Source organism: Macaca fascicularis, chromosome 14 (assembly GCF_037993035.2).
Source record: "Macaca fascicularis isolate 582-1 chromosome 14, T2T-MFA8v1.1".
Taxonomy (NCBI): Eukaryota; Metazoa; Chordata; class Mammalia; order Primates; family Cercopithecidae; genus Macaca; species Macaca fascicularis.
In genome coordinates this window covers 1,060,573-1,304,415 of record NC_088388.1, presented here as the reverse complement: position 1 = coordinate 1,304,415, position 243,843 = coordinate 1,060,573, and the positions used below count along the sequence as shown (strand labels likewise).

Below are 243,843 nucleotides of genomic sequence, written 5' to 3'. Positions count from 1 at the left end.
GCAGCATTTTGCTCTATTGACCATTTGCATCCGGCTGCTCCAGTGGCCAAAATTCTTGCTTTCTTCCTTCCCACTTCCTTGCCAGCTTGCATCCCTCTCCCACCCCTTGCTGCAGCCCTGAGGTCTTTTCTTCCCTGTCTGTGTTTGAGCAACCTGTGCCATTGGTGGCCTCTGGGGCTCAGTCTAGGGCCTCTCTTCTGGCCCGCTGCCTGTCCTCCAGGCACTAGGGGCTACTCAGCCTTCAGCCTCTGAGTGCCCATCCTCAAATTGCCCTCCCAGCCTCCCTCGGCCCTCCTGCTGTCCCCTCTTGAATGTGCTGCACAAAACCCCAGACTCAACGCTTTATCGATGGCACACCGTGCCCTCCCTGCCCCCATCTTCGTGGGGGTCAACAGGACAACTGCCCTTCCGTCCAGCGGGCCTGGTGCTGGGGTGCTCCAGGAGGGGGTGTGCCAGGGTGTGGCCAGCCAGGAGGCACTCAGGACAGTGATGCCACAGCCCTTGGTCCCCCTCTGTCACGTGTAAGGTGGGGGCAGGAGCCCCGAGGGAGCCAGGGCTCTTGAGCACAAAGGTCTGTTGCCGGAGTTAGGAAAGGGCCCAGTCTCATAAAGAAGTCCAGGCCAAGACTCACCAGTGGAGCCCACCAAACACTAATGGAGGAAAAGCACCCTGCTACATAGACGCTTCCAGGACACAGAGGAAGACGGGCCACTTCCCAGCTTCTGTATGAAGCCGTCATCACCGTGGTGCCAAAACCAGACGAGGACATGACAAGAAAATTAAAGTCCACTCAGGAGCCTAGACGCAAAAATCCCTTAACAAAACGTCAAATCAGTTCCAGCAATATATAAAGAGGAAACATATGACCTTGTGGAGCTTACCCAGGAATGCAAAGTTAGTTTAACATTTCAAAATCAATTGTCGTTCACTGTTAGCAGACTGACACTGAAAAACCACACGGTCATTTCCATAGACACGAGGAAAGCATTCTACAAAATTCAACACTCATTCACGACAAAAGCTTTCAGTAAACCAGGAGGAGAAGATTCGAATCTGTTCTACTCCTGCACTCCCAACCTGACAAAGGGAAACTACAAAAACCCACAGCTAACGTCACGCTTAGTGGTGAGAAACTGAAAGCTTTTCCTTGGGTCAGGGACAGGGCACGGTTGTCCATTGTCACCGCTTATTTCAGTGTTGTGCCAGAGGACATGCCCAAGTAATGAGGCAAGGAAAACAAAATTTGTACCAGTTGAAAAAGAAATTTTAGGTGATCTTTATTAGAAGATGACATTAATGGCCGGGCACAGTGGCTCACGTCTGTAATCCCAGCACTTTGGGAGGCCGAGGAGGGCAGATCACCTGAGGTCAGGAGTTCGAGACCAGCCTGGCCAACCTGGTGAAACCCTGTCTCTTCTAAAAATACAAAAATTAGCTGGGCTTGGTGACGGGCACCTGTAATCCCAGCTACTCAGGAGGCTCAGGCAGGAGAATCGCTTGAACTCACGAGGCAGAGGTTGCAATTAGCTGAGATCGTGCCATTGCACTCCAGCCTGGGCAACAAGAGCGAAACTCTGTCTCAAAACAAGAAGATAACATTATTGTCTGCAGAAAATTCTAAGCTACAAACTGGTACTAAAATGAATAAGCAAGTTTACCAAAGCCACAAGGTACAAAGCCAAAAAAAGGTCAGTTCTATTTGTGTACTAACAATCAATTAGAAATTGAAATTATGAAAACAGTACCACTTAAAAAGAGAATTTAAAAACCACAAAATACTAGGGGTAAATTTAACAGAATTTGCATGAGACCTGTACACAGAAAACTATTATGTATCTCTCAACATATTGAGTGAGACTTTAAAATGTCTAAGTAATCAGTTTAATTTTAATTATATTTTTTAAATTTTCTTTTCTTTTTTTTTTTTTTTTTAATTGACAAGCTGCGAAGTGCGGTGGCTCATGCTACTACTTCCAGCACTTTGGAAGGCCAAAGCGGGAAGACAGCTTGAGCCCAGGAATTTGAGACCAGCCTGGGCAGCATAGCAAGACCCCATCTGGGTGAAATCCCATCTCTACTAAAAATACAAAAAAATTAGCTGGGCGTGTTGGCGGGCGCCTGTAGTGCCAGCTACTCGGGAGGCTGAGGCAGGAGAATGGCGTGAACCCAGGAGGTGGAGCTTACAGTGAGCCGAGATCGTGCCACTGCACTCCAGCCTGGGCGACAGAGCGAGACTCTGTCTCAAAAAAAAAAAAAAAAAAAAAAAAAGACCCCATCTGATATAGTTTGGATATTTGTCCCCGCCCAGACATCATGTTGAAATGGAATCTTCAGTGTTAGAGATGGAGCCTGGTGGGAGATGTTTTGGTCATGGGGTGGATTCCTCGTGGCTTGGTGCTGTCCTTGTAATGGTGAGTATTTGTGAGATCTGGTTAAGTGTGTGGTGCCTCCCCTCCCATTCTCTCTTGCTCCTGCTTCTGCCGTGTGAGACCCCTGCTCTCCCTTTGCCTTCCGCCGTGATTGGAAGCTTCCTGATGCCACGCTTCCTTTACAGCCTGCTGATGCCACGCTTCCTTTACAGCCTGTAGAACCATAAGCCAATTAAACCTCTTTTTAAAATAAACTACCCAGTCTCAGGTATTTATAGCAACACAAGAACAGCCTAACACACTATCTCTATAAAAAATAAAATAGCCAGGCATGGCTACCCACCAGGACTCCACACTGGTAGTCCCAGCTCCTTGGGAGGCTGAGGTGGGAGAATTGCTTGAACCGGAGAGATGGAGGCTGCAGTGAGCTGTCATAGAGCCACTACCCTCCAGCCTGGGCAACAGAGTGAGACCCTGCCTCAAAAAAAAAGAATGACTAAAATTTAGAAGATGCACAGCACCTGGAACGCACAGACGTTGCAGATGGGAGTGCAAAATGATGCTTTGGAAACCAGTCTGTCAGTTTCTTATAAAATTAAACACACCGTTACTGTGCAATCCAACAATGCCACTTACAGGTATTTTCCCATGAAAAATGAAAACTTACAGCCACACACAACTTGCATGCAAATGTTCATAGCCACTTCATTTGTAGCACCCAAGAAGTGGAAAGAACCCTTTGTCCTTGGGTGCTGACTGGACAGACAGGCTGTGGTGCACCCACACGGGGAACACGACTCAGCCGTGACCAGAGCGGGCCGGGGAGCGTGGCCGAGATGTGGGCGAATCTCAGACACATTAGGCCAAGTGAAAGAATCCGGCCTCAGAAAGCCATGTGCTATATGATTCTATTTCTATGACATTCTAGAAAAGGCAAAACTGTAGCTACAGAAGGCAGAGGGGTGGCTGCAGGTCCAGGGTGGTAGGAATTCTCACGCATCCTGACGGCTGGGTCGTTTGCCAAACTCATCGAATCATATATGTACAAACTTCAGTAAAACTGCCCAGCAGCATTTCTGAGCACCACGCAGAAGAGCTCATGGGCCACGCAGGGAGACACACCTGGGAGCACCGGGTGCCCTGCCGACCACAAGGTCAATGGCAACCCAAGGGGAAGCCCCGCCTGTGGGTGAGTGGGTGGTAGGGGGAGGGCTTCCTGCCGAAGGTGGCTCCAGCTGCCTGAGGATGTAAGTGCAGGGCAGTGGACAAGTGGGTCATTGAAGCCGGGTGCAGTGGCTCACGCCTGTAATCTCAGCACTGTAGGAGGCTGAGGCAAGTGGATCACCTGAGGTCAGGAGTTCAAGACCAGCCTGGCCAACATGGTGAAACCCTGTCTCCATTAAAAATACAAAAATTGGCCTGGTGCGTGGTTCACGCCTTAATCCCAGCACTTTGGGAGGCTGAGGCAGGAGAATCGCTGGAACCCCGGAGCGAGGTCGCACCACTGCACCCCAGCCTGGGAGACACAACAGGACACCATCTCAAAAACAAAACAAAACAAAGTGGGTCATTGACCACGCAGGTCTTCCTGGAGGACCCCAGGGGAGAGGAGGATACAGAGGGGGTCATCGGATGTTCCATCTCCATTGCCAGCCTAGAAGTTTCCGGCTGGCGAGGGTGGCCTTTGTTTCCAGGCACCGGCCCTGGGAGAATGTGCGTCCAGGGTCCAGGGGTTGTGAGGCTCTGGGCGTCAGCTGGTGTCTCACGTCCGCGGCCTCCGGCTGCTGCGGAACTGAACCACTAACGTCATCAACCTTCTCTCCCCCCCACTGCTCCCCCCCCAGCTCCTCCCCCCAGCTCCTCCCCCCAGCTCCCCCCATTCCCCACCCCTGCGCGCTCCTGGCGCTTCGGCCAGGCGTGGGTCTCCCCGCGCTGAGAGCTCAGGGCGCCATCCCTTCACTCACTCACTCCGCGTTGTCCTAATCCCCGCACCCGCAGCAGGGATTAAAGACGCTGTCCCAGCCCCTGCCCCAGACTGAGCAGGCGCACGACCAATGACGAGGCGACCCGCTGAGCAGCATCCCGGAGCTGCGGGACAAGCTCACGGCCCCCAGGAGCTGGGAGCTGGATTTCCTGCGCCCGCCCCATCCCTGACCCGTCCCATCCTCCTCACCTCGATCCGTGTGTGAAGGAGGAAGAGCAGCCGCTTTCTTGGTTCCCAGCACCATCTACGGACATCAGGGACACCTCTGGCCCAGCCGTGGGAGCAGCCACCTCCTTCCCCACTGGCAGGACCTGCCTGGCTGGCCCAGGCTTCCCATGACTCTGTCCTGCAAACAGATCCCCCACTACTCCTGGGGACCTTAGAGAGGCCGCCCTGCCCACAGCCACACCTGCGTCTGTCTTCTCTGCTCACGTCTGGCACGCACCTGTCCCTGGACAGGGGTCAGAGAGCGGGGTCAGGGCGGCTCAGGTTAGGGCCTCTGTTGCTGCTGCCCCGCCCCACCCCCGTCCTGCCTTCCCTTCATCGCCTCTGGTCCTCCCCCCGCTGCTCTCTCAGCAGTCCCTTCCCAGAGGCTTGCCCCAGGCCCCGCCAGCCCCACGCCCACCAGCCCCACGCCCACCAGCTCCATGCCCACCAGCCCCACGCCCACCAGCTCCATGCCCGACAGCTATCGGCCTCTTACCTCCACAATCGGTTGCTCTTGGCCAGCCCGTCCGGCTGCAGAAAGGAACGGGGTGCAGGTCTAGAGAGGGTGGCCACAGTCTGATTCCCCCTCTGTTGTACACAGGTGGCTAGAGACCCCCATAGGGACAGGCAGGAGGTCAGTGAGCAGGTGGGAGCAGGTGTGGGGGTCTCCCACCCAGGCCCCTCTGGGTGTCCCCACACCAGGTGCTACACACTGGTGGAAAGCAGCGCCTGTTACAATGGGGACTTTGGCTGCTGAACTGCCTGTCTCCATCTGAACTCCTGCCCCTGCCCCAGCCTGGGGGTTTCCTGCTGTGCCCAATGGAGGTGACTAGGAAGCCTGGAGGGGCACATTGGGGCCTCTGATGCTCAGAAGCCCAGCACAGATCCAGCACCTGCCAAGCATGTGTGCTCACACCCCCACGATGCCCCTGCTGAGGGATGAGGAGGGAAGCCTGGGGAGTGCAGTGCCCAGGTAGCCCCTGTTGGGGTGGCAGGGGGGTCAGCTCCGCACTGCACACATTGTTCTGGAAGCTCCACGGGTCACCAGCACACAGAGGTAAGTGTTGCCCACGTAGGAACCAGACACCCAAGGAGGGCTTGCCAGTGAGAAGACAGGCCAGAGGGTGGGGAGTGGGACGCGGAGGGATGGTGCAGTAAGAAGCCCTGGGAGTTGCACTGATTTTACAGCCGTGGGCTCACGCCGGTTCCTTCCTTTGTCAGCTGTGGATGTGAACCAGCCGCCCTAGTGGGCCCTCAGTGGCCGCACTCTGACCCTCCTTACTCTGCACGTTTTCATTCGCTGCTGAGGTTCCGCATTTCCCCACGTATTGAGTAGCCATTTGCCTTTTTCTTTTGTGAGTTGTTCATGTCCTTTCTGGTTTTTAATGCTGGTTTATAAGAGCCCTTTGTAAATGGAAGATATTAGCATTCTCCGTGGCGTGCATGTAGCAATGTTTCTTTCCGAGCTTGTTTGGCTTTCGGTTTCATTGTGGTATTTTGGGGGCTGGGTACATTTTCCCATCTGTGTTTATTTTATTTTATTTTTTATTTTTTTGAGATAGAGTCTCACTCTGTCACCCAGGCTGGAATACAGTGGCGAGATCTCAGCTCTCTGCAACCTCTGCCTCCTGGGTTCAAGTGATTCTCCTGCCTCAGCCTCCCAAGTAGCTGGGATTACAGGGGTCTGCCACCATGCTTGGCTAACTTTTGTGTTTTTAGTAGAGACGGGGTTTCGTCATGGTGGCCAGGATGGCCTTGAACTCCTGACCTCAGGTGACCCACCGACCTCAGGCGATCCACCCACTACGGCCTCCCACAGTGCTGGGATTCCAGGCGTGAGCTATCGCGCCCGGTCTTCTGTCTGTGTTGTCGGAGCTCACGGCCTCCCTCTCTACAGCTCGAGTGCAGCAGGGGCCTCGGGCTGTTGCTCCAGGTCAGAGCTCTCCTCGCTGTTGAATTCGCATCTAGGGCTGGGCCCCAGTGGTTCTGTTCCGGTCCCGGCCGTGGCTCCATGGACCGTCGGCCTACGTGCGGCCCGCCAGGTCCTCCTGATGATTTGACAGAGGAGCCCAGACGTGCCCCCAGGCTGCTGCCTGTGTAACCTGAGGTCACATAAGCTGGGGTGCTACGAAGGGGCCACAGGGTCCCTGAGAGGCGAGGAGGGAGGGGTGTGGGAGGAGAGGCTTGGGGGAATGGGAGGTGCACGGTGGACGGAGGCCAAGGACCCCAGCAGGCCCCAGAGGCTCCTCAGGCCGGGCCCTGCCTCAGAGGCGCCGGTCCCATACCCCAAAGACACTGTCCTGTCCACCGGGCTCACCAGGTGGGTCACTGGCCACCCACAGAGCATTGACCACACTGTCGAGGGGACCAGAGCAGATTCCAGAGCTGTGTCTGGCAGGCCTTACTCTCTGCTATGAAAATGACAACCTTTGTGAGGGCCAAGAGCTGCCCACCTGTGTCACCCCCTCAACACCCCGGGCTCACCTTGGGGCACCCCAAGTGAAAGCTCCACTCTCTTCCCAGCTGGGCTGGCCCCACCCTATCCCCTGGACTCAGGGTGGGGGAAGGAGAGGTGAGGGGGGTGGGAGGGGCTGGGAGCAGGTGCTGAGATGCGTAGCACCCCGTGGCCCGTCCCCGCTGCCCACTCTGGCTGGGTCGTGCTGAGGTGGCTCCCAGAACTTCTGTCTGCTGGGGTTGGGAGGCTCAGCCTCTATAGCCCAAGGGTGATGGTTCCTGCCCACTCTTTGGGCAGCTGGAGAAGTGCTGAGGAGGGAAACAGGAGCGCGAGGGGGATCGGAGTCTGTGTCTGCCTCTCATTAGGCTGTGCTGGAGAAAGATGGGTGCCTTGTTCCTGGGTGACTCTGAGGCCCAAGTCCCAGCAGGCAGGACCCAGTCACAGGACGCAGAAAGACCTTCCAGGGACTCAGAGGTGGGCACACCATCCTGGGGCCCCAGGAGACTCAGCCCAGCCTGGGTGGGGCTTCGTACATGGGTGGGAGGCAGTGGAGCGGTCAGATGGCTGGGAACGTGGGAAACTTCAGACCTGACTTTGGATGAAGGCCCGCGGCCTATGACCCAGCAGGAAAAGCGTGGGCCCTGCAGCTCCCCGCCTTGTTAGGTATCCGTCAGCCATGAGCAAGGAGGAGGTGGGGGTATAAAAAGCCCGAGAGCAGGCTGTGGGGGGCTGGGGGAGGGTGGCACAGCGGGACGTGTATTCGTCCGTTCTCGCACCACTATAAAGAATCACCCGAGACTGGGTACTTGCTACAGAAGAGAGGTTGAATGGGCTCTCAGTTCCTCAGGCTGCAGGGGAAGCCTGATGCTGGTGCCTACCTGACTTCTGGTGAGGCCTCAGGAGACTTTCAGTCGTGGCGGAAGGCGAGGGGAAGCAGGCTTGTCTTACCTGGAGGGAGCAGCAAGAGCGTGAGCGGGAGCTGCTGCATCCTTACTAACACCCAGAGCTAGAGAGAACTCAGGCCGGGTCGGCAGACAGCACCCAGGGACGGCGCTAAACCATTTGTGAGGAATCGTCCCCCAGACCCAATCGCCTCCCACCAGGCCCCACCTCCAACCCTGGGAGTTACAATTGGACCTGAGATTTGGGTGGGGACACAGAGCCAAACCTTATCAGTGCAAATGTACTGAACGCTCCCAGACTGTAGACGCTTAGAATGTGTCAGGTGGCACTTTCTTTTTTCGGTATTATACTTTAAGTTCTAGGGTACATGTGGACAACGCGTAGGTTTGTTACGTATGTATACATGTGCCGTGTTGGTTTGCTGCACCCATTAACTTGTCATTTGCATTACGTATTTCTCTTAATGCTATCCCTCCCCCCTCCCCCCACCCCACCACAGGCCCCAGTGTGTGATGTTCCCCTTCCTGTGTACAAGTGTTCTCATCGTTCAGTTCCCACCTATGAGTGAGAACATGCAGCGTTTGGTTTTCCATTCTTGCGATAGTTTGCTGAGAATGATGGTTTCCAGCTTCATCCATGTACAAAGGACATGAACTCATCCTTTTTTATGGCTGCATAGTATTCCATGGTGTATATGTGCCACATTTTCTTAATCCAGTCTGTCACTGATGGACATTTGGGTTGGTTCCAAGTGTTTGCTATTGTGAATAGTGCCATGATAAACATACATGTGCATGTGTCTTTATAGCAGCATGATTTATAATCCTTTGGGTATATACCCAGTCATGGGATGGCTGGGTCAAATAGTATTTCTAGTTCTAGATCCTTGAGGAGTCACAGGTGGCACATTTTATGTGTATTTCAGAAGGATGTTTAAAATGCTTAAACAAGCTGGAAAAAGGGCCAGGCGCGGTGGCTCAAGCCTGTAATCCCAACACTTTGGGAGGCCGAGATGGGCGGATCACGAGGTCAGGAGATCGAGACCATCCTGGCTAACCCGGTGAAACCCCGTCTCTACCAAAAAATACAAAAAACTAGCCGGGCGAGGTGGTGGGCGCCTGTAGTCCCAGCTACTCGGGAGGCTGAGGCAGGAGAATGGTGTAAACCCAGGAGGCGGAGCTTGCAGTGAGCTGAGATCCGGCCACTGCACTCCAGCCTGGGTGACAGAGCAAGACTCTGTCTCAAAAAAAAAAAAAAAAAAAAAAAAACAAGCTGGAAAAAGCACGGGGGCCACATTCTTAAAAGTGGGACTTTTCCTACTTTCCCCTCCGTGGACTTCTGGGGGCTGCACCAGGCTCCCTCCTGCTGGTGCTGGGTGCAGGGTGGGAGGGGCACGAAGGAGGGTGTCATCTTCGAGGGGCTCCCAGGCGCAGGCCAGATACTTTTGGAGCATGAATCCCATTCCTTGAGAGGAATAGGCCGAGTCCGCACAACCAGCATCATGATGGTGCACCCCGAAGTTAACGGGAGCAGAGTGAGGAGGGACAATGGGCCCCACCTGCAAAGGAAGAAAGTGGGGAGGCCACGCCTGACATCACGCTTACTGACAAAGCAGGGCGTGCAGAGGCCGCAGGAGCCCGGGAGGCCACTCTCCTCCCTCCTGTCCCTTCCTGAGACAGCCACGAAGAAGTGAGGTAGAAAGAAACTGTGTCCGGCTGGGCGCGGTGGCTCAAGCCTGTAATCCCAGCACTTTGGGAGGCTGAGACAGGCAGATCATGAGGTCAGGAGATTGAGACCATCCTGGCTAACACGGTGAAACCCCGTCTCTACTAAAAAATACAAAAAACCAGCCGGGCGAGGTGGCGGGCGCCTGTAGTCCCAGCTACTTGGGAGGCTGAGGCAGGAGAATGGCGGGAACCCGGGAGGTGGAGCTTGCAGTGAGCTGAGATCTGGCCACTGCACTCCAGCCTGGGCAACAAAGCGAGACTCCGTCTCAAAAAAAAAAAAAAAGAAACTGTGTCCAAAACAATTGAGCAGAAAATGCATCAGGAGGAGCTCCCATCTGATTGATAACAGGAAAATCAGGACGTAATGATGTTTATAGTCTGGCGAATTGTGGCTTAATATTCCATGAATTTTTAGTGTGACTGTCTTTGTATTTACTTGTTTAATGAACTGTGGCTCTAGAGATCATGGCGAGGTCCCCGCCGGGGAACGGCCACCGTGGCCGTAGGGGTGCCCCAGCCCCGCCTTCCCAGCAGCCTGCACCTCGCCTGTAATGAGACCATTTATTTATGATTTCAATTTGTTTTTTATCATTACTATTATTTGTTTTTCAGATTTAGGAGCAGTACCTCCAACATTCTCTCACTCCCAGAACAGGGCCACACAGCCCCGCCACACAGCAGCGGAGTTTCCTTGGATGCAAGGAGAAAGATAGCGCATAATTACATTGAATAGTAATAAGTAAAATAGTATGGCCCGATGGGTTGAGCCCGTATTTCTTGAAATGTGCCTGTCCATCGCTAGGCAACCCTGCATGACAATTCCTCATGCCTAAATAGTTGGCAGATTTCCAGTTTTGTAAAGTTAGTGTTTTCACGAAATCTGCATTTCATAAGGGATTTTTCTCTTGGTTCTCCTCAATACCAGGACTAGTCATTTGATCTTCTTTTACTGAGACAGGGTCTGTCTGTCACCCAGGCTGCAGTGCCGTGGTGCAGTCTCAGCTCACTGCAGCCTCGACTTCCTGGGCTCAAGCCATCCTCCCACCTCAGCCTCCCAAGCAGCTGGGACCACGGGTGCATGACACCACGCCTGGCTAATTATTATTTATTTTTTTTATTTATTTTTTTTTTTTTTTGAGACGGAGTCTCACGCTGTTGCCCAGGCTGGAGTGCAGTGGCGCGATCTCGGCTCACTGCAAGCTCCGCCTCCCAGGTTCCCGCCATTCTCCTGCCTCAGCCTCCTGAGTAGCTGGGACTACAGGCGCCCGCCACCGCGCCCGGCTAATTTTTTGTATTTTTAGTAGAGACGGGGTTTCACTGTGGTCTCGATCTCCTGACCTTGTGATCCGCCCGCCTCGGCCTCCCAAAGTGCTGGGATTACAGGCTTGAGCCACCGCGCCCGGCCTATTTTTTTAAACTTTTTAAATTTTGGGTTTTTTTTTTTTTCGTAGAGATGAGGTCTCCATATGTTGCCCAGGCTGGTCTTGACCTCCTGGGCTCAAGCGATCCTCTCTCCTCGGCCTCTGAAAGTGCTGGGACTGCGGGCGGGCGTCACCGTACCCGGCTGCATCACTTGACCTTGACCTGTCTCTGGTGTGAGACCATCTGTGGCTGGGGGCGTGGCCCTCCGGCGCGCGTTGTGCTGGCTTCCTGGAGAAACCCTTGTCTCATCTACCATCCCAAAGAGCCGCGGCCCTTGGGTCTCCAGCCCCTCCTGTGAATGAGCCCCACAAAAAGTCCCTGCCTCCCTATAGGAGAACGGGGTCTGGCTGTCACCCCCACCCCAAAGGCAGCTCTGCAGCAGCCCTGAAGCCAGGCACTTTTGGACAGAGACTCCCTATAGCCGGACCCCCATGGGGAGCCTGGGATTAGGGTGAGCTCAGGGTAGGATTTGAACAGAGACTCCCAGTAGCCGGACCCCATGGGGGAGCCTGGGATTAGGGTGAGCTCAGGGTAGGTTTTGGACAAAGACTCCCAGTAGCCGGACCCCCATGGGGGAGCCTGGGATTAGGGTGAGCTCAGGGTAGGATTTGAACAGAGACTCCCGGTAGCCAGACCCCCATGGGGGAGCCTGGGATTAGGGTGAGCTCAGGTCCCTGTAGCCGGAACCCCATGGGGGAGCCTGGGATTAGGGTGAGCTCAGGGTAGGATTAGTCACTCTTTTCTGGTCGCCTGAAGGTGAAGCCTCCCACGGTTGGGTGCAGTCGCTGGGACCCCATGTAAAATCCTGGAGGCCCCTTTGCTGAGGGAGGCCGTGGCTGGGCCTCAGTGCAGTGGCTGGGACAGGGCGGCAGCGGTCCCTGAGGGGCTGATCCTAGAGGGCCCCGTTCCCACAGGGGAAGGAGCAAGGCCCACCCCAGCCCAGTGACGCCAGGGAAGACTCCCTCCATGGCCCATTGGCCCTCAAAGGGTTGAGTCCTCCATCCTTCCCTCGTGCTCCCTGGCTGGGAGCCTGTCCTCCTTCTCTGTTCCTCAGCCGGCGCCATCCCAGTGTGGAGCCACAGCAGGGGGGGTGCAGAGCCTGATGGGCCAGCCTGACCCGAGGGGAGGCTAAGGGCACTGCAGGTCGCCAAGGTCGGCTACTCCCTCCATCTCTCCCACACCTGCTGCACCTCTGCTCCCAGGGCCCCCGTGGTCCCCGAGGCCCCCTTGGCCCCTGTGCACAGAGCTCCCTGCTCTGTGTCCCGTGGCCTCCCCTCGGGCTCGGGGCCCCCAGCTCCCCCCACCATCCCTTCCCCTTGCTCCCTCCCCGGCTCCGCATGACTCCTCCCACCTGGCCCCCTCCGTGGGTGTTCTGGGGTCTCTGGTCTGAAGCCCCCTCCCCTCTCCCGTTTCCCACACGAGGTCCGTCCACGTGTTCTTGGTAAGATCCCACCCCACCTGGTTCCTCCCCGTGAGCCCGGCGGTCCCGGCCCCTGCTGAGGGGAACAGCCCCCATCACTGGCTCCTTGGCGTCGGCGTTGGCCTTTTATGTCTCCCTGCTCAGGACCCTCTGGGACGGAAACCACAGCTGGGGTGAGAGGGGACAGGGGACAAATGCTCAGGCTGAGAGCAGGGCCCCCCGGGAGGACGACCAGAGCCAGGGGTAGCCCCAACTATGCAGGCAAAAGCGCATGGCGGGCGGGTGTCACTGATGCCATCCTGCATCGGCTACATCGTGTCCCCCAGATTCATGCGTCATAGTCCTGAACCCCAGGACCTCCGTGCGATTGCATTTGCAGGTAGGGCCTTTCGAAGGGGAATTTTGTTAAAATGAGGCCTTTAGGGCAGGCCCTGCTCCAGTCTGCTGGGGTCCCCGTAAGAAGAGGAGACTTGGACACTCCCCCCCACTACCTCCCGCGGAGCCTGTGCACAGGTGGACAGCCCCCTGAGGATGCAGGGAGAGGTGGTGTCTGCAGGCCTGCGAGAGAGGCCCTGAGAGAGCCCTGTGGCACTGTGGTCCCCACTTCCCCGACTGCCCGGGCAGGCGAGAGCACCCTCAGCACCTTCCCACCGCTGCCCAGCCCTGGGTGTGCTGCTGTCTAGTGAGGGTAAGAATGCCCAGGGCCACCCTCAGAGGCTCACAACCCTCCAGGGCAGACTGGGTCCAGCTGTCAAGCAAGGCCAGGGCCCGGGGCCGGGGATGTGAGGGTCGCTGTCCCCCCCCCTCCAGCCCCACCAGCCCCCGCCAGCCTCCCTCCAGTCCCCGGCAGTGCCTTCCATGGACACAGGTGCATGCCCGTGGTCACCTCTAACGCACCCAGGGCCTCTCCCGACTGCCTGCACAGCCCTGCTGCCCCATGGGCTGCCCTGGGACCCTGGGTGTGGGTCCGGGGACAGATTCAAGTCCACCTCTGCTGCGCATGTCTGTGCCACCTAAACGAAAGGGAGGATGGACTTTGGGCACAGAGGGGACCCTGCCGGGTGTCTGTGGGCTTGAAGATGCTACAGCACCCCTCGTCCCGCATGGAGGGCAGTGGGCAGGGGGGGGCGGGGCGAGAGGTCATGGGAGGTCGGGGCCCCCCACCAAGTCCCAGTGCCTGCCTGGCAGAGTTCCCCACACACCCAGGGCGGCCAAGGGGGACCCCCGGCCAGGATGGGCCCCACCGCCCCTCCTCCTTTTCCTCCTCCTCCTCCTTCTTCTCCTCCTCCCTTTCGTTGCTTGTCCCTGGAGAACTTAGCTGGACTGGGCTTCGGGTGACATGCGGCTCCTCCATGGGGCTGATGGGGGCAGGGGGCCCACCTCTTGCCAGGTGGTAGGGCTGGGAGGAGCAGGTGGGACCAGAAGGGTCGCTGAGGCCACTCTGGGAATGCATGACGGGCCACACCAACACCATCTCCTGCTGGCCTGGGCTCCCCTCGCACCTGCTTCCAGGGCTGTCTTGAGTCCCTTTCTCGCCACAGGTCTCCCACCCCCGTCCTGAGCACAGCCAGCTTTCTCCCATCCTGATAGCTTTGGGGACCCCAGGCAGGAAGCTCCTGGAACCTGGCCCCACCTCACCCACCCGGCCACCCCACACTGGACTGCTGGGTCCCCAACCCCAACCCCGTTCCACCATTGCCTCCCTTCCTACAGCCACAGAGGGTGCAGTGCCCAGACCCTGGTAACACAGCGGGGGCCTGAGCCGAGAAACCTCTCACTGCAGCGGCTCTGAGACGCCTCCTGCCTCCTTCTGGTCCTCCATGAAATGACCAGAGCAGCAGATGTGGGAAGTTCCAGCCAGTTCACCCCTCCCTGATCTGCTGCTGAGTTCCCTGGGTGAAGGCTGGGACCTTGTGCCCTGGCTCCCCCGTCCTCTCCACCCTGGGGTCCACACTCCACTGGCCAGTAGGTCCCCATTCAGCCCTTCCCTGGACACCGCCTCCTCTCCTTTCCTTTCCCTTCCCTTCCCTTCCCTTCCCTTCCCTGACCTCCCCAGCACACACACATGCCCTCACACACATCTCTGCCCTCCCTGGCACGCACACAGGTGCCCTCACACACCGCCGTCCTCTTCTCCCCGGCATACGAAGGTGCCCACACACGCCTCTGAGGTCTGGCCAGGGGGCCTGGCCTCCCCTCCTCTGGGAAGCCCCTAGGACTCCTGCAGGGCCACATGTCCACCCTGGACTGCTAGGGGCTGCACGTGCCCAGTGAGTGTCAGCTCCGCTGAGGGCTGAGTCACTGAGCTTGCCCAGGAGCTCCTCAGTGACCCCCACCTCCCACCGGGAGGGCGGCCCCTGGGTTGCGCTGAAGCCCACGTCAGCGCCCAGCCGGTGGACGTGGAGGCCGTGGGTGCAGGAAGGCGACTGCTCGCCCAGCTCCCGTCCCCGACGTACGTGCATGATTTATGTTGCAATTACGTGGTCTGTCGAATTGATTTCGTGTGGGTCACTGCTGCTTCCCCAACTCGACTGTAAGCCCCGTTGACATCAGGGACCCGGCACCTCCTCCGCCATTCGCAAAGTTAATAACGATGATTTGTGTGTGAACCAAGCTCTGAGTTTCCTAAAACCCGTTCGCCCGAATTATTCCACTCACCAAAACAGCCCTGAGCTGGGGCCCGGTGTCCCCAAGGTCACAGGTGAGAGGCATGGGGCTCAGGGTCACTCAGCATCTAGGCCGTGGCTGCAGGAGGAGAGACGGAGAGGCGGGCACTGCTTGCCTGGAGGGCAGCCCCAGAGGCCGGCCTGGCCAGGGAGGCAGACGCAGGGCACGGCGGCCCTACAGCAAGAGGTTGCGTCCAGTCCTGCCAGGGCCCAAGGCCACTTTCCAGCAGGGTGGAGGAGGCTCCAGGTGGCTTTGGGGCGACAGAACACAGGGGCGTTTTGGGGCAGGGTGAAAGGGGTGTTGCGGGTGGGCGAGCAGGGGACCCAGTGCAGCCCTGAGCGCCACATGGAGCTGAGGTGGGGACTTGGCTCCAGAGGCCAGGCTCTGACACCGGGCCAGATTGAGGACTACGTAAAACAGGGCAGGGTGAAAGCGGCTTTCCAGTCAGACCTGCCCTCCGCGGTGCCAGGTGAATTTACCGTTGCCGTGGCAACACCCAAGCCTTGCCGACCCTTTCCACGGCAACGACCTGATGACCCAGAAGTTCCTACCCCTTCCCTAGAAATTTCTGCATGAACCGCTCTCTAAACTGCATGTAATTACAAGTGGGTCTAAACGTGATGCAAACTGCCCTGAGCAGCTGCTCTCTGCCTGCTCGTCCTTGGGTTCTTTCCTGGGCAAAGCCAAGGGTCCCCAAGGGTCGAGCTCCACTCTGGGGCTCACCTGCCCTGCATCAGAAGCGCTGGAACGTGCCCATCGCACACAGCCTGGCTGGGAGCGGGGTCTCCATCTCCCAGTGCGGGGGGATCTCCTGTTACTCCCACTCCTGGGTTCCGGGGTGCCCAGTGAACACTGTCCAATGCCAACTTTTCAACCATGTGGCCATCTGTGCTGTGGATCACGACACGGCGTGGGCTCCCGTGTTCCATTTACGCCCAGAAGGGGGGGGCGGGGTTCCACAGGTGGTGTTTCTGGGAGCAAGTCTGTCTATCACGGGCTCCAGAACGCCTGTCAAGTTATTGGTCTTTTTCCTTCTTGTTTTGTTGTCTACCGGAGGAAGTGGGTTAAGATTCCCAATGACAAGGCCGGGCGCGGTGGCTCACGCCTGTAATCTCAGCAGTTTGGGAGGCCGAGGTGGGTGGATCACGAGGTCAGGAGATCGAGACCATCCTGGCTAACACGGTGAAACCCCGTCTCTACTAAAAATACAAAAAATTAGCCGGGCGTGGTGGCGGGCGCCTGTAGTCCCAGCTACTGGGGAGGCTGAGGCAGGAGAATGGCATGAACCCGGGAGGCGGAGCTTGCAATGAGCCGAGATCACGCCACTGCACTCCAGCCTGGGCGACAGAGCGAGACGCCATCTCAAAAAAAAAAAAAAAAGGATTTCCGATGTCAGGTGTGGCTTTATTGACAACATTTAGTTCATGGGTTTGTCTTAAATCAAGAGGGAAAACATCAGAGGCAGTGAGATGCAAAGGTTTTCAGTGCATACGATTGCATGAGTTGTGGTGGGGGGCCACACCCCAACGTGCCCAAAACGCCCCTCGAGAGAACCAGGAATGTGGTCGCCACGAGCCCCGAAGCCCCCTCACCCACTCCAGCCTCCCCTCCATGGGCAAACGCGACCCCGATTTCCATTACCCCAGGCCCGTTTGGCCGGCTCTTGGATTCCACAACAGTGAAATCAGACTGTGCGTTGTCGTCCCTTGTGTCTGGCTTCTTTCCCGTATGGTATTGCCTTTACAATGTGGATTAAAGATATTTTACAACTTTATGTAGAAACAACCGAAATCCATGCTATTAACACAGAACCAGTGGTTACCACACGAATTCATTTCAGGTGAAGTTAACTCTTTTTCACTACAGTGGAATGCACATAACAGAAAATTTACCATCATAAGTGCACGCAATTTTAAAGTGTACAGTTGAGTGCCATTAGATACATTCACATTGCTGTGTAGCCATCACCACAGTCATCATCTCCAGAACTTCTTCAACTTCCCAAACCGAAGCTGTCCCTGTCCCATGAAAGACCGACTCCCCATCCCCTCCGCCAGCCCCTGGCACCCACCATCCACTTCCTGTCCCTGGGGATTTCACTGCTCTGGGTTCCTTGTATACGGGGAACCTTAAGGGTTTGTCCTTTGCTGAGTGGCTTCTTTGATTCAGCATAATGTCCTCAAGGTTCATCCATTTTGTAGCCTGTGTGAGAATTAATTTCTTTCCTTTTTTTTTTTTTTCTTTTTTCGAGACAAGAGAGATCATAGCTCACTGCAGCCTCGACTTCCTGGGCTCAAGCTGTCCTCCTGCTTCAGTCTCCCAGGTAGCGGGGACTACAGCGAATTTTTTAAATTTGTTTGTTTATTTATTGTGGAGACGGGGTGTCATTATGTTGCTCATGCTGGTCTCGAACTCCTGGCCTCAAGTCATGCTCCTGCCTCAGCCTCCCAAAGAGCTGGGATGACAGGCATAAGCTGCAGGATTTCCTTCTTTCCTTTTTTTTTTTTTTTTTTTTTTGGAGACTGAGTCTTGCCCTGTGGTCCAGGCTGGAGTGCAGTGGCGCGATCTTAGCTCACTGCAAGCTCCGCCTCCCAGGTTCCCGCCATTCTCCTGCCTCAGCCTCCCGAGTAGCTGGGACTACAGGTGCCGCCACCACACCCGGCTAATTTTTTCTATTTTTAGTAGAGATGGGGTTTCACCGTGTTAGCCAGGATGGTCTCGATCTCCTGACCTCGTCATCTGCCCACCTCGGCCTCCCAAAGTGCTGAGATTACAGGCATGAGCCACCGCACCTGGCCAGGATTTCCTTCCTTTTCAAGGCTGAATGACATTCCCTGCTACGGGTAGACCACACTTTTTTTCATTCATCAACGTCTGTTCTGCAGAGGCCCCTGCAGTCACTGGCGGCAGGTGTACCTTGGCTTCTGGAGTCAGTTTGAGAATCACCCTGAGGTGCTGCAGGCAGCTAGGATCACTGGGGCGGTTTCTAACCGTGTCAGAGGTACAGTGGTCAGGGGGCAGTGGACGCCACCCTTCTATCCCTGCACTTCCAGATCTCCGGAAATAACCTTCCTTCCCCAAAGTTCTCAACATTTGTGTAAGTCTAAAATCCCCTGCAATGAATCTCCTTCTACCCAAAGTGCCTAGAGTGACTTCAGAGGTCCTGACCAACCATTCCTGGTACCAGCAGCGTTTCCAGGAAGGCGGAACTTTGAAGATGGGAATCTGGGCTTAGTAATTGGACAGACCAGGTTTCATCTGATGTCAGTGATGACCGCGTGAGGAGTGGGAAGCGGGATGCAGATAATCCATGAACGTTGTCACTGATAGAATTGTCACCTTGAGGTCTCTGCAATGCAGTGCCCATCACAAGCCTGGGTTTCAGACACCAGGGGGCGCTTGCAATAGGACATTAGGATGGGGATAGAAACCATGCATATGAGGATGTGGCCTGGGGCGGCTGCTTCTGACTATACTGGGGAACTGACAAAGAAAATGACAAGCTGTGGCCTTAAGTGCTCAGCTCAATGTATAGACAGAACCAGAGTCCTTCTATGACTGTCTTAAAAAATTTTTTTGTTCATGTAGCTGCAGAGTCAACTTTTTCTTTTTTAATGCAGAGCACAAATTTGATCTTGCAGGCTAATGAATAATAACTAAAGAATAATTCAGTGTCTTACCAAATCTCTTAAGTCAAAGTTAAGGCATTTATTTGGAAAGAATGAGACCTCGAGAACTGGAGAGGGTGTCTTTCTCTGATTCTGAGTCCCCTGAACATTAGACCTTCCTGAGTCTCCCTGTAAGCAAAAGTGACCCTTCCTTAGAGTCTGAGGTGAGTCAAACTGTACCCAAAGATCTGTGATGGCCTCACCTGAGGAAACAGCCTCGCAAGATGACAAATCCCCCTTCAGATCCACCCCCACCGACCCTCATTATTCCCAGAGCCATGACTAGAGTTGGGTGCAGAGGGATGAACGCACAGTCAGACCCAAGACAAGCCACATACGCACTGAATGCAAGTTTTTGCCAATTTACATCAGCAAAAACCCAGGGGCCTCTGAGGCCATGGACTCTCGGGCTGTTGGACCACCAAGGAGGTAACAGAATGTTAGATCAGGGTAGATTTGCCAACGAGGACTCACATAGCAGAGAAGTGTGCAGAAGCAGTGGCTGGGAGTGGCTCTCACGGTTTGTCCCATTGTTTGACAGAAGCTTGCGCACCACCCAAGTGAGCTGTCAAAACTTCCTCTGTACAACAGAGAGGAAAGAAGACAAAAGTGCAGGCGTGGTAACATTAGAGGACTGATCCCATGGTCCTGTTCATCCACCCCAGCAATGCCTCCTGGGAGAGAAAGGCATGGGCAATATGCTGGTGGAGGGCACCACATTTTGGGAGGCTCTGTGGACCGAGACGGTGGTGGAAGTTGCTCTCATTAAAGAGGCTGTCTCAGTGTTGGCAACCAGGTAGCAGCTCCAGCACAATGGCGTATCCTGGTCTCAACGGGGGACAGGGCCAGGGCAGCACCTGCATCCTTCACCCCATAGGACTTTGGGAATGTCTAACTGATCGAAGTGTCCCCAGGACTAAAACACGTAAGTAGCCTGCCAGAGTGTTCACTGGTCTCTGTTTGGGCCACCATAACAAAAATATCGTTAAAGAACTGGGTGGCTTATAAATGACAGAAACATGTCTCACAGTCCTGGAGGCTGGAAGTGCAAGACCAAGGTGCCAGCTGTGTTTGATGAAGGCCAGTTTCCTCTCAGACAGTGACTTCTGGCTGCGCCCCTACACGGGGCAAACAAGGCTCTGGAGGCCCCTTTCATAAGGGCACCAATCTATTCATGAGGGCTCTGCCCCCATGGCCTCCTGAAGGTCCTACCTCCCCACACCATCACCTTGGTGATTAGGTTTCAATAACTATGTCTCGAGGGGGACACAAACATTTAGACCATGGCAATCACTGTAAGTGACAAACCCTGTGGGTCTGGTGAACAGAGAAATGGCACCAGCCAGCATGGTGGAGAATCCTGGCTTTTCCCCAAATCCCAGAACTGAGCAGCTCAGAACCCCTGAATGCCAGGGGACTGGACCTCCTTACAGAACGCCGGGGGACCGGACGAACGCCGGGGGACCGGACCCCCTTACAGAACACTGGGAGACCGGACCCCCTTACAGAACGCCGGGGGACCGGACCCCCTTACAGAAGGGCTCTGAGATACCAGTGGCCCCATGATTGTGGGCCAATCAGAGCAGGTGGGATGCTTGGCTCAGAGGTGCTGCCCAACCATTCTCCAGGGCGAACTGATTCCTTCCTTCCATCTGCAACCACGCTGCCAAAGGGCTGCAGACTCCTTCAGAGAAGTCTAGGAGGAAGATTTACAGCACATACTGGCAACAGTATCCCGGATTCCTTTTTTTTTTTTTTGAGACAGAGTCTCACTCTGTCACCTAGGCCAGAGTGCAGTGGTGCAATCTCAGCTCACTGCAATCTCCACCTCCCAGGTTCAGACGATTCTCCTGCCTCAGCCTCCCGAGTAGCTGTGACTGCAGGCATGTGCCACCACGCCCGGCTAATTTTGGTATTTTTAGTAGAGATGGGGTTTCGCCATATTGGCCAGGCTGGTCTCAAATGCCCAAGCTCAGGTGATCCGCCCACCTCGGCCTCCCAAAGTGCTGGGATTACAGGTGTGAGATTACCGTGCCCGGCTGGTATCTCAGATTCTTATTACATCCTTTTACTTCACCTCCTTGACCTGTGAAGGACAGAGGTGGATTTTGGAGAGTGACCGTGGATGGCTGCAAACACAACTGGGTGGGGACTCCAGTTGCAGCTGCTCTTCCAGATGTGATCCCGGTAAGGGAACACCCGGCCATGGCTTCCATGAGGAAACTCACCTGACCAACGTTTTCCTCCACACACAAGCGCTGAGCCACAGGGGAAGGCTGCTTTTCCTGGCAGGGACAGCAATACACCCCAGCCCATGTTTTTAGAGCTGTGCCCATTGTCCATCCCTTTGTCAAAATATAGACCTCAGGGCCCTGGCTCATCTCAGTCCTGGCCATCCCACGGGGCAAAGTGCAGTTCACTCTACTGACGGTGTGATGGAGATCAGACCTGGCGGCAGCAGGTAGTAAAGACTCTCATTGTCGCCGGGCGCGGTGACTCACGCCTGTAATCCCAGCACTCTGGGAGGCCGAGACGGGTGGATCATGAGGTCAGGAGATTGAGACCATCCTGGCTGACATGGTGAAACCCCGTCTCTACTAAAAATACAAGAAAATTAGCCGGGTGTGGTGGTGGGCGCCTGTAGTCCCAGCTACTCGGGAGGCTGAGGCAGGAGAATGGCGTGAACCCAGGAGGCGGAGCTTGCAGTGAGCCGAGATCACTCCACTACACTCCAGCCTGGGCGACAGAGCGAGACTCTGTCTCAAAAAAAAAAAAAAAAAAAAGACTCTCATTGTCTTAGTAAGGCCCATTTGTGCCTCTAGAGTAGGAGACACACCCCACAAAATTAAGGATTCTGCCATTTCAGTGACATTTCTAGACACCCTGTGGTCTGGGGTATATGAAGATATGTGCCCCAGCCAGGCATGGTGGTTCACACCTGTAATCCTAGCACTTTGAGAGGCCGAGGCAGGAGGATCGCTTGAGCTCAGGAGTTCAAGGCTGCAGTGAGCTGTGATGGCACCACCACACTTCAGCCTGGGCAACAGAGTGAGACCTTGTCAGAAGGAGAAGGAGAAGGAGAAGGAGAAGGAGAAGGAGAGAAGAAGAGGAAGAGGAAGAGGAAGAGGGGAGGGGGAGGAGGGGAGGGGAGGGGGAAGGGGAGGAGGAGGAAGAGGAAGAGGAGGAGAGGAGAAGAAGAAGAAGAATAAGAGGAGGAGGAGGAGACCTGCCCCAAGTTACTGTTCTTCAGACCCGGGAGAGCTCATGCACCATATTGAAGCTGCTTTGACCATATGGAAGCTTAGGAGGCTGTCAGTTTTGAAGGGGCCCGCAGCAGCAGAAGGCTCGGCGGCAGGTCCAGGCCGCCATCAGGCACCTCTGCAAGGGTGTCTCAGCAAATCAGATGGTGACGACGGGTCCGTGTCAGGGATGCCACGTGGAGCTTCCAACAAACCCTGCAGAAGAATCCCAGCTCAGCCCCCGAGTGTTTTGGAGAAAAATCATGCCCTCTTCTTAAAGTAACCATTATCCTTCGGAGATCCAGCTCCTGGCTTTCCACTGGGCCTCCGTAGAGACAGAAGTGTCGGATGACCATGAATTAAGCAGTGCAAGATTCACCAAGCATCAAACTTGCCATTCTCAGCATCCCTCCCCGTCACTGGGGGTGGAGGCTATGGCAGTCTCTGGGAGAGCCTGGGACTGCACCCCTCCCACTCATTCAGGTGGCCAACCATCTGTGCCATGTACCCACGTCCACGGCACCCAGGCCCACAGCACCCACGCCCACAGCACCTACACACACGGCATTGCCATTTCTCCCTCCACAAGCACCAGTGGCCCTCCAGGGCAATTCCCAGCCACCAGTGGACTGAGGAATCTTACGCTCACACTCAGTTTCCAGGTAAGTCCAGACAGTTCCAGACAACACTGGCACCAGCTGAGAGTGGACAGGGCATGCTGCAGCCTCATCTGGGGATGGCCCTGGAGGGAGGCAAGACAGTGACATCGTCCTAGCAAGCAGTGCTCGAGGCGGCCTCACTGGCTGTGTCCTGTGCCTGGACAGGAGGACGGAGCCAGACCTCTTCAGGGGATGTGGCTCACGGCTTGCCGGATGGTCCAGGACTTGGACGCTGTCCGTTTGGAAGGTTAATGACAAGCAGATTGGGGAGAGGCGTCTGGACAAACCTTTCCAGAGGGGCACAGGGCGTGGGGATATTGCGTGTCCACGGATGAGGCTTGTCTTGGGGATGCCACCAGTCACCCCAGGCTTGCTTAGTGGCTCCTGGGCAGTGCCCACAGCAGCAGGCATGGAAGCTGTGCCCAACCTCAGATGTGGCCCCCCCCCACCATGGCCAAAAGTCCAGCAACCAGCAGCAGAGAGCCAGAGCTGTGGGCCTGAAACTGTTCCCCTGGGGACAGGCTGGTCACAGGGGGACGCTGGTTCCACTGGACCCCTCCATCGGTGGGGGAGGGGGTGCAGCCATGTGTCCTGGTTGGAATGGACGCTTCCTCTAGACGTGAGCTTCTGTCCCTGGCCAAGGTGCTTCTGCCAACACCACAGGCAGAGCCTGAGCAGCTGTCACAGTCCTCCACAAAGCATTAGCTGCAACCCAGGGTCCCATTCCACAGAAGAAAGGGAGAGAAAGGGCTCAGACCCATGGGTTCCCTTGCTTTACCTGGGCCACGTCACCCACATCATGGGCTGTTGAAGGCTCCTTTAGTGACAATGTGTGACAGCTGCTGATAGGCCTCTGGGGGGTGCAGTCCCACAAGGTGGGCCAGGTCCATGTGTGATGTTCTCCCAGAGCCGAGACACACAGGCCCAGGGCGGTTCCCTACAGCACGGCCCCCATGATGCGTCAGCTAAGCCTGTGCTCCCCACGTCAGCACGTCTGGGTTTTGCTGGTGCTGAGTTCGTGCAGAGTATTCAGGTCACACACAGGCTTCCTCTGAAGGGGACACCTGGACGGCCATGGGCCTGGGGGTCCTCATGCTCCCAGAGCAGTAGACCTGCTGGGGCAGTGGGCTCAGGTGGCCAGGGAGAGTCAGGATGGCTCCTTCACGAGGGCAGCGGGAGGAGGCTGAGCCTGGAGTCTCCCCAAGACCACCTGGCAGCCAACGTTCATGGATGACATTTTGTTGCTTTTTTGTTTTGTTATTATTATTATTTTTTGAGACGGAGTCTCACTCTGTTGCCCAGACTGGAGCGCAGTGGTGTGATCTCGGCTCACTGCAACCTCCGCCTCCTGGATTCAGGTGATTCTCCTGCCTCAGTCTCCCGAGTAGCTGGGATTACAGCCACCTGCCACCACGCCCGGCTCACGTTTGTATTTTTAGTAGAGATGAGGTTTCGCCATGTTGGCCAGGATGGTCTCAAACTTCTGACCTCAGGTGATCCTCCCACCTCAGCCTCCCAAAGTCCTGGGATTACAAGCGTGAGCTGCCACGCCTGGCCGTGGACGGCATTTTGGAACAACCCCAGAGAATACAACGAATGACGGCTCAGCCCCTTTGAGAACACAGTGGCTATGGAGCCATGGAAAGGACACCATGCCATGCACAGGCAGCGGCGGGCTGTGGCAGCCATGCACGTTTTCTCCCCCCACTTCCCCTCCCTGGGCCCTTCCCTGCTGTTTTACATGGGGCATGGTCAGCATTTAATTTATTTACTTGTATATTTATTTTATTTTTCCATAAGTTATTGGGGTACACGTGGTATTTGGTTACAGGAGCGAGTTCTTTTTTTTTTCCCAAGACAGAGTCTCGCTCTGTAGCCCAGGCTGGAGTGCAGTGGCACGATCTCCACTCACTGCACGCTCCGCCTCCCGGGTTCACACCATTCTCCTGCCTCCGCCTCCTGAGTAGCTGGGACTACAGGCGCCCGCCACCTCGCCTGGCTAATGCTTTGTATTTTTAGTAGAGATGGGGTTTCACCGTGTTAGCCAGGATGGTCTCGATCTCCTGACCTTGTGATCCACCCACCTCGGCCTCCCAAAGTGCTGGGATTACAGGCATGAGCCACCAGCCCAGCCAGGAGCCAGTTCTTTAGTGCGGATTTGCGAGATCCTCGTGCACTCATCACCTGAGCAGTACACACTGTGCCATATTTGTTGTCTTTTATCCCTCGCCCCTCCCACTCTTCCCCTCGAGTCCCCAAAATCCACTGTATCATTCTTACGCCTTTGCCTCCGCATAGCTTAGCTCCCAAATATCAGTGAGAATATACGATGTTTGGTTTTCTGTGGTCAGCTTTTAAACTCAGTATCTGATTTACAGGATGGCAAGAGAGGACCAGCGTTGACCTAGAAAAGCAGTTCGCCTGGCCGACTCCCGGGCCTCTGTTTCCCCCTTGCGGGGGGATGGCGGGTGGGCCTCACGGGAGAGCCGTCGCCGGGAGGCAGCAGCCGGCTGGCCTGGTGGGAGTCTTCACTCTGCAGCAGGGCGGGCGTGGCCAGTGACCAGAGTGGGCGTGGCCAGTGACCGGGGGCGTGGCCAGTGACCGGGGGCGTGGCCAGTGACCAGGGTGGGCGTGGCCAGTGACCCGGGGGCATGGCCAGCGACCAGGGTGGGCATGGCCAGTGACCAGGGTGGGCGTGCCAGTGATCGGGGGGCGTGGCCAGCGACCAGGGTGGGCGTGCCAGTGATCGGGGGGGCGTGGCCAGTGACCAGGGATAGGCCGTGCTGGCCCGTTTGCTGGGCCTGTTTGTCACCACCCTGCACACCCCCACCCTCATATGCTTTCCTCCCACGGCGCAGGAGAAGCTTGGACTACACCACCTGGGATGTCTTTCCTGAGTGGTTCTGGGTCAGGCTCTGCCCGTGGCATCCAGGAGCCCCAAGCGTGGTGGCAGCGTCTTCTGAACCTGTGCCTGGTGCTGCACAAAGCAGGGGCTGGGCAGCAACTCCCCTGCCTGTCCCGTCCAGAGCCCACCGTCCCAGGTCTCCCGAAAGCCTCTCAACCTCCTTGCTCCCTACGGATCCAACGGTTGAGTTCCGTGAGGAAGTGGAGAAGGAATCAGAAGACTGAGGAGTGTGGAGGGTTGGGTGGAGCTCAGCCATGACCAGCTCACCCACCCGAGTCTCCCAGGAGACAGTCACTCCACGGCCCAGCCTTGTGATTTGCTGCACAAACAGTGCAAAAAAGAAAAACCACCTGTTAATGTCAATAGATGCAGATAAATATTTGATAAAATCCAACAGTATTTTAACATAAAACTCTTACCAAACTACGAATCAAATAAATTTTTTAACTTTACAAAAGGAATATGCCCAAAAAAAAAAAAAAAGTAAAGTACAGCAACCATCACAATTACGCATTTTTAAATAAAATCAGGAATGAGACAACTCATCCTCACTGCCTCTAACCTACGAAGAACTTGGGGACCCACTCAAAACCAGACAAGAAAAAGCAACAATGGGCCGGGTGCAGCAGCTCACACCTGTAATCCCAGCACTTTGGGAGGCCGAGGCAGGTGGATCATGAGGTCAGGAGTTTGAGACCAGCCTGGGCAACATGGCAAAACCACGTCTCTACTAAAAATACAAAAATCAGCTGGGCTTGGTGGCGGGCGCCTGTAGCCCCAGTTACTCGGGAGGGTGAGGCAGGAGAATTGCTTGAACCCGGGAGGTGGAGGTTGCAGTGAGCCAAGATTGCACCACTGCACTCCAGCATGGTAGACAGAATGAGACTGTGTCTCAAAATAAATAAAATAAGGCCAGGTGCAGTGGCTCATGCCTGTAATCCCAGCACTTTGGGAGGTAGGTGGATCATGAGGTCAGGAGACTGAGACCAACCTGGCTAACACGGTGAAACCCCATCTCTACTAAAAATCCAAAAAAAAAAAAAAAAAATTTAACCGGGCATGTTGGCAGGCACCTGTAGTCCCAGCTACTCGGGAGGCTGAGGCGGGAGAATAGCGTGAACCTGGGAGGCGGAGCTTGCAGTGAGCCAAGATCACGCCACTGCACTCCCGTCTGGGGGACAGAGTGAGACTCCATCTCAAAAATAATAAATAAAAAAATAAATAAATAAAAATTTAAAAAGAAACTATGGATATTAAAAATTGGAAACAAAGAAACTAAACTATGTATTGATGAAATGATTACTTACAAAAAATATTGCAATCCACAAATTATGAGAATTAAAATAGTTTAACAAGATGCTCCAATATAGAAATCAACATTCGAGAGTCATTCGCAGTTTTCTATATGGGCATCAAAAACAGATGTTAAAACTCAAACCCCAAAATAAAAAATACTTAGGAATAAACCTAACAAACTATATCTAAGATCTGTGAGCAGAAAATTACTAAAGTTTAATGAAAGACTTCAAAGAAGACCAGAGAGAGAGACAGAGAGACAGAGAGAGAGAGTGAGAGAGCGAGAGTGTGAGAGAGAGTGAGAGAGAATGAGAGAGACAGAGTGAGCGAGAGAGAGAAAGAGAGAGTGAGAGAGAGAGTGACAGTGTGAGGGAGAGAGAGTGAGAGAGAATGAGAGAGACAGAGAGAGCGAGAGAGAGAAAGAGACAGAAAGAGAAAGAGAAGGCCGGGCGCGGTGGCTCAAGCCTGTAATCCCAGCACTTTGGGAGGCCGAGGCGGGCGGATCACAAGGTCAGGAGATCGAGACCACAGTGAAACCCCGTCTCTACTAAAAATACAAAAAAATTAGCCGGGCGCGGTGGCGGGCGCCTGTAGTCCCAGCTACTCAGGAGGCTGAGGCAGGAGAATGGCGGGAACCCGGGAGGCGGAGCTTGCAGTGAGCCGAGATCGCGCCACTGCACTCCAGCCTGGGCAACAGCGTGAGACTCCGTCTCAAAAAAAAAAAAAAAAAAAAAAAAAAAAAAAAAAAAAAGAAAGAGAAAGAGAGCGAGAGAGAGAACGAGAGAAAGAGCGTGAGAGAACGAGAGAGAGTGAGAACGAGAGAGTGAGCGAGAGAGAACGAGAGTGAAAGAGAGAGAGTGAGAGAGAGAGAGCGAGAGTGAGAGAACAAGAGTAAGAGAGAGACAGAGAGAGACAGAGAGAGTGAGAGAGACAGAGAGACAGAGACAGCGAGTGAGAGATAGAGAGAGAGCGAGAGAGAACGAGAGAATGAGAGAACGAGAAACGAGAGAGACAATGAAAGAATGAGAGAGAGAGAGAACGAGAGTGAGCCAGAGAGAACGAGACAGTGAGAGAGTAAGCAAGAGAGAGAGAACGAGAGAGAGTGAGAGACAGAAAGCACGAGAGAACAAGAGGGAGCAAGAGAACAAGAGAGAGTGAGAGAGAGACAGAGAGAGAGAGTGAGAGAGACAAAGAGTGAGAGAGACAAAGAGAGCGAGAGAATGACAGAGAGTGCGTGCGAGAGACAGAGAACGAGAGACACAGAGAGAGAGAGACATAGGGCAAGAGAACGAGAGAGAGTGAGAGCGAGCGAGAGAGAGAGGATGGTGTGTTGGAGTCAATGTTATAACAGTATCATTCCTTGCCTCTGTAATATCTGTGTACAATGCAACTCTTGTCTAAATTTCGCCAGCATTGTTTGCAGAGGCAGGGAAAGGGGGCTGATAAGCAGGCAGAAAAGGGCCACAAAGATAAAGTAGCCAAAGCTCCAGGAGCTCCGAGTGCTGTGGTGACAGCAGGGCAGCGTGGGTGGACGGCCAGGGCTGGGGCTGGGTAGAAAGTTGTTATTCTGAAATCACATCCGCCTTTTCTCCTGTCTTATTCTCAGTGAGTCCCTAACCCAGGCAAGGAAGAGAAGGGCTGTTTGTGGTGGCTCACACCTGTAATCCCAGCACTTTGTGAGGCCCGGGTGGGAGGATCGCTTGAGCCCAGGAGTTCGAGACCAGCCTGGACAACATAGTGAGACTCCGTCTCTAAAAAAAAAATAAATAAATAAAAATTAGCTGGGCGTGGTGGCACGAGCCTGTGGTCCCAGCTACTCAGGAGGCTGAGGTGGGAGGATGGTTTGAGCCTGGGAGGTCAAGGCTGCAGTGAGCCATGATCGTGCCGCTGCACTCCAGCCTGGGTGATGGAGCAAGACCGTGTCTCAAAACAAACCAAAAAAACCCCACACAAAACCATGCTGTGTAGTGTTGATGGTCACACGTGTGCTGTGAGGTCTACAAACGTGCCCTAGACTGACACTCCAGATGCGGAATCGGCCCCAGGAGGGAGAGCGATGACACCAGAGGGCACCCGGGCGCTTTGGGTGGATTGGACAGGTTGAATCCACTTAAAATCACGGCACAGACACAGCCAAATGCCAAGGAGTCTTAGAGCTGGGAGGGGCCGATGGTACTTATCACATCATTCTCTGTGCTTTTCCGTATGTTAGAAACATCCCATAACAAAACAGCGCAGGGAAGAGGAAGGCCAGTCTGCGCTGTGCTGATTCAGCAACAAGCAACTCAGCAGCGAAACGAAACCCTGGCTGGAGGCACTGGCCGGTTTCCGTGGCGTAAACATTCCCACCACGGCGACGCCTGAGCCACCCACCTGAGGGGGCCGACGGAGCAGACACACAGGACCGGCCTCCAGTGCACACCCACGAAGGACACACAGCACCGGCCCCCAGCTGTCAGGGGCCGGCCCCCAGCGCACATCGCGAAGGACACACAGCACGCCTCCCTGAGCTGTAGCCAGCAGGCAAGGGTCACGTCTCTACAATCAGGGAGAAGAACAGAGAGGCTGCCATGGGAACCCAGCGGGCATCCGGCTCACTGGCACACCCGGGAGCTCGTGTGGAGCAGCGCCGGGCACACACAGGCCACCCCCGCCCTCCCACTCACGTTTATGTCTGGAAGGCAGAGAACGGACCAGCAGGGCAGCGGGCAGGTGGTGAAGGATGCACCTGTGGTGATGGCTCAGACAGGAACTGGAGGGGCAGGCCCTGCCGCTTCTGTGGCCAGGATCTCCCCAGTCTCCGCCACTCCGGCTGCCACAGCAAAACACCCCAGGTGGCGGCTTCAAGCGACCGACATTTGGCTCACAGCTCTGGAGGCTGTGAGTCCAACCGGCCCCAGCAGACTGTGGTTCACAGCCAGCGCCTCCTGGCCATGTCCACACGTGATGGAGGGTGCTCTCTGAGGTCCCTTTTGTCTGGGTACTAAGCCGTCCACGAGGATGGTCTGACCCTCATGGCCGGACCCCCCCAAAGGCCTCTCCTCCCAACAGCATCACCTTGGAGTGAAGGTTTCCACAGAAGAATTTCCGGGGACAGACATTTGGGCCACGGTGACCTCTCTGGGGGCCCCTCAGTGTGAGAAGGACGGAGAGGAGGAGCCGGCTCCACAGGCTGCAGACTCCCATGAGATGCAGAGAGGTGATGTTCACACAGTGGACTAGAGGAGAGGGGGGCCTTGGATGGGGGGCCTTGGATGGGGGGCCTTGGATGGGGGGCCTTGGATGGGGGGTCTTTGATGGGGGGCCTTGGATGGGGGGTCTTGGATGGGGGGCCTTGGATGGGGGGTCTTGGATGGGGGTCTTGGATGGGGGATCTTGGATGGGGGTCTTGGATGGGGGGTCTTGGATGGGGGTCTTGGATGGGGGATCTTGGATGGGGGTCTTGGATGGGGGGTCTTGGATGGGGGTCTTGGATGGGGGTCTTGGATGGGGGGTCTTGGATGGGGGTCTTGGATGGGGGATCTTGGATGGGGGGTCTTGGATGGGGGTCTTGGATGGGGGTCTTGGATGGGGGTCTTGGACAGAGGGGCTCTTGGATGGGGGTCTTGGACAGAGGGGCTCTTGGATGGGGGTCTTGGACAGAGGGGCTCTTGGATGGGGGTCTTGGACAGAGGGGCTCTTGGATGGGGGTCTTGGATGGGGGTCTTGGATGGGGGTCTTGGACAGAGGGGCTCTTGGATGGGGGTCTTGGACAGAGGGGCTCTTGGATGGGGGTCTTGGATGGGGGTCTTTGATGGGGGGTCTTGGATGGGGGTCTTGGATGGGGGTCTTGGATGGGGGTCTTGGACAGAGGGGCTCTTGGATGGGGGTCTTGGACAGAGGGGCTCTTGGATGGGGGTCTTGGACAGAGGGGCTCTTGGATGGGGGTCTTGGACAGAGGGGCTCTTGGATGGGGGTCTTGGATGGGGGTCTTGGATGGGGGTCTTGGACAGAGGGGCTCTTGGATGGGGGTCTTGGACAGAGGGGCTCTTGGATGGGGGTCTTGGATGGGGGTCTTTGATGGGGGGTCTTGGATGGGGGTCTTGGACAGAGGGGCTCTTGGATGGAGGGTCTTGGATGGGGGGTCTTTGATGAGGCATGTAGACACATTTTTTGAGACAATTTGCTACGAATAGAAGAAAATTAGGGAGTTGCTAGAGGGGCTCCATGTTCCAGGAGCCACTGGGACAGGCAAGAGGGGGTGGGACAGACATTCACTTAAAATGGTGTGAGCCCTGGGAGGGGAGCTGGCAAGAGTTGGGATTGGGGGGTCCAGGTGTGAGCCTTGGGAGGGGCAGCGGCAAGGGTGGGGGGCCAGGTGTGAAGCCTGGGAGGGGAGTTGGCAGGGGTGGGGGCCAGGCGTGAGGCCTGGGAGGGGAGCGGTGGGGGTGGGAGTGGGGGGCCAGGTGTGAGGCCTGGGAGGGGAGTCGGTGGGGGTGGGAGTGGGGGAGCCGGGTGTGAGGCCTGGGAGGGGAGACGGTGGAGGCCGGAGTGTTTACCATCCACCTTTCGGGGGCGTCAGGAACAACCTGCTGCTTCTCAGGGGGCAGGGAGGCATGAGGTTGGAGATCAGACCTCATGTCACCCTGAGGGTGTTCCCGGTAATTACAAATTACATTCGTAGCAGATCAGTAGACAGAGAATATTTAAATAGAACATAATTAGTAAGCCCAGAACAACGGTAAAACACAGAAATACTAATGAAAACAAACACATCTACAGAATCCAGTGAGGCCCAGCTTCTAGGAGAGACCCGGCCCAGCTTCCGCGATGGACCCGCCCAGCTTCCGCGAGGGACCCGCCCAGCTTCTATGAGACACCTGTTGCCGTTCGCAAGTCCGAGGTAATTCAACCTTCTAAAGTCAAGGTCAGGGTGATTCTTCCAGGATAATGAGAACATCAACACCCTTTGACTCAGGATTATAATTTCTGGGCCAAATTTTAAGGAAACAATCCCAAAGGAGAAACAATTGTTTTCTCCTTTCCATGTTAGAGTGCTCTAAGAGTCAGTGTTACTGGCTGGGGTGCGGTGGCTCACACCTGTAATCCCAGCACTTTGGGAGGCCGAGGTGGGCGGATCACCTGAGGTCAGGAGTTTGAGACCAGCCTGGCCAACATGGCGAAACCCCTTATCCACTATAAGTTAAAAAAAAATTAGCTGTGTGTGTTGGCGTGCACCTGTAGTCCCAGCTACTTGGGAGGCTGAGCTGGGAGAATGGCTTGAACCAGGGAGGCAGAGAGTGCAGTGAGCTGAGATCGGGCCACTGCACTCCAGCCTGGGCAACAGAGCAAGACTCTATCTCAAAAAAAAAAAAAAAGAAAGAAAGAAAGAAAAAATGAGAGTAAACATGATTGGAAATCACTCAAGTGTCCACAGTGAAAGAATTGTTGAGCAGATGATGGTACATTCACTTAAAATCCTACGCCATTGGGGATATATTGTCACAATGCCGAGGGGAAAATGAACAATTTCAGTGGCCAGCATTTTACGATCCTCACCGTGGGTCAGGAGTGCTCCACGTTTAACTCATTTAACCTTCACAAAGGTCCGAGGAGTAGCTTTGATCGTGTCCCCACCTTTATGAATCAGGAAATGAAGTCTCGTGCCCACAGTCACACAGCCCGTGAGCAGGAGATCCCAGGCCCCACCCTCCCCAGCCTCTTGCGGCTCCAGCCTTGTGGCCACTGTCTTCCACCCAGTGGGAAGGCTCAAGAATGGAGAACTCTTCAGAAAACCGTTTCCTGGGCAGAGAAGGGCGGGCTGGAGGGAGAGGAGCCCAGGGGAGTTGATGAAGGCCACACGTCTGGGGTGTCGCTGCCCGGTTTGCACCTGGTCCTATCAGTGGGGCGGGCACCAGAGGGTTTGAGCCTGACCAGTCAGGTGGGCCTAGCTGGGTGGTGTCCTCTGCTGTGGGGGCCTCCACGTGGGAGGAAAAATTCCCAGGGCCAAAAAGGAGTGTCGTCCCAGAGCACGGCTCCCAGGTGCCAACCCCGGGGGAAGCGGAGGAGGCTCCCAGGTGCCAGCCCCGGGGGAAGCGGAGGAGGCATGGGGAGAGGGTTGGGCAGCAGCACAGAGAGAGTTGTCAGAGCCAGGGCAGGGGTGGCCTCACCCTCCCAGGTCAGCCTCGCTGCCTGCCGGGGGTCAGGGTGCCAGGGCCTCTCCTAGAGCCCCGATTGGACCTGCAGCCGTCAGATTCTCCGAGGCAGAGGAGCCGGGTCCAGGACCCTCTCATTCTGCAGGGCTCTGCGGAGCGTGGGGCAGGTGGGGGAGGGCAGCAGGACCCTCAGAAGTGGACGGACTCGGGCTGGACTCGTAAGACGTGGCCGCATGCAGGCTGAAGCCAGCTGTGCTCTGGGAACGGCTGGGGAAAGGGACCGCGTCCCCCAGGGCCATCGTCCCCTCTGTCGGGGGCTTGGACGGCCTGAGAAGAGGGAAGGGAGGAGTCATCCAGCAGGACCAGGGCGGGCGCAGGCAGCGTCTGAGACCTTGCCTGTGTGCGTTGCTCTCCATGCAGTAACGTGGCTGGAAAACCAGAGCCCTCGCCAGGAACGAGTGAGGCTTGACAGACGGCACACCTCCCTCCGCGGGGAACCAGCCCTGAGATGGCGCAGGAGCAAATCTACCCACCAGACCTCAGGCTGGCCGCCGCACAGGAGGGGCTGGGTCGGCTGAGACGTCTCAGGGGGACGCTCGAGTCCCCGGAAGGTTCCGGTCCAGAGGCCCAGTGGAGGGACACACAGACCCACTCCGGAGAGCACCGGATTTGGGTCAGAGCCTGGGCCATCTGCAGCCCCGAAGTCCACAACCCGGGGTCTCCAAGCCCCCCCAGCACTGGCTGGCGGCTCCAGACAGCGGCTTTTCTTCCTGAGGGATGTCCACCCAGCCCCCTGGCCTGCAGGGCGGAGCCACAGCGCAGGGCTCCCAGGCCCGGCAGGGAGGACAAACGGACAGAGGCCAAGTCAAGACTGGTGTCTCCTGAGCAGACGGAGCAGGTGGGGCCTCAGGCCTCCAGGGCGGCAGGAGTCATCGGTCTGTTGTCCTCAAGCTGAGTGGCCCTCATTGAAATTCTAACGGCAACTCGGCCACAGGCAGGGCTTCTCCGGGGCGTGCCCTCCCTGCCTGCCTGGTGCTCCTGAGAGCCCAGACCCAGGTCACAAGCTCATGAGGCCGCAGGCAGAGGCCGTCCCTGGAGAGCTTGGGGTGGGCGGCCTGCATGGCCTTCCTGAGGACCACATGCCCCTCCCCCAGACGCTGGACAGACGCGCTTCCCCTGGGGAACTGGGATTTCCTTGGGTTCTCCGTCCCCACATGGCTTTGCCGTATATGATAAAGCATGTCCTTCGCCACCAGCTAGTGCTTTCTGTGAGTGATTTAATCTCCCCTCCCGGGTGCAAGGATGCAGCCCTCCCCAAGCACCCCACAGGGGGCCGCATCCATACACCCACGACCGGGGTCGGCCGCCCAGCCTGATCCACATGCAGGACCCAGCTTGGCCCCCTGTGCTCACTTCAGGGTCTTGCTTTTCATTTCGTTCAGGAGGTGGGTAGGGAAGAGGAGGCTGGGGTTGGTCCCTCCACCACCCCCAGTGTCTGAGGACCAGAGAGGGGCCCTGGGAGACTGAGGGAGGGTGACATGGAAGCGGGTGTGGTTTGCAGAACGTCGCTTCTGCCGGCTGGGGCAAGGACTTGGAGTTTTATTCCAAAGGAACTTCCAACTAATCATTAGCCGGAAACACAGAGCCTGGGCCATGGACCCCTGCTTGGTCCCCAGCGTTGTTTGGAAGTGGAGGTGAGGGTGGGGGAAAGTCACGATCATTCCTGGCTCTCTTTCTACTAAAGCAATGGGTGGCTGGTGGTTCCATTTACAGAGTCTGGGGCCCTGGGGGTCGATGGGGTTGAAGACCCCGCGTGGGAAGTGAACCACAGACCTGAGTGACTGTGACCATGCTCCTGACAGCGGCATCTGGAGTGTAACATGCCAGGTATCGTCCCCGCACTTACACGGATTGTTCATGAATCCTGCTCTGCAAGCTTCTCCCTCCTATTCCAGGGAATCTCCTCAAATGAGGCCCTTCCTATAACTAAGGAGGGTTAACCAGACCCCTGAGGAGGCCGCAAGACCCCCGGAGAGGCCACAAGACCCCTGAGGAGGCCAGGAACTCAGAAGAGAAAGGGGGTGCCAGTTGAGCACGGAAAACTCAGCAAAGATGTATTTCAAAACCAGGAACTGTCTCTTTGCTGTGAGGCTGGGTGTCAGTGGGGTCCTCCGGGCCCGCTGAGTCAGCAGTTTCATCGTATGCAGGACCTGAAGGAATATTTTATTTTGTTTTGTTTTGTTTTATTTTATTTTACTTTACTTTATTTTAGTTTACTTTATTTTACTTTATTTTATTTTACTTTGTTTTACTTTGTTTTGTTTTGTTTTGTTTTGTTTATTTTTAGACGGAGTCTCACTCTGTCACCCAGGCTGGAGTGCAGTGGTGCGATCTTGGCTCACCACAGCCTCCACCTTCCAGGTTCATGCAATTCTCCTGTCTCAGCCTCCTGAGTAGCTGGGATTACAGGCGCCCGCCACCGCACCCAGCTAATGTTTGTATTTTTAGTAGAGATGGGTGGTTTTGGCCAGGCTGGTCTCAAACTCCTGACCTCAAGTGATCCACCTGTCTCAGCCTCCCAAAGTGCTGGGATGACAGGCGTGAGCCACCGCGCCCAGTCCGTACCCACCTTCTGAACCGAATGAAAACCAAGACACAGCTGCCATCCCATGAGGCCAAGCCGGGTCCTGCATGTGTATCGGCTGGGTGGCCGCCCCGGTTCTGGGCACACATGCAAGTGATCAGTGACGTGCTGTACACTGACAGAACCACGGACGAACGTCACGTTTGTTCCATCCTGGCGGACACGGAAAGGCACTGGACAAAGCCCATCACCCACTTGTGATAAAAATTCTCCCACTAGGGCCGGGAGCAACTTCTTCAACCTGAGAAAGGGCAGCTCCACGTACACTGACTTCTTCACGCATCAAATTGTGTGCATCACTGTGGACTCGCGGCTTTTTATTCTGAGGGTTACAATCCAGTAAACTGTCACCCAGCCCTGGGGTCTTTCATCTTGACTCCCAGGTCCCCTCCCGACAAGCCCTGCTCCCGTTCATGCATTTCCTCACGTACCGGGACTGTGAGTGCTCCAGGCTCAGCCTGACTTTCCCTGCCCCGGCCTTGGCAGCAGCCGAGACCCCGAGGCCTGCAGGGTTGTCTCACTGGAGGGGATGTCGGGGACTGAGACCTGCAACCTGTGCTTCCTTTGGCACTGGGGCCTCCTGGTGTCTAGGCCCTCTTGGAGAAAGAGCCAGAAGATGCATGCCTGTGTACTAACCCCCACACACAAACACATCCACATGTGTGTAGACCGACGGCGTGGGCTCATGCTGGTGCCACCCACCCTAGGGCACGCATTCATCCTCGCCCACCCCAGCACACATCCACGGGCCCCTCCTTGCACACCCCAGGGGCATGGGCCCCCTCCTCACCCACCCCAGGGCATGTGCCCCATCCTTACTACAGGGCACGTGCCCCATCCTCATCCACCCCAGGGCATGTGCCCCATCCTCACCCACCCCAGGGCACACATCCATCTGCACACACCCCAGTGGCATGGGCCCTGTCCTCGCAAACCCCAGCAGCATACGCCCTGTCCGCACCCACCCCAAGGCACATGCCCCGTCCTCACCCACCCCAGGGCACACATCCATCCTCACCCACCCCAGCGGCATGCGCCCTTCCTCACCCACCCCAGCAGCACGCGCCCTGTCCTCACCCACCCCAGCGACACGGGCCCCTCCTCGCCCACCCCAGCAGCAAGGGCCTGTTCTCGTCCACCGCTTCACCTGCTGCATCTCTTGTCGGAAGAAACCTGGCTTTCCCACATTCACCTGCTTGTCTAGTCCCAGCTGCGGGTGAACTGGCTCCAGACTTGCTGGCGCATCCCTGCAAGGGACAGACCCACCACCCAGAGCCTGGCATCCGGGCACAGTGTGTCTTGTCTTTAGCTTCACTGTCAGCGTCCCGTCAACACTGTCCCCGCGGTAACTTCAGGTGTTCCTTTACTTCTCGGCTTCCTTCAGTGTGACTGTGTCATTCCTCTGCAATATGGTTACATTCATCCATTCGGTGGGTGTGGTTAACCCTTGAACAATGCAGGCTGAGGGGCAGTGATGCTTGCACAGAGAAAACCCACACAGAACTTTTTTTTGACAGGGTCTTACTCTGTCACCCAGGCTGGAGTATAATGGTGCAATCTCAGCTCACTGCAGCCTCGAAATCCTGGGCCCAAGGGATCCTTCCTCCTCAGTCTCCCAAGTAGCTGGGACCACAGGTGCACGCCACCACACCGGCTAATGGTGTTTTGTAGAGATGGGGTCTCCTTACATTGCCCCGGCTGGTCTTGAACTCCTGGGCTTAAGCGGTCCTCCTGCCCTGGCCTCCAAAAGTGCTGGGATTACAGGCATGAGCCACTGCGCCTGGCCTGATTCCCAAAAACTTAACTATTAGTAGCTTATTGTTGACCAGAAGCCTTCCCAATAACATAAACAGTTGATAAACAGATATTTTGTATGTTATATATGTTACATACTGTATTCTTACGATCAAGTAAGCTGGAAAAAAGAACATGTTATTAAAAAACTCATTAGGAAGATAAAATATATTCACTAAGTGAAGTGGATCATCATCAATGCCCTCATCCGCGTCGGCTTCACATTGAGTGGGCTGAGGAGGAGGAGCAGGGGCTGGTCTTGCTGTCTCAGGGGTGGCAGAGGCAGAACAAAGTCTTTGTCCAAATGGCTACTAGGTTATTAGCCAGCACCATTTATTCAAAATTCCAGCCTTGCCTCTGTGACTTGTGCAGCTACCCGTGTCCTGGGGTCTCCTGTCTGCACGCCTGGGGCGTCTGCACCTGCAGCCACTCGTGTCCTGGGGTCTCCTGTCTGCACGCCTGGGGCGTCTGCACCTGCAGCCACTCGTGTCCTGGGGTCTCCTGTCTGCACGCCTGGGGCGTCTGTACCTGCAGCCACTCGTGTCCTGGGGTCTCCTGTCTGCACGCCTGGGGCGTCTGTACCTGCAGCCACTCGTGTCCTGGGGTCTCCTGTCTGCACGCCTGGGGCGTCTGCACCTGCACCAGCCACAGTTTCTGCTTTGAGGTTTCAGAGGGTTCTGTCTGCTAGTGTGTTCCCAGCTCTTCTTACCAGAGTGCTTTCCTGTAAGAACTTTGCTATCAACCTGTCTAACTCCATAAAACTGCAAAAAAGGTATGGGGACCTTTGTGGCATTGCACTGACCTCGCCCGATGCTTGGCCCCGCGTGCATCTGCTCGGGACCACTCATGCCTCCTTCAGGGGTCTTAAGGTTTTCCCTAGACACGTTTCAGCATTTCTGAAAACGGTGGCCCACTGACACCACCGGGGTTTTCTTCTGAGCAGCTGCTGACAATTTTGCAAAATCTAATGCTGGCACTTCAGAAAAAATCTGACTGAAAGGTGTTAAGCCATGCTCCAGCCGGGGGCAGGACTCATGTTCCTTCTCCAAATCGTCCTGAAATGGCATTTTGCAAGACGCCTGCCGAGGGCCGCTGCCATCCAGCCTGGCCCAGGGAGGAGCCGTCCAATGGGAACTGCCGACCTTGCCAGTGTGAGCTGTCCCAGGCAGTGCGATGACAGTCGTTAGGCGATGGCACCCACAGCAAGGTGGAAAATCCGTGCCTGAGGAGTCACCGACCCAGGACCCCGTGAGCAAGCCGCCCGTACAATGGCATCCGTGCATGCAGCACGCTAGCAAAGGAAGGAAGAAAATCACACTCATCTCCAGACACCAGAAGCGCTTCTGATAAAATCCAACATTCATTCATGGGTTTTCAAAAAAACAACAAGAAACCCTAGCAGACCAGGAATAGCCGGAAACATCCCCAGTGTGACTGTGGGTGAGTCACAGCAGCCGTCCCTGACGTCAGGAGCAAAGCTGGGGGCCTGGTGTTGCGCTGTGCGGTGCTGGGGTGAATTTCAGTGCCCGGAGGAAGAGATGAGAGAAGAAAGCAAGGTGGTGGTGTCACACAGGACGTGGCTGGGTGCGTAGAGGACGCAGAAGAACCTCATGTCCCCGGGCTGAACTGTGGCCCCCGCCCTGCACTCGGACGTTACAGCCCTGACCCCGGGACCTCAGATGTGACCCCCGCCCTGCACTCGGACGTTACAGCCCTGACCCCGGACCTCAGAGGAGACCCCCGCCCTGCGCTCGGACGTTACAGCTGTGACCCCGGGACCTCAGAGGAGACCCCTGCCCTCCACTCGGACGTTACAGCCGTGACCCCGGGACCTCAGAGGAGACCCCTGCCCTGCACTTGGACGTTACAGCCCTGACCCCGGACCTCAGAGGTGACCTTATTTGGAGATGGGGCCTTGCAGATGTAATGAAGTTAAAGTGAAGCCATCAGGGTGGGTCCTAATCCATCAAGACCAGTGTCCTAGTAGGAGGAGGACACTTAAGACAGAGCTGTGCGTGAGGGGGACACTGTCTACAAGCCAAGGAGAGAGGCCTCAGAAGGACCCAGCCCTGTGCGGGTCCAAGAAGAAACCTTGATCTTGGGCTCCAGCCTCCAGGACTGTGAGAGTAACTGTCTGCTGTTCACGCTGCCCGCCCGTGAAGCTTTGTTTTTTTTAGAGATGGAGTCTCGCTCTGTCACTCAGGCTGGAATGCAGTGGTCTGATCTCGGCTCACTGCAACCTCCGCCTCCCAGGTTCAAGTGATTCTCCTGCCTCAGCTTCCCAAGTAGCTGGGATTACAGGCGTGTGCCACCATGCCCAGCTAATTTTTGTGTTTTTTAGTACAGACAGGTTTTCACTATATGTTGGCCAGGCTGGTCTTGAACTCCTGACCTCAAGTGGTCCGCCTGCCTCGGCCTCCCAAAGTGCTGGGATTACAGGCGTGAGCCACCGCGCCCGACCAACTGTTGGGCTTTGTTAAGGCAGCCCGAACCAGCTACTTAATACCCCACAGGAAAAATCAAGCAGTGGGAACGTGCTCAGTGCTGCCAAACCACACACTGAAACATATTTAGCATGAAAAAATGAGCTGGGTGTGGTGGTTCGCACCTGTGGTCCCAGCTACTTGGGAGGCTGAGGCCAGAGGATGGCTTGAGCCCAGGAGGTGGAGGCTGTAGTGAGCTGTGATTGTACCACCGCACTTAGCCTGGGAGAGAGTGACACCCTGTCTCAAATTTTTTAAAAAAGTTTAATACCGTAAATTGTATGTTATGTGTATTTTAACATAATAAAGAAATTAATATATAAAAATTTACACATCAGTAACAAACCACTAAAAATCAAATTTGGAAGCTGTTATTTATAATAGCACCCAAAATATCAAGTGTCTATAAATAAATTTAACAGAAGATGTGGAAGAGCACGGCAGTGGAAATTACGACATTTCAAGAGAAATTAAAGATTGTCACTGGAAATGGAAAAATAGACCCTGTTTAGGGATCAGAAGACTCGGTGGTGTTAGGGATGTCAATTCTCTGCAAATCCCCACCCACGTCTTATTCCAGAGTTTCCTGGAGGCCTCTGAGGTTTTAGAACACATAGGACAGCCCCTGTGTGTCTCAGTGGACGCCCTGGATGGAATGCAGGAAGTGCTTTTCCAGTCCCGATTTCCTGAGACTGCACCCAAGCTCCGGGTGTACTGAACTGCATTAATAGATCCCTAATGTCAGAACGCCCTCGCACGCTGAGCTAAACTCGCTTCTGACTATGACGAGGTGCTATTTCCATCCCTCGCTGGCTTCTGTCTGCTGTGTTTTATTTAGGCGAGCAAGAAGGCAGCACTGTGTGTTTCCATAAGCAGCAAGGACCCCACCCTAAACCAGACGGACGGCGGTCACACTGTGTGTTTCTGTGTGTAACAGAGACCCCACCCTAAACCAGACGGACGGCGGTCACACTGTGTGTTTCTGTATGTAACAGAGATCCCACCCTAAACCATACGGACGGCGGTCACACTGTGTGTTTCCATAAGCAGCAGAGACCCCACCCTAAACCAGACGGACGGCGGTCACACTGTGTGTTTCCATAAGCAGCAAGGACCCCACCCTAAACCATACGGACGGCGGTCACACTGTGTGTTTCTGTATGTAACAGAGATCCCACCCTAAACCATACGGACGGCGGTCACACTGTGTGTTTCCATAAGCAGCAAGGACCCCACCCTAAACCATACGGACGGCGGTCACACTGTGTGTTTCTGTGTGTAACAGAGATCCCACCCTAAACCAGACGGACGGCGGTCACACTGTGTGTTTCCATAAGCAGCAAAGACCCCACCCTTAACCAGACGGACGGCGGTCACACTGTGTGTTTCCATAAGCAGCAGAGATCCCACCCTAAACCATACGGACGGCGGTCACACTGTGTGTTTCCATAAGCAGCAAGGACCCCACCCTAAACCATACGGACGGCGGTCACACTGTGTGTTTCTGTATGTAACAGAGACCCCACCCTAAACCATACGGACGGCGGTCACACTGTGTGTTTCCATAAGCAGCAAGGACCCCACCCTAAACCATACGGACGGCGGTCACACTGTGTGTTTCTGTGTGTAACAGAGATCCCACCCTAAACCAGACGGACGGCGGTCACACTGTGTGTTTCCATAAGCAGCAAAGACCCCACCCTTAACCAGACGGACGGCGGTCACACTGTGTGTTTCCATAAGCAGCAGAGATCCCACCCTAAACCATACGGACGGCGGTCACACTGTGTGTTTCCATAAGCAGCAAGGACCCCACCCTAAACCATACGGACGGCGGTCACACTGTGTGTTTCTGTATGTAACAGAGACCCCACCCTAAACCAGACGGACGGCGGTCACACTGTGTGTTTCTGTATGTAACAGAGATCCCACCCTAAACCATACGGACGGCGGTCACACTGTGTGTTTCCATAAGCAGCAAGGACCCCACCCTAAACCATACGGACGGCGGTCACACTGTGTGTTTCTGTGTGTAACAGAGATCCCACCCTAAACCAGACGGACGGCGGTCACACTGTGTGTTTCCATAAGCAGCAAAGACCCCACCCTTAACCAGACGGACGGCGGTCACACTGTGTGTTTCCATAAGCAGCAGAGATCCCACCCTAAACCATACGGACGGCGGTCACACTGTGTGTTTCCATAAGCAGCAAGGACCCCACCCTAAACCAGACGGACGGCGGTCACACTGTGTGTTTCTGTATGTAACAGAGATCCCACCCTAAACCATACGGACGGCGGTCACACTGTGTGTTTCCATAAGCAGCAAGGACCCCACCCTAAACCAGACGGACGGCGGTCACACTGTGTGTTTCCATAAGCAGCAGAGACCCCACCCTAAACCATACGGACGGCGGTCACACTGTGTGTTTCTGTATGTAACAAGACCCCACCCTAAACCAGGCGGACGGCGGTCACACTGTGTGTTTCCATAAGCAACAGAGATCCCACCCTAAACCATACGGACGGCGGTCACACTGTGTGTTTCTGTATGTAACAGAGACCCCACCCTAAACCATACGGACGGCGGTCACACTGTGTGTTTCTGTATGTAACAAGACCCCACCCTAAACCAGGCGGACGGCGGTCACACTGTGTGTTTCCATAAGCAACAGAGATCCCACCCTAAACCATACGGACGGCGGTCACACTGTGTGTTTCCATAAGCAGCAGAGACCCCACCCTAAACCATACGGACGGCGGTCACACTGTGTGTTTCTGTATGTAACAGAGACCCCACCCTAAACCAGGCGGACGGCGGTCACACTGTGTGTTTCCATAAGCAGCAAAGACCCCACCCTAAACCATACGGACGGCGGTCACACTGTGTGTTTCTGTATGTAACAGAGACCCCACCCTAAACCAGGCGGACGGCGGTCACACTGTGTGTTTCCATAAGCAGCAAGGACCCCACCCTAAACCATACGGACGGCGGTCACACTGTGTGTTTCTGTATGTAACAGAGACCCCACCCTAAACCAGGCGGACGGCGGTCACACTGTGTGTTTCCATAAGCAGCAGAGACCCCACCCTAAACCAGACGGACGGCGGTCACACTGTGTGTTTCTGTATGTAACAAGACCCCACCCTAAACCAGGCGGACGGCGGTCACACTGTGTGTTTCTGTATGTAACAGAGACCCCACCCTAAACCATACGGACGGCGGTCACACTGTGTGTTTCCATAAGCAACAGAGATCCCACCCTAAACCATACGGACGGCAGTCACACTGTGTGTTTCCATAAGCAGCAAGGACCCCACCCTAAACCATACGGACGGCGGTCACACTGTGTGTTTCCATAAGCAGCAGAGACCCCACCCTAAACCATACGGATGGCGGTCACACTGTGTGTTTCTGTATGTAACAGAGACCCCACCCTAAACCATACGGACGGCGGTCACACTGTGTGTTTCCATAAGCAGCAGAGACCCCACCCTAAACCATACGGACAGCGGTCACACTGTGTGTTTCCATAAGCAGCAAAGACCCCACCCTAAACCAGACGGACGGCGGTCACACTGTGTGTTTCCATAAGCAGCAGAGACCCCACCCTAAACCAGGCAGACGGCGTCAGCTCTGGGGAGGCGAAGGGGCTGGGCCATGGGACAGCCATGGGGGATCTAGACACCATCTGTGTCGCTGGTCGTCTGTGCGTGGCTTGTGAAATTAAAACTATAAAATGGAAATTTACAGAATGTTTGCATCCATATTTTTGTGTGATACTGTCCTGTGGTTTTCTCTTTTCCATTTTTTTTCTTGCTGTATGTTACTGGCTGTGTCTATGTGTATTACTGGGGGTCTGCCTCCGTGCATTTGTGTGTGTGTCTGCGTCTCTGTGTCTGTGTCACTGGGTGTGTGTGCACCTGTGTTTTTCTGTGTCAGTGTGTGTGTGTTACTGTGGGTGTGTCTGTGTGTGTCTGGATGTGTTTGTGTCTATATTTCCAGGTGACTCTGTCTCTGTGTGTGTCTGGATGTGGGTGTGTCTGTGTGTATTTCTAGGTGTGTGTCTCTGTGTGTGTCTGGATGTGTGTCTGTGTGTATCTCTAGGTGAGTGTGTGTCTGTGTGTGTCTGGATGTGGGTCTATTTCTAGGTGTGCATCTCTGTGTGTGTCTGGATGTGTTTGTGTCTGTGTGTATCTCTAGGTGAGTGTGTGTCTGTGTGTCTGGATGTGGGTGTGTCTGTGTGTATCTCTAGGTGAGTGTGTGTCTGTGTGTCTGGATGTGGGTCTATTTCTAGGTGTGCATCTCTGTGTGTGTCTGGATGTGTTTGTGTCTGTGTGTATCTCTAGGTGAGTGTGTGTCTGTGTGTCCGGATGTGGGTGTGTCTGTGTGTATCTCTAGGTGAGTGTGTGTCTGTGTGTCTGGATGTGGGTGTGTCTGTGTGTATTTCTAGGTATGCGTCTCTGTGTGTGTCTGGATGTGGTTGTATCTGTGTGTATCTCTAGGTGAGTGTGTGTGTGTGTCTGGATGTGCTTGTGTCTGTGTGTGAGTGTGTCTGTGTGTGTCTGGATGTGTTTGTGTCTGTGTGTGTCTGTGTGTGTCTGGATGTGTTTGTGTCTGTGTGTGAGTGTGTCTGTGTGTGTCTGGATGTCGGTGTGTCTGTGTATCTCTAGGTGAGCGTGTGTGTCTACATATGTTCATGTCTATGTGTATCTCTAGGTGAGTGCGTCTGTGTGTCTCTAGATGTGTTTGTGTTTGTGTGTATCTCTAGGTGAGTGTCTCTCTGTGTGTCTGGATGTAGATGCATCTCTGTGTGTGTCTAGATGCATTTGTGTCTCTGGGTATTTCTAGCTGAGCGCGTCTCTGTGTGTCTCGATGTGTGTGTTTGTCATATTTCGAGGTGAGTGTGTATGTGTGTTTATGTCTCTCAGTGTCTGTGTGTGTGCGTGTACTTCTGGGCAAGTGTCGTGTTTGCCTCTGTGTGTGTCATGTCTGTCCATGGGTGGGCCACAGTAGAAGGCCTGGGCGTGCCCAGCTCTGGCCCTACGGCCGTGGGAGCTGTCCATCAGTCCCTGGACGCTGTGTTCACGTAACACAGACCAAGCCTGCTTCTTGGAGGTTTGCGGGGCTGGCTCTGCAGGTCCCCCGGCTGCTGGTGGGGGTATGGGCACCATCTTATGTCTTCCTGGTCGTGGCTCATCGTGGTTTTCTGCCTCGCTTGGATCCTGTGAGAAGGTCAGCGCCTCAAAGGCAGGGGTCCCTGTCTGTCTGTCTCCTGCGGTCTCAGCAGCCTGGCTCCTGGGAGAGGCCTCCAAATATCTAGGAATGAATGAGTTAAAGAAGAAGTCCGTTTTCCCCATGTTGCCTTAGAAATGATCCATTTCATCAAGGTCTTCAAATGTATCGGTATCAATGTGTGTGAAGCTTTCTCTCTGAATTTTCAAACGTCTTCAGAATCTATCCTTACTCCCTTTCCTCTCCCATGGTTGTTCCTTCTCTCTCTCTCTCTCTCTCTCTCTTTTTTTGAGATGGAGTCTTGCTCTGTCGCCCAGGATGGAGCACAATGGCATGATCTTGGCTCATTGCACCCTCCACCTCCCAGGTTTAAGTGATTCTCCTGCCTCAGCCTCCCGAGTAGCTGGGACTACAGGTGCCTGCCACCATGCCCAGCTAATTTTTGTATTTTTAGTAGAGACAGGGTTTTGCCATGTTGGTGAGGCTGGTCTCGAACTCCTGACCTCAAGTGATCCACCCGCCTTGGCCTCCCGAAGTGCTGGGATGACAGGCTTGAGCCACTGCACCTGGCCGGTTTTGTCTTTCTATTGATTCATTTCTATTTACCTTGGTCAAATTCATTCTTTTCCAAGTCTAGCTTTGGGTTTTATTGAGCAAGTCTGCTTTTTAATTTTTCTATTTTATCACTTTCTATTTTGCTTTCAATAATTCATTTCCTCCACTTTCCTGGAGTGTGTTTTGCTGCCTTACTGCAGCCTAACTGGCTTGTTTTCTATCTTTCCTGTTTTATAGTCAAGGCCTTTAAGTTGCCCTCGGAGCTCCCTTTGGTGACTTCGTGGAGGTTTTGCTTGGAGAACTCAAGAGGCCCTTCTTCTCTAAACAGCTTGCAAACAAGTTTTCATTTCCTCTCCAACCAGAAAGTTGTTTACAAAGGTATTTGCTTAATGTCAAGGGTATTGATTTCAAAATCTTATTTCATGGTGCCCACACACGCACACTCACGCACACGCCACATCCGTGCAGTCTGGAGGTGACATCCTTACGCATGCACATGCTTACGCTCACAGATGCATGCATATGATCTCATCAGCTGCATCCCCCACCCTCGGAGCAGTGCCGGGTCCCAGTGGATGCCCTGACAGATGAGCGGCTGAGAAGTGCCCAAGCTGCTCCCAGGCACAGGCACAGCACAGTGAGAAGGTTCCTCCTTTCGGTAAGTGTCATGGGAGTTTCCGCAGACACTCAAGTGCAGAAGAGGAAGGTTTCCTGCTGGAGGCCGGGCAGCTCCAGAACCATCCACCGTGGCCCAGACCCTCCACCCCGGCGGGCCTCATGGCCAGCGATCACCGGGGAGTCTTGGTGCTGGGGACGCTTCCGGGACTCGGACAACCTCCAGCCTGGGACACCCCTTGTTCGAGCCCGTTCTCACGCTGCTATCAAGAAAACCCGAGACTGGGTAATTTATAAAGAAAAGAGGTTTAATTGACTCGCAGTTCTGCAAGGCTGGGAAGGCCTCAGGAAACTTACAATGGCCGCGGAAGCCACCTCTTCACAGGGCGGCAGGACAGAGAATGCGTGCGAGGGAAGGGAGAAGCTTCTTATAAAACCATCAGCTCTGGCGGCAAGACTCACTCCTTATAACGAGAACAGCGTGGGGGACCCGCCCCCACGATCCAGTCACGGCCACCTGGCCCCGAGATTGACACGGGAGGATTATGGGGATTACAATTCAACGTGAGATTTGGGTGGGGACCTAGAGCCAAGCCATATCACACTGAGACAGGGGCGAAGAACTGAAAGGGGGTCTCTGGGGGACCAGAAGATGGAGGATGCAGAGGTGTGGAGGAGATGGGGGACCAGAAAGGATGGAGGACGGGGAGGGGTGCAGGAGATGGGCCTCCTGCCGGCCTGAGCTGGGGAGGAGGCCGCGGCAAGGACAACAGAGCCAGAGATGAGCAGCGCGAGAAGTGAGGGGGTGGAGGGACCCAGGCCCAGGGGAGAGAGCCCAGGGGAAGGGGAGACAGGAGACAGAGGAGAGAGAGAGACAGAACGGAGACAGAGAACAGAGATGAGACAGAGAACAGAGAGAGACAGAGAACAGAGAGACAGAGAACAGAGATGAGGCATGAGAGACAGAGACAGAGAACAGAGAGACAGAGCACAGAGATGAGGCATGAGAGACAGAGGCAGAGAGACAGAGAAGCAGAGATAGAGACAGAGATAGAAACAGAAGAGTGATTAGAGAAAGAGGCAGAGATGAGAGAGAGGTACAGAGACACAGAAATAGAGAGAGACAAAAGAGAGAGAGAGAGACGGAGAGACAAAGAAGAGAGAGAGAGAGACCAGGAGAAGGGAGATCGGCAGAGGAGACTCACGGGCCGGCAGGTGAACCGCTCTGCTGAGGGAGGGAGGGAGGAGGTCTGAGGCCGGTTGCCCCGTGAATCCGAATTTCGCGAGGGTCCCGGGAGCCCCTGTGTGGCCGCCTCTGTCCCCCGGAGGCGCCCCCCAGGCCCTGGCGTCCCTCCCCGCGGTGGCTCCGGGGACAGGACCGCGCCCTCCACGGAGCCGCCACGTGGCCACGGGGGCTTCCAGGGGGCGGCGGCCCCGCGGGGGCTCGGGCGGGACTTGGGGCCTCCCATCTTCGCTCTTTTTAACGTTTGTCAGATAAGACGACGCGGAATGAAAAGCGCGCTTGGAACAGGGGCTGGGAAGACCCCCGCGAGGGAAGAAGCGAGCGCGCCCCCCGCCCCCGCCTCGGGCCCCCGGGAAGGCGGCGCAGCCACGGGGGAGTCTCGGCGCCAGGCGGCTCCGTTCCGCGTCTCTGCCCCGCGTTTCTGAGGCTCGAAGCTGCGGGGAGCTGGGGGGACTTATGAACACGCCGAGCCGAGCCTCGCGGCGTCCGAGGGACCCCAGCCGGGGACAGGGGGCTGCGCGGGGCTGCGGGGTCCGAGGCCGCGCGTTCCCGGAGCGCCAGGCGGGGGTGGGGCCGTGGCTTGGGGGTTCGGGCTGGGGAGGGACGGGGACCCCCGGGCAGCGGCGAAACCTCTTCCTGGAGAAGAAGCTGGAGCGCGGGGCGGGGTCAGGCGGGTCTCACCGTCTCCATCCCGCTGTCCGCGCGTCTCCCCCGCACCTGGAGGGCGCGTCTCCCACCGCGGGCGGGGCGGGCTGGACGCGGGGCCGTGGGGGGAAGATGCAGGATCAGCAGCAGCGCGAACCCACAGCCCTGCAGGGTCCCGGCGCCGGGGCACGGATGCGTTTCGCACAGAAGGAGGCTCCGGAGTAAGCGCCGGGAGCGCGGGGAGCCCGGGCCGTCCCGAGACACCTGCGGGCCTGGGGTGAGCCCAGCGCCCCCCTCGCCCCCCGCTCGCCCCCAGCCCTCGCCAGGCGCCCGCGCGGCGGGAACTCAGGAACGCGCCGCCGTCCCGCTGCTTCTCAGGCTGCGCCAGGGACGCTTTGTCTTCGCGTCTGAATGACGGATTTGCAGCGGCTCTGGAGCGAGTGGGGCCGGCCTTAGGACCGTTTCCCGGACGGACGCGCCTCCAGGGGAGAAGTGAGGCGGGCACGGGGCGGTACTGGGGGCTCAGGGCCAAGGACGGGGGAGCAAGTGGCCTCTAGGGAATGGGGGGCGGTGAGCAGCGCGGAGAGGGGGGTGCACGCGGGTGGGAGAGGGCGGGGGAGGTGGGAGGTGGGGGGAGGTGGGAGGTGGGGGGAGGTGGGAGGTGGGGGGAGGTGGGAGGTGGGGGAGGTGGGAGGAGGGAAAGGGCGGGGGAGGTGGGAGGAGGGAGGTGGGGGGAGGTGGGAGGAGGGGGGAGGTGGGGGGAGGTGGGAGGTGGGGGAGGTGGGAGGAGGGAGAGGGCGGGGGAGGTGGGAGGAGGGAGAGGGCGGGGGAGGTGGGAGGAGGTAGGAGGGAGGTGGGAGGAGGGAAAGGGCTGAGGAGGTGGGAGGAGAGCAGGGGAGAATCCAGAGATGGGAGCCGACACCCACAAGCCCCAGGCCCCTGGCCCAGCGTCACCCCAGGCGTCCATTCATTCGTCCACGGCCAGGAGAGACACACAACATCGCCTGGGGCCACCTGCCCGAAGGTGTCTGGGAACTCCCACGAAAACACAGAAACCTGCGCTTCGTTACGCAGGAGTTTTGTTCCTGAAGATGGCATTGTTTGCAACCTCCCTCCCCACCCCACTCCCTTCTCCGGGAACATGGATTTCTGGATTTCTGAATCTCTGAATTCGCCACCACCACGAAAAATCACACCCGCTGCTTTGCAAGAGCTGCTATTTATAGGAGCGCTGGGTTTCAGTGGATTCCCTCCAGAGTTGCAAAGTCATTCTCTAATGCAGCTGTTTTATCGGGCACCGCCCCCAGTCCTGGGCATCTGGTCTTTTTATATGCCTTTCAGGGCACCAATAATATGCTATTGGGGGCTGGAAGGGAGAATTTTGGGCTCCAATTTGGCTTCATCATGCAGAATCGACCTTCGTTTTAGGAACTCATCCAGCCATCCACTCACTGTGTGAACTCAGCAAGTTACTCAACCCCCAGCCTCAGCTTCCCCATTTGTAACATGGGGCTGAGCAGCTCTCATGACGAGTCCGGGGAATTGTGAAGTCCCCGGTGCATGAATGTCACCGCGAAAGTCGACTGTATGATCACCAGTCACGCAGCAACACTTGTGTGCAGCTGCGTGGGGGCCCCGGGCCCACCAGACTCAGAGGTGACCAGTCTCAGTGCTGGTGAGAAGGGCTATGACAGGCCCTGCAGGGCACTGGCCCTGACCCCACATCTCAGGCAGCAGTTAAAGCTGCCGAGGAGTGTGAAAAAAGCCATAACCCAGCAGCTACCCAGGGCTGGGTTTTGATGGGATGAATAGGAGTTTTCTAGGCAGAAGGTAGGGGAGAGGGACTCGTATGCAGTGGAGTCAGGAGTCATTCTTGGGGACAGGGGGAGTGCAGTCGTCACTAGGAAGAGACAGGTGCCTCACACCACATAGAACAATTAGTTCAAAGCGAGTTAAAGACCTAGACGTAGGAATTCAAACTGTAAATCACTGAGAAGACACAGGGGTGAATCTTTGTGACCTTGGTTTTCTTAGATATGATCCAAAAAGCACAGAAACAAAAGAAAAAGATAAACTGAATTCCTCAAAATCAAAAAAATTCGTGCTTCAAAGGACATCATCAAGAAAACCAAAAAACAATCTGCAAAATGGGAGAAAATATTTGCAAATCACTTGTCTATAAGAGACTTGTATCTGGCGTATATAAAGGGGGTCACATGACACAAAGAACAATTACAACTTGACAATGAAAGGACAGCTCAATTAAAAAATGGCAAAGCATGTGAATACACATTTTTCCAAGAAGATGCACAGATGACAGATCAACACAAAAACATGCTGCACATCACTAGCCTTCAGGGAAATGCACCCACTAGGGTGGCTACAATCTCTGTTAATAATTTTGTTTAAACTGGAAAACAGCAAGTGTTGGTGGGGACTGGAGAAATTGGAAGCTTCATTCATCACTGGAGGGAATGTAAAATGGTGTGGACACCATGGAAAACAGAGTCAGGCAGTTGTTCCAAAGGTTACGCATGGAGTTGTCACATGACCCAGCAATTCCGCTCCTACATATATGCCCAAAAGAACTGAAAGTGTGTCCACATAAAAACCTGTCCACAGACCTGTCCCCCAAAAAACTGTCCACAAAAATTAGCAGCATTATTTATAATATCCCAATGTGAAATTAACCTACATGTCCATCAACTGATGAAACATGGGCTGAATCTACACAACCGAGTATTATCCGGCCATAAAAAGGAATGACATCTCATTGAAGGCAGGGTCTCAAGGAAATATTTGCATACCCATGTTGCATGTTCACAACAGCATCACTCATGAGAGCTGAGAGGTGGAGGAACCCTGTGTGCTGAAATTGGGGCTGGCCGAGCCAGCTAGGAGGTGGACAGGCTCCCTGGTGGCTCTCCAGGGACGTCCTTTAGGGACAATTCTGAGGACGTCCCATGAGCAGTGCCCACGTGGTCAAGGGCTTCAGTGTCTGGCAGCAGCTCTCAGCCACCTTTACTGGGAGCAAGGAGAGGACATATCTGGTACCTCAAAAGAACATCTTTGCCTAAAGCTCACCTGGGAGAGAGAGCAAGCAGACTGCAACTTTCTGAAACTGCTTGAACCAAGTGCATGAATTTGGTGCATTCTGAAGTTCCTCTGCCCAGGGAGGACTGCTGGTCTGTGCATGGCAGGATGGACCACTGCTCTGAGTCACCTCTGCTGAGCCGCCAAGGCTGGGCTTCCCTTGGAATTGCTTCCAGAATGAGATATTCAGGGCCAGTCCTTGGCTGTGGTTTCTAGACTTCTCCTGGACGGGGCAGCCCTTTGGTGTAGCTCCTGCTGCGCTGCTGGCCCCTGTCTGGCGCTCTCGGCGGCTGTGGCCACTGTGCCATTGCATGGTCCTAATGGTCTCTGTGTGTATTCAGCTTGCTTCCCGCTGTGGGGCTCCACTCCGGCTGCAGAACTCAGCCCCTGGTTCAATGCTGACGTTTGTGCCCCAGTCCCTTAACTACGCGGGCATCTTCCTGTGCGTGGTGTTTTGTGGATATACATCTCTCTTTCAGCAGCTAGCTCAAGTATGAGTTGCATACAAGCCGCACTTATCTAAAGTGTTATCGGTTGATACATTTTGCCTTTTGCAAATGACACCAAAAGCATCACCACAATCGAGATAATGAACAGACCCCCCCCCCCCAACAAGCCTCCAGAGCCACTCACCTTACTCCTGCCCTCTCCCTCCACCCTCTCTCTGCAGCCCACTGACCTGGCTTCTGTTTTCACAGGTGGTAATGGTTCGGATCTGTGTCCCCACCCAACTCTCATGTCAAATTGTTATCCCCAGTGCTGGAGGTGGGGCCTGGTGGGAAGTGATTAGACCTTGGGGGTGGCTCCTCACGGTTTAGCACTGTCCCCACTGGGAGCTGTCGTCATGATAGTGAGTTCTCGTGAGATCTACTTGTTTAAAAGTGTGTGGCACCTCCCCACCCCCTCTCTTGCTCCTGCTGCAGCCACGTGACCTGACCTGCCAGGTCCCCCTTTGCCTTCCGCCATGATTGTGCGTTTCCTGAGGCCTCCCCAGAAGCAGAAACCACCATGTTTCCTGTACAGCCTACAATTAAGTCTTTTTTTTTTTTTTTTAAATAAATTACACAGTCTCAGGTATTTCTTTATAGCAGTGCAAGAACCGACTAACACGATAGGTCAGTTTGCATCTCCCCATGTTTTGAACACATGGAATCTCTTACAGTGTTTACTCTGTCATGTGATGCCGGCTTCCCTCATTCGGCAAAGTAATTTTGAGATTCTTTCATGTTGTGCGTGCGGATAATTCACTCCTTTTTGTGACGGAATGGAACTCCACTGGTTGGACATAGCACGGATTATCTGTTTCCACATCAATGGACATCGGGTTGTTCCCAGTTTGAGACCATTACAAATAAAGCAGCCGTGGACATCCTTCACAGCGACAAGGCATTTTCATATTTCCCAGCGAAAGGCCTAGGAGAGGAATCGTACAGCAGGTGGGTGTTAACTTTTTCAGAAACTCAGTAACAAGAATACAAAACCTTTTAAGAAACTACAAAACTGTCTTCCAAAGCAGCCGCACCGTTTTGCTTTCCCAGCATCAGTGATGGGAGATCCAGCTCCTCCACGTCCCCAGCAGCCGTTGGTGTAGCCAGCGTTTTTAATGTCGTGCTGGAATAGGCATGCGGTGGCAGCTTGCTGTGCTTTTAGTTTGCGTTTCTCTGATGACGGACATGCTGAGCATGCTTTCATGTGCTTCTTTGCCACTTTTTTTTTTTTTTTTTTTTTTTTTTTGAGATACAGTCTCGCTCTGTCTCCCAGGCTGGAGTGCAGTGGCATGATCTTGGCTCACTGCAACCTCCACCTCCCAGATTGAAGTGATTCTCCTGCCTCAGCCTCCTGAATAGCTGGGATTATAGGCGCCTGCCACCACGCCTGGCTAATTTTTTTGCATTTTTAGTAGAGACAGGGTTTCACCATGTTGGTCAGGCTCATCTCAAATTCCTGACCTCAGGTGATCCACCTGCCTCAGCCTCCCAAAGTGCTGGGATTGCAGGCGTGAGCCACCGCCCGGCCTCTTTGCCACTTCTGTGTCTTCCTTGAAGTGTCTGTTCCAATCTTTTGCCCATTTTTAGTTGGGTTGTTGGTTTTCCTGCTGTTGAGTTTAAAGAGTTCTCGATATATTCTACATACACGTCCTTATTGGATATACAATTTGCAAATATTTTCTTGGTCTATGGCTTGTCTTTTTATTCTCTTAGCATCTTTAGGAGAACAAAAGTTATTCTACTTAATGAAGTATGATTTATCATTTTTTCTCTTATAGATTTTGCTTTTCCCATTGTATCTAGAAAATCTTTACTTCATCCGAGAGTACAAAGATTTTCTACTGTTTTCTTCACTAATACTTATATATTTACATTTTATACCTAGATCTATATGATTAATTTTCAGTTAATTTTTTTCATGATGTGAAATACCGATCAAAGTTATGGTTTTGCGTGTGGATATACAATTGCTGTAGCACCGTTTGTTGAAAAGACCTTCCTTTCTCTGCTGAACTGCCTTGACACTTTTGTTGAAAATTTATTCATCCAGAATTATTCACAACAACCAAGAGGTGAAACCATCCCAAACGTCCATCGACAGGTGAGCGGAAAAATAAATGTGAAACATGCTTACAATGGGACATTATTCAGCCTTAAAAAGGAAGGAAATTCTCACACATGTTATAGTGTGAATGAATCTAGGGGTTCATCTTCATGAAATGAGTCAGTCACTAAAAGATAAATACTATCCGACTCCACTAACATCAGGTTTTCTTCTTTTCTTTCTTCTTCCCTTTTTTTTTTTTTTTTTTTTTTGAGATAGAGTCTTGCTGCTGCCCAGGCTGGAGTGCAGTGGCGCGATCTCAGCTCACTACAAGCTCTGCCTCCCGGGTTCACACCATTTTCCCGCCTCAGCCTCCTGAGTAGCTGGGACTACAGGCGCCCGTCACCACGCCCAGCTAATTTTTTGTATTTTTAGTGGAGACGGGGTTTCACCGGTGTTAGCCAAGATGGTCTTGATCTCCTGACCTTGTGATCCGCCTGCCTCAGCCTCCCAAAGTTCTAAGTGGTCAAATTCATAGAAACAGAGAGTAGAATGTCGGTTACCAGCGACCAGAGGAGGGGAAATGGGGAGTTGTTGTTTGCAAGATGAAAACGTTTTGGAGCTTGGTTGTACAAAAAATATGAATATATTTAACACTACTTAAATATACGCTTAAAAATGAGTAAGGCCTAGTGCAGTGGCTCACACCACTTTGGGAGGCCGAAGCAGAAAGATCACTTGAGCCGGGGAGTTCAAGACCAGCCTGGGCATCATAGTGAGACGTCATCTCTACTAAAAAAAAAAAAAAAAAAAAAAAGACCAATTAGCCAAGCACAGTGGTCCCAGCAACTTGGGAGGCTGAGATGGGAGGATCACGTGAGCCCAGGAGATCAAGGCTGCAGTGAGCCATGATTATGCCACCACACTCCAGCCTAGGTAACAGAGTAAGACTGAAAAAAAAAATGATTAAGGTGGTACATTTTATGCTATGCATTTTTAAACCACAATTAACCATGTTTAAACAATTAACCACAGATCTGTGAATCTGTTTCTGTACTCTATGTTGTCCTGCCGACCTACTGTTGATACTGACATCATCAGTGCCACACTGGCTTGAGGACTGTCATTTTATAATATCTCTTGAAATAAATTAGCTTAACTGTTCCAATTGCGTCCTTCTTTTTCTTTGTCTTTTTTTTTTTTTTTTTTTTTTTTACTTCCCTTAAAGTCTGCAAACTTGCTAAACTCACTAATTACTTCTAGTAGCTACTGCATTCTACAGATTTTGTAGGATTTTCTACGTAGGCAATCATTTGTCTGTGAATGAAGACAGTTTTCCTTATTTTTCAACTGGGCACCTTTTTTTCTTTTTCTTGCCTGATTGTCCTGTCTCTAGCCTGCATTGCAGGGTTTAGCCTGCATTGCAGGGTTTAGTAGAAGTAATTAAAGTGGACATCCTTGCCTTGCTCCTGATCTTAGGATCTTAGGGGAAAGCATTCCTTCTTTCACGATTGGGTACAATGTCAGCTGTATGTTTTTTGCAGATGCCCTTTATCAGATTGAGGGAATTCCCTTCTATTCCTATGTTGCAGAAAGCTAATATCTGGAATGGATTTTGGATTTTGTCAAATGCTTTTTCTGCCTCTATTCTGATGATCATCTGGTTTTTCTATTAATGTGGTAAATTACATTGCAGGATAATTTTCAAATGCTAAACCACTCTTGCATTCCTGAAATAAATGCCACTTTGTCATGATGTATTATCCTTACTCTACACTGATAAATTCAATTTGCTCACATTTTTGTTGAGAATTTTGTGTGTGGGTTTGTGAAGGCTATTGGTTTGCTCTTTTCTTTTCTTACCATGTATTTGTCTGACGATAGTACCAGCATATGCTATGGCTTCATGGAATGAGTTGGAAAGTATTTCCTCCTACACTATTTTCTGGAAGAGTCTCTGTAAAATTGGTGTTATTTCTTTCTCAAATATTTGTATATGTTTGAGACTTCTTATTATTTGAGATTCACCAGTGAAGCCTTTGAGTCTGGAGTTTTCTTTGTAGAAAGGTGTTTTTTTTTTTTTTTTTTTAACTTCTTTAATAAATAAAGGAATATTTTTTCTATTTTTTCTGGAGTGAGTTTTGATAATTTGTCATTCAAGAAATATGTCTATTTCATTTTGTTGCACTTAAGTAAAGCTGTTCATAACATTCCCTTATTATTCTTTTAATGTGTGTAGAATCTGTAATGATGCCTCCTTTCTCATTCCTGGTACTGGTAATTTGTGTTTCCTATATTGTTTTTCCTGCTCAGTCTACCCAGAGGTTTATCAATTTTATTGACCTTCTCAAAAATGAGCTTTGGTTTTTACTGATTTTCTCTGTGGTCTTTCTGTTTTCTAGTTCATTTGATTTCTGCTGTGACCTTTATTTATCATTCTCTGCTTCCTTAGAACTTAATTTGCTCTTCTTTTTCTATGTCTAAAGAAAAATGCTAATATCAGTTATTTGAGACCTTCCCTCTTTTTTAATGTAGATATTTAGTGCTATGAATTTCCCCTTAAATACAGCATTAGCTGCATCCCACAAAACATAATATATGTTTTTATCTTCATTCAGTTCAAAACACTACCTAATTTTCCTTTTGATTTCTTCTTTGACACATGGGATATTTAGTAGTATGTTAGTTTCCAAATATAATGGGAATTTTGCAGATAGCTTTTTACTGTTGATTTCTAATTTAATTCCATTTTGGTCAGAGAACATACTCATTTTAGACTTCTTTTCTGGCCCAGAATGTGGTCTATCTTGATACACATTCAATGTATTCTGCTGGTGTTGGGTGGAGTTTTCTATAAATGTCAGCTGGATCAAGTTGTTTGATAGTGTTGTTCAAATCTTCTACCTGAACTAAGCTTCTCTATTTGTTTTATGGAATGCTGAGAAAAGACTGTTGAAATCTCCAGCTACAGTTGTGAATTTGCCTGCTTCTCCTTGCAGTTCCATCAGATTTTGGTCTTTTGAAGCAAAACTTTAAAAGTATTTTGAAACTCTATAACTAAGTGTACAAACATTTAGGATTTATATGTCCTCCTGATTTATTTATCCCATTATCATTATAAAATGGCCCACTTATCCCTGGCAATGTGAAGGCAAAACACTTCTGAGTACTCTACTTGGTATCCTGTCAATTCTGTGGTTTTTCACTCTAAATGGTGGGAATAGGAACTATTCCTGGCCCTGTGTTAGCTAGCAATGTTATTTCTGAAATTCTTTCCTTGGCTGGCTTCATCAGATGCATGTACTCATCAGTACTGAGCTGAAGACGCCAGAAGGAGCCTCCGCAGGCCTCTGTTCCTCTTTCACTGTGCAGCTCTCTCCTCCCTGGCACTCTGCCCTGAGAACTCCAGCTTTCCTGTCCTCCCTGGACTCCCAGCGAAGTGTCCTCAGCTCAGGGAGACCACGTGTCTTTGCCTGTGTTACACATCCCTGTGCTGCAGCCTGGAAACTCTCTAGGTGGTATACAGAGGCAATCACAGGGCTCACCTCACTTGCTTTCTCTCTTGGGTATTGCCGAACTTTACTGTCTTTTAAGTCTGATGTCTTGAAAACTGCGGCTTAAGATATTTTCCTGGATTTTATAAACATATGCAAGTGGTTCTGTGAACACCGACTTTATTGTCTCTCTGCACTGCACAGTGTTCCAAAGTGTATACTTGTCACATTTTGTTTATTAATTCTTCTAAAGATGAATAATTAGGCTACCAACTTCTGCTACACAAATAGCTGTGCAAAAACAACCTTGAATGCATTCCCGGGTGAGTCAATGTGAGCATGTTTACAGGGTATGCTCTCAAGAGACAGCGCTCACAGAGCACATTTACTTTTACTAAGCATGTCCACATTACTTCTCAGAGATCCTCCACCAGTTCCTACTCAGGGATACAAGAGCCTCCCTTCTCATCAATTCCCACCCAAACTTGATATCCAACCCCTTTCTAATTTTTACTATTCTGAAGGATGTAAATTGGTATGTCAGTGTTGTTTTCTTTATCGTATTGTGAGAAAACATTTTAATGGTCCATTTTCTTTTTTTTTTTTTTGAGACGGAGTCTCACTCTGTCGCCCAGGCTGGAGTGCAGTGGCCGGATCTCAGCTCACTGCAAGCTCTGCCTCCCGGGTTCACGCCATTCTCCTGCCTCAGCCTCCTGAGTAGCTGGAACTACAGGCACCCGCCACCTCACCCGGCTAGTTTTTTGTATTTTTTAGTAGAGGCAGGGTTTCACCGTGTTAGCCAGGATGGTCTCGAACTCCTGACCTCGTGATCCGCCCGTCTCAGCCTCCCAAAGTGCTGGGATTATAGGCTTGAGTCACTGCGCCCGGCCTAATGGTCCATTTTCTTTTTTTTTTTTTTTTTTGAGACGGAGTCTCGCTGTGTCTCCCAGGCTGGAGTGCAGTGGCGTGATCTCGGCTCACTGCAAGCTCCGCCTCCCAGGTTCACGCCATTCTCCCGCCTCAGCCTCCCAAGTAGCTGAGACTACAGGCGCCCGCCACCACGCCCGGCTATTTTTTTTTTTTTTTTTTGTATTTTTAGTAGAGACGGGGTTTCACCATGTTAGCCAGGATAGTTTCGATATCCTGACCTCGTGATCCACCCGCCTCGGCCTCCCAAAGTACTGGGATTACAGGCTTGAGCCACCGTGCCCGGCCGAATGGTCCATTTTCAAGGCATGATAAATCTAAGCACTGGCAGCCAGTCTGTGGATGGAACAAACCATACGGCTCATGCACCTGGAAGGTCACGATAAGCGAACAGAATGTAGAGGGGGGGTCGGCCATAAAAATGAAGAAAGTTTCATTATTGGCAAATCAAAACTTAAGTGGGGAAGGGGACGGGGTATAACCTTATAAGGGGGAAAATGAAACTCAGGTGATGTCGGGGAAGATTGTAACTCCGTAGTACTCGACCAATGAGGACCTGGGAGAGGGTTTGTGTGCTAGGAGATCAATTACCTGCTGTAACTGCCCCAGGTGTGCCTGTCTACCAGACATCTGATCTTGCAAGACTGCCATTAAAAGTCTTGCTGGCCGGGCGTGGTGGCTCACATCTGTAATCCCAACACTTTGGGAGGCCGAGGCTGGCGGATCACAAGGTAAGGAGATCGAGACCATCCTGGTTAACACGGTGAAACTCCATCTCTACTAAAAATACAAAAAATTAGCCAGGTGTGGTGGTGGCACATATTAAGCTCTCAAAGATGTTTTGTATCATTATTACTCAAGAATCCCACTGAAAGTTATGCAGAAAACTTGTCTGGGGCTCTTGGTACACTAGAATGTTCCATGACTACTCAGACCCATGTGTGCCATTATGAGTTGAAATCTAGAAATAGAAAGACCAAGGGCAGTGGAACGCCCATGACAACGTGGAACGGGGCTGGAAGCAATGATGGTTCCACAGGCAGATGACCTCACCCAGGTGATTCACAGGGTCAGGGTCCATGCATATCAAGCTCTGGACGTTGGCATCAGCTATCTAAGGGAATGTGAGCAATTACTTGGAGCATCTAACATTTAAGTCAGAATTTTCTTTACAGTCTACACTTAGAACATTCACTTAACTCATTCACTTAACTCTGCCCCTCCTCTGTAGAGAGTCCATTCAGTATAATCTTTCCAGTCATCTTTTCCAGCTACCTTCATATTATTGATTTCTAATTTAATGTAACCGTGGTCTGAGAGTACAACAGAAATCTATCTGGCCGGACCCCAGGCCTCCAGAATTGCCCCTTCTCTTTTTTTTTTTTTCTGAGACGAAACCTCGCTCTGTAGCCCAGGCTGGAGTGCAGTGGCATGATCTTGGCTCACTACAACCTTTGCCTCCTGGATTCAGGTGATTCTCCTGCCTCACCCTCCCGATTAGCTGGGATTACAGGCATCTGCCACCACGTCTGGCTAATTTTTGTATTTTTAGTAGAGAGAGGGTTTCATCATGTTGGTCAGGCTGGTCTGGAACTCCTGACCTTGTGATCTGCCCACCTCAGCCTCCCAAAGTGCTGGGATTACAGGTGTGAGGCACCATGCCTGGCCTACAAGCCCTGTTATATCCAAATAAGAAACACACCGAACAGAAATCCACAGGTCACAATACAGAAGTTGCTACTTTAACGACTCAGTCCTTCATGGCTAGTGCCTCTCAGTCTTATTTAAGAAAACCTTTCTCTGCCCTGGGTTCAGGAATATTGTCTTCTGAATTATTTCCTAAAAGCTCTGCAATGTTGCCTTCTGCCTTTAAATTTTGAGTCCACCCAGAACTGGTGTATGAAAGTGGCATTAAGTAGGGGTCTGACTCCATTTTATTTCATAGATCTTGCTGCTTGGCCCAATGTCATGTACTAAAAAGGCCACCTGTTGCCCACCCTGTCATCTCTGCAGGCTCTGTGTTGTTCCCTGGACTCTTTATTGTCTTACTGTAGACAATAGTCTTGCTAGTCCTGATATCTTTTTTTTTTTTTTTTTGAGGCAGAGTCTTGCACTGTCCTCCAGGCTGGAGTGCAGTGGCACGATCTCGGCTCGCTGCAACCTCCGACTCCCAGCTTCAAGCGATTCTCCTGCCTCAGCCTCCAAAGCAGCTGGGATTACAGGCACCTGCCACCATGCCCAGCTAATTTTTTGTATTTTTGGTAGAGACGGGGTTTCACTATGTTGGCCAAGCTAGTCTCAAACTCCTGACCTAGTGATCTGCCCACCTTGGCCTCCCAAAGTGCTGGGATTACAGGTGTGAGCCACTGCACCTGGCCTATTTTTTTTTTTTTTTTTTGAGACAGAGTCTCACTCTGTTGCCCAGGCTGGAGTGCAATGGCGTGATCTCAGCTCACTGTGACCTCCACCTCCTGGGTTCTAGCGATTCTCCTGCCTCAGCCTCCTGAGTAACAGATTACAGGTGCCCGCCACCACACCCAGCTAATTTTGCATTTTTAGTAGAGGTGAGCCATGTTGGTCAGGCTGCTCTCAAACTCCTGAACTTAGTGATTCCCCTGCCTTGGCCTCCCAAAGTGCTGGGATGACAGGTGTGAGCCACTGTGCCCAGCCTTGATATCTATTTGAGCAAGCTTTCACATTTTGTGCTTCTTTTACAAGAATGTCTTGACTCTTCCTAGCTATTGAGAATTAACTTATCAAGCTTTACAAAAAAACAATACAACAAAACAGGGCTTGCTGGGACTTTGGGATTATACTGACTAAATTAATTTGAGAGAAGCTGACATCTTTACATATTGACTATTTCAATCCATGAACATTGTAGATCTCCACCCTCCATCCCCACAAGACCACCTGGACTGAAGCTTAAGTTTGCTGTAATCGCCTCTGTGGGTTCCCCTTTCCTTTGTCATCTTTTCAAAAACTCCAAGAAGAATTTAAAAACATACGGTATCCATCATTTTGGGCTCTTTTCAGTGGGACGGTCTCAATAAATCCACCTTGCTGGATTTCTGGGATGAGGTGTCCCCTTTCAAGAGAGGATACAGGCCTCAGAGGTATAGCAGGACCTGCCAGTTCTGCCCACTCACACCTTGCAAGGAGCCAGCTGTGCTGTGTCCACATCAAGGGGCCCTGGAGACTCCTGGGAGGGGCCGCCCAAGCGCTGTAAACCCACCCCTTTGGGCTGTGCATCTGCTCCAGTATCTGTACAACACAGACACACACCCCTTGGCTTCTAATGACCTCTGACCAAAGCTCTTCTGAGAGAGGCCTTGGGACTCTGCCAGCACTGGTTGATGTGCCCAGGCCCTGTGGTCCCCACTGAGAGGGCTAAGGCTCTGTGGGCAGAGGAGGGCTCAGTCCTACTCTCCCTCTCCCCCTGGAGCCTGTGCCTGGACACACTCTCTCCAAGCTCACTCTCTCCACTGGGACCAGCTACATCCCCCCGGCTCCATTTCCTCTCCACAGTCAAGGAGAGCATGTCCAAAGTCCCACAGCGTCATGAGGAGCAGCTTAACGATGAGGTGTCTGTGCTGAAGACCGTCCTGCCTCTGTGGGTCCTTACCTGGCCCTTGGCCCTTCCCTCTGGACTCTGGAGTTAAGGACCCAGTCTCAGCTCCCGAAACTTTCTCTTCCCATGCCCCAGCCCCGGATGCGGGATCCAGCTGGGGCCCTGCTGTCCTTCCCTGTGGAACCCTGGTCCTGAGCCTTGGGAGTCCCTGGCCCACCAGAAAGGACCCTGGCCTGTCGCCACATGCCCGGCCTGGTGGGCCACATGCACATGCGTTCTGTCAGGGCTCCCCCAGCCCTGCTGACGCTTGGACGCAGCCATCGGGGTGAACCCATCTCCACGGCCAGGCTCACCAGAGTGAAGGGGCTTGGTCTGGGTTGGGGGCCAAAAGGTAGTAGAAAGCCCAGAGGTCGTTGCCAGTCACCGAGTGTGGAGGGATGGAGCAGCCTGGGTGGGTCCTCGCCTGGCCTTCTGGCCCAGGCTCTCTGCACTCAGCGACTTGTGCGAAACTTTATCCTGCAAGGGGTGATTGTGGTGTCTGTGGGAAGCGAGCAGCTCTCTGGCCACAACTTTCCCTCGGTTCTGGGGGACCCTGGGGGCTCCTCATTTCCCCCTGAATCTGCTCCCTAGCGGAGTGGAGGCCATCGAGGTCCTGAGGACCCGTCCAGCCTCTTCTGGGGCCCAGTGCCTCTTCTGGGCACTGAGGAGGCAGAGGGAGCCGGCCCCGGGCCGCGGGGCCCGTATGGTGAGTCAGCAAAGAAGGCCAAGTCTCACCCAATCCACAAAGCAAGGAGGGGCTGCACGGAGGGCCCTGGGGAAGCCTCGGGTCCTCAGAGAGGCAGAGCCCACCACAGCCCCTCCTGCCTGCACTGGGGCAAACGCCTCACCCTGGGCACTGCTCAGCCTGCCGGTCATAATCACAAGCCGGTGTCATGCCTCCAGGAAACTCATGCTGAGTTTGTGGCGTGTGCATCGTCATTTTCGCTATTTCTCACTTTTCCATTTTCTCTTAAGTGAGCTTTAACTTTGGTGATACCTGACAGCTAACAGGCCCGGGAGGTAAGTTTCTTTCAGTGACACTGCAGATGAGTAAGGAGAGGTCTCCTACAGGGTCAGGTGTCATGCTTTGCACAGCGATGCCCGCCAGCACAAGGGAAGGTGGATGTTTAAAGCCTGACTCTCACGCTCAGCAGTGAGGCCGGCTCTGTGTCCGGGAACGTGGCACCAGCTTTTTATTTTTGAGGCTAGAAATTTAAGGTAACAGGGACTTTCCAAGCGCTGGGGAAGCCGCGCACCTACAGGCCTTCCTTTTCTCTTCCCTACCTGGCACTTTGCGTTTCGAGTAAAACTTGGTGTCAGGGTTTTGCTTCCATAAACTTTGCTCTGCAGAAATCTACAGTTCGGAGAGACGCGTTGAACACTGTTTTCAAAACTAAAATCCAAGAGAAGTGTGGCCCTTTGCTCAGCGGCAGGAATCAGGCTGAGCGGGCTCTTCTCCACTGCAGCTGGGAAGGAGGGATCTGGCAGCCGCGTTTGGGACCCCCAGCCTGGGGCACCTTGCGGGTGCTGCGGGTCCCTTCCGGGCAGGAACCAGGGGACCTCGTTCATTTCAGCACTTCCTGGGGCCACCGCGCAGGGCTGAGCCGCCCGCCCACACAGAGCATGTCCGGCGGGCGCGGGGCGCAGGAGGGGCCGCGGCAAAGGCCCCAGAGGACACGCAGTGCCCGGGCCACCCCTTGCAGGGTCTCTGCCCGTTTTTCCAACTAAGGGGCGCTGGGACTTTGGGATGCGCCGCGGTCTGAGTGGGTCCCGGGGCCCCTTCCGCGGGGAGGGAGCAGGACCCCGCCTCGCAGCCGCTCCCCATCCCCGCAGCGGGTCCCCAGGACTGGCCCTGCTCCTCTCACCGGCGCCCGCGGCGCCCCGGCCTGCAGCACTCCAGGGTGGGCGCTTCCCGCGTCTGGGGCGGGCAGGCGGGGCGGGCCCTGGAACCCCCACCCCGTACCCAGCCCCCAGCCCTGCTCCCCCACCCCACGCCCTGGAACCCCCCGCCCTGCGCCCCCCGCCCCTCCCTGATCTCAGCCGCACCGGGGCCTGGGACGCTGCAGCAGGAACCCGGCGTGGAGGGAAAGCAAAGTCTTCTCTTTCCCAGGTAACCATGGAAACCTCGAGAAGGATGGAAACCCCCAGAGTTCAGGGACGCGCAGGCGACGCAGCTGCGACCCCCTCACCCCGCAGCGCAGCGGCCCCCGGGGCTCCGCACGATGGATGCGCGCCTGGGAAGCGACTTTCCCCGAGTTCATTAAATGAGCTCTGAACAAGCCTATCCGGAAGACGCTCCTTGGTAAGTCCCAACACGAACAGCCCGAAGCCTCTAGAAGGAGAAGCCGGCGCGGGCCAGCCCTGCGGGGATGCAGGAGGCGGGGCGGGATCGGCGAGGGGGCGGGTGCCGGGAAGGCCAGGCCGGGCCCAGGGGATCCGGGGCTGCGAACCCGCCGCACAGCGAGGGTCGGTCCATCCCGCGCAGCGGGCCCGGTGCCTCCAGTGGGGTCCGTGATGATGGGCAAAAAAAGAAGAAAAAAAAAAAAAAAGGAAAATATGTGAGAGAAGAGCCTTTAAAACCTGAATGTGGAAAACTTTCCTAATGATAAACAGAAATCCAGGAACGATAAGGGAAAAGATGAACACGTGACAACGTTAAAAAACAGAACATTTTACACCAGACAAAATCATTAGCGACATAAATAAATGATAAAGCAGGGAAAGAACGTGCAGCGTGGATCGCGGAGTTACCGTCTGTAAAGTGGAAAGAGCTGAGGAGACAGAAGAAGAAGGCAGCCCCAAGGCTGTGCTCAACCTCCTCCTAAAAAGAGAAATCCTGGCCGGGCGCGGTGGCTCAGGCCTGTCATCCCAGCACTTTAAGAGGCCGAGGCGGGCAGATCACCAGATCAGGAGATGGAGACCATCTTGGCCAACATGGTGAAACCCCGTCTCTACTAAAAGTATAAAAATCAGCTGAGTGTGGTGGTGGGCGCCTGTAACCCCAGCTACTCGGGAGGCTGAGGCGGGAGAGTGGCTTGAACCCGGGAGGCGGAGGTTGCAAGCTAAGACCACGCCACTGCACTCCAGCCTGGGCGACAGAGCAAGACTCCATCTCAACAACAACATCAATCAATCAATCAATCAACAAACAATAAATAATAAATGAAAGAGATCCTAAGGGCAGCTGCACCAAGACAGCACTGGGAGGGAGAGGCCAGCCTGGCAATGGGGACATGCAGCGATGGGGATGCCCGGTGATGGGGATGGGGCACCAGGAATCGGGTCGGGATTTGGGCAGGGGAGGCGGGTCCATCTTTGCTCAGGAGTTCCACGCCCAGGGGTCTTTTCCACAGAAGAACCGATGCCATCAGTCATAGCCACACAGAGTGATCCAGACGTCCATGGAAGGCACACACCACGGGCCAGGCTGCTGCGGAAAGGAAGGGTCCCTGTGACAGTGTGGAGGCATCTCCACTTTTCCGTGCACACATGTGTGATTTGCTTGCATCAAATACACACCAGGCCAAGGAAGGCCACGCGAAGGGGAACGGACACACTCACCTACAGGGAGGAGAGCAGACAGGGACAGCGGCACAGGCGAGGAAAACGTGGTCCCTGTGAATTCACCTTGTTTTATGTTTTGACTCTGGACCATAAAATATTTTATATATCATAGAACAAAATCCTAGTGCTTTGCCTTTTTCAAAATTTTAGACAGGGTCTTACTCTGTCACCCAGGCTGGAGTGCAGTGGCACGATCTCAGCTCACTGCAACCTCCGCCTCCTGGGTTCAAGCAATTCTCCCGCCTCAGCCTCCCAAGTAGCTGGGGTTACAGGTGCTCACCACCACACTCGGCTGATTTTTGTATTTTTAGTAGAGATGGGGTTTCACCATGTTGGCCAGGCTGGTCTCAAACTCCCGACCTCAGGTGATCCGCCCACCTAGGCCTCCCACAGTGCTGGCATTCGCGGTGTGAGCCACAGCACCCGGCCCGTCGTGCTCTTTGAATGGTAAGTGCATGTGGGGTGGTTCCGAGTGCCGGATCCCTGCAGCCTGTGTGGACATGGCCCCTTCAGAAAGAACCACAGGAATGCACTCAGACCCTGGAGGCTTCCTGGACCACGCCGGGTGCAGATCAAACGCAAAGCCCGTTGAGTCCGGGGGGGTGGGGGAAGGGGGCATGGTCATGGCTTCCCGGGGCTCTGAGGGCCTCTGGGTCCCAGCATGTGGGCTTCCTCCTAGCTCTACCTTTCAACCACCTTCCCAACGTCCTGGCGTGAGAGGGGCCCCATTCTTGGGCTCAGTCACATCTCCCAGCTGCCCAAGCAACAGGTTCCTGCTGGCGGCGGATGCCCAGGACACCCGGGACACGGCACCCTGTGCTCCCTCGGCAAACGCGCTGAGGCCTCGCACGTGGGCCCCTGGGCCACGTCCTTGGGAGATGGCCCCTGGGCCCCCGCCTGCTGGTATCACTGGCCCACTCCCTATCACGCCCACTCCCCATCCCCGCCTCGGGGCCCTCCCTGCTTTCCGGAGCCCGGCTGTGCCCTGAGGTACTGTGGTTTCCCAGCAAGCTTGGTGTTCTGTCGCAGGCTTTTAGACGTGCCGTTTCTTGGCTTCGTGTCCAGCACTAACACAGGCTCAGCTTCTGTCAGCTGTTTGGGCAAAAAGTATGCACGGAATCGCAGAGCTAACGGCTGGCAGTCTGCTGTGGAGTCGACACTGCAGAAAGGCTACATTCAGGTGGGGGCAGGGAACCGGCGGGCATGCCTCGGGGGTCGGGCAGCAGAGGCGGCAGACACCCCACCGTGTCTGTGGACGCTCCAGCAACACGTCCGTGCCTGGGTGTGAGGGCGGCTAGGGGTCTCCGCAGGGCTGCTCACATTTAAGGACGCTGTGGTCCCTAAGCATGAGCCACTCATCACTAGGGGCTCAGACTCCTGAGCTGGGGGTGCCACGGTTCCCAGTGGGCTCTCTCAGAACGGGGTCGTGCTCCACGCTCACTCCCAGATGGAAATGAAAAGGCACAACAGAACCACCCAGTGGGGAGAGGGTGCCTGGGCCCGAAGAGCAGACCCACACCCACTGCCACTGTTGAGGGAGGAGCTCCTAGGACTCGCCTCTAATTCAGTCTGGGAAACAAAGGCCAGGCTTGGCCTGAAGGCGTGCGGTTCCTGCTCCGGAGTCTGTTAACGAGTGCGCTCGGACTGACTGATTCCTTACTCCTGCGTACTTTGAATTAAGTTAAAAAATACTCGAGAACAAACATGGTAAACCTTCCCTTAAAGAACTTTATTTCTCTATTTTTATATGGATCATTTATTAAATTAGGAGGCTAAAAAGTAAAAATATATTTTACAATCAAAGAAAAATCTGGACAATGGACCCCAGTAAAATAATCAGAAGCACATGTTCTGAGACCCCGCCCGCTGACACCCTGCAGGGCAGCGCGGTGGAGAGCATCTGCAGAGTGGAAAGGAGCAGGGAGCCTCCGGCGACCTGTCTTCTGTCTCCGGAGCCCTGCCCGAGGCTCCGAGATGGCACAGTCAGGCTGTCCTTAGTGACCGCTGCCACAGAGCTGGCAATTGGCATCTTCAAACCCAGGAGCAGGAGCGGCAGAGGCCTGGCAAGGCCCGGGCCCTCAGACACCAGGGGCCTAAGCCCAGCTCCCAACCCCGCTGCAGCCTGCCCTTGTGAGCTGGCAAACAAGCCTGTCCTTCTGAGTGCGACTACCTCATTCACACCTGACAGGCGGGGGCGGGGGCGGGGGCCGGGGCGGGTGGGGGGCGTGAACCAGCTAATTCTGGGACCGCTTGGAGGGGCTCAGCAAGCTGCTTCTACAGTAAGCCTTCAAGCAGAAAATAAAGCATAAAATGCAGGAAAGAAGAATCTTATTAAAGGACTTACAAAATGTGATTTATCTATTAAAAAAATAAAGCGTTCGTGAAAAAGAAAACTAAGAGATGGCAGCAAGCGTGGTCATCGGCAAAGGGTTGCTCTCCCTCTTGGCGAAGGGTTATTCTCTGTCCAGAGAGGCGGCCCCCACCGTGCGGCTCCCTCGGGCCCCCACTCGTCATTGGCGAAGGGTTATTCTCTGTCCAGCGAGGCGGCCCCCACCGTGCGGCTCCCTCGGGCCCCCACTCGTCATTGGCGAAGGGTTATTCTCCATCCAGCGAGGCTGGCCCCCACCGTGCGGCTCCCTCCGGCCCCGACACGGGCTGCTCAGGAGCTGGCAGCAGGGGCCACGTCCTCTCCAGGAGACACCCACAGAGCCACACATGCATGGTGTGGCAGTCTCACTGCACCCCAGCAATGCGAAGGCAGAAACCAGGGCTGGTGGCCACACCTGGGCGCCTGGACTCTGAAGCCCCCAGCACAGCAAGGCCTCCAAGTGTGGCCTGCGGTCCGTCCCGGGTAAGAGTTGTTAATATCACAGATTATCTAGAACGTTCCAGTCCCGCCTGACACCTTCATTCCCAATGGAGAAGACGTAAGACCAGGCCATCTGAGACGGAATCCCAGGGCCCTCTGAGAGGTCGGCGTCTGCTGAGCAAACACCATGTCTTTCTTCTTCACACGATCAAAGGCCTTTAGGACCCACGGCTGAAGAAGGTGCCTGTTGCCGCCATGTCCCTCCCCCATGGCCACCACACACTTCAAGTTTACAAAAATAAATATTTATCAACAGTATATTTGACAAAAACCACCCCCAGTCGGTGGCGGAAAGCAGTATTTTCTAGCTGACACTGAAACTTAACCTATTTTTTCGAGGGAGAAAAAGACTAAAATGTAAGCACTAACTTCCTCCTTCTGCATCTTCCACAGAAGACCCACTTGTGGGCCTTCTCTTTCTGTCCGTATCAGTGGGTTTCCGTCCGAAGGCTGGGGGCAGACACTTGAACCACAAACGGCAGACATGCGGGTGCGCACACAAGCGTCTCGATGGCATGCGGATTACGTAAAGTGCATCACTTGTGAGAAATTTCTCAAATTCCTGACTTTCATAACCAGGTGTCACCTAAAATCTGTCCTGCAAACCAAGATGCTACACGCGGTGCCCAGGCAGGCAGAGGTGAGGCGAGCCTCCTGCCTCAGAAAGCTTTTACGCGGCCACATTCGCCAGGCTTCCCGAGCCCACACTGAACCTAGGTCCCGGGCACAGCAGCTGCCCAAGCTGTCGTCAGCAGTCGGCTGGCAGTGCTGCAACACCCTCTCAGAATCATGCACGTGCCGCCTCTATCACCTCCCACCCCAGCCTTGCAAGGCCTGTTGAGAAGAGAAGCCCCCTGGGGGGACACCACGGAGCTGGCGTGAGCAGCAGGACAGACGGACGGCAACCTCCTGCGGGTGAAGGACCCGGCTTCAGATGCCCGCTGGCTGGCAATCAGGCAGAGCCCGGCCAACCGTGCCAGGCTCCCCTCCTCATGCCAGGTGTGGGTTCATCCTGCCTTCAGGCTGGAGTCTGTCACAAGGCTGGCTGGACAGTGGCCAGGTGAGCCAGGCCAGAGGCCGGCCCCACGCCATCCACAGGAAGCGGCTTGGCTCACCAGACCCAAGCCCTGGGCAGGGGCCAGGCTCACAGCAAAGCGCGTTAGGGCAAGGACGTGAGTTTTCGGCTGGGAAGTTCTAAAAAAACCCACAAATCAGTGTGAGGGATTGTGTGTGCCTTAATCAACAGCTCTATTCCAATTACGTCACATCACAAAATGCCATGAATGGAATCAGAAGGCGCTCCACCACCTCCAACACCCTGGCAGAAGCAGCTGCTCTCTACAGCAAGAACATTTTCCAGAACAGCACGAGAAGGGGAGACGCACGTCCTGGGGGCAGGAGAATGCGCCGAGACCTCCCAGCACAAGAGGCGAAGGGAGCCCCCGCCCCGTCCTGGGCCGCCAGGAACCGAAAACCCCCATGCACCCAGAGCGGGCGTGGGCGGGGCAGCCCAGACGTCCATGGGAGGGGCGACAGGGGCCGTGTCACGGGGATCTTGTTGGGACAGCATTCCTTGGGGAGCGCCCGGTCGGCGTCCGAAGAGCTGGGGTGACACGGCAGCGAGGCGGGGGCTCTACGGCTCCTCCCCCATCTGCAGCAGGGAGTTGATGGCGGCGTCCTTGTTCCCTCGCTGGGCTTCCAGCACCGAGCGGATCACCTCCTGGTCCATGTTGGGGAACATGTCCTGGATGGCTTTCAGGTCCTCCTCGCTACAGCGGGGCTGGGCGTTCACGGCGGCCGGGGGCAGGGCCACGGGCACCATGCCGGGGCTGCAGACGGCGGGCATCCCTGGAACCAAAGATCAAGTTTGGTAAAAACATCGGAAGGTTCCAGAAGTGCCACACTAGCTCCTGCTGAAAGAAGAAAACGACGCATCCCACAGGCCTTCCTCAGGGAGGGGCCCCCTCGGGTCTCAGCAAACACCAGTCCCGAAAGACACCCTGGAAATACAAACCCTCAAACAGCAACGCCAGGCACAGCCACGGGGAAGGCGGGGCAGGGGTCCCCAGGCACAGCCACGGGGAAGGCGGGGCAGGGGTCCCCAGGCACAGCCACGGGGAAGGCGGGGCAGGGGTCCCCAGGCACAGCCACGGGGAAGGCGGGGCAGGGGTCCCCAGGCACAGCCACGGGGAAGGCGGGGCAGGGGTCCCCAGGCACAGCCACGGGGAAGGCGGGGCAGGGGTCCCCAGGCACAGCCACGGGGAGGCGGGGCAGGGGTCTCTGAGACGCATCCTTCACTAACTCATGTTCCTTCCACACAAAAATCAAAGTTTGATCTTTCAAATCTCACCCGAGCCTGTTTTCTAACTAGCAGGCTGGGGGGTGGTGGTTTGATCCCTTCAGAACTCGTGAATTGGCACCGCACACGCTTGTCTTCACTGACCAGAGGGCACACAGCATTCTCTTCATCTGGGGAACGAACTACACGAAATGTCACGCCCGCTGATCCCAACACTGCAGGGTCTGAGCCTCCTCCTTTATCAGGCATTCTACAAGATGCTTTTGCAGCTTGGCCAGTGTGTCACTGAACTGTGTGCTGGTTGAGCAGCCACCACAGGCACTGAAGACCTCAGCAAAGCTGCAGCCGATGCCCAGAATGACAACCACACACACATACAAACTACACCAAAAAATGCTCACAAAACTCACGCAAGTCAGGCAGCAGGTGTGGTGCACGGGGACCCTCAGTGTACTGGGGCCACCGTCCAGGGTTCCTGGCATCACCACCCCACAGCTACGCAGGCCCCTCGCCCCGTGTCTCATGCGGGTGGACACACTGAGATGCAATCTATCAAGCAGGAGCTGCACAGTGGTTCAGCCACTGCAGCACACACACCCCAAAGGCACGGTGTGGCCGGACTTAAAGCTCGCCTCCCAGCCTGGTGGCCACTCCCTAAAACCACAAGCAGCCCTGAGCACAGGCAGCGTGTGCAGGGCTCAGCAACCAGCGAGGCACAGAGCTCCTCCTGCAGCAGCAGCTGGAGCAGGGCAAGGGTTCACCGCGCACCCGTTCGTTCACCTTTAAAAGCACGAACGATCTCCCAGCTAGGCTCACTGGAGCACTAGAGCCCCAATCTGAGGATAGGACTTTTGTTCCTTTCTACACTCGGAAGACCCTAAAGGCAACAGAAGCCATTTCAACTCTGGCCTGAACCAACGCCGGCAACAAGGACCTGCAGTGGTGGAAACGGAGCGGACGGGGCTAGCCACTGAGCCTCCAGTGCCAGCTGTAAAGACCAGGGCTCCTCAGAAAGGAAGGCCGCCGCTTCCCAGCTCCTTCCAGGCCAGGCCGACTCTTCCTCCACACCCACCCCTGCCTCCTCCGCTTCCCGGCTCTCTCTGGGCCAGGCCCACCTTTCCTCCACACCCACCCCTGCCTCCTCCGCTTCCCAGCTCTCTCTGGGCCAGGCCCACCTTTCCTCCACACCCACCCCTGCCTCCTCCGCTTCCCGGCTCTCTCTGGGCCAGGCCCACCTTTCCTCCACACCCACCCCTGCCTCCTCCGCTTCCCGGCTCTCTCTGGGCCAGGCCCACCTTTCCTCCACGCCCACCCCTGCCTCCTCCGCTTCCCGGCTCTCTCTGGGCCAGGCCCACCTTTCCTCCACGCCCACCCCTGCCTCCTCCGCTTCCCGGCTCTCTCTGGGCCAGGCCCACCTTTCCTCCATACCCACCCCTGCCTCCTCCGCTTCCCGGCTCTCTCTGGGCCAGGCCCACCTTTCCTCCACGCCCACGCCTGCCTCTTGTCCTGGCCAGCGGACACCTCACCTCACTGGGAAAGCATCATCCCCACACTGATCAGCCTTTCAGCAATGAGGGAAAATGAACCAAACCACAGCCAGGTGGGGACGTGGCCACCCTCACCACCCTTTCTTCTTCCTCAAACAAGACAAAGGCTCGGCCACTACCTGTCCTGGAGGGACCCCGGGACCCCCGTGGCTTTCTGGGCGCCCCAGCCGGCAGGGGGGCAGGAGCTCAGCCATCACCTGTCCCTGCCCACACGGCTCCCCACAGCATGGCAACAGGAGGAATGGAGCTCGGCACTGCCTCTCTCTCCAGCCTTTTCCAGTCTGACGGAGAAGGGACAGGAGGGGAGATCGCTGCAAAATCGACAATGGTGACTGCGATGCTGTGACGTCATGGCCTGGGGCGCCTGAGAAACCCGCTCTGCTGACGACGAGGGGATGTGGCGCCGACTGGCCCTCAAGTGAGTCCCGACAGCACGGCCCCAACACACTCGGGACCAGGCACCCCAGGGGAAGAGGTGAGTGCTTCCGTGGTGTGGGCCGAGGGGCAGTGGCCCGGCTCACTCCCCTCCTCCCTGCAGGGCAGAGGCCATGTGCCTGGCCTGAGCCTGACCCATCCTGGTTACCAAGTGTGATATGTCCATCAAGCCCTCCGGGAATGGAGAGTGCACCGTGTCAGGGCTGCCTGGGGACTTCAGGAGGACAGACCAGGAGCTCTGGGGCCTGGCGGAGAGCAAATTCCCCGAAACGTGGGCAGAGAGGACGCCACGGGAGCCGGGGGCAGCCCAGACCCCACCTGTAGCAGCCCTGGGAGGACTGGTGGGCGGCTTCGCTGTGTCCCTGCTGTCCACCGTGCTCAGCGTTCTGCACCCACGCGGACGAACGCGCAGCACAGGACAGGCCTCACCTCACATTCTTCATGCCGCGTGAATCTGCTGTCATACCTCAGCAAAATCAAATACTCTACTGACAAACACAGCGGTACCCAGGAAAACCAAAACCTGTCCCTTTTCCATTCAGGAAAAATTGCTCCGAGAACACCCTGACCTCAGACCACACAGCACGATGAGTCCCGGCCGCTGGTGGGCAGGGGGGCATTGGCCCTGCTCAGGCTGAAGGCATGTGGCTCTGGGCCCCAGACGTCTCGCATGACAGTGGAAAGACATCCAAAGAGCAGGTGGGGACAACCATCCAGCTCAGAGACTGTTCCAGAACTCCCAAGGCTTGTTGCTCTTCTCCCTCCACAGAGCGTATCACAAAGAAGAAAACCTGCGTGATTCCTTGTTCCACAGCCACCAAGTTAGCGGGTTAATAAACACAACAGCAGAGAGCTCGAAGTGACAGTCTGGGAAACTTAAGCATCCAATTCTCATTTTGAATGGAACCATTTTGTATTTTAAACGACATGTGCTGCTCAGCTGCAAACTCTGTGATTGCTGGAATTCCACCTGCGAGGGGAAGCATGCCTGGGCTGTCGGGTGAGCCCTTGGCTGGCCCTCTCTGGAACTCACGGGCGCTGTGAACGCTGGCTGTTCCCATGCATGGTGCCACGCGTGCACGTTCTCTATGGACCTCCCTCTTGTCCGTCCTGCCAGCAGGTGTCCACCTGTGCGTTCAGCTTTGCTTTCATACTTTATGGACAGGCATCCACGTCACAGTCTGGTCGGCTCCACAGAAACCAGTGGGGGTTGTGCCCACAGAGACGCAGGCCAGGATGACGGGAGGGACTGCGCTGCTGAGGACGTAGGACAGTAGCTGTCCCCTCACCCAGAGAAAAGCACTCCAGGCCTGTGTGAAACGGAGGCGCACAAGGGAATAGACAGAAACAGCGTCAACTGGCAGCTGCAGCCATGGTGAACAGAGAATGAGCCGATGTACGCTCTGGTGCTGCCAGTCCAAGGCCGGGCTGGGGAGGCGCTGGACACCCCACTTTGCACGCCGACTCTCCTCCCACCACCAGGCAGAAGGAGGTGGAAAGCAACACGGAGGAGGGAAAGCAAGGAGGGCCCCAGAGGACAGCGCGGCCGGCGCCACCATCCGCCTCTGGGCCTGTCTCGTGGGGACCCTCAGGGCAGACCCCTGGCAGTGGCTGCAGCCCGAGTGCCCCTCCTTGCCAGGGACAGCTGGAGGAACAGTGCAGGCAGGGCTGAGGCCCAGTGGCGACTGCACTGGTTTCTCACGTGCGGAGAACGCACAGGAAATTGAGCAGTTGGCTGCCGTCACCAACCTGGCAGTCTCTGTCCACTCTGCAGCTCCGTGGAAGAGAACGCGCTTCAGGAGGCCACGCGGTTTCCAGATGCTTCACGCCTAGATGTTTCCTTAAAATTGAGGCTAAAAACCCCGCTATAATCACATGATGCCTGCCACTATTTGAAATCTATAAAATATCTAATTTGGTAATCAAAATAATACTTTGTTTAAAAAAATCAAAACTTAAAACTGTTCTCTTCAGGCCATGATCATGGCATAAAAGCTTTAATGATCAAGCTGTGCTTTGTGTCCCAGCCTCCCTGCCTCACTGTTGTGGTCACACTTTCTTTTTGTGAAGGAGACGGTCTGACCTCAGCGCACCCGGCTTCTGAGTTGCTTTGTGGGGGACTCTGGCTTTTCACTGAGGAAAATGGATGGTCCTCGCGAGGGCTCGGCCAGCGTTCAGCCCTCAGTCTCCATAGAGGTGGCAGCCAGGCTCAGACAACACGGGAGGCTCCAGGGCCTGAGCCCACCCAACGTGCACAGTGAGCCCCCGAGACCTGCACCCTGCGCGGGCGTCTCTGGGCAGCGCCCAGCAGGCGGCAGCTGAACAATGGAGCGGCGGAAGGGGCTGGTGAGAAGCCGGGCTCTCCCCTCCTGGCCCGCTCCCGCGGCCCCGCCTCAGCAGAGGGCTTCGCCAGGCTGCCGTGCACGCACGCAGGCCCGAAGCCACGCAGCCAGGCAGAGCAGGCGGCACAGCCTTCCGCACTACGTGAGTCATAAACAGTTGAAGCTGTGGGCGACACACGTGCTCTGGCCAAGATGCACTTTGAGATTCCACTTCTGAGAAGAAAACCCTGGTGTGAATCCGCCGTGCTCGCCCAGTCGGCCCGAGACGCCCTGAGCACGCGGCCGCCAGCCTCTCCGAGGTCTCCGCAGACTTCGCCCTCCAGCTGGCAGCGGCTGCTGGGAGGACGGGCTGTGATCACAGATACTCAGAAATTAGGGTACTCAGAGGGAAATCAGGGCATCAGCTTCCAGTGAAGAAGGGCGCCTTGTTCACACTCTACAGTGCTGTTAGGACAGTTAAAAAATACTTCAAAGGCTCCTAAAAGCAATGCTCTCCTAATGGGAACCAGGGCTCCTGGGAGAAACAGCTAACGCCAGGGCTGAGGCCGGAAATGCAGAGAGCCAGGGGCTTCCTGCAGTGCCAGGAAGCAGGAAGAGGCCCCGAGAAGGATCGGAGGAGGCCAAAGAACAAAGACCCTGCCTGAGGGGGCTCCCTCTGGCCAAGTCTGGGATAATTTGAGTGAAAAAATAAACAACATGCCTAAGGGATTCTGATCCACGGAATAAAATAGGAAACTGCAAACCCACATTGCTGAAGAAGTCGGATAAACTCGGGCTGACAAGGGCGGGATCTCCCCATGGTCCTGCGGTGCCTCCCACACGGACACTTTTTAGCTCCCCGCGGGATCTCCCCGTGGTCCTGGGGTGCCTCCCACATGGACACTTCTTAGCTCCCGGGAAGCAGCCAGGCAGAGCCCTGTGAGGGGTGAGCAAGTCACACCAGTAGCCCTACGCTGGGTGGAATCTGTACTGAGTAAAATGCAGGGGCCCTGCCAGCAGCCCCGGGGAGACTCAGCCCTACCCTGCAAGGCCACATCAGCAGCCCCACCAGGTCCCTGACCAGAGCACACCCCAGGAGCAAGATGGGGACCCCTCCAGGCCAAGGGAGGCAAGGCCACGGAGGGCCAGCGACCCCGGGTTGGATGCTGTGGCCCCCCAGGACACTCAGACGGGGTCCAAGCAGGGGACAGTGTCACCTTCATCTGGACGGCTGTCCTGTGCCAGGAACACCCCTGCTTTATGGGAAACGCACGCCTGGGGGTGGGGTGTGGGGCTGGGGGCTCCGGTGGGGCGGCAGGTGGACGAGTCCTCATGGGCTCTGGCAGATGTCCCTGCATCTCCTTGGTAACTTTCCTATGAAGTGTGCGGCTGTTTCAAAATTTACAATGTCTATCAAAAGAAAATTTCAAAGTCTGTTTATAAAGAAATCTAGCCTTTCCTAAAACAAGCATTTTAGGGAAAACTTGAAAGGCATCTACAAAGAGAATTAAGGATAGGAACCAGAAAGAGGTAGGTCAATCAATGTTCTCTGTCATCTGAATGCTCTTCCAGCCAGATACACCCCGGCGCTGTATCCAGTCGATGGAACTGCACCCCCCAAAAAGACAGGCCGAGTCCTAACTCTAGCCTGCACAGGGGGTCTCAAGACCGAGTCTCTGCAGATGTGAGCAGGTGAGGATGATGGCATGCTGGGGCGGGTGGGCCCTCAATCCACGGACTGGGGTCCTCATGGGATGAGGAGGAGGCAGGCACAGAGCGCCCGGCCCAGAAGCTAGAGGAGACGGGGAGGATCCTCCCCACAGTGGACTTCCAGCCTCAGGAAGCTGGAGGGCCTGGGTCTCTGTTCTTTCAGGTTGCCCATCTGTCTCCAACTCAGGACAACCAAACAGAACTTCACTAGCGCCACGAACTGCACGCCACAGAAGGCACTTCCACCTCACAACGGCGGCTCTGGGCTGTCCCAATTACAAACCAGAACCCCCAGGAGCCACTCCAGGGGCACCCAGGGCACAACAGGGCCCCCAGGGCAGCAGAGCTCCCCTGGCCAGGCTCCAGGCTCAGGAACACCTGCGGGGCTCCCGTGCTCGCCCCCGTTTCTCTGCCACGGTGCTGGCTCTTCCGCTTACTCAGATGCCCGCCCTCCTCTAACTCTGAACACCTAACGGCTGCTTCTGCGTTTCTGGCTCACCTCCGGTCACTTCCTATGAAGCATCCTTTCCTCAGTGATGGGGGGGCGCTGGTACTGCCTCTGCTGCGCTGGTGGTTTTCTTTCTTTTCTTTTCTTTTTTTTTTTTTTTGAGATGGAGTTTCGCTCGTCGCCCAGCCTGGAGTGCAGTGGTGCAATTTTGGCTCACTGCAACCTCCACCTCCCGGGTTCACGCCGTTCTCCTGCCTCAGCCTCCCAAGTAGCTGGGACTACAGGCGCCCACCACCACACCCGGCTAATTTGTTTGTATTTTTAGTGGAGATGGGGTTTCACCGTGTTGGTCAGGATGGTCTCGATCTCCCGACCTCGTGATCTGCCTGCCTCAGTCTCCCACAGTGCTGGGATTACAGGCGTGAGCCGCCGCTCCTGGCCCAGGCTGGTGGTTTTCTAAGACACTGGACACCATAGAGGCCCTGCTCAGACACGGGCTCTGCTCTTTCCTCTGGAGAAAGGCAGCCCTGGCACCTGCGCAGGCGGCTTTACTTGGAAACAGAGTCTCGATGTGAGCAAGTGAGGGCAGGGCCATGCTGTTCTCATAAGCAGTTTCGTCAGAGAATGTCCTGAACACCAGTGGACAGACCAGAGTCTCCCAGCGCCGTCCCCTCCTTCCCACCACCAGGCTGGGTTTCAGGCCACATCAGGTGGGTCTAGGGCAAGGTCCTGACTCCCAAGGTGGCCTTTCTGCATCTGTACGGGATGCTGCCAGGACTGGGGTGCGGACCAGGCCTCTCCACTCCAGCTGGGCTGGACACCAGCACCGGCCTGACAGCACTCTCGCCTGCCAGCAGCTCTGTCCCACCCCAACCCCAAAGCAGCCCCTGAGCACAAGCAGCCGGGGCCTCACGCAGGCCCCGAGACCCTCCCCCAACACCACCACGCATCCCCAGCGCCCTGCCCGCAACTTGGCCACTTCCATGGCCTGGTCCCCCAGTGCAGAGGGACCCACGCTCTGCCAGACACCAGCTCCCCGGAATGAGAGGCCACCTTGGGTGGAGAACCAGGGTGGCCACAGGCTCCCCCCGAGCACCTCCTCAGGGGCTGCTGTCCCCCCGCCTGCTGAGGACGCTGGGCCCGTCCATGGTGGGGGCTGGCCTTGCACCAGCTGCTACGACAGCGACAGCTGGACCAAAAATGCAACAGCGTGAAAAGCGACATTCCCGCTTGGTGTTGCTGCAGCCACCGGCTGCTCACTCTTAACAGTGACACACGACAACGGCTGCAACAGCGCAGTGCAGAGCATGCATCGCCCGACAGGGGTGTGAGGTTCTCCTGCAGAGAGCTGGGCACGACGAGGTTTCAGTCACATTTCCACACCTCTGAAAATTTCAACTCATCTCATTTCTGCCAACAATTAGAAAAAAAACCAATTCTATTCTCTAGATATGCAAACAAAATTCAAACGTAATCCTTGGCTCCCTAGCCTAGAAGGATCTGCGTGCAGTCGGCACGTCTGCAGGATTCTAGAACGGATGGCGTCCCCCCACCGGCGCTCTAAGCCCTGTTCCCTTGTCCTGCGCCCGCCCTAGGCCCTGGGGTTTCTACCAGGGGGGAGGCACCCAGGGAGGAGGGAGCACACGCACCTGTGATGGGCACGTAGCCGACGCCCTGCTGGTACACCGTCGGCATCAGGACCACAGGCTGGGGTGGCATCACCATGGCAGCTGGCAGCAGCTGGAACACAGCGGAGATGGTCCCGGGGTCAGGAAGGAACATCTACCCATCAGAACCTCAGGAATCGCCCTCCCCATGCTAGCCCCGAACCCAGCTGTGAGCCCTGAGTGCACAGGGGACGCCGGGGCCCACTCCCACCCCCGCACCACCTCCTCACGTCCAGGAGGTGACATGGCTCAGGCTTACAGACCCCCCGCACCACCTCCTCACGTCCAGGAGGTGACATGGCTCAGGCTTACAGACCCCCCGCGCCACCTCCTCACGTCCAGGAGGTGACATGGCTCAGGCTTACAGACCCCCCGCGCCACCTCCTCACGTCCAGGAGGTGACATGGCTCAGGCTTACAGACCCCCCGCGCCACCTCCTCACGTCCAGGAGGTGACATGGCTCAGGCTTACAGACCCCCCGCTAACTGGGATGTGACGGAGAGACGATGGTGTCAGGAGGGACATCCCAGTGTAGGTGTCAAGGGGGCCTGGGGGGAACCACACTGCACAGCTGTGGTGTCTGAGTTTAAAACTGTCAACTTGAGATAAGTCACTGCACTGCTGTCGTCTCTGAGTTGAAAACTGTCACCTGCAGGTAAAGTCACTGGGGCGTCATGACGGTTCTGCGTATGAAAGCATCGGTTAAAGCTGCGTCCTGAGACATTTACACGTGGTCACTCATGGCTGGGACTTGCTTTAAAATATCCCGGCGTTAACAAAAAGGGAGTGGGAGGAGCCAAGATGGCCCAGAAGAGCGGCTCCCTGCTGCGCCCTCTCCACTGTCACATGGGCCTTGCATTTCCCACAGCACCATTTTTCAGCAACAACCTAAAAATTCCCTGAGTGATAATACAGAGAATCCCTGAGTGATAATACAGAGAATCCCTGAGTGATAACACAGAGAAGACGGTAGGAGTTCTGCGTCCTGGAGCCTCTAACTGGCCCTCCCGATGCCCCCAGGAGCTGCAGGTGTCCTGAGGATATAGACAGCTGGGAGCCAGGGCAGCTGACGTGCTGGCCCCACGGCCAGGCCTCGACTTCCTGACCCCGAGCGCGGCAGCCCCCAGGCTTCCCCCACATCTCCAGAGATGCCCTTCCACACCCTGGCCAGTGCCTGCCCTGTTGGGAGGAGCCTGGTGTCCCATAGGGCCCAGGGCTGCATCTCAGACCCTGGAGGGCTGCTCAGCTGGACCCTAAGGGCAGAGCTTGGAAGGGCTGTGAGGGACCTCCGAGGACACAGGGGCCTGCAGTGGAGACCACCACAAAGGGTGGGCCCATCTTAGGAACACAAACAACCCCGATGCTCTTTCCCCAGACAGAATCGATGGGCAGGAGCAGTGGGCGGGGCAGCTCCTCTCTGCCACCAAACCACCCAGGGCCCCTTCCCTCTGTCCTCAGAACGCTGAGCCCTGCTGTTTGACGGACTCAGTGCCTCCAGGAAAGAGACCAGGGTGTCTGCGGGGTGGCACAGCCCCGATGTGTCCCAACATACCCTGACCCGCCCCACCCCAAGGCCTCTGACGCGTCCCGCCCCTCCCCGATGCCCCTGATACCAGGCCGGCAGCTCACCGCGTAGGACATGACGAGGTTGATCATGCCCTCCTTGTCGTCCCCCTGCCTCCCGCTCAGGCTGTACCACTTGTCCTCCACCTTGCCTTGCCTCAGGGACTCGGGGATGGTGATGTGGGTCCACGCGATGCGGTCGTCCATGGAGAAGGCTCTCTGGGGGAGAAGAGGGAGATGCCTCAGGCATTAGGGAAGGGGCCGCCCTTTCCCTGCGGTCGCACCATCATGGGCCCGTCTCGAGTTCCCATCTCATCGGTGGAACAAGGCTCCCACCTGCACCCACACCCCATCAATGAGACCCCTCAGGCAGCACGGGCTTCACGGTCGTTTATCAACGATCCTTCCCTCTCTCCACCAGGATAGGCCAGGGCCAGGGCTAGGTCTGGGGCTGGGGAAAGTGAGGGTCCTGGGCTGCTATCCTCCTCCAGTTCCAATTCAGGGACACTAGTTGCTCCTCCCCAGCCCTCCGGGCCCCATCCTTGCTCCACCGGCTGCCACCTCCCAAGCCCCAGAGCAGCCGGGGCACAGGCTGGAGAGGACATGGGGTCTGCCTCCCACAGCTGCCTCTGTACTTCCCATGCGCTCTCCACTCTTCTGAGGGCCAGGGAGGGGAAAGCAGGTCGGGATGGGGAGAGAAAAGCCAGGAGGAAAAGGCAGGGCCCAGGCAGGGAGGACTGGCCATTTGCTGGCCTGGCTGCCCCACAATGCTCCCTAGCCCCCAACCGTGCTCTAGCCTCCCAATGGCACAGGTGCGAGGTGCCGGGACCACGCGGAGCAGCAGCCTTGCCACATCCCCCTCTGACCTTCTGACTCTGCCTCAGAAGCGCTGCAGGTGCAGCCATGGACAGGACTCAGGACCCTCAAGGGTCACAGCCACTCGCACCATCAAGAACAGCTTTCCCACCCGGCAGGCGGCCGGACTCGCTGGAAATCCCACCTGCTGGTGAGCGGCCAGACCCGGTGCACCCGCCCAGTGGAGGGGACACGTGCACGCTCTGTCCCTGGGTCATGCTTGTCACTGGGGATGTTTCCAAATGTAAGGGTGTTCAAGGAGCTGGAAACAATCTCTTTTTTTCACATTCCTTGGGGAGAGTAGGACCCTGTTATGCACCCAATGAAACACCAGGTGGGGACCCACACCTCGAAGCCAGCCAGGAACGTGGTTGTGTCGGCAGGTGTGTTCCCACGGCAGCCACGCTCAGCCACGTGCAGCCTCCCATAAGAGCTGGCATGTCCCTCTCACCTCATCGAAGATTTCGAGATAGAACGAGTCCACGCCTGGGGGCACCGTGCAGTGGATGACCTTATTCCAGCGGGGATTCTTGGCGCCATTGTGTGCCGTGGGCGTCTCATACACCGCATAGCCCAGGCGCAGTCGGCAGTAGGGGTCCATGCGGGTCATGCCGTAATTCTTGGCCAACTTTGCCTGGAATGAAGCCAATGTCAGGAAAAGGAGGTGCCAACCATCGGGAGAGGGCGGGTTCTCTAGGCCATCTGCCTCCCTGAACCCTTCCATGAGGCCTTTTGCTAACATATCGACTACAGACACTCAGAGTCGCCAGAACACGACTGTGACCTGCTTCCCAGGAGGCCAGGAGCAAGAAGACTGAGCCACAGAGGAATCGTGCAGTTCTGAGACAAAGTACGTGGCTCATCCTTGACAGCAGAAACCTACAACACTCACAGACACAGCTGAGGCCGCCACTCAGCTGCCACGAAGGGTGCGCTCTCTAACCACCTCAGAAGCAGCTGAGGAGGGAAAGAGGAGGAGGTCCCGGCACAGAGCTGAGAGCCAGAGCACAACAGGGAGCATGAACCTGCCCCGGAGCACGATGACCCGGGAGACAGGAGCGTGAACCTGCCCCGGAGCACAATGACCCGGGAGACAGGAGCGTGAACCCGCCCCGGAGCACGATGACCCGGGAGACAGGAGCGTGAACCCGCCCCGGAGCACGATGACCCGGGAGACAGGGAGCGTGAACCTGCCCCCGAGCGCGACGACCCGACGACCCGGGAGACAGGGAGCATGGACCCGCCCCGGAGCGCGACGACCCAGAAGACAGGGAGCGTGAACCCGCCCCGGAGCACGACGACCCAGAAGACAGGGAGCGTGAACCCGCCCCGGAGCGCGACGACCCAGAAGACAGGGAGCGTGAACCCGCCCCCGAGTGCGACGACCCGACGACCCAGGAGACAGGGAGCATGGACCCGCCCCGGAGCGCGACGACCCAGAAGACAGGGAGCGTGAACCCGCCCCGGAGCGCGACGACCCAGAAGACAGGGAGCGTGAACCCGCCCCCGAGTGCGACGACCCGACGACCCAGGAGACAGGGAGCGTGAACCCGCCCCGGAGCATGATGACCCGGGAGACAGGAGCGTGAACCTGCCCCGGAGCACGACGACCCGGGAGACAGGGAGCGTGAACCTGCCCCGGAGCACGACGAGCCGGGAGACAGGGAGCGTGAACCCGCCCCGGAACACGATGACCCGGGAGACAGGAGCGTGAACCCGCCCCCGAGCGCGACGACCCAGAAGACAGGGAGCGTGAACCTGCCCCGGAGCACGACGACCCGGGAGACAGGGAGCATGGACCCGCCCTGGAGCGCGACGACCCAGAAGACAGGGAGCGTGAACCCGCCCCTGAGCGCGACGACCCAGAAGACAGGGAGCGTGAACCCGCCCCGGAGCATGATGACCCGGGAGACAGGAGCGTGAACCTGCCCCGGAGCACGACGACCCGGGAGACAGGGAGCGTGAACCTGCCCCGGAGCACGACGAGCCGGGAGACAGGGAGCATGAACCTGCCCCGGAGCATGACGACCCGGGAGACAGGGAGCGTGAACCCGCCCCGGAACACGATGACCCGGGAGACAGGAGCGTGAACCCACCCCCGAGCGCGACGACCCAGAAGACAGGGAGCGTGAACCCGCCCCGGAGCATGATGACCCGGGAGACAGGAGTGTGAACCTGCCCCGGAGCACGACGACCCGGGAGACAGGGAGTGTGAACCTGCCCCGGAGCACGACGAGCCGGGAGACAGGGAGCGTGAACCTGCCCCGGAGCATGACGACCCGGGAGACAGGGAGCGTGAACCCGCCCCGGAACACGATGACCCGGGAGACAGGAGCGTGAACCCGCCCCCGAGCGCGACGACCCAGAAGACAGGGAGCGTGAACCTGCCCCGGAGCACGACGACCCGGGAGACAGGGAGCATGGACCCGCCCTGGAGCGCGACGACCCAGAAGACAGGGAGCGTGAACCCGCCCCCGAGCGTGACGACCCGACGACCCAGAAGACAGGGAGCGTGAACCCGCCCCGGAGCGCGACGACCCAGAAGACAGGGAGCGTGAACCCGCCCCGGAGCATGATGACCCGGGAGACAGGAGCGTGAACCTGCCCCGGAGCACGACGACCCGGGAGACAGGGAGCGTGAACCCGCCCCGGAGCGCGACGACCCAGAAGACAGGGAGCGTGAACCCGCCCCGGAGCATGATGACTCGGGAGACAGGAGCGTGAACCTGCCCCGGAGCACGACGAGCCGGGAGACAGGGAGCGTGAACCTGCCCCGGAGCACGACGACCCGGGAGACAGGGAGCGTGAACCCGCCCCGGAACACGATGACCCGGGAGACAGGAGCGTGAACCCGCCCCCGAGCGCGACGACCCAGAAGACAGGGAGCGTGAACCCGCCCCGGAGCACGACGACCCGGGAGACAGGGAGCGTGAACCTGCCCCGGAGCACGACGACCCGGGAGACAGGGAGCGTGAACCCGCCCCGGAGCGCGACGACCCAGAAGACAGGGAGCGTGAACCCGCCCCGGAGCACGATGACCCGGGAGACAGGAGCGTGAACCCGCCCCGGAGCGCGACGACCCAGAAGACAGGGAGCGTGAACCCGCCCCGGAGCGCAGTGACCGGGAGAGGTGCGTCCCTACTCCAGGCGGGAGCGAGGACACCTGCTGTGCATGATTCAGACGCCACGTGGCTGCTTTCCTCCCCGTCATGAAGGCAGCAGCCCTGCCTGTGCTATCGGAGCAGGTGGCATTTTGGGGACAGGAACTTGTCTTTCTTGTGTCTCCCAATCACAAGGAGCCACATCACATGTAGACCATGAGATTCGACTTCAGGCCAGGCACTCAGCTGGGCTGGGACATTTGAGGTCCGCGGGGTGGGAGTGAACGTGTGTTAAAGGGAATGAACATTCAGAATAAGACAAAAAACTGTGGCACATAAGACAGAAGACTGCGGCACGTAAGATGATTGCTCGGCAAACAAACTCAACGTGGATGGCAGGTTCAAATATAAAACCTAGAACTGTAAAACTTTTACAAGAAAAAATCAAGAGAAAAGCCGTCGTGAGCTGGGTTGGGTTCAGTCCTGCAGCTCCGGCTGCCTCCCTGGAACGCAGACGGCCTCCCCGCACTGCCGCCACCCGCTCTCCTGCGGCCAACCTGGCTCACCCCCAGGAGCTGGTGACAAAGACCCCAGGAGCCACCTCGGCCCTCCCAGCCACACAGAGCCCACCAGTTCCTCCTTCCCAGTGTAACAGAGTCCAGACACTGCCCCCAACCCCTCTGAGGGCACGGCCTCCCGTCCTCTCTGCCCTCTCTCTGAAGGCACGACCACCCCATCTTCACCGCCCCCGCCCCCCTAAGGGCACAGCCACCCCATTCTCACCGCCCCCCACCCCCCCTGAGGGCACAGACAACCAGTTCTCGGTGACCCCCTCTGAAGGCACCGCCACCCTGTCCTCACCGCCCCCTCTGAGGGCACCACCACCCTGTCCTCACCGCCTCCTCTGAGGGCACAGCTGTCCCATCGTCGCCACCCCCCGCCGCACAGCTGAACTCTCCCCTCCTGTGCCCACATCTCTGGACTGCCGGGTCCTCTGTTTTCTATTCTCATCCACATACAAGTTCCCTCCTTTCACTTCTAACCAAAACTGTGGCCGGCCGTTTTATGTCAAAACCGCCCCATTCTTGGGTCCTTAATTTTAGCGTGTTTCTTGGGTGGCCGGAGCGTGCTCTGGAATACTACGGAGGAACAGTTTTCTGGAAGCTTCTGGGTGACTAGCAGCTTCCAATTCCCTTCTGCTGCACACCCACAGATCTGCCAGATCAGCTCTTACACTCGAAACTCTGCCCCTCTAAACTCCTTAGAAATTGCCCTATTTTCTGGAAGGTATGTAGCAGGAAAGTCTGAGACCAGCGTGATGTTCCCAAGCTTTCAGGTAACTGTGCTGTTTCTGCCTAGTTGCTAAGACTTTTTATTATTATTAACTTTAAAGGCTTTGAGCAAAGGCAGCTTTCCGGGCGGCATGTGGGACTCCCGCTGCCAGCGTCCCTGTGCCCGTCACCGACACCTGCTCACACTGGGTCCTGCCCGCTTCTGTCACACTCAGCCTTGTCCTGTCATTCCCGTCTCCTCCCACTGCCCTCTGCACTGTGGCTAGAAAACTCTAGGAGGAGCGTCCTGTGACATCAACTGCTCTACTGAAGTGACCTCCTTGATGTTTACGGAAGCATCTGCCCATTCACTACAACCCCACACAACCACACGCTGTTGTGATGCGGCAGACGCTGCGGGCACTGCGGGCACTACGGACACTGCGGGGACACGCAGGCACCGCTGCCTCCCCGACAACGGGCAAGAGACGCGCGGCAGACACACGGCATGGCAGACGGCGCTACCACTGCAGGCACGACCAGCTCGGAGGACCAATGTGTGGGCTGCAGGATCTGGAGGAAGAGCTGCAGGAAGCGGGAAGAGAACAGCCAGGGAACAGGAAGGTCAGGAGTGACCGGGGGAGGCAAAACATGGGCCCCGGCTTGAGAAGCCTCGGCAGGACAATGCCCACGAGAAAGGCCTGTGCAGGGAGTGACCTGCTCTGGCCACAAGCCAGTGGCTGAGCGGAGGCAGTGGGTGGTGCAGGGGGCTCCCCGCCTGGACCGGCGGAAGGTGGCGCCTGTGCTGAGGGTCAGGCCTGAAGGGCAAGAGGTGGAGATGAACCGTGGAGCACCAGGAGCACCAGAGCTTTGGGCCTCAGCTTCCAGAGTGTGGGGCAACCACCTGCAGACATGGGGGAGAAGCTGGGAGGGTGGCTTGAGAGGTCCACCTTGGGCACATGGAGTCTGGCATGCCCTCGGGACATCCGGGGAGGCCATGTGGCCATGGTCCGTACCTGGGAATCTGGGGTGGAGCTGAGTGTCTGGCTCAGGCTGGGACCAGCACACAGGTGTTTAGACCCACAGGGACGCAGGAGTCACTGGGGTGTGTGGGCAGAGACGGGAGGAGGGCTGAGGACCAGACCCCTTGGCATCCCATTGGGGCCCCAGGAGACGATGAGGGGAAGCAGCCAGGGGAGGCAAGCAGGGAACCACATGTGCAGCTGCCCAGAAGCCAAGAGAAGCAGGAAGCGGGTGCTGAGCTACGTGGCCCAGTGAGGAGGCAGGAATGTTCCCCCCCACTGGAGCTGTGGCACGGAAGGCTGGGTGAACTCGCGTGGAGGAAATAGACAGGCTGCCTGCAGTGGGCTCCAGGATGTGGGAGAAGACCAAGGGGGGCCGGAGGCGTGGGCAATGCCAGGGCCACCTCCAAGGCCCAGCCAGGTCTGGAGTTTGAACTGTGAGGCGGAGTGCCCTGCGGTCACCAGGCCCTGCCAGGAGGTAGCGGCTGAGAATGGGTGATGGCACTAGGTGGCCTGGTGGCAGCTGGGGCAGGAGAGCATGGGCTTACAGGAGTTCACTGGGTGGGCAGAGGGATGGGCCACACCAGCAGAGAAACAGCTGCACAGGCAAGGGTTTGAGACACGCTGCGAGGAAGGGGTGACGGCACAGCTGTGCCCACCACACCAAGTGAAGCCCCTGAAACCAAGTCTTATTTGTGAGGTCCGCGGCGACTCTTCTGCCTGCTGTATTTGTGCATTTCTACAAAAGCCTGCGTGGCTCACAATGCGTTTCCTTTTCCTGTGATCTTACGGAATGTTTTGGTGTGATCAAAATCGGTGTTCAATCTGCCGATTTTGGTTTTCACTTGAAAGTCCACTGAGTCACCACGTCCTGGCGGCTGGTGTCCAGCCCTGAGGCTGACCGAGGGCTGCTCTGTGGGGAGGGGAGGGTGCGGGCATCGGCACTGGGGCCAATGGGAAGCCACTCGCGCAGCGCACGCCGAGTGGTGGGGGGCCAGCTACGCCTCCTCCAGCTGCCGGCAGGGGCCTGGGAGGCGTCCTGGGGCATCCTCAAGCCTGGTGGTGGAGCCGGTTGGACCCTACACGGAGCGGACGCCCACCTACCCCCACTACTCATCATTTGAGTTATGTTTGGCAAAAGCCGGGGTCAATGCCAGTATTTTTCACACAGATCGTTTTCAACATCACACATTTCAGGAAAAGCGGGAATCAGAAGTTCCGTTTGCCCGCTTAGGAAATGCAGTGTAAACGCGAAATCCTCAATCCCACCCCACCTGAGCGCACCAGCCCCAGGCAGGCAGGAGGGTGCCCCAAGGCCCACCTGAACCACAGTGATGTTCAGTCGGCCCACGGTGCCCACGGTGCCTCCGTACTGCAGCTGCTGGGCCGCCTGTGCGTCCAGCTGGACCTGCCGCTGCTGTTGTGTGGGCGTGATGCGGAGGAAGTCCTGCGGGAGCTCGCCGATGTACACCTGCGGGGCCGGGGACCAGAGAGGCAGTGAGTCAGGGTGGGGACACAAAGCAGCCCGATAGCAGCTGCCCCAGCATTCCCGCGACCCGGCCCCACCCCCACCCATTTCCTAATCAAGTCCTGGACTGTGCTCAGCCTCCGTTTCCTCATCTCTAAACCCAGGGGTCACGGGCGTCCAGTCTGGGGCCTGGCCCCCAGCGGCACAGGTGCAGCCCTTACTCAGGAGATCCCCAAATGCAGATTTCTGCTGCTAAAAACGGGTTCCCGTCCTCAAAGCCTAGTCAGGTGGTTTTCAGGTCATTTTAAAGGGTCTCCCTTGCACCATGTGTGCCCATGGCTTCCTTCTCCTTGTCCACAGCTAAAGGCAGGGCCACTGAACTGCAGGTCACTTGGTCAAACAAATGAATGAGACAAAATCTGAACCTCAGGTCTAAAGTGATTTGGAAAACCCTCTGCTGATATACTTCAAATGTTTCTACATGAAACAGCTGAAATGCAAAAGTACCCCAGAACACAGGAAGTAAATTAATTCCAACCAACCACGAAAGACCTCCCCACTCTGCATCCTGTCTCTCCGCGACCCTCTGTCCACCGCGGCTGCCCCTGAGGGGAGGAGAGCGGATGGGCCCGTGTCATGGACTCCCAATGACACGGTGCCAGGCAGGGCTCCAGGAGGTTCTGAGTTCAGCCCTGCACCTGCTGTGCTCTGGCCGCCTGGCACTTCAAAGGACCCCATGAGGGTCTAGCTCCTCACCTGTGTCCCCATCTAAGGCCTGGAGAGCACAAGCCAGTCAGCACTCCACAACCAACGGCAGCAAACAGAAGGGACCCGGGCAACCCAGCACTGCTTCGCGCGGTTACGGACTCAGGGCCCCGGGCCTGGGGAGCGCCCCAACCCGAGCAGCCAGCGCGGTGTGTGCTCAACCGCTCTTCTCTAAGAATCAACACACACTTCGTGCCTTTCCCCACACTTTACCCCGTTTTTGACCGGGACACATCACGAGTGACCTTTGCCCCGTGAGAGAAGCCGTCTTGTGAGAGCAGCAGAGCGCCCCGGCTTCACCTCCGGAGGGTGTGGCACAGACCAGGGCCTGAAGGGACCCCCTGACGGACAAGCAAGGAGGGTGCCGAGGTGCCTGAGGGGAGCGGGCCCATGCCAGGAGTCCCAGGCCAGCCTCCTCCGGGCAGCCTCTCATGAGGCGCTGTACAGCTTACCAGCAAGCTCTGGCTTAGGAGGGCGCTGAGAGGCCCCGTGGCACGAGATGCTAAGCACCTGCTCCTGCTGGCACACAGGAGACACTGGGGTACAAAAGGCCAGGGCCCCTCACCTGCCTCCCAAAGGAATTCACAGCCCAGAGCTCTCTCCCTGGGGGACACCTGGCCCCGCAGGATGCGCCTCCCTGCCAACTTCACAGGGCCCTGGCACAGCCCATGTCCGCAGACTCTATCACTAGCTCTGTCTGCTCACCAGGAATGGGTTATCTTGCAGAAACAGACTCGTGCTAACCAAGTTCTCCGGATTAATATACACAGGCCAAATTCCTGTTTATTTGTGACAACTGCTTCCTCCGTGCCACACACACAGCTCCGGGGACACGGCAGGAAAAGCACTGCATCTCCTGGGCACACGTGGGAGACAGACAGGCGGCTCGTGTCCTCCTGGGCACGTATGGGGGACAGACAGGCGGCTCGTGTCCTCCTGGACACACGTGGGAGACAGACAGGCGGCTCGTGTCCTCCTGGGCACATATGCGGGACAGACAGGCGGCTCGTGTCCTCCCGGGCACATATGGGGGACAGACAGGCGGCTCGTGTCCTCTTGGGCACATATGCGGGACAGACAGGCGGCTCGTGTCCTCCTGGGCACACGTGGGAGACAGACAGGCGGCTCGTGTCCTCCTGGGCACAGGTGCGGGACAGACAGGTGGCTCGTGTCCTCCTGGGCACATATGGGGGACAGACAGGCGGCTCGTGTCCTCCTGGGCACAGGTGCGGGACAGACAGGCTGCTCGTGTCCTCCTGGGCACATATGGGGGACAGACAGGCGGCTCGTGTCCTCCTGGGCACGTATGGGGGACAGACAGGCGGCTCGTGTCCTCCTGGGCACGTATGGGGGACAGACAGGCGGCTCGTGTCCTCCTGGGCACACATGGGGGACAGACAGGCGGCTCGTGTCCTCCTGGGCACAGGTGCGGGACAGACAGGCGGCTCATGCCCTCCTGGGCACACGTGGGAGACAGACAGGCGGCTCGTGTCCTCCTGGGCACAGGTGCAGGACAGACAGGCGGCACGTGTCCCGGAAACAGAAGCATGGAGAAGCTGGTCAGGGAGAGAGTGTGGGTGGTGACAGGGGTGTGTGGAAGTGGGGTTCACAGAGGCCTCTGAGGGAGCACTGTGGGTCCCTGGCTGTTCTGGCTCCGGGCTGTCCTGGTACTTGGAGGCACCCGGCGCTCCGCTCCATCTCCTCACTCTGCGTGTCCATTCGAGACAACGGGACTCGCTCCCAGCTCATTGCTGGGAGAAAATAAAACTATACCCGAAGGCCAGATGATCAAGTGTCATCTCCAACAAAGATTTAACCATCAAACGACAAAGAGGAAACGAGGGCTGTTAACGTAAGCCATGTGGACGGAACACGGAAAGGGGAGAAGCGGCCCCCAAGGATGGAGCTTGTCAGCCCACGCAGCCCGGGGACCGTGGCCAGCACCACGTGGCAAGGGTGCATCCGGCTCCCCGAGATGACGCACACGCACCTCTGGGCTTTCTTCCCCAAAACCCACACCCCGATCAAGAGACATCTGACAGCATCCCTGACCCGTCAGTCCTCCTCAAACTGTCAAGGTCCCAAAAACACAAGGGAAGCCTGAGACACGGCCCCAGACTGGAGACGGAGACACAAAGGCTACATGCAAAGTGGGGTCCTGGGACAGCAGGGGACAGTCATCGAAAAACCAGGACATCCAAACAAAACCTGGAGCCGGCAGTCACGCCCCAGGTCGGCACCACTGCTGGGAGAGCTGTTCCCGGGGAGGGGAGCGTCGGCCGGGGAACGTGGGTGAGACACACAGGGCCTCTTTGTGCCAGCTTTTCAATTCCACCTAAAACTGAACACTACAAAATTCAAGGTTTTTCAGAAAAATATTCCACTTAATCTAAAGAGAGCAAGAACGAGAGAGGAGTGGGAGGAGAGGGCTTCAGTCCTCCCCGTACAAACACTGGTTATGCAACCTGCTGCCCCGCCTACGAGGGAGAGGCGGCTCGCCGGCTGCTGCAATGCCCTCGTTTCTCAACTGAGAGCGAAGCCCTTCAGACGGGGAGGAGGGAGTTCTACCAGTTCATGCTCCATGAGTCACAGGGGGGTCCAGGTGCTGAAGTAAACCCTATCGTTTCAGTGATGACACTCCGCAAACATCTATTTTGAATTTATTTTTTAAATTCAGTGCTAATCCTAAAATTTACTTTTGTCATATTACGATGGAGGAGATGTTTCAATGGTCACGTACAAATATATGCTGTACCCTGGTTCAAAGGCTTGGAAATATGAAAACAAAAATGATTACTCGTGATACATAATGGATATTTTTCTAGAGTTTTGCTTCCATGTACAAGATGTACATACTGGCCGGGCGCGGTGGCTCAAGCCTGTAATCCCAGCACTTTGGGAGGCCGAGACGGGCAGATCACGAGGTCAGGAGATCGAGACCAGCCTGGCTAACACGGTGAAACCCCGTCTCTACTAAAAAAATACAAAAAACTAGCCGGGCGAGGTGGCGGGCGCCTGTAGTCCCAGCTACTCAGGAGGCTGAGGCAGGAGAATGGCGTAGATCCGGGAGGCTGAGCTTGCAGTGAGCTGAGATCCGGCCACTGCACTCCAGCCTGGGCGACAGAGTGAGACTCTGTCTCAAAAAAAAAAAAAAAAAAAAAAAAAAAGATGTACATACTGAGTTCAACACTAACAAGTGAGTTTAAACGCCTGTGTGAAGGCTGACAATTCCACTTTGGGAACCAGTCCATGTCAGCGCTCGCTTGGGCACGTGACCACGGGATGCCTGTGGCTGCATCCCCTGTGCGGTCAAAACCCCCGTCCACCAGCCAGGCACATCCACCCAGCGCAGGGACACGCGGCCTCACCCGGAGCCGGAAGCCCCTGCCTGGAACACAAGGAGACCGGGGGATGGAGGCGGAGGCACAGCACGACATGCTGGGGGAGCCATAAGGAGGCCTCTGTCGAGACCAGCTCTGGAGAAGCGTTCGAGAATGGAACTCGAGGGACACGGGCAGGGAAGGTTCTTTATTTATACTTTCATATCCTCCTAGTTATTTTTAGAAACTTTTTTAAAACCACATTCGTGAATTACTTTTAAAATAAAAAGGACAGTGTAGGGCTCTCATTCCACAAAGCTCTCTGTGTTTTATCTTCTCTGAAAATAAAAGCTACTTTTATAAATATTAGTCCGTTTTAAATACAGTTTAAAAATGTAACGTCACATTTCTTGGACTTGCTGATTCTCCTCCCCCTGTGGTGCTCTCAGAGGATCACGACGCACGCCTGTGACTGACGACCATTCCTCCCTTGCTGACGCCAGAGCTCAAACCATTGCAGCACCTTTCCACATCAAAGAAAAGAGATCGCCAAAATTCACTTCTAATTTAAAACAATTTCCCTTCAAGTCTAAGTTTTACTTTTGGCACAGAAATAAAGTCTTAATTCTTCTTTTTTTGTCATGTAACATGTGTAGTCAACCCAAAGCTAATTTTTTCTTTTTAAGCACACAAACAAGCACCCACTGTGAATATTCCTGTGACATGTTTCCAACTGAGAGAGCCGCTGCTTCCTGAGGCCCCACTTTCTGCCCAACAGAGCCCAGGAAGAGCCCTGTTCAGCCCAGGATGTGCAGTCCTGAACACACGCAGTCCTGGCCTCAGTCCTGCCAGGAGGCATCAACCTGAGGAGCCGCACCACGGACGCCCCGGGAGCATGGCTGGCCACGTGCGGGCGGCAGGAGGCCAGGGTCTCCTGGCCACTTCCATGACTGGCCCTCTGTGGAGCCTTTTTACACCTTCTCACCATCCTCACCCCATGATGTTGTAAGGCTGTGGAGCTGCTGTTTGTGTTTGTGTGCCATGCGTGCACCTGCACTTGGCACGTAAACACTGCAAGCAAGGCTCTAACGAGTCTCAGCGCTAATGCCAGGTTAGCATAACTAAGTCAAATTAAGTTCAATTAAAAACTAAAACGCTTCTAACACTTCATGACTATGTGCTGAGCAGCGTTGAGTGTAATTTATTTACATTAATTGTAATGTATCAAATCACACGTACAAATAAACAACTTATATAAACACAGTAAAAACTATCCTTAGTGAACTGAAGCTTTTGCTTGATGTGAGAAAGTACTTTTTAACTGGCTGCTTGGTATGCTTTGAGCAAACTGACATCATTAGCGATGGGCTAAATGCATTTAGTGGAATTAAATCACAAAATGTCAACGATTCTCATTCAATTCTCCGAGCCAGAGTCTCACACCAGCACTGAGGATCCCACACAAACGGCATCCGCGGGCGCCTGCCCACCCTCCCCGCCCACCTCACAGCAGGCCTGAGCTCGCACACGTGTCGTGGGCCTCTGAGAACTTCGGATCCACATGCTGGGGACACCCAGAAAACGCAGGGGACAAGGAAATACTAAGGAACAAAAAATCCAGGAGCTGAGCTGGGGAGGCACACACAGCAGTCAAATCCCAGGAGTTTCCTCCCCCAAGAACCCCTTTTGCCCTCTCAGGGTCAGTATCACCCCCACATTGAGAAAAAGCGTTAAGGGCTGCTGAAGCCACAAAGCCAGCCCATGGAGGCCCCAACACAGAAGCCCAACTAGTGAAACTCTGTACCCCGAGCCCCGGGTTTCACCAGTTCCTAACGCAGCCATGACTCAACGTGACTTTCAGAGCTGGGACCCACAGCAGGAAGACCTGGGCGAGGCTCGTGGCTAAAGGGACAGAGGAAGCTAACGAAACGAGAGAGAAATAAACCCCGTAACCAGAACACCTGGGGATATGGGCGGAAGTCAGTCTCACAAGACTCTTGGGTGAGGTCTGAGGTCTGAGTCTGCTGGGAAGGGAGCTCCAGACTCCGCCAGGGCCCCAGGACTCACATAGAACGGCACAGTTGGCCCAGATGAAGCTGAGAACCTGCAGCCCAGGTCATCGCCAGCCTCCCTGCTGCGTCTGAGGGGCCGGCCCTGCAAGGGGCCTGCTCCACGCCACGGTTCTGCAGGGGAACGTCGGCTGCCAGGTTCACACCCAGGTCTGAGCTCAGTCTGGCCCAAGAGAAATGGCCCATCCACCTGACACCCGCACACCTGTGATTCCCATCCAGACCCAGGGGGCGAGAGGGCAGGAACGTGCACCAGGGCTGAGACACAGGGCCGCGGGCAGTCGGGATAGACCCTGGGTGGCCCTCGCGGTCCCTCTGCCCGGCTGACTGACCCCTCAGTGCACAGAGCTTCAGAGACTGAAGGGCCGGCCTGCACATGCCCCGCGCTGCACACTCATGGCCAACAGGGGAGCCCCGCAGAGGTGAAGGACTCACCGACGCTCACCGCTGGCCACTGCCATTGCCCTGTAGGTTTAGCATTTTCCAAAATAAGGCTGGAAGGAAAACTGCAATTCCCCACGCCCACCCAGCTGCTGGCTCCCTCACCTACCACCCTTCACAGCACCAACATCCAAAAGCTGCACCAGTCCCCCACCCCACAGCCCCTGGCACTCCAGCCAGCCTCGGCCCTCATGCTCCACGCCAGCCTCCTGGCACTCCCCAAAACCCCCTCCATACAGCCTCGGCCCTCACGCTCCACGCCAGCCTCCTGGCACTCCCCAAAACCCACTCCAGCCAGCCTCGGCCCTCACGCTCCACGCCAGCCTCCTGGCATTGGCATGTTCAATAAACAACCCTTGAGCAAACAAGTGGCATTTCATGCATCTGCTCTTGCCAAGGCAGCTCCCACGCCAGTGTGGACGGGCAGTGGTGACTGTGTCCCCAGTTCCCACATCCTCCCTGCACAGCCGCTCAGCAGTCCCCTCCCAGGAGCCCTTGCTGAGCACTCATTCGCTGTGCCTTGTCTTACCTTCCCTCTTCCTACCGCCCCCTCCCCTCTTCCTTTAATTACACAGAACACAACAGGCGCTTCAAAGCCAACATGCCAGGAGGTTTTCCGGCTCTGCTGAAGTCTCGAAGCGAACACTAGAATTTTCATAAGGGAAGCTGGGAGATGACAGTATTGAAACGAACCCGTGTAAGCTGAAAAAGGGTGAAAGGGAAGAGGACAGGACGGAATGAGAATAAGCATAAATCATAAAAGCTGACTACAGAACAAGTGACTTTAAATGGGGTCTCCGCCAGGAACTCCATGGCACACAGCCTTGCATCCTAAGTGCTGGGACGGTCAAGCAAGGCAGAGGCGGAAAACCCGTCCTCATTCAGACGAAACAAAAGCCAGTTAAGCAGCGGGCCAAGGGCGGACAGAGATCCAGAGAGGGATGGCGTGTGACACGGCAGGCCCTGGGCGCCGGGCCCGGGGTGCGTGCCGCAGCAGCCTCTGCGTGTCACTGTGTGCCTGAGGCTTCCATGGTAAGGTGCTGGAGGACCCCTGCTCCTGTGGTGCTCACACTTCAGTGGAAGACAAATGGGAAGCAACACGCGTTACACCGTATGCTGACGGCAGGAGGCGCTGTGCACAGAAACAGGGCAAGGCCGGGTGGCAGGGGCACGCGGCACCTCCCGCAGGGCAGCAGGGCAGTCCTCACCAGCACGGCGCGCCAGGGCAGGGCCTGCAGGATCTGGAGACAGTGACTCAGGGACAGGAAACGCTTGCACAGCAGGCCTAACCAGGGGCCTGTTGGGCAGGTCGAGGGACAGTGTGAGAGGCCCAGATGAACAGAGGTTAGGGCCAGGCGCAGGGGCTCACGCCTGTAATCCCAACATCTTGGGAGGCCGAGGCGGGCAGATCACTTGAGACCAGGAGTTCGAGAACAGCCTGGCCAACATGGTGAAACCCCGTCTCTACTAAAAATACAAAAATTATCTGGGCGTGGTGGCGGGCGCCTGTAATCCCAGCTACTCGGGAGGCTGAGGCAGGAGAATCGCTTGAACCCAGGAGGTGGAGGTTGCAATGAGTTGAGATTGCACCACTGCACTCCAGCCTGGGAGACAGAGTGAGACTCCATGTAGGAAAAAAAAAAAAAAAAAAAGGCCTCAGGTGAACTGGGAGGCAGGCCAGGAGCAGCGTATTCAGAACGCAGCAAAGAGGCGGCAAAAACGAAGGAACCGGAGGAAGAGACGTCCACTCCCCGACCGCTCAGCAGCCACTCTGGGAGCCGGGAGGGGGCAGGGTCCCACCTTCGAGGCACTGAGGACAAGGGACCGTCCACCCGGAGGACCATCCACCCAGAGTTCCACACACACAAAAATAGCTGTCAGGACACAGAGAAAAGGCATTTACAAGCAAAAATCAAGCTTGCCAGCAAAGAAAATTCTAAAAGACGAACCTGAAGCTGAAGGAAAGTGACCCCAAATGGAAGGCCTGAGACACAGAAGGGATAAGAAAAGAGATAAACACAGAAGGAATCCAAACAAGCACTGACTCGAGAGAAATAACACGTTCCTGCGGGACGTTCCTGTGGGAGCCCCAAGGGGAGGCAGCGCCCACACAAGGCACAGCAGCACCTGTGCCGGGACGGGGCGGCCGAGGTCTCTGCGTGGATCAGGAGGCGGCACAGACAATGATTAACTTCTTCTTTAATTATTTTTCAGTAGGGCAGCCTCCGGAGCCAGAGTTCACTCAGAGACTCCCTCACGGCAGAAGCTGATTAAGTGCATGTTACCATTTCCAGGAGAGCCCCTGCACTTTCCCAGCACAGTGTGTATGTACTTGAGATAAACAACTGAATTTTTTAAAACTCCGTTTAATAAATCCAAAAGAAGGCAATGAGAGAAAAAGAAACAAGAAAATGTAGGACAAATAAAAGCACAAACGAAAACATCTAAAAAATCTGTAAATCTGTGTATACATCTAGACGTCTATTAACTAGAAAAATGAAACTAGCATGTTCCCATCAAAAGACTTAGACTTCTTAGAGTTGACTTTTCAAAAAAATGTAAAATCAAAGAAGGAAAAAATACTAGGTGAATACTCTCTAAAAGACAGCTGGAGTGGCCATGCCAGTATCAGACAAAATAATTAAAGGCAAAAAGCCTTTATCTTCCAAGAGGCCCATGGGTCCCCACCCAGTGAAGAGATCTGATTTCCAGGCAAGCACAGCAATTTACACCTGTCCACACTCACAACCCGGCCTAAAAAACCCGGCACAAATGTTCACAGGGACCCAGAGAGAAAGGACGCAAGGGCAGGCGGTGAGCGCGTTCCCCACTGGCTCAGGTGCAGCTGGCAGGAACGGACGCCCACCCAGCAACGGCCCGCCTGAGCTGGTGAGTGCCACTGGCTCAGACACACAGGACGCAGGAAAATCCAGGGGCTCCTCATGACACTCAGGAGAGAAAGTGCACGCACACCTACAAGGAAAACCAATTCTCTCCCTGAGGTATGGGAAGGTGAAGGAAAAGCATTTCACTTACCTTTCCTTCACAAACTGTATTTCAGGACAACAGGCTGACACCGGTTGACGGGGAAAGCTAATCTTTACAAACAATAAACACTGAATAAGTGATGAAGTTCAGAAACTACCCTCTGCCATCCCTAATGAAGTCACCGATTCGGCAGGAATTATCAACGATGTGAAGAGTGAGGGGACCTGGACAGGCACAGGCCTCTCAGGGAGGAGAGGAGGGGCCAGGCCGCCTCCAGCTGGACTCCATGGTCAACCAGCACCTCCAAAAGCAGGACAAGGAGTAGGAGCAGCCTGGACCCGGCACGGCGCACCCACCTCTACCAAAGAGGCCTCTCTAGCCAATGACGCCACGGTGGCTGAAGGCAGAGTCTCCTACAAACGTCCCGAGTTCTCACTGCAGAATGCAGGGGCTCACACGGTACTCCTTGCGTGCTTTCTGATAATATGCAGACTATATTGAAAAAACGTTATGTTTCCAAAACACTGGCCTCTTTGAAAAGTGAGGGAAGCACTGCACAGGGCTAAAGCATCCCTTAGTGGCTATTCACGGAAACATTATCCTGAAGATCTAAACACGGTAGGATTCTCTCAGAACGATCACGGGCTGGCTAGCTTCACACACGTCCTCTCCACACCTACGCACCCAGGCCCCTGAAGCTCCCTCTACCCAAGGACAAAAGAACCTCCCAGGGCCCCATTAGTGGCCTCTGCTCCTTCACAGCCCGTGGGATCTTGCTGTTTCCCCTCACCACCAGGGTGAGGCAATGGCCAGACCACAGTCAGGGTCTCCCGAGACAGAGTCCTGCCCCCGCACCCTGGGGAGCATCTCTCTCCGCTGGAAAGCCGAGCACCTGCTTAACCTCCTGCCTCCTCAGCACCGCAAGGGTAACAGAAAGTGGAGGACACGATAAATACTGTGTCAAGACACTGGCTAAAGGCCCACTATGAGTTAATTCAGAGGGGCTGGGGTGGCACATGCTCAGTGAAGCAGGCCGGTGCCAAGGCGGGCCCTGCAGTGGGCATGTGCCGGGCAACACTTTACAGAGTGCTGCGCTGACCCGACAAACTCCAGGGCCAAGTCCAGCCCTCCTGTGCCCAGGACCCTCCTGCGGCCACCAGTTCCTGCCTCCCTCCATCCTCAGCCCCTGGGGTTCCCTCCTCTCGACCTCCAGACCCCACACCTCTGTTTTCCGTGCACTCCCCTCCCAGCCCACCCCCCAACTCCCATTCCTCCTCCAAGCTCAGGAGAGATGTCACATCCTCACTCCAACACCCAGCCCTGGTGAGGCCACCATTTACGAACTCTCCTAGCACCTAAGGCTTAAGATCACAGACCCACCGCGCCGTCACCACATGGCTCCGCTGTCCTTAGGTGCTGCCATGTCTACCGTGCTGCCCTGTAAGATCCCGGTGGCAGGAACCACCTGGTTGCCCCTGCATCGTGGCCATCCTAAACGTCACAGTCGGTAACACTGGTTGATTAAGTCACAGGTACTCCAAGCTGCACTCGAGACCCCCGTCGCTGACACCACCTTCTTGGAGACCCTGGCAGTTCCGAGCCAGATCTGATGTTACTGTGCATATACTGGGCATCGGGGGTGCCCCTGAAGTGCCTGCTCGTCTACGTGATGGAAACAGCCCAGGAGGCACCAGGCAAGAGGAGATGCTAACAACACCTCAGCACTTGTCAGCACAGGTCCTACGTGTGAGAACATCTCCTGCCGCTCCCACTTCCTCATCGCGGGCGTAGCAGCACTGCACGCCGGTGCCCTCAGAACAGGAAGGGCCTGCCTCCCACTGCTCCGTGAGTGCTCAGCACCTGATGAATTCAAACCCAGCCCTACACCCCAGTGGGGTTCCAGATGAGGGACAAGTTCCCAGGAGGCTGAGGATGTCTCCCAGACCACACAGCAAGGAAGGGGCCATCCTGCCCGGCCACCATGCCCCCTGGCTCTCCAGGAGGACACAAAGGCAGGGTGCCGGTTCCCTTGTTGCTATGAGCCTCCGGTTAGGCAGAAAGGAGCACCTCACTGCCACAACCACCTGCAGGGACTCACTGTGGTGGAGCGGAGATGAAGAGGTGGAGATGCTGACATCAGAGGCCGTCTAGGACCTCTGCCGACCCGCAGGCTCCACACCTGAGTCTCTAAAGTGTCAGGAGGTCTCCTTCAAAGTCCTCAGAAAAAGCGTCTATGTCCAAAACCTGGGGCTTCATTCGAAACACAGAAAAAAATGTTCTACCTGAAGAATTCTCTCCTCAGGAGAAACACCAGGACGTGTGGATACAGTGTTAAGGGTGGGGAGCCCTGGTCACCCCTCCACCACGTCCAGTACTGGGCTGCACGAGTGCAGGGACCTTGGAACATCCTAAAAAGGACTTTTTCCGCCCACAGCAGGTTCAGAGCCACTGTTGATAAAAACTGTGCCGCTCAGGACAGCCCGCCCAGCCCAGCCTCAGTGAGTGGCACGGTTTGAATCTTCAACCCCGCCAAATCTCATGCTGAATTATGACCCCCAGCGTTGGAGATGGGGCCTGGCAGGGTGGGCGTGTGGGTCACAGGGACAGATCCCTCGTGGGTTGGTGCCATCCTGGTGATAGGGAGTTCTCACGAGATCTGGTCATTAAAAGGTGTGTGGCACCTCCCCACCCCCAACTCTCTTGCTGCTTTCGCCATGTGACTTGCAAGCTCCTACTTGGCCTTCCGCCATGACTGGAAGCTTCCAGAGGCCTCCCCAGGAGCAGATGCCGGCACCATGCTACCTGTACAGCCTGCAGAACCAGGAGCCAATTAAATCTCTTTTCTTACAAATTACCCAGTCTCCGGTATTCCTCTACAGCAATGCAAGAAGGCCCTAACAGTGAGCCCGGAGGCCACTCATGCCAGGAGCCCATCATCTCTGAGTCAGTCTACACCAGCTCTCCTGCAATATTAATGCTATAGAAGAAACTGACAGGCAACCCTCAGGAGAGAATTCAGAGCAGGAAAGGTTCTCTGAAGTTCTTGGGGCCTATCCTCTCATTTGCAGATGAAGAAACTGAGGCTTTGCGCGGTGGCCACTAACTAGGGACACAATTGGGCCCAAGAAGTGGTCACCACTACCCTCCCTCTGTGTAAGGGAGAAAGAGGAAACAGCCTCCATCTATGGGACCAACTAGAGTGTAGGCCCGTCTCCCCCTGGGGGGCCACCAGGGTGCAGGGCCCGCCTCCATCTAGGGGACCATCAGGGTGCAGGGCCCGCCTCCACCTGGGGGGCCATCAGGGTGCGTGCCCGTCTCCACTTGGGGAACCATTAGGGTGCGGGGCCCTTCTCCATTTGGGAGACCATCAGAGCTCGGGGCCCGCCTCCATCTGGGCACCATGGGGCACGGGGCCCTCCTCCATCTGGGGACCATTAGGGAGCGCCGCCTGCCTCCTCTGGGGGACCATGGGGCACGGGGCCCTCCTCCATCTGGGGCTCACCACGGGCGCAGGCCCCCTCCCTCGGGGCCGCCTCCCCAAAGCTCTGCCCGGGTGCGACCGGGAGCTCAAGCCTCTCGCAGCGTGGGCACGTCCGTCCCGCCCCGCCCCGCCCCGAGGTGGGGACGCAGCCGCTCCCCTCCGGCCGTCCGGGCGCCCCGCGTACCCCGGGAGAGCCGAGGAGCCGGCCCGCCCGCCGCCGCTGAGCAGTAGCCCGGGCCCGAGGCCCTTCCCGCAGCCGCAGGTCGCCGCCCCCGCCCGACCCCCGCCTGGCGGCCTCACCGGCCCGCGCTGAGTGCTGACGGTGGTCGCCATGGTGCTGCGGCGGCCCCCGTGGCTCGCCGACCCGAGAGTGACGCGCCGGGCGACCTCCTGCGCCCCTGCCGGAGCCTGCGACGGACACAGTTGTCACCTCGAGGCCGCCGCCGCCACAGTCAGCTGACAGGCGCCGCGCCCCGCCCCCGGGGCCACTCCACTGCGCAGGCGCCGCTCCAGGTACCGCCCCTTCCGGCTCTCTCGCGCACGCGCGCTCCAGTGTCGGGCAGGCACAGCCTCTTGCCCGGCGCCTGCGCAGCCGCTCTCTCCGCGAGCCCCGCAGCTCAGCGAAATGGCTCCCGGCGGGGCCGTCTGCGCATGCCCAGTCGTGACGGCCGTCGGCGCGGACCCGAGTGTGGCGGCGCTGCAGTCTGGGCAGTTTGGCTCCTCCTCGGTCCTTGCCGAGTGGCGGCAGGACCTGGCCACCTGGCGGGGGTGACCTGCGGCCGTGCGGCCCGCTCGGAGAAGGGAGGGAACTGTGGCCCGGAACAAACCAGGGGCAGGCCCGACATCCCCTCCAGCGCGATCTTTCCCTCAGCTGACTGCGGGAGGAAGGGCCTTTCTGTTGCAAAGGGCTAAAGATGGGGCGCGGTTCCGCCCCGGGGCGGCTGCCGGCTGAACGGAACGGGGATGGAGCCGCTGCCAGAAGAGCTCGAGTTCGAGCCCGCCCTGCCCTCGGCCTCCCCGCAGCGCCGCTCCGCAGGGGCCCCGCTACCCTCCTGCTCGCTGCGAACCCCAGTCCGGCCCGACCTCGCCCCCCGCGCTCAGGCGCTCCAGCCAGAGCGACCCCAGCTCCAACAGCGCTGGGTAAACTGAGGCCGAACCTCGCTCGCTGCATCCCCAGGAATGGGGCGTTTACGGTCACAGGCACAGGTTAATGTTTACCCAGCAGACCCGGGACTCGGGTCCTGATGTCCGGGTATCTTAACTAAAAGCCTTCTTAGTTGAAGTTTCGCTTTAAAGATCATGATACAGATGCTCGCGGAGGACAGGCGTTACGCAAAGATTAGCAATCCTTTGTTTGACGAGCCCAGGTAGTACAGCACGTCTCCCCCGTGATGTTTTTTGGCTTTTATCTTACATATAAACAAGCGTTGTATCCAGGTGGACGCATTCCACCTTATACTTTTGGGAACACCCTGCTCTATGGAGTAGCCATTCTTTTATTCCTTCGCTGCCTTAATAAACTTATTTTCACTTTGCTCTGTGGACTGGCCTGGAATTCTTTCTTGCACAAGATCCAGGAACCCTCTTTTGGGGTCTGGATCAGGACCCTTTACCAGTAACACAACCACTGCACCAAAAACTCTTGTCTGTGATCTCTATATTGTTAGTGGTCAGTTCTCAGTCCTCGTCCTCCGGGAACTACAGCAGAATCGATAGTCATTCCTGCTAGACACACTTTTTTCATTCCCCATCCAGGACACCATGTGTCTCTCACTTTCCTCTTATCCCGGAGACCACATCTTCAAGTCTCAGTTACCCGTCTCTCCTCCTCAAACCAGCAACCTGGCCACTTGCCTGTTTTGATGGGGTTTAGAGGAAAAGAACGAAAGCCCCTTCCTTAAGTTGTAGCTTAACTTCCAGCCAATCCACAGCACAAGACCCAAGAAGCTATTAAGCACAAGTTCTTGCTTTAGGGGCCAAGGGACTTCCCCGGGTTCCACATGTGCAGTTAGACTTAAATTTCAACTATATTACCCCTTCCTCATTTTCACCCTAAAAATCACACCTAGGGATAGAGATTTAAAATGTGCATGTTGCATGCGATGCATGAAGAAGCATGCAATGCAACTGAGAAGCGCTAGACAAACCCCTCCCATCCATGCCTGGACCAATCCCTTCCCTGTGAAACTAACTCACGTGCCACCCCCCCGGGGGTAGCCCACCGTTTTCCTTTCACGGTGGTGACTTGCTTGTGCACAAGCGAAATAAAGCTTTCTCTTTCTCCTTGCTGCTACGGCTGCTGATCTCTATTTCTATCCTGGGAGATTACAAGATCCCAGGGCACACTGGTAACACTTTGACTCCTTAACATCAGGGTGCTTCGTCTCAGGCCTCAGTCCTTGTACATCTTTTCTATCCACATCTTCAGTGAGCTCATCCAGTTCAGTCCTTTAAATGCCATCCATATGCTGATGATCCTAAAATCTATATCTCCAGGATCTCCGCTAAACACTAGATTCAGCTCTTGCCTTAATATTCTTCCCCTATGGGGTGGACAGGTTTTAAGGTAGATGCGTGGTCCCTGCCTCCTGGTGTTCACATCCTTGAATAATCCTCTTGTCTTGAGGGTGGACAGAGCCTGTGGCTTGCTTTTAAACAACAGAATATGGCAGTGGTGATAGGATGTCCCTCCCCGATCACCTGATGTTATTCAAGACTCCATCTTGCTCGCAGACTCATTCTCAAGGGTCTCTCATTTGCTGGGTGAGAAGCAAGGTGCCATAATTCCTACAACTTCAAGGAAACAAATTCTGCCAAGAATCTGAGGGGGCTTTGATCCTTCCCCAGTCAAGCCTCCAGATGAGAATGCAACCCAGCTGACACCTTAATTGTAGCCTCGTAAGACCCAACAATAAGCCAGCTAAGCTGTGCCTGAACTCCTGCCCCCACAGAAACTCTGAGATAAGTGTGTGTTGTTTTAGGCCACTTGTCTTACAGCCACATGATCTGACTTATGCATTATTAGAATTCCAGAAGAAAAAAGGAGAATGAGGCAGAAAATCTGAAGAAATAATGGCCAATAATTATCCAAATTAATGGTAGGCACCAAACAAAATATTTAGGAAGCAATGGATTCCAAACAAATAAACAAAACACTTAGTCATGTCATATTCATACTGCTGATAACAGAAAGCAAGGAGAAACTCTTAAAAGCAGACAGAGGAGGCCGGGTGCGGTGGCTCACGCCTGTAATCCCAGCACTTTGGGAGGCTGAGGCGGGTGGATCACAAGGTCAGGAGTTTGAGACCAGCCTGGCCAACATGGTGAAACCCCATCTCTACTAAAAATACAAAAATTAGCCAGGCGTGGTGGTGGGCACCTGTAATCCCAGCTACTCAGGAGGCTGAGGCAGGAGAATTGCTTGAACCTGGGAGGTGGAGCTTGCAGTGAGCCAAGATTGCACCATTGCACTCCAACCTGGTCAACAAGATCAAGACTCTGTCTCAAAAACAAAACAAAACAACAACAAAAAAAAACAGAAGCAACCTTTGAAGTAATTATGCCTGATAATTTCCCCTAATACACCTATAGAGGGGCAAAGATAATGATTCCATCTGACTTCTCCTCGGAAACCATGCAAGTAAGAGGAATGTGGAGTGAAAAATTTAAAGTGTTGACAGGAAAATAAAACTACACCAACCTAGAATTCTGTATCCTGTGAAAATCCTTTACAAGTAAAGGAGAAACACAGACTTTCTCAGACAAACAAAATTGAGAGAATTTGTTGCCAGTACACTTGCCTTGCTAGAAACGCTAAAAGAAGTTCTTCAGACAGAAGGAAAATAACACAGGTCAGAAACTCAGATCCACATAAAGAAAGGAAGAGCATCAGAGAAGAAATAATTGAAGGTAAATAGTTTTTTCTTATTCTTAGTTCATCTAACAGATAATAGCTTGTTCAAAATAATAGCAACAATATATTTGATGACATAGTTTAAGTGTAAGTAATTACACAAAATAAAGCAATAATGTAGGGCTGGGAGGGAGTAATTAGAATTATGTTGCTATTATAAGATACTTGCACTACTCATGAAGGAGTATAGTTTTATTTGAAAGAGGACTTTTATGTTAGTTGTAAATGTATCTTGTGAACTCTAGGGCAACCATTAAAGAAGTATTTTAAAAAGAAGTATAATTGATATGCTAAGAAAGGAGAGAAAATGGAATATAAAATTATTGGTAAAAACCACAAAAAACAGAAAAAGAGTAGAGACAAAAATAGTAGCAAAGAACAAGGGCAATGTATTAGTTTGATTTTATGCTGCTGATGAAGACATGCTTGAGACTGGGTGATTTATAAACAAAAAGAGGTTTAATGGGCTCACAGTTCCACATGGCTGGGGAGGCCTCACAATCGTGGCAGAAGGGAAGAGGCACATCTTACATGGTGGCAGGCAAGAGAGAGAATGAAAACCAAGTGAAAGGGGTTTCCACTAAAAACACATCAGATCTCATAGAACTTATTCACTACCACGAGAACAGTATGGGGTAAACTACCCCCATGAGTCAATTAACTCTACCAGGTCCCTCCCACAATATGTGGGAATTATGGGAGCTACAATTCAAGATGAGATTTGGGTGGGGACACAGCAAAACCATATCAGGCAACAAATAGAAACTAGCAACAAACATGGTAGATATTAATCCAACTATAGCAATAATCATTTTAAACATCAATAGTCTAAAAACACCAATTAAAGACCAAGATTGTCAAAGCGGGTTAAAAAATAAGACCCAACTATATGGTGACTACAAGAAACTCACTTTAAATGTAAAGACATATATAGGCTGGGCACAGTGGCTCATGCCTGTAATCCTAGCACTTTGGGAGGCCGAGGCAGGTGGATCACCTGAGGTCAGGAGTTTGAGACCAGCCTGACCAACATGGAGAAACTCAGTCTCTACTAAAAATACAAAATTAGCCGGGCATAGTGGTGCATGCCCGTAATCCCAGCTACTTGGGAGGTTGAGGCAGGAGAATCGCTTGAACCCAGGAAGTGGAGGTTGTGGTGAGCCGAGATCATGCCATTGCACTCCAGCCTGGGCAACAATAAATGAAACTCTGTCTCAAAATAAATAAATAAATAAATAGACATATATATATATATAAATGGTAAATGGAAAGAGAAAGATATACCATGATGAAAAGGAAAGCTACAGTAGCTATACTAATTTCAGACAGAGCAAACTTCAGAGCAAGGAAAATTATTAGGGATAAAGAAGGATGTTACATGATGTTAAAGGACTCATATCTCCAAGAAGATATAACAATCGTTAAAACATTTGTGTCTAAAAACAGCACATCAAAATACATGAGGAAAAATCTAATTGGCCAGACCCGGTGGCTCACACCTGTAATCCCAGCACTTTGGGAGGCCAAGGCGGGTGGATCATGAGGTCAGGAGTTCAAGACCAGCCTGGCCAAGGTGGTGAAAACCCATTTCTACTAAAAATACAAAAATTAGCTGGGCACAATGGCAGGCACCTGTGATCCCAGCCACTTGGGAGGCTGAGGCAGGAGAATCGCTTGAACTCAGGGGGCAGAGGTTGCAGTGAGCCAACATCACGCCGCTGTACTCCAGCCTTGGCAACAGAGTGAGACTCTGTCTCAAAAAACAAACAAGCAAGCAAACAACAACAACGACAAACTTAATTAAAACTGAGGAAAACACTCCAGAGACGTCAACACTCTTTATCAGAAACGGAGAGATACAGCAAGCAGAAAATCAGCGAGGACGTAGCTGAACTCCACAGGACCATCGATCCGCTGAATATGATGGACTCCTGCAGATTAAATCACCCAACAACAGCAAAATGCACATTTTTCTCAAGCTCTCATGGAACATTTACTAAGAGAGACCATATTCCGGGCCATGAAGCACACCTTCACAAATTTAAAATCATAGCGATCATACAGTATGATCAGACCGCAGTTAAATGAAATGAGAAACCAATAATATAAAGAGAACTGGAAAAGATGACTGGGAAGATTGTAATGAATGGACTCTTTACAAAGGAGGGGCAGAGTTAAGTGAAAGAACAAGGTGTGGTGAAGCCTCAAGACATTTTTAGCTTTAGGAAGCTGCTACCACTCCTGGCCTTGAAAGGACAAAGGAAGGTCATAGTTACCAGAGAAAGGGGCTTATTTGGCAGAAGTTGTGGTCTTACATAGAGGAATAAAATCACTGCCAAACCACAGGCCTACAAGGAGGGATCTCAGAAAATAGATAACTCTGACCTTTCTTCTCTCCTCTCATCTCCTACAGGTGCCTCCCGTTAGCCCAACCAGGTGATACAGTCTGTTAGACACCAGCTTCCTGGGTCACAAAGAAAGGCAGAGAAAGACAGAGAGTGAATTGAGAAACTATACTACACATGCATCCAAATATTAGCCATAATCAGAAGATACAATTTTGTAATATATCATTGAAAAAAGCAACACGAATAAGGACAAAACATAGAAAATAAGATTTTTTTTTTAAGTGGGCAAAAGTGTGAAGGAAAAACTATAAAACCTTACTGAAAGACATGAATGAAGACCTGAATAAATTGAGGACTATAAACCATATTCATGGATAGAAAGGGTCAGTATTAAAAGTATGTCAATTCTCCCCTAAATTGTTCTGCAAAAAATAATTTCCATTAAAACTTCATAAATGTTTTAAAAATGAATTTAACAAATGGATTCTAAAATTGATACAAAAACAAAAACAAAAACAAAGGCTGAGTAATAGCCAAAACATAAAAGAAAGAGGAGAAGAAAGAGGTAGTGAAAGGAAAGTGTCAAAGGAGATATGAAAATGTATTATAAAACTATAATGATTAACATTGTGATATGGGGATAGACAAATTTCACCAGTGCAACAGAACATGAATATTTGATTTATGAGACTATTGTCACTGTTGAGCAGTTTGGAAAGGAAATATTTTTCAATATATGGGCCACACCAATTGACTGTATGTATGAAAAAAATCCATTTGGACCTCTACATTATGCCAAACAAAAAAGCAATTCTTAGTGGAATTAATCCAATACATATTTGATGAATTCCGTGTCTACATCATGTTTGGAAAGGATAAAATCAGGAAAAACGGTTGCCTCTCTTCTGATCCATCTTGGAAAGTTGGAGCAGTCATTGAGGTGTCAGGAGATACCCTTCATGATGAAAGGAGAGCCACTTGGCAGACCAAACATGGGAGGAAGGTGTTCAGCAGACCAAGGCTACCTGACAATCAGTCATGAAATAGACCTGAGAAAGGTAGGGGGCGAATGGGTAGAAGAATAAGCGTGAGGTAGGCCAGAGAGAGGGTTTTTGATGCTAGCGTGAGCATTAGGAACCATCACAATGTGTAACAATGAGTCACCGTCATGGGGCTTTGAGGAGTGGAGTGGTGTGGCCTTAGAGGTAAGCGGAGACGACATCTTTGTCAAGAGAATTAAAGAAGGGGTGGCTGGGTGTGGTGGCTCACACCTGTAATCCCAGCACTTTGGGAGGTCGAGGTGGGCGGATCACCTGAGGTCAGGAGTTCGAGACCAGCCTGGCCAACATGATGAAACCCCATCTCTACTAAAAATACAAAAATTAGCTTGGTTTGGTGGCGCACGCCTGTAATCCCAGCTACTCGGGAGACTGAGGCAGGAGAATCGCTTGAACCTGGGAGGCAGAGGTTGCAGTGAGCCGAGATCATGCCACTGCACTCTAGCTTATGCAACACAGCAAGACTCCATCTCAAAAAAACAAAAAACAAAACCAAACAATAGAAAAACAGGGCATGTCACCCATTTCTTTGCTCACCATTATTGCATGTGTGTGACTGCCCTCGGCCACTGGTCACCTCTGTTAGTAGCTCATTCACAGAGGATCTGTGGGAGGTGACCGTCTCAGTCCCTGTATGTCAAAAATGTCCTTGTCACTCTTAAACGGCAGTCTAGTTGGGTGTAGAATTCTACGTTGAGTTACCTTTCCTCAGTGCTTTGAAAAATACCATGGCACCATCTTGCTGCATCCAGTGTTACTAATGAGAAACCAGATGCCTGTCTGGTTCTCATGCCTTTGTAGGTGAACCGCCTTGTCTTTCTGGTAGCTTTAAGGTTTTCTCTTTTTCATGGGCGTAGTTTCGCTTGGTCTGTCTTGGCACTCACTGGAATCTTTGAGTCTAAGACTTCATGGTTTTTGTTCTGAAACTATGGCCTCTCTTCCACTCTCTATTCTTTCCTTTTGGGGCTCACTAGAAAAAGTGTTCAGATTTCCAGATCTGTCCTCCATATCCTCTAATCTTAAAAAATAAAATCATCCTATTAAACCTGATAGCTTGAGCGCATGGCCTTTGTCTTTCTTTACTGACAGAGTGTTTGCTCTCTTTCAGGATGCTGGCATCTCTGAGCTGCTTGGTGGTTTCAGGCTGAATGCCCATTTTCTATAAAGAAACGTGATGGGCCGGGCGCGGTGGCTCAAGCCTGTAATCCCAGCACTTTGGGAGGCCGAGACGGGCGGATCACGAGGTCAGGAGATCGAGACCATCCTGGCTAACACGGTGAAACCCCGTCTCTACTAAAAAAAAAATACAAAAAACTAGCCGGGCGAGGAGGCGGGCGCCTGTAGTCCCAGCTACTCGGGAGGCTGAGGCAGGAGAATGGCGTAAAAACCCGGGAGGCAGAGCTTGCAGTGAGCTGAGATCCGGCCACTGCACTCCAGCCTGGGCGACAGAGCGAGACTCCGTCTCAAAAAAAAAAAAAAAAAAAAGAAAAAAGAAACGTGATGTAGTCAGGCTCTGTGTCCCCACCCAAATCTCGCCTTGAATTGTATCTCCCAGAATTCCCACGTGTTGCGGGAGGGACCCAGGCAAAGGTAATTGAATCATGGAGGCCAGTCTTTCCCACACTGTTCTTGTGATAGTGACTAAGTCTCACAAGATCTGATGGGTTTATCAGGGTTTCCACTTTTGGATCTTCCTCATTTTTCTCTTGCTGCCACCATGTAAGAAGTGCGTGTTGCCTCCTGCCGTGATTCTGATGCCTCCCCAGCCATGTGGAACTGTAAGTCCAATTAAACCTTTTATTCTTCCCAGTCTTGGGCATGTCTTTATCAGCAGTGTGAAAACGGACTAATACAGTAAATTGGTACCGAGAGTGGGGCATTGCTGAAAAGATACCTGAAAATGTAGAAGTGACTTTGGAACTGGGTAACAGACAGAGATTGAAACAGTTTGGAGGGCTCAGAAGAAGACAGGAACATGTGGGAAAGTTTGGAACTTCCTGGAGACTTGTTGAATGGCTTTGACAAAAATGCTGATAGTGATATGAACAATAAGGTCCAGGCTGAGGTGGTCTCAGGTGAAGATGAGGAACTTATTTGGAACTAGAGCAAAGGTGACACTTGTTATGTTTTAGCAAAGAAACTGGTGGCATTTTGCCCCTGCCCTAGAGATTTGTGGAAATTTGAACTTGAGAGAGATGATTTAAAGTATCTGGCAGAAGAAATTTTTAAGCAGCAAAGCATTAAAAAGCTGACTTGGATGCTGTTAAACATTCCATTTTAAAAGGGAAACGGGCCGGGCATGGTGGCTCACGCCTGTAATCCCAGCACTTTGGGAGGCTGAGGCGGGTGGATCACCTGAGGTCAGGAGTTTGAGACAAGCCTGGCCAACATGGAGAAACCCTGTCTCTACTAAAAATACAAAAATTAGCCGGGCGTAATGGTTCATGCCTGTAATCCCAGCTAGGGAGGCTAAGGCAGGAGAATCACTTGAACCTGGGAGGTGGAGGTTGCAGTGAGCCAAGATTGCACCACTGCACTCCAGCATGGGTAACAGAGCAAGACTCAATCTCAAAAAAAAATTTTTTTTTTGTTAAAGAGGAAAACAGAGCATAAAAGTTCAGAAAATTTGCAGCCTGATGATACAGTAGTAAAGAAAAACCCATTTTTTGAGGAGAAATGTAAGCCAACTGCAGAAATTTGCTTAAGTAGGAAGGAGCCTAATGTTAATCCTCAAGACCATGGGGAAAGTGTCTCCAGGCCATGTCAGAGACCTTCACGGCATCCCCTCCCGTCAGAAACCTGGAGGCCAGGAGGAAAAAGTGGTTTTGTGGGCTGGGCCCAGGGTCCCTGTTCTGTGTGCAACCTAGGGACTGGGTGCCCTGCATCCCAGCCTCTCCAACTGTGGCTGAAAGGGGCCTAATGTAGAGTTCAGGCTGTGGCTTCAGAGGGTGGAAGCTCCAAGGCTTAGCAACTTCCACATGGTGTTGAGTCTGTGGGTGCACAGAAGTCAAGAACTAAGGTTTTGGAACCTCTGCCTCAATTTCAGAACATGTGTGGAAATACCTGAATGTCCAGACAGAAGCTTGCTGCAGGTGTGGGGCCCTCATGGACAACCTCTACTAGGGCAGTGCAGAAGGGAAATGTGGGGTTGGAGCCCCGACACAGAGTCCCTACTGGGCCACTGCCTAGTGGAGCTATGAAAAGAGGGCCACTGTCTTCCAGACCCCAGAAAAGTAGATCCACCAACAGCTTGCACCATGAGCCTGTAAAAGCCACAGACACTCAACATCAGCCCATGAAAGCAGCCAGGAAGGAGGCTGTATCCTGCAAAGCCACAGGGGTGGAGCTGCCCAAGACCATGGGAACCCACCTCTTGCATCAGCATGAACTGGACATGAGACCTGGAGTCAAAGGAGATCATTTTGGAGCTTTAAAATTTGACTGCCCCACTGGATTTCAGACTTGCATGGGCCCTGTAACCACTTGGTTTTGGCCAGTTTCTCCCATTTGGAGCAGCTGTATTTATCCAATACATGTACCCTCACTGTATCTAGGAAGTAACTAACTTGCTTTTGATTTTACAAGTTCATAGGCAGAAGGGACTTGCCTTGTCTCAGATGAGATGTTGAACTGTGGACTTTTGGGTTAATGCTGAAATTAGTTAAGACTTTTGGGGGCTGTTAGGAAGGCATGATTGGTTTTGAAATGTGAGGACATGAGATTTGGAGGTTCCAGGGGCAGAATGATATGGTTTGACTACGTCCCCACCCAAATCTCACTGTGAATTGTATCTTCCAGAATTTCCACACGTTGTGGGAGGGACCCAGGCAGAGGTAATTGAATCATGGGGGCTGGTCTTTCCTGTGCTATTCTTGTGATACTGAATAGGTCTCACACGATCTGATGGGTTTCCATTTTTGCTGCTTCCTCATTTTCTCTTGCCGCCGCCATGTAAGAAGTGCCTTTCATCTCCCACCGTGATTCTGAGGCCTCCCGCAGCCATGCGGAACTGTAAGTCCAATTAAACCTCTTTTTGTTCCCGGTCTTGGGTATGAAGACAGTGTGAAAACAGACTAATACATCCCTGTAATCCCCACATGTCATGGGAAGGACACTGTGGGAGTGATTGGATCCTGGGGGTGGTTCCTCCAGGCTGTTCTCATGATAGTGAGTGAGTTCTCACGAGATCTGATGGTTTCCTAAGCATCTGGCATCTCTCCTGCTAGATCTCATTCTCTCTCCTGTCACCTTGTGAAGAAAGTGCCTGCTTCTGCTTCGCCCTCTGCCATGATTGTAAGTTTCCTGAGGCCTCCTCAGCCAGGCAGAACTGTGAGTCAGTTAGGCCTTTTTTCTTTACAAATTACACAGTCTCGGGTATTTCTTTATAGCAGGGTGAGAACAGCCTCCTACAAAAGGCTTTGGGCCCCCCCTCAGCACTTTCCAAATGTCTCCTTTTCAGGGTATCTGCCGGCGGTGCGGATGATTTACTTTCCTGCTTTCAGTTGCTGCTATTTTAAAGTTTCTTTCTATCATTGTCATGATTTTGTGTCTGTGGGGGAAGACATGCCCACTTTTCCATCTGGAAACCAGAAATCCCTTTTAAAACATCTTTAAAGTCTAAGTAACATTGGTTTGTATTCACTGTGTTTATTTTTGTAGTTCCTTGCTCTGGGGCATCAGCAGAGCCCTGTGGTTTTGAGTGTGGCCTCGACTCGGGCTGGCTGGGTGTGAGCCCAGCTTTCCCCCTGACAGGACCTTCTCATTGTTTTGTGCCTCAGTGTTCCCACCTGTGGAGTGGGAGACACAATAGCAGACACCACACAGGGTATTGTCAGGATTGAATGATACGGTTCTGGGGCACAGGGACAGCACAGCACGGGCCTCTGAGAGGGGTGCTTGTACCCACACGCTGACGTAAATGGGTCTAAGGAAACCATCGCACCGTGAGAATGACTGAGGTTTAGGAAACCATTCGGTTACACGTGGCTGAATGCAGACCCAGGTCAGGCAGTGACCTGGCGCAACCTCCAGGGAATCAGCCTCGGAGGCGCAGGGTAAACCTACAGAAGCTCACCCCAGTGGTGACCATCCTAGCCCACCACCCACCGGAGCCCACCTGCAACCTTGTCAGGCTCCTGACTATCTCCAGCCCAGTCCTGGGGTGGCCGGCCCTGCTCGGCCTCGCCCAGGAGGGCAGCAGAGGCTGGAGCTTTGGAGCACTGGCAGGGGCCTGGCCAGGCCCCTAGGAGCTGGGAGCTCTGTAAATGTACAGCATGATAGCATCACTTCCTGGGCAGGGCAGGACCCACCCAACGGCAGAGGGCAGAGGGCAGAGGGCAGAGGCAGGCCCCAGTGTGGGGAAGGCCCCACTCTGCACCCACAGCAGAGGCTTCCGCAGCCAGGCATGAGCATTGCTCTTGTCTCCCCAGGTCACGGTCTGCCTGTAACCGCCCCCTGCCCAGTAGGAGGTCATTTTGTGTCCAAAGCTCCCTACATCCCACTGTGTCTAGGTCCTGGCTGGTACCACCTTCACTGTCTTCCCTGCCCACACCTGCAGCCCCAGCTGCCAACTCCACCCATCCCACAGGCTCCCTGATACCCTACCGTCTGCACCGGGTGCTCTCTGCTCTGGACAGAGCAATGGAAAGGAAGGGCAGAGAGCCTTGCCTGTGTGTGTGGAGGCGGGACAGGAGGCGAGCAAGCTCACGTGTGGCTCGTGTAGCAAGTGGCCCAAGGAAAGCATTCCCGGGGAGGTGTGCATGGGACGGGGTGAAAAGCGGCCCCGCAGGGCCCAGCACCAGCCTGGCAGCATTGCGCCCGGCTCCCATGCACCTGCCCTGGCGGGTGGCTGCCTCCCCGCTGACCAGGCCTGGTTGCCTGCTTGCCCCACTGACTGCCTCCATCTTCCTGCATGAGCTGGTTTCCTCACACAATCCCCCATACTGGAAATAACAGCCGGGGTGACCTCTGGGTCCTGGCGGCCCCCTGCCCCTCGTCCCCTGGGCAGTGCTCCCACAGCCCAAGAGTGACTCCCAGGGTGCCCACAGGCGCATGTGGATGACCAAGCAGCTCCTTGTCCCACACCCTGCCTGGCCCTCCCAGAGGCTTCCTGGCCCCTCAGTGGCTGCTGGGCGTCCTGCACTGTCCCCTAGATGTGGCCTCCAGCCTGCAGGCCCCAGGCAAGCAGCTCACAGGGGACCCGGACAGCCTGGGAGAGATGGTAGACAAGAAAAGACATCAGGACAGGAAACATACTCGATGCTCAGCGTTTATTTGCAAAACTGGGCTGGGTTGAGCAGAGGGGGCTTTGGGATGCCGACCTCTCTCTGACCTGGCCATTGTGACCTCAGCCCCGAGGTACCCTGCAGCAGGCAGGTCTAGCGCAGCTTCCTGGCAGCAGCCGGCCTTGCCTGGACCAGCCTGTCTGTGCCCCAGTGGCCGGATGTGGCCAGCCAGAATCCGTGCTGCCTGGGGACTCTGGCCATGGCAGGGACACACAGGCCCGCACACGCTTAGCTTGTTCCGGGGCGTCCCAGTGACATCAAGGAGGGGCAAGGCCAAGGTGGGCCACAGGCTCTCCCAGGACATGACTCCTGAGTGGTGCCCTCCTGAAAGGGGTCCTGCTGGCCCCTCACCCTTCCAGGGTCCGGTTTTACCCACAGGGTGGGCAGCAGGAGCACAGAGGCACGGGGTGCCACACACAGAGGCCAGGGGGCTCCGCAGAGCAGGCCCAAGGTTTTCATGATCGGGCAATGCACGTCCTGGCTCCAGGTGGACAGAGCATGGGGATGGAGGCAGAACATCCTCAGACGGCCGTGGCCTCCTGGGCCAGGAAGCCGGGGGGGTATATGGGAGCCATGGGCGCAGGGACACAGAAGGGCGTGCAGCCACACTCATCCACATGGTTGTAGGTGTGCAGGACAGTCGAGCCGTCGGGACAGCGCAAGGGCACCGTCTCCTCGTGGACCCGTCTCTCCTGGCAGCAGGTGCACTGGTGCTGCATGGCCTGGGCCTCTGCCGAGTACCTGTGGACACAGGGGGGCCCTCACATCGGCCACCTTGGCCCTGCCGTTTCTCTGCCCAGGCACACTGATGCGTGGGCCTCTGGGGTCCTGGGCCAGACGGCCGTCCCCTTCTGTCCACAGTGGCCTGCTCTGTGGGCACCTGGGGCTCCACCTTCTCAGAATGGGCAGCTCTGGGCCCCAGGGTCCCTTGGCTCCCGGCTGTCTTCTGTGGCCTGCTCTTCGCCTCTCTGAACCAGCTCCTCCAATCCTGCTGACTCTGAGCAGTCCTTGACCCTTCCTCCTGCCTCTTCTAGCTAAGGGTCAACCCTCCTGGCCCTTCCTGCTGACAGCCAGCCACAGCGGCAAGTCATGGGGGGGCTCTACAGAAGGCTCTGGTTCCGCCCACTCTCCCCGGGGGGACACCTGAACCTGGGTTTGCAGCTGGGAGCTCTGTGCCATGTGGCTCAGCTCAGCCGGGCCCAGGCTTTCTACCAATGGACGTGGAGAGGGAGAGCGCTGCTGAGGACAGCAGCCCCAGGCTTTCTACCGATGGACAGAGGAGCGGGGAGCCCTGCTGGGGAGAGCGGCCCCAGGCTTTCCACTGATGGACATGGAGCAGGGAGCCCTGCTGGGGAGAGCGGCCCCAGGCTTTCTACCGATGGACGTGGAGAGGGGGAGCCCTGCTGGGGAGCTCCTTCTCTCCTTCCTGGAGCTGGCATAGGCCCCCCTGACCCAGAGCAGGGTGCCAGCCAACTGACAGGCCAGGGCGGACCTACCGCACTCACCTGGACTCTCCGGGGCAGGAGCCCTCACAGAAGGTGATGTTGACCTCAGTCTTGCAGCCCTGGTGCCACAGGACGGTTGTGTTGATGCGGACCTGACAGGAGTCTGGGAGGAGGAAAGGCAGATGCAGAGCCCCACCGGACCCTCACTCTGAGGGCCTGGACCTGCTGGGCCGACCCTCCCCATAGGACCACCCCTCCCAGGGCCCTCCAGGACCAAGGGTGGAGTCTGGACGCTGGCATCACACTACTGCCCAGTGCAGACGTCTGGCAGGAATGGATGGGCAGCGACGGGCTGGAGCTGGAGCTGGAGCTGGTGTGGGCAGGTGGATTCCACTTACCCTCCTCACAGGAGTAGCAGCAGCCGGTTTTCCTGAGGCTCCCCTGGGGGGCCAAAGACAGGGGGCAGGGCTGTGGGCGGGGCCTCCCTCCTGGGGAGAGGGAGCCACCCAGGCAGGGGCGGGGCCTCCCAGGCAGGGGTGGGGCCACACAGGCAGGGATGGGGCCTCTCAGGCAGGGGCGGGGCCTCCCAGGCAGGGGCGGGGCCTCCAGCACACACCCTGCAGCTGGACACTTCTGGGCAGGATGCAGGCTGTGGGGTCAGCAAATAGACTCCGCTCTCGACCTCACAGTGGTACACGGTGCAGTTGTCCACACGGCTATTGACCCAGGTTTCGTTCAGCTGAAATGCAAGGGTGAGAGTGGAAGCTGAGTATCGATGATCTCTTGTGCGGAGCCCTGTTGGGGGTGAGGGTCTCCAGGGAGGGAGCTGAGACCTGCCCCCACATGCCTCTGATGTTACCTGGACTGGCGGACCATCGGGCGTGAGGCAGGCAGTCTGCACGCACTCCCCACAGCACTGCCCGGCCGCTCTCTTGTACTCAAAGCCCTGTGGGGACAGGAGGGGCATCGGGCCCTAACCCTCTCCTCCAGTGCATGCCCCAGCCCAGCCTGCCCTCCTGTCTATACCCCAGTGGCCCAGGGGTCCTTAGCCCTGTCCCTGCCTGGGTCTATACCCAAAGAAGTTGCCCCCACCCAGTTATCCTGGCTCAGCCTCACCCCAGTTTCCAGCACCTTCTCTCTACCTACCCCTGCCTTCCTGGAACCTGATCCCAGACCCTGTCCCCAGCAGCCTGCAGGTCCTGTCCCACCCCCAGCCCCCCTCAGTCATCCTCCTACTTCATACCCTCCCTTTGGGAACAAACAAGACCCCAGCAATGGCTAAGATAGAGAACCCCAGGGAGCCGGGATAATAGTGACTCGGGGCTGGGTCTGCCCAGCAGCTGTGGGCTCACCTGGGGGCAGGTAGTATTGTGGCAGGCATCCTCCCAACATTGCACCGTTGGGTCCTGGGTGTCCCCAGAGAGGCAGGTACACGTGTGGCAGGGAAGGGCCCCTGAGAAGATTGCACCAACCTGCAATGGGTGGGAGGGTGGCACTGAGGGCACCGGTGGGGCACCAGGGCCAGGACTCCTCCCCATGACCCGTTGGGGCCCGCAGGGAGTTGTTCCTTCCTCAGATGGAGCGTGGATGCACCCCTGGCTGAACGTGGACCCAGGCAGGCAGGGAGCCGATGCACACAGAGACCAACACAGGGACCACAGGTGGGCAGGGAATCCAGGCAGGAAGAGACCTCATACGGGCAGGAATCTTGGTGGACAGAGACCCCGTGGGGGCAGGAATCCGGCGGGCAGGAATCCGGGTGGGCAGGGACCCTGGGCAGGCGTGTGCTGCCCCCAGGCCGTTGCTGGGAGCCCCTGAAGGGACCTCTCCGAGGCAGCAGGTGTGGAACTCACAGCTGTCGACGTCGGGTGCCCCTGAGTCCCAAGCATGTCCCAGCTCTGACCTGCCCAGGGCCCCTGTGCAGATCTGCCCTCATGGCAGGAATGTCAAGACAAGGAGTGGGGCTCAGAGGGCCCCGGGGCATCCCACACACATGTTCAAGTCCCAGGGCCACACCCGCCCGCTGCTGTGCCCTTACCCCATAGAAGATGCCCTTGTAGGAACACAGCTGAGGTCCTGGAAGGAAAGGGAGCTGAGCCCACGACCGATGGCAGGGAGCACGTGCCCCAGCACCCCCACCATCCTGCACCCCCAACCCCCGGGTGAGAGGCCACCCACAGCCCGGCCCCAGTCCCGCCCCAGCCCCGCTCACCGCAGCGGAAGGTGGGACAGCAGTCGCCCTCCTTCTGGGTGCTGATCAACTCCTGCCCTAGCGGGCACACGGGTGGGCTCTGGTGGCAGGTGCTTGTGTTGCATACTGCGGGAGGACGGAGGGCTCTGTCTGGGCATTGCTCACTCCTCCTCCCGACCGCTTGTTCCCAGCGTAAGTCGCAGGTGTGCTCTTCCTTGAGGACCTGACTGCTTCACGGCCCCTCGGGGCTCCTCCAGGCCCCTTGGTTGGCCACCTCCCCGCTGCTTCCCACATCCCCGGGCCACTCCTGGGCAGGCCTGAGGTCACCAGCCTCATGTTTAGGAGGAGAATAATGCACCTGGAGGCCATCTCTGCCGAGTGGCCCTGCTGCGGTCACACCAGGACACTCCTCTGCTCTCCTGTGCCCACCCCACAGGCCCCTGGTGGGCACCGGCTCTGTCCCCCGTCACCCTATGCCGGGCACCTCTGCTCCGCAGGGTCTTACCGCACACCGTCTCGGGGCAACAGGGGTTGTTGGCCCGGGGCCTGGTCACGGTCACTAAGCCGGGGTGGCTGCACGGTGGTGGGGGACCCTGGGCCTCACAGGGCAGGGGCTTGCATTGCACCGACATTGAACCCTCATCACACACGCAGGACTGGCAGTTGCTGATCCACTGCTGCCCGGGCTGGAATGGATTGAGGGGGTCCCTGAGGGCTCCTGGACAGGCACAGGTCAACCCTGGGCATCTGTCCGGCCACCCCCTCCCTTGGGCTGGTACCCGAGTGGCCCAGATTGGGGGGGCAGGAAGCCCACACCAGCCACTGACACGTCCATGTCACACTCGGGTGCCCCACAGCTGCCCTGTGGGGTGGAGATGCTCCTTCGCTCCCTCCCTAAGCTCACAAGAGGGTGGGGTAGGGCAGGTGGAGGTGGAGCCACTCACAGACTTGGGAAGCCCATCAGGTCCCACGCAGGCTGGAAAGGAAACAGCACGGTGTCACTGAGGGTGCTGAGGTTGCAGGCGGAGGGGCCTCTGGCCACGGGAGGTGCTCTCAGGCCTGGCGCCTGCTTCCCCCGTGGGATGGAAGGCCCTGGAGAACTTTCAGGGTGTCAGATGTGGCTGGAGTTCAGGCCAGGGCACCGTGAGCCCAGCTGTCAGTACATGGAAGCCTCGGCCATGGTAGTGGGAGGCAGGGCTCAGGCGAGGGACCACCGCAGGATCACACAAGGATGGAGCCTCCCAGTGGGGCTTCAGGGGACCGTGGGGACTCTACAGGGCTCAGGGCCACAATAGGGCCATCTTGTGCCTCTGGGGGCGCAGAACAGGTCACAGGGGTCCGCTGGGGAGAGGGGAGAGCATGTCGTGGGCCTGGGCGGCCCCTCCCACCCTGCGTGTGCTTGGGTCGGGCCCAGGGTCGTGTCCCGTGGCAGGTGGAGGAGCTTACGGCAGTCCTGCACGCAGGTGCCCGTGTGTGCGCTGAAGAGGATCTGGTCCCCGGGGCAGAAGCAGCCCTCCGCCAGCCCCTCCAGTTGTGGGTTCTGGTTCCTGCAGGGCGACAAGAGAGGCCCTGGGACCCAGAGATCCAGGAGGCCTCCCAGTACTGTCATCCACGGGAGTCCCCAGGATGGGCAGTGGGGAGCAGGGAAGGAGACGAATGGGTGGAGTGCGGGACTCAGAGTGGGCAGGGCTGGGGGCGGGGCTGGGTGGGGCTAAGGGTAGTCTGGGATGGGTGGGACTCGGGGGCGCGGCCAGGTGGGGATGGGGGGCCAGGCCTAGCCAGGGATGTGCCCCCTGCCTGACTCTTTTCTCTAAGGCATCTGGGAGCAGCAGGGGATGTTTTCCAAGGAGTCCTGGGCTCAGGGGCACCCCAGAGATCTGTGACTCCCAGCGGGACACCCTCTGGCCTCCTCCTGCTCCCCCCAACTAGTCAGGCAGGCCTGGGTGGTGGGGACAGCACCAGCCATCCCTGTACTCACCTGGAGTTGCAGGAGGCAGGCTGTATGGGGCCGCACGGCTTGTACACTTTGGTGGGTGGGCAGGTGAGATCTGTGGGCACAGAGAGGTGTCAGACAAGCTGAGAGGTCTGGGGAGCCCAGGGCCACCCCCACTCACCACACAGGCCACTCAGAAAGGCCGAGGAGTCTGGGGCCCAGGGCCGCCCCCACTCACCGCACAGGCCGCCGGTTGCACCTCGCCAGTCACTGCACACTCCCCGGGCACGGCAAAGAGCTGCGTAGGCCTCCAGGCTCTGGCAGGGCACCTCGGGGTGGCCCTGGCAGCCGTCGCTGATGCAGGCATTGAAGAATGGGCCCGGGGGCACAAGGTCGTGGCACTGGGCAAAGACCCTGTGGGGCAAAGCAATTAGCACGCCTCAGCCCGGCCCCAGGGAGCTGCCTGTGTGGGGGCAGGCGGGGGCGCCCCAGGGCCTGCAACCCCCGAGGGGAGGACTCACTGGCTCAGCATCAGATCACAGAGTGGCTGCGGCGGGCACGGGCTGGGGGTGGGTGCACTAGACACCGGGGCCGGGGGACTGGCCGTGGGGGGCGTGCCGGTCGGGGCCCAGCAGCCGTCCTTTCTGCTGTCAGGGACCAACCAAGTCTTAGCCATGTCCTTACAGCTGGTGGCAGTGGTTCCGTCCCGCTGGAGACAGTCGTCCCTCTGGTTGTTGGTGCAGGTGCCTGCGGGCAGGGTGTCACCGCGGGGCTGGAATCTGGGGAGCCTTTCACAGCCCCCACCTGCCTCCCCCTCATTCCCCTCCCCAGGCTTCCCCTATGCTCACTGGGTCGTCGGGCCCAGCAGCGGCCCTGGCCGGGGCAGGACCCGCCGCCCACTCACCGCACTGGCCCTCGGTGTTGTTGTGGAAGAGGCTGTAGGGCAGCCGGGCCTGGAAGATGTGGCCATCGAAGGTGACGCTCACACCCAGGGCAGGGATGTCCACGCGCATGGTGGTGGTCCCCGTCACAGACACAAGCACGCCGTTCTTGCTGAAACCGCTGCTCACCGGAATTTGGTCAAACAGGATCTGGGGGAATCCGGGGAATCCCTGAACTGGGAGGCAGTGCCAGGTGGGCTCGGGGAGTGGGGCTTGCCTTTAGGGCTCTGCCTCGACGTGCAGAGACCCCCCTGTATATCCCTCACCCCAAAGCCCAGATCTTCCCTGAGGGCCTGGGGTCTCCCGTCGACTGCATTTAGACCACAAAGTGTGCTCGGCCTAAGGCAGCCCCACAGGCCTTCCCTGCCCCCTGGGAGCTGTCTTGGGCACAGGGCCATCGCTGCGGCACCTGGGTCCCCCGGCCTGCAGTCGGCCTGCCCAGGTGTGGTTGGGACTGGGCCAACACTGTGCCGCCCGCCGCCTGGACTCACCAGGTCCTCCTCCTTCCCATGCACCGTGGTGACGGTGAGGACGATATCCATGGACTTGTAGTGGAGCCTGAGGGCGCGGGAGCAGCTGGCGGCAGCGGCAGAGGCCGCGCAGTAGTGGTTGTCCAAGTAGAGGCTGAGATTCCCGAGGCGTGCGTGGATCTCTCTCATGAGGACATAGGTGCAGTTGCCCTCAAAGGTGTAAGAGGTGCCGTCAAAGGTGGAATAGTGGGAACTGCCCCACACACTGCAGATGCCTGCGGGACACAGACAGACGGGCCGGCAGGCTCCTTGGTGGTGCCCTCGCTCCCCAGGCGCCATGGCAGCCAGCGTCACCACCGTGACTGCCGCCTCGGGGAGCCACTGAAGCCCTAGGGCCTCAACTGCCTTGTCTATAAAATGGGTCCAGTGCTTGCAATGGTGTCCCCCAAAATCTATGGCCACCCCAGAACCTCTGCATGTGGCTTTGCCGGGAGAAAGCGTCTTTGCAGATGGGGTTAAGGGAAGTATCTTGAAGTGACATCATCGGGGACTAGCTGGGTGGGCCCTCAATCCAATGACCAGTGTCCCCACAGGAGACAGAAGAGACACAGACAGAGAGGGGAGGCCACAGAGAGACAGAGGCGGGGATTGGAGGGATGCGGTCACAGCCAAGGGACACCTGGAGCCCCCAAAGCTGGGAGAGGCAGGAAGGACCTCCCCAGACCCTCAGCAGGGAGCGTAGCCCTGATCTCAGACTTCCAGCTCCAGGACGGAGAGTGAGTTTCTGCTGTCTAAGCTCCTCAGCTTGTGGCGGTTTGGAACAGCAGCCCTGGGCCAAGGACGTGCGGAGGAGAGAGAACGCCGTCACCTCTTAGCGGCGGGTCCCGCACAGTGATGGAAGCCGCTGTTAGGACCCAGGAGACAAAAGCTCCTCTGGGCTCCCACTTCCATCCTGAGCTTCTCCAGGCCCCAGAAGCCCCTGGATGGGGTCCCTTTCAAACCACACAGGCTGATGTGCAGACAAGCTCAGCAACCTGGCCTCCGCTCCCTCTCCTCTGGGCTGTGTCAGCATTTTCAGCCCTGTGGACACAGAGCCTGCACGCTAAGAGCTCACACAGCGTGCACCACTGAGGCCCAAGACAGCATGGTACAAGATGGTTTCCTGAAGGGATGCCACCGACCTGCCAAACACCCCCACCATGCCCACCACCCCCGCCATGCCCTACTGCACCCCACCGTGCCCCATCATACCCTACCACACCCCACTGTGCCTCACCATGCCCCACCATGCCCCACTGCACCCCACCGTGCCCCATCACACCCTACCGTACCCCACTGTGCCTCACCATGCCCCACCATGCCCCACTGTGCCCCACCGTGCCCCACCACACCCTACCACAGCCCACCATGCCTCACTATGCCCACCATGCCCCACCATGCCCCACCATGCCCACCACACCCCACCATGCCCACCATGCCCCACCATGCCCCACCATGCCCACCATGCCTCACCATGCCCCACCATGCCCGCCACGCCCCACCATGCCCACCACGCCCCACCATGCCCCACTGTGCCCCACCATGCCCCATTCTGCCAGCTTGGCTGACGGCACCCTCTGCTCCACCTGCCCCCTGGGGGAGTCCCATGGCCGCCCACGCACTCACACTCGCACTCATAGTGGAAGTCACAAGGCTGGCTCGGGTCCGACACTTTGATGGGCAGGTGCTTGTTCACGCAGGTGACGTTGGCCACGGGCTTTGGGTCCAGCAGGGCGACGCGGTTGTCACCCACGCACCTGGCCACCGTGCAGTTCTCCAGGGTCCAGGTCTCATTCACCTGCAGCCGGGAACATGCACGTCCTCACCTGGACCGGCTCACGGGACCCATCCCTTGCCCATCCCACCCCTCGTGGCCCACAGCCCCAGGTGGCCACAAGAGCCTGCCTGGGGAGGGCGGCCCCCGTGCTAGCCTGGCCCCCAGACCCTGTGTGCCTCCACCAGCTGGAGCTACTGGCGGGGGGTCACTGAGTTGGGCCTCAGGGGCTGGGCCCTGGCTGTGCCTCCAGCCGACCCAGACGCTGTGCACACAGCAGGGAAGGTAGAGGGCAGGCGGGGCTCACCTGCCGGGGAGGGATGGCATTGTCACAGCCAGGGGCAGGGGAGGGCGAGGGCAGCAGGGTGGAGGACGCTGGTGGTGGGGAGGTGGGGCAGGTGCCCTGGAAGCGGTCAAGGTCACAGTGCTGGTTGCACACAGCATAGAATTGGCAGCCGGCTCGGTCTGTCCTATTGTAGATTACTTCCCCTGTGAAGAACAACACCGTAGGAAGATAAGCCACTCCCAGCAACCGGCAAGCCAGAGTCCTGGGGGAGCGAAGGCAGAGGCCACGCAGAAGGCAGCAGCTGCTCCAGGGAGGGACCGTGCAGGGCAGAGACTGAGTGTGGCCAGTGGGGACCGGGTGTGGCCAGGGGGAGACAAGTGAGGCCAGTGGGTAACAAGCATGGCTGGCAGGGAGAAAGCAACTGGCTCCCAGGACAGGCAGACCCAGGTTAGCATAGCGTGTGGGGAAAGGCTACAGGAGCATTATCCACGTCCACTCACCAGGTGAGAAGAACTGTCCAAATGCCCTGCAGAAGCAGGGAGTAGAGAAGTGGGAGCTGGGGAAGTGAGTGGGTCTGAGGGTGGTGAGGACTGAGGAGGACACAGTGGACACGCTGAAGGCTGGCAGGCTGCTGGGGAGCACTGCGGGGGTGTGGGTGGTCCCCAGGGTGGATGAGCTGGGAACCGTGGAGCCAGTGGCTGTGGGCCTGGTGGCCGTGGTGGTCAGCACTTTGGGGGTGCCAGCTGTTCCCACAGTGGAGGAGGGGATGGCCGTAGACCTAGTGGCCATGGTCGTGGTTGCTGTAGTGGTCCGCACTGGAAGGGTGCCTGTAGTCCCTGGGCTGGAGAAAGGGGTGGCTGAGGAGCTGGGCGCTGTGGGTATGGTGGCTGTGGAGCCAGTGGCCTCAGTCGGGGTGGCTAGAGTGGTCGGCTCTGTGAGGATCCAGGTCGTCCCCTGAGTGGAAGAGGGGGTTGCTTTGGAACTGGTGGCTGTGGGTGTGGTGGCTGTGATGGTCAACACTTTGGGAGGGTACGTTGTTCCCGGGGTGGAGGTCAGGGTGGCTGTGGAGCCCGAGGCCATGGTTGTGATGGCTGTAGTGGTTGGCTCTGTGAGGATTGAGGTCTTCCCTGGAGTGGAGGAGGGCGTGGCCGTGGAGCCCGTGGCCACTGTTGTGATGGCTGTAGTGGTCGGCTCTGTGAGGATCGAGGTCATCCCTGGAGTGGAGGAGGGGATGGCCATGGAGCCAGTGGCCACAGTTATGGTGGCAGTGGTGGTTGGCTCTGTGAGGAATCCAGTCGTCCCTGGAGTGGAGGAGGGCGTGGCTGTGGAGCTGGTGGCCACAGTTATGGTGGAAGTGGTGGCTGGTTCTGTGAGGATCCCGGTCGTCCCCGGAGTGGAGGAAGGCGTGGCCGTGGACCTTGTGGCCACTGTTGTGATGGTTGTAGTGGTTGGCTCTGTGAGGATCCTGGTTGTCCCCGGAGTGGAGGGGGGCATGGCTGTGGAGCCCGTGGCCACTGTTGTGATGGCTGTAGTGGTTGGCTCTGTGAGGATCCCGGTCGTCCCCGGAGTGGAGGAAGGCGTGGCCGTGGACCTTGTGGCCACTGTTGTGATGGTTGTAGTGGTTGGCTCTGTGAGGATCCTGGTTGTCCCCGGAGTGGAGGAGGGCGTGGCTGTGGAGCCCGTGGTCACTGTTGTGATGGCTGTAGCGGTTGGCTCTGTGAGGATCCTGGTTGTCCCCGGAGTGGAGGAGGGCGTGGCTGTGGAGCCCGTGGTCACTGTTGTGATTGCTGTAGTGGTCGGCTCTGTGAGGATCCCAGTCGTCCCCGGAGTGGAAGGCGTGGCCGTGGAGCCCGTGGCCACTGTTGTGATGGCTGTAGTGGTCGGCTCTGTGAGGATTGAGGTCTTCCCTGGAGTGGAGGAGGGCGTGGCTGTGGACTTTGTGGCCACTGTTGTGACGGTTGTAGTGGTTGGCTCTGTGAGGATCCCGGTTGTCCCCTGAGTGGAGGAGGGCATGGCCGTGGACTTTGTGGCCACTGTTGTGACGGTTGTAGTGGTTGGCTCTGTGAGGATCCCGGTTGTCCCCTGAGTGGAGGAGGGCATGGCCGTGGAGCCTGTGGCCACTGTTGTGATGGCTGTAGTGGTCGGCTCTGTGAGGATCCAGGTCGACGCTGGAGTGGAGGAGGGCATGGCTGTGGAGCTGGTGGCCACAGTTATGGTGGCAGTGGTGGCCGGTTCTGTCTGGATCCTGGTCGGCCCCAGAGTGGAGGAGGGCATGGCCGTGGAGCCTGTGACCACTGTTGTGATGGCTGTAGTGCTTGGCTCTGTGAGGATCCCAGTCGTCCCCAGAGTGGAGGAGGGCGTGGCCGTGGAGCCTGTGACCACTGTTGTGATGGCTGTAGTGGTGGGCTCTGTGAGGATCCCAGTCGTCCCCGGAGTAGAAGGCATGGCTGTGGAGCCCGTGGCCACTGTTGTGATGGCTGTAGTGGTTGGCTCTGTGAGGATCCCAGTCATCCCCGGAGTGGAGGAGGGTGTGGCCGTGGAGCCCGGGGCCACTGTTGTGATGGCTATAGTGGTTGGCTCTGTGAGGATCAAGGTCGTCCCTGGAGTGGAGGAGGGCGTGGCTGTGGAGCTGGTGGTCACAGTTATGGTGGCAGTGTTGGTTGGTTCTGTGAGGCTCCCGGTCGTCCCCTGAGTAGAGGAGGGCGTGGCCATGGAGCCTGTGGTCACTGTTGTGATGGCTGTAGTGGTGGGCTCTGTGAGGATCCAGGTGGTCCCTGGAGTGGAGGAGGGTGTGGCTGTGGATCCTGTGGCTGCTGTTGTGATGGCTGTAGTGGTCAGCTCTGTGAGGATCGTGGTGGTCCCCGGAGTGGAGGAGGGCATGGCTGTGGAGCCCGTGGCCACTGTTGTGATGGCTGTAGTGGTCGGCTCTGTGAGGATCCAGGTTGACGCTGGAGTGGAGGAGGGCATGGCTGTGGAGCTGGTGGCCACAGTTATGGTGGCAGTGGTGGCCAGTTCTGTCTGGATCCTGGTCGGCCCCAGAGTGGAGGAGGGCATGGCCGTGGAGCCTGTGACCACTGTTGTGATGGCTGTAGTGCTTGGCTCTGTGAGGATCCCAGTCGTCCCCAGAGTGGAGGAGGGCGTGGCCATGGAGCCTGTGACCACTGTTGTGATGGCTGTAGTGGTGGGCTCTGTGAGGATCCCAGTCGTCCCCGGAGTAGAAGGCATGGCTGTGGAGCCCGTGGCCACTGTTGTGATGGCTGTAGTGGTTGGCTCTGTGAGGATCCCCGTCGTCCCCGGAGTGGAGGAAGGCGTGGCCGTGGACCTTGTGGCCACTGTTGTGATGGTTGTAGTGGTTGGCTCTGTGAGGATCCTGGTTGTCCCCGGAGTGGAGGAGGGCGTGGCTGTGGAGCCCGTGGTCACTGTTGTGATTGCTGTAGTGGTCAGCTCTGTGAGGATCCCAGTCGTCCCCGGAGTGGAAGGCGTGGCCGTGGAGCCCGTGGCCACTGTTGTGATGGCTGTAGTGGTCGGCTCTGTGAGGATTGAGGTCTTCCCTGGAGTGGAGGAGGGCGTGGCCGTGGACTTTGTGGCCACTGTTGTGACGGTTGTAGTGGTTGGCTCTGTGAGGATCCCGGTTGTCCCCTGAGTGGAGGAGGGCGTGGCCGCGGAGCCTGTGGCCACTGTTGTGATGGCTGTAGTGGTCGGCTCTGTGAGGATCCAGGTCGACGCTGGAGTGGAGGAGGGCATGGCTGTGGAGCTGGTGGCCACAGTTATGGTGGCAGTGGTGGCCGGTTCTGTCTGGATCCTGGTCGGCCCCAGAGTGGAGGAGGGCATGGCCGTGGAGCCTGTGACCACTGTTGTGATGGCTGTAGTGCTTGGCTCTGTGAGGATCCCAGTCGTCCCCAGAGTGGAGGAGGGCGTGGCCGTGGAGCCTGTGACCCCTGTTGTGATGGCTGTAGTGGTGGGCTCTGTGAGGATCCCAGTCGTCCCCGGAGTAGAAGGCATGGCTGTGGAGCCCGTGGCCACTGTTGTGATGGCTGTAGTGGTTGGCTCTGTGAGGATCAAGGTCGTCCCTGGAGTGGAGGAGGGCGTGGCTGTGGAGCTGGTGGTCACAGTTATGGTGGCAGTGTTGGTTGGTTCTGTGAGGCTCCCAGTCGTCCCCTGAGTAGAGGAGGGCGTGGCCGTGGAGCCTGTGGTCACTGTTGTGATGGCTGTAGTGGTGGGCTCTGTGAGGATCCAGGTGGTCCCTGGAGTGGAGGAGGGTGTGGCTGTGGATCCTGTGGCTGCTGTTGTGATGGCTGTAGTGGTCAGCTCTGTGAGGATCGCGGTGGTCCCCGGAGTGGAGGAGGGCGGGGCTGTGGAGCCCGTGGCCACTGTTGTGATGGCTGTAGTGGTCGGCTCTGTGAGGATCCAGGTCGACGCTGGAGTGGAGGAGGGCATGGCTGTGGAGCTGGTGGCCACAGTTATGGTGGCAGTGGTGGCCAGTTCTGTCTGGATCCTGGTCGGCCCCAGAGTGGAGGAGGGCATGGCCGTGGAGCCTGTGACCACTGTTGTGATGGCTGTAGTGCTTGGCTCTGTGAGGATCCCAGTCGTCCCCAGAGTGGAGGAGGGCGTGGCCGTGGAGCCTGTGACCACTGTTGTGATGGCTGTAGTGGTGGGCTCTGTGAGGATCCCAGTCGTCCCCGGAGTAGAAGGCATGGCTGTGGAGCCTGTGGCCACTGTTGTGATGGCTGTAGTGGTTGGCTCTGTGAGGATCCCGGTCGTCCCCGGAGTGGAGGAAGGCGTGGCCGTGGACCTTGTGGCCACTGTTGTGATGGTTGTAGTGGTTGGCTCTGTGAGGATCCTGGTTGTCCCCGGAGTGGAGGAGGGCGTGGCTGTGGAGCCCGTGGTCACTGTTGTGATGGCTGTAGCAGTTGGCTCTGTGAGGATCCCGGTTGTCCCCGGAGTGGAGGAGGGCGTGGCTGTGGAGCCCGTGGTCACTGTTGTGATTGCTGTAGTGGTCGGCTCTGTGAGGATCCCAGTCGTCCCCGGAGTGGAAGGCGTGGCCGTGGAGCCCGTGGCCACTGTTGTGATGGCTGTAGTGGTCGGCTCTGTGAGGATTGAGGTCTTCCCTGGAGTGGAGGAGGGCGTGGCCGTGGACTTTGTGGCCACTGTTGTGACGGTTGTAGTGGTTGGCTCTGTGAGGATCCCGGTTGTCCCCTGAGTGGAGGAGGGCGTGGCCGCGGAGCCTGTGGTCACTGTTGTGATGGCTGTAGTGGTGGGCTCTGTGAGGATCCAGGTGGTCCCTGGAGTGGAGGAGGGCGTGGCTGTGGATCCTGTGGCTGCTGTTGTGATGGCTGTAGTGGTCAGCTCTGTGAGGATCGCGGTGGTCCCCGGAGTGGAGGAGGGCATGGCTGTGGAGCCCGTGGCCACTGTTGTGATGGCTGTAGTGGTCGGCTCTGTGAGGATCCAGGTCGACGCTGGAGTGGAGGAGGGCATGGCTGTGGAGCTGGTGGCCACAGTTATGGTGGCAGTGGTGGCCGGTTCTGTCTGGATCCTGGTCGGCCCCAGAGTGGAGGAGGGCTTGGCCGTGGAGCCTGTGACCACTGTTTTGATGGCTGTAGTGCTTGGCTCTGTGAGGATCCCAGTCGTCCCCAGAGTGGAGGAGGGCGTGGCCGTGGAGCCTGTGACCACTGTTGTGATGGCTGTAGTGGTGGGCTCTGTGAGGATCCCAGTCGTCCCCGGAGTAGAAGGCATGGCTGTGGAGCCCGTGGCCACTGTTGTGATGGCTGTAGTGGTGGGCTCTGTGAGGATCCCAGTCGTCCCCGGAGTAGCAGGCGTGGCCGTGGAGCCCGTGGCCACTGTTGTGATGGCTGTAGTGGTCGGCTCTGTGAGGATCCAGGTTGACACTGGAGTGGAGGAGGGCATGGCTGTGGAGCTGGTGGTCACAGTTATGGTGGCAGTGTTGGTTGGTTCTGTGAGGCTCCCAGTCGTCCCCTGAGTAGAGGAAGGTGTGGCCGTGGAGCCCGTGGTCACTGTTGTGGTGGCTGTAGTGGTCGGCTCTGTGAGGATCCAGGTTGACGCTGGAGTGGAGGAGGGCAGGGCTGTGGAGCTGGTGGCCACAGTTATGGTGGCAGTGGTGGCCGGTTCTGTCTGGATCCTGGTCGGCCCCAGAGCGGAGGAGGGCATGGCCGTGGAGCCTATGGCCACTGTTGTGATGGCTGTAGTGGTCGGCTCTGTGAGGATCCCGGTCGTCCCCAGAGTGGAGGAAGGCGTGGCCGTGGAGCCTGTGACCACTGTTGTGACGGCTGCAGTGGTGGGCTCTGTGAGGATCCCAGTCGTCCCCGGAGTAGAAGGCGTGGCCGTGGAGCCCATGGCTACTGTTGTGATGGCTGTAGTGGTTGGCTCTGTGAGGATCGAGGTCATCCCTGGAGTGGAGGAGGGGATGGCCGTGGAGCCAGTGGCCACAGTTATGGTGGCAGTGGTGGTTGGCTCTGTGAAGATCCTGGCCGTCCCCGGAGTGGAGGAGGGTGTGGCCGTGGAGCCCGTGGCCACTGTTGTAATGGCTGTAGTGGTCGGCTCTGTGAGGATGGAGGTTGTCCCTGGAGTGGAGGAGGGCATGGCTGTGGAGCTGGTGGCCACAGTTATGGTGGCAGTGTTGGTTGGTTCTGTGAGGCTCCCGGTCGTCCCCTGAGTGGAGGAAGGCGTGGCCATGGAGCTCGTGGCCACTGTTGTGATGGCTGTAGTGGTCGGCTCTGTGAGAATCCAGGTTGATGCTGGAGTGGAGGAGGGTGTGGCCGTGGAGCCAGTGGCCACAGTTATGGTGGCTGTGGTGCTTGGCTCTGTGAGGATCCAGGTGGTTCCTGGGGTGGAGGAGGGGTTGGCCGTGGAGCCAGTGGCTGCAGTCATTGCGGTTGTGGTGGGAAAAACTTCAGTAATTTGAGTAGTCCCTGGAGTGGAGGAGGGGATGGCTGTGGAGCCCGTGACCACTGTTGTGATGGCTGCAGTGGTTGGCTCTGTGAGGATCGCGGTGGTCCCTGGAGTGGAGGAGGGGATGGCTGTGGATCCCGTGGCCGCTGTTGTGATGGCTGTAGTGGTTGGCTCTGTGAGGATCCCGGTTGTCTCCAGAGTGGAGGAGGGTGTGGCCGTGGAGCTGGTGGCCGGGGTGCTGGGGCAGCGGCCGTAGTTGCAGCAGAACACACGGATTTCATAGTTGAAGCACATCTTGAACTTCCCCACCTGCTGATGGTTCCTGCAGACCAAGCCGAAGTCCAGGCTGCATTCCACGACCTGGCCCAACTCCCGCAGGGGCACACCAGGCTGGGCCTGGGCACGGCACTCAAGGCCCAGGGGCTGCTCACAGACGGCCCCTCCAGCCCCACGGATGTTGGAGTAGGTCTCCAAGTCCCCGCCAGAGGGCCCCGACATGGGGTAGCTGTAGTCCAGCCAGTCTGACCAGGCACACTGGGGCTCACAGCCCGTGGACACCACCGGGGTCGTGGGGGCCGATGTGGGGCTGCTGGGCAGCAGGGTCGAGGTGTGGGTCTCACTGGTTGTGGCCGTGGCCGTGGTCCTGGAGGTGGCCGTGGTGAGGCCCGGGGTGGTCTTCCCTGGAGAAAGGGGTGACTCAGTGGTTCTGCTGTGAGTGTGAGGACTGGACGGGGCTGGAGTCGAGTGTGGGGTGGTACCGGTGGTTCCTACTGGGGTGTGGGAAGTCACCGTGGATGGCTCTGTGATGTGGGTGGTGCCCGAGGTGGCCGTGGAAGTCCGGGCTGTGGGTACCGTGCGGGGACTCTCGGGGAGCTGGGATCGTCCATGTGTGGTGGCCGTGGTGGACAGCACTGGGGGTGTATGGGTGGTCCCTAGGGCAGAGGAGGGAGCCACTGTGGTGCTGGTGGCTGCAGGAGTGGTGGCCGTGGTGGTCAGCACTGGGGAGATGGGAGTTGTCCCTGGAGTGGAGGAGGGGGTGGTGGTGGAGCTTGTGGCCGTGATTGTCGTGCCCGTGGTGGCCAGTGCTGGGGGTGTACCAGCGGTCTGTGGGCTAGAGGTGGGTGTTGCCATAGAGCCAGTGGCCACAGTTATGGTGGTGTTGGTCAGCACTGTCGGGGTGTGGGTGGTCCCTGGGATGGAGGAGGGGGTCACTGTGTAGCCGCTGGTTGTGGGTGTGGTGTTTGTGGTGATAAGTGCTGTAAGGGTGCTTGCAGTCCCTGGGCTGGAGGAGGGGGTGGCTGTGGAGCTTGTGGTGATGGCCATGGTGGTCAGCACTTTAGAGGTGTGAGCTGTTTCTGAGGTGAGGAGGGTGGCCGTAGAGCCAGTGGCCTGGGTTGTAGTGGCCGTGGTGGTTAGCGCTGTGGAGGTGTGGTTGGTCCTTGGAGTGGAGGAGGCGTGGGCTGTGGACAGGGTGGCCGTTGGTGCGGTAGTCTGTGCTGTGAGGTTCCAAGTGGTTCTCAGGGAGGAGGACGGGATGGCTGTAAAGCTGGTAGCTGTGGGTGTGGTGGCTGTGCTTGTCAGCACAACAGGAAGGGTGGATGCAGTCCCTGGACTGGTGGAGGGAGTGGCTTTGGAGCCAGTGGCTGTGGGTTTTGTGGCTATGGTGGTCAGCAATTCTGAGGTGGCAGCAGTTGCTGGGGTGGAGGAGGGGGTGACTGTGGAGCTGGTGGCCACAGTCGTGGTCAATGTTGTGGTTGGCTCTGTGAGGATCCAGGTGGTCCCAGGAGTGGAGGAGGAGGTGGCCGTGGAGCCGGTGGCCACAGTTATGGTGGCTGTGGTGCTTGGCTCTGTGAGGATCCAGGTGGTCCCTGGGGTAGAGGAGGGGATGGCTGTGGAGCCCGTGACCACTGTTGTGATGGCTGTAGTGGTTGGCTCTGTGAGAATCACGGTGGTCCCTGGAGTGGAGGAGGGGATGGTCGTGGAGCCCGTGGCCACTGTTGTGATGGCTGTAGTGGTTGGCTCTGTGAGAATCCAGGTTGACCCCAGAGTGGAGGAGGGTGTGGCCGTGGAGCTGGTGGCCGGGGTGCTGGGGCAGCGGCCGTAGTTGCAGCAGAACACACGGATTTCATAGTTGAAGCACATCTTGAACTTCCCCACCTGCTGACGGTTCCTGCAGACCAAGCCGAAGTCCAGGCTGCATTCCACGACCTGGCCCAACTCCCGCAGGGGCACACCAGGCTGGGCCTGGGCGCGGCACTCAAGGCCCAGGGGCTGCTCACAGACGGCCCCTCCAGCCGCACGGATGTTGGAGTAGGTCTCCAAGTCCCCGCCAGAGGGCCCCGACATGGGGTAGCTGTAGTCCAGCCAGTCTGACCAGGCACACTGGGGCTCACAGCCCGTGGACACCACCGGGGTCGTGGGGGCCGATGTGGGGCTGCTGGGCAGCAGGGTCGAGGTGTGGGTCTCACTGGTTGTGGCCGTGGCCGTGGTCCTGGAGGTGGCCGTGGTGAGGCCCGGGGTGGTCTTCCCTGGAGAAAGGGGTGACTCAGTGGTTCTGCTGTGAGTGTGAGGACTGGACAGGGCTGAATTCGAGTGTGGGGTAGTACCGGTGGTTTCTACTGGGGTGTGGGAAGTCACCGTCGATGGCTCTGTGATGTGGGCGGTGCCCGAGGTGGCCGTGGAAGTCCGGGCTGTGGGTACCGTGCGGGGACTCTCAGGGAGCTGGGATTGCCCATGTGTGGTGGCCGTGGTGGACAGCACTGGGGGTGTATGGGTGGTCCCTAGGGCAGAGGAGGGAGCCACTGTGGTGCTGGTGGCTGCAGGTGTGGTGGCCGTGGTGGTCAGCACGGGGGAGATGGGAGTTGTCCCTGGAGTGGAGGAGGGGGTGGTGGTGGAGCCTGTGGCCGTGATTGTCGTGCCCGTGGTGGCCAGTGCTGGGGGAGTACCAGTGGTCTGTGGGCTAGAGGAGGGTGTTTCCATAGAGCCAGTGGCCACAATTGTGGTGGTGTTGGTCAGCACTGTGGGGGTGTGGGTGGTTCCTGGGATGGAGGAGGGAGTCACTGTGTAGCCACTGGTTTTGGGTGTGGTGGTTGTGGTGATAAGTGCTGTAAGGGTGCTTGCAGTCCCTGGGCTGGAGGAGGGGGTGGCTGTGGAGCTTGTGGTGATGGCCATGGTGGTCAGCACTTTAGAGGTGTGAGCTGTTTCTGAGGTGAGGAGGGTGGCCGTAGAGCCAGTGGCCTGGGTTGTAGTGGCCGTGGTGGTTAGCGCTGTGGAGGTGTGGGTGGTCCTTGGAGTGGAGGAGGCGTGGGCTGTGGACAGGGTGGCCGTTGGTGTGGTGGTCTGTGCTGTGAGGTTCCAAGTGGTTCTCAGGGAGGAGGACGGGATGGCTGTAAAGCTGGTAGCTGTGGGTGTGGTGGCTGTGCTTGTTAGCACAACTGGTAGGGTGGGTGCAGTCCCTGGACTGGTGGAGGGAGTGGCTTTGGAGCCAGTGGCTGTGGGTTTTGTGGCTATGGTGGTCAGCAATTCTGAGGTGGCAGCAGTTGCTGGGGTGGAGGAGGGGGTGACTGTGGAGCTGGTGGCCACTGTCGTGGTCAATGTTGTGGTTGGCTCTGTGAGGATCCAGGTGGTCCCAGGAGTGGAGGAGGAGGTGGCTGTGGAGCCGGTGGTCCCTGGGGTGGAGGAGGGGTTGGCTGTGGAGCCAGTGGCTTCAGTCGTTGCAGTTGTGGTGGGAAACACTTTGGTGATTTGAGTAGCCCCTGGGGTGGAGGAAGGGATGGCAGTGGAGCCCGTGACCACTGTTGTGATGGCTGTAGTGGTTGGCTCTGTGAGGATCCAGGTGGTTCCCGGAGTGGAGGAGGGGATGGCTGTGGATTCCGTGGCCGCTGTTGTGATGGCTGTAGTGGTCAGCTCTGTGAGGATCGCAGTGGTCCCCGGAGTGGAGGAGGGCATGGCTGTTTGAGTGGTGGCCAGAGTTGAGGATCCTGTTACTGCTGGTGACTTGGTGCTCCAGGTTGCAATGGCTGTGGAGGCAGTCACTGTGGGGCTGGTGGCCCCCATGGAGGTGAGTCTGGGTGCCTGTGTGGAGGAGGTGGGCGTGGGGGCGGCTGTGCGGGGGCAGTGGCTGTAGTCGTCACAGCAGAGCACACGCACATTGTAGTTGAAGCACATGTTGAACCTGCCTGTCTGGTCCTCATTCTTGCAGATCAGCCCCGTCTCCAGGCTGCAGGTCAGCACCTGCCCGATCTGGTCGATGCTTACCTCGGGGTAGTTCTCCGCCCGGCACTCTATGCTCTTTGGTGCCCAGCACATCTTGCCCCCAGCAGCCCTGATGTTTTCAAAAGTTTCCATGTCCCCGCCTGCGACCCCTGAGGTTGGGAAGTCCACGTCAAACCACTCTGTCCACTCACACTTCGGTTGACAGCGGGTAGTGCTCTGGCTAGTGGTGGTCTCAGTCAAGCGGCTCAGTGTCGTCTCTGTCCTGGGGGTGCTGGTCTCGGCCTGAGAGGTGAACAGTTCGCTCGAGAGTGTCGGCGCCAGGCTCGTGGTCAGCGGCTGTTTGGAGCTGGAGCTGGCTGTGCCTGTCAGGTGAGCTCTGGAGGTTGCCATTGTCGTTGGGGCTGGCGTGGGTGGCTGTGAGGGACGCCATGTGCCCGAACTCCCCGTGGTCCCTGGCAGGACTGAGTGTGTTGGAAGGTTGGATGTGGCCACCCCTGGGACAGTGGGTTCTGTGGAGCCTGCAGGAACCGTGGGGCCTCCTGTGGTGGCTGTACCAAGGGTGCCCGTGTATCTGGGGGATGTCAGTCCTTTTGAGAGGGTGGGGACTGCTGTGGTGCTGGTCACCCCCAGGCTACTCGTTGACTGCAGCGTTGAGAACAGGACCTGGGTGGTGGTGGTGGTGGTGGTGGCCGTCTCCAGCGATGTGGCCGGTGGTGGGGTCGTGGCTCGTCCCCTGCAGTGGTCGGCGCTGCAGCACAGGACCCGGATCCTGTAGTTGTAGCACATCTTGAATATGCCCTCCTGCTCCCAGTTCCTGCACACCAGGCCGAAGCGGACGTCACAGTGCACCTTCTGCCCTACCTGAGCCAGGGGCCAGTTGGGGAAGCTCTCGGCCTGGCACTCTATGTCCTTAGGCTGCTCACATAAGTGCCCTCCTGCAGCCCTGATCTTATCGTAGGACTCAACGTCCCCTCCAAGTTGTTCAGACTTGGGGTAGTCCTCATCAAACCACTCTGTCCACTGACACCGGGGCTGGCAGGTGGTGGTACCTGGGGCCAGGGAGGTGACCGTCGTGGGGCCTGAGCTGGACCCAGTCTGTGAGGTGAGGGCTGCTGTTGACCGGATGCTTGGGATCACCCACAGGGTGGTCTTTTCGGTTGCTGTGGTCTGGGTAGGGGTAGGCACAGCAGGCTCCGTGCTGGCACTGAGGGAGGGCTGGGGGCTGGTGCCTGGGGCCAGGGAGGGGCCACAGGGCACGTATTCACAGCAGAGAACCCGCAGCTCATAGTCGTGACAGAGCGGGGGGCTCTGCTGGCTGTTGGCGCACATCAGCCCCCTCACGCGGTCACAGTCCACCTGCTGGCCCAGCTCTCCCAGTGGCATGTCGGGAAGCTGCCCTGCCCGGCACTCGATGTCGGCTGGCACAGGGCACACCTGGTACCCTCTCTGCCTCAGGTTTTCAAATGTCTCGAAGTCTCCGCCTCCCAGACCAGGCTCTGGGTGGTGCCCGTTGTACCAGCTGGACCAGCGGCAGACCTCGCGGACACACACAGTGGAGACTGGGAGGGCCGGGCCTGCAAGGGGTGTGGGAGAGGGGTCCTGGCTCAGCATCCTCCAGTCCTGGCCTCACAAGGTGGAGGGGCCCCAGAGGACCCTTGTCCCAGGGCTGGCCCTGCCCCTGTGGGATACTGGGGACCCCAGGTGCCTGCCTTAGCCTTGGTTAGAGCCGTTTCTATATGAGGGACTGGAGCCTGGCAGCCTGGCCTTGAGGGAGTCGGCCAGCTGGGATAGGCCATGCTGAGGGATGGGACGGAGTCTGGGAAAGCTTTACTGCCCCCCTGGGTTATCCCATCAATCATCGTGCAGAGGCTTCCTGGGGAGCCCCTGAAGACACGCAGGGTGTTGTGGGGGCTGTGCACCCCTAGACAGAGCTCGGCAGGTCAGTGGATTGGGACTGTTGCTACCATTCAGGGCACCTGCATCAAGAGCCCAGGGGTTCCCTCCTTGTCACCCAGACATGACCGGGCCTCAGGAGAGCCAGGCAGGGCTTACTTGTCGTGGAGTGGGGGACCCAGCTAGTGGTGAAGGTGAATGGCGTTGTGGCCGGAGTTCCAGGACATGCCACAGCCTTCCTGACGATGGTGCCGTTGCTTCCACAGATGGCGATCAAACAGGCACCAAGCCCATCGGTGGTGTTGTAGATGACGTCCTGGTAGCCGTAGGTCCTGTCCTCATAGGTGCAGGTGCAGGCTGGGGATGGACCCGGCAGAGTCACCCGGTGCCTTCGAGCCCCTGGCCCCGGCCCTCACCACTCCCCCACCCCCCTGGCCCTTCCTTACCCTCAAGGCTGTGAGCGCACTGGATGCCACTGGGCGTGCAGTTACTGGGGGTGGGGGAGAGGTGAGCTGAGGGCCTGGGGGGCAGCCTGAGGGGCCTGCTCCCCAGCCCTGCACCCCCAGCGCCGCCCACTCCCCACCCCCTCACCAGCTCTGGCAGTTCTCCACTGTGGGGACTCTTGCGCCAACGTCATAGTAGTTTCCATCCCTGTCGTAGCAGCCACACTGGGCCACGCACTTCATCTGGTCCTCATTGAAGAAGGGCTGGCTGGGTGGGCACGTCGGGTAGCAGCCTAGGGCCGGCAGAGTGAGCAGAAGACTCACCAGGGCCCTTAGGTCTCTCCAGCCAGGGGCGCCATGCTGTAGGGAGTAGCCGCCCCCTACCAGCCAGCAGGGGCCTGCCCCCAAGGCTTGCATTGTACAGTTTAAGGGAGCCTACACCCCGTCCCTGGGGAACCCCGGCCCCCCACATACACTCGGGACCCCAAGGATAGGAGGCTCCATCCAAGAAAGGTTCCCCTCACCTTCCAGGCCAGGCAGGTCCACCAGGCAGTGCCCACTGGGGTTCCGGCAGGTTTTTAGGCAGGGTGCCCCGCAGGGCTGGTAGTGCCACTCACAGCCCCCGTGTGGGTTGTAGAAGTCACAGAACAAAGCTGGGGCACAGAGGGCGGAGGTTAAGGAGGCGCCCACCGGCCCTCACCCTTGTTGTGAAGGGCAGCCCCCACCCCGGGTGTGGGGGCCGGTGTCCCCAGGGCCAGACCCAGGCTTGTCCCTGACATGCAGGGTCTTGGGCCAGGTGGTGCCTCACCTTCCCCTCACTCCCCAGCCCTGCCCTTGGAACTCCTGTCCCCCAGGAGCCATCTCGTGCTGGGGTGACCTGTCTGGTGGTTTTGCACAGGTCTGTCTCTGTGCATAGGAACGTGTGCACTCACATGGAGGCACATGCGTGTTGGATGTCTGTGTGCGGCTCAGGCCCGGGTCAATGCACCTACAGAGGCTGCCACACCTCCTCCCCCGCCCCGGGTGCTCCACCCTTCAGCACCACGGACAGAGCCCGACTCACGGCAGGTGTCCGGAGTCCGCCAGGACACACACAGGCCCGCGTCGTGGCAAGCCTGGGCGTAGGCAGCCACAGCCGTGCAGAAACACTCGCAGTCACCACCCGAGTCACAGGCACACGCGTCGTTCACGCAGGCCTCGTAGTACTTGGTGGAGTCAACCTGGGGGTGAGGCCAAGGTGCAGCTCAGCTGGGCCAAGGTCCCCCCCCGCCAGGGGGCGGCTGGCCCAGGGCCAGTTGCTGGAACCATTTGTATTTCAACACCCCCCGTGGCAGCTCTCTGAGCTCCCTGACTCCTGGGTCCTGGAATACCTCAGAGCATGCCCCAAATCGGAGCTGCCCCAGCACCACTTCTCCAGCCCACCTGTGCCCTTTTCCAGCTATATCCCTGCCCACCTGCCCAACTGCACACCTGCCCACCTATGCACCTGCCCATATGCCCACCTGTGCACCTGCCCATCTGCCCATCTGTCCACCTGCCCACCTGTGCACCTGCCCATATGCCCACCTGTGCACCTGTCCATCTGCCTGCCTTCACATGTGCTCTTTGGATGTTTCTATCACGTGGATCTGGTCATGTGGCCCACAGGTTTCAAACCCACGTGGAGGATAGCACCCCTGCTCACCCTCTGCCCTCACCCCCACCTCCCTCCGCTGCAGTTGTACTGGCCTCCTTTCCACTTGGGGGCCTTCCCTCCAGCCGACCCAACCCCATGGTGACCTCCACCCAGGGCCCTCCAAGTCCGAGCATCCAGCCACCCAGTGCCCACCACACTGCTGTCTCCTCTCGAAGCTCTATGAGGGTCGGCCTTGTCCCCTGGGGTGACGAGGGGTCACTGGGGTGAGCCCAGAACATGCCAGGCTCTTCCAGGCACCCAGTGAACGTGCACTAAGGAAGGAGCGGTCACTTCCTTTCCAGACCAGCCACGTAGGGAGCTGAGCTGTGAACCTGTCCTGACCATTGGGAGCTGCCTGCTTCCTCGAGGCAGCCCACACCCCTTCCAGGCCCCATCTGAACCTGGCTCAGCTTTGTCAGGCCACAGGACCTTCCAAGGGGACACCAGCTGCCTTCTCAAGAGGGCAAGCGGCGGCCAACATGAGAATCTTCAGGGCCTCCCACGAGCGAGTGTGCTCACTGCTGCCCCTATGCCAGCCCCTCACCTCAGCTCCTAACCGCCATGCTGTGTGCCTAAGTGGGCACTCAAGTCTTCCTTAAGATGACAGGAAACTGCTTTTTGGTTTTTTGGTGTTTTGTTTTGAAACAGAGTCTCACTCTTTTTGCTCAGGCTGGTGTGCAGTGGCACGATCTCGGCTCACTGCAACGTCCTCCTCCCGGGTTCAAGTGATTCTCCTGCCTCAGCCTCCCGAGTAGCTGGGATTATAGGCACCCACCACCACACCCATCTAATTTTTGTATTTTTAGTAGAGACAGGGTTTCACCATGTTGGCCAGGCTGGTCTCGAACCCCTGACCTCAGGTGATCCACCTGCCTCAGCCTCTCAAAGTGCTGGGATTACAGGCGTGAGCCGCTGCGCCCAGTCAGGAAACTGCTTTTTGGAAGTCTCTGCTTAAGGCTGATCTGTGATTCCTCCCGGGCTGGGCGGGGAGCCAGGCTGGCGTTCCAGTTTGTGCTGAGGATTGGGCAGGTCTAGGGATCACAGAGGAGGGTGGCTGGGGCCACATCGAGGGCTACCCCTCCCTGAGAGCCTCTGGGTGTGGCTGAGGCTGTGGTCAAGGGAGTGGCTGGGAAACAGCCGAGATGGCTTCATGCCAGGGGCAGGAGGCACAGGTGCGGGGCTGATGAGAGACCCAGACTTGGGACCTGACATCCAGGACTGTGTGCCGTGGGACATGGTCAGACCCTCCTTGGAGCCCTGCTGTGTGCCCAGAAGACCCAGTTCTCGGCGGGAAGGAAGCAGCTGCCGTCCCCACCAGACCCTGCCTGCCAAGACCAGAGCCCCACCTGGGAGCGGCAGGCGGCGAAGGTAGGACTGTGGAGGATGCTGCACTGCTTCTGGGCCCAGGACTTGCGGAAGGGGTTGGCCGTGCAGGGGTCCTTCGGCGCCAGGGCGTCTGGGCAGGACGGGGAGAGCTTCCAACTGTTCCCAAACTCCAGCGCGTCCCCCACCACGGACCGGCTACGCGTGGCAAAGTCATTGATGGCATGGTCGTCGAAGTTCCCGCACAGGCCGCAGACCCTGCCCTGCAGAGGCAGCAAGAAAGTGGGGCCCTGGAGCTGGGGCCACAGGCACCCGTGGGAGGCAGCACAGAGCCTGCCCTGGGGTCCAGAGCCCTCGGGGGATGGAGGGAGGGCAGCCGGTTCCCCAGGCAGTGCCCGGTGAACTTGCAGGGGACAGGTGTGCAGTGGGTCCGTGCGTGGGCTGCTGGGTGGCACCTGCTCCCCTGTAAAACCCTCTGCCCACTGTGGAGGCCACAGGCAGGGCCCTCACCAGCCAGGCTCATGTACCCACAGGTCAGTGAGTCCCACAGGCCCCACCGGGCACTGGGGTTTCTCTTGCTGTGAGAGGGTCCTGCAGGGCCGAGGAGTGCACGGCCCGAGCTCACCTTGTAGTCCTGGTGCAGTCGGATGAACACACTGGTCTTCCGGTCCCAGGACACGGCCATCCCGCGGGTCTCGATGACCAGGAAGATCCCCATGTAGCGGATCTTGTAGGGCGGGTCCCCACCCGGCCCCCTCGCCACTGCCTTAAAGGCGCCCTCCTGGAGGATCAGCTCGTAGCTCTGCAGGGGAGGCAGAGGCGGCCAGAAGCTGACCCTGTGGCCCCCGGGGAGGGGCCTGAGACCCAGGGATGCCCCACCCAGTACAGGGCCCTGCAGGTGCGCACGGGCTCTTGGCACAAGGGGCTGTCATTAGGAACGAGCTGGGTCCACGAGACCCTCAGCGGAGGTTTGGCAAGAGGCTGGCCAGGAAGTGCTGGGAACAGGGGCTGCCTGGGAACGCTGGGGCCTCACGGGAGCAGCAGAGGCCGCAGTGGGCCGGCTCCACCCCACCCTGCTCCCTATCCAGTCCTGCATGCAGCCCCCACACCCTCACACCAGCCTCCCCGATCCACTGTGGTCCTCAGCCCCTCTCGCCATGTGCAGGGAGTGTCCCGGCCAGTGGCTCTTTCTCGGGGAGCTCTGGCCCCCCTTTGCTGGGGTGGGTGTCTCTGGGTGTGGCAGGGTGAATGGTGGCTCCTGAAAATGTCTGTCCACATACAAAGTCCCAGAACCTCGGCCTGGGGCCTCATTGGGAGAAAGCGTCTCTGCAGATGGGATTGAGTGAAGCATCTTGAAATGAGGTCATCCTGGACTACCTGGGGGGCCCTAAATCCAAGGACCAGTGTCCTTCCAAGAGACAGAAGAGAAAAACAAAAACAAAAAGAGAAGACAGACACAGACACAGCAGGAGGTCACAGGCAGCCGCAGCCCAGGGACGCCTGCAGCCCATGAAGCTGGGAGAGGCAGGAAGGACCTCCTCAGACCCTCAACAGGGAGTGTGGTCCTACCCGCCTGGATCTCTGACTTCCGGCTCCAGGACTGAGAATGCATTTCTGTTGTCTAAGCCCCCTGGTTTGTGGCTGTTTGGAACAGCATCCCGGGGCCAGGACACTGCTGAGAACCTGTGGGTGCAGCTGAAGCCTCACGAAGCTTCCCTGGGGGCCGGCTCGCTGGCTGCAGGGTCAGGGGGCTCACAGCCGGGGCCGCTCTCACCTCCACGAAGAGCTTGATGGCCTTGGAGCAGGTGGTGCCGGTGGTCCCACAGGGGATGTTCTCGGTGACGATGCGGAAGGTCCCGTGGGTGGCGTCGTCCCCACAGTAGTCCTGGGCCAGGAAGAGACAAGCTGCTGGCCGCGGGCCGGAGCGTGCCCAGCCTGCAGGAGCGGGCGAGGGGGCGGCGTACCTGGGCCAGGATGTACTCGCAACTGCCTTCAAAGCTGTAACGCTCGCCATCAAAGGTGATGAAGTGGCCATCCCCGTAGGCCACGCAGGTGCCCAGGCAGAGCCGGTGGCTGCACTCCCACCTCCGGTTTCTGCAGGTGCTGCGAGGGGCCAGGGACGGTGCCTGCTCACAGGAGCCTGCCCTCCTGGCCGTCCTGAGACCCGGCACCCAGGCCTGTGCAGGTCAGCACACGGCCTCAGCCTCCCCAGGCCCAGTCTGACCCGTCCTCGGTGGAAGGGGTGAATGCAGTGAATTCACTGTGAATGCAGGGCACGCAGCCTCACCAGGCTCCTGGTAGCGCCACTGGCCCTAGGCCACCTTCCAGAGGACGCACAGGACGGCCCATGGCTTTCCCAGCAACTCTGTCTCCTGTTACGACCCCATCTTGCCCTGGCCAGCTGGCCCCTGCCCTCCCCACCCACTGCCCTCCCTGAGCCCTTCCCTCCCCGCCCGCTGCCCTCCCCACCCACTGCCCTCCCTGAGCCCTTCCCTCCCCGCCCGCTGCCCTCCCCACCCACTGCCCTCCCTGAGCCCTTCCCTCCCCGCCCGCTGCCCTCCCCACCCACTGCCCTCCCTGAGCCCTTCCCTCCCCGCCCGCTGCCCTCCCCACCCACTGCCCTCCCTGAGCCCTTCCCTCCCCGCCCGCTGCCCTCCCTGCCCGCTGCCTCCGAGGGACCCACGACCCACCAGGTGTTGCAGTCGACCCTGATGGTGTCTCCAGGCTTGTAGGTGGCCTCGTTGTGCACGCAGGGGCAGTCCTCCTCGGCGATGCAGCCCCCACTCCCATCTGACACCAGCCCCGGGGGACAGACACAGCCGGACACGCAGTGTGTGCTGAACTGTGGGGCCCAGGCAGGTACCAGTCAGGGCCGGACACCAGGGTAGGCAGATGCCACTCACCCTCTGGGACAGGCGCACCCAGTGGCCCCCAGGGCAATTCACGGGCCGGGGCGGAGCTTCCGGGTGGGTAAGTGTCTCCAGGACCACCAGATCCCTGGGCTCGGGAGCTGGGAAAGCTGGGACCCCTTCCCTGCCCACCCCTCCCTGAAGCACGGGACAGCCAGGGCCAGGAACTCACACAGCCCACGTCCAGCGTGTGGCAGCTCCGGAGGCACTCGGCCCCAGGGGTGCCCGCCAAGCTGTTGCTGCAGTTCAGGTACACCATGGGGGCCACACACCCTGGGGGCAGAGCTTGGTGGGAGGGGTTCTGGGGAAGGGCAGCCCTCGACTGACCCTGGGCAGCCCTGAGCCTGTCCTGCTGGCCAAGCTAGCAGCCCCCGAGCCAAAGCTTCCATGAAACCTGCAGCCCCCAACCCCAGGACACCCCGGCCACACTGCGGGGCAGAGACCCATTGGCTCCTCTGTCCCTGGCGTGTCGGGGCATGGGTACCTGTGGCAGAGCCCAGGTGAGGACTGACCTGGTCCGGCAGGGCTCAGGTGGGGTGGGGCGAGTCGGGGCGAGGCGGGGCGGGGCTGTGCGTGGCTGTGCGTGGCGGGGCGGGGCTGGGCGAGGCGGGGCGGGGATGGGCGGGGCGGGGCGGGGCTGGGCAGGGTGGGGCGGGGTGCCATTTACCTGTGCTTTTCTGCAGAGAGGCTCCTAGGCAGCTCAGCTTCCCACCCTCACACGAACTACAAGAGATGGACGGCCCGGCCTGGACCTGCCGCCCTCACCCCACAGGCCCCACCCCCAGGCTCCCGAGCACCCACAGAGCGCTGGGCCTCCCCAGCCTGGCTTCCTCCTCGTGAGACCGGACAGTGCCTGCCACTGTTCGCTGGGAGGCGCGTGGGTAAATACACACAGGTGGGCGACAAAGCAGCCAGGACCCTGCGGTTAGCAGCAGCCTTTGAACCCAGGGTGGGAGTGGGGGCCACCCACCTTTCCTGGCAGGGGCTGCTGTTTGGACCCAGCTGAGAACAGCCAGCAGGCGTCCTCCCAGGGCCACCTCCACTCCTGGCCTCTTTCCCAGCCGGGAATTTTCTCTTTAGAATGTGCTGGGTCCACCCTGCGCCGCCCTCCCCAGCCTGGCCCCTCGTGTCTCAGAACCCTCGTGGGGAGGCACAGAAGCCTTCGGGGAGGGCGGGAGGTGGCTTTGAGGAGCACTCAGGGACCTGCTTTCCCCCCTGCCCAGCCCCTTACCACACAGCGCCTTCGTCGTGCACGACCTCTCCAGGAGCCAGCACGGTGCCGTGAACGTAGCAGGGGCACTCCCGGGCGGGCACACAGGCGCCCGCGTCATTGAGGAAGGTGCCCGTGGGGCAGGTGCAGCCGTCCACAGGCACAAAGGAAACGCTGCAGGTGACGTCGGCCTCACTCAGGCCTCGGCAAGTCGGCTGGCAGGCGTCCACCACGTAGGCATAGCTCTGGGACTTGGGGCAGTTCTGCATGTACTTGGCTATGGTCGGTGGGGCCAGGGAGGACAGGTCAGCGGCCGAGCAGCCTGGCCAGCCCCCGCCCACCCCATCTTCAACTCAGCATCCCTGTCTGTGATGTGGTGATCGCAAGGATACAAGGTTTTTGCGAGGCTGGGATGAGGAGGCACAAAGCTCTGGGCTGAGAACCGTGTGAGTGACGGCTGCTGCCGGCCAGGGTCCCCCGCACCCCACGCAGCGTGGACACATCCCCCCTCCAGTGCAGGCACTCACTGCAGACGCCGTCCCTCCAGCCGCTGAGCTGCACGCCCTTGGCGGCACAGGCGTGCACATAGGAGGACAGCGCGGCGCACAGGCAGTCCTCGCTCCGCTCACAGTTGCAGGTGTCAAACAGGCAGTTCTGCGGAGGTGGGCGGGCGTCGGGGTGTCAGGGACCCCAGCCCGCCAGGGCTCCCCCACCCATCCCACCCAGGGGTAGGGATCTGGCCTCACGGCCTCTTACCGAGTGGAAGGGCTTGGGGTTGATGACGGAGTGGCAGCGCGAGAAGGAGCCGGTGGGGTCAGTCAGGCGTGAGCACCAGTGCCGGGCGTAGTTCTCTGTGGGGAGGACCCGGCCCCATCTCCATGCCCTGCCACAAAGCCCACACCCCCAACACACAGGCCTGCACCCCCTCAGCCTGGGGAACAGTGAGCTGGAATTTGGGGCTTACCTGCCGCGCCTTGGGGGATTCTGGCCGCCTGGTCCCAAGCACCTCGTCCCGATGCCTCCCACCCGCCTCCATGGGGTCCCCAATCCCACCCGTGGCCCAGGGGACAGGAAGGTGCTAGGTGGCACTTGAGCCTGGGGTGACTGTGGGGGTGGGGGCCAGGAGTACCATTCTCCACGCTGAGGGAGCAGGGGTCCTCAAAGCTGTTCCTGGCACTGGTGCAGGCGGCCTGGGCCTTCCAGGTGTTGGCGAAGGCTGCGCCTGTGGCCTCCACCACCCCACTGAGGGCTGCGAAGTCGTCAGCCTGGTTCTGGTTGAAGTTCCCACACAGGCCTGCGAGCCAGGGTTGGGGGATGTCAGCAGCCGCGGTTGGGCCCACCCGGCTCCCGCCCCTGCCATCCCTCCAGGCACCACACAGGGTGGAACGGCTGGGAGCTCTGTCCCAGGATTCTGCTTCCAGAACCCTCTGCAGATAAGCCCCAGTGGGGGGCAGCCCCTGTGCAAAGCTGGCCTGAGCCAGGGCAGGGCTGCCCGCTCCATCCTCCCAGCTGGTTGCTTCCGGGGCCGCCAGTCAGATGTTGGCGTCCTGTGCTGGCGGCGCCAGGGTCTCCGCCATGCTCTGGGAGCAGCCCTCTCCCTTGTCCCCTGCCCGCCTCTGCCTGCCCCTCCCTGCAGCCTGGCGCTAGTCCAGGCCCCGTCCCCACTGGCCCTGTCCCCGAAGGCTCCTGCCCAGCCTCACCGCACATCTGGCCCTGGTGGGCGGGGTCCAGCCTGACAAACACCTGCATGAGCGGCACCAGCTGCACCAGCAGCTGCAGCCCGAGGCCTGTGTGCACTACGATGAAGAAGCTCGAGGGTGTGAACAGGGTGATGTTGGCTGCCGGGAGTGTGGGAGAGAGGCCGGTCAGGGGTGCAGGGCCAGATCTGGCCAGATTGGAGGGGCAGGGCATCCAGTGGGCCGGGCCACCCCACTGAGACCCGGGAATGAGACCCAGGAGTGGCCAGGAGCCCTCATGCTCCCTGTCCCAGGCCTGTGGCCACCAAGCCGGCTCAGGTGGAGACTCTAGGCTCCCCGACAGAGTGGGACTGAGCGAGCTGGATGTGGGTTCCCCACAGCTACCTGGATGGGAGCCTGGCATTCCCACTCTGCAGATGAGAAACCGAGCACAGGAAGCTCTTGGAGCTGCCCAAGGCCACAGAGAGCTAGCAGGGGATGGAGCGGACACTGCCCAGATCGTGGGAGCTGCCCCTGCTAGGAGGCGCCACCCGGCCCAGCCATCCTGGGAGAGCCACGTACCTGCCGACAGGGGCAGCTGAGTGTAGATGGAGTTGAGGAACACGCTGCCGTCTGCCTGGACCCGGATGGCCTGTGGGAGGAGGCGGACAGGAGGTCAGCTCTGCGGAGGAACCTGTTCCCGACTCTCAAATGAGGGGGTGGCCTGCCCAGGGGCCCCCACTGGGGACAGCCCACAAGAAGCTCAGGCCTGGACCTGCGGTGGGCTCTGCATTTCCCTCCCGGGAGGGCCTGACCTTGGAGCTGGAGGGGGGACCTGACTTTGGGGCTGGAGGGGGGACCTGACCTGAGGGCGGGAGGGGGGACCCCACCTCGGGGCGGGAGGGGGGACCTGACCATGCTCACTCCCTGCACATCTTCGCACGCCCCTTCCTGTCCCAGCCTAGGGCCCCAGCCAGGCCCTTACCGTGTCCCCGCCGTCCATGCTAAAAGTAACTCACCGTGTCCCCGCCGTCCAGGCTGAGCGTCACGGCCTTCAGGCAGTTCTCGTTGTCCGTCAGTCCACACTTCCGCAGTTCGGCCAGCACGGTGAAGCTGCCATCAGCACATTTCTGGGGGAAGGACCCACGCGTGCATTGGGCCTGGCTCGATGATGTGGGGGCCCCCCAAAAGCGTGCTGGGGACGCTCATGTGGGGGATGTGGCTCTGTGAGGAGGTGTCCCTTGGCACCTCTGGTCACCTCCCAGCAGCTTGTCTCAGGGCCTGGGGGCTTCTTGGCCCTGTGATGCTCAGCAGGGAGAACCACCCCTCTATGACCATCATGGGGACCCAGGGCTTCCCCCCAGCAGGAACATCCGGCCTTCTATGACCATCGTGGAGGCCTCCCCTGGGCGGAAGGGGCGTGAGGATCCCGGGAGGACCTGGGTGTCCGAAGACCTGGCCCTGTGCCCAGACCTTGGACAGAACGTAGCTGCAGTCGCCATGCAGGTCGTAAAGTTTCTCGTCGTAGGTGGTGATGTGGGCCCCGCCCTGCACAGAGCAGGTGCCAGGGCACGGCAGGTCCTGGCACTGCCACAGCCCCCCAGAGCAGGTGCTGGGGAGGGAGGCCATGAGCAGAACAGACATGTCAGGAGGAGGTGGGCTCCACCCTCCACACCCCCACCCCAGGCAGAGGCTGGCAGGTGCACACCAGGAGCTCCACACCCCACCCCAGGCAGAGGTTGGTGGGTTCATAGGTACCAGGAGCTGCAGGTGGTGTTGACGGAGGCGCCCGGGCTGTAGGTGCGGCCGCCGTGGGTGCAGGGGCACTGCCCGAGGGGCAGGCAGCCAGAGTGCGTGACATCATCCAGCACCGTGCCTGTGGGGCAGGGCGTGAGGCAGGACCGGCCCATGCACGGGGGACACCAAGGTCAGAAGACCCCAGCCTTGGGGACAAGCCACCTCCTTCGGGGAGGAACTCCTGCTCCAGGACACCACCCCTGCCCTGAGCCCCACCCACTTGGATGAACACCAAGCACCTCTGGGCCTCAGTTTCCCTACCAGACCCAACTGGCTCATGGCACTGCTCTGCCTCCCTCCACGCATCGTCGGGTCTTCCGGCACCCTCCCAGCCAGTGCCCTTCCCACCCTGGGCCCTCTCGTGGGACCCTCTGGCATGAGGGGCTCTGCTTCCAGGCCTGATGAGGCTGGGGGCGGGGCTGGGAACAGGGACCTGAAAGCCCCCTGAGGGGGCCCAGGGCACGAGAGACCTGCCTGGGGGGCAGAAGCAGCCGTCCACGCAGTGGTCTTCGCAGAGCTGTGCGCGCTGGGGGTTGGAGCAGGTGTCCACGCAAGGTGAGCCACACTCCCGGTGCTGCATGTTGACGGGGCAGGTCCGGGCTGCACAAAAGGAGGCGGAGCTGGGCCAGGGGAAGGGCCCTGTACTGCCTGCATGGTCAGCCCCAGCCACCTTCCACCGCCTTCCACTTGCCGCCAAGTCCAAAGAAGCCAGAGCTGGGCCTCAGGGTGGCCCTGATGCCCCTCATCATGGCAGCTCCTCCCTCCAGTCCCAGTCCCTGCCACCTGCACAGCCTCTTCTTCTCCTGCAGCCCCCGGAGGCACCATCCCCTCCTGGGGTCCTGGGGTGGCCTCTGCCCACTATGCCTGGGGTGTGTCCTTTGCCCTCCATCCCTGTCCCCCAGGCCTCCCCACCCGCCTATGGCCCCCAAAGCACTCCCCCTGCCCCTTCTCTCCAGCGCAATCCTTGGCAAAGGCCCTGGGAGCACTCACGGCAGAGCTCAGGGCGCCTCCAGTTCTGCGGCTGGCCCCCCGCGTGGGCGCACTGGCGTGAGTATTCCACAAAGGTGGCGCACGGGCAGGTGGGGCAGCGGCACAGGTCCTGGGCGCAGGCAGCCAGGTACGGGGCAGTGTCCACCAGTGCGTGGCACTCCGCAAAGGCTGGCCCCAGCAGGGTGTGGTGGCAAATGCCTTCCTGGGGAGCACAGTGGGCCAGGCTGGTCACCCCTGCCCTCCATGGGGGCTGCCACAGTGCTGGAACAGGACCCATGGCAGGCCAGGCTGGGAAGCCCTCTCCTCATCGGGGTTTCTTGTACCCAGCCCCATCCCTTCCACCCACTGTGGCCGTGTAGCTGCCGGTGCAGAGCTCTGCTTGGCCCTTGGGGGGTGACCCATGACTCTGAATCCCCTACCTGGGATGTGGCTGCCCACGGAGTGAGCGCTCGAGAAAGGTGCAGACCCTGCCCCAGGAGGCGGAGCCAAGGAGGGGAGGTGCAGGCCCCGCCCCAGGAGGCAGAGCCAAGGAGGGCAGGTGCAGGCCCCGCCCCAGGAGGCAGAGCCAAGGAGGGGAGGTGGAAGCCCTGCCTCTCCCGGTAGCCTGGCAAGTTCAGGGCAGTCCAGTGCTGAGTGTCGTCCCTTCCCAGGGCCCGGGCTGCCGGCCGTGGGGCCCAGCTCCCAGAGGGGCTGCTGCTGTCATTCAATGCCCAATTTAGGCTCAGAGATTCTGCTGATTTAGGGATCCTGGAGCCTCCAGGCCCCTTCTGAGTCCCCCTGCTGGTGGGAAGAGCTGGCTCCAGGCTCCCCAAGTACCCACCCTCAGCCCAGCCCGTGCAGCACGGGCCTATATTTGCTCGCACAGCTTGTCACACGCGTGGCCTGAGGAACACACACATCACCACACTTGGACAGTGTGTACCGTGGAACTGAGCACACAGAGGGTGGCTGCCAGGCCTCCCTCCAACGCCACCATCTCTCTTCCAGCTGGGAACGTTCCTCAGACCTCGGCCTGGCTCCCCCTGGACCTGGAGGCCGTCCCTGCCCAGGAGCGAGGGGCTCACCTCTGGAGGCCGTCCCTGCCCAGAAGCTGGGGGCTGGGGGGAAACTCACCTCATCTGTGCAGTTGCTGGCTGGCAAGGGCAGCGGGTCCGGGCACTGCTCCGTGGGCCCATCCAACTTCTGCAGGTTCCCAAACTGGAGCGGGGTCAGTCTGGCGTCTGCCGGGAAGAAAGTAGGAGTGTGGTGGCTCTGAGGGGATCCTGGGGACAGGGTATGGGCTCCCACTTCCTGAGCCCAGGCCAGAGGACTCCCACTCCTGCCTAGGGCCCGATGTGCCCGAGGGGCGCTCCTCCCACCATGTAGGGCACAGCCCTTGTGACCCCTCCCTGCCCGGTGCCCCGTCCCCACTCCACCCCTCCCAGCCTCCATGGGACTGTGACCCTTGGCTGGCTGACATAATCGGTCACTGCCCCCTCGCCCAGGTGGCACTCACTGTGGGCATAGAACTCGTTGAAGGCTGGGAGGCCGTTGAAGTCCCCGCACAGGCCACAGGTCTGGTTGGCGTATTTGGGGTCCAGCTCCAGCTGAGGGTAGGGGAGGAGCAGCTCCAGCCTCAGGACTTCTGATCCCCCCACTGGCAACCTGCCCCAAGCCCTGGGACCCCAAGCCCAGGGAGGCATCCCTCGACCCCTGTGGGGGTTTTGTGGCCAGGCCTGGAGGGGCAAGGGACGAGAGGGCTTCCTCACCAGGGCACTGTCCTCTCCGTTCCACAGGAAGGTCAGGACCAGCCGGATGCTGACCTTGACGTAGTCCCCGCTCTGCTCCACCAGGAGCCCAGTGCGGCTGTAAGGCAGCTCCTCCCTGCACAGACAGCTGGGTCTCTCCCTGGGCCCTGGCTGCCTGCCCGCCCGCCCAACCCCACCCCAGCCCTGGCCCAGGTCAGACACGGCCGTGTGGGGAGGTCACACCACGTGGCCCGGCCCTCGCCTCTCCCCAGGGTGGCCGGCTCACCGCTGCCCGTTGACGAGGACAGAGCCATTGGACGCCTCTAGCACCAGCCCCTGGGCCTTGATGACAGCACGGGTGACCACAGGCCTGGAGCCCACCAGGCCTCTGCGTAGCTGGACGTTGAAGTCCTCATAGGCGGCGCCGCAGTGCTCGGAGAACACGTAGTTGCAGAGGCCGGGGAAGCGGAAGACGTCACCGTCGAAGGTCTTGTAGTGGAAGTCGCCCCAGGTGCTGCACACCCGCCCGTTGTGTGCCGGGTTCAGGGCTGTGGGGAGCATGGGATGAGGCCCACCCCCATGCCAGCCCCCCACGGGGTAGCCTTCCCTGGGCTGAGGTGCCCTGGTTTTTGAAGCAGAAAAGCCCATGGTCGGCTGCTGGCTGTGCCCTGCCTGGTTCACCCTGGGCTGCCTCTGTTTCGCTCGAAGACCCCTGACCCGTCCCCATCCCCCAGGGCGGCCAGTGATCAGGAGACCGCCCAGAGGGAGGACTCTGGGTCTGGCCCAATGGCCCCACCTGGTGGCAGCTGCACCCCTAGATCTGGGCCCCCACCTTTGGGGCTGGCAAACACCCCCTTCCCAGCCGGCAGGGACGGCGTCTGCTTACGGCTCAGGCTGGGGAAGACAGTGACGGGTGGAACAAAGCTCACACGCCGGGTGGGCGAGGCCATCGGGGCACCTGTGGGCGAAGGCCGGTCATCCCAGGAACGTGGCCGGGAAGGGGCAGCAGAGACACCCTCCCCGGGTCCCACCCTCCTCGCCAGCCACCAGAGTTGAAGGGGAGCCCGAAACTGATGGGCTGGGGGCAAGGCAGCCCCTTCACCCTTGGCCCTGTCTGCTCACAAACACTGCTGCCTTGTGTTTTGGCCTGTGTGCACACGTGTGTGTGCTGGTGCAAGTGTGGGCGCATGTGTGCCTGCACGTGTGTGCGTGTGTGTGTGCACGTCTCTCTGCTTTGCACTTTCCTCTTCTTTGGAGCGTCCAGCTCCGCCTCAGGTGCCGGGCATTGTCCTGGGCAGGGGACCCAGGGAGGCTCTCTGTCGGACGCATGGCTGCTCGGAGAGGCCTCTGTCTGCCCCAGGCCCAAATCCCAGCACCTCCAGCCTGGTCAGGAACCCCCCACCCGAGCCTGGCCACGCACCGCCATCTGTGGTGTGCCCTGCACTGCCCCAGCTCGGCTCCGCAGGGCCCTGGGTCTCTGTGGGAAGAGGGGATGGGAGTCAGTGAGGAACCAGATGTGGCTGCCGGCCACGAACCTGACCGTGGACCCGGCCACATCCCTGGTGCGGCAGCCTCATGTGGGGTCCACGGTGACGGTCTCCACGCTCTGCAGGGTCACCCGCACGGCACACTCTGGCCAAGGCCGGGACTCCTCCCCAGCCGCTCAGGCCACCGCAACCGTCAACCACAGATGCCTCCCCCGCCACTCAATGCTATGGAAAGCCTGTGGGATGGAAGCTTCCAGCAGGGAGCCCTGAGCTGCCCCCGGCACGACCTGCATCTGTCCAGAGACCCCAGCCCTCCCCAACTGACATGCGGGGATGGTGCCTCCTTCTGAAGTGATGGGGGAGAAAATGGAATCAGGAAAAGGCGTTGGCCGCCCAAGGGGGGATTCCGCCTCATCCCACACGTCCCCTGGAGAAGGACAAAGGCCAGCTTTGTTGGGAGGACACACTTGGAACCTTCCAGGCGTGACTTAGCAGAAACCTAAGCCCAGAACCAGTTTCGATCCCTAAGTCCGGGAGAGTGGGGCGGGGTGGGGGCAGGCCTCAGGGCTGTGAGGCTGTAGATACTGGGATGGCGCCAAGGTCCCCCAGGCTGACCACCGCCTCCGGGCAAGGCCTCACCCACCAGTCCCATGGAGGCTGGACTCTGGGCTGAGAGCCTGGGAAGAGGCAGCTCCAACCCCCAGGACTCTGAGGCCCCCTGGCCCCCAGGCCATTGTCTGCTCGGTTTGGGTTGGGGTGCCCCCTTCACCGGGCCCCAGAGCTCCTCCCTGGAGCCTGATCTGAGATGGCCCAGCCCAAACCTGTGCTTCCTGGGGAGGCGGGAGGTGAGGCCCCAGCCCCCACAGCACGGTCAGGGCTCAGCGAGGGGCTGGCCCCTGTGGTTTGCGCTCTGGCCTGGCCCTGCCTGGCTTTTCCAGTCAGGTCCTGCTGACATCTGGGAACCACAGCAGGGGCCACCTCCAGAGGTCCAGGTTGACTGCCTTTCCCAGAAGGCCAGCCGCTCCCTGTGTCCTCCACCCCAACCCCCAGCCCACAGCCCTGCCCACGTGTGCCGGCCCACTCAGCCACTCCCACGCACTGGCGCCCACCCCAGGCAGCCCCTCCCTATCCCAGGGAGCCCCTCCCCACCCCAGCAGCCCCTGCCTAGCCCCAGGCAGCCCTTCCCCACCCAGGCAGCCCCTCCCCACCCAGGCTGACCGCCCTTGGTCATCTGCTCCATGCCGTGCCCTCTTTGGACTGGGCCACCTGGGCCTCCATCTTGAGGCCAGAGAAGTGCCCGCCACCAGCCCTCCCATCACCCTGGGGTGTGTCCCCTAACGTGAAGCCGCTCTGTGCAGGGCCCGCCTTGCCCCGGCCATAGGACGTGCATCTTGTGACTAAAGCACAGTCCCTGCCGAGGGCTTGATCTCCCCAACTTGGATGTGCATGGAGGACCAGAGGACGTGGGGGCTGACAGTCCCTGGGCCCTGCCTGCTCAGGTGAGGGGAGCCCAGGCTGCATGGCCTGGAAGAACTAGATGCAAGGATGTGGCTATTCTGGTCAAACCAGCACCCAAACCTTGTGGTCAGAGGCAGCTCCCCCCGGGCCCAGGCTGGGAGCCACTGGGGGAAGCCGCCTACCTCCAGCCCTGCTGACCACCCAGCCTCCCTTCCACAGACAGAGAGAGCCCCCGGGGAGCCTCGCCTGCCCAGCCCAGACCCCAAGCTTGGGAGGGGGTGGACAGCAGGGCAGGGAGGGACTGCAGCTGCCTCTTGGCCAGCCCGGCTGGGTGTCTCCAGGTGGCCCCTGGGGCCGCATCTTTCTCTGTTGACAGTAAGTATTAAAGCTGCGGCTCTGGCCAAGAGATGGCAGACGAGGGAAAATGCTTGGCTGAGAGCCAGGCAGCCCGTGCGGCCTGAGATGCCCGCAGATGACCTGTGGGAGTCACGCGTGGGTTGAGGCCAGGGCTCTCGTGGCTGGCTGTGTAACCCTTGAAGGTGGTGCCCTCACCTGCCCTGCCAGCTGTGATCCCCAGGCTGGTCGTGAAGGGCAAAGCCGGTCCTGGGCAGGGGCCCACACTAAGCCCACCCCTGCTTACTGTGATGCCTGGGCCTCACAGGGCTCCAGAGAGACCCGCAGCCGTGGCCCCCTCCCCCATTGCCCACTCCTGTCTCACCCCCAAGACCAAGACCCTTTCGGTGGTCTCCCAGGGTCCTTGCCCTGCAGTCAGGGGCCCAACTTCCCCTGGACATCCCATCCAAGCCAGTCCCTGAGTTCCCTGACACTGTGGGCCCATGGGGCCAGGGAGCTGTGTGCTGGGGACACGTAGGGTCCTATCGAGCTCTGTGTTGGGGACACATAGGGTCCCATCCAGGACACTCGGGATCCTAGGGGATCTGCCCGTCCACTCTGCAGGAGAAGCTCCCAGGCAAGCGGCCTGCAGAGATCCCCACCGTGAAGACGGCATCCTAGAGGGGGCTGAGTCGGGGGGCTCTTACCTGCCTGCTGCACCAGGAGCACGGCCGCCAGAGCCAACACCAGCGTCCGGCACGTGCTCAGGGCACCCATCCTGGGGACTGGCACAGGTGGGGGGCGCGGACGGGCAGGGAGGGAACTGGGCCGGGTGCTTGTTCCCCTGGGGGCCCCAGCTTATGTAGCAGGGAGTGTTGGCCCCAAGCCAGGCCAGGCCACGCAGGGCACCCTGCTCTTTCCCGCGCCCGCCACGTGTGTTTGCTCTCGGGGAGGGGCTGTGGCAGGGGAGAGGCCTGGATCAGGAAGGATTTGCAGCTCTGTGCCCTGAGGCCCAGGACGCCCCCACCCCCAGCAGCTTCTGAGAATCGGAAGGGAGAGGAGAAGGGCCCGTCCCGCCTGGCACCTTCCTAGATGGCAAAGCTGCTGGAGGGCAGGGCTGGCCTTGGGCACAGGGTCCCTGGAAACGGTGGTCAGCCAGCCTGTCTCACACTCAGCCCCACTCCGCTCCACTGGGAGGGAACCCCAGCCTCTGGGCAGCTCCCCCAGCCGCTCACCATGGGTGCCCGAGGCCCGGGGAGGGCCCACGAGGCTGGAGCTCCTCTCCGGCCACTGCTCAGCCAGCGGGAAGGCCGGGAGGCTCCTGCTCAGCTTAGGCGTGCACGTGGCCAGGATGCTCAGGCTGGGTGGCTTGTGGGGGTCCCTGGAGGAGGCCCCATTTCTGGAGATCCCAGCCCAGCTGACCAGAACCCCTTGAAGACCATGGGAGGTCTCTGGGCTCATCTGTTTCAAGGTTCATGTTCAAGGGGAAACTGAAGCCCAGAGTGTCCCCTGGCCATGCACATCGGGAGTCAGCCGTGCTCGTCCAATGCCAGCCCTGGTCCAGCCAGGCCAGAGGCTCCAGCCCTGAGTCCCATTTGGCCTCCACCTCACTCTGGGCCCCTCATTAACCTTGGCAGGGTTGAGGAAGCAGCGGCTCCTGGAGGTCCTGGACCTGCCCGGGGTCCTCAGCCTGCCCCAGGTGGGAGCCGCGGAAGCCTAGCACCTCACACTGGGGCTGGGTGGGCTTCCCTGGGGCCACGTGGTACACCTCCCCAACCAACGTCATCTACGGGGCAGACAGTGTCATCTACAGGACACTCCGTCCGCGCTGCAAACACCTCCTGCAAACGCCTCCTGCCTGTGTGCCCTGCACTTGAGACGCTCCCACCCTCTGGCTCCCTGGCCACCAGCGTCCTGAACGCTCCGTGACATGGACCCTAGGTTTCCGGGAAGCACCAGGTCGGGTGGTGTGACCTCGTCCGACCCCACGGGGACCCTAGGTTGGCCTCCAGGTCTGTTGTTTTGTTTGCGTAACAGTCCCCGCCACGGGGGCCCTGCGCCAGCTCCCCCGCGTTTGTCTTTCTGAAGTTAAATTCTTAGAGGTGGAATTTCTGGGGCAAGAGGAAAGCCCATCTTCAAAGCTTCTGACCTGCCTCACACTCAGTAGGACGGCGGGGATCCAGAAACACAGGAAGTAAGAAGTGTTGGCAGAGACGTGGAGACCCGGAGCCCTGTGCCCTGCCGGTGGGGGTGACCAGCACCTCCACTCTGGGTCTGTCCCCAGAAGAACTGAAGGCGGGTCATGAGGGACATTTGCACCCCCATGTTCACAGCAGCATCACTGACAAAGGGCAGAAGCTGCTCATGTGTCCTGGATGGAGGACTGGGCCGGCGTCGTGAGGCCGATCCGTGTGGTGGAATAGAGTTCAGCCGTGAAAAAGAGAGGCTGGCCCAGGCTGCTCCACGAGGGAAGCTGGGGACGCTGTGCCCAGTGAGGTAGGTGGACACAGAGGACAAAGGCAGAAGGGACCGCTTGTGTGCTGCCCCTGGAGTCATGAAACCCACAGAAACGGAGCATGGACCGTGGGCGCCAGGGGCTGGCAGAGGGGATGGGGAGCTGGTGTTTCATGGGGACAGGGTTTCAGCTTGGGAAGATGAGAACATTCTGGAAACGGAGGGCGGAGACACCTGCACAGCAACGTGAATGGACCTGGCCCATTTTGCCATCTGTCACCCCCTCATGGCTGAGGCCCCCAGGCGACTCCTCAGAGCGCAAGGCCTGTGGCGGAAGCTGGGACCTGCCTTCTCCCTTTGTGGCAGTTTCTTTAACTCAGGGCACACCTTGGGCTTCTTTCTGCCTGGCCCTGTACCTGGGCTGGAGGAGGGTCTCCCAGATCTCAGCACAGTGCAGACCCCTGCTCCCCGCTCACTTCAGGGACTCCGGGGCCTGTGCTCCCCCCACCCCACCGACATCAATTCCAAAGCTGAAGTTTCCGAGGTCTCTGGGGTCTCCAAGCTCCCTTTCATATCCAGGCCGGGAGTCCCCGCTGCGGCACGGCAGGAGGGGTGGGAGGGAATGCCTGGGCCAGGGGGCCTTGAGGACGGTCTGGAGGGTGGGCCAGAGCCCCCACCCCTGGCTCATGACTGTGACTGCGCCCAGGCCCCAGCCAGACCCCTCTCCCTGGCCTACCTGCCTGCTCCAGGCCAGGCTGGGCAAATGTGGGGCTCCCTGACGCTGTGGCACCATGTCCCTCGCACCGGGGGGAGGGGTGTGCCCGCTGCCCGGGCCTCTACTGCAGACGTCCCCACGACACACCCACCCGGGTCTCCCACCTTGGCCACTAGCCCTTGTGGCCTCCCCACTCCGTGCCCACGGCTCCAGCTTACAAGCTGATGCCCACCTGGGTGCTGGGGCCAAGCCTGGGGTCTCCCCTGCTGGCCCCTACTGCCTGTCCCCTGACCTCCCTGACCACGGCCAGTGCCTGTGGCCTTCATGGGGGCTGGCGGCCCACTAGGGAGCAGTCCCCTCACCCCCGGCTCCAGCATGCCGGGCACCTCTGCATCAGCGAGATAGCGTTTTCTCCGTGGCAGAGCTGGGACCCTCAGCAGCTCCCCGTCCCAGCTCAGTGCCTGTGGTCCAACCCTCCCCGCCTCCACCCTGGAAGAGCCTCGCCCGCCTGTGGCCACTGGCACGCAGTGACACCAAACAAGTGGGGGCCCTGACTCTGTCCTCGTCCCTCCCACTAGGCACCTCCCCGGGCAGTGCCTCCCACTAGGCTGTCCTCCCTTGGGGACTGGGCTGGGTCCGGGGCAGGGGTCCGAGGTGGACGTCAAGGCCACAGCTATTGAGACATCCCGGATGCGGCCCCGGGAGTCCGGCCTGTTTGCTCAGTGTGTTTGAAGAGTTTGCGTCTTCACAGTTGAAGGCGCTGAAAACAGGAGATAAAGGAAGGAAAGGGACGCAGCCGGTTCCTGCCAGGAAGGGGGGCCGGGCACAGCCTCCTGGAGCGCAGAGGAGCCTCCCACCTCGGACGTGCCAAGAACCTGCCCTGCGGCTCTGACGGGGTCTGAGCCAGGACCAGCCCTGGGCGGGTCACTGTCCATCATCTGGCCAGGGGGTAGTGGGGACAAAGGGGCGGCCTGGGTGACATGGAACCCAAGGGGGATTAATCCCGCCATGAATGAGGACCCGCCTGGGACCTCACAGACCCCTCCAGAGGCCGTCCAGGCACCAGTGGTCAGAGCCACCATCTGCTCTCACCAGCTGTCCCAAGCCCAGCCCCTCAGCCCTGGGGGGCCACCTGGGGGGCTTGGCCACTGCAAAGAGTCATCCCTGGGGCTGGGGTCCCCAGGTGGCTCAGCCTTCCCCTCCCCCAACCACAACGATGCAGGTTTGAGCTGGGCCCTAGTGTCCATCAGCTCCCAAGCACTGAGCCAGACCCTAGGGTCCGTCAGCTCCCAGGCACTGAGCCAGGCCCCAGCTCCACGCTGGACACCTGGGGTGTCAGGCACAGTCCAGGGGGTCACAAAGCAGGGATGGACTCTTGGTCTGCTCAGAGCCAGGCCCCAGGCTGTGCTGGGGACAGGGGGTGGTGGCTGTGTGGGACTCTCCACCTCGGCAGCCTCCTGCTCCCTGGCACGGGGGCCTCCCCCGGCTCCTGGCCACACCCACGCTCCTGGGGGCGCACCTGCTGATAGGCCGAGGGTCCCAGTGTGTTCCAGGCCTCGGGGCCCCTGGCGGGTGACGGGCTGCTTGCTCCTGGGTATTGGGATGGCCAGGCCCCTGTCCCCTGGCCCAGTACACCTGAGGAGGTGTCCAGCAAAGCCCAGGGGTCTCAGAACCAGTGCCTGGTGTCCAGAAGCAGCAGGTGGGGGCACATTGGGTCTTCACGGCCCTCAGACCCTGGCCCACTGAGCGACAGGCACGACTGGGGGCGCCGAATCACCTGGCAGGAGTGAAGCTGCGGGATGGCAGGACCTGGACATTCCAGTGCCCTGAGCTGCCCCTGCTCTAAGGATGCCCTGCACAGGGGCTGCAAGACACGGAGACCCCCCAGGACAGCCCCTGCCCTGTGTGAAGGCCTCAGCTCCCCCACCACCTGTCTCTGGTTTCTCCTGGTCTTTGCACAGACCCCCTTCTCTGCCTGTCTCCCCACCCGCTTCGTTCCTGCCAGTTCCGAGGAGCCCCAGCTGGGTCCTGGTGCTGCCCTGGGCAGTGGGATTTGACAAGGACTAGAACAGAGTCCCCCCCCACTTTGAGGCTTCCAGTAGCGTGGCCTTTGCAGCAGCAGCACCAGCTTCCAAGGAAAGAGAGAAGATGGTCCTCTGGGTGGGGTGGGGGGGATGACGGCTGAGCTGCAAACCAGGGAACAGCAGGTGCAGAGACCCCGGGGCAGGGATGGACTCGGCCCCCTGGAGGGTCCACACGCACCTGGTGTGGCTGGGACACAGGGGGCTGAGAGGAGCCAGAGGTGAGGGCAGGGTCAGGTGTGGGGAGGAGCCTGGGGGCGTGGGGCGAATTGATTGGATCATTTAAAGCAGGAAAGCTATAGGGCATTTTTCTAAAACAGTGGTGAAATGTATGTGACTTAACATTGATCATTTTAGCCTTGTTTGTTTGTTTGTTTGTTTGTTTGTTTATTGTAGAGACGAGGTCTCACTCTGTTGCCCAGGCTGTCATGAACTTCCAGCCTCAAGCGATCCTCCCACCTCAGCCTTCCAAAGTGCTGGGATGACAGGAGTCAGCCACCACACAACCCAATTTGCAATTTTTTTTTTTTTTTTTTTGAGATGGAGTCTTGTTCTGTCATCCAGGCTGGAGTGCAGTGGCTCGATCTCAGCTCACTGCAACCTCCGCCTCCTGGGTTCAAGTGAGTCTCCTGCCTCAGCCTCCCAAGTAGCTGGGACTACAGGTGCCTACCACCACGCCCGGCTAATTTTTGTATTTTTAGTAGAGACGGGGGGTTTCGCCATGTTGGCCAGGATGGTCTCAATCTCTTGACCTCGTGATCCGCCTGCCTCAGCCTCCCACAGCGCTGGGATGACAGGAGTAAGCCACCGTGCTGCCCATTTTGCCATTTTTAAGTGAATATAGGAGCATTAAGTCCACTTACATTTTCGTCCAACCATCCCCACCACCCACCCCCAGAGCTTTCCCATAGTCCTGCACTGAAACTCTGTCCCCATGAAATACCAGCTCCCACTCCCCGCCCCGAGCCCCACGCATCCACCAGCCTCACCTCTCTCTGTAAGTTTGGTCCTCTAGAGGACCTCGTATAAATGGACTCACACAAGACCCGTTCTGGCGTGACTGGCTTGTTTCACGGAGCACGATGTCCTCAAGCCTCATCCGTGTCGTTGTCTGTGTCCAGGTCTCCTTCCTTGTTGAAGGCAGAGTCACTTTCCACTGCATGAATGGGCCCCGCTGGGTTCATCGGTTCACCCGTCGATGGACCCTCAGGTTGCTTCTGCCTTTGGCTTTGTGAATAAACCTGCAATGGACATTGCGATGTGCCCAGGAATCCGAGTCCCTGTTTCCAGTTCCTCAGGTAAGAGTCCCTCTGGCTTGGAGTGGAATGGCTGGGTCACACGGTCAGTCTATGTTTGGCTTTCTGAGCAGCTGCTGGACTGCCCCACGGCGGCTGTGCTGTTTTACACTCCCGCCAGCCGTGCACAGCGGTTCCAATTTCTCTGTATCTTCACCAACACTTGTTATCTTTTTAAAAAAAAAATCACCACCTGATATTTCCATGTGGTCTGGACTTGCACATCCCTAATAATTAGTGATGTCGAGTGTCTTTGTATGTGCCTATGGGCCATTCGTACATTTCCTCTGGAAAAAATGTCCATTCAGGCCAGGCGCGGTGGCTCACGCCTGTAATCCCAGCACTTTGGGAGGCTGAGGCCGGTGGATCACCTGAGCTCAGGAGTTCGAGACCACCCTGGGCAACATGGTGAAACCCCATCTCTACTAAAATACAAAAAATTAGCCAGGCATGGTGGCAGGTGCCTGTGGTCCCAATTACTCGGGAGACTGAGGCAGGAGAATCACTTGAGTCCAGGAGGTGGAGGTTACAGCGAACCAAGATTGTGCCACTGCACTCCAGCCTGGGTAGCTGAGCGAAACTCTGTCTCAAAAAAAAAAAAAAAAGAAAAGAAAAAGAAAGGAAAAGAAAATCAATTGATCATATATGCCAAGGGTTATTCCTGGCTCTCTGTTCCAATCCATTGGTCCATATATCTGTCCTTACACCAGTACAGGGACTACTGTGGCGTTGTTATGCGTTTTAAACATAAGAAGTATGAGTCCTCCAATTTTGTTCTTTTGAAAGACTATTTTGGCTCTTCAGGGTCCCTTGAGATTCTATACAAAGTTTAGCATGGATTTTTTTTTTTTTTTTTTTTTTTGAGACGGAGTCTCGCTCTGTCGCCCAGGCTGGAGTGCAGTGGCCGGATCTCAGCTCACTGCAAGCTCCACCTCCCGGGTTCACGCCATTCTCCTGCCTCAGCCTCCTGAGTAGCTGGGACTACAGGCGCCCGCCACCTCGCCCGGCTAGTTTTTTGTATTTTTTAGTAGAGACGGGGTTTCACCGTGTTAGCCAGGATGGTCTTGATCTTGTGACCTCATGATCTGCCCGTCTCGGCCGCCCAAAGTGCTGGGATTACAGGCTTGAGCCACCGTGCCTGGTGGATTTTTTTATTTCTACACAAGTACCATGAGAATTTTGATAAGGATTGCATGGAATCTGTACCACCTTTGGGCAGTGCCGTTACCTTATCAACATTGTCTTCAAATCCATGAACACAGGATGGCTTTCCACTTTATGTCTTTAAATAATTTTTTCAACAATGTTCTGTAGTTTTCAGTGTGCGGATGTTTTGCCTCTTTGGTTATGTTTATTTCCTAAGCATTTTATTCTTTTTGATGCTATGTAAATGGAACTGTTTTTCTTTTTTTCTTTTTTTTCTTTTTTTTTTTTTTTTTGAGACAGAGTCTCGCTCTGTCACCCAGGCTGGAGTGCAGTGCCTGGATCTCAGCTCACTGCAAGCTCCTCCTCCCGGGTTCCCGCCATTCTCCTGCCTCAGCCTCCTGAGTAGCTGGGACTGCAGGCGCCGCCACCTCACCCGGCTAGTTTTTTGTATTTTTTAGTAGAGACGGGGTTTCACCGTGTTAACCAAGATGGTCTCGATCTCCTGACCTCGTGATCCGCCCATCTCAGCCTCCCAAAGTGGAAACTGTTTTTCTTAATATCCTTTTCCCAATGTTCATGGCTAGTGTATAGCAATTGCTGAATGCTTTAATCAGCTTGAATAGTTTTGGGGTGGAATTTTGGGGGATTTCTATATATAATATCATGTCATCTGTGAACATAGTAATGTTGCATCGTCCTTACCAATTTTAGTTTCTGTTATTTCTCTTTCTTGCCTTACTGCCCTGGCTAGAACAATGTTGAATAACACTATGTTGAATGCAAATGGTGAACACAAGCCTTGGTGTCTTTTTCCCAATTTTAGAGGAAAAGTTTTCAGTCTTTCATTGTTGAATATGGGGTTGGCTGTGGGCTTTTTACATATGGCCTTTATTATGTTGAAGTAGTTTCCTCCTATTTCTACTTGGTTGTTTTGTCTGGGTTTGGTTTATTTTTAACCATGAAATGGTGTTGAATTTTGGCAAATGCTTTCTCTGCATCAATTGAAATGATCATGGGTTTTTTTCCCCTTCATTCTATTAATGTGGTGTATTTCAATGGTTGCTTTTCATATCTCGAACCATCCTTGCAGTCCAGGAACAAAACCCATTTGATCATGGCATAGAATCCTCTTAAAAAGTTCCTGAATTGAGTTTGCTAGTATTTTGCTGAGGATTTTTTTCATCAATGTTTTTAAGGGATATTGGTCTTTAGTTTTCTTTGTTTTCTCTGCTTTGGTATCAGTGTGGTGCTAGCTTCATAGAATGACTTAGGAAGTTGATATGGGTGCTGTTCTCAGGACAGCGGATAAATCTCAAGGGATCTGGTGGTTTTATAAAGGGCAGTTCCCCTGCACACACTCTCTCCCCAGCTGCCATATGAGACGTGCTTCTGCTCCTTCTTTGCCTTCTACCATGATTGTGAGGCCTCCCCAGCCATGTGGAACTGTGAGTGCATTAAACCTCTTTTTCTTTATACATTACTCAGTCGTGGGTATTTCTTTAGCAGTATGAAAATGAACTAATACAAAAGTGTTGCCCTTTTTTCCTCCAATCTTATGGAAGAATTTGATACATATCAGTGTTAATTCTTCTTTAAATGTCTGTTAGAATTAACCAGTAAAGCCATCAGGTCCTGTGATTTTCTGTGTTAGGAGGGTTTTGATTACTGACTTAACCTCCTTTTCTACATCTACTCAGTTTGCCTATTTCTTCATGAGGCAGTTTTGCTAGGATAGAGTGCTTTTGAGAAATCTGCCTATTTCTTCTAAGTTATCAAATTTGTTGGCAGATAATCATTCATAGCATTCTCTTATAATCATTTTTGTTCCTGTAAAAATTTGTAGTAGTATCCTTTTCATTTCTGATTTTAGCAGTTTGAATCTTCCCTTTTTTCTTAGCCAATCTAGCTAAAAGTTTGTCAATTTGGTTGATCTTTTTAAAGAACCAACTTTTGGTTTCATTGAAGGCTTTTTTTTTTCCTATTATTTTTTTAAATTCCTTATTTTATTTATGTCTACTCTAACCTTTATTATGTCCTCCCTTTTGGTAGCTTTGGGTTTAGTTTTCTCTTCTTTTTCTAGTTCCTTAAGGTATACAATTAGGTTATCAATTTAAGGTATTTCTTCTTTTTTGATTTAGTTACTTCTAGCTATACATTTCCCTCTCATTGCTGCCTTTGTGTGTCTTATATGTTTGGATATGTTGTGGTTTTGTTTTCATTCAAGCTTTAAGAATGCCTAATATCTTTGGTGATTTCTTCTTTGACCTGTTTGTTATTTAAGGGTGTGATATTCAATTTCCTCATATTTGTACATTTTAGTTTTTCTTTTATTTTTTATTTTTAGCTTCATTCCTTTGTATAATACTTTGTGTGATTTCAATCTTTTAAAATTTATTAAGACTTGTTTTGGATCCTCTCATATAGTTTATCCTGAAGAATGTTTCATGTGCACTTGGAAGAAAATGTGTCTTCTGCTGTTGGTAGGTGAAGTGTTCTGTGCATGTACGTTATGTCTAATTGGTCTCTAGTGTTGTTCAAGTCCTCTGTTTCCTTATTGATCTGTCTGGTTGTTGTATTGATTATTGAAAGTGTGGTACTGAAGTCTTCAGCTATTTGTTGTAGAACTATTTATTTCTCCCTTCATTCTGTCAATGTTTGCTTCGTATATCTCGAGGCTCTGTTGTTTGGTTCATATATATTTATAGTTGTTATATCTTCTTGTTGAATTGACTTTTTTTTTTTTTTTTTTTTTTGAGACAGAGTCTCACTCTGTTGCCCAGGCTGGAGTGCAGTGGCATGATCTTGGTTCACTACAACCTCTGCCTCCTGGGTTCATGCAATTCTCATGCCTCAGCCTCCTGAGTAGCTGGGATTATAGGTGTGCACCACCACACCTGACTAATGTTTGTATTTTTATTAGAGATGGGGTTTCATCACGTTGGCCAGGCTGGTCTTGAACTCTCAACCTCAGATGATCTGCCCATCTCAACCTCCCAAAGTGCCAAAATTGCTTCTTTTATCAATATATAATGTATTTCTTTGTCTCTTGTAAACTCTTTTTTTTTTAAGATGGAGTTTCACTCCTGTTGCCCAGGCTGGAGTGCAGTGGTGTGATCTCAGCTCACTGCAACCTCCGTCTCCTGGGTTCAAGCAATTCTCCCTGCTTCAGCCTCCCAAGTAACTGGGATTACAGGTGCCTGACACCACACCTGGCTAATTTTTGTATTTTTAGTAGAGACAGAGTTTTGCCATGTTGGCCAGGCCGGTCTCAAACTGACCTCAGGTGATCCACCTGCCTCGGCCCCCCACAGTGCTGAGATTATTACAGGCATGAGTCACCATGCCCAGTCTTGTAAACTTTCTAAAATATAAATAGTTCTGTCTTACAGTATAGCCACCCCAGCTCTCTTCTGATTATTATTTGCATTAAATATCTTTTTCCATCCTTTCACTTTCAACATATTTGTATCTTTAGTTCTAAAGTGACTCTGTTGTGGACAGCATATGGCTAGATCATGACTTTTTTGTTTCATTTTGTTTGAGACAGTAGAGTCTCGCTCTGTCACCCAGGCTGGAGTGCAGTGGCGATCTCGGCTCACTGCAAGCTCCACCTCCCGGGTTTACACCATTCTCCTGCCTCAGCCTCCCAAGTAGCTGGGACTACAGGCACCCGCTACCATGCCTGGCTAATTTTTTTTGTATTTTTAGTAGAAACAGGGTTTCACCATGTTAGCCAGGATGGTCTCGATCTCCTGACCTCGTGATCCACCTACCTCAACCTCCCAAAGTGCTGGGATTACAGGTGTGAGCCCCCATGCCCGGCCGATCATGGTTTTTTAAAAATTGATTTTAACCGGTCTCTGCATTTTAAGGGGAAAGTCTATGTCTATTTGCATTTAAAGCAATTGCTGATAAGGATGCACTTACCACTGCCATTTTACTATTTTTTTTGGTATGTCTTCTAATTTTTTTGTTTCTCATTGTCTCCATCACTGCCTTCTTTTGTGTTCAGTTGATTTTTTGGGGTGACAAATTTTTATTCCCTTCTCATTTCCTTTTGTGTATATTCTATAGCATTTTCTTTGTGGTTACCCTGGGGATGACATATAACATTCTAAAGTCATAACGGTCTAGTTTGAATTGATAACAACATAACTTTAATTGCACACAAAACCTCCTTCTACACAGCTCCACTCCCTCCCTTTATGTCATTGATGTCACAAATTACATCTTTATACCTGTGTAGTCAATAACATAGATTTATAGTTATTTGTATGCATTTGCCTTTTATATCCTGTAGAAAAGAAGAAGTGGAGTAAAATCAAATTTACAGTAATACTGGATTTTTATATTTGTCCATGTATGTAGTTTCACTGAAGATCTGTTTCTTTTTACAGCTTTGAGTTACTGTCTAGTGTCCTTTTATTTATGTAACATTTCTTGCAGGGCTTGGCTAGTGGCAACAAATCCCTCACCTTTTGTTTATCTAGTAATGTCCTAATCTCACCCTAAGTTTTGAAAGACAGTTTTGCCAGGTATAGAATTCTTGGTTGACAGTGTTTTGTTTTGTTTTTTTAATTTCAGCACTTTAAATATTATCATCCACTACCTTGTTGGCCTTTAAGGTTTCTGATAGTAACTATGCTGCCAGTCTCACTGAAGATCCCTTGACTGTGACAAGTCACGTCTCTTGTTGCTTTTGAGATTCTTTCTTTGCTTTTGTCTTTCAACTGTTGGATTATAATGTGTCTCAGTGTGGATCTCTTTGAGTTTATCCTACTTGGAGTTTCTTGAACTCCTTGGATTTGTAGATTCATGTTTTTCATCAATTTTAGGAAGTTTTTGGCCATTTTTGTTCCTTTGAATTTTTTTGAGTTTCTTTGAATAATTTCCCCCTTTCTCTCCTCCTGTAAGTCCTACTTGGTTGTCAACAACTACCTTAGACTCTATTTACTTTTCTTCAATCTTTTTTTTCTTTCTGCTCCTCAGACTTGACCATTTCAATTGCCCTGTCTTCAAGTTTGGCTGAGCCTTTCTTATGACTGCTCAAATATGTTGTTGAACCCCTCTAGTGATTTTTATTCATTTCAGTTTTTATAATTTCGAAGTACAGAATATCTGTTCGGTTCTTTTTAAAAATGATTTCTGTCTTTTTGTGGGTATTATCTTTAGGCACAGGCATTGTTTTACTGACCTCCTTTGGTTCTTTGTCCATCTTTTGCTTTAGCTCTTTAAGCAACTTAAGACAGTTGCTTTAAAATCATTGGCTAGTAAGACTGATGTCTGAATTTACCCAGGGATAATTTCTCCCAGTTTATTTTGTTCCTTTGAATGGGCTGTATTGTTTCTTTGTAAGTCTTGTGATTTATTTTTTTGTTGTTGAAAATTGGGGATTTAACTATTATAATGTGGTAACTCTAGAAATCAGATTTCCCCCTTTTTCTAGTGTTGGCTGGGTTTTTGTTTCTTCTTTTTTTTATTACTGAAGCCTGTAGTGATCCATTTGAGATGTTTTTAAGTGAATTTTTCAAAGGCTATTTCTTGGTGTTTTTATTTTTGTTTTTATTTTTATTTTTTGACAGAGTCTTGCTCTGTTGTCCAGGCTGGAGTGCAATGGCATGCTCACTGCAACCTCTGCCTCCTGAGTTCTAGCAATTCTCCTGCTTCAGCCTCCCAAGTATCTGGGATTACAGGCACCCACCACCACGCCTGACTACTTTTTTGTATTTTTAGTAGAGGTGGGTTTCGCTACGTTGGTCAGGTTGGTCTTGAGCTGCAAACCTCAGGGGATCCGCCTGCCTCAGCCTCCCACAGTTCTGGGACTACAGGCATGAGCCACCGTGCCTGGCTGGAAAAGACTGTTTCTTGTCATGTGTGATCACGGAGTCTCTGTTCCTTTAGCTTGCGTTCAGCTGAGGTTTTGACAGAGATTTCCTTGAATGCCCTGAGCTCTCCCAGCTTTTAGAGAGAAAGACTAAGAAAAGTGGGAGGAATTAGAGTCATTGATGGATATTGACACTAGTTAAGGCACAGCAGCCAGGGAAGAATAGAATAACTACGTGGTCCTGAAGCATCTCCCACAAGACACTCCTTAGCTCCAAGGGAGGAGATGGCAACTTTCTGCCGAGACCCGCTCGGTCGGTGAGACCCTAACCCAGCGGTGCTAAAGGAGTTAAAGACACACACACAGAAATATAGAGGTGTGGAGTGGGAAATCAGGGGTCTCACAGCCTTCAGAGCTGAGAACCTCAAACAGAGATTTACCCACATATTTATTAACAGCAAGCCGGTCATTAGCATTGTTTCTATAGATACTAGATTAACTAAAAGTATCCCTTATGGGAAATGAAGGGATGGGCCAAAATAGAGGGAGAGTTGGGCTAGTTATCTGCAGCAGGAGCATGTCCTTAAGGCACAGATCGCTCATGCTGTTGTTTGTGGTTTAAGGCTGAGGCAGGAGAATGGCGTGAACCCGGGAGGCAGAGCTTGCAGTGAGTGGAGATTGCGCCACTGCACTCCAGCCTGGGCGACAGAGTGAGACTCCGTCTCAAAAAACAACAAAAAAACAAGAATGCCTTTAAGCGGTTTTCCACCCTGGGTGGGCCAGATGTTCCTTGCCCTCATTCCAGTAAACCCACAACCTTCCAGCGTGGGTGTCATGGCCATCACGAACATGTCACAGTGCTGCAGAGATTTTGTTTATGGCCAGTTTTGGGGCTGGTTTATGGCCAGATTTGGGGGGGTCTGTTCCCAACAACTTTCTAGTGGAGAAAACTGGCAGACACCCCTGAACCAAGTGATGAAGGCTGGCGTCCCAGTGCTGGGTCCAGCCGGCATCACATCCTCTGGAGACACATACAGCTTCCCCGTGGTGACCCTACCAGGGTACAGCCCAGCTGGAGCACGAGCAAACCTCAGACAGACTTAGGGGTGCCATGCAACATAACCAGCCTGTGCTCCTCAAAAGACCACGGTCAAGAAACAGAAAAGCTGAGGACGGGTTCCAGATACAAGGAGACTGAAAAGCAGGCAATGGTGGGACAGGTGGTCCTGCGCCAAATCCTGGGGTGGGAAAGTTGAGAGCTGTGATGGACATGGGCAGGACAGCGGAGGGGTCTGCCTCTGGGCTGTGATGTCACGTCACCGACCCATCTGGGTGCGACCCCTGCTGTTTCTGGGAGACATGTCTGCGTATATAAGGGTGAAGGGACATGCTTCTCAAACTCAAGAGGTTCAGAAAAATATGTAGCTACAGAGAGCAAATAGCAAAGTCCCTGGAACAAAATGCAAGCCCCAGAGCCTGGGGAAGGGCATGGAGGAGGTCTCTGCTCCACTCATTCAACTTACCTGTGAGTTCAGAACCACAGCAAAGGAGGACTTTCCCCAGAGGCATGATGCTGCCAGAGCGGGTCCTCTGCAGTAGCCCAGTGGGGCCTGGATGCAGGGGTGCAGTAGTGAAGGGGGACAAAAGGGAAAAGGGAGAAGTAGAGGGCACACGTGCAGGAGGAGGAGGAGGGGGACATGGCAGAGCCAGCCTGAGCAGGCAACAGGGATGCAAGGGGCAGGCACGCCGTGGCCAGATGCTAAGGCCAGTGTCGGGAGGGGTCCTGGCCCCTGCACTGTGGGTGCTTCGTGGCTCCCTAGCCCTGAGAGTCTCCTGGGGAAGCGACACCCCCATGCAGGGCCAGAGTCTTGGGGTGGCTCGCAGTGGCAGGCAGGCGTGGCCTCAGCGTGGCGGGCAGGCGAGGATGCGGGCAGGTGTGGACAGAGGACAAGGCAGAGGCCCCTTGGCCGCGTTTGCTCAGGATTAAGACAACTGGAGTCAGAGCAAACAGGAGTGGGGTGCACGTTGTTCTGGTTCCCTGCCAAGTGTCCGCGGCAAACAGGCCCTCCCTTCCCTCCAGGAACCCCGATGTTGACTTAGCGCCTACGGGGTTGGCAGAGGGGCCAGCATGGCCTCTTGTGGCCAACGCCACCTTCCCCAGTGGCCCGGTGCTGGGTGAGGCACCTGATACCAAGGCCAGCACTCACACCCAAGCCCTACAGGCTCCTGCTACCGCTGGCTCCTGCCCCACCTGGCCCCAGGGCCCCTGCAGGAACTGGGAGAGGGAGATCCAGGCCCAGCCCAAGGGACTCACTGCGGTCCTGGCTCTGGTGCTGGGATGGGGCAGGCCGAGCAGCAGAGGGGCAGCCTACCACAGGCCCGGGCGTGATCCCTGCCCCTTGCACCTTCGGGCCCTGCCGCCCTGTCTGTGCACTCAGCCTCACCAGGGCCCTGCCTGCCCCACATCTGGGATGCAGGTGATGTCCCAACAGCCTGTGTGGTCTGAGCAGATGGCGGCGTACGTGCCCACACCCCTGTGGGGTACAGAGTCTGAGCTGCTCCAAGAACAGTGGTTAGTGAACTCTGAACTCTGACCTACGACCCCATTCAGAGGTCAGGGTGGTCAGAAAGCCTCAAGGGGCACAATGAGGACTTGTTTGTGGCGGGGGGGTTGGCGGTCTGACCAAGGCCTCGTGCCCGGCTCTGCCCAGCTGTGGGGACACGAGGGGCAGACTCGCTCATGGCCGGCCTGAGGCCTTGGCAGAGCTTGGGTGAGAGCTGCTGCCAGGCCCCTTTCTCAGAACTTAAGGTCACTCAGCACCGACCCTTTATCACCAGGAGGATGGTGAGACTGGCTTGGGGTTGGCAGGGGCATTACCCTGAAGTTACTGAGCCTCTGGATGGACAGGCTTCTGCCCAGCTGAGCAGACCCACCCTCTGCTTCCAGGGTAGGGGCGAAGCCCCAGGCCCAGCTCTTAGCAGGGATGAAGGAGGCATTTCCAAGCCTCTGTGTGTCCATATCCGTATGTCCGCATGTCCGCCCAGGGCCTTGCAGCTCTGTCCGTGCAGCATCACGTAGGCAAACAGGAGCCACCGCACGATTCTCCAGAAGCAGAGTCTGCAAACCAGCCCGGCCAGCACTGCTGTGGAGACCCAAGTGTGGGGTGGGGGACATGGCCCTGGGGACAGCTGAGACACCCCGGGCAAGGAGGCTGGTCTCAGTGGAGCTACCAGTGGCTTCCTGAGCTGGGCACAGGTGCACAGGTCCACGGCAGGGGAGTGGGGTGCCGGGAGCAAGGCCATCGTGCCTCTTGGCTCTGGGGACCTAAGGCACATCCTGCCAGCAGGGTGTGGCCTGGTGATCTCCTTGCCCCCAGGGGCTTCTTCCTGGACCCTGTGAGCTGGAGCCGGCCTGCCAGGGCCCCTCCCGGCAGGACGTGGGTTCTCGGTTTTCACTCAATTCTGAACCATCCTTTTGTGGGAGGGTGGAAGCTTGAGAGCCACTGGCTGGGGACATCAGCTTGGGGTCCCTTCCCCGGCACCCTCCTGCCGGCCCCCGCCCAGGCAGCCTCTGCTTGGCCTCTGAGGCCCCCCGGGTGGGTGCTGGGCGAGGCAGGGTCCTGAGCCCCGGGGCCTGCAGGGGTGGTGCATCAGGGCTGGGCCCCCTTCTGGGCAGGACGGTCAGAGGAGCAGCCCCCAACCCTGCCCGGGTGGGAATGAGCCTCTGGCTTAGTCCAGCCAGGGAGGAGCCAGTGGGCGCTGGCCTGGGACGGGTCTGGATGGTTTGGGGTGCAGGACCTCTGCCTCTGGTTTGGTAAGCACTGCCCTCGGGGCCCCTGCAGGGTCTGGGACTAGGGTGGCATGTGGTGGGTCGTGAGCAGGGCGAGCTCCCGGAGGTGACAGAGCCGCCCCCACCATTGGCAGGGGCCCAGCCAGGAGCTTCTGAGTCCCCCAGGCCCCACAGCTCAGCTGGCTCAGTCTTCATTGTCTACCTTCATCTGGTGAGGGCAGGGCCAGCACAGGAGCCCCCACCCCACAGTCCCCACTAAGGCCCCGAGGCTGGGGGATCCCAGGGGTGGGCTCCGAGGGCTGAGAAGTCCCACATTTGGAGAAGTGGGCGGGCTGGGCAGGGATGGTTGTGCAAGGCAGGGAGTGGGGTGAGTGCCATGAGGGGTGCATGTCACCTTCGGGTAAACAGTCCGGACGACAATGGCGGATGAGAGCAGAGAGTGCAGCACCGGTGCGTCCTTCCCACCGGGCCTGTGTCGGGGCCGCCGGACACGCCGCAGCCTCCCAGCCACGCAGTCCCGCCTGCAGGCACCTTCTTTCTGACCCGGACTTGCGGCTCTCCACGTCCTCGGGCTGCCGCGTCTGCGCCTCCCAGAACCTCGGTCATAAAACGTCTCTCCAGGGCCCAGGACGCACACAGTCTCTCACGGTCACCTCTGACGTTTTATTTTTTATTCTATTCTGTAAAAATGCAGCCGCCTGGGTGTGACCTCCGGCTGGGTTTTATGAGCGTTGAGAAAGCCCCAGGGTGAGTGAGAGGCAGCAGGATTTGAGGCAGACCTCGAGGTGCCTCTGCTGGGACCTCCAAAGCCCCCCGCACGCAGCCTGGCCCGGCCACCTTTCCATCCGCCCCTGCTGGCCCACCTTGGTCCAGCCACCCTGGCCGGAGGCTCCCTCGCAGCCCCGCGCCACACGCACTGACTGTCTGTCCCGTCATCCCCGGCCCCACACGCACCCCGGGCTCCCGCGGCCTCTGGTCAGCACACCCACGGTTCTAGCCCCAATATCTTGAACTCTCCTTTTCTGCTTTCGGGTGCCCTGTGGCTCCAGCGTGTGGTGCCTTCCACCAGGTAACCTCGTCTGCTCTGCTCACTGTGAGGGCCGGGCTCCATCCCTGGGCTCTGGGCGTGAACAATCAGCCCCCAGACCCTGCAGGCCTCCCGGCAGATGCTCAGGCGCCGACAGCCCTGCACACTGCTCCTGCAACACGGCGAGGCCCCAGGGACACGGGCACCTCACCGGCCCCTCAGTGGGTCTCTTTGGCCTGCGTGGGCCGGTCCACACAGCACGGCGGCCGGAAGCCACTGTGACCTGGGGGGAGGGGTGCTTTCCCTGCGATGGTTGCTGGCAAGCCCTCCTGGGTGGCAGGGCACTGCACTCTTTGCTCATCCCTTTCCAAATCCACCTGGATATTTGAGGACCTTTTTCACTCCGGGTAGATTCTACAATGAGTTTGCCAACTTCCTCTAAAGCTCTCACCAGCTGCCGTCAGCCTGGGGGAGCCACGCCTGTGTGTGCAACGCCCCTTCCCTCTCTGAGTCCTCCTCTGCATCCCTCCAGCCCGCTGCTGGAGACGTGGGTATTCACCGCGCAGCTTCAACACAGCCGGGGACGTGGTCGTTTTCCGGTGGTGGTCCAGCGTGTGGAAGAGCGGCGCTGACTTCAGGCCGCTCTAGCCAGGGCTCTGTGGGGCTGTCCCGTCGGCGCCCGCGGCTCCTCTGTTGGTTCAATTGGATTCTCTACATAGGGGGTTATCTCTTCTGCAGTCTTTTGTCCCCCACAAGGCTGCCCCTGGGTCAGACACGTTCCGGGTCCTGCCTAGGGACATTCAGGCACACAGTCGGTACCCGTCCTGAACTCAGGCACACCTGGGGGCAGGATGCGTGTCCAGCGTCCAGCAGGAGCTGTGCCCAGGTGAGTGGCCAGCCCCGGGGCAGCTGCCTTGCTTCTCCACGCTGGCCCCAGCCTCCTTAAAATCATCCTCAGGTCTCTCTGTTCCCAGGGCTTCAGCTGGCATCCCTGACACTGCAGCGTCCATCTCTCTGCGCCTGGGCCAGGCAGGTGCCCTGGATCTCTGGTTGCTCCGAGAAGTCACCCTGCTGCCCGGAGCTCAGAGCTGCTGCCTGGGATGCCCCAGGACGTGGCCGACCGCAGGGACCCACCCTGCTGCCCGGAGCTCAGAGCTGCTGCCTGGGACACCCCAGGACATGTCCGACCACGGGTATCCGGCTCCCGAGGAGCCCTGTGTGCCGCCATGCTGGGGAGAGCTGGGAGGGGGCTGAGAGCACGGCCTACCCTCCGTGGTCACGGGCCCCTGAGCCCTGCCTCTCTGTCCATCTTGCTCCTCATGGCCGGGAGCCTCCCAGGTCCCCTCATCTGGGCAGAAGCCGGCCCCAGTATGGGCCCGGATATGGACCCCTGGACACATGGTGGGACACCACTTCTCCATCAGCCTGGGGGAAGTTTTGGCTCCTGGAGGGGGGCCCAGAGTCATGAGCATCCAGCCTTGACATGACGCCTCCGCTAAGGCCATACTCCAGGTGGCCTCCTGGCACAGGAGCATGGGGGGCGGGGCAGGGGCCACCCAGGCCAGCCCTGGCCTCTTCCCGCTTACGTCCAGGAGTGGGGAGCAAGGGCAGGCTGGCAGCTGCCAAGGTGTTGGGGGCCACGCCCAGCTCTGTGGCTCTTTCCGGAATGGTGACTTGCATAACCAGGGCCAGGGGCTGTGGCGACCGGGGCGGGGGGTGCGGCAGGGAGGCGACTGCTTTCTCCCAGGGACCTGCTATCCGGTTACCTCCGGCCACTCTGTCGTGTTCCAGGCAGGGAGGGCCGGGCGGGAAGCCGTGGGGCCAAGCTAACCCCAGGAGGTGGAGAATTAGTCAGCAGTGCCCACCCCACCCTGAGAGGAATTGGCAGCTTTCTAGGATACCTGATCCACCCTGGGCACAGTGGTGCTGGTTAGGGTGCCCTGCAGCTGTGAGGTCAGGGGGTCAGCTGAGCGCTGGATCCGATGGTTCTTGGAGCGGGAGCTCCCGGGCTGTGCTTCCTGCCTGGCTGCCAAGGGGATACGGGTCGAGGCTGGGGAGCCCCCTCTACCCCACCTGCTCACCCCAGGAGTCAGGCTTGGAGGCAGCCCCACTGCCCAGCTGTCTGGGAGCACACACTGGGCCAGGGCAGGTGGGTAGCTGGGGAACTGGACCTGGGGGGTCCTGGGCACCCCAGCCCCGAGACCTTTCAGAGTAACCCCCAGATGTGAGCCGAGGCTGGAGCCACGGAGGCCTCACTGCCTGCCAATGGATCAAAAATCCTGGTGCAGGGACTGGGCCGGCCTTGCCCTCCGACCTCCCAGTACCTGCAGACGTGGCCCACGGGCAGGAGGGACTCTGGGACCGACCCGGCCTCTTCACAGGGCCAGGCACAAAGTGGTGGGAGGGGCCGCGGCCCTCTGGCCCAGCCCAAGCCCTTCAGGCCGCCATGTGCCTGTAAGCCATGAGGGGTGTCCTCAGCCTCCCAGGGCCATGGGCCAGCCTTGAGGGATGTGGGCCGAGTCCCGGGACGCCCCTGGCTCTGCGGTGCCTGGAGCCTGGGCCTGAGCGGGCAGGTGCCGGGGCTGACTGTGCTGCCACCTCGTGGCGACTGCGGGGAGCGCGACTGCACGCCTGAGAATGGAAGGTCGGTCGGTTCCCCAGACCCCACCCCGCCGCCGGGCCTGGGGCCTGAAACCGAGGCAGGGACAGGTTGGAGCAATGGGCGCGGCCGAAGTCCAAGAGGGCTGGGAAAAGCGCCTACCCAGACACGGACGCGAGGCCGGGCCCCTACGTCCACCTTGCTGATGGTGAACCCCCTGCCAGCCCCTCAGCCACTCCACACCACGCCCAGGGTGCACAAGTCCCTGAGGCCCTCTCTCGCCCAGAGGGACACTGAGGCCACCTGAAGCCATGGGAGGCCCAGGGAGGACCCTGAGCCCAGAAAGTCACCGCCTCCGCTCTGGGCGCAGCTTCCCACCTACCTGTCCCACCATCAGGCGTGGAGGGCTCCAGACGTTCCTGGGCCTTCCTGTGTGCGCCACAGGCCTAGCCAGGGCTGACCACAGCCCTCCCTTTCTTTCCGCCGTCCTGTGCTGGCCCTGTCTAGGCAGTGGGCTCCCCAGCCCCGCTAGGCTCAGCCTGGGCTCTTCCAGACCCCTCTGCCCACTCCTGGGATGTGGAGCCAGTGCTGCCCGCTCTCCTGGCGCGGCTGTGTGCCCGAGGCAGGGCCCAGTCAGTGTCCTGGGGGATCTGCGGGCTCCCTGGAGCCCTCCAAGGAGAGACTGCTGGGCATCAGGAACATGGAGGCTCCGGGGAGGGGTGGCGGTGGTCAGAAAGAACTAAGAGAGAGACAAGCTTCCAGGGCCCAGCCCACCCTCTGCAGAGCGTCCGGCACCCTCTGTGGGGTTGCTGACCTCCCGCTTGCCTGCAGATACACTCAGGAGTGTGCACACCCCAAGCTCAGCCCCGTGATGGCACGTCTAGGAACTGCGCAGAGATGGAACCCCCCATCCCAGAATGCCTCCATCAGCAGGGGCAGCCTTCCCGTGTCAGAGGCCCTCGCCTGGGCCATGAGGTGCCCTGGATGCCCGGGCTGGCCCCATTCCCTGCTGACTCCCTCCCTTATGCATTCATTCATCACTCATTCACTCACTCACTCATTCATTTGCTCACTGATTCACTCATTAACTCACTCATTCACTCATTAACTCACTAATTCCCTTATTCACTCACTAATTCACTCACTCCCTTTCACTCATTCACTCACTCATTCACTCCTTCATTCATTCACTTATTCATTCACTCACTCATTCACTCATTCATTCACTCACTCATTCACTCACTCATTCACTCATTCATTCACTCATTCACTCATTCATTCACTAATTCCCTTATTCACTCACTAATTCACTCACTCCCTCATTCACTCACTCATTCACTCACTCATTCATTCACTCACTCACTCATTCACTCACTCATTCACTCCTTCATTCACTCATTCACACACTCATTCATTCACTCACTCACTTATTCACTCATTCATTCACTCATTAACTCATTCACTCATTCATTCACTAATTCTCTTATTCACTCACTAATTCACTCACTCCCTCATTTGCTCACTCATTCATTCACTCATTCACTCACTCATTCACTCACTCATTCACTCACTCACTTATTCACTCATTCATTCACTCATTCACCCCTCATTCATTCACTCATTCACTCACTCATTCATTCACTCACTCATTCTCTCATTCACTCATTCATTCGCTCATTCATTTACTCATTCACTCACTCATGCACTCACTTATTTACTCATTCACTCATTTGCTCACTCATTCACTCATTCATTCACTCATTCACTCATCATTCACTCATTTGCTTACTCATTTGCTCGCTCACTCATTCACTCATTCATTCACTCATTTGCTCACTCATTCAGTCACTCATTCACTCATTCACTCACTCCTTCACTCATTCATTCATTCACTCAGTCATTCACTCATTTGCTCACTCATCCACTCATTCACTTATTCATTCGCTCATTCCCTATTTGCTTACTCATTTGCTCATTCACTCATTCACTCATTTACTTACTCACTCACTTATTCACTTACTCATTCACTCACTCATTTTCTCACTCATTCATTCAGTCTCTCACTCATTCACTCACATATTCATTCACTCACATTCACTCACATTCACTCATTCACTTACTCATTCACTCATTCACTCACTCATTCACTCATTCACTCACTCATTCACTTACTCATTCACTCATTTGCTCACTCATTCACTCACTCATTTGCTCACTCGTTCACTCATTCATTCATTCACTTATTCACTCAGTCTCTCATTCATTCACATATTCGTTCACTCACATTCACTCACATTCACTCACTCATCCACTTATTCATTCACTCACTCATTTGCTCACTCATTCACTTACTCATTTGCTCACGCATTCACTCACTCATTCACTCATTCACTTTCTCATTCACTAACTCATTCATTCACTCATTCACTCAGTCACTCATTCAGTCACATATTCGTTCACATTCACTCACTCACATTCACTAACATGCACTCACTCATTCACTCACACATGCACTCACTCATTCACTCACACATTCACTCACTTATTCACTCACTCATTTATTCACTCATTCATTCTCTCATTCTCATTCACTCACTCTCTGTGTTCTGACAGATGCATCCTGGACTCTAGACTGCAGCCAAGCCCTCAATGACCTCTGCAGAGTGGTGGTCTCTTCATGGGGCAGATCCAAGCTCTGGCCTCTCCTCTCTGAGCAGATGGACACTGTCCCACCCAGCCCACAGAGGCAGCAGGGCTGCCCAGTGCTGGGTGGTTGGCCTGAGGTGTGCACCCCCTGGAGCCCAGGTCTATCTCCACCTGTTCCTGGGTTTTATGAACAAGCTCAAAAAATGTACAGTCCACAAATTGCAAAATGCTCAAGTGTATTTATGCAACAGATTGGCCATGTCCTGAGGAGGGGAGTGCAGGCTGAGGGCTGAGGTAGGAGTGAGGCTTTTCCTCCTGCAGCCACTGGGCAGCCTATCACCACATCCAAGCATCATTGCTGAGACCCTCAGGTGACACTCAAGTCCTGAGAACAGCAGACTGGACACATGGCCAGAGGAGCCCCACCGGCCCTGGGCTGGTCCTGAGAGGTGGCTGCAGGCGGGGCGGGTAAGGGCCCCTCCTCCAGGCAGTGGGTGACTCACAGCCCACACCCTCCACAAGAAAGCGGGCGTGGACAGTGTGTTCAAAGCTGCAGCCGCCTGGATGAGGGCACAAGTTCCACTGGCCTTGGAAGCCGAACTCGGAGGACATATGGGAGGTTCTCCTTGGGGGTCAGGAGGGCGGCGGTGCTGGTCAGTGGACGGGGGACACCCGGGTGCCTCTCTCCCAGCTCCCACTCCCCGCCTCCTGGCTCTGCTCGGGTCCCATCTCCTCCGAGTGCTGGGTGTCGCCCGGCGCGGGGCACCGCCGGCCCATGCAGCCGCACTGTTCCACCTCGGTGAAGCTGAAGGTCCGGCTGGAGCCGTCGGCGCAGTGCAGGGTCACATTCCTCAGCGAGGTCCGCAGCTCCTGGCAGCACTGGCACCTGTGCTCCACCATGTTGCCCTCGAACGAGTACCTGTGGGCAGGGACTGCTCAGCACCTCCTGCTGAAGCTGGCACCGTGCGGAGCTCCGGCCGGTCCCACCAGCTGCCAGGACCATCCCAGCCTCGTGCTGCAAGCTGGCACCGTGCGGAGCTCCGGGCGGCCCCATCGTGTTCCCTACTCCTGGAGGCGTGCTGCCAGTGTCTGACAACCAGCTCTCATTTGCCAGTTCCCCAGGCGCCAACAGTCCCACCAGGGCTGACTCCAGCTCCGTGCTGATGGGAGGGAGGGAGACTCAGGGCAGCTGCAGCAAGTTACCGACGGAGCTCAGTAAACAGAGGCGCGTGATGCCGACACAGGCTCTGGGACTGTGGTCGCCCCAGCCCCACCCTCGCCATCTCAGGACCCTTTTCCCACCTCACCCTCAGAGCCCTTTCCCTGGCCCCTCATGGTCCTGCCCCTCATCTCTCTGGTACCCAGAGCCCCGGGGGCCTCGACTGCACCCCACAGTCAATTGCGTCTCCCTGCCCACTGCCCAGGCACGTACATGGAAGAGCTGTCCCCACAGTTCCCCCGGCAGTAAGCCAGGCGCACGGGCTCCGAGGAGTTGCAGCCCTGCTGCTGGATGATCTGGCTCCTATGGTACACAGCACAGGTCGACTCTGGGGAGGAACACAGGGTTTAGGACCAGCCCAGCTGCTCCTGGACTTCTGAGGGTGGAGCCCACCCTGCCCAGCAGGCTCGGCACTTACGGTTCTGGTACTGGGGTGGGAGCGGGGGCGGCGGGCAGAAGCGACAGCAGCCGTCCTTGCTCATGCGGGCCTCATCCTGTGCCAACAGAAGGGTGCCCTCAGTGTCGAGGCGCTCGGCGGCCCCGGCAGAAGTGGGGGACGGGGACATGGGGCCAGGCTTGGGAGTGGACAGCCCCAAGCAGGAGAGAGTGTCTGCTGGCGCTGCAGCGATGATCACAGCCCCCCAAACCCATCTGGGGCTGAAGCCGCCTTGGCTGGGGCAGGGGTCCTGGACCTCACCAGAGAACAGCTGAGCGGGGGGCACGCCTTCTTCGTGGTGACCACCACGAGCCCGTCCAAGTGCTTCTCACACTCATAGGTGACACAGTGGTTCCCGGGGTCTGACCAGGTCTCGCCGGGCTGGAGGGAGGCCAGGCCCCGGGGTGAGTGACCCTCCCTCCATCTGTCCGTCTATCTGCACCCCAGCCTGTGGGCTTCCAGAGGGTCCCCAGCCTCTGCCAGACGCATGCCTGGCTCCGGGGGGTAACGACAGGTCTCCAAATGCCTCAGTACTCCCAGACCCTGCCCTTCTTCTTTGTGGCAGCCGCTACTCACGTAGAAGAGGTGGGCGGAGCTCCCGCTGGTGTTGGTGACACAGGCGACCTGCACACAAGTGCCACAGCACTGCCCGCTCTGCTCCTGGTACTCAAAGCCCTGTGGGAGGGATGGGCATGTGGCCGGAGTCCAGAGGACCACTGCCCTCCAGGGGCCGGGAGGGGGTAGGGGCAGGGCAGGGGCACTCACCACAGGGCAGTGTGAGTTGCAGATCTGGGTCTCACAACTGACCACAAACGTGTCCGACAGGGGGCCGCCAGGCAGCTCACACCTGCAGGTTTCGCACAGGCTGGAGGAGACCACGGCGCCGGGCTGGGAAGAGCCAGGGCAGCAGACACTCTGCTGAGGGCCCATGAGCTTGGGCCCTGAGGAGACCCGCCCCTGCCTCCTCACTGGTTTGCTGCCCCCACCTTCCCAGACATCCGCCTCCAGGCCGCTTCCTATCAGGCTGACTTGCACCCCTGGGGTGACTCTTGGTGGCACCTCCTGGTACAGAGGCCACAGCCCAGGGTCCCCATCCCTAGGGCGGAGCCCCACGTTGCACCCCCATGGATGGGGGCCACTTGCTCAGCCAGCTCAGAGCCATGGGATCCAAGGCTGGCTGTGCTGTGGTGCCAGGAGAGGCAAAGCCCCCCGGAGCCCCCGGAGCCCCCCGGAGCCCCCGGAGCCAGGCAGCCCAGGGTGTAGACGTCCACACTTCCGGGGCCTGGGACCGACCTCAGGCCTCAGCCACACTTAATAGTGGACTGTGTCCACAGACACTAAAGTCCCTGGCCCCAGCGGGGGTTGGCAGGTGCTCCGAAGTCTACCTGGGCCCTAGGGTCAGCAGGAAGCTCCGTCCCTGTGGCTGCGGGGTCTGGGCTCTGCGGCTCTTACCTGGTACAAGGTCCCGTTGATGCTGCACTCTGTCCAGTCTGCCCAGGAGAAGACAAGCAGCTGCACCCCCTGCCACCCGTCCTCCCCTCACCCTCGGCATGCCCGCCCCTGCAGCCTCCTGGGCGCCTCATTCCCAGGCTCGCCACTGGGGTTTGTCCAGCCTTGTCCCTGTGGAAGGCTCAGTCCGGAGCCACAGACTGGCAGTGGACAAGCCGCAGCGGCATCTGGTTATCTGGTTATGGCCCCCCAAAATCCCGGGTGGAGACCCCAGCCCACGGCCCACGACAAGGTCTGGTCCAGGATACTCACTGCACTTTTGGACCGGGCAGCAGTCCCCCTCCTCGTAGGTCGGGATCGCATGGGCACCCTCGGGACAGTCCACGGGTGCAGGGCAGTGGCTGGTGTTGCAGGCTGCGGGGGCGGAGGGAGGCAATTGGGAGTCTGTCCCCTGCCCCCGCCCAAAGGCCCACCCCCGGGGTCTCCAGGATTGCGGACTGCCCAGACAGCCCGCTGGGGGGTCTTCCGGATGAGGCTGTTGCAGGAGCGGAGAAGGGGGCACCCTCATAGGCACTGCCCCCAGGTGCGTGCCCCAAGGCAGCAGCAAAGGCCGGGCCGAGTGGGCTCCGGGTCACCTGCCTGCCACGCCGTGCCCCCCACCCAGCGAAGGGCTTACCGCAGTTGTACTGGGGGCAGCACTGGCTGGCCTGTGGGGCTGCAGGCACAGGCACGAAGCCGGGCAGGGGGCAGGCAGGGGGCAGCGGGCAGAGCTTGGGTTGGCAGCTCAGCGTCCACGTGGCCGCCTCACACGTGCACTCCTGGCAGTCCCTGCCGACGGTGTGGCCCACCTGTGAGGAAGAGGCCTGAGGTCCAGCATCCACAGTGGCTCCACCCAGGGGCGCAGCAGCTAGGCCGGCTCATGCAGTGTGGAGGCCGTGCGGCCTGCAGCTGAGGACCCCGCAGGAGTAGAGCTTCTAAAGTGCGGGGTGGGCCAAGCATGGGCAGGAAGCTCTGCAAGGTGGGCAGGCTGTGGGGTGATTGGCCTGTGCCCCCCACCTCACACTGCCTCAGTCTCGGCCGGGCAGAAGGGGGTCCCAAGGAAGGGAAGAGTATGGCCAGCCTTGGGGCCGGCACCCACACAGCAACACCAGGACAGAGGCCCCGGCACGGTCCCCAGTGCGGACAGAGTGGGTACCTGGGAAGGGAGATCCCCAAGTCTTTCGGGGAGCCTGGGCCTCCCACAGCCCTTTCCCTGGGCCTCTGGCACAGAGAGGACACCCCGTCCCCTGAGCCCCCTCTGACCATTTCTGGGGCTAGTGTTTCCAGAGCCTCCCTCCTCAGGCTCTTGGACGCCAGTGCCCTCTTGGGCCACACCTCCCGCTCACCTTCACCGGCTCTCCGTGGGGCCCCAGACACCCTGGAAGGAGAGAGATCTGAGGTCACGGGGGGTCAGCCACCACGACAGGGGCGAGGGGCAGGGTCCCGCGTTGGGGCCGGGCAGACCCCAGGACCTGGCCGACAGTCACAGGCCCAGTCCTGCCACCCCACCAGCCCCAGCCTGGGGCACGTACTGGGGCAGCCCGTGGGCACGCAGACTTGGGCACTGGTGCTGAAGAGGGTCATGCCCTCCGGACAGAAGCAGCCTTCGGTGATGGGGCCGGCCTCCGGCAGGGCCCTGTGGAGAGCATAGGGTTGGTGGATGTCGTTTTTCCCTCCAGGTGGGAAGGGCCCCAGCCTGGGAGTGGGAGACGCAGCAGGAGGCTGGGGTCCGGGTGGCTGCAGTGGCCCACGGCAGGGCCAGGAGGGACGGCGCCTACCCGAGGCTGGCGCTGTCGTTCCCGTAGCAGTAGGAGGGGTTGCTTGGGCCGCACGGCTGGTACACCTTGTCGGCTGGGCAGGTGAATTCTGTGGGGAGGGGAAGCCACACCTGAGAGGGAGGGAGGAAGGGAGGGAGGGAGGGAGGAAGGGAGGGAGGGAGGGAGGGAGGGAGGGAGGGAGGGAGGGCACCCACCCCGAACAACGCGGGCCGCTGGGCACCAACATCTTCTCCAGAGCTGCCCGCAGCCACCCGTGGGTCTGGGCCTGGCCACGGCCTGCCACACCCTAGGGCCCCACCACAGGCTCCCCGATGTGGACGCCCTCCTTTCTCTCCAGGGAACCGGGAGCACTCTGTCCTGGGGCTGACCCCTCCTCCTCCAGGTCCCACCCTGACTGCCCGAGCCCACCCTGAGGGTCTGCCTGGCGTACCTGTGCCCCTCACAAGCGACTTGGGACCCTGAGGACAGTGGGGGCACTCACGGCACATGTGGTTGGTCTGGCCTCTCCAGTCGATGCAGATGTCTTGGGACGCGCAGAGCGCCGCGTACAGCTCCAGGCTGGAGCACACCGTGTCCAGGTCGGTCTTGTGGCACTGGTCGAAAGTGCAGCCCTCATAGAATGGCAGTGGGGGGATCACGGCATGGCACGGCTCAAAGACCCTGTAGGAGGGATGCGTGGAGTGCTGGGTGCAGCCTCTCCGGCCACCTGCTGTTCCATGTCAGGCTCCCAGGCTTCAGGGCAGTCCCCAGGCGAGGTGAGTCCCTGAGCAGCCGCTGGTGTGCGGCCGCCCTCCTGTCTGTGCCCGGAAAGCCTCGTTCCACATATTCTGTGGGCTTGGGGGCCGGGGTTGGGGTTCCAGATGGCATCATACACTTATTTCTGCAAGTTCTTCTTCCTGGGCCCCCCACTGCCGCCCTGCAAACCTGGGAGCTGCCTGGGGGTGGTGACCGATGCCCCCGTCCATACGCCTAAGCCAGCAGGGAGCCTCAGAGACCGCTTGGCCCAGCCAGCCCTTGGCAGCATTCCAGCCATGACCACCCCTCCCTGGCACCCACCCCTCCCAGTACCTGCCCCTCCCCGGCACCCGCCCCTCCCCGGCACCCGCCCCTCCCCGGCACCCGCCCCTCCCCGGCACCCACTCCTCCCCAGCACCCACCCCTCCCCAGCACCTGCCCCTCCTTGGCCTGTGGCACCAGCAGCTCTTGTTTCCTCTCAGGAGGCCCCTGAAAACGTACCTCTTCCCCGCCAGCCCTTGGAAGGGTGGGGTTGGGGCGGCCACGCTGACCCTCCCTCCCTTGCACCCAAGTCTCACTTGCTCAGAATCAGCCGGCAGATGGACGATGGCGGGCACGGAGCAGGGGGGGTGGTAGGCCCAAACGTGGTGGACCCAACTGTCGTGGGCCCGACCGTGGTGGGCAGCGGGCGAGGCCCGTGGCAGGCTGGCTGGTTGGGGATGCTGACGTTCCAGAGGCCAGACATCTCAGAGCAGGAAGCGACCACCGTGCCCCCAGGCGTGCGGCACTCATCCTTCAGGTCGTTGGTGCAAGTGCCTGGACAGATGCGGTGGGGGTCAGGCTGCTGGACAGCAGAGCCAGGCGGCCCCAGTCCACATGGGGCTCAGCACCCCCAGCTGGGGGACAGGACCCTGGCATCTCAGGGTCACACCTTGGTGGACCGCAGTGGACCCTGCCTGTGCCTCACTGTCCCCCAAGAACAACCCTGGGGCAGTCCCCATGGCACCGGGGAGCTGCAGGTACGGGCAGGTGTAGGCCTCATGCGTGTGGCCTGCGCTCGGCAGAGCAGCCAGAAAGCAGAGACACCAGCACGCGCAGCACGTGGCGGCCTCGCCCCCTGCCCAGTACCCCCTGCCCCCGTGAATGCCAGACGATGCCTGGGAGCCCTGTGGCCTCACCGCACTGGCCCTCGGTGTTGTTGGCAAACTTGCTGAAGGGCACCTCCACCGAGAAGATGAGGCCGGAGAACATGACCTGGACGCCCAGTGCCGGGATGGTCGCGTACATCTTGATGCCGATGCGCGAGACCACGATGCCGTTTTTCCGGAAGCCGGGGCTGACTACCTTGTTGTTGAAGATGATCTGGACGCGGGGCGCAGTCGACGGGAAGATAGAAGGTGGGCGGGCGGGCGGGCGGGCGGTCAGCCACTGCTCAGGCTCTAGCCAGGAAAGCCACGTCCCCCACCCTCTACCCAGCACACCGGGCGCACCCCCACCTCATTGGTCATCGCCCCGTGGACTGACTTGCGGGTCAGCACCACGCGGTCCTGCTGGTACTCCAGGATGATGGACTTCGGGCAGGAAAGCCCATCCTCCGCGCCACAGAAGTCGTTGTCCACCAGCACGCGGAAGTGGCCATACACGGGCACGATCTGCTGCACCAGCACGTACGTGCAGTTGTCCAGGAAGGTGTAGTAGGTGCCGTCAAAGGTGATGTAGTGGGGATCACCCCAGCCGCTGCACACACCTGCCAGGCCCCAGGGGCAGCCTTATGGGATGGTGGCACCATGGCCCCGGGGTTTTCTCACAACAGGTCACATCTGTCCCTGACCCCCCACCGTCTCCCCTCACAGGGCGCACGAGACCCTCCACATCATCAGAACACACGTGACCAGCGACTGCACAGAGCTCCATCCAGCGGACGCTTGACAAGGCTGGAGCAAGGCAGGGACAGACCCCTCCACCTTCTCCAGCCAGGCTGCTCCGAGGCTCACAGGGATTCACTCCGCACCCCTAAGTGGGGAGGCTCGGCCCCGTGCATCCCCACCTCGATGATGGGAAATCCTTCCTGCTGTCCCACCTGATTCCTTTCTGCTTCAGCCAAGCCCCCTCCTCTGCCCCACCCCTTTCCACCTGGGTAGGGAGTGGCTGCCCCAGCTGCCCCGGCTCCCGCCTGGTGCTCCACTCACACTGGCACTGGTAGTGATAGCAGCAGCCGTCCTGGTCGGCCACCTTCAGGGCCGGGTAGCCATTGGCACAGGTGGGTTTCTCCACCCTCGGGCACGTTCGCGGGCGCAGGGAGATGATGTTGTTGCCCTCACAGGTGGCCTCGGAGCAGTTGGGCGTGGCCCAGGTCTCACCTTTCTGCAGAAGCACAGAGAGCTGCAGGTCCGGCCTCTCCCGCTCTCCAGGGCACCCCTTGGTTCTTGAGGTCACAGTCCCGAGAGTCCCATGTGGGGACAGGGGAGGGTGGCTGTGCCCCAGTCTCCTTCCCGCCCCTTCCTCAGCACCCACCCCAGACACCGAGCTGGCCCGGGGCAGGGGTCTCTGGTGTGAGAGTTGCTCCTCCCTGGCTCTGCCACACTTCCTGGCTGTGCAGCCGCGGCCACAGCCTCATCCCGCTGCTCTGGCCCTGGCTGGCCTCAGCACAGCCTCAGCCTTGGGCCCCACACACCCAGTGCCTAGAAATCACGTGTCTGGGAAGTCCAGGGGGATCAGAGACCCTGGGCTATAGCACAGCCCTCTCCTGATGGCCAGGCTGCCTCCACTAGGGCCAGTGACCTTCTCAAGACCTTGCAGCTGAAGCCTAATTGCAAAGACATTCAAGTTCCCTGCAGTGGCCCCTGAGCCTTCAGAAGGGTGAGAAGCAGGGGGTTACCTTTCTGGGGGGAACTGCATTTGGGCATCCCAGCTCAGTGACGGGCTCAGAGGTGGATGTCCAAGGGGACGTGGCTGGGGCAGGAGGCAGCGTGGTGGATGGACAGTCACTGCCAACTCCTCTGACCACTTGGCAGTCCTGGCTGCACAGGGCATAATAGCAGTGGCCGGCAAGGTCTCTGTGGCGGTATATGGTGGATCCTACAGGAGGAAGGGACACGATAGCCTTTAGTGGAGCCCTGCTCAAAGAAGAGGCACAAACCCCTCTGTGGGCCAGAGGGGCACTATCTACCACCTGTGTAATGGGAACAAACTTCAGAGAATGCCAGCAGCCACTCTGTGACAATGAGCCTGTGCCACAAAGAGCAGAGACTCCTCTCATCTCCATCACAGCTTGGCATTCCTGGATGAAAAACTGACCAGGGTGAGCTCAGAAACAATTGCACCAGAAACACTCACGAACCCATGGGGTAGAGCCGGCCAGTTACGTTGCAGAAGCAGGTTGGGGTGGAGTAAGCCACAGAGCTGGAGGCCACAGAGCTGGATGCCACGGAGCTGGATGCCACAGAGGTGGATGCCACGGAGGTAGACAGGGAAGGATACAGGGTATTGGTAGAAGTCCCATATGGGGTCACAGCAGTCACTGGGCAGCCTTTGGGGATCTCGCAGCAGAGCACGCGCACCTCGTAGTTGAGGCACATCTTGAAGGGTCCCTGCTGGTCCTGGTTCCGGCACACCAGGCCCTCTTCGCGGCTGCACTGCACCACCTGGCCCAGGTGTTCGATGCTCACCTCCGGGTGGCTCGCGGCTCGGCACTGGAGCCTGGTGATCTCCTCAGGTTGGCGGCAGATTTTTTCCCCACTCCTGATGATGTTGTTGTAGGTTTCCTCATCTCCGCCGTGGGGTCCAGGGGACGGGAAGTCCACGTCGAACCACTTGGTCCAGGTGCACTGGGGATGACAGTCACTGGTAACTGGTTGAGGGTGGGTTGTCTTGGATACAGAAACATGGCTTGTGCTGGTCTTTGAAACAGAGGTTGTGCTGGTGGTGGGAACAGGGCTGGGAATAGTTCCAGGACTGGAGGGTGTGCTGGTTGTAGGAGCAGAGGTTGTGCTGGTTGTAAGAGCAGAGGTTGTGCTGATTATAGGAGCGGAGGTTGTGCTGCTCTGTGCAGTGGAGGTGGTGCTGCTTGTAGGGGCAGAGGTTGTGCTGGTTGTAGGAGCAGAGGTTGTGCTGGTTGTAGGAGCAGAGGTTGTGCTGGTTGTAGGAGCCGAGGTTGTGCTGCTTGTAGGGGCAGAAGTAGTGCTGCTTGTAGGGGCAGAGGTTGTGCTGGTTGTAGGAGCGGAGGTTGTGCTGGTTGTAGGAGCCGAGGTTGTGCTGCTTGTAGGGGCAGAAGTAGTGCTGCTTGTAGGGGCAGAGGTTGTGCTGGTTGTAGGAGCGGAGGTTGTGCTGCTTGTAGGAGCCGAGGTTGTGCTGCTTGTAGGGGCAGAAGTAGTGCTGGTTATAGGAGCTGAGGATGTGGTGGTTGTAGGAGCCGAGGTAGTGGTGGTTGTAGGAACAGAGGTTGTGCTGGTTGTAGGGGTAAAGGTTCTGCTGGTTGTAGGAGCAGAGGTTGTGCTGATTGTAGGGGCAGAGGTTGTGCTGCTTGCAGTGGCAGAGGATGTGCTGGTCTGTGGAGTGGAGGTTGTGCTGGTTGTAGGGGAAGAAGTTGTGCTGGTTGTAGGAGCTGAGGATGTGCTCATTGTAGGAGCTGAGGTTGTGCTGGTTGTAGGAGCAGAGATAGTGCTGGTGGTAGGAACAGGGCTGGGAGTAGTTCCAGGACCAGAGGTTGTGCTGGTTGTAGAAGCAGAGGTTGTACTGGTAGTAGGAACAGGGCTGGGAGTAGTTTCAGGACCAGAGGTTGTGCTGGTTGTAGCAGCAGAGGTTTTGCTGCTTGTAGGGGCAGAGGTTGTGCTGGTTGTAGGGGCAGAGGTTGTGCTAATGGTGAAAACAGAGCTTTGGGTACTTCCAGGACCAGAAGTTGTGCTGGTTGTAGGAACAGAGGTTATGCTGGTATGTGGAGTGGAGGTTGTGCTGCTTGTAAGGGCAGAGGTTGGGCTAGTTGTAATAGCAGAGGTTGTGCTGGTTGTAGGAGCAGAGGTCGTGCTGGTGGTGGGAACAGGGCTGGGAGTTGTTCCAGGACCAGAGGTTGTGCTGGTTTTAGTGGCAGAGGTTGTGCTGGTTGTAGGAGCAGAGTTTGTGCTGGTGGTGGGAACAGGGCTGGGAGTCGTTCCAGGACCAGAGGTTGTGCTGCTGGTAGAAGCAGAAGTTGTGCTGGTGGTAGGAAGAGGGCTGGGAGTAGTTTCAGGACCAGAGGATGTGCTGGTAGTAGAAGCAGAGGTTGTGCTGGTGGTAGGCACAGGGCTGGGAGTAGTTCCAGGACCAAAGGTTCTGCTGGTTATAGAAGCAGAGGTTTTGCTGGTTGTAGGAGCAGAGGTTGTGCTGGTGGCGGGAACAGGGCTGGGAGTAGTTTCAGGAGCAGAGGTTGTGCTGGTTGCAGCAGCTGAGGTTGTGCTGCTTGTAGGGGCAGAGGTTGTTCTGGTTGTAGGGGCAGAGATTGTGCTGGTGGTGGGAACAGGGCTTTGGGTAGTTCCAGGACCAGAAGTTGTACTGGTTGTACGAGGTGAGATTGTTCTGACTCTAGGGGCAGAGATTGTGCTGGTTGCAGTAGCAGAGGTTGTGCTGGTTGGAGGAGCAGAGGTTGTGCTGGTTGGAGGAGCAGAGGTTGTGCTGGTGGTAAGAACTGGGTTGGGAGTAGTTCCAGGACCAGAGGTTGTGCTGGTTGTAGAAGCAGAGGTTGTACTGGTAGTAGGAACAGGGCTGGGAGTAGTTTCAGGAGCAGAGGTTGTGCTGGTTGCAGCAGCTGAGGTTGTGCTGCTTGTAGGGGCAGAGGTTGTTCTGGTTGTAGGGGCAGAGATTGTGCTGGTGGTGGGAACAGGGCTTTGGGTAGTTCCAGGACCAGAAGTTGTACTGGTTGTACGAGGTGAGATTGTTCTGACTCTAGGGGCAGAGATTGTGCTGGTTGCAGTAGCAGAGGTTGTGCTGGTTGGAGGAGCAGAGGTTGTGCTGGTTGGAGGAGCAGAGGTTGTGCTGGTGGTAAGAACTGGGCTGGGAGTAGTTCCAGGACCAGAGGTTGTGCTGGTTGTAGAAGCAGAGGTTGTACTGGTAGTAGGAACAGGGCTGGGAGTAGTTTCAGGAGCAGAGGTTGTGCTGGTTGCAGCAGCTGAGGTTTTGCTGCTTGTAGGGGCAGAGGTTGTGCTGGTTGTAGGGGCAGAAGTTGTGCTAATGGTAAAAACAGAGCTTTGGGTACTTCCAGGACCAGAAGTTTTGCTGGTTGTAGGAACAGAGGTTATGCTGGTCTGTGGAGTGGAGGTTGTGCTGCTTGTAGGGGCAGAGGTTGGGCTAGTTGTAATAGCAGAGGTTGTGCTGGTTGTAGGAACAGAGGTCGTGCTGGTGGTGGGAACAGGGCTGGGAGTCGTTCCAGGACCAGAGGTTGTGCTGGTTTTAGTGGCAGAGGTTGTGCTGGTTGTAGGAGCAGAGTTTGTGCTGGTGGTGGGAACAGGGCTGGGAGTCGTTCCAGGACCAGAGGTTGTGCTGCTGGTAGAAGCAGAAGTTGTGCTGGTGGTAGGAAGAGGGCTGGGAGTAGTTTCAGGACCAGAGGATGTGCTGGTAGTAGAAGCAGAGGTTGTGCTGGTGGTAGGCACAGGGCTGGGAGTAGTTCCAGGACCAAAGGTTCTGCTGGTTGTAGAAGCAGAGGTTTTGCTGGTTGTAGGAGCAGAGGTTGTGCTGGTGGTAGGAACAGGGTTGGGAGTAGTTTCAGGACCAGAGATTGTGCTGGTTGCAGCGGCTGAGGTTGTGCTGCTTGTAGGGGCAGAGGTTATTCTGGTTGTAGGGGCAGAGATTGTGCTGGTGGTGGGAACAGGGCTTTGGGTAGTTCCAGGACCAGAAGTTGTACTGGTTGTACGAGGTGAGATTGTTCTGACTCTAGGGGCAGAGATTGTGCTGGTTGCAGTAGCAGAGGTTGTGCTGGTTGGAGGAGCAGAGGTTGTGCTGGTTGGAGGAGCAGAGGTTGTGCTGGTGGTAAGAACTGGGTTGGGAGTAGTTCCAGGACCAGAGGTTGTGCTGGTTGTAGAAGCAGAGGTTGTACTGGTAGTAGGAACAGGGCTGGGAGTAGTTTCAGGAGCAGAGGTTGTGCTGGTTGCAGCAGCTGAGGTTGTGCTGCTTGTAGGGGCAGAGGTTGTTCTGGTTGTAGGGGCAGAGATTGTGCTGGTGGTGGGAACAGGGCTTTGGGTAGTTCCAGGACCAGAAGTTGTACTGGTTGTACGAGGTGAGATTGTTCTGACTCTAGGGGCAGAGATTGTGCTGGTTGCAGTAGCAGAGGTTGTGCTGGTTGGAGGAGCAGAGGTTGTGCTGGTTGGAGGAGCAGAGGTTGTGCTGGTGGTAAGAACTGGGCTGGGAGTAGTTCCAGGACCAGAGGTTGTGCTGGTTGTAGAAGCAGAGGTTGTACTGGTAGTAGGAACAGGGCTGGGAGTAGTTTCAGGACCAGAGGTTGTGCTGGTTGTAGCAGCAGAGGTTTTGCTGCTTGTAGGGGCAGAGGTTGTGCTGGTTGTAGGGGCAGAAGTTGTGCTAATGGTAAAAACAGAGCTTTGGGTACTTCCAGGACCAGAAGTTGTGCTGGTTGTAGGAACAGAGGTTATGCTGGTCTGTAGAGTGGAGGTTGTGCTGCTTGTAGGGGCAGAGGTTGGGCTAGTTGTAATAGCAGAGGTTGTGCTGGTTGTAGGAACAGAGGTCGTGCTGGTGGTGGGAACAGGGCTGGGAGTCGTTCCAGGACCAGAGGTTGTGCTGGTTGTAGTGGCAGAGGTTGTGCTGGTTGTAGGAGCAGAGTTTGTGCTGGTGGTGGGAACAGGGCTGGGAGTCGTTCCAGGACCAGAGGTTGTGCTGCTGGTAGAAGCAGAAGTTGTGCTGGTGGTAGGAAGAGGGCTGGGAGTAGTTTCAGGACCAGAGGATGTGCTGGTAGTAGAAGCAGAGGTTGTGCTGGTGGTAGGCACAGGGCTGGGAGTAGTTCCAGGACCAAAGGTTCTGCTGGTTGTAGAAGCAGAGGTTTTGCTGGTTGTAGGAGCAGAGGTTGTGCTGGTGGTAGGAACAGGGTTGGGAGTAGTTTCAGGACCAGAGATTGTGCTGGTTGCAGTGGCTGAGGTTGTGCTGCTTGTAGGGGCAGAGGTTGTTCTGGTTGTAGGGGCAGAGATTGTGCTGGTGGTGGGAACAGGGCTTTGGGTAGTTCCAGGACCAGAAGTTGTACTGGTTGTACGAGGTGAGATTGTTCTGACTCTAGGGGCAGAGATTGTGCTGGTTGTAGTAGCAGAGATTGTGCTGGTTGGAGGAGCAGAGGTTGTGCTGGTTGGAGGAGCAGAGGTTGTGCTGGTGGTAGGAGCAGAGGTTGTGCTGGTGGTGGGAACAGGGTTGGGAATAGTTCCAGGACTGGAGGTTGTGCTGGTTGGAGGAGCAGAGGTTGTGCTGGTGGTAGGAACTGGGCTGGGAGTAGTTCCAGGACCAGAGGTTGTGCTGGTTGTAGAAGCAGAGGTTGTACTGGTAGTAGGAACAGGGCTGGGAGTAGTTTCAGGACCAGAGGTTGTGCTGGTTGTAGCAGCAGAGGTTTTGCTGCTTGTAGGGGCAGAGGTTGTGCTGGTTGTAGGGGCAGAGGTTGTGCTAATGGTGAAAACAGAGCTTTGGGTACTTCCAGGACCAGAAGTTGTGCTGGTTGTAGGAACAGAGATTATGCTGGTCTGTGGAGTGGAGTTTGTGCTGCTTGTAGGGGAAGAGGTTGGGCTAGTTGTAATAGCAGAGGTTGTGCTGGTTGTAGGAGCAGAGGTCATGCTGGTGGTGGGAACAGGGCTGGGAGTCGTTCCAGGACCAGAGGTTGTGCTGGTTTTAGTGGCAGAGGTTGTGCTGGTTGTAGGAGCAGAGTTTGTGCTGGTGGTGGGAACAGGGCTGGGAGTCGTTCCAGGACCAGAGGTTGTGCTGCTGGCAGAAGCAGAAGTTGTGCTGGTGGTAGGAAGAGGGCTGGGAGTAGTTTCAGGACCAGAGGATGTGCTGGTAGTAGAAGCAGAGGTTGTGCTGGTGGTAGGCACAGGGCTGGGAGTAGTTCCAGGACCAAAGGTTCTGCTGGTTGTAGAAGCAGAGGTTTTGCTGGTTGTAGGAGCAGAGGTTGTGCTGGTGGTGGGAACAGGGCTGGGAGTAGTTTCAGGAGCAGAGGTTGTGCTGGTTGCAGCAGCTGAGGTTGTGCTGCTTGTAGGGGCAGAGGTTGTTCTGGTTGTAGGGGCAGAGATTGTGCTGGTGGTGGGAACAGGGCTTTGGGTAGTTCCAGGACCAGAAGTTGTACTGGTTGTACGAGGTGAGATTGTTCTGACTCTAGGGGCAGAGATTGTGCTGGTTGTAGTAGCAGAGGTTGTGCTGGTTGGAGGAGCAGAGGTTTTGTTGGTGGTAGGAACAGGGCTTGGGGTAGTTCCAGGACCAGAGGTTGTGCTGGTTGTAGAAGCAGGGGTTGTGCTGGTAGTAGGAGCAGAGGTCGTGCTGGTGGTGGGAACAGGGCTGGGAATAGTTCCAGGACTGGAGGTTGTGCTGGTCATAGGAGCAGAGCTGGTGCTGGTTGTAGGAGCAGAGATTGTGCTGGTGGTGGGAACAGGGCTGGGAATAGTTCCAGGACTGGAGGTTGTGCTGGTCGTAGGAGCAGAGCTGGTGCTGGTTGTAGGAGCAGAGGTTGTGCTGGTGGTAGGAACTGGGCTGGGAGTAGTTCCAGGACCAGAGGTTGTGCTGGTTGTAGAAGCAGAGGTTTTGCTGAAGGTAGGAACAGGGCTGGGAGTCGTTTCAGGACCAGAGGTTGTGCTGGTTGTAGCAGTAGATGTTGTGCTGCTTGTAGGGGCAGAGGTTGCTCTGCTTGTAGGAGCAGAGGTTGTGCTGGTGGTGGGAACAGGGCTGGGAGTACTTCTAGGAATAGAGGTTCTGCTGGTTGTAGGAGCAGAACTGGTGCTAGTTGTAGGAGGAGAGCTGGTGCTGGTTCTAGGAGCAGAGGTTGTTCTGGTGGTAGGAACTGGGCTGGAAGTATTTCCGGGACCCGAGGTTGTGCTAGTTGTAGAAGCAGAGGTTGTGCTGGTGGTAAGAACAGGGCTGGGAGTAGTTTCAGGACCAGAGGTTGTGCTGGTTGTAGCGGCAGATGTTGTGCTATTTGTAGGGGCAGAGGTTGTTCTGGTTGTAGGAGCAGAAGTTGTGCTGGTGGTGGGAACAAGGCTGGGAGTAGTTCCAGGACTAGAGGTTGTGCTGGTTGTAGGAGCAGAACTAGTGCTGGTTGTAGGAGCAGAGCTGGTGGTGCTGGTTGTAGGAGCAGAGGTTGTGCTGGAGGTAGGAACAGGGCTGGGAGTAGTTTCAGGACCCGAGGTTGTGCTGGTTATAGCGACAGAGGTTGTGCTGCTTGTAGGGGCAGAAGTTGTTCTGGTTGTAGGAGCAGAAGTTGTGCTGGTGGTGGGAACAGGGCTGGGAGTAGTTCCAGGACCGGGGGTTGTGCTGCTTGTAGGGGCAGAGGTTGCACTGGTGGTAGGAACAGGGCTGGGAGTAGTTCCAGCACCAGAGGTTGTGCTAGTTGTAGAAGCAGAGGTTGTTCTGGTTGTAGGAGCAGAGGTTGCGCTGGTGGTGGGAACAGGGCTGGGAATAGTGCCAGGACTAGAGGTTGTGCTGGTTGTAGGAGCAGAACTGGTGCTGGTTGTAGGAGCAGAGCTGGTGGTGCTGGTTGTAGGAGCAGAGCTGATGGTGCTGGTGGTAGGAACAGGGCTGGGAGTAGTTCCAGGACCAGAGGTTGTGCTGGTTGTAGAAGCAGAGGTTGTGCTGGTGGTAGGAACAGGGCTGGGAGTAGTTTCAGGACCAGAGGTTGTGCTGGTTATAGCGGCAGAGGTTGTGCTGCTTGTAGGGGTAGAGGTTGTTCTGGTTGTAGGGACAGAGGTTATGCTGGTGGTGGGAACAGGGCTGGGAGTAGTTCCAGGACTAGAGGTTGTGCTGGTTGTAGGAGCAGAACTGGTGGTGGTTGTAGGAGCAGAGCTGGTGGTGCTGGTTGTAGGAGCAAAAGTTGTGCTGGTGGTAAGAACAGGGCTGGGAGTAGTTCCAGGACCAGAGGTTGTGCTGGTTGTAGAAGCAGAGGTTTTGCTAGTTGTAGGAGCAGAGGTTGTGCTGGTGGTGGGAACAGGCCTGGGAGTAGTTCCAGGACTAGAGGTTGTGCTGGTTGTAGGAGCAGAGGTTGTGCTGGTGGTAGGAACAGGGCTGGGAGTAGTCTCAGGACCAGAGGTTGTGCTGGTTGTAGTGGCAGAGGTTGTGCTGCTTGTAGGGGCAGAGGTTGTTCTGGTTGTAGGAGCAGAGGTTGTGCTGATGGTGGGAACAGGGCTGGCAGTAGTTCCAGGAATAGAGGTTGTGCTGGTTGTAGGAGCAGAACTGGTGCTGGTTGTAGGAGCAGAGCTGGTGCTGGTTGTAGGAGCAGAGGTTTTGCTGGTGGTAGGAACTGGGCTGGGAGTAGTTCCAGGACTAGAGGTTGTCCTGGTTGTAGGAGCAGAGATTATGCTGCTTGTAGGGGCAGAGGTTGTACTGGTTGTAGAAGCAGAGGTTGTGCTGGTGGTAGGAACAGGGCTGGGAGTAGTTTCAGGACCAGAGGTTGTGCTGGTTATAGCGGCAGAGGTTGTGCTGCTTGTAGGGGTAGAGGTTGTTCTGGTTGTAGGCACAGAGGTTATGCTGGTGGTGGGAACAGGGCTGGGAGTAGTTCCAGGACTAGAGGTTGTGCTGGTTGTAGGAGCAGAACTGGTGCTGGTTGTAGGAGCAGAGCTGGTGGTGCTGATTGTAGGAAGAGAGCTGGTGGTGGTGGTGGTGGGAACAGGGCTGGGAGTAGTTCCAGGACTAGAGGTTGTGCTGGTTGTAGGAGCAGAGGTTGTGCTGGTGGTAGGAACAGGGCTGGGAGGAGTTCCAGGACCAGAGGTTGTGCTGGTTGTAGAAGCAGAGGTTTTTCTGGTTGTAGGAGCAGAGGTTGTGCTGATGGTGGGAACAGGGCTGGGAGTACTTCCAGGACTAGAGGTTGTGCTGGTTGTAGGAGCAGAGGTTGTGCTGGTGGTAGGAACAGGGCTGGGAGTAGTCTCAGGACCAGAGGTTGTGCTGATTGTAGTGGCAGAGGTTGTGCTGCTTGTAGGGGCAGAGGTTGTTCTGGTTGTAGGAGCAGAGGTTGTGCTGATGGTGGGAACAGGGCTGGGAGTAGTTCCAGGAATAGAGGTTGTGCTGGTTGTAGGAGCAGAACTGGTGCTGGTTGGAGGAGCAGAGGTTGTGCTGGTGGTAGGAAGAGGGCTGGGAGTAGTCTCAGGACCAGAGGTTGTGCTGGTAGTAGAAGCAGAGGTTGTGCTGGTGGTAGGAACAGGGCTGGGAGTAGTCTCAGGACCAGAGGTTGTGCTGGTTATAGTGGCAGAGGTGGTGCTGCTTGTATGGGCAGAGGTTGTGCTGGTTGTAGGAGCAGAAGTTGTGCTGGTGATGGGAACAGGGCTGGGAGAACTTCCAGGACTAGAGGTTGTGCTGGTTGTAGGAGCAGAACTGGTGCTGGTCGTAGGAGCAGAGCTGGTGCTGGTTGTAGGAGCAGAGGTTTTGCTGGTGGTAGGAACTGGGCTGGGAGTAGTTCCAGGACTAGAGGTTGTGCTGGTTGTAGAAGCAGAGGTTTTGCTGGTTGTAGGAGCAGAGGTTGTGCTGGTGGTAGGAACAGGGCTGGGAGTAGTCTCAGGACCAGAGGTTGTGCTGGTTGTAGCAGCAGAGGTTGTGCTAATTGTAGAAGCAGAGGTTTTTCTGGTTGTAGGAGCAGAGTTTGTGCTGTTGGTGGGAACAGGGCTTGGAGTAGTTCCAGGACTAGAGGTTGTGGTTGTAGGAGCAGAACTGGTGCTGGTTGTAGGAGCAGAGCTGGTGGTGCTGGTGGTGGGAACAGGGCTGGGAGTAGTTCCAGGACTAGAGGTTGTGCTGGTTGTAGAAGTAGAGGTTGTGCTGGTGGTAGGAATAGGGCTGTGAGTAGTTTCAGGACCAGAGGTTGTGCTGGTTGTAGAAGCAGAGGTTGTGCTGGTTGTAGGAATAGGGCTGGGAGCAGTTTCAGGACCAGAGGTTGTGCTGGTTATAGCGGCAGAGGTTGTGCTGCTTGTAAGGGCAGAGGTTGTTCTGGTTGTAGGAGCAGTAGTTGTGCTGATGGTGGGAACAGGGCTGGGAATAGTTGCAGGACCAGAGGTTGTGCTGCTTCTAGGAGCAGAGCTGGTGCTGGTTGTAGGAGCAGAGGTTGTGCTGGTGGTAGGAACAGGGCTGGAAGGAGTTCCAGCACCAGAGGTTGTGCTGGTTGTAGAAGCAGAGGTTTTTCTGGTTGTAGGACCAGAGGTTATGCTGGTGGTGAGAACAGGGCTGAGAGTAGTTCCAGGACTAGAGGTTGTGCTGGTTGTAGGAGCAGAGGTTGTGCTGGTGGTAGGAACAGGGCTGGCAGTAGTCTCAGGACCAGAGGCTATGCTGGTTGTAGCGGCAGAGGTTGTGCTGCTTGTAGGGGCAGAGGTTGTTCTGGTTGTAGGAGCAGAGGTTGTGCTGATTGTGGGAACAGGGCTGAGAGTAGTTCCAGGACTAGAGGTTGTGCTGGTTGTAGGAGCAGAACTGGTGCTGGTTGTAGGAGCAGAGCTGGTGCTGGTTGTAGGAGCAGAGGTTGTGCTGGTGGTTGGAACTGGGCTGGGAGTAGTTCCAGGACCAGAGGTTGTGCTGGTTGTAGAAGCAGAGGTTGTGCTGGTAGTAGGAACAGGGCTGGGAGCAGTTTCAGGACCAGAAGTTGTGCTGCTTGTAAGGGCAGAGGTTGTTCTGGTTGTAGGAGCAGTAGTTGTGCTGGTGGTGGGAACAGGGCTGGGAATAGTTGCAGGACCAGAGGTTGTGCTGCCTGTAGGAACAGAGCTGGTGCTGGTTGTAGGAGCAGAGATTGTGCTGGTGGTAAGAACAGGGGTGGGAGTATTTCCAGGACCAATGGTTGTGCTGGTTGTAGAGGCAGAAGTTGTGCTGGTTATAGGAGTTGAGATTGTGCTGGTTGTAGGGGCAGAGGTTGTGCTAGTTGTAGGAGCAGAGGTTGTTGTAGTCTGTCGAGTGAAAGTTGTGCTTTTTGTAGGAGCAGAGGTTGTTGTGGGTGGAGGAGCAGAGGTCGTGCTGGTTGTAGGAGCAGAAGTTGTGCTGGTTATAGGGGCAGAGGTTGTTCTGGTCTTTCGAATGCACTTGGTGCTTTTTGTAGGAGCAGATGTTCTGGGTGTATGAGCAGAGGTCATGCTGGTTGTAGGAGCAGAGGTCGTGCTGGTTTTAGGGGTAGAGGTTGTGCTGGTCTTTCGAGTGCAGGTTGTGCTTTTTGTAGGAGCAGATGTTCTGGGTGTAGGAGCAGAGGTCGTGCTGGTTTTAGGGGTAGAGGTTGTGCTGGTCTTCCGAGTGTAGGTTGTACTTTTTGTAGGAGCAGAGATTGCTCTGGGTATAGGAGCAGAGGTCGTGCTGGTTGTAGAGGCAGAGGTCTTGCTGGTTGTAGGGGCAGAGGTTGTGCTGGTCTTTCGAGTGCAGGTTGTGCTTTTTGTCGGAGCAGAGGTTGTTCTGGGTGTAGGAGCAGAGGTTGTGTTGGTTGTAGGGGCAGAAGTTGTGCTGGTTGTAGGAGCCGAGGATGTGCTAGTTGTAGGAGCTGAGGTTGTGCTGGTTGTCAGAGCAGAGGTTGTTCTGGGTGTAGAAGCAGAGGTCATGCTGGTTGTAGGGGTAGAGATTGTACTGGTCTGTGGAGTGGAGGTTGTGCTAATTGTCACCAAAGTGGTTGTCCTGGGTTTCTGCCAAGAGGAGGTGCTCTGAGTTGGACTGGTGGCTCTCCCACTTGGGGTGCTAGGAGCTGTGACAGGTGTGGACATCACAGGGCAGCCTTTGGGGGTCTCACAGCAGAGCACGCGCACCTCGTAGTTGAGGCACATCTTGAAGGGTCCCTGCTGGTCTTGGTTCCGGCACACCAGGCCCTCTTCGCGGCTGCACTGCACCACCTGGCCCAGGTGTTCGATGCTCACCTCCGGGTGGCTCGCAGCTCGGCACTGGAGCCTGGTGATCTCCTCAGGTTGGCGGCAGATTTTTTCCCCACTTCTGATGATGTTGTTGTAGGTTTCCTCATCTCCGCCGTGGGGTCCAGGGGACGGGAAGTCCACGTCGAACCACTTGGTCCAGGTGCACTGGGGATGACAATCTCTGGTGACCGATCTGTTGTGGGTGTCCTGTGTGACGCTGGTTGCTGTGGACCCGCCCCTGGAGGTGGCTGTGGGTTGCTCCGTGGAGGCCGAGGGCACGTGTGTGGTGAAGGTGGTCTGGGTCTGAGCTCCAGCTGGGTGTGGAGTCGGCCGTGTCGTTGTGATGGTCTTCAGCGTTCCGGTGCCGTCTCTGCACTTGTTCACCGTCTTGCAACACTGGATGCGGATCTCGTAGTTGTAGCAGATGGGTGGGAGCTGATTCTTGTTCAGGCAAATCAGCCCCTCCGTGCGGCTACAGATGACGTCCTGCCCCAGGTCTGCCAGCGGCGTGTTGGGGAAGCCCACTGCCCGGCACTCCACGCTTCGAGGATTTTCACAGAATTTGTACCCTTCGTCTCTCAAATTTTGAAAAGTGTCAAAATCTCCGCCATTTATTCCGGGATCAGGGTAGCTGCCGTCGATCCACTCGGTCCAGGTGCAAAGCTCGTGTACACAGGAGGGTGTGATGGACTCGGTGTGGCTGGGCTTGCTGGAGACCACAGAGGTCCCCGGGGCCGTGGTCGACACGGACGATGTTGATGTTGCTGGCACTGGCGGAGGGCTGGTAGTTGAGAAAGTTCTTTTGACAGATGTAGCGGTACCTGGGGCAGGTGTTGTCCTGGATGTAGAGAGAGACACGGGGCCAGGTGTGCTGCTGGGGACTGAGGAGGCTGAGGCCCAGGTTTCAGTGGTCTTGGAGGTTGTTGGAGGAGTGGTCTGGGTTGAACTGCTAGAGGTGGAGCAGGCTAGGGGCGTGCAACACAGGACCCTGATCTGGTAGTTGTAGCAGAGCCCCGATGCCTGCTCCCTGTTACGACAGGTCAGCCCCATGTCCGGGCTGCACTGCACACGCTGCCCCAGGGCTCGGAGCGGCACTCGGGGGGCGTCCTCGGCTCGGCACTCCACCGACCTGGGTGATTCGCACACCAGGTACCCATGGGCGCGGAGGTTCTTCAGCGTGTCAAAGTCACCGCTGTCCATGCCCTGTCCAGGGCGGCTAACGTCCATCCAAGGTGACCACAGGCACTCTTCCCCACAGACCGGCGGCAGCGAGGCAGAGGCTGTGGGCGGCCTCGTCCTGGGAGAAGTGCCTGCTGTGGTGGGCCAGGCGCTGCTTGGAGGGCCTGTGTGCGCGCTGCTCGGGACAGGGCTGGAGGCGTGCGTGGAGCTCACGACTGTGGGCAGAAGATAAGGCAGCTGAGCACGAGGGGCTGGCACTTGGGGCTGCCCCCACCCCTCCCTGCGGCCCTGTCAGCGATCCGAGGCTGCACCAGCAGGCCTGTCTGCCTGTCCCCACCCACGGTCCCTGCTCAGAACCCACATGAGTGGCACAGCTGCTGAAGAGCCAGGCCAACTGACTGAGTTTTAGGGAAGTGGCTCCCAGGCCATGCCCTGAGCGGCGTCCACACATCTGTGCCCCAGAACACCAGAGTTCCAGAGCTTTCTACTCTCAGAGAAGCTCAGTTGATGCCTTGGGGCCCTGAGACATCCCCCAGGAGAGAGCGAGGACACAGGGGTACCTGAACCCTGAGCAGTGTGAGGCAAGTGATAGCCGTGCATCCCCAGGGCCAGGCTGGGCTTCCAGACCCCCGACACTCCCATGAGGCCAGGCCCGGGGGCTGCTGAGGGCAGGACTTGGACGCCAGGCCTGCCGGGGTGACTTGGAGGCTGGGCCCTCCCCACTGCAGATGGCTGGCGGGAAAACAGCAGGTCATCCCTAAGCCCAATACCCTGCTCCTCCGTCCCTTCCTGATCCTCAGGGGCTGCCGCCCATGCCCAGAGCTGCTGTGACCTCAGCGTCCAGCAAGGGCAGCTGTGCCGGGCAGTGGGAGGGGCTCACCCTGGGGCTCCTCAGCCGCATTTGCCTTACCGAGTGGGGGCGTGGAGAAGGAGAAGGTGGTTGGGGGGACGGGGGTGGTGGGGCTGCAGGGGTAGACCCTCCTCTCAATGGTGCCGTTGGCCCCACAGCGGGCAGAGATGCAGCCACCCGTGCCGTCCGTCGTGTGGTAGATGACGTCCCCTGGGTGGAAGCGCTGTCCGTCGTAGGTGCAGACACAGGCTGTGGGAACAGAGGGGCCGGGCCCGTCAGAGGCTGGGCGCAGGCAGAGACCCCCGGATCCCAGCCCCAGGGGCTGCCGGCCGCTCACCCTCAGCTTCGTAGGTACACTCCACGCCGCGCTCAGTGCAGAGGCTGGAGACAAGGAAAAAGGGCAGGCTGGTGCATGGGGGCGGCTGCGTGCCTTCCACGGGCATCCCATGCTACCAAGGGCGGGCAGGGAGCAGCTCCAACAGGGGTAGAGTTCCCTGGGCACCGCACTGCACCCCCGGACTGGGGCACAGGGAGGCCAGCCCCACCCGGGCCCCAGCAGTTGTCCCTCCAGGGTCAGCCCAAGGTCCCTCCCTTGTGGGGCCCCTCCAGTCAGGGGCCAGGGGAGGTGGGTGCTAGAGTGGAGCCATTACTCCCCAGGGGTGATTTTAACGGGCGTCCTTCCCGTGGGGACCCTGGGGCTCCATCTTGGCCCAGCTTCCCGCTGCCGCCCCCTGAGCCCCTCGAGCCTGCTCCCCAGAGGCTGTGCTGGTTTTCTGCCCAAAGGAGCCCTACACCCAGCCCTGCCTCTGGGACTCAGGACACGGGGGTGCTGGCCCCTGAGAAGCTTATGTCACAGTCGCCTGGGCCAGGATGGGACCCACAGCTTCAACTCCAGTAACGGGAGAGTCCCCAGCCCTGCTGCCCCCAGCCGCACCCAGAGCCCAGGCCGTGGCCACATCCCCCTGCGTGCTGCAGGCTCCCCATTCCTCCTGCCAAAGGACTCACCAGGAGTGGCAGTTCTTGTCTGAGGGCACCACTGCGCCTGGCCGGTAGGACTTCCCGTGGACGTGGCACGGTGGTGGCGGAGGTGGGGTTGGGCAGGTGGCCACACACTGCATCTTGTCCTCATCAAAGATGGGAGCCTCTGGTGGGCACTTGGGGTAGCAGCCTGTGGGCCAGAGAGGCCAGAGTCACAACCAGACCCAGCATCAGGCGCCTCGCCCTGGAGGGCTCCGCCCAGCCCCCAAGCAGTGGGCCTCGCTGACAGCACCGGAATGTGCTGGAAGCTGGGGCCACAGAGGCTCCTCGAGGGACCAGGAGAAGGGACCAGGAGAAGGCCACGGGCGGCGGAGCGCAGGCCAGCACCTCCCAGCCAGCCCCAGCCCACCTTCCAGGCCCCGGACGTCCTGCAGGCAGTCTCCGCGCGGGTTCCGGCAGGTCCGCAGGCAGGGCGCCCCGCAGGGCTGGTAGTGCCACTCGCACTGGCCTTCCGGGTTGTAGTAGTCACAGAACAGAGCTGCAGGGAGGAAGGAAGGGCTCGGTGGGGCCCCAGGTGCTCACTCGGGGAGGCCCCGCACCCCGGGGCTGCTCTAAAGCCGCTTCCCTCCCCTGCGCCTCTCAGCCATCGCAAGATGGGGACGGGGAGAGGGGGCCAGATCGGCACCCCCCAGTTATCAGGGTGCCACGGAGGCTGCCAGCAGAGTGGGGGTCTCCAGCCAGAACAGCTCCAGCGGTGCCTGTTCCTGGCAAGGCTCCGTGTGGGCTAGAGCTGGGCAGCTCTGCTGACCCCTCTGCCCAGAACGTTCTACCACACCAGCGACCCCTCGTCAGCCATGCTGTCCCTCTGAATGTTCAATCACACCAGCGACCCCTCGTCAGCCACGCCCTCCTCTCTGGACCCAGGTGTTACTGTTTCTTTGGAAACCTTCCCCGGCTCCCCACCCATCAGTGGTGAGGGTGGTGGGGCACACCCTGCTGGCACTTCCTGTTCTGCCCCGGGCGCCCGTTCGCACTCACGGCAGATGCTCGGGGTCCGCCAGGACACACACAGGCCCGCTTCATGGCAGGCCTGGGCGTAGGCGGCCACAGCCGTGCAGAAACACTCGCAGTCACCCCCTGAGTCGCAGGCACATGCGTCGTTCACACAGGCCTCGTAGTACCTGGCTGGCTCCACCTGAGGGAGACAGGGCTTCAGGTTCCAGGGACCCCCCGACCCACCCCGCAGGCTCTTGGGGACCGGGCCCACACTGACATATTGACCGGGACCGAGTTCCAGTGGAGCTCAGGGAGGGCGAATGTCCATCCCCAAGTGGCCAGCTGGGCCCATCTGGATATCCACAGGGCCCGGGGCTTCCTTGGCAGCCCTCGGGGTTAACACCCCCCAGGGCCCCGAAACCACAGCTGACAGGTGTCAGAGCTGGACGCCCAGCCCCTCTAGGGGAGTCCACACCCTTGGACGCCAGCGCCAGCGTCAGCCCCAGCAGCCCACACCCTTGGTTGGCAGCTGTCCCCCAGCCCCCATTCCCTTCGCCCTTCTGGGGCCTCCTTGGGTCTCCATGACCCCCTTGGGCCCTGAGAAACGCCCCCCAGCCAGCATACGTGTGCGTGGCAGGCGGCGAAGGTGGGGCCGTGGAGGATGCTGCACTGCCTCTGGGCCCAGGACTTGCGGAAGGGGTTGGCCGTGCAGGGGTCCTTGGCCACCAGGGCATCCGGGCAGGATGGGGAGAGCTTCCAGCTGTTCCCGAACTCCAGCACGTCCCCCACCACAGACTGGCTCCGTGTGGCAAAGTCGTTGGCGGCAATGTCGTCGAAGTTCCCGCACAGGCCGCAGACCCTGCTCTGCAGAGGCGCCGGGAGAGGTGGAGGTGGGTGCAGCAAACCCAGAAGGCCAGGGCCCCCCTGCCCCTCGGCCGCCTCCTCCCACCCAGGGCCCCCCTGCCCCTCGGCCGCCTCCTCCCACCCAGGGCCCCCCTGCCCCTCGGCCGCCTCCTCCAACCCAGGGCCCCCCTGCCCCTCGGCCGCCTCCTCCCACCCAGGGCCCCCCTGCCCCTCGGCCGCCTCCTCCCACCCAGGGCCCCCCTGCCCCTCGGCCGCCTCCTCCCACCCAGGGCCCCCCTGCCCCTCGGCCGCCTCCTCCCACCCAGGCGGCTGACAGCGACCACAGGCACTGCTTCCCCTTTCCCACCTCCAGCTACACCTGGGGAGGCCCCGGGCAGTGCAGCTGAGCACTGAGGGCCGGGGCCAGACACAAGCCCCTCCTGGAGAAAAAGGAGCTGATGTGGCCTCGAAGGACCTGCCTAAGTCCTGATCCCGGTGCCTGTGCATGGCACCTCACTGGGAGATGGGATCTTGCAGGTTGAGGTAATGACTGGGTCCTGAATCCAATGCCTGGTGTCCTTATAAAAGCAAAACTTAGACCCAGTCACAGGGAGGAGGCCGCATGAAGACAGGGGCGGTGATCCGAGCGGTGTGGCCACAGTCGAGGAGTGCTGGGGTCCCCAGCAGATGCAAGGGGCCAAAAGGAGCCCCCCAGAGCCTTCTGAAAGAACTCGGCCCAGTGGATGCCCTGCTGGACTTCCAGTGTCCAGGCTGCGGGCAAATTCGCCAGGGTGCGGGCCTTTGCTCTGGCCTCAGAACACGGACACCCAGCCAAGGAATCTCCTGACCTGCTGCCCTTGCCAAGGCTCCGTCCCCCCCACTTCCCACCCCCTTTCCATCTCTGTGTTTCTGTGTCTCTGTGCCTCTCGTCTCTGCCCACCTGTTCCATGCACCCCACCTTCGGGTTCCCACCTCCGGGTTCCCACCTCCGGGTTTCCACCTCCGGGTTTCCAGCTGGCCCTGGCCTGGATGAGGGGCGTAGAGTCTCACCTTGAACTCGGGGCTGAGGTTGATGAAGATGCTGGTCTTCTTGTCCCACAGCAGAACCAGGCCGATGTCGGTGTCCACCACCAGGTAGATGCCCATCTGCCGGATGGTGTATGGCACCTCCTGGCTCTCGTTCGTCCCAGTCACCTCCACCTTCCCGTGGCTCAGCTTCAGCTCGGAGCCCTGCACGGCAAGGGGTCGCTCAGGGCCCCCAGCGAGAACCCCAGCCCACCTGGCCAGGCGCTGCCAGGGGAGCCTCCCGGAGGGCATGCAACCGCCCGGCCTCACTCACCCCCAGGAAGATCTTGATGGCCTTGGAGCAGGTGGTCCCCGTGGTGCCGCAGGGGACGTTCTCAGTGACAACACGGAAGGAGTCCTGCACGCTGCCTTTCCCGCCACAGTGGTTCTGGGGAAACAGAGGCCATCAAGGACCAGGCCGGCCCCGCCCTCCTTTCCGCAAGGAGGATGGGGCGGAGACAACCTGTGTGCATCCTGGGGCAACTGCAGACAGGCAGTGAGCAGCTGCGGGTCGCGGGGACCGCCGTGAAGACCCCAAACGCGCCGGCTCACCTGCACCAGCATGTACTCGCAGTCTCCGTTGAAGCTGTAGCTCTGCCCGTCGAAGGTGAGGTAGTGGCCATCCCCGTACACAGCACAGGTGGCCAGGCAGGGGTCATCTGTACACCGCCACATCCTGCTGTCACAAGTGCTGGGGGACATCTGGGGGTCAGGCTAGAGCACCCACAGGGTGCCTGCCTGGCTGGGTGCAGCCTTCCTACCCCCAGGGGGACCTAGCACCACAGACACGCGCCCACTGGGCCTCCCTGCCTGGGGCTGCTGGGAGCATCCAGCCCTGAGTCTGTGCCCTGCGTTTTCCCGGGATCCCTGTGCTGGGGGCTCGCCTGTCTCTAAGGAGGGCCTCTGGTACCCTGAACCTGACACGCCCCATGGGCTTTGAGCCCCCCGCATACCAGGTATTGCAGCCAACCCGGATGGTCTGGCCGGCCCGGTAGCTGGCCTCGTTGTGCACGCAGGGGCAGTCCTCCACAGTGATGCAGTTGCCCTCGCCGTCTGCCACCAGCCCATCGGGGCACACGCAGCCAGGCACACACTGGGGGCTGTACTGCAGGGCCAGCAGACGCCGCTGAGTGATGGGGCAGGGCACGGGACCTGCCAGGTCCTCCCAGGGACAGCTCACCCGTGCTACAGTGGAGGGGCCACAGGACCAGAGAGTCTGGGAGCCCATGGGTCAGGGTCCTCTGGGACGTGGGGCAGCCCATGGCCTCATGTATCAGAGGCTCACCACTGCCCACCCTGGGAGCAGGCACCCTTAGCAGGCAGCGGCGGATGGAGGGTCTGTCATCGGGGAGTCCTCAGGGGCTTACACAGGTCATGTCCAGGGTGTGGCAGCTCTTCTGACAGCCGGCCCCCGTGTCCCCGGGCGTGGCATTGCGGCAGTCGAAGAACACCATGGGCGCAGCACACACTGGGGAGGGAAGGGCCGTCAGGGGCCAGCCACAGGCTGCTGCAGTGCCTCAACTATGTGTTCAGGGAGGACGTGTCTGTGCCGTGTGCGTGTGCATGAGTGGGTGTGAGTGCTTGTCCATGAGTGGGTGTGTGTGCATGAGTGGGAGTAAGTGCGTGTGCATGAGTGGGTGTGTGTGCATGAGTGGGTGTGTGTATACATGAGTGGGTGAGCATGTCCATGAGTGGGTGTGTGAGCACTGCATAAGTGGGTGTGAGTGCTTGTCCATGAGTGGGTGCGCGTGCGTGAGTGGGTGTAAGTGCGTGTGCATGAGTGGGTGTGAGTGTGTGCATGAGTGGGTGTGAGTGCGTATGCAAGAGTGGGTGTGTGAGCGTGTCCATGGGTGGGTGTGTGAGCGTGTCCATGAGTGGGTGTGTGAGCATTGCATAAGTGGGTATGTGTGCATGAGTGGGTGTGTGTGCATGAGTGGGTATGAGTGCGTATGCATGAGTGGGTGTGACAGCATGTGCATGAGTGTGTGTGCATAAATGGGTGTGTGCATGAGTGGGTGTGAGTGCATGCATGAGAGGGTGTGTGTGTGCATGAGTGGGGGTGACTGCGTATTCATGAGTGGGTGTGTGTGCATGAGTGGGTGCGTGTGCATGAGTGGGTGGGTGTGCATGAGTGTGTGAGTGTGCATGAGTGGGTGTGACAGCATGTGCATGAGTATGAGTGTGTGTGCATGAATGTGTGTCCATGAGTGGGTGTGTGCACGAGTGGGTGAGTGCGTGCATGAGAGGGTGTGAGTGCATGTGCATGAGTGAGTGTGAGTGTGCATGAGTGGGTGTGAGTGCGTATTCATGAGTGGGTGCGTGTGCATGAGTGGGTGCGGATGCATGAGTGGGTGTGAGTGCATATTCATGAGTGAGTGCGTATTCATGAGTGGGTGCGTGTGCATGAGTGGGTGTGTGTGCATGAGTGTGTGTGCATGAGTGGGTGTGAGTGCATATGCATGAGTGGGTAAGCGTGTCCATGAGTGGGTGTGTGAGCATTGTATAAGTGGCTGTGAGTGCGTGTGCATGAGTGGGTGCGTGTGCATGAGTGGGTGTGTGTGCATGAGTGGGTGCGTGTGCATGAGTGGGTGTGTGTGCATGAGTGGGTGTGTGAGTGTGTGCGTATGTGTGCATGAATGGGTGTGTGTGCATAAGTGGGTGTGAGTGCATGTGCATAAGTGGGTGTGTACATGAGTGGGTGCGAGTGTGTGTGTGAGTGGGTGTGTGAGTGTTGCATAAGTGGGTGTGCATGTGCATGAGGGTGTGAGGGGGTGTGCATGATTGGGTGTGTGAACATGTGCATGAGTGTGTGTGTGCATGAGTGGGTGTGTGTGCATGAGTGGGTGTGAGTGCGTGTGCATGAGTGGATGTGTGAGCATGTGCATGAGTGGGCGTGAGTGGGTGTGTCATGTGTGCGCCCACACCCTCCTTTCTTCCCCCTTGCTGCCCAGAGGGCACAAACCATGCCTGACGCCGAGCAGCTGATCGACAACCACCAGCCCCGTTGACTTGTGGTGGGACTAACCCTGAAGCTATTTTTCAGGATTTCTTATGGAGATGATGAGGCTGGGGTCCCCAGTGCCTCCTTTCTGGCACTCACCTGGGGTGGGGGCTTGGCCTCCAATGCAGCTCAGCTTCCCATGCGTGCAGGTGCTGTGAGGAGACGGTGGTCAGAGCCTCACCCTGGGCCAGCAGGTGCCAGGGACCCCCAGTCCACAGCTGGAGCTCTTACCAGACAGCCCCACTGTCGTGCACCGACTCCCCATTGGGGATCACGGAGCCCCTGTGATAGCAGGGACAGTTGCTGGCCTGCACACACTTGCCCATGTTGTCCAGGAAGGTGCCCTCGGGACAGATGCAGCCATCCACGGGGATAAAGCCAACACTGCAGGTGATGTCCCCCTCACTCAGAGAGCGGCAGGTGGGCTGGCAGGTGCTGACATGGTAGTGGTAGGCCATCGACTTGGGGCAAGTGGTCATGGGCTTTGCTGCAGGATGCCAGGAAGAGGGAATTCTCAGGACACAAAGCCCAGTGGTGGGCAGCCAGCAGCGAGGGAGCCCAGCCCTCTCAGCTACCCTCCCCTCCCCTCCTCGGCCGGGTCCAAAGCCACACTGACCTGGGCGCTCCTTGCCCTCGAGCCCAGCACAGAGGACGGGGGCCCTTAGAGCACCTGTGCACACCGGGGGCATCCCAAGACCCGAGGGCACCCCAACATCCGCGGCCACCCAGTGTGGGAAAAGGGCTGGGCTTGGCGGGCACTCACTGCAGACGCCGTTCCTCCAGCCACTGAGCTGCACACCCTTGGCGGCACAGGCATGCACATAGGAGGACAGCACGGCGCACAGGCAGTCCTCGCTCCGCTCACAGTTGCAGGTGTCGAACATGCAGTTCTGTGGGGAAGGGGGACATCAGGACATCAGAGACCCCAGCCCACACCTGGTGGCCCCCCATGCCCTGCAGGCCACACATCCAGCAGCCAGGGTCCTCCCGTCCCGGGTCTTCCTGCCTCCAGGACCCCTCCCTGAGTCCTCACAGGCATCCCACCCCCTCAGCAGAACCGCTTGGCATGTCATGCAGCAGAACCACCGTGCAAAGCAGGGGTTGTTGGGAGGACCAGGTCCTTCATCTCTGTGACCCAACAGGTCCAGCCATGCCCAATTTGCCTCAGACACAGCGCATCAGCTCAGCCTTGGCCTAACTTCCATTTGGCCCCTGAGGCCAGGGGGACAACAAACCCCCGAAATTTAGCCCCTGTGCCTAGTGTAGGGCTGGAGGTGCAAGAAAAACACCATAAACGTGGTTAATGAATGAGTGAGTGAAGGGATGAATGAAGGAATAAGTAAGTGAGAGGATGAGTGAGTGAATAAGTGAGTGAATGAGTGAGTGGGTGAGTGAGTGGATGTGTGAGTGAGTGGATGAGTGAGTGGATCAGTGAGTGGATGAGTGAGTGAGTGAATGAGTGAGTGGATGAGTGAGTGGATCAGTGAGTGGATGAGTGAGTGAGTGAATGAGTGGATGAGTGAGTGAATGAGTGAGTGAATGAGTGAGTGAGTGGATGAGTGAGTGGATGAGTGAGTGGATGAGTGAATGAGTGGATGAGTGAGTGAGTGTATGCATGAGTGGATGAGTGAGTGAGTGAGTGGATGAGTGAATGAGTGTATGAGTGAGTGAGTGGATGAGAGTGAGTGGACGAGTGAGTGAGTGAATGAGTGAGTGGATGAGTGAGTGGATGAGTGAGTGGATGAGTGAGTGAGTGAGTGGGTGGATGAGTGAGTGGATGAGTGAGTGAGTGAATGACTGAGTGGATGAGTGAGTGAGTGAATGTCCAGAGCTGCACGCCCCGGCCATAGCGAATAATAACTGACGATTAAAAACGCCTGAGCTATATTCATTTCCACCCCACACCTTCTCCCTATCTTTGCCTTTTTTCCCCTGTACTAATACCTCGTTAAAGATGGCGCTCTTCCTGCTTCTTCTTCACCCATTTTTCCCGCGCCTGTGAAAATTACTACCTGACAGCGCAGGTGCAACATGACGTTTGACCAGAGAAACCAATACCTATCTGGCCACGCCTCCACTATGAGATCATTTTCGCCTTGGCCCAACCCCTTTCCCTCCAAGTGTATATAAGGCACTGCATTACTGCCATTAAACGAGACTTGATCAGAGCACTGTCTTGTCTCCATTTCTCATATCTCTTGTTCCCCAAATTCCCACCCCCTCCTCCAGGGCCTGCTTCGACTATCCTGCGGGCCGGGATACGTGGCGCCCGAACAGGGACCTGGAAACGAGGGACTCCGTGAGGAAGAGGACGCCAAAGGACGGTCGACCGCTAACAAAGACAAAAGGAATTAAACCGATCACCGCGGGAACCTGCCGCGTCAGAATCGAAGGTAAGTGACGTGTCCGAAATGGGACAAGAATTAAGTCAACATCAAATATATGTAGGACAATTAAAAGAGGCTTTAAAGATACGAGGAGTAAAGGTTAAAGGTAATGACTTGTTTAAATTTTTTGATTTTGTAAAAGATACTTGCCCTTGGTTCCCACAGGAAGGAACTATTGATATCAAAATATGGCGTAGAGTAGGGGATTGTCTTCAGGACTATTATAATACTTTTGGGCCAGAAAAAATTCCTGTGACCGTTTTCTCTTATTGGAACCTCATTAGAGATTTAATAGATAAGAAGGAGGCCGATCCGCAAGTCATGGCTGCGGTCGCTCAGACAGAGCATATTTTAAAGGTGAGCTCCCGTTCTAACCTTGCAAAGCCTCCGCAAGATACGGAGGAAGATCTCATTTCCCTCGAAAGTGATCATGAGGAAATCAAGTCTCCTTCTGTAACAGATAAAGAAATGCCACACGAAAACAAACCAAAAAAATACCCAATTTTACAGATGCTTCAAAAGGAGGAGAAAATTAATAAGCCTAATCAATCGGATATAAATTGGGATGATTTGGAGGAAGAGGCGGCTAAATATCACAGCCCTGATTTGCCTCCCTTTACTTCATACCTGCCTCCATATAGTAAAACGCATAATGAGGCTTCTGCGCCCATTGTTTTGGCAGAACAATCCCATTATGTGGGTATACCTGCCCTCCTCCCCTAAAAAGGTTTTGTTGCCTTATTATGATGCCATAGCTGATCTAATTATCTTGGGAAGAGAAAACAGTAAAAAATACTTTGGAATAGAACCCTCTACCATTATACAGCCCTACACTCAATCACACATTCATTGGCTATTACAAAATACGGAAGCCTGGCCAATTGCTTGCGCTTCTTATACTGGCTCAATTGACAACCATTACCCACCTAACAAACTCATTCAATTTTGTAAACTTCATGCGTTTGTATTTCCCCATATTACCAGTAAAGAACCCCTCAATGACGCATTATTAATTTTCACTGATGGATCTTCCACAGGACTTGCCGCTTACACCTACAATAATGTAGTCGTTAAATTCCAGACCACTTATACATCAGCTCAGCTGGTCGAATTGCAAGCTATAATTGCAGCACTATCAGCTTTTCCTTGTCAGCCACTTAACATTTACACAGACAGCACCTACCTGGCTCATTCAATACCCCTCTTAGAGACCGTGCCTCAAATTAAACATATTTCAGACACAGCTGACCTATTTTTACAATGTCAACAACTTATTCGAAAAAGGACTACTCCCTTTTTTCTTGGGCATATTAGAGCACATTCAGGATTACCGGGACCTTTAACACAAGGTAACGCAACAGCTGACGCAGCAACAAAAATCATAGCCACAGTCACTACAGACAATTTGCAACAAGCACAAAAAGCACATGCCTTACATCATTTAAACGCCCAAACCTTAAGACTCATGTTTAAACTTACCAGAGAACAAGCTCGACAAATAGTTAAACAATGCGCCAACTGCATAACGTATTTACCTGTTCCCTATCTAGGAGTTAACCCCCGAGGACTCATCCCCAACGAAATTTGGCAAATGGACGTTACTCACCACTTAGAATTCGGTCAGCTAAAATATATCCATGTATGCATAGACACCTATAGTGGATTCATTATTGCAACTCTCCAAACAGGAGAGGCCACCAAACATGTCATAGCTCATTTATTACATTGCTTTTCTATTTTAGGAATACCCAAACAAATCAAAACAGACAATGGCCCTGGTTATATAGCCAAAACCTTTTTACAATTCTGTAATACCCTACAAATTAAACATACCACAGGTATTCCCTACAATCCCCAAGGACAAGGTATAGTAGAAAGAGCTCATCTGTCTTTAAAAACTGTTATCACAAAATTAAAAGGGGGGAGCTGGTACCCCGTGAAGGGTACCCCTAGAAACATACTCAATCATGCCCTGTTTATCCTTAATTTTTTAAATTTGGACAGTCATGGAAAATCGGCTGCCGACCGTTTCTGGCATCCTGAATCTCAAAAACAGTTTGTAATGGTAAAATGGAAAGATCCACTTGATAGTTCATGGCATGGCCCCGATCCAGTTTTAATTTGGGGAAGAGGCTCAGTATGCATCTTCTCACAAAAAAATGATGCAGCCAGATGGCTGCCTGAAAGATTGGTAAGACAAATAAATCATAACCATTGTCAGTCCAGGGAAGATAAATCTCCCTGAGAAGTTCTTTCCTTCTTGTTTTTCAGAAAATGAAGCCTAACATGAAATTCCTTTGGAGAATAATCGCTCTATATAACATAGTGACAGTCTATGCAGGTTTTGGTGACCCTCGTAAGGCAAGAGAATTATTACGAAAACAATACGGCCAGCCTTGTGATTGCAGAGGGGGACAGGTATCTGAACCTCCGTCAGACAGAATCACCCAGGTGACTTGCTCGGGCAAGACAGCTTACCTAATGCCAGATCAGTCATGGAAATGAAAAGTGCTGTTTTTACGCCAACAAATCCGGAATCGTCAGAGATAAGATAAAGACTTTACAGGAAGAACTAGAAGAGCGCAGAAAAGGTCTGGTCGCTAATCCCTTGTGGACTGGACTCGATGGACTTCTCCCCTATCTCCTGCCATTTCTTGGTCCTTTACTTACTCTTCTACTCTTTCTCACTCTCGGGCCTATAATTTTTAATAAGCTTATGGCATTCGTCAGACAACAAATCGAGGCCTTCCAGGCCAAACCTATACAGGTCCATTATCATCGCCTTGAGATGACTGAAAATGGTGAGTCTTATTTGCCTTAATAAGACCACCTCCCCTGTGTGCTGAACTGGACAGTCAATGACGGGTAAGAGGACACTATCTCCATCGGAGCCTAAGACAGGAGGGCCGCCTTTGCTGCTGTCTTATCCCATGACGGGCCTAGAAGGTGGGGATGAGTTGACCCAACCTAAGACAGGCGCAGTTCCCGAGGGGTCGTTTTCTCATCATAAAATAATTAAAAGGGGGACCTGTCCGGAGCTGCACGCCCCGGCCATAGCGAATAATAACTGACGATTAAAAACGCCTGAGCTATATTCATTTCCACCCCACACCTTCTCCCTATCTTTGCCTTTTTTCCCCTGTACTAATACCTCGTTAAAGATGGCGCTCTTCCTGCTTCTTCTTCACCCATTTTTCCCGCGCCCGCGAAAATTACTACCTGACAGCGCAGGTGCAACATGACGTTCGACCAGAGAAACCAATACCTATCTGGCCACGCCTCCACTATGAGATCATTTTCGCCTTGGCCCAACCCCTTTCCCTCCAAGTGTATATAAGGCACTGCATTACCGCCATTAAACGAGACTTGATCAGAGCACTGTCTTGTCTCCATTTCTCGTATCTCTTGTTCCCCAAATTCCCACCCCCTCCTCCAGGGCCTGCTTCGACTATCCCGCGGGCCGGGATAAGTGAATGACTGAGTGGATGAGTGAGTGAGTGAATGACTGAGTGGATGAGTGGGTGAGTGAATGAGTGAATGGATGAGTGAGTGGATGGGTGAGTGAGTGAGTGGATGAGTGAGTGAGTGGATGAGTGAGTGAGTGAATGACTGAGTGGGTGAGTGAGTGAATGAGTGAGTGAGTAGATGAGTGAGTGAGTGGATGAGTGAGTGAGTGGATGAGTGAATGAGTGGATGAGTGAGTGGATGACTGAGTAGATGAGTGGGTGAGTGAGTGAGTGAATGAGTAGGCGAAGGAATCAATGAGTAAATGAGTGAATGAGTGAGTGAAGAAATTCGTGAATGAGTGAGTGAGTGAGCGGATGAGTGAATGAGTGAGTGAAGAAATTCGTGAATGAGTAAGTAAATGAGTGAGCGGATGAGTGAATGAGTAAGTAGATGAGTAGGTGAAGGAATTAGTGAGTGGGTAAATGAGTGAATGAGTCAGTGAAGAAACGAATGAATGAGTGAGTGAAAAAGCGAGTAAGTGAATGAGTGAGTGAATGGGTGAGTGGATGAATGAGTGAATGGGTGAGTGAGTGAATGGGTTAGTGGGTGAATGAGTGAATGGGTGAGTGGGTGAGTGAGTGAATGGGTGAGTGGGTGAGTGAGTGAATGGGTTAGTGGGTGAGTGAGTGAATGGGTTAGTGGGTGAGTGAGTGAATGGGTGAGTGGGTAAATGGATGAATGGGTGAGTGAGTGGATGGGTTGGTGAGTGAGTGAATGGGTTAGTGGGTGAGTGAGTGAATGGGTGAGTGGGTGAGTGAGTGAATGGGTGAGTGGGTGAGTGAGTGAATGGGTGAGTGGGTGAGTGAGTGAATGGGTGAGTGGGTAAATGGATGAATGGGTGAGTGAGTGAATGGGTTGGTGAGTGAGTGAATGGGTTAGTGGGTGAGTGAGTGAATGGGTGAGTGGGTGAGTGAGTGAATGGGTGAGTGGGTGAGTGAGTGAATGGGTGAGTGGGTGAGTGAGTGAATGGGTGAGTGGGTAAATGGATGAATGGGTGAGTGAGTGGATGGGTGAACAGGTGAACGGGTGAGTGAGTGGGTGAATGGGTGGGTGAGTGGGTGAGTGGTGAACGTGTGAATGAGTGAATGGGGGGGCTGGGGACGTGGGGAATGGAGCTGGACAGACAGGCTGGGTCCCAGCCCCTGGTGCCCATCACAGCCTAGAAAGGTTGGTACTGACTGCCGAGCCCCCCCAGTGCCCTCCCAGCCCTCCTGGAGGCAGCTGTGAGGCTCAGTGGCCGGAGCCCCACTGGGCCAAGAGGCGGCAGGTGCTACCGAGTAGTAGGTGTCCGGCTTCACGGCAGCGTGGCACCGGCTGAAGGGGCCGTTGGCATCGGTCAGCTGCGAGCACCAGTGCTGAGCATACTTCTCTGTGGACAGAGGGGGGTTAGGGTTGGGATTAGGATCAGGCAGCACACTCATCCCACCCAGCTTGGCCCCTGGTGTGGGGTTTGGGGCGCCAGCTTCTCTGGGCAGTCTGGCGTTGGGCCCTACATCCTGCTACACACTCAGCCCGGGTGGTGTGGCGCCCTCCCCGAGGGAAAGCTCCCCCAAGCGCAGGGTACGACACCCAGAGCTGAGGCTTCTCTCGTTTTCCTGCATGTCCCACCCAGCCCCTCACAGCCTCTCATGGTGCCGCCTTCCAGGGAAGCTAGTGACCCCCACTCTGGACAGACAAACTGAGGTCCTTCTGGCCCCTCCACTGGGCTCACTGGACCCAGGCTTCCCAGGCTGCAGGAAGCAGGTAAGAGCCAGCGAGATAGGATCCCACCTCCCCACGGCTGGCGCCCGAGCTCCGAAGGCGGAGTGAATGACTGAGTGAGTGAGTGAGCGAGTAAGTGAGCGGATGAGTGAGTGGATGAGTGAGTAAGTGAGTGGGTGAATGGGTGAGTGAATGGTTGAGTGGGTGAATGGGTGAGTGAGTGGGTGAGTGGGTGACTGGGTGAATGGGTGAATGGGTGAGTGAATGAGTGAATGGTTGAGTGCATGAGTAGGTGAGTGAGTGGGTGAGTGAGTGACTGGGTGAGTGGGTGAGTGGGTGAGTGGGTGAATGAGTGAGTGGGTGAGAGGGTGAATGGGTGAGTGAGTGAATGGTTGAGTGGGTGAATGGGTGAGTGAGTGAGTGGGTGAGTGAGTGAGTGGGTGACTGGGTGAATGGGTGAATGGGTGAGTGAATGAGTGAATGGTTGAGTGGGTAAGTGAGTGAGTGGATGAGTGAGTGAGTAGGTGAGTGGGTGAGTGGGTGAATGAGTGAGTGGGTGAGTGAGTGGGTGAGTGGGTGACTGGGTGAATGGGTGAATGGGTGAGTGAATGAGTGAATGGTTGAGTGCATGAGTAGGTGAGTGAGTGGGTGAGTGAGTGACTGGGTGAGTGGGTGAGTGGGTGAATGAGTGAGTGGGTGAGAGGGTGAATGGGTGAGTGAGTGAATGGTTGAGTGGGTGAATGGGTGAGTGAGTGGGTGAGTGAGTGAGTGGGTGACTGGGTGAATGGGTGAACGGGTGAGTGAATGAGTGAATGGTTGAGTGGGTAAGTGAGTGAGTGGATGAGTGAGTGAGTAGGTGAGTGGGTGAGTGGGTGAATGAGTGAGTGGGTGAGTGAGTGGGTGAATGGGTGAGTGAATGGGTGAATGGGTGGGTGAGTGGGTGAGTGGGTGAGTGGGTGAGTGAATGGGTGAATGGGTGGGTGAGTGGGTGAATCCATTCCCCACGTCCCCACCACCCCACCCCGTGCAGGGGTAGGCAGTCAGGGCCGATATCGACCAACAGAGACTCGCACCCTTTCTTTGACCCTGAAGCAGGTGCCCCACATTCCTGAAGCTCCATATAAGCCGGGCGAGGCGCCCACCATGAGCCTGTCCTTGGGCCCCTTCGTGAGCCACCCCACCTGGCTCACAGGCACACGTAGGGCCGGCCTCCACGCTGCCTGCAGTGCCAAATGGAAGCGGGAGAACCAGCGCCAGGCGCCCAGCACAAAGGCGAGCTGAACAGACACACGTACCGTTCTCCACACTCAGGGAGCAAGGGTCTTCGAAGCTGTTCCTGATGTTGGGACAGGCGGCCTGGGTCTTGAAGGTGTTGAAGAAGGCCGCGGCTGTGGCCTCCACCACCCCACTGAGGGTCCGGAAGTCATCGGCCTGGATGCTGTTGAAGTTCCCACAGAGACCTGGGGGTGGGTTAGGCAGGGTGAGGGCCATGTGCCCCGGCCAGAGTGGGTGGGCTCCAGACCCCGAAGGCAGCCCTCTTACCGCAGGTCTGCCCTCGGAGCTTGGGCGCCAGCCGCACGAACAGCTGCATGGTGGGTACCAGCTGCAGGTCCAGCTGCAGGCCCAGGCTGGTCTGGGCGATGACGAAGAAGGTCGAAGGTCTGAAGATGGTGACGTTGGCTGGGGACACAAAGGACAAGGGTTTTGCTGGGGGTGTGGGGCGGGACCCCAGGCAGCCCGGGGGTGGGGAGGAGGCCGCCGCCCTCACCTGCAGAGATGGGCAGCTGGGTGTATATCTGGTTCAGGAACACTTCCCCGCTGGCCTTGATCACCACCACCTGAGGGCCGCCAGACAGACGTGTGAGCGCGGGGCAGGCTCGCCGCACTCAGCCCCGCGGAGGCTGTGAAATGTGCCTGCAGGTGCCTGGGAGGCCTTTGCCTGTGGCTGTGGGTCCTACAAGGTGGTTTTGTGCTCGCCCTGATTTTCTGAGTTTTCTGTGAGTACCATTCTTTTTATTCTTTAGTAAAAACCAAAGTTATTCACTAAACGTAAACTGACTTCAGCGGAGAAGCCAAGCTGGCCGCAGATGCACCCAGTCCCTCCTTCCCGGGGCCCCTCGGGTCGGGTATGGCGGCCCGGGCGGCCCAGCCCTGAGCTGCTCCTTTAGGGACAGTCATGTGGACCCATAAGTAATGGATGCAGCCAGTGTTGCCAGAGGATCCCCGCCTCTCGCTGTTCACGCCGAGGACGAAGGGCTTGGGCAGAGGTGACTTGTAGAAGAGACAGGCCCCTTCCCCCCTTCCCAGGGTTTGCCCTGCCAGGCTCCACTCACCGTCTGCGCCCCATCCAGGCTCAGTGTCACACTCTTCAGGCAGGTCTCGCTGTCCGTCAGCCCACACCTGCGCAGCTCAGCCAGTACAGTGAAGGCACTGCTATCACAGGGCTGCAGAACCGGACACACCAGGGGTCCTCACACTCCGCCCAGCGCCCAGCCCGCCTGGCCCTGCCCCTCCACCCGGCTGTGCTCCTCTCCCTCACTAGAAACCCCCACTCCAACATCCCAGCCCCCGAGGGGGAGGTGTGCTAGGAGGCCGCCAGGTGTGGACACCGAGGCACACAGAGAAATCTGCATGCACCATGGGGAGGCCACACTCTGCGACGCCAACTACAGGACCCTCTGGGAAGGACAGCTCTCAGAAGGCACAAATGCCAGTGGATGGCAGGGGCTGGGTGAGGGAGGGGTGAGGAGGCCGAGCTCCAAGGGGTTTGAGGGCAGTGGAGCCGACTGCGTGAAACTGCCTGGCAGGAACAGGACACTGCACATCTGTCCGAAGCTGCGGAATTTCACCACCATGAGGGGCCCCGATGTCAACCGTGACCTGGGAGGTGAGGGCGCCAGTGACCTGGGAGGTGAGGGCGCCAGTGACCTGGGAGGTGAGGGAGCCAGTGACCTGGGAGGTGAGGGCGCCAGTGCAGGCTCTACCCCAAGGCAGGGTCTCATCTTGGGGAGACTGTGTACTGGGTGCTGGGTATCATCTGGGGAGACTTTGTGTTGGAGCGGGAGTACTTTGGGCTCAGTTTCTTTGTAAACCTGAAACTATTCTCAACAGTAAAGTCTTAAATAAATAGCCCAAGGTGTGGAGGGCCCAGTGCTGGGTGGGACTGGAGGCTCTGGTCTGCAGCCTTCATGCCCCTGTGGGGCCCAGCCCTGGGTGTGGGCTGCAGCCTTCGTGCCCCTGTGGGGACCAGCGCTGGGTGGGGCTGGAAGCTCCGGTCTGCAGCCTTTGTGCCCCTGTGGGGCCCAGTGCTGGGGAGCTGGGGTGCTTCCTTGAGGTCTCACCATCAGTGACCCCCAAGGGTCACCCCGGGGCAGCAGTGACATGCAGCCAAGCTGTGGGAGCCTGTGGGAGGCTGGCCGTGGGCCCCGTCTGTCCGGCGAGCACCCCAGGCAGCCAGTGCCTACCTTGGTCAACACATAGCTGCAGTCCCCGTGCACCGTGTAGTGCCTCTCGTCAAATGTCGAGAAGTGGGCACCTCCAAGCACAGAGCAGGTACCCGGGCATGGAACCTCCTGGCAGCTCCACCGGCCTCCGGAGCAGGTGCTGAGAGCAAGAGATGGTGCCGTGTGGTTGCTGGTCCCAGGAGACCAGCCTCCAGCCTCCGTGTCAGAGGCTGACCGGGTCTCACCCAGGCCTGCCTACATCACAGCCCGGATGAGGGACACCTGCCAGCCTGGGTCACAGCCCCCAGCGGGTCCGTCCCATAGCACATCCTGGGGGCCTGGAGGGGGGCCGGGACCTACCAGTTGGTGCAGTCTGTGGAGTAGGTGGCCCCCGGGGCATAGGCAGTGCCGTTGTAGACGCAGGCACACTGTGACACAGGGACACAGCCGGTCTGGCCGACGTCATCGAGCACCGTCCCTGCATGGGTCAGGCAGGCCTGTGATGGGCTCCTGCTGTCTCCATGTGGTGGGTGGTGCAGGGGAACAACATGGCAGCCCTACAGCAAGCTGAGGCCTCAGCCAGCCTCAGGGGCCCGGGACATCTCGGGCTAGGGGTCTCAGCCAGCCTCAGGGGCCCGGGACAGGGGTCTCAGCCAGCCTCAGGGGCCCGGGACAGGGGCCTCAGCCAGCCTCAGGGGCCCGGGACAGGGGCCTCAGCCAGCCTCAGGGGCCCGGGACACTAGGACTGGGATCCTTCTTTTGAGGCTTGGCCATGGGAGCACAGCCCCCTAGTTCCCAGGGTGCATCTGTGTTTCCCAGGGGCGGGGGAGCCTCACCCTCAGGGCAAAAGCAGCCGGCCACACAGTGGTCCTCGCAGGCCCGGGAGTGCTCCTGGTTGGAGCAGGTGTCTGTGCAGGGGGAGCGGCACTCGTGGTACTGCATGTTGCTGGGGCACGTCTGGGCTGCGGGAGGCAGAGACACGGCTCACGTCCGCCCGCCCCGGCCCTCCCTGCCAGAGGGGTTGGGGGACAGGGCGCCGGGACACTCACGGCAGAGGTCAGGGCCCCGCCAGTCCTGGGGCTGCCCCCCGGCGTGGGCGCACTGCCGGGAGTACTCCGCGAGGGTGTGGCAGACGCAGCTGAGCAGGTCGGTGCCCCCGCAGAAGCAGAGGTCTTGCCTGCAGGCCTCCAGGTAGCTGCCGACGTCCACCAGGGCCACACAGCTGGAGAACAGCTGACCATTCAGGAGCTCCTCGCAGATGCCCTAGAACAAAGGCCACAGCCCGACTGAGTCCTCAGTGGGGAATCTGGACCAGTTCCCAGGCTCACAACCCCTCCTCCTCACCATGCCGGGCCCCTGTTCCCTCCAGGGCTTACAGAGCCAGTGGAGCAGTTCCTCGGGGGTTCAGGGACAGGGTCCTCACACTGCTCCGTGGGGTCGTCCATCTTCTGCAGGTTCCCAAACTCCATGGGAGTCAGCTTGATGTCTGCGGGAAGCACGGAGGTGGGCTCTGCCTGCAGGTCCCAGTACCCCTCAGCCCAGCACCCAAGCAGCAGAGCCCCCACGGCCGGGTCCCTGGGGTGGGGTTAGAAGGGCCATCGGTGGCTCCTGTCCCCTCTGGATGCCTGAGTTGTCCTGGCTGCGCCTGCTTGGCTGCCCCATGCATGCTGCAGGACCCTCGGGGGTCTGGAATGATGGAGAGAAACAGCCCAGGAGGTTGGTGTCCAAGTCACTGGGGGCTGCCGGCTGAGTCCTCAACTGACCCAGGACCCTGGTCTCCTCCTGCCAGGCTGGCGGGAACCTGAGCACCTCCCAGTCCACAGAACCCAGCCAACCCATCTCTGGGCCTGCCTTGCCAAGGGCTGCTGGACACCCAGGCAGACTCAGTTCCCCACAGAGGGACACCCTGTACTCGGGCTTGTATGGGGCTTCACAGGCCTGGCGGGGAGAGGTGGGGAGTGGGGCCTTGGCTGGTGCAGGTCACATTTGCAAGGCCACAGCCTGACGGCAAAGACTCAAAGACCAAGAAGGAGGCAGGTCTGTCATTTCAGGAGAGGGCGTGCGGGTCACCACCCAGAGCAGCCACACAGAGCAAGGGGCTCAACGGGCGATTTGCTCCCAGCCTGCACCCCTGAGACAGGCCAGCATTTCGGGATCGCGTGTGTACAGGTGTGTGCTGTGCTGGGAGGGAGGGCAGCTGCCTCCATGCATCTGTGCATGTGTGTGCCAGAGCGTCGGAGGGTGTGTGTGCACACAACACTGAGCCCCCAGGGGACGCTGAGGAAGGGGCTGACGGCGCCATGGGGCCTTACTGTGGGAGAGGAGCTCGCTGACCACGGGCATCCCATTGAAGTCTCCACAGAGCCCACAGGTCTCGTTGGCATATTTGGCGTCCAACTCCAGCTGCAACGGAGGAGACATCAGACACCCGTCCCCACCAAGGGCGGATGGACAGATGAGGCTCAAGCCTGAGATTTCTGAGGAGGGGCCGAGGCCCACGGAGGAGACACCCCCAAAAGCAGTCTCCATCCTGGGGGCACAGACCCCGGGACAGCATTGGTGTCTGGGCACCTGTTCTTGCCTGCTGTGTGGGGTGGGGTCTGACCCTGACTGGGCCCAGGGCACCTTTTACCCTCTCTGGAGAGGCTGTGGGAGCGGGCCAGCCCTCGAGGGCTGGAGGTGCACACCGGGACACCCCCACCCCCCAGCCTCACCAGCAGGCTGTCATCGTGGTTCCACATGAGGACAAGGCCCAGTCTGGCCTCCACCTTGGTGTAGCTGCTGCTCTGCTGAATGAAGACCCCAGACTGGCTGAAGGGCAGCAGGACCCTGCGGAGGGAGGCAGGGCTGAGGGGCTGGGAGCACGGTGAGGAGAGATCCCAGGCAGGGCAGATGCCTGTGGTCGCAAACGGGACACGGTCATTGTGACCATGAAGTCACGTCTGGGATGGGGACAGCGACTTCTGGAGCTCTGGGGTCACAAGAAGCTAGGAAGGGGCAGAATAAGAGCCTGGGGATCCCAGGAGGGGATCCAGCTCGGTGGGCCAGCTTGGGGGACCAGGGAGGACCCATGTCCAGCTCCGCTCTCAGGGGCTTGCCAAGAAGTACACATCCTCCCCAGGACTGCCATGCCCCCGTGACCCCCCAGGAATGCCGTCCCCACACACCGCGTGGCCCCCACCATCCGAGAGCCCAGACTCACGGGCGGCCGTTGACCAGGACAGAGCCGTTGGTCAGCTGGATGACCATGCCATCCACCTTCATGAGGACCCTGCTCAGCGTGGGGGCTGCTGACTCCTGGCTGCGGCGCAGCTGGACGTTGAAGTCCTCGTAGGCGGCGCCGCAATGCTCAGAGAACACGTAGTTGCAGAGGCCGGGGAAGCGGAAGACGTCGCCGTCGAAGGTCTTGTAGTGGAAGTTGCCCCAGGTGCTGCACACCCGCCCGTTGTGTGCCGGGTTGGAGGCTACGGTGGAAGCAGCATGGCGTTTGGGAGCGTCGCCCTCACCCTCGCCCTGCACCCCTGCCCCTGCCCTGCACCCCTGCCCCTGCCCTGCACTTTCTGCCCCACCCCAGCGTCCTGCAGGAGGTGCTGCTGCCCTGGACGGGGCACCCAGGGGTCCTTCCTGTGTCTGAGAAGTCCCAGAAACGTGTGCAGGGAGGTGCTAGGCCCTCTGGTTCCAATACCTACCCAGTGGCTCCAATACCTACCCAGTGGCCACCTGGAAAGCTGGGGCCCCTCTCCACCAGGCACCTCCAGGCCTGAGCGGGGAGCTCAGCAAAGCTAGGCCCCTTCCCCACCCAGGCCTCGGGGCTCCACTCACCTCGTACCACGGGGATGGTCCTCAGAGGCGGGAAGAGAGTCACCCCACGGGGCGGGACCCCTGCGGAGACAGAGACTGGTAGCCCGGCCCCCAGGTGGGGCGGGGCTTCTACAGCCAGAGATGTTCCAGCGTCTGTGGGTCCCGGCTTCTGGCTCTGAAACCAACTCTGGATTCTGCCGCGTGTTGCACCCCCCCCCGCCCCACCTACCATCTGCTCCTTGTGTGTTTGCAGCTGCACACCCTGAGTTCCATCTGCACCTTGTGTGTTTGCGGCCGCGCACCCTGAGCCGCACACCCTGAGTTCAGTGTGACTTTCTGCTTCCTCCCGGCTGTCACCAGGAAGAAGCCCTCAGGGGCTGCCAGCTCTCTCACACCCATGGGCCTCAGAACCTGAGTCTGCATCAGCGGCTCAAGTCAGTCTCTTGGGTGCTGAGATTAGGCACATCTGGCCCGATTTGGAGAAATGCAATCTGAGAGTTTGCCAGAAGCCCCCGACTCTGGCTGCCCTCGCCTGCCCTGCCTCTGCCAGGGCTGCTGGGCCCCCACGGGCTCCCGCTAGCACAATCCACACCGGGACGGCCGGCGCCAAGGGAGATACCTGTGTTGCTGAAGTGCCAGGAGGTGAACAGGGGGGACACTGAGGCAGGACCCAGCTCCAGATCCCTGGAGGGTGGCCGGCACCCACAGGACATGGGCACAGCCAGCCTGTCCTGCCCTGCAACTCCTTCAGAGCCTGAGTGCTGCAGGGGGCTGGCCCAAGGACAGGCAGGTAGTGTGACCGACCAGGGTCATGGATGTGGGGTGTCCTCCTGTCCCCCCAGGTTTGGTCCTCAGCGGTGGCCAGCTGGGGAGCCTCCCTAAAACCAGTGCCCCTGGGAGCTGTGCCACTCAGTGGAGGGTGGAATCTGACAGGCTTAGGGTGGGGGCCGGACGCTCAGACTCACCACCAGGTCCCTGGGCGATGGGAGAGAGGGCAGGGTGGTGCTCGTAGCTGGATTCGGAGGAGCCGTCCTGGGCATGGCCTGCAGAAAGAGGAGGGGGGCTGAGCCCAGATGCAGGGTGACTGAGGGGGCTCAGGCTGCGACCACAGATGCAGCGCGGACACCAGAGGATCAGGAGGCCATGGTGTGTGCAGGTGGCCTGTGGCGAGGGCTCTCTCTGTGCTGGGTTGGAGGTCCTAGGGGGCCTCTGTCCATGTGAATCGGAAGTCTGAGCCCAGACCCTCCAGGAGCATCCCCTCAACCTGGCCCCATGGAGCAGGTGGTGTCGGGACCCTTTGCCCCAATCTGGCATCCCCATCTATTCATTCCCACTCACTGCAGAGCATGCCAGGCCCTGGCCTCCACACTCGGGACCCCCGCCCACTACAGTGATCCCACTGAGGGGCTGGAGCAGTCAAATGCATGGGAGGGGTCGGCCCCAAGACCGCCTGGAGGACCTTGCCTCCCTACAAGCAGCAGATCTTGCAGGAGGTTGATCTCCAGGTTCCATGGAGACTGTGCAGAATGTCACCAGATCCCAGCCCAGCCCCGCACAGCCCCACACATCCCTGCACAGAACCAGCATGGTGGGACCAGCCCCCAGCCCCGCACAGCCTCGCACAGCCCCACACAGTGCCAGCATCGTGGGGGGGGCGCCCGGCCCAGCCCAGGACCCTGCAGAGAGGGGGTCTTGGGGAAAGCTGTGATTCGCCTGCATCCCAGCCCCAGCTTCCCAGTTCCCGCGCCTGACATAGGGGTCCTCAGGCCAGGCTGGGAGACCCCCCTCACCCCCATACCCTCTGCCCCCAGTGGGGCCCAGCGCATCAAATAAGTCAGTGGGTAGAGGGGCCCTTAGCATCTGCAAGCCCCATTGGAGAGACAGAGACAGTGGCCTGAGCCTCACTTACCCCGTCCTGGCCCAGGCCTGCCCCCACCTTCTGAGCCCCGCAGGCCCAGCCCCAGCCCTGCCCTCTCCTGGGAGCAGCCCTGGGAGAGAATTCCTGCTTCTGAGATGAGAGTGGTACAGACGAGGGATGGGGGGGGCAGAGTCCGGCTGGGCCACAGCCAAGGGCAGCACGGAGACACCGGGAGACGGTTCTTGCTCTGGGACTGCCTGGCAGAGGGCCAGAGGCTGGGGACAGGGCTGGGCGAGGGACCTGGGTGGGCCATGTGGCCGTCTCAGCAGTGCTGAGGTCCCTGCCCTGCTGTTCCAGGAGCCCAGGAGCACCCACTCCCCCAACCCAACCCCAGGCATTCCCCTGACAGGGGCACATAGTCACCAGCAGACCCAGGCCCAGGTGTCCCCTAGAAGCAGAGGCAGGGACTTACTGGTCCAGCGAGGGGCCGTTCAGATCACAGGGCCTGGAGCCTCCCGCATCACCCTCTTAGCCCCCATCACCCTCTTAGCCCCCATCACCCTCTTAGCCTTAGGCCGGGGGTGAAACAGTTCCCCTGTGGACCTCACCATTACATCCTCGCTCAGAGGCTGAGACGCCCCCAGGAGACCCCCATCGAGGCCCAGACAGGGAACATGAGCTGGTAAACTGGGCATGTGTGGGGTGTGCAAGGGCAGGTGCCTGGGGCTGATGCCCTGACCAGGCCCAGCGGGGGCCGTGAGCCGCTGGAGATACTGTGGGCCAGGCACTGTCGGCCGCCGGGGATAAGTGCAGGGATCCAGGCGGGGAGGGGAAGCCGGAGACCTGAGCTCCTGCTTCCCTGCCTCAGGGAATGGCCCAGCCTCAGAGGTCCCTGAAGCCCGGAGATCCCTTAGCAACCCCACGAAGTGGAAATTGCTCATTGGTGGCCAGGGCCACAGGCAGGGGCTCTGCTGCTGGGCGCCGTTCATGGCACATGCTCGGAACCCAGGGCAAAGACTGAGCTGCCCGAGGCCCACTCAGTACCGCACCACCCAAGACTGGTAGAGCGGCCAGGGACCGAGCCGTACCTGTGTGCCGGGTGCAGGCCAGAGCAAGAGCCAGGGTCCAGAGTGGGGCCAGCTTCCTCTGGCCGACACCCATCGTGTGGACGGCGGGGAAGAGTGCCCTGTCCCTCAGCAGCCTCTGAGGAGGGACCCAAGGTTGCAGGAGCCTTTTGTAGCCCCAGAGCTGGCTCCGGCCCCGAGCTTCACATGGGTGGGCGGGGCAGGGCCTGTGGTTCCCCCTCACCCGAGTAAACAGTGGGTGCTCACTGCGGGCTGGCCCGCGGCCGGTGGCAGGCAGAGATGGGTGTGTCTGCCAGTTTCCGAGGGCTCCCCCAAGCCCTGGCCTGCAGGGGTTCTCCCCACATACCCCACTCTAGACTCTTCCTGGGCACCGTGCCATGCCCAGCAACCTGTGAGTTCCCGGTGCCCAGAAGTGAGTGCTCAGAACAGCCTGGAGGCACCTCTTTGACACTAAACTCTCTGCAGCAGGACGGGGGGCCCAGCCCAGCCTCTCCCTTTCCTGCCATTCCTCGCATGGCAGACCTTCTGGTTGGACCCTCCATGTGGGCAGTGGAGCTGCCGACTTTGGCTGGGGAATGTGTGGCTGCCTGGGAGGGAGAGGCCAGCCCCAGCCCAGTCCGAAGCTCCTTATGGTCACCTACGTCTCCCTTTCTGTGCCTTTTCTTCCCCATGTCTGTCTTAGCCCAGGTGCCTGGAGAGAGAGCACTTCATATGTGACAGGAGTGTGGGGAAAGGGAAAATGATTGAGTGAGTGAATGAATGAGTGAATGAGTGAGTGAGCGAGCCAAGGCGTCCCTCAAGGCAGCCACATGCTGCCACTGAAGTGGTGCCAGCCAGCCTCACCCTCCCTAGAGAGAGGCTCCTGGCAGCAGCCTCCAGGCAAGTGACAGAACCCCTCCCTCACCATGCAGCCCCTCCCAGCATTGCCCAGGAGTCCACCTGTGCTTCAGTCTCCCGGTCCCAGGTGGGCAGGGCCAGTTCCATTTACATGATGGTCTCGGGCCACCCAGATCCAGAAATGCTCAGTACCCTCCGGACAGGAAGCTGTTGACTGGTCCCAGCAGTCCCAGTACAGAAAGGTCCTAGTGAGTCTTCGGCCTGAAGGGCTCCGGCTGAAAAAGTGCTGTTGTGTGATGAACACTTGCCCAGATCAGGGGTGTGTGGTAGGACACTGGGGTTGGACTCTCCCTCGCAGGCAGCCACATACTCCCCAGCCAAGGTCAGCAGCTCCACTGCCCACATGGAGGGTCCAACCAGGAAGTCTCCCATGGGAGGAACGGCAGGAAAGGGAGAGGCTGGGCTGGGCGATCTGCCCTGCTGCAGAGGGATTAGGATTGAAGAGGTGCCTCCAGGCTGTTCTGAGCACTTGCTTCCAGCTCTCCAAGGACCCATCCCAAGCTCCTTATGATCACCTACGTCTCCATTTCTGTGCCTTTCCTTCCCCAGGTCCTGTCTTAGCCCAGGTTCCTGGAAAAAGAGCACTTCATATGTGGCAGGAGTGTGGGGAAAGGGAAAATGATTGAGTGAGTGAATGAATGAGTTAGTGAGTGAGTGAATGAATGAGTGAATGAGTGATTGAGTGAATGGGTGAATGAATGAGTAAATGAGTGAGTAAGTGAATGAGGGAATGAGTGAGTGAATGAGTCAATGAGTCAGTGAGTGAATGAATGGGTGAATGAATGAGTAAATGAGTGAGTGAGTGAATGAGTGAGTAAGTGAATGGATGAATGAGTGAGTGAAGGAGTCAATGAGTCAGTGAGTGAGTGAGTGAATGAGTGAGTGAATGGGTGAATGAATGAGTAAATGAGTGAGTAAGTGAATGAGGGAATGAGTGAGTGAATGAGTGAATGAGTGGATGCGTGAGTGAATGAGTGAGTGAGTCAATGAGTGAGTATATGGGTGAGTGAATGTGTGAATGAGTGAGTGATTGAGTCAATGAGTGAGTGAGTGAATGAGTGTATGAGTCTATGAGTAAATGAGTGAGTGAATGGGTGAATGAATGAGCGAGTGAGTGAGTGAGTAAATGAGTGAATGAGTGAGTGAGTGAATAAGTGAGTAAATGGGTGAATGGGTGAATGAGTGAATGAATGAATGAATGAGTGAATGAGTGTATGAGTGAATAAGTGAGTGAGTGAATGACTGCGTGAATGGGTGAATTAATGAATGAGTGAGTGAGTGAATAAGTGAGTGAATGAATGGGTGAATAAGTGAGTAAGTGAGTGAGTGGGTGAGTGAGTGAGTGAATGGGTGAGTGAGTGAATGAGTGAGTGAATGGGTGAATAAGTGAGTGGATGAGTGAGTGAGTGAGTGGTTGAGTGAATAAGTGAGTGAGTGAATGGGTGAATGAATGAATGAGTGAGTGAATAAGTGAGTGAGTGAATACGTGAGTGGGTGAATGAATGAATGAATGAATGAATGAGTGAGTGAATAGGTGAGTGAGTGAATAAGTGAGTAAGTGAATGGGTGAGTGAGTGAGTGAGTGGGTAAGTGAGTGGGTGAGTGAGTGAGTGGGTGAGTGTGAGTGAGTGGGTGAGTGAGTGAATGAGTGGGTGAGTGAGTGAATGAGCGAGTGAGTGGGTGAGTGAGTGAGTGGGTGAGTAAGTCAGTGGGTGAGTAAGTGAGCGGGTGAGTGAGCGGGTGAGTGAGTGAGTGGATGAGTGAGTGGGTGAGTGAGTGAATGGGTGAATAAGTGAGTGAATGAGTGAGTGAGTGGGTGGGTGGGTAAGTGAGTGAGTGGGTGAGTGAGTGAGTGGGTGGGTGAGTAAGCGAGTGGGTGAGTGAGTAAGTGAGTGGGTGAGTGAGTGAGTGAATGGGTGAAAAATTGAGTGAATGAGTGAGTGAGTGAATGAGTGGGTGGGTGAGTGAGTGAGTGGGTGAGTGAGTGAGTGAATGGGTGGGTGAGTGGGTGAGTGAGTGAGTGGATGAGTGAGTGAGTAGGTGAGTGAGTGGATGACTGACTGAGCGAGTGATCACACTGGAAGCTGAGTGGCTGACAGGGTTAGGTGGACCACCCCAGCCACTGGTGCTTCAGGAGGTCTGACCTGACCAGGTATAGCCAGGGTTCCCCTGAGTCACTGGCCCAGTTCATACCATGACCTCTGAACAGTCTGAGTCACCAGCCTGGCCCTCAGAGGGGAGTGCCCCCTGCGTGTCTAAGGCTGGGCCAAGCCCCAGGGCACCTGGCCAACTGGCCACCCAGGCCTTGCAGCCCCAGCCCCAGCTTTCTCCTCCCTCAACCACATGTCACCCAGGGCCGCTACTGTGGTCCAGGCTGGGGGTGACTTCCCCCCGCCAGTGTTGGTGACCCCTGGCTGTGCTGGGCTTCCTCTTGGGACCTTGGTTCAGGCACCCAAACCTCTGGGCATGGGCCACAGGCTGACCGCCTGGTCCCATGAAAACCCCACCAGGCCAAGGCCTCAGGAAGCCTTAAGCCAGTGCCCACAGTTCCAGAGCCTACAGCCCCAAGCTCCACACACCCAGAACTTTCCAGAAAACCCACTGGGCCTTGTTTCCGAGCCCTGTAGGGGTTTCCGTCTGTCCCCAGGGGCAGTGAGGTCCCGGCCATGCCACCAGCTTCAGAGGGGAATCTAAGGGTCACTGCAGGCTTCCTGGGACCTCTCAGAAGGTGCAGGCAGGGTCGGCCGAGCCCCGGCGCGCTGCCTGGCTCCTGAGAACCCTCCCTGAGGCCTAAAGCTCTCAGCATATGCCCAGGAGTCCCACGCACCGGAGGGCTCCACGCCCCTTCAGCTCCCAGCCCCTCAGCCTGCACAGTAACTCCTGCTGCCTCCCAGCAGGGGCCCTGGCCAGGCCGGCTGGATACCTTCCCCCAGTCTGGGGCCAGTGTCAGCTCTGAGACCAGCAGCCAGGACAGGTGTAAGGCCAGTGACTTGGTCTCAAAATCAGGATCACTCTTCCCCCACGAGTTCCCGACCTCCCGAGGTAGCCGAGCATGGCACTTGCATCTCGGAACCCTGATGCCCCGGGCACCCTGCCCGCAGCACCGACCACTTAGCAGGCATGGCTGCATGTGCGGTCCGGGTGGGGCTGCAGCAGGGGCCTGGGGGCCGGTGATCTGAAAAGCAGGTGCATCCCTTAAAGCAGACCCTGCCTCAGCCCCTGAGAACGGTGATGACCCCACGGGGCAGGAGTCCACCCTCCTGACTTGAGCCCGCATGCTCAGGTGAGAGGCACCTTCAGGGAAGGTGTGTGCCCGGGACCAGCAGCTGCCTGTCATCTGGAAAGTGCTTGCAGGAGGAGGGTCGCCAGAGCGGGGACAGTGCCGGGCGGTGGGAGCTTGCTTCTGTGGGATGTGCAGGAGGAAGTCTGTGCATGGTGGCGGCACGTGGGCTCCGCTGGGACCGCAGCCCACAAACCCTCCCTCTGCACTCTGGTGCCAGAGGCCCCACAGCTCTGGTCCTCGGTGGCCGCCAGTGCCCTCTCTCCCCGGGATCTGACAGGTGAATGCAGACAAGAGGGCACTGGAGAAAGGGCGGGGGTCACGGCCCCGATAGGAGCTCCCAGCCAGGTGTTGCCACAGAGACAACAGGATAAGGAGCGGAGGGAGGCCCGGCCACATCCCAGGACCGCGCTGTCTCCTGCCACCAGGTGCTGGCCCCACCTCCAGCCCCCCGGACTTGGGAGGAATTGCATCAGACAGTTTGTCCTGGGTGACTAACTCATGTGAGATTAACCCCAGCCCGCACCACATCCGCACCACATCCAGTGGGGAAAGCCCCCTGGGGATGGCTTCGACCCCACAGAGCTGGGGAAACAGCCTGGGGTGCCCCGGGGCCACCTCCCCTGGAGGAGGAAGTGAAGAGGGTCCTGCTTCCAAGGACTCCCCAGGAACCCCAGAATTCCCTGGGAGCCTCTCAAAGACTCCCACAGGTGTGTATGTTCCAGGTTCCTCAGCCCCATTAGGCCCAGCGCACACTGTTAGGGGCACCTGGCCCAGTCTGCCTTCCAGCAGCATCAGGAGAGGCCCCCAGCCCAGCCTGAGCCCAGCCCAGTGGTTACTGGCCAGGTGAGCAGGGGAGGGAATCACTGGTTTCAACATCGCAAGCCCTGGGCTGGGCTCACACCCTGCCCCTAGCCTGTCACTTCCATCCCAGTTTCTGGGCGCAGCCCCCAGGAGGTCACCTGCAGGGCCACTGAGGTCAGCCTGGCTCTGGCTGGCAGGACCCGGGGAGGCCACACCCGCGCTAAGGCACCCAGAGTGGAGGGTGGGGGTCTGTCCTGGGGAGACCAGGGGAGGGCAGCTCCACACACCCTGCCCACAGGGGACCCCAGGGCTCTGTGGAGCAGACATCTCCCCCTCCAGGTGGGGGGGTGACATTGGACAACACCCGCTGTGGGGCCCTGAGCCCGCCATTACCCTCCTGTACTAGCTGTAAAATGGCTCATTTAGAGCCCACTGCTCAGTGCCCTGCTGCCCTAGGAGGAACCCAGCCATGCACCCCCACAGCGACCAGGCATGCTGGGTCCAGAGGGGAGCTCGGTGCCAGCCCTCCCCACCCTCCTCCTAGACTTGGGGCCACTGGGGGCCTGCAAAGCGCCTGTGTCCTCATCCACAAAACGGGTGGAGCCACCACGTTCGGCCGTTTCTGCCACTTCCACGCTCTGAACGTAGCCTCTCTCGTGCCTGGTGATTCAGAAAACGGTAACTTAGCACCTGTGACCCTCAGTCTCGCCGAGGCCAGGGCGGGCCGTGGGGTCCAGAACAGCCCCCGGCCGGGCCTCTGACAGTCCGTGTTCTGGGGGATGTGGCAGAATCAGGAAGCCTGATCAGGCTTCATGTGGGAACTGGAGAATGATTTCGCAGAAAGACAACAGAGTTTCTCAGCGCCGGGACCGGGGTAGCTCTGGCTTTGGAAGGGGAGGTGCCCCGGGCGGGGCTGGGAAACTGACACAGGAATTATCTAAGGTTGTTGACAGGAAGAGCAGGCGGATTTTTACCAAGCCAGGAACTTACACAATAAGGAGGAAGGAGTCTTAAATTTCTTCCTGGCTTTCCCAGGGGGCCCGAGGGAGAGCCGTGGCGGCCGTGCCCACGGCAGGGTTAGGTGGCCCTTGCCCGGAGGGAGCTGAGACCCCGCTGGGCCCTCTGGGCGGGGAAGGGGCAGAGTAAATTTGATTTTGTGGCGGGGCCGCGTGATCTGGAGCCTTCCTACGTTTATTTATTTTCTCTGAATCACTGGACAAACAGAATTCCTCCCAAGATCTGGCCGGGGCTGCTGAAGCTCTGGTCCCCAAGGCCCATGGTTCTGGCCAAAGCGTCAGTTCCCTGCACTCGTGTCCACAGCAAGGGCCACACTGACCCCCAGGAGTGGCCGTCGGCTCCGTGGGCCTCCCATGTGGCAGAGCCGCTCATCTGCACCCGCACGGGCGGGTGATGCTCCGTGCTGCCTGTGCCTGGGTCCAGCTTGGCTCCTGGGAGCGCCTCATCCCCCTCCCCCACTCCTCAGCCCCATGCCTCTGGCTCCCCCGTTGCCCTCACACCTCCTGGACCCCAGGCACCTTCAGCACATGCCTCTGGCTCCCCCGTTGCCCTCACACCTCCTGGACCCCAGGCACCTTCAGCAGGGCTCCTGAGTGCACACACACCCATGAGTAATTTGGGGCTGGGGGCTGGGGGGAATCACAGATTCTGGGGTAGATCTGTGGACCCCAAATCCCCCTCAGTCCATTACCCAGCCAGTTTCCTGGATCCTGCCACTCCCCTGACTCCGGTAGCCCCAAAGGCCCATGAGAGTCAGGGGACACTGCCAGCAAGTCCCCCCCTCAACTCCACCGTGCACACACTGCCGCTCCTGGGTGGGGGGCCCTGCCAGGCTGTGTGTACCATGGATTGCCATCCTGGTCGGCCTCGGGGATAGGACCAGCCAGAGCATGCTGCCCTCGCTGCAGTTTCCAGGGGCCCAGATCAACCAGGGCACTGGGGCACAGGTTAGCACCTTTGACCCCTGGGAGGACAGAGGGGCATCGACGCAGGGTGGGGCGTCATCCACCAAATGCATGCACAGGGTGGGGCGTCGTCCACCAAATGCGTGCGCACGGTGGGGTGCCGTCCACCAAATGCGTGCGCACGGTGGGGTGCCGTCCACCAAATGCTGACAATGCATTTAAAAGATATTTTTCTCAGTGCAAAATCACAAAGAATTGAGAGCAGGGTCCACAGTCATGTTGACAGGAGCCAAGAGGCGGAAGCAGCCCAGTGTCTGTCCACAGATCTGCGAGAAAACGAGGCGAGGCCCGTCATGCCAGGGAGCACCAGGCAGCCACCAAAAGAAAGGAGACCCTGGCATGGGCGGCAGCGCGGGCAGACCCGAGGACATTGGCTCGGAGAGACAAGCCAGCCACAGAAGGGCCAATGCCCCTCGGTTCCACCACACCAGGTGCTGGGGCCACCAAATCCACAGACACAGAAAGCAGACGGAGGCTGCCAGGGTTGGGCAGGGTCTGGGGCTGCCGAATCCATAGACACAGAATGCAGATGGTGGCCACCGTGGCTGGGCAGGGGCTGGGCACGGGGGGTGCGGACCTGGTGTTTAACAAGACAGAGCTTCAGTTCTGCAAGACGAAGATGATCTGGAGACGGTGGTTCTGCGGGCTGCACGGCAGTGTGAATGTCCTGACAGCACTGCCCTGTGCACCCAGCAGTGGCAAAGATGGTCAACTTTATGTTATATGTTTTTTACAACAACAAAAAATTGGAACAAAATTTGAAGTGAAAATCGCCCCCCGTATCTTGAGAAAACACCCACTAATATTTTGATGGAGTCTTTTCATATCTTCTGTGGACACACTTGCTCCTCTTGTAAGGAAGCATTGGGTGCCCTTCTTGCTGGAGGCCCTGGGGAACTTGAGCTCAGCCCGACCCCTTGCCCAGGGGGGCCTCCTCAGGTCCAGCCTTCTGGGTTCATATAAAATACAAATACACTGGCCATGTCTCCAGGGATGTTCTCAAAAGTATTGCCTGAGGGGAGCTGAGCCGCGAGGTCTGGGCTGGGCCCAGCGTCCCCAAAATGCCCAGCGGGAGGCTGAGTTTTCCCAGGGCCGGTGCGAGCCCAGCTCCAGGAGCAGACAGGCCCAGGGACACCCACTGTTCACAGCCTCATGCTCACACCTGGACTGTTTGAAGAATGTGCAGGTGAATAAGCCCTGTGTGCACCTGCCCTGAGACATACCCCTAGGCCAGGTGGGTTCGGGCCACGGGGCCAGCCAAGCTCCATCACCCTCAAAGGGCTCTGCTCGCCTCACCTCCCTTTGGCAGGCCTGGCCCACCCACCTGCATCTCAGAGCCCCCACAGTGCGCCCCAGGTGCCTGTCCCAGAGTCTGAGGAGAGGGAGTAAGTAGGACCAGGGACACAGGATTAAAGGCCCTGACACCTGAACGTGGTCCTGGGAGAAAGACAGAGGGTGGTGCCCGTGCCAGGCTGAACGGTGCAAGAAGGCCCCACACTCACCCCACACACGGCCTGGGACTCACCCAAGGAAACCACGATAGTCCCTTTAGCTCTGCGGGCAGGACCGTGTGATCACAACACACAAACCCATTGAACTGTGACATGGCAGCAGTAGGAGTCCACAAATACACACCATGCAAACACACACACACACAAGCACATACAACCTGCATACACACACACAAATGCACACATACAACCATGCAAACACAAGCACACAAGCACATACAACCTGCATATACACACATGCAAATGCACACATAAACCATGCAAACACAAGCACAAGCACATACAACCACACGCATACACACACATGCAAATGTACACACAAAACCATGCAGACACACAAGCACATACCCACCACCTGCATACATACACACACACGCAGCCATGCAATCACACACACACACAACCATGCAAACACACACACACAAGGACATCCCCACAACCTCCGTACATACACATGCAAATGCACACACACGGCCATACAAACACAAAAACACACAAGCAAATACAACCACACACACGCACATACTCACAACCTGCATACACACACATGCAAACTCACACACACAACTATGGCAACACACACAAGCACATACAACCTGCATACACACATGCAAACACACACACACAACCATGCAAACACAAACACAACCATACAGTTTCACACACACAAACCATGCAAACACACAGACACACACACAAGCACATATTCACAACCTGCGTACACACACATGCAAACGCACATACAACCATGCAAACACACAAACACACAAGCACATACTCACAATCTGCATACACACATATGCAAGCACACACACACAACCCTGCAAGCACACACATGCAAATACACACAACCCTATGAACACATACACCCATGTAAACACACATGCAAACAGGCACACATACAACACACATAACCATGCAAACACACAAGCCCATACACACCTGCACACAATCACATGCAAACACACACAGAAACTTGCAAACAAGCAAACATGGAAACACACATACACAACTCTGCAAACACACACATGCAAACACACACACATGCAAACAGACCCACAACCCTGCAAACACACACACAAACAAGCAGATGTGCAAACACATACAGAACCCTGCAAACACATGCACATGCAAACACATGCAACCATGCAAACACACAAACACACAAGCACATACAACCTGTATATACATGCATGCAAACACACATAGAACCCTGCAAACACACAAACACAGAAACACATACACAAGCCTACAAATACATACACATGTAAACATACATGCAAACAGACACACAACCCTGTGAACACCCCCCCTCCCCCCCCCCCACACACACACACTGGCCCTCTTGGTTTTCCTCGGTGTGTTTGCCCGGTACAGGTGACAGCCTATTCCTGTGCTCTCAGTTTGTCTCGTTAATCCAAATGTCTACGTTTATATCAATGTCACTCTGTCTCGACTAACAGAGCTTTATTCTAAGTCTTGGAAATTGTTTTCTGCTTCATCAAGATCGTCATGGCTATCCCAGGTCTTTTCCATGGCCATGGAAATTTTAGAATGCACTTGTCAATGTCCTCCCACAAAGTAACTAGACTTTTTATTGGGATTGAATTTACAGATCAGTTTGGGGGAAAATGACGTTTTAACAATATTGAGTCTTCAACTCTGTTACTACATCTCCATATATTTTGGTCTTTTTGGATTTTTGCAGTTCTTTGCAGTTTTTAGTGTAAAGGTCATGGGGATATTTTGTTAAATTTATTTCTACACAGTAGAAGTTTTTTGGTGCTCTTTTCTACTAGTTTGTTGCTAGCATATAGAAATGCAGTTTTTAATATACTGACAGCATTCGTCTGAATAATGGCCCCAGAGATGCCCATGTTCTAAACCCTGGAACCTGGAACCATGGTAGAAGGGACCTGGTGGACAGAGGGACGGGCCGTGGGTGGGGAGGTTGTCCTGGATTATCTGGGTGGGCCCGAAGGAATCACAAGGGCTCTTGTGAAAGAGGCAAGAGGGTCAGAGAAAGAGGTCGTGCAGAGACAGCGGGAGGAGAGGGAAGCAGAGTCGGGGAGAGCAGAGGCTCCCGATGGTGCCGCAGGTAGAGGACGGTCCACCGGCGAAGAGACGTGGCCTCCAGAGCGGGAAGAGGCCAGGACGTGGAGCCTCCCCTGGAGCCTCCAGACGGAACGCAGTCTGGTGAGCTCCCTGGAGACTTCGCACATGGACCGCACGGCAGTGAGCGTGCTGCGCTCAGCCACAGAGCTGTGACCCTTTGCCATGGCAGCAGCGAGGCTCCACGCAGCCTGGACGGTCTTGGTCGCGACTGGGGACCACACATGACTGTAACGGGTTTACCACTCTGCACCTTAACGGCAGCTTAAACACGTAGCATCCCTCAGGGAATACCTAAGTGGCAAACACTTATGCAAAGTAACATCTCTTAAGGGGTCCTGGATCCGCATACACGGTTTGAGCAAACTGGCGTTTCCCAGAAAGTGCCCATGGCCCATTTTGCAGACTAAGGAGGGGCCGGGGAGGGGAGAGGAGAGGAGAGGCCAGAGACAGCCCTGCCGGGTCCACCCCCAGTCACTTAGGCTCTTTCGTCTTATTCACATGTTTGTTATCAATTTTCAGTTGTATTTGGTGAGAGACCATAGCCACAAAAATTAATCTCATGTTAGGCCCCAGAGAAAACTGCAGCCGATTCGGTAGACAACAAATTGGACAGAACTATATGCTAACAAGAGTGAATTTTACTGTATGCAAATTATACCTTGAAAATGAAAAATACATGTAAAAAAGATTAATTTTTGTAACCATTCTATGGATGCCTAAGATGAAGGAGTTTTATTTGTATTAGAGAACAAAGTTTGAAATAAATGCGTAAATAAATCTTATTAATTGCATAATTCAAATCTTCTCTCCACATCTTGCCTACTGTATCTGTCATGGAGTGAGATACTATAACTGAGCTTTTTACAATTTCTCTGCACTTTTTCCTACCTCAATTTTACATATATTTTTCATTTTTTATTAAGACGTAATTTGCATACAATAAGATCCACTCCTGTTAGGGTTACAGTTCTCGGAGCTTTGATGAGCACACAGTCAGGTAACCATCACCACACCCAGAGACAATCGCTCTGTCACCCCACGAGGTCCCCCGTGCCCTGTGCAGCCGACTCCGTCCCCTCTCCCAGTCTCCGACCACCACATATCTGTTTTGCACTCTACAGGTTTGCCTGCTCTGTGATTTTATATATATATATATATATAGAGAGAGAGAGAGAGAGAGAGAGGGATGTGTATATATAGATATATGTATATGTATATATAGAGATGGAATACTATATATATATATATATATATATGATGGAATACTAGTCAGTCATAAAATGGAATGAATTAACAGCTTTTGCAGTGATCTGGATGAAATTGGAGACGATTATTCTAAGTGAAGTCACTCAGGAATGGAAAACCAAACATCGTGTGTTCTCACTGATAAGTGGAAGCTAAGCTGTGAGGACGCAAAGGCATAAGAATGATATAATGGACTTTGGGGACTTGGAGGGAAGAATGGGAGGAGACGAGGGATAAAAGACAACAAATAGGGTGCAGTGTGTACTGCTCAGGTAATGGATGCACCAAAATCTCACAAATCACCGCTAAAGAACGTACTCATGTATCCAAATGCCACCCGGTAACTTATGGAAAAATAAAATAAAAATAATAAAATTATTTAAGAAAAAAAAAAGGAAAAAGGAAAATCAATGGGTTTGTTTTCCATTCATGGTAAACCATTTGCCAATTCTAATATTTTTCAGAAGTATTTGTGGGAATAAAAATGGATTCTAAATGAAAAAAAGAAAGATTCATTTCATCAATGTTTTGTAGTTTTTGGCCCACAAGTCCTCCACATGTTCGGTTAGATTAACGTCTACATGTTTCATGTGATTTGCATGATTGAGAATAGTAGTATATTTTTAAAGTCAATGAAGTCATGGTCATTGCTAGTAAATAGAAATGCTATTCATTGTTGTATGTTTATCTTGTATCCTTTGACCTTTCTGCACAGACATTAGTCTTGGATTTTTTTTTTTTTTATTTCGGTATCTTTGGAATTTTCTATGTAGACAACCATGTCGCTTAAAAATAGGAATGGCTGCCGGGCGCGGTGGCTCAAGCCTGTAATCCCAGCACTTTGGGAGGCCGAGACGGGCGGATCACGAGGTCAGGAGATCGAGACCATCCTGGCTAACATGGTGAAACCCCGTCTCTACTAAAATATACAAAAAACTAGCCGGGCGAGGTGGCGGGCACCTGTAGTCCCAGCTACTCGGGAGGCTGAGGCAGGAGAATGGCGTGAACCCGGGAGGCGGAGCTTGCAGTGAGCTGAGATCCGGCCACTGCACTCCAGCCTGGGCGGCAGAGCAAGACTCCGTCTCAAAAAAAAAAAAAAAAAAAATAGGAATGGCTTTGTTTCTTCCGAACAAATTGCCTTTTATTTCTTTTCCTTGGTTTACTGCACTGGCCAGAACTCCCAGCAGTATGTTGAATGAGAGCGATGAGAAGGGACACCCTCACCATGCTCCCAGTGTCAGGCAGGAAGAACTCAGCCTTCACCATTAAGTAGAATGTTAGCAGGGGTGGTTTTCGGTTTCCCTTTTTTTGTGCTGTTCTCTATCTCATTGAGGACATTCCCTGTGTTCTGATTTTTTGAGAATTTATAAGAATGAGTGTTGAGTCTCTTCAAATGTTTCTGCTCCTCTGATTGATATGCCTGTGTGGTTTTTCTTCTCTGGCCTGTTAATATGATGGGTTGCATTAATTTTTTAAATATTGACCCAGCCACTTTGCATTTCTGGAATAGATAGATCCCTCTTGGTTAGGGTGGAGAATGTTCTTCATATAGCACTGAACTCTCTGTTGTTATTTTGTGAAGAGTCTGTATCCATCTTCATGATGGGTGTTGGTCTATAGCTCTGGTTTGGATTTGCTTTGTTTTTGTCCTGCCTGTACGATTTTAGTATCTGGGTCATATTGACACCCCCTCTTCTACATTCTGGAAGAATTACGTATGATTGGCGTTAATTCTTCTTTAAAGTTTTGACAGAATTCACCCCTGAACTCATCTGAGGCTGGAATTTCTTCTTTTGGAGTTTAAAATTATAAATTCAATATTCTCAACCATTTATTGGGCTGCCCGGTCATCTGCTTGTGTTAGCTGAGTTGTGATCATTTGTGCTTCTTGAGGAACTGGCGTATTTCATCTCAGGTGCCAAAGTTCTGTGTGCAGAGTTGTGTGCCATAGCCCCTTGTCACCCTCTCGATATCTGTAGGGTCTGTAGTGATTGCTCCTGTTTTAGTCCTGACCTTGGTCATTTGTGTCTTTGCTCTTGTTTCTTGCTGTAATGCTAGAGGCTTGTCCGTGTTATTGGTGTTTTTCTTTCTGTCACTGTCTCCCTGCTTTCCATTTCACTGACATCTTTACTCTTTCCTTCCTTCAGCTTGCTCTGTATGCAACCGGTGCTTCTTTTTCTTATTTCTTCAGTGGGCGGCATAGATTACTGACTTGACTTGTCCTCTTTTCTAGTGTGTTCCGTGACTGCATTACTGCTACAAATTTCCCCCAGCACTGCTTTAGCTGTATCCCTCAAGTTTTTTCTATTTTTTTTTTTTTGAGACACAGGGTCTTGCTATGCTGCCCCGGCTAGACTCAAACTCCTGGCTCAAGTGATCCTCCTGCCTCAACCTCCTGAGAAGCTGGGACCCCAGGTGCGTGTCTCCATGCCTGGCTATGTCCCTCAATTTTTGATACATTGCATTTTATTTTTCATTGAGTTCACTGTTATTGTTTTTTGAAATTTCCCTTGAGACTTCCTCGTTGGCCCACAGATTATTTAGAGGTCTGTTCTTTAGTTTCTGAATGTTTGGAGATTTTCTTCTTAACTTTCTCTTGTTCATTTCTAATTTGACGTCATTGTTGTCCGATGACGTGCTGGAGTGTGATGTCAGTATCTTAAATGTGCTAAAGTTTGTGTTTAGGCCCAGGACACAGCCTATCCTGGAATGTGCTCTGCAGACATTTGAGAAGAATGTGTGCTCTGTGGTTGGGTGGAGTGCTCTACAAATGTTAATCCTGTTGGTTGATGGTGTTAAGTTTTTCCACTTCCTTGTTGATTTTCTGCCTAGTTGTTCTATTACCTGTTTAGAGAAGGGTGTTGATGTCTCTAGCTACAATTAGAAATGGGTGCATTTCTCCTTTCACTTTTATCAGATTTGGTTCAACTATTTTGAAGCTTTCAGCGTACATCTTCTGGTGGAAATTTCTCTTACTTTTCCTTCATCTGAAAATGCCTTAACTTCCACTTCCTTCTTCAGGGATACTTTCACTGAATATAACATTCTTGGCTGACAGTTCTTTTCTGTCAGCATTTGAAAAACGCTGCACTCTTTTCGGCCTTTGGGGTTTCTGATGAGGAATCCACTGCTGTTCAAACTGTCTTTCCCTTATATGTAAAATGTTGTTTCTCTCCTGCTACTTCCAAAATTTTTTGTTTTTATAGTTTTCAAAAGTTTGACTACAAGATGTCTTGCTGTGGATTTCCTTGGGTTTATCCTGTGAGGGGTTCATACAGCTTCTTGAATCTGTGGGTGTTTTGGCAAATTGGGGAGTTTTCAACCTTATGTCTTTGAGCTCTTTTCCATCCCCATCCTCTTTCTCTCCTCCCATGACCCCGACACCTGGAATGTTGGGTCTCTTGTTCTAGCCCTGTGGTTCCTGAGGCTCTGCACGTGTTTCTCTCACCCAGTTCCATCTGTTTTCTCTTCACCGATGGGTCTGATAACGTCTGTTATTGTACTTCCCTGCTCACTGTTTCTTCCTCTCGCTGGACTCTCCCTCTCTTCTGTGTTGAGACCATCCATTGAAATCTTGTTTTTGTTTTTTATCCCTTCAATTATTGTAATTTTCAGTTCTACCATTTCCATTCAGTTCATCTTTGTGTGTTCTGTGTCTGTGCTGGGATTTTCTATTATCTTTTGAGACTTTCTATTTTTAAATTTGTTTCAATTTGTTCACAAATGGAGCACCTTATGGGCTGCTCAAACACCCTTTCCAGATCATTCTAACACCTCTTCGTCTCAGGGTCAGCCTCTGCTGATTGTCCCTTTGAATTCAGTCTGAGATTTTGCTGGGTCTTGGGATGATAAGCAATTTTTTATTGAAACTGGGCCTTTTGGATATTGCTACGAGACTCTGGATCTTATTTAAACCTTTCTCCGTGACTTCCTCTGGCACAGATTCATCAAGGGAAGGGACAGTGAGTGCTGTGGAAGTGTTCATTCCCCACCGGCCCTCTCTTAACACCCCAGGGGTTCTGCCCATGCCTGCCGGGCATGGTGGAGCCCTCACCAATGCCTTCTGGCTGGGAGAGGCAGGGCGTCTCATTGCTGCTCCCATTCCCTCCACAAGCATGACGGACGGGTCTCTGTTACACTGAGCAGTGGTCAAAGTCCTGACTTTCCACCCAGCCTCCTCTGGCACTCCTCACGGGGCCTTGAAGTCTGCTTTGTCTGATACTGATGTAACCACTCTAGCTTTACTATCATTACTGCTTGCATGACATACATTTTTCCATTCTTTCTCTTTTAACCTTATCTGTATCAACAGTCACAACATGTCTCTTGTAAGCAGCATATCTTTGGGTCTTGCTCATTGATTCAGTCTAAAAGTCTGTCTTTTAATTGGAGGGTATAGTCCACTTACATGTAGTTTAAATTTTGATATGACTGCATTTATACCTACCATTTTATCATTTGTTCCCTCTGTGTGCTATGTCTTTTTCTTTCTGGATGCTTTAAAGATTTTCTTTTACCTTTTATTTTCAGTAGTTTGACTATTACATACATAAGTGTAGTTTTATTCATATTTATTGCACTGAAGGTTTGCTTCTTGGAATTCAGAGTTGATGTTTTTAGTCCAATTTAAAAACATTTGGCTCTTTTTTTCTTTAATATTTTTTACCCCCTTTTCTCTTTCTTCTCCTTCTTCAGACAACTTAATATCATCCCACCAGTCACTGAGACTTTTTCAAAAAACTGTTTTCTCTTTTCTTCACTGTGAATTGTTTCTATCGACCTCTCTTCAAGTTTCTTGATCTTTTCCTCTGTAGTTTCCCATCTTCTGTTAAGCCCATTCAATGACTATCTCATTTCAGATATTTGGTTGTGTTTGTTTTCAGTTTCAAGATTTTCATTTGGTTCTGTTTTAGAGTTTCCATGTCTCTCCTGACATTTCCTGCCTCTTCTCCATTATACGCATTTTCCAATGTAAGTTATGTCATATATTTATGGTGGTTAATTTAAAATACTTATCTCCTAATTTCAACATATGGGCCTCTCTCTGTGGGTATGCATCTGATGGTTGGTTTGTTCTTTTGATTGTGGGCCATGTTGTCCTCTCTGGTAATTTTTATTGCACGCTGTGCATTGTGTGTGATACACTGTACACTGTGCGTCGTGTGTGACACACTGTACACTGTGCGTCGTGTGTGACACACTGTACACTGTGCGTCGTGTGTGACACACTGTACACTGTGCGTCGTGTGTGACACACTGTGGAGACTTTAGATTCTGTGAACTTCCTAAGGAGAACGTTAACTTTTGTTTCAGCAGGTAGTTAAATTTTTGGTAGATCAACTTGATCCTGAGGAGGATTCTTTTTAGGCTTTATTGTCTGGGTCTCTTTCAATTTAGCCTTGTTCCTAGGGCACGGCTCTTAGTCCTAGCGGATGGTACTTGCTCCCAACGTACAGAGTCGTGATGGGAAACAAGGTGTTTATCTGGGACCTCTAGCTGGGCCAACTTGAACTCCAAACTCGGTAACCCCATGCTCCTATCTTTCAGCCTTCTAGCTGTTTCCTTTCACTCAGATGTTTAAGGTCTCATCCTATATGTGACTTCTAACTCCATCAAAAAATTGTGGCTCTATTCTTCCTGTAACATCCTCCCTAATTTCCAGCCTCTGACAACCTTAAGCTTGGACCTCAGTCTCCTCAGCCCAGCTCGGGGGCTGTAGTCAGCTGGTACCCTTTGCCTCACATTCCTGTAAACGGGGAAGCTCCCTCCAGTGGAAAGTCAGCTGAATGGGGATCATACCTCACTTACTTCCCTTTTCCAGGCTTGCATCCCCTCTGATGCTGCCTGCCTCTGATTTCTCACCAGTCGTTTTTTGTCGTTTTGGGTTTTTGTGGCGGGGGTGGGTGTGAAACTGAGTCTCACTCTGTTGTCCAGATTGGAGTGCAGTGGTGCGATCTCAGCTCACTGCAACCTCCGCCTCCCGGGTTCATGTGAGTCTGGTGCCTCAGGCTCCCGAGTAGCTGGGACTACAGGCAGGCACCACCACGCCCGGTTAATTTTTGTATTTTTAGTAGAGATGGAGTTTCACCATGTTGGCCAGGCTGGTCTTGAACTCCTGACCTCAGGTGATCCACCTGCTTCAGCCTCCCAAAGTGCAGGGATTACATGCATGAGCCACCGCGCCTGGCTGCTCACCAGTCTTTTCACAGCTATCTTTTCTATTTCATCTTGAGTTTATGATTATGAAGGGCAGCATGTTAGTCTGATATGAGCCATTCCCCAAACACTGAAGGAGACTTTCACAGCAGTTTAATCTCTCTGTTCTTTCCCTCCTATTCTTAAAGAACTTTAGTTGTCTTCCACATTACTTACTTGATTTTATGCAGTGTTTTTTGCTACTTCCTGTTTTACTGTTTTGAGTATCGATGTAACTCTCCCATCATGATTTTTTTACATTATCTAGGTCCCTCCTCATCTCTGCCTCAGGCTGATTCTCTCCTCTCAGTCTGTTACCTTTTTAATCCATCTTTCACTTTTTGTTTCATTGAGTCATTGTTTTCTTGATTTCATAAATAATAAAAGCATATATTTTCTAAATACATTTTGTTTCTATGTATTTTTTAAATAAAACTATGTGTTCCCTCTGCCTTTCAGGAGAAACTTTTTAAAAAAATAATAATAATATCTAATGAAGGCCAGGCATGGTGTAATCCCAGCACTTTGGGAGGCCGAGGTGAGCAGATTCCTTAAGGCCAGGAGTTTGAGACCAGCCTGGGCAACACAGCAAAACCCTATCTCTATAAGAAAATATAACAAATAGCCAGGTATGGTGGCAAGTGCCTGTGGTCCCAGCTACTCAGGAGGCTGAAGTGGGAGGACTGCTTGATCACAGGAAGTGGAGGTTGCAGTGAGCCGAGACTGCATCACTGCACTCCAGCCTGGGCAACAGAGCAAGACTCTGTCTCAAAAATAAATAAATGAATAATAATAATAATAATAATGGCCAGGCATGGTGGCTCACACCTGTAATCTCAGCACTTTGGGAGGCTGAGGCAGGCAGATCACAAGGTCAGGAGATCGAGACCATCCTTGCTAACATGATGAAACCCCGTCTCTACTAAAAATACAAAAAACTAGCCAGGCATGGTGGTGGGTGCCTATAGTCTCAGCTACTTGGGAGGCTGAGGCAGGAGAATGGCGTGAACCTGGAAGGTGGATCT

The 243,843-nt window shown here is 56.9% G+C and overlaps 5 protein-coding genes and 3 long non-coding RNA genes across 24 annotated transcripts; 2 read left to right on the top strand and 6 right to left on the bottom strand.

The window, feature by feature from the left end:
* Positions 1-3,262: 3,262 nt before the first annotated feature.
* Positions 3,263-4,696, bottom strand: LOC123568827 (uncharacterized). Its single transcript, XR_010580711.2, has 2 exons — positions 4,543-4,696; positions 3,263-4,161 (listed from the first exon to the last, which is right to left on the bottom strand). It is a non-coding gene; the product is annotated as an uncharacterized lncRNA (long non-coding RNA).
* A 24,435-nt stretch (positions 4,697-29,131) lies between these two features.
* LOC135966972 (uncharacterized) lies at positions 29,132-34,310 on the top strand. The gene is made up of 3 exons (XR_010580707.2): positions 29,132-30,120; positions 31,690-31,803; positions 33,476-34,310. It is a non-coding gene; the product is annotated as an uncharacterized lncRNA (long non-coding RNA).
* Positions 34,311-34,317: 7 nt separating this feature from the next.
* Positions 34,318-102,660, bottom strand: TOLLIP (toll interacting protein). 16 transcript variants are annotated; one of them, XM_074012791.1, is made up of 6 exons: positions 101,431-101,595; positions 87,920-88,069; positions 81,656-81,838; positions 80,416-80,568; positions 78,769-78,859; positions 34,318-35,265 (listed from the first exon to the last, which is right to left on the bottom strand). In XM_074012791.1, the coding sequence occupies exons 1-6, from the start codon at positions 101,461-101,463 to the stop codon at positions 35,159-35,161; spliced, it is 717 nt and encodes a 238-aa protein (XP_073868892.1). In that variant the 5' UTR covers positions 101,464-101,595; the 3' UTR covers positions 34,318-35,158. The 16 variants fall into 16 exon arrangements, 15 of the variants coding, with proteins under 15 accessions (XP_073868892.1, XP_073868888.1, XP_073868889.1 ...); XM_074012787.1 differs by having other exon boundaries at positions 34,468-35,265; positions 101,315-101,595; XM_074012788.1 differs by lacking the exon at positions 34,318-35,265 and adding an exon at positions 52,480-52,776 and having other exon boundaries at positions 101,315-101,595.
* LOC141408415 (uncharacterized) lies at positions 52,661-57,319 on the top strand. 2 transcript variants are annotated; one of them, XR_012422886.1, is made up of 3 exons: positions 52,661-52,799; positions 53,902-53,952; positions 57,190-57,319. It is a non-coding gene; the product is annotated as an uncharacterized lncRNA (long non-coding RNA). The 2 variants fall into 2 exon arrangements; XR_012422887.1 differs by lacking the exon at positions 57,190-57,319 and adding an exon at positions 54,171-54,240.
* A 12,043-nt stretch (positions 102,661-114,703) lies between the features above and the next one.
* Positions 114,704-154,644, bottom strand: MUC5B (mucin 5B, oligomeric mucus/gel-forming). Its single transcript, XM_045372407.3, has 49 exons — positions 154,562-154,644; positions 151,997-152,053; positions 151,463-151,534; positions 150,863-151,124; positions 150,598-150,712; positions 150,345-150,435; positions 149,963-150,069; positions 148,850-149,051; positions 148,334-148,459; positions 147,821-147,938; positions 147,536-147,674; positions 147,082-147,192; positions 146,645-146,714; positions 146,087-146,224; positions 145,516-145,680; positions 145,143-145,237; positions 144,914-145,040; positions 144,408-144,663; positions 143,844-143,899; positions 143,349-143,449; positions 142,958-143,109; positions 142,232-142,370; positions 142,042-142,152; positions 140,893-141,069; positions 140,291-140,530; positions 138,333-138,489; positions 137,794-137,922; positions 137,418-137,562; positions 137,273-137,316; positions 136,986-137,183; positions 124,313-136,507; positions 123,834-124,015; positions 123,379-123,550; positions 121,735-121,988; positions 121,207-121,393; positions 120,824-121,049; positions 120,541-120,716; positions 120,348-120,417; positions 119,816-119,916; positions 119,314-119,345; positions 118,875-119,055; positions 118,391-118,495; positions 118,217-118,254; positions 117,531-117,650; positions 117,038-117,124; positions 116,795-116,917; positions 116,577-116,619; positions 116,239-116,341; positions 114,704-115,474 (listed from the first exon to the last, which is right to left on the bottom strand). The coding sequence occupies exons 1-49, from the start codon at positions 154,629-154,631 to the stop codon at positions 115,255-115,257; spliced, it is 18,585 nt and encodes a 6,194-aa protein (XP_045228342.2). The 5' UTR covers positions 154,632-154,644; the 3' UTR covers positions 114,704-115,254.
* A 23,022-nt stretch (positions 154,645-177,666) lies between these two features.
* On the bottom strand, positions 177,667-224,865 carry MUC5AC (mucin 5AC, oligomeric mucus/gel-forming). The gene is given in 57 exon segments (XM_074012537.1): positions 177,667-177,868; positions 177,871-178,102; positions 178,104-178,350; positions 178,864-178,978; positions 179,069-179,144; positions 179,348-179,467; positions 179,663-179,761; positions 179,852-179,974; positions 180,539-180,576; positions 180,848-180,949; positions 181,212-181,383; positions 181,921-181,952; positions 182,107-182,210; positions 182,326-182,440; positions 182,834-183,012; positions 183,666-183,903; positions 184,266-184,449; positions 184,584-184,834; positions 185,277-185,451; positions 185,966-186,165; positions 186,428-187,023; positions 198,355-199,489; positions 200,185-200,373; positions 200,462-200,505; positions 201,130-201,292; positions 201,512-201,640; positions 202,141-202,297; positions 202,723-202,962; positions 203,992-204,171; positions 204,277-204,394; positions 204,559-204,585; positions 204,587-204,697; positions 204,960-205,111; positions 205,374-205,474; positions 207,107-207,159; positions 207,239-207,494; positions 207,771-207,897; positions 214,176-214,270; positions 215,898-216,062; positions 216,145-216,282; positions 216,371-216,440; positions 216,936-217,046; positions 218,067-218,205; positions 218,406-218,523; positions 218,882-219,007; positions 219,095-219,308; positions 219,418-219,494; positions 219,497-219,531; positions 220,358-220,421; positions 220,424-220,442; positions 220,747-220,835; positions 220,838-220,874; positions 221,248-221,363; positions 221,366-221,509; positions 221,868-221,927; positions 222,812-222,889; positions 224,793-224,865. Coding segments are annotated over 57 exon segments (8,607 nt in total). The 3' UTR covers positions 177,667-177,809.
* On the bottom strand, positions 187,106-191,876 carry LOC135966970 (uncharacterized). The gene is made up of 5 exons (XM_065527715.2): positions 191,772-191,876; positions 191,003-191,133; positions 187,452-188,109; positions 187,223-187,365; positions 187,106-187,130 (listed from the first exon to the last, which is right to left on the bottom strand). The coding sequence occupies exons 1-5, from the start codon at positions 191,874-191,876 to the stop codon at positions 187,106-187,108; spliced, it is 1,062 nt and encodes a 353-aa protein (XP_065383787.2).
* On the bottom strand, positions 192,397-198,011 carry LOC141408402 (uncharacterized). The gene is given in 11 exon segments (XM_074012594.1): positions 192,397-192,837; positions 192,933-192,987; positions 193,430-193,584; positions 193,695-193,806; positions 194,327-194,542; positions 195,005-195,351; positions 196,446-196,503; positions 196,661-196,756; positions 196,853-196,963; positions 197,507-197,721; positions 197,994-198,011. Coding segments are annotated over 11 exon segments (1,809 nt in total). The 3' UTR covers positions 192,397-192,411.
* Positions 224,866-243,843: the final 18,978 nt, after the last annotated feature.

Bases quoted from the DNA above. Each gene is read 5' to 3' on its own strand.
- LOC135966970 (XM_065527715.2), bottom strand. From the start codon at position 191,876: ATGACCTCTGCTCCTACAACCAGCACAACCTCTGCTATTACAACTAGC. The intron at 188,110-191,002 runs GTCCTGAAACTA...TCCCACCACCAG, and splicing joins TACTACCAGCACATCCTCTG to CACGACCTCTGCTCCTACAA. The intron at 187,366-187,451 runs GCCCCTACAAGC...CCCTACAAGCAG, and splicing joins CTATAACCAGCACTACTTCT to CACTACTTCTGCCCCTACAA.
- MUC5B (XM_045372407.3), bottom strand. From the start codon at position 154,631: ATGGGTGCCCTGAGCACGTGCCGGACGCTGGTGTTGGCTCTGGCGGCC. The intron at 145,238-145,515 runs GTACTCCTGGCC...TCCTCCCCACAG, and splicing joins CTCCCTCAGCGTGGAGAATG to AGAACTACGCCCGGCACTGG. The intron at 119,917-120,347 runs GTGAGTACAGGG...GTCGCCCTGCAG, and splicing joins CCTGCCTCCTGCAACTCCAG to GAACCAGAACCCACAACTGG.
- TOLLIP (XM_045372406.2), bottom strand. From the start codon at position 101,463: ATGGCGACCACCGTCAGCACTCAGCGCGGGCCG. The intron at 88,070-101,430 runs GTGAGGCCGCCA...CCGGCCCCGCAG, and splicing joins TCAGCACTCAGCGCGGGCCG to GTGTACATCGGCGAGCTCCC. The intron at 80,569-81,655 runs GTGAGAGGGACA...CTTCTCCCCCAG, and splicing joins ATCTCGAAATCTTCGATGAG to AGAGCCTTCTCCATGGACGA.